Consider the following 268,405-nt stretch of genomic DNA (forward strand, 5'->3'; position numbering starts at 1 on the left):
CCGCCCTCTGGAACGAGCTACCTCCCGGAATACGGCTGATTCCGGATCTCCGCACTTTCCATAAGGCCCTGAAGACGTTTTTATTTCAGCAAGCCGGCCTGGCCTGAATAGGTTTTATGGGTTAGTTTTTTAATTGTATTGCTAGGGGTTTTAAATTGGGGTAGCCGTTTAATTTATTTTTAATTATTTTAACTTTTATATTGTATGTTAATTCTCGGCTGTTCACCGCCCTGAGTCCCTTCGGGGAGAAAGGCGGGATATAAATTTAATAAATAAATAAATAAATCGCTGGATGAAATGAATAGTGCAATTTTCGAAAGTAAACAGAAATGTACAGTAAAATAATTTATTCCCTTTGCCTGTACATGTAGGTTTTTACAAATCTTAAGGAGCAAGAAAGCTCTCTTTATGAACAATCTAGAGGCTTTAGCCCAATTTATGAAACAAAATACAGACACAAACAGATACCGTATCAAGTGCTGCACAGGTTCAAATGTGTTTCTGCTCTGTTTATGGCTGGGCCCAGCAGTCTTCATCCCGGTTAAGTCACACGGGAAAAGCCTGGGCCTCTTTGGGCTAACAAGGTGCCTTTGGATGTGACAATAACCCCACAGTTCTCGAGGCTTTTCAGAAACCCTATCTGTTCCTCCGCTTTTCTTTCTTGCTTCTGCTGCTGATGGCTGTGTTGGCAGTGGAAGTGGCAAACGCTTTGGCGTGCCCCGTGGTTTTCAGATGTTCAAACAATTTGTTCCGCGACTGAAATTCACAGCTGCAGGTAACACACTGCAGGGGGGCCTCAGGCTGTAAATGGAAAAGCAGAAGAAACAAAAGACGTTATTACCATTAATGTATAATATATGAGAATCTCCATAGAGATTTATCATTAATATAGTATTTCTTTGATGACGGCAAAAATGTAATAAAAGAATTATTTGATTGACATAGACAAAGGATTGTTTAGACCAACTGTTGAGGAATTCGCAGAGCAACCCTTGAGTAGCGAGGGTGTGCACATGAAAGCGATTGAGAGTAGTTACGAATAAAACACAGCCAAAACACAGATACACTGAGTTGTGTTTACTTTTAGGAAATAGTAAGGCACAGTCCAATAAACAGTCCAGGTCATACACAGATAAAGCAGTAGATAGTTAAACAATAGTCCAGAGATAATCCAATAACAAAGTCTTCTTACCAGTCGTTGTAGTCATACACATTAACAGTTGCAAACAGTAGCAAACACAGCAAAAAGCAAAGAGCATCAAAGAGAATCGAAGAGAAACGATGTTTCTAGCTCCCTCTTAAGGACATTGGCTACAGAGCTAACCAATCAGGACACAGTATGATGCAATACAGCAATACAGCAGTCTTAAAGCAATATTGATGGTTTATATATTGCCAACCCAACAAGTTAGGTAATAATCATTTCCTAACACCAACATTAGCTTCAAAACATTATTTCTACAAGCTTGCAAGCAGGCAGAAAAAGGAAGCAGCCACCCCACTGAATATCACCGTCCGGTTCTCAACTATATAATGATAATGATCTATCATTATTGTTGTATGTACATGGTGGCGCAGTGGTTAGAGTGCGGTACTGCAGGCTACTTCTGCTGACTGCCGGCTGCCTGCAATTTGGCAGTTCAAATCTCATCAGGCTCAGCCTTCCATCTTTCCAATGTGAGTAAAATGAGGACCCAGACTGTTGGGGGCAATAGGCTGACTATGAAAACTGCTTAGAGAGGGCTGGAAAGCACAGTGAAGCGGTATGTAAGTAAGTACTATTGCTATTGCTACAGTGAGAGCTTATGCACCAAGAGACAAATTCCTTGTGTGTCTAATCCTGCGTGACACCTCTCCTGCGTGAGCTGCACTGGCTCCCAGTGGTCTTCCAGGTGCGCTTCAAGGTGTTGGTTATCACCTTTAAAGCGCTCCATGGCATAGGGCCTAGTTATCTTCGAGACCGCCTGCTGCTACCGACGGCCTTCCATCGACCTGTGCGCTCCCACAGAGAGGGCCTCCTCGGGGTGCCATCAGCCAAACAATGGTGGTGACCTCCAGGGGGAGGGCCTTCTCTGTGGGGGCACCTACCCTCTGGAATCAGCTGCCCCCAGAGATAAGGAGAATCCAAGACCTCGGTGCCTTCCGCCGTGCCCTTAAAACCTTCTTTTTCCAGCAAGCCGGGCTGGCCTAACACTTTTTAAAATGTTTTTAAATTGTTTGTTATTGTTTTTAATCATGGGGCCAAATTTATATATATCTTTTTAATTGTATTTTAATGTTTGTAGTTTATGTTTTTATTTGGCTGTTCACCGCCCTGAGTCCTCAGGGAGAAGGGCGGTATACAAATTTAAAAATAAATAAATAAATAAATAAATAAATAATCACACTTGGCCAATAAAGAATTCTAATTCTAATATTGTCTCTAAACCTAGAGGGTCAATGCTCTACCGGCTAACAGTTGTTGCTAAACTTAAGATTTAAAGGTGGCCATCCTTTCTAGAAAGCTACAGACCTTAAATGAATGATCAACAATTTCGTTCCCAGGTTGAAAGTTGGCTAAGGCAGCCCTGCAGAACAATGGGACATATAGCAATAACAATAACACTTATATATTGCTTCATAGTGCTTTTACAGCCCTCTCTAAGTGGTTTACAGAGTCAGCCTATTGCCCCCAACAATCTGGGTCCTCATTTTACCCACCTCGGAAGGATGGAAGGCTGAGTCAACCTTGAGCCGGTGAGATTTGAACTGCCGAACTGCAGCTAGCAGTCAGCTGAAGTAGCCTGCAGTGCTGCATTCTAATCACTGCGCCACCTCAGCTCTCTATATAAAAGGAGCTGAAGTCTTGGTGATTTAGACATGTCCGTGTAATTTTCTGGATATACAAGTGGTTTGCTCTTGTCTTTTTCCAAGATCCTTCTGGACTTCCCCCTTCCACAATTTTTGGCTGTCTTTCATCCAAGTTATAAGCATATCTGACATTGCTTAGTTTTTCTTTTTTTAAAGAACACAACTAGACAGAGCTACAAGTCAGGCAATCTTTTGAAGCGGTCACATTTAGAGTTTGGGGAACATGTTAAGAAAAAAAGCCTCAGAAAACGGCAGAACTTGGCCAAGCTTGGTTGTCTTCAGAAGCTACATACGGAGAGTTCTGGATGGTATCTGACTAGAGCAGGGGTGTCAAACTCAATTTCATTGAGGGCCGCATCAGTGTTTGACCTCCGGGAGGCCAGGTGGCTGTGGCCAGGGTGGGTGTGGCCAGTTTGACGTCACTTGTGTTGGGGGCGCCTGTGGTGGCCTGAGCGCTCTTTCAGCGAAAATAGGCTTCCTAGCTCCGTTTTCAGCTGCGACAGTCTCCTGCCTGTCAGCAAAAATGGCTGCACATGGCCCTCCCGAGCTCCATCTTTGCTGGCAGAGGCACCGCGGGCCGGTCCTTCGCTGCTTCCAGGGTGGCCCCACAGGCCAGATCTAAGCACCCCATGGGCCAGATCCGGCCTGCAGGCTTTGAGTTTGACACCCCTGAACTAGAGGAATACAGGTAGTTCTCAACATATGACCACAATTGAGCCTAACATTTCTGTTATTAAGGGAGACATTTGTTAAGTGAATTTTGCCCCATTTTATGACCTCCCTTGACAAGGTTGTTAAGTGAATCACTGCCATTGTTAAGTTAGTAACACGGTTATTAAGTGAACCTGCCCCCATTGACTTTGCTTGTCAGACGGTCCCAAAAGATAATCACATGGCCCCAGGACACGGCAATGGCCGTACGAGTCAGTTGACTAGTGTCTGCATTTAGATTTTGTAACCATGGGAATGCACCAATGGTTGTTAAGTGTGAAAAACACTCATGTCACTTTTTTTCAATGCCGTTGTAGCTTCGACTGGTCACTAAACAGACTGTTATAAGTCGAGGACTACCTGTACTGGAAAAATCCAGGGCTGTAAACTAGATGGGAAATTAAAACAGGTTTCAATAATAGAATAGAATAGAATAGAATAGAATAGAATAGAATAGAATAGAATAGAATAGAATAGAATAGAATAGAATAGAATAGAATAGAGCAGAGCAGAATAGAATAGAATAACAGAGTTGGAAGGGACCTTGGAGGTCTTCTAGTCCAACCCCCTGCTTAGAAAGGAAACCCTACACCACTTCAGACATAGGGTTATCCAATCTCTTCTTAAAAGCTTCCAGTGTTGGAGCATTTACAACTTCTGGTGGCAAATTGTTCCACTGATTAATTGTGCTAACTGTCTAAATCAGGGCTGGCTGTCAAACTCCCGGCCTGCAGGTCAGATGCGTCACACACTGACCACGCCCAGTTTAGCGAAGGGGGAAAAAGTCCCGATACGTCACGCTGCCGTGACGACGTGGATTTTACACCTAGGTGTCTTGCTAAGTGACGCCCATGTTAATAGTCCAAAGAATGGCATGGCCAGATCTAGGAAATCACGGGGTGGGGTGGAAGTCATGAAGTCAACCTGAAGGACATTTTCATTAACCACATACACAAAAGAAGGGAAAGATTTTTGCCTTTAGATCCAGTTAGTACTTGATGCCAAAAAGAGTACCCTATTTTGTCACAGTTTATCTCTTGTACATACCTTTAGCTGGTCCTCTGAAGAAACTTTTGCAGATGTTTTCTTGGCTTCTTTTGCTTTCTTTCCTTTACCTTTAGGATTGCTAAAATAATAAAGACATTCTCAGTCTCCGAGCAGATGCTTCAGACTGTATAAAACATTTTCACAAGTCAAAACCTTTTACATTTCGTTAACGACAGCTCCCTTCGGTATCATGTTTACCTTTTCACCTCAGTTTTGGATTCTACTGTAGGTGTTGAAATTTCTCCAGCATCGTCTGAATTGTAGCTTTTGCTGGCATTTTCTGATTCTGGAGATATCCTCTCTGGGTTGTTGCAGCTCACTGGCCTTGGCTCTTCGACTTGCTGCTCAGGACTGTTGTCCTTGGAAGGATCCTCCTGGGTCTGTGGGAAGAATAAGAGAGCCTTCAGAGGAACAATGAAAGATAATGGCCAAGATACAGGGAGTCCTCGACTTAAGACTACAGTTGAGCCCAACATTTCTGTCGTTAAGCGAGACATTTTTGTTCGGTGAGTTTTGCCCCGTTTTTTCGATTTTTTCTTTCCGCAGATGTTAAGTGAATCATTGCAGTGGATAAGTTAGCAATCCTGTTGTTAAGTGAATCTGGCTTCCCCCATTGACTTTGCTTGTCGGAAGGTCCCAAAAGGCGACAGCATGATCACAGGACACAACAGTCATAAATATAAAAACCCATTTCCGAGCATCTGAATTTTGATCACGTGATTATGGGGATGCTGCAAATGTTGTAACTGTGAAAACCGGTCGTAAGTCACATTTTTCAATGGCGTGGTAACTTTGAACGGTCACTATATGACATGTTGTAAGCCGAGGACTATTCCTGTACATTCATCATGATCACAACGAGATCTGCAAAGTCTGTTTGCAAGATGAGGACAATCCAGGGGTGAAATTCAGAAGGTTCTGGAGAACCGGTAGCGGAAATTTTGAGTAGTTTCGGAGAACCGGCAAATAACACCTCTAGCTGGCCCCAGAGTGGGGTGGGAATGGAGATTTTGCAATATCCTTCCCCCAGGAGTGGGGAGGGAATAGGGATTTTTCAGTATCCTTCCCCTGCCACGCCCACCAAGCCACTCCCACCAAGCCACACCACTCCCAAGCCATGCCCACAGAACCGGTAGTAAAAAATTTGAATTCCACCACTGGAAATCATGCTAGAACATCACATCTGAACGCCAACATGCAAACCAATTTTCCCCAACCTGGTGCCCTCCAGGTGCTACAAAATAGCCATCAAGTGGAAAAAACACCCCAACCACTTGGGGAATACCTTTATGTATTTTCAACGTGGGCACCGTTAAATCTATTCCCATTCAAGGAAGCCTTCAACTCCAGCACAGAAATCATGAAGAGGCTACATCAGTGGTGAGCTGCTGCCGGTTCGGATGAACCGGTAGTTCCTATCACCAGCTGGGCCTGCCCACCCTCCCTAGCGCTATCACGTCCTGTATCAGGGGTCCTCAAACTTTTTAAACAGGGGGTCAATTCACGGTCCCTCACTGTTCGGGGGCCAGACCAGCTGGGTGGGTGTGGCTAGGTGCTCATGTGACTGGGCGTGGCCAATTTAGCAGTCCAAACAATACACACAAATTAAACTTTAATTTGTTATGCTCCTGAGGGTGGAAAGCAGGATAGTGAAGGGATGTGGCTGCCTTGGGGTGTGTATGAGGGACTTGTGTGTATGTGTGTGTCTCCCTCTCTCTCTCTCTCTGGAGGCCAGGGAGGCCAAAAACAGGCTCGTTTTCGGCCTCTCCGGCCTCCAGTACCTCTCTGCCGCCCCAAAACTGGCCCATTTCTGGCCTCCAGAGCCTCTGCACATCCTGGTTCCCGGCCTCCCTGCACATCCTCCCCGGCCTCCAGAAGGCAAGTGGAGGCCAGTGGGTAGGCAGGATGATGTGGGTGGGGCAACCTCATGTCCTGTGTGGGCCGGATTAATGGCTTCGGTGGGCCGTATCTGGCCCCCGGGCCGTAGTTTGAGGACCCATGCCCTATATAATCGCTGGTTTTTGATTCCAGGCAAACCGGTTGTTACAGTCTGTGATGCCCATCTCTGGGCTATGTGGTAGGCCGGAGACAAAGTTTTACGCGCTCAGACTTTCTGAGGAAGCATCTGCCCCACCTGAAAACATTTTCAGCTTCTGAAGTTGTGGATCCAGCAACCTCCTCCTGTAAGCCATATTACACTTCACAGACATTGGTCTAGTTGTGGGGTCCTTGATGCTGAGCTTGGCTGTTTTCTTGCAAACATTTATTACCAAACTACCTAATACTGGAGTACTGATGATGTTACCTGGTTTGGTAATGAAATGTCTGTACAAACAAACAAACAAACAAAAAAACACCAAGCTCAGAGAGCACCAAGAACTCCATAATTCAACCCTGAGCTACAAATATTCAAATCTTCTGCCTTTTGAAAACATGTGAACCAGAGTTAAGATGCTCTTACAAAAGAGAAGGCTGCCATCTCCATTTCCCCCCCAAAAAATAAAATAAATCAGGCTATGTGGGAGGAGGCAAAGCTGCAACTTAGCCTTGAAAAATTAGCTAGTTCTCATCATAAAATGCCACAATATTTCAGCAAATTTATTCAGGGACAGGGCATCGCCAGCAATCAACGCCACATTCAAACGGAGGCAGAAATAATTCCAAAATAGTGCCACCATTGATTTTGCAGATCAGAACATGAAAACATGCAAAGGGAAATTGGCTTTCAAAAGAACAAAAACTTACACCTGCTGTTCTTTGCTTCCTTCGCTGTTTCTTTGACAGCCTGTTAAGGATAGAAACAAAACCGCAGTGTCAAAACAACTTAGTTCAACTTCCTTGTTTGTTGAATCCCTTCTGAAGCCCTGAAGCAGTGCTTCCTAACCTTGGCAGCTTTAAGATGGGTGGACTTCCCACTCCCAGAATTCCACAGCCAGCAAAGCAAAGATGGCTAGGGAATTCTGGAAGTTGAAGTCCACTCAACGTAAAGCTGCCAAGGTTCAGAAATACGGTCCTAGAGAAATCTTGGCTGCAATTTGAAACCCCTTCTATATATATATACCTAGGGAAAATATGGAGTTTCTCCTGACCAACTGGTTGCTTTAGCCATGCCCATCAAGTAGCAGTTAAACAGATTATTTCTAAGCATTTCTGCTGTAGGTAGCCCGATTCTCTCGTGATGGATTATTATAGAGCAGTGATGGCGAACCACCGAGTGTGTCGAGCGTCAAGAAGCACTCGACATCATGTCCATGCACCGGCAGAACATGGATACCCGGCTGGAAGGGGGGGGGTTGAGCCACATGGGTGATGGTGGTGGAATAGGCTTCCGAGTAGGCGTTTATGTGCACGGGTGCCTTATGGGGTCGCGTGGGGTTAGCTTACTACTCTGAGAACACTCTAGAAAAGTGACGGCATCCCAGTACGTCCGAAGGAAATGAGGAAGTACGAGACCTTCCAGCTGAATGTAATCTGGAAGGAACTATATAAGGACTCGCTTGCAAGGGCGTGACAGCTGCGTCTTTGTTTTGCTAGCTTTGCATTCCGGTTTCTGTAAGCGCTGATTGCCACGATTAAATGAAGATACACCAGCTTGGCTTTAAGCGTGTTCTTTGAGCGTGGACACGGTCCTAGGGGAGCCGAGAGGAAGACGCAGCTCTCCCTTTTCACAAGCCGTTTTGGAGCCGCCCCCCCCCCCCGTGAAGGAAGGAACGGGATGGCAGAGGGCGTAGCGGCCGACGTGCTGCCGGAGGATACAGCGGAGACCGTGGGTGAAGCGGAGGAGGAGGTTGACGCCGGGATGGATGGGGCGGCCAGCCCGCCGGTGGTGCGGCCGAAACAGCATGAGCCCGGGGTCGACGGCGCCCCTAGTGAACGAAAGGAACGCGAACGCAACGCCCGGGGGACGCCCGGCCCAGAGACAGGTGGGATGCGTCTTCAAACCCCGCCCTATGCCGGTTCCCAGTTCCAGGATTGGAGGGAACGGCGATGGCTGGAAGACGAGGAAGGGGACTGGAGCCACTCCACTGGCCTGGGGCCTTCCACCCTAGAGATCCTACGCGACCGTTTTGGCGAGGCGAGCTTTCGCGACGCGCCCTCCTGGCAGCCATGGGCGCCCAGTATGGAGGGAGCCACCTCCTGGTCGGGAGGCGGTACGGCGGGTGGGAGTTCTGACAGCAAATTCCGCCTTGCCAGCCCGAAGCTGAAGTTGGAGGGGCGTGAACAACGCTGGGTGAGTGGAGAGCGGAGACAGGCTGTACATTCATACGGTGGGGGCGAGGGCAGCCACGCAACTTCCGGTGCCGCTACACAGCCCGGGAGAGAGAGGAGAGTAGATCCCGTGAGAGACGCCCCTCGACAGCTACCCGGCACAGGAGATAGGCCACCACAACAGCGTTACAGAGACCCGCTACCGGCATGGGGCCACGGTCCCTGGGCACCCCCCCTCCAGCAACATCCCTGGGGATTACCGCCTGTGCAGGCTGCATTTGATGGAACTGCAGGAAAGGTGGCACTGTTCCTGAGTCAGGTAATAAGCCATATGGACCTTTATGGCAGATTATATCCTTCGCAGTGGTCCATGGTCGTGGCGGTCACAGCAGTGCTCACGGGGGAGGCAGCTGAATGGGTTGCCGATTTACATAGTGAACACGCCCGCGAGTTAACAGATCTGGGCCTGTTCCTTGAAGCATTACGCAATAGGTTCGAGGATGAAACTCGGACCCAGGTCATCGAAGGTGAATTGGTCAACCTACGACAGCGTGGTCGCCCTGCCAAGGATTATGTCAAGGAGTTCCGTAATCTGGCAGGAAAACTCCATTCGTGGCCAGAGCGATTACTTATCCACCAATTCCAGGCAGGGCTAGATAGAGAAATAAAACAGGCCTGTGTATACCGGGGTCTAGGCCCACGATTGTCCGAATGGTACAAGGCAGCGGTGAGCCTAGACGTTGGTCTACGAGAATTCAGGCCTCGGAACACACCACCATTCCAGTCCCGTCGTGGTCCAAGTGGCAGATCCAGTGACCGCGGGGCATTTAGAGGAACCCCGGCATTCGGGCCGACCGCTACCGAGGCGAACAGACGCCCGTTCCGGTGCTTTCGATGCAACCAAGAGGGTCATAGAGCTGCGGACTGCCCCGTCGCAGCCCCGCGACTGTCAACTTCCCGGCCATCCGTTCCGACTACCACGCCACGTGACCGACCCCTACGAACACCAGAACGCTCTAGGGCGGCCACGCAGACGCCCTCGTTAGAACCGACAACCCGGTCCAGTAATACCATGCCAGGGATGGCTCGTGTCCCCGACGCATCCGAAGAAAGCGACAACGGAGATGAGTTGCAGGATCCTATGGTAAGTGACCCTGTACACCCCTTCCTGATACCAGTGACCCTTAGACATCCTGTCACTAAGAAGGAGTGTGAACAAAAAGCCTTAATTGATACAGGCTGTACTCGATGCCTTATGCGGCAGTCGGTAGCTGAGGGCTTGGGCCTTCGGATCCTGACTCTTCGTACCCCCATTAAATTCGAGCAGATGGATGGGTCCATCCTGGGAGGCACACCTACTGCCAGTGTTACAGAACCCGTATTCCTGCAAATAGGAGCCCATCAGGAAATGATCCGGTTCATTGTAGTAACCCAGATGATCGAACCCATCATTCTTGGGCTCGCGTGGTTGGACAGGTGGGAACCACACATATGGTGGGAGGGGGGTTATCGTAGGCTCAGACTGCCATGTACAAAAGAGAGGGTGGCTCTCCAGCAAGAAACAACAAGACAAGGTACATACCCCCAAGCATATAATGACCTCGCCCGAGTATTTAGCGAGGAAGAATGTGACATCCTGCCCCCCCATCGGGATACGGATTGTGGTATCGAAATACTTCCCGGAGCCCGGTTGCCAAAACCCCGTATGTACTCGATGACACCACAGGAACTGAAGGAATTGCGAACGTATATAGATAAAAACCTGGCCCGGGGATTTATTCGTCCCAGTCGTTCGCATTTAGCGGCACCCGTCCTCTTTCGAGGTAAGAAGGATGGCGGCTTACGTTTATGTGTTGACTACCGGGGATTGAATGCTGTCTGCGTAGAACCGTTGTACCCCCTGCCGCTGATAACTGATTTGTTGGCTACCCTGGCGTCAGGGAAAATCTTCACGAAATTGGACCTCCGCGAAGCCTATTATCGGGTACGGATACGTCAGGGAGACGAGTGGAAAACCACATTTAACACTCCCCTCGGCAGCTACCAGTTCCTGGTGATGCCTTTCGGTCTACAAGGGGCACCAGCGGTGTTTATGCAGCTTATAAACGGTATTTTACATGAACACCTATATCGGGGCGTCTTAGTCTATCTGGACGACATTTTGATCTACTCTGACACAATGGAAGAACACGTCCAGCTGGTTAGACAGGTCCTGACCAAGTTGCTGGACGCACATCTTTTTGTAAAACTCTCAAAATGTGAGTTCCACCGGGAGGAGATCGATTATCTAGGTTTTCGAATTAGTCGTACTGGTATCCAGATGGACCCGAAGAAAGTAGCTGCGGTCTTAGAGTGGAAAGCTCCGCAAACCCGTAAACAACTGCAAAGTTTTTTAGGTTTTGCAAACTTTTATCGACATTTCATTCCGTCCTTTGCAACAACAGCATTACCATTAACGGAGCTATTGCGAACAAAAGGTGTGGTGGCCCCTGGGAAAAAGCCTAGGCCGGGATACAAACTACAATGGTCATCTGAATGCCAACAAGCCTTTGAAAATCTTAAACGGGCTTTTGCCACTGAACCCGTATTAATACACCCTAACACGTCACAACCGTTCGTAATACAAGCGGATGCTAGTGACGTGGCAGTAGGAGCTATTCTAATGCAGAAAGATGCGAACGGTATGTTAAGGCCTTGTGCATACACCTCCCGAAAATTTACAACCGCAGAAAGGAACTGGGCAGTGTGGGAGAAAGAGGCCTATGCCGTAAAATGGGCGTTACAGACATGGCGGCACCTACTGGAGGGTAATCCCATACCGTTCGAGGTCTGGACAGATCACAAGAATCTACAGGCCCTCCAAACACCTCGGAAACTGTCCCCAAAACAGGTGAGATGGGCACAATATTTTCAGCGGTTCCGTTTTGCCCTCGTGTATAAGCCAGCTAGAGGAATGTTTTTAGCGGATGCGTTGTCACGGATGCCGCAATATCACAGTAAACGAGATGAGGGTTTACAAGCAGTAATCTCACCCCTAAAAGCGTATGTATTGACAGCCCCGCAGACCGAGGATTGGCTCACGCTTTTACGGAAAGCCATTCGGACGGACGCATGGGCACAAAACAATGCAGCATCCCTAACCCACCATGATGGCCTAGCGTGGTGGGGAGATAAACTCTATATTCCAGCAACATTGAGACAACGAGTGTTACTCCAGTGCCATGATAGGAAAACCGCCGGACACTTCGGGTTCCTTAAAACCCTACATCTGACGCGCAGACAATTCTGGTGGCCTAAAATGAGGAAAGACATTGACCAATACGTCCGGGGATGCCACACATGCGCGGTATCCAAGCCACAACCAGGGAAGCCACTGGGCTTATTACAAACCGTAGCCGAACCAAACAGACCATGGGAGGAAATAGCCATGGATTTCATTGTAGACCTTCCCAGTAGCAGAGGTTATACCGTTATTTGGACAGTAGTCGATCTTTTCTCAAAGCAAGCCCACTTTATTCCATGTAAAGGCTTACCCTCTGCCCGACGCCTGGTACGTTTATTCCTACAACATATTTACCGTTTGCATGGAGTGCCTAAGAGGATAATATCAGACAGAGGGGTACAATTCACCGCCCGATTCTGGAGAGGGTTTCTCCGTGATATAGGGTCAACCCAGGGCCTTAGTTCAGCCTATCACCCTAGTACGAACGGTGTTGCTGAACGCACGAATGCCATGATAGAACGATACTTACGCTCCTACGTTACCTACCAACAAAACGATTGGGTTGATTACCTTCTATTTGCTGAAACGGCATACAATAACGCAGTACATCGGAGTACCGGATTTACTCCGTTCCGGGTAGTCATGGGGAGGGACTTCCCTGCTATCCCGGAGTTAGACCTTTCCCTCCAAAACCCTATGACTCCCAACGACTGGGCTACTAACGTGAATGCTGTGTGGCCTCACGTAAAAACCGCTTTGACACGGGCAGCCGATGAATACAAGCTCCAGGCAGACAAAAGGAGGGCTACATGTCCATCTTTTCAGATCGGAGACCTGGTTTATTTGTCAACAAAATACTTAAAGCTACGATTACCAAGTAAAAAACTAGGACCCAAATATATAGGCCCATTTCCTATCATTAGAGTAATTAACCCCGTAACATTCATGCTAAAACTACCCCCCTTATTGGGAAAGACCCATCCGGTTTTCCACTCTAGCTTGTTAAAACCGGCCACTACACCCACTACAACACCAAAACCACCTCCTGGCCCGGTAACCGGTGCCCACTATGAAATACAAGACATCATCGATTCCAAACTACGTAGAGGCCAGTTATACTATTTAGTCCGCTGGACAGGGTATCCTGATAGTGAAGCATCCTGGGTACCTGTAAAAGACATAAACGCCCCCAGATTACTGAGAAAGTTCCACAAAGCAAACCCCCAGAAACCACATCCCTTACCTGACCCTTAATATCATCTCTTTTTGTCTCCTCCTCTTAGACGGACGCCTGGTAGGGGGAGCCGCCTGTCGAGCGTCAAGAAGCACTCGACATCATGTCCATGCACCGGCAGAACATGGATACCCGGCTGGAAGGGGGGGGGTTGAGCCACATGGGTGATGGTGGTGGAATAGGCTTCCGAGTAGGCGTTTATGTGCACGGGTGCCTTATGGGGTCGCGTGGGGTTAGCTTACTACTCTGAGAACACTCTAGAAAAGTGACGGCATCCCAGTACGTCCGAAGGAAATGAGGAAGTACGAGACCTTCCAGCTGAATGTAATCTGGAAGGAACTATATAAGGACTCGCTTGCAAGGGCGTGACAGCTGCGTCTTTGTTTTGCTAGCTTTGCATTCCGGTTTCTGTAAGCGCTGATTGCCACGATTAAATGAAGATACACCAGCTTGGCTTTAAGCGTGTTCTTTGAGCGTGGACACGGTCCTAGGGGAGCCGAGAGAGTGCTGAAAAGGGAGCACTTCACGCTCGTCAAGGCCGCAACAAGGAAGAGGAGCTGCCCAGGGGGCATGCGTGCACCGGATAAGGTACTTCCGGATAAGGTATTCCCAGCAAGCAAGTCTTCCAGTTACTGCCGTGCATTCGCATGTACCAATCAGCTGGCCGGCGCGCATGCTCATGCCGGAAAACGGAAGACCAGCTCTTCCGGTTTCCAGCACTGCCGCACACACAAAGGCCAGCTGATCGTCACATGTGCATGCGCGCCAGAAACCCGGAACAGGAACGGGCAATGTCCTACGTGCCAGGCGACATGGCTCCGTGTGCCACTTTGGGCACGCGTGCTATAGGTTCGCCATCATAGTTATAGAGGAAGGGGAAACCATGTATGCGGCAGAGAAAGGAAAGATCAACGAACTCAGAGAAAAACCACGAAGATTAAAGAAAAGAAGCTGAGAGAGGAATAAATCAGGGGTGAAACGCTCCCGGTTCGGACCGTATTGCTCGATCCAGTAGCGATGGCAGCGGGTGGTTCGGAGAACGGGTAGTAAAAATCCCTGCGCCTCTCCCCCACCATGCCCAGATGAGCCGCACGATCATCAGAGGCTTTTTTTTTTTTTTACTTTTAAAAGCATTTTTTCTACAACCTCTTCCGACGAAAAAATGCTTTTAAAAGTAAAAAAAAAAAAAAGCCTCTGATGATCGTGCGGCTCAGCTGGGAACGTCAGAGGCTTTTCAAAGCATTTTTTTTTTTTGCAATCTCTTGGCCGAAGAGGTGGTAAAAAAATGCTTTGAAAAGTCTCTGACGATCCCAGCTGAGTTGCCTGATCGTCAGAGAGGCTTTTCAAAGCATTAGAAAAAAAAGTTGGCCACGCCCATCCAGTCACATTATCCCCCACCAAGCCACGCCCACAGAACCGGTAGTAACAAATTTTACATTTCACCCCTGGAATAAATACAAAACAGCTCAATTGAAATAGATTGTTAGTTGTCTCTCAAGGGCTGGGGAAAAGGAGCATGGAATGGCACATCCTGAAATTGGGCACCTGGCCAGCTCCCTCATGAAGCTTTGGAGACCAGAAATAATGTATGCCTTTTGGCAGCCTGAACTTCTACATATTTTCCATAAGTACTTTTGTTTGGGGATTGGTTCTTCTGCCTCCTCTTCGCTGTTCCACCCGTTCTCATCAACCGTGGAGACAGAAAATGCTTCTTCCTCTTCTTCTAATTGCTGCCGGAGCAAAGCCACGATCTCCCGGTGCTTCTTGGACTTCTCATGGTTCTTCATCCTGAAGAGAGAGATCAGAGGGATGTTACTGTGAAGAACAAGATTTGAGTCCAGAAAAAATGGTTGCCTTTTATTAAAGAAAACTGAGCAGAGGTTTGCTTGAGAAGGGAAGCCTAATGGGAACCAAGGAGGCACTTGAATAAATCAGGGAAAGATGTCCAGTGAAATGTGTGCTGATCCCTTTTAGTTTGCATATTAAAGAAAAACTTACGCTTTCTCTGTCTTAAAGGATTTATCACAAGCGGGACAGTAGAGCTCATCAAAAAGGTTGGCAGCATCGTGTTCTTCACTTAATTTGTCTGAAAATACACACATATATTTCTGTGTGAGATGCTTGATGATCTGACCATCTTTTCTTCTATTGCAGGAGTGTCAAACTCAAGGATCCAACCCATGGGTTGCTTAAATCTGGCCTGTGGGGCTGGCCTGGAAATATCAAAGGACCCGGCCCGTGGTGCCTCTGCTGGCCAAAATGGGCTACAGGAGGGCTGTGTGCGCCCTCCCCCTGTGGTCTGTTTTCGGCCTCCTGCAGCACCCTGCCAGCCAAAAATGGGCCACATGGAGGCCCCACAAGACCCCCGCACAGCCCATTTTTGGCCTGTAGAGTGCTGCAGGAGACCAAAACTGGGTCATGCGGGGCCTCCGTGTGCTGCATTTTGGCTGGCAGGGTGCTGCAGGAGGCGTCCATCCCACCCACCCCAGTCCGTGGAGAACTACAATGCTGATCCGGCCCTCAAAGAAATCCAGTTTGACACCCTTATTCTATTGTCAATATCCAGCTATGAATTTAAGTGCTTAAATAACCAAAATAGTACATCTATGTAGGAGAGGAAGGAATCAGCAAAGTTGAAGGGACTCTCAACTGCAACAGGAGGAATCACATGGAAAGAACTCAGTACCACTTGGGACTGATCGGGTCCAGGGATCACAGAATACGGATTGGGAAAATCAAACCCTTGGTAAAAGGGAGGAATAGCTACCGAATTGCAACAGTGAGAATTAACACTCCGCAAGTTGTGTTAATGTTTACTTAATAAATATTAAGTCCTTATTCTGGAAATCAATAGAGGAGATTAGGTGACCTAGCAAGCTATTCCCAGAAAAACAATTCGCACTTGCTCTTAAAGAGCAACTAGCTGCCAGTTGATCCTCACCCTCTTCTTGGTTCTCTTTCCTCTCTTCTTTTTCTTCCTCTTCTTCCTCGCCAGACCCATCTCCAAACTCCTTTTCATACTGAGCTTCCATCTGCTGCAGTTCTCGCTCTAGGTCAGACATGGTAATCCAGCTCTGCTCCTTGTACTGCTCCGCCAGCCTTTGAAAGGAAGAGGGAGGCAAAAGGTGAGGGTTCTCATAGCTTGGCTTTGTGTAATACCCTAAACCAGGCGTGTCAAACTCAAGGCCTGTGGGCTGGATCTGGCCCGTGGGGTGCTTAGATCTGGCCTGTGGGGCCGCCCTGGAAGCAGCAAAGGACCGGCCCGCGGTGCCTCTGCCAACAAAAAAGGAGCTCGTGGCCCTCACGAGCTCTGTTTTCTCTGGCAGAAGGTTGCAGGAGGTAGTCCCAGCCGAAAACGGAGATTGGGAGCCCGTTTTTGCTGGCAGAGCGCTCAGGCCTCCACAGGTGCGCCTGACATGAGTGACATCAAGCTGGCCACCCCCCCCCCCCACAAAACTGAAGATTGTGCCTTCAGAAGATGGGGGAGGGAAGAAGAGCTTCAGGGTAGCCACACCCTAGAATCTCTCAGGATATATCTATTAGGTTAGAAGGTTGTAGCTTTAATCTGGCAAGATTCTGTCTATTAGGTGTAAGCAATATGGAATTGGACTAGATTGGATTTCATCACGTGGTCTTTGAGCTTAGGCCAGATAGAAGCATGAGTTAGACAACAATTCCCAAGCTAGCATAGTCACTAGCTGCAAATTCTGGAAAGCGCCCTGCTTGGAATAAGATTGTGTTCGTTCCTGTTTTTAATGACTGTGTTGCTTTTTGGGGTCTGCACCATTTAAAGACGGTGTCCATGCAGCAAGCATGCTGCCTGGAGAATTTTGGAAATTCTGGAAAACCACCAAGGCTAAGAATCACTGGTCTAGATCATCATACTTGGCCTGTTTCAGTTTCTGCTGCCTCCGGAGCGCTTCTGACTTCTTAGCTTTCTCTGCGTTCTGCTCTTCCAAGAGCTTCCGGTGGGCCTGAACTCGCTTGTCTCTTTTCCGCACAAAGGCCACCAGTTCACGGACCAGTTCGTTCCTCTCCTTCCTTGCTTTGTCTCGGGTTTTCTTGTTCTCCTTTTCCATGGCTCGCTTTTCCCAGCGGTTGGACGCCTGCCGAGTGTCGTATTCTTCCTTCCATGCAAAATTCTTCTGCGTACAGAAACTCTGCCAATACGCATAAAAACAATGGACCACCTAATTTGGAAGACAGGGAGAAAACAGAAACATTTACATTGGCAAACAATTAAAGGTAAAGGTTCCCCTCGCACATATGTGCTAGTCGTTCCTGACTCTAGGGGGCGGTGCTCATCTCCGTTTCAAAGCCGAAGAGCCAGCGCTGTCTGAAGATGTCTCCATGGTCATGTGGCCGGTATGACTAAATGCCAAAAGGCACATGGAACGCTGTTACCTTCCCACCAAAGGTGGTCCCTATTTTTTCTACTTGCATTTTTGACGTGCTTTCAAACTGCTAGGTTGGCAGAAGCTGGGACAAGTAACGGGAGCTCACTCCGTTACGCGGCGCTAGGGATTCGAACCGCTGAACTGCCAACCTTTCGATTGACAAGCTCAGCGTCTTAGCCACTGAGCCACCGTGTCCCTGGCAAACAATTACAGGAGGCCAATCACGAGGCAGTGATTTTGTTAAGGTCATTTATTAAAACTGAGTCTACACATTTAACTTACAGCACATGGTAGCAGATAAACTATTTATGGGGAGTGGCCAACATTATGGATATTGTTTTTTTCCTGTATTGACTTACATTTTTGAAAAGTAGACCCAAACTGGAGTGCCATGTTGCATAAGAAGGATGATGGTTTATTTTTTTTCCATTTTCACTAAGGATGCCTGCACTTTGAAAAGGATTCAGAAAAATGGTTCTGGGTGTCACACAAATGCAGCATTTCTCTGCTCTTTAATTAGATAATTAGAACTGCAGAAAAAACGATTGCTACCAACTTGTCTTCCATTGAGGACCTGTATAGTGCACGAGTCAAAAAGAGGGCTATTTAAAATAACCCTCTTTACAGAGGGCTAAAATAGCCCTCTGAAAATATTTACAGACCCCTCGCATCCTGGACATAAACTGTTTCAACTCCTACCCTCAAAACGACACTATAGAGCACTGCACACCAGAACAACTAGACACAAGAACACTTTTTTCCCGAACGCCATCACTCGCTTAACAATTAATTCTCATAACACTGTCAAACTATTTACTAAGTCTGCACTACTATTAATCTTCTCATCGTTCCCAACACCCATCTCTTCCACTTATGACTGTATGACTGTAACTTTGTTGCTTGGATCCTTACGCTTTATATTGATATTGTTTCCTGATTGCTTATTTGTACCCTATGACTATCATTAAGTGTTGTACCTTATGATTCTTGATGAAGGTATCTTTTATGTATACTGAGAGCATATACACCAAGACAAGTTCCTTGTGTGTCCAATCACACTTGGCCAAGAGAGAATTCTATTCTATTCTATTCTATTCTATTCTATTCTATTCTATTCTATTCTATTCTATTCTATTCTATTCTATTCTATTCTATTCTATTCTATTCTATTCTATTCTATTCCATTCCATTCCATTCCATTCCATTCCATTCCATTCCATTCCATTCCATTCTCTTTAAAAAAAAACTACATCTTTTTAGGGCTTCCTCATAAGCATGAAAAAGATGCAGCTGCTTTAATGTGTAGCTAGCTGTCAAGCACCCAAATTGCAATTGTGTGACCGCAAAGGGTCGTAACTTTGAGGGAAGTCATTTTTTCCCCTCAAAGCCTATAACTTGAAACTGTTGTTAAACAAATGGTTGTAATTTGAGGACAACCTGTATTCCTTTACCGATACGTTCACACAGGTGCTAATGGAGAAGCTTTGCATTCTTTTGGATTTGGATTTATGCACTGAACAGGAAGTGGGACTCAGTGGGTTTTTTTTTCCTGCTGAACGATGTTAGAAAGTGGTCCCCACTCCTGAACTGTGCAGACCTTCTATCTATGTAAAGAATTAATCTAGACCCCCTCAATAACTTGTACTGATTTTTTTTTTCTCATTTATACGAGTTTGCTACAGATCATTGTTTACAAAGGAAAAATGTATGTGACTTTGTAAGTAAAGAGGATACATGTAATCCTCTTTACAAACCCTGGTAAGTCAAGGATTCTTTCATGGGAAAGTTCATTGATCCCAAATTCTGCAGAACTGTATCCTTTACCTAGCTGCCACAAGACACAAAATATTTGAAATAATAGAAAATATATGTAGTTTGGGATTTAGATTTTGGCAGCAGTTTGCTCTCCAAGCTTGTTTCAATTTAGTTTCTGAACGTTTCGTTACCGGACGAGGTAACATCTTCAGAAGGATTTTCTTGTCCTAATCCTCATTAGGACCCTTGGGAGTTGGGCGACATAGAAATGTGATAAATTAAATTAAATTAAATTAAATTTAAGGATCACGAGGACAAGAAAATCCTGATGATGATGTTACCTAGTTTTGTAACAAAATGTTCAGGAACTAAATTGAAACAAGCTTGGAGAGCAAAACCACTGCTAAAAACACATGATATCTCTGTTACATAGGAACTTTTATGTTCCATTCCAAATAAGAGCTACATGAGAGCAGCATCAATGCTCCCTCGGTTCAGAAACAGGGGACTAGTGGAGTAACAGGTAAGAATCTGGAAGTGCAGCACTCAACAAGAAAAGATACAAGTGGGAGGAATTTTGCAACTTTGGTCTCAGTTTGAAATGCTGGTTTCTCTCCATTATAACGACATTGTTCCTTTTTCCTTAATTAAGGAAAAGATCTGGTGACCTCAAAAACTTATAAACTATTTGGTGAAGAGGTGGGTTTCACATATTTTTACCACCAGTTCGCTACGCACGCATGGTCGCTTCGCGCAAGAACTTTCTGTGTATGCGCCCGGCCTTCCGCGCATGCCCTTGCGCGCACGCTTTCCGCGCATGTGCCTGGTCTCAAAAACATGCCTTAATAGGATGGCATAGCACCGGGTGGGTAGGCAGGCCCACTCATGATCTCCGCTACCAATTTGCCCGAACCGGCCCAAACCGGCTGAATACTACCTCTGATTTGGTGGGTTCTACTTACCTTTACTACCGGTTTGCAACGGGATCATGCTTCTGCGCATCCACAGATCGCCGATGACGACATCTGGAGCCGTGGGCGGGGCCTCCCGCCAGTTTTACTACCAGTTCTTGCGAACCAGTCCGAACCGGGGGCAACCCACCACTGATCTGAGCTGACCCTAACAAGGCAAGTGCCCAATGATGAATTTCAGAGTTGTTACCGTATCATAGTCGCTCTGAGAATCTCCAAAGTTTGGGAATCCTTCAAAATCTTCATCGACTATGGATTCCTCTTCTTCCTTTGCAATCATTTCAAAGACGTGCTGATACACTGCGTAGAACCCCTGAAACAAACAATACGGTTGGTTGTTCAGAGAGAAAACGAGGCTTGTTAAATTTCAGAAGGCAATTGAAGACCTCGGCATAATGATGTCTGGAATAATGGCTTCGTTTTCTGAGCTGTCAACAGTGAGATCTCCAGCCAGGTTCCAGTCTTGAGAGCCAATGTTGCTATGAGGTGAATCAGACAGGCATTTATGTTTGAAAAGAGAGCTGGTCGACCTAAAGGTTTCACCTCCTCATATTTGTAATTACATAAAATTGTTGTATCTCTTTCCACAAATAAATGACTTCTCTCTAGCTGAATCAGCAGAATAACAGAAGGGACCTTGGAGGTCTTCTAGTCTAACCCTCTGCTAGGCAGGAAACCTTATACCCATGATGGCGAGCCTATGGCACGCGTGCCACAGGTGGGAAGCGGAGCCATATCTGTGGGCATGTGTGCGTTGCCCTATCTCAGCTCCAGCACACATGTGCTGATTTTCGAGCGTTGCCCTATCTCAGCTCCAGCACGCCAGCTGATTTTCGGGCCTTCCCGACCCACTGGAAGTCGGGAAATAGGCTGTTTCTGGCCTCCGGAGGGCCTCCGGGTCCTCATTTTACCCACCTCGGAAGGAAGGAAGGAAGGCTGAGTTAACCTTGAGCCTGGTGAGATTTGAACTGCCAAATTGCAGTCAGCCGGCAGTCAGCAGAAGTAGCCTGCAGTACCGCACTCTAACCACTGCGCCACTGTGGCTCATAATTTAAGGAGAAGCCTTAATCTTTGCCAGAAACAATTGATTGCTTTGGCTTACACTCCCCCAGGTTCGACTCGTGTCTGTTTGCCATTTGCCTTGCCTTGCTTGGAAAATTGCTCTTCGTGTTTTGGTTTGGGACTAGCCCTTTTCTTGTGGCCTGCGTTTGGCCTCTGCTCCACTGGGGCTATGGAATTGCTTCTTTTCTGTCCTGAGGACTGCCTTTGTATTGTGCCTAGATTCTGCCTGGTGGATTGGACTGGGAAACCTGGACCTTGCCCTGTGAGCATGCTCCTATTCTGCGGGCTTTCTTTGTACTACCGGGGCTGTTTTTGGGGTCTGAGAGTGGCTGTCTGCAGGGTAGCATTGGGGTGGGGGACCGTACCCGTTGTTGGAGGGCCTTTGGCTGGAACATTTGGTAAGAGTAATAAAGAACTCTCTAGATGCCTGCCTTGCCTTGCCCACCTGGGTCATAACAGTTCTAACAGTCAGAAAATTTCTCCTTAGTTCTAGGTTGCTTCTCTCCTTGATTAGTTTCCATCCATTGCTTCCTGTCCTGCCTTCGGGTGCTTTGGAGAATAATTTGACTCCCTCTTCTTTGTGGCAGCCCCTGAGATATTGGAACACTGCTATCATGTCTCCCCTGATCCTTCTTTTCATTAAACTAGATATACCCAATTCCAGCAACCATTCTTTATGTTTTAGCCTCCAGTCCCCTAATCAGCTGTTTTATAGATGGCATCTACCTCCAGCTAGACTTGTGAAGAAGTTTCCAAATAAATCTCCAGTATGTTGGAAATGTAATAAGAGCTACGGAACATATTACCGTCTTTGGTGGACATGTCCGGCTGCAAAAAAATTCTGGGCTAAGATTAAAAAGTGGTTAAAGAAAATAATAGAGCAACCTATGAACCAAAAACCAGAAACATTTTTATTAGGGATATTTACTGAAAAATTCACCAAAGAAATAAAATATTTGATTTTACATATTATAACAGCTGCACGTATATCATACGCACAAAATTGGAAAAGGGAAAATATACCAAAAGAAAAAGAATTGATAAAAAAAAATCCTAGAATGTGCCGAGATGGACAAATTAACAAAAGAGCTCAAAGAAAAGAAAGATACAGAATATTATATAATCTGGCACAAATGGCATAAGTGGTTAGAGACTAGAAATAGTGGATAATAAAAATAGAGGTGAAATCTGAAAATGGAAAGAATGAATATGACAACATATAGAATGTATAAAATCAATATGATTGTTAAAAAGTACAAGGTAATTAAAAGAGAAAGGGACAAGAAGAAAATGGAATAGTATAAAGGTAAACAGGGGAAAATATAAATATTAGAAGATGACCACCAAGAAATAGCTGTTAAAAGTGTGTGTGTGTGTGTGTGTGTGTGTGTGTGTGTAGTGTGTTTTGTATTTGTCATATTGTGTTATAATAAAAATAAATGTAAAAAAAAGACATAAAAGAGAAGCGAACAGGACGTGAGCTTTTGCAGGAAGCAATTAGTTCATCTGGTCGACAGAAGCTTTGGGAAAGTTCTGTTTGACTCTATGCTAAGTTTGGCCTTGCCTTACATGTGGCAATTAGTTCTCTGGCAGCATTCCAAGGGAGATAAGGTGGGTGTTTGTAAACACTCCCCTGAAAGACTGTTTGAGAAGCTTTTCGGACTGGGAATGGCAATAATTCACAGCTGTATGAATAAAAGAGGTTTGCTGGGACTAAGATTGTGCTGTATACTTTCTAAGGAAGCCCAGGTCAAAACAGCGGCATTGTTAGGTGTGACCGGATCTCAGTCTGGAACCTGTTGGCTCACCACCAATAGCAAGATGCTGTGCCGGTTTCAGGGGTCACCCAAAGGTAAATGTTACTCGTTCAGATGAGCGCTTAAGCCTGACCTTTTTATCATCGTCATAGCCAGAATAACACGTAACGGTGAAGTACTGGACCAAATCCAGACTGTCATCTTGATAGCCTCCATCAATGCCTCCTTTCAAAAGAGCTTCCCTGTGGTTGTCGTACCTACAAAACAAAAAGAACAAGCTAACTGAAAAGAAACAAAATCAAAAGACGTTAGTAGAAGAACATAAGAACAAGAGCTCACATTTGCGAACCGGTAGCGAAGGTAAATGAATACACGCCTGAATCTATGGATGTTAAAATGTATGGTTTATATACAGAATCAACAGAATTAGATCAGATATTAACAGGGATAGATGAAAAATTAATAAAGAAAATATATACCGTAGCTATTTGTTAAGTATTAAGATGGAAGATGAACAAGTAAAAGAATCAATGATAGTATGGGCTAAAAATTTTGGCTATCCAATTGAGCTAGATAAATGGCAGAAATTATGGGATAGAAATTATAAACTAACAATGTCTACTGCATACAAAGAAAATCTTTATAAAATGTTTTATAGATGGCATTTTCGGCCTTCAAGGTTAGCAAAAATGTTTAAGGATAAATCTGCAAAATATTGGAAATGCCATCAGACACCTGGTTCATACTATCATATGTGGTGGACATGTCAAAAAGCAAAAAATATTGGACACAAATACATATGTGGCTGGAAAAAATGATTAAAAAAGCATATTGATTTGAAACCAGAGACATTTTTGTTGGGCATTTTACCAGACAAGTACAATAAAGGGAATGTATGTTTGATTTTACATATATTGACTGCAGCTAGAATAGTATTTACACAACAATGGAAAAGTGAAGAGATCCCAACAGATGAAAATGTGATTAAAAAAAATATTAGAACGTGCAGAAATGGATAGGCTAACACTTATAATTAAGGAAAAGAAAGAAACAATATTTTTCGACTTGGGACTTATTTTATCAATGGCTAGCTGACAAAAACAGGAGCTAGAAACAGGGAAATATATGGAAGGATCAATGATATAAAGAAGGTATGCTAAATTGGTTAAACAAATATTATTGTTGTTGTTGTTATTATTATTATTATTATTATTATTATTATTATTATTATTGATACTAATGCAATGAATACTGTTGTAAACACTTCAATTATTATTTCCTAAAATGATTTGTACCCAGGCAACACACTGTTCAATTGAAATTGGAATTTTTGCATGTTATAAAATAAAACAATATATATATATATATATATATATATATATATATATATAGATAGATAGATAGATAGATAGATAGATATAGATATAGATATACATATAGATATACATATATATCAGAGGCCTTGAAGCTTTCTACCGCAGAATAAACAAGGCATGGTATCTATTAGCAGGAAAACCAAATTGGTTTCCTGAATTGCAGCTAAAAGGTGGGCTGTTTTCAGGTCTTGCTGTAACAGGGTTTCCCAACCTTAGCCATGTTAAGATGTGAGAATTTCAACTCCCAGAATACCCCAGGCAGCTCGGGGTCTGATGGACTCAGGTGCAACTCTGCCTAAACTCTTTAAATTAAAGAGAAGAACATCTGTAGTTTTGTTTCAGCTTGAAAACTGCTTCTAGATGTTTTGCTTGAAAAAAAAAATGAAACTTTGATTTTAGTTTTTGGTGATGAGAATGATTTTATTACTGTAGAAATAGCTTGAAATATTGTGAAATTATGTATTTTATGTATTTCAATGCACTGAAAAAAGCCAAAGTCACCACTTTTTTTTCCTCATCGCACTTTTCTCTTTCTTTCAGCTTTTTTTAAACTTTTCCTGTATTTTATTTTATAATGAAACTGAACTAAAAATTATGGCAAAAAAAAAAAAAAAGATCTGATTATCTCTGTGCTGCCACCTAGTGGCAGCACCTCCAACCAATATAAGAATTGTCAAGCTTTTATCCAAGGGCAAAAAAAACTTGAGTGGAAGGCAAAACTCACCACGCTCTCTCCTGTGCATCGCTCAGCACATCATACGCAGCCTGGATCAGCTTGAACTGTTCTGCTGCTTCCTCTGCATTGTCTAGATTTTTATCTGCAATGTCAATGAAGCTGAATTGAATCAATTCATCCCAAAACAAGAAACAACCCCACCACCAGGAGCCTTGGGAAAAAAATCCATTGGTGATTATCAGAGGTTAAGAAGCCAATAGAAAACAATTTCTGGCTTCACATTTCCAACCTATGTGGTTTTATTCTAGCACATCCCATTAGACTTCAGTTGAGTAACACCTTTGAGGGCTCCTCTCAAATTTATTTGGAAATAAACTGTTAATTCCAATAGAATCCAGTTCCCAAAAAGAATGCTTAAGATCAGAATGGAACAATAACTATAATATCTGCAATAATATAGAATAGAACAACAGAAATGGAAGGGACTTTGGAGGTCTTCTAGTCCAACCCCCTGCTTAGGCAGGAAACCCTACACCCCTTCAGACAAATGGTTATCCAACATCTTGTTAAAAACTTCCAGTGTTGGAGCATTTACAACTTCTGGAGGCAAGTTGTTCCACTGATTAATTGTTCTATCGTGTTTCCCCCAAAATAAGATCCTGTCTTATATTTTTTTGAACCCTGAAATAAGCCTTGGCCTTATTGCCATGCGCTCAAAAGCCTGATTGGGCTTATTATCAGGGAATGTCTTATTTTGGGGAAAACAGGGTAACTGTCAGGAAATTTCTCCTTAGTTCTAATTTGCTTCTCTCCTTGACTAATTTCCACCCTTTGCTTCTTGTCCTACCCTCAGGTGCTTTGGAGAATAGCTTGACTCCCTCTTCTTTGTGGCAGCCCCTGAAATATTGGAACACTGCTATCATGTCTCCCCTAGTCCTTCTCTTCATCAAACTAGACATACCCAGTTCCTGCAACTGTTCTTCATATGTTTTAGCCTCTAGTCCCCTAATCAGGGGTGAAATGCACCCGGTTCGGACCGGATCGCCCGATCCGGTAGCGATGGCAGTGGGTGGTTCAGAGAACCGGTAGCAAAAATCCCTGCGCCCCCCCCCCCCATGCCCAGCTGAGCCGCACGATCATCAGAGGCTTTTTTTTAAACTTTTAAAAGCATTTTTCTACCTCTTCCAACGAAAAAATGCTTTTAAAAGTTTTTTAAAAAAAGCCTCTGATGATCGCGCGGCTCAGCTGGGATCGTCAGAGGCTTTTCAAAACATTTTTTTCTGCAACCTCTGGGCTGAAGAGGTGGTAAAGAAATGCTTTGAAAAATCTCTGATGATCCCAGCTGAGTTGCATGATCGGCAGAGGCTTTTCAAAGCATTAGAAAAAATGCTTTGAAAAGTTTTTTTTTTAAAAAAAGTTGGCCATGCTCACCCAGTCACATTACCCCTCCAAGCCATGCCTACAGAACCAGTAGTAACATATTTTACATTTCACCCCTGCCCCTAATCATCTTTGTTGCTCTTCTCTGCACTCTTTCTAGAGTCTCAACATCTTTTTTACATCGTGGCGACCAAAACTGAATGCAGAATATGTTCCAGTATCATCTGTTGATCAGGAGTTTAGACAGCCATGCTCTTTTCAGGATATTTGTCTCCTGCTAAGGTTTGTGTTTCTAAACAAATCAGTCAATATTTCCTGCTTTACTAGGCAAGCTCTTTTTTCACTGGACTGGGTTTTTTTCTCCCTTCAAGAGAGTTTTGGATCTTGTTCATCTTTTGGCAAACATAAGGCTACAAATGCAGTGAATGAGTTTGCCATTGATATGTAGAAGTTACCATGATCTTTATAGAGATAAGCCACCAGAGGCATACTCAGCTAAATAAGTAAATGAATGAATGACTGAATAAAAATGTTCAAATCTTTTTGAAATTTAGATGGAGCCTAATGCATTTACAAATTGGTTTGCCATTCATTTGCTGTAATGTATTCAATTGCACCCAAAAAGGGGCAATTCAAAGCAGTAAGACAATTGTCTAGGCCTGATTGCTAATTGAAGATTTAAAAATCAATGCATTCAGGATTAATGCATGCTAAATAACATTATGAGGCACACACTGTACACAGAAAACAGTAGAAGATAATGTGGCATTCAGGCATGACACAATCACTTTATTTCTCAATAAAGAGTTGCAAGGAAGGCCTGCAGTCGAACTGCTGTTACAAACCTTATTATTTTCATTACCTTTAGGTTGCAATTCTAAGATTGCTTATCTGGGTCAGCGGGATTTATTTTTGAGTAATCATATAAAGGATTTTCTATGGTCAGGTGGGTTATTAAATTGAAATTATATTTAAGAAGCATCTTAACAAAGCCTTGCTGTCAGACAGACCTGTTATGACCTCATGAAAACCATTCATTACCAAACTATGTTAATTAAATCCTGCTGGGATTTAATTAATAAGAGCACCAGTACAAACAATCAGGCTTAACCAGTTTACACCCAATAGAATTTGTATTTACTTAGAGATGAATAAACACCATCTTCTATAGACTAATATAGGAATAAATCCCAGATTTATAATTTATTTATTTATTTATTTGTGGGCTACATTGGGAAGCCAAAAAAAAATCATTCTATAAAATATTAATAGAAAGCTACTTCCATTCCACGGTATATGGATGGCTCCATATGAACACCAGGAATCAATCTTGATTGAGCTGCCTTGTTGCCTTGAGAAGTAACGAAAGGCAGAATACACCTAGAATCGTAATGGGCATGTATGTGTATACTCTCTCTCTGTGTGTTTGTAGCTATAGCAATAGCACTTAGATTTATATACCGCTTCACAGTGCTTTACAGCCCTCTCTAAGCTGTTTACAGAGTCAGCCTGTTGCCCCCAACAATCTGGGTCCTCATTTTACCCACCTCAGAAGGAAGGAAGGCTGAGTCAACCTTGAGCCTGGTGGGATTTGAACTGCCAAACTGCAGTCAGCCGGCAGTCAGCAGAAGTAGCCTGAGGTACTGCACTCTAACCACTCCGCCACCACGGCTCATATACATATATATATGTATATACATACACATATACGATATACTATTCTATTGGTCAATATAATAGAAAAATCCAAATAATATACTAAATTTCATTTCAAAAGCTTGGCACAGTGAGAGGTAGTGAGGGGTTAAAATGCGGGACAAGCACCAGGCAGGATATATGGCTAGCAACCAATATATATTATAAACTATTGTCTTTGAACCCTGAGCACCAAGACATTAGTTTGTTGAATAAGAAGCTAAACGTTTTCAAAGGAAAAACACCAAGAAAGTCCAGTCACCTTTTGAAAGAAAGAAAGAAAGAAAGAAAGAAAGAAAGAAAGAAAGAAAGAGGGAGGGAGGGAGGGAGGGAGGGAGGGAGGGAGGGAGGAAGGAAGGAAGGAAAGAAAGAAAGAAAGAAAGAAAGAAAGAAAGAAAGAAAGAAAGAAAGAAAGAAAGAAAGAAAGAAAGAAAGAAAGAAAGAAAGAAAGAAAGAACAAACACCTTTGGAGCAGCTCTGATCTAGATCAGGGATCTCCAACCTTGGCAACTTTAAGATTTGTGGACTTCAACTCCCAGAATTCCTTAGTCAGCAAAACAAAGCTGGCTGAGGAATTCTGGGACTTGAAGTCCACAAGTCTTAAAGTTGCCAAGGTTGGAGACCCCTGATCTAAATAATTGAGAATGTCCGCAGACAAACTGCTCTTAACCAAATCAGGGAAACGAACTGTTAATTGTTTTCAGTGGCACTAATACACAGGTAAGGAGGGAAAGGAAGAGAATCTCAATCACTTTGAGATTCTTTCTCAAATGACCAAGTAACTTTTTCCAGTTAAAGTTGCACAATGGGGCAAAACTCCCTTAGCAACATAAATGTTGGGCTCAATTGCGGCCGTAAATCAAGGACTAACTGTACTATTGTAACTTTTTGTTGTTGTTGTTGTTCAGGAGCTCAAGGTAGCATGCAAACATCTCCTATTTGTTTAAACCCCTGAACGTGCCACCCTGTAAGGTAGTTAAGGAAGAGAGTGACCGGCCAAGGGGTTTCCATGGCTGATGGTGGTTTGAACTGCCCCCACTCCAATACCTAGAGCAGAGGTCTCCAACCTTGGCAACTTGAAGACTTGTGGACTTCAAGTCCCAGAATTCCTCAGCCAGCATTGTTTTGCTGGCTGAGGAATTCTGGGACCTGAAGTCCACAAGTCTTCAAGTTGCCAAGGTTGGAGACCCCTGGGCATCACCCTGCTGGGCTACAGTTCCCATCCTCAGCAAAGCTGGCTGAGGAATTCTGGGACTTGAAGTCCACAAGTCCCAGAGTTGCCAAGGTTGGAGACCCCCGAACATCACCCTGCTGGACTACAGTTCCCATCCTCAGCAAAGCTGGCTGAGGAATTCTGGGACTTGACCTCCACAAGTCTTCAAGTTGCCAAGGTTGGAGACCCCTGGACACCACCCTGCTGGGCTACAGTTCCCATCCTCAGCAAAGCTGGCTGAGGAATTCTGGGACTTGACCTCCACAAATCTTCAAGTTGCCAAGGTTGGAGACCCCCGGACATCACCCTGCTGGACTACAGTTCCCATCCTCAGCAAAACTGGCTGAGGAATTCTGGGACTTGACGTCCACAAGTCTTCAAGTTGCCAAGGTTGGAGACCCCCTGGGCATCACCTTGCTGGGCTACAGTTCCCATCCTCAGCAAAGCTGGCTGAGGAATTCTGGGACTTGACCTCCACAAGTCTTCAAGTTGCCAAGGTTGGAGACCCCCTGGGCATCACCCTGCTGGACTACAGTTCCCATCCTCAGTAAGCTGGCTGAGGAATTCTGGGACTTGCCGTCCACAAATCTTCAAGTTGCCAAGGTTGGAGACCCCTGGGCATCACCCTGCTGGACTACAGTTCCCATCCTCAGCAAAGCTGGCTGAGGAATTCTGGGACTTGACCTCCACAAGTCTTCAAGTTGCCAAGGTTGGAGACCCCCGGACATCACCCTGCTGGACTACAGTTCCCATCCTCAGCAAAGCTGGCTGAGGAATTCTGGGACTTGACCTCCACAAGTCTTCAAGTTGCCAAGGTTGGAGACCCCTGGGCATCACCTTGCTGGACTACAGTTCCCATCCTGCCCAACCTCCAGCTGGTGCCCATGGTTTTTATGCCACCTTTTTTTGAGAAAGGGCAGCTCGGAGGAGGCCTCGGGTGGCGTTTTGGGCTCCGGCCGGTTGAATGAATACCTGGATGCCAGCGGAGGGCCAGCTTCCGATAGGCTCGCTTGAGGTCTTCATCGGAAGCGTCGCGTTTCACCCCCAGCACTTCGTAGTGACACTTCATGCTCGGGCGTCCCAGGGCTGGCCGACCGACCGACCCACCTTCTTCTCCCCGGCCGGCACCTACACGTGAGCACCGCAGTGACGACAGCCGGCGGAGGAAAAGGGGGAAGGACCGGAAGAAGCAGAGCGGAGGCCCAGCTCCTCCTCGCTCCTCCGGGCTGGGAGGCGGAACTGACGGAAGGCGCGGGAAGGGCTTCTCGGAGGGGAGGCTGGAACGCTGGAGGAGGAGGAGGAGGTTTCAATGGCGTGGAACGTCGGGGACGCGAACGTTCCGAGGCCGCCGAGCTGGGTTTGATGTGGTGGAACGTTGCGGGACCGAACGTTCCAAGGGTCGCTTGGCGGCGTTTGATTGATTCGGAGCCTCTGATCAGAACGAGGGCGGTGGTCCTGCCTGCTTTGCCCTCGGGTCAGGGCAATTGCCAATGTAGATGATCGGTGGCCGGCAGGTAGTCCTCGATTTACAACCATTTATTTAGTGACCGTTCGAAGTTGCAAAGGGCAGGGAAAAACAAAAATAAAGCCACTCGGGACCGATTTTCACACTTAACGACCGTTGCAGCGTTCCCCGTGGTCACCCGATCAACATTTGGATGTTTGGTAACTGATTCGTATTCATAAGAGTAACAGAGTTGGAAGGGGCTTTGGAGGTCATCTAGTCCAACCCCCTGCTTACGCAGACGACCTGTACTACATGAGGGTTGTGGTGTCCCCGGGTCATTTATTTATTTTATTTATTTATTTAATTTGATTTGATTTATATGCCGCCCTTCTCCGGAGACTCAGGGCGGCCTACAGTGCGTTAAGCAATAGCCTTCATACTTTTGTATATTTTATACAAAGCTTATTGCCCCCACAAACTGGGTCCTCATTTCACCTACCTTAGAAAGGATGGAAGGCTGAGTCAACCTTGAGCCTGGCAAGATTCGATCTTATTTTAATTGCAGACAGCTGGTGTTAAATTACAGTGCTTCTGTCTGTTGAGCTAAACCAGGCTCAGTCATGTGACACCCCCCCTTCTGACAAGCAAAATCAATGGGGAAGGCAAATTCACTTAACCGTGTTACTAAGTTAACAAGTACAATGATTCGCTTAACTTTGGCAAGAAAGTTTGTAAATGGGGCAAAATTCACTTAACAAATGTCTCACTTAGTAACGCAAATTTTGGGCTCAGTTGTAGTCATAAGTCGAGGACTACCTGCATTTCTATAGTGTGGACAGAGGACACTGGATACCAAGGGCTCATTTTGCACATAAATTAATTTTACTGAAAGCACGGCTTGCGGTAAATATGATAGGTATCTGGCAGCAAGCAACAAAAACATTTTTAAAAAAGCTAACATCCGTGATCCCTCCCCCCAAAAATCTGTTTAGATTCTGGAGATGAATACCTTGTGCAGAAATTGAATCACTAATTGTCTTTCCAACTAGTCTTACCTATTCGACTGTTAGAAATTGAAACAGAGCAGTTTCGTCACCTGTTTACAATGCTTTTTGGCAGAAGGGCAAGAAATATTGAACATTATATGTGCCTATTTCTGCTTATAGGATACATGGATTATTAGTGTTATTTTGTAATTAATTGATTGACAAATAATAAAACTTTTAACAGGAATTAAAAGGGTTTTCACTATTCGCAGCCTGGAAATTATTGAACTATTCTTTGTGCTTTGACACTTAAAAAAATCTAATTCTTCCAATTTAATATTTCAAAAATTCAGCAATGCCAATGCTGAGAAAACTGTTGTAACATAAGAAATTACATTCTTGAATTTAAATTGCTTGGCAGTGGCTATTGAACCAACAAATAATGTAAACCAATATTAAAAACTATACATTCATCTCACCTCACATCCATTCTTTTTAAAATTAATCAGTGGAACAGCTTTCCTCCAGAAGTTGTGGGTGCTCCATTACTTGAACTTAAGAGATTGGACAGCTATTTATCCAGAATAATATAGGATCTCCTGCCTGAGTAGGTAGTTGGACTAGAAGATTAGCACAGTCCTTTCCAGTAGTGTTATATAGTATTACTGTTACTGGTTTTAATCTTACAGGATAAATTTGCACAAATGTGCATAGATTAAGGATAGATTTTTTTTCAAAGCAGTATATTACAGGATTGTGCTCAAAATTATTTGAAAGGGGTATTTGAAATGCAAAGGAGCACACTACTTCTTAAAGCAGGTTTGTATTTCTTCAATTCTCATTCAGTTTACATTTTTTCAGACTCATGCAGGAAAAAAAGAACTGCTTTAAAATGCTGTTCTCCTGTCCATTTCAAAGCATAATGACTTCTAAAGCAAACCAACTCCTACTGTATAAACTTTTTTTTAATGAAAAAGCAATTGGGGTGCAGTCCAAAACTGGTAAATCTATGGAATACAAGAAAAAATTCGAGAGACTGAAGAAATCTTAGTTGAGCATATGTATACATATGAAATTTTACCTCCGGCTATTAATAATAATAAAGTTCTCCCTCACTGATAAGAAGTAAACAGCCTCTATAATACAGGATTAACAGTTATCATGAATCTTCAGGTAGGAATTACTGTAGAACATCTGCAGGAAAAATGCAGGAAAACATACCAGTTCCATAAACTATTAGTCTTCAAACTGAGAAGGCGTTTCAGTCATTAAACTATTGGAAACTGAGTGGGTGATTTCTCAGTGTCCAGTTGATTTATGGTTGAGTTTATTTTTCCAAACAAGTGGGTTAAGAGATGTTTTGTGTGTTCCAGTGGGCTACTTTTCTTTTCAAAGTAGGCCTGAGAGAGATTGCTAGAGCCACTGGCTTTCTGTAACTCTGTGTTATACCTATCACCAACTTCCTTTTTTAAGTAAAAAAAGCAAGAAAAGCCAAAAAAAAGTTTTGTAAAAATATTTAAGATCAGCCAATAAGTGATTACATGATGTTACAGTAGATAATTTGATTAGAAAATTAGCGTAGTATCTAATTAGACTCCCGTACTATAAAGTCCACTTAGTCTCCATCTTTTTTTTTTTTTCAAAGTTCTAATTCTGTACTCCAATTCTGCCAAGCTTTCTCTTCCACTTCCTCTGTCGTTGGTGTACTTTCTTCTTTTTCTTTTTCAAACTCATTTTTGGTTCTGGCCTCACCAGTTCTATCTCCATTGGCTTTTCTTCAGCTGGCGTTTCAAAAACTTCCTCGGTGGGATCTTTAGGAATGAGTGCTGGGTCTTCCTTACTCTTCAATTTCTGTAACTGTTTCATGTTTTGCTTTTCTCTAAATTTAGCAACTAGAGCCAGTCTTAATTCCCGACGATGCTGTAATAATGATAAAAGCAAATTAGTATGCATACTCTAAGGCAGAGGTGGGCAATTGTGGCTCTTTTACAACCTGTCTCCGGAATTCTGGGAGTTGAAGTCCACAGGCTGTAAAAGAGCCACAATTGCCCACCTCTGCTCTAAGGCATCGAAAAACATTAGAAAGCTGCATATATCAAGTTAGACCCCTCTATAGCCTAGCTAGTTCGAGGTTTTTCTATGGCAACTGAAAAAGCTCTGCAACCCTTCAGATAGTTTTGTGCAAGTGAACCAGAATGTTTCAGGGGTAGAACCAGATCCCCCAATGTGCAAAGAATATCTGCCATCAGTTTCTCCCTCTTGCCAGTTTCAGTTTCCAGAAATTTTAGGAACTTGCATTGATTGATATTTCATCTTTTGTCCAGGAACTTAGATAGTTTACATAAGTTCTTTTTCTCCACAGTAATGATCCTGTGAGATAAGGATGAGTTGAGAGATGTATTGGCTGCCCCAAAGCAACCCAATGGGTTCCATAGCTGAGGATAAATTTGAACTTGGATCTCCAGTTCTAATATCCAAAGGGATTGTATTACACTATTTTCAGGCATATTACCTAAAATCATAATATTATGTAACTTAGTAATATTATGTTGTGTCTGCAATATCAAACAATGAACATAAATGTCCACCAAAGGTCTAGATCCATGATGGCGAACCTGTGGCACGCTTGCCACAGGTGGCACGCAGAGCCCTCTCTGCGGGCACGCGAGCTGTTATCCCAGCTCAGCTCTGCCATGCATGCGCATGGAACTCCCACCGGCCAGCTGGTTTTCGGGTCTCTGCCGCACATGTGTGGGGGGAGGGGCCCATGTAGAAGGCACGCTCACATGCACGAGGGGAGGGCCGCGCCCCCATTGCATTATGGGTGTGTGCACACGCTTTCTGCACTCGGAGCCAACAAGGTTACCCATCACTGATCTAGACACTGAAATTACATCACACAGTGCAACAAGATACTGAAGACTGCTCTGTTCCTAGTTAGTAGTGGGGTCAATCTAAACTTATTTTGTAATTTTAGCATAAGAGCCATCATTTATAATTTTGCAAATAAATTTGTACAAATGCATACGTTTCTAGTACATGCAAAGCACATTTGCAAACATTTCTGTGCAGATTAAGTGTGCAGAATATCAAGTGTTTAAAGAAACATGTAACAAGCTAATCTGACAAGATCAATAATCAACAAACATAGAATACTTGTTTCAAGTATCTTGAGACTGACTCAAATTAACTGTGAGCCAACAGCCAGCAATTTACAAGACTCTGCTGAAGTTGATACAGCAGCTTCCAGATATAATGTATTTTGGATGTATAGCATGTAAAGGAAGCATCACCTTTTAAATAAAGACCGAAGAAACCAACTAAGATGAACTATCAGGCAAGTGCAGTAGAGATTGTGAAGTGCAGTGATTAAGAGACAACTCAGCAAAGTAGGATATTAGGGAGAATAACAAAATACTGATATTTTTATTAATGGTTTGAGATGGTGCAGCCACAGCTACCAGAGTAACCAGTCAAGTTGCAGTAAGTGTAAGAATTGATACTAGGTGTGAAGACCCAGTTCAAGTCCCGCATCAGCCAGGGAAGCTTGCTGGAAGACACTGGACTAATTACTCTCTCTCTCTCTCTCAACCCAATCTATATTGTACGGCATTTTAAGCTGGAGAAGGGAGTTGTGCTCCCTTCTCCTTCAGCATAAATCACTTTGAGTACCTAGAGTTACCAAGAAGAATATAGTATTACCATATTTGGAGACTGGTAATGAGGGTTTTGATACAGGGTTTGTCCTCCAAAGCTGCCCTGGAAGATTTTGATTAGGTTCAGGACAAAACGAGGCCCAATTTCAACAAGAGCTCCATCTTCTTCTATGATCTGTAACAGAACAAAACACAGGGATGTTTTGGCATTTGGAAGCAAAGTACTTGGCACCATTTGATCCAATGTGTTAAAATTTTATTCTGATTAGATCTTTGAAGCACCATATAGATGCTTAATGTAGATGCTTAAATGCCCTTTTCTATCCCCTACTTTTTCCACATTTTCAACATTCAACACTTTCAACATTTGGGCACCCAAGACTTCCTGGTTTTATATTACAGGAGTTTAAAGGCTTTTATAATCTGAACACCTGAGATTTAATCCATCTTTTCTTGACTCAGAAAAAAACCTGGAAACTAGGAGGTCAGTGGAAATTTATCACTGGAAGAGAAAACCATTGCCTGCAGCACGAAATTGAAATATGATTCAGTGGCTATGTAACCATTATATATGGCCCATCATTATACAAATCAACTTGAGCGAGGTTTAAATTCAAACTTTGTGTTCTCCCTTTGAACACTGTCATGTCAACAATTAAGTTGGTGTAAATGCACTTTCCCATTATATCTTAAGAGATTTGACAGCATACAAATTTGATAAACAAAATAAATTCCAAGCTCTGGTTAATTACTGCGTCTTTAAACAAGAAATCACAGAATTCTTATTTAATTCTTTCATTAAACTTCAATTAAGTTTCACAATTTGTCTCTGTACAGAATGACAAACTTAAAAAAAAAATCAGTTAATCTGAAGGAAAACAATTCTTCCAGTCCTGTACCAAAAAAAAAAAAAAAAAAAAAAAAAAAACCCAAGAAGCAGGCAAACTTAATTTGCCTAAAATGGTTTTTAACAATTATTACTGTAACTATATGCACTGTAACTATATTACTGTAACTATATTGTTACATACATCATTTCCAAATTCAGGTTGCTGGCTTTGCTGTTGACATCATCTGATCAATTTTATCAAAGGTTTTTTTAAAAAATATAAATCATCCAAAGCTAATCTAGGAGGGGGGGGAAATAACTTGAAAAAAATAACTATTTAACCTCTTCTAAGTTGGAACTTTACGGTCCTGCTCTTTTTCAGAGGCCAAATTTCAGAGAGTTCCTGTCATTTATTGTTGACTAGCGCCCATAAACAAAACGGGAACTAACCTGATAATTTCGAAACCAGATCCTCTCGTCTGTGATGGAGAAGGTGAAAACGTGGTCTACAAAAGGCTGACTCCTGGGATGATACTGTGGAGTACTAAAGATCTAGTCAAGAGAAATGAGAGCGCTGAATGATCAGTGGAATCATAGTCCCAGATGGGTATCACAAAGATCATGCATCCCATTCCAGTCTGGTCGATTTGTTGCTATTAAAATAATTTGAACCAGTGGTGGGTTGCTACCGGTTCTCCCCGGTTCGGGAGAGCCGGTAGTAGAAATCTTGATAGGAGAGCGAACCGGTTTGCTCTGAACGTTAGTTGGGCCCTCCTGCCCACCGCCATACCTACCTTTATTTCTTTTGTTTTTAGCTCAGCTGTAAAGTACGGCAGAGTGGATTGCCATGCCTCAGCTGTTTTTTTACTCAATGCGCTTGCGCAAAGCGCAAGTTAGGTGCGCCTGCGAGCATAGCAAGCATATGCACTGCAAAGTGTGCGCGCGATGCGAACTGGTGGTAAAACTGGTTAGAATCCACCACTGGTTTGAACACACAAATTGTTTATCACAAAGTCAGGCTATAATTTTTTTCCCCCCCCGTTTTCATAATACAAAGAGTGTCTACTTTCTGAATATTTGTTGAAGGCAACTTTGACATAACTTCTGTCTAGGCCATTCTTGGTTTCTACAGAGCATGATGTCAACTTGTTTACATTACGGAGACATTGAAAAAATGAATTACAGCACACTTAGTTCAATTATGTTCACAGAACCAGAGGAAAATCAAATCCTAGCTGAATTCTTCAGGTCTTACTATTGTATTTCCTTGTGGACAAAGACTTACAAAGACTAATATTAATAATGTATAATATGCAGTTCCTACTGAAGTAGGAGTACGAGATCTTGGCAACCTATGCTTACTAAAAGTCTAACAAAACCTTTGTTCCTCAAATACGTATATAAAATCCCGATCAAAGAATTCCAAATCAAAACACATCATTACAGAGGGAAGACTGCCCCTTAGGAATAAATAAATATATACAAACCTGAATAAATAGCTCTTTCAGCAAAGCATAATGCGGTTTCTGATCAAAAACCTATGAAAGAAACAATAAAGAATAAGGAGGAAAGCATGAGAATTATAGACCATAAAGGAGAGTAGTCCCACAACTGCAAGTTTATTCTTACTGGATCGAAAGAAAGAACCGGTCGAGAGCCTCTCAAACAGTTTCCAGTCATCTTCAACTCAGCCAATGTGTGAACTGTAATGACATCAAGTACGATTAAGAATGTACTGTCTGCTATGTATGGAAGAAGTTTGTTTAAAAGAACAGAATATAGCAGCTGATTACAAGTCTACGATACTAATTTTTTGCAAATGCCCAGTGTAATTACCACAAGCAATTTTTTTGTGTGGATTGTTTGGAAGCTGTTAAAATATGTATTAGAAAATATTTCACTCAGTAGGTGGCTGTACTTACTGTTCTGGACTAAAAACTTGGCTGATGGTCCATGGGGGACATTTGAAAGCCTAAAACAGTTATGGAAGATAGTTAAAAAAAAATATTAGCATTTCCTTAGTAATTGGTCTATGGTATAACGTTTTTAATGTATGAAACAGACAATATTTTTTGACAAGAGATGCCTGAAAGTGCCCCAAATATATGTACTAAAAGGCTTCTGTAGTTTTGCCATTGTTTTGCTAAGTTTCAAATTACACTGATGTTTTGGTTTGTTTTTGGAGTAGGAACATTCAAACCTCTAGGCAGGGGTAGGCAACTATGGTAACTTTACAAACTGTGGACTTCAACTCCCAGAATTCCAGAATTAGCATAGGAGTTAAAGTGCACAGGTCACAGTTTCTAGATATCAATAACTGGAATATATAGGCAGACGTTTTCCTCACCAAACGTAAAGATCTTGCTTCTTTTTGGCTTCAAAAAACATGCACTTATTGCAATTCTTCATTTCACAAACCTATATAAAGTAAGAAAAACAATATTCAGACCAAAGAAGAGTACTTCATTGTTTTTATCTAATAATCTAGAATAAAAAAGGATTTTTTGAGTGCAGATGAAGCTCACTTATGTTGTTTTATAATCTTCAAGTTTGTAATTTATAATATGGCACAGTGGAAAGTTTAGGCACAGGAAAAGCTAGAATTAAATTCCCACTCCACTAGGACAATCAATTAGTAACTTGAAAAAAGAAGAACATTTATATAATTTACCTCATTAATGATAAATAGCTTGTCTTTTCTGTCCATTTTGGTATCTAAAACACAAATAGAAAGCATATTTTAAGCTTATAAACTTCCAACAATATAGAATTTATTTCACAGATACTGAAGATTCCACCCCAAAATTAATATTCAGAATAACTGCTTTGACATATTTAGTTTACAGGTGATGCTTATTTCAAGTTTTTCCATGTGTTTATTTCCTAATACCTATATCTGCAAAAGTGGAACATGTTTTGTATTCATATGTTGTTTAGCATACTATCTGCTACTTATTTTTATAACAGCAGGAAAAAAAATCATAAACTAGCTGGCTTTAAGAGGAGGCAACAATATGTATAATTACCATTTTGTCAGACTATAAAATGCACTCCCCCCCTCAAAAGTGGGTAGAAATGTCTGTGCGTCTTATAGGGTGAATATTGCGGTGGGGGAGAGGGGGGGTTGGTGCGGCACCAATCAGCTGCTCTAGGTGGCGGGGATTGCCAGCACTTATTGCCGCTGCAACCCGTTTGCGGGCAGCGGCGAAGAATGGGTGGTAGTGGCAGAGGCGAATGGGACGTTTTTTTTTCTTGTTTTCCTCCTCTAAAGCTAATGTGTGTCTTATAGTCTGAAAAATACAGTATGTAACTACTGATTCACTCAGTTTTGTTCCAACTTCAATATCTTTTCAGAAACTAATTCCTACTGTACAGATTTGTGCAGGGTTTCATAAATTGAAATAATCACCTAACTAAAAAGACAGGAGGCATTACAAGTAAAATCAGAAACTACCTGTTTTAGAATGAGGCATTAATGTATGCAAATCCTTCATTAGATGCCTTGTCCTAAAATTTATTCCTCTGGAAGAAAAAATGAGGACCCTCTCTTTGTTCTTCCATTTACCCTGGAAAACAGAAGCATTAGCATGACCCAGTTAATACAAAACCAAATTAAATCATTTAACCAAAGCAGTAGTTAAATATACTAACAGTAAATTATTTCATGTAAAAGAAAACAGTGCAATATGACAATGTATCTGGCAGAGGCTTCAAAATCTCAAACTGATGTCCCCAATTTTACAGATTTAAAAAAAAACAAACCAACAATAATTAAGTATGGTCATGCCCTAAACCTTGGCAATTTTTAAGAAAGGTGGAGTTCATGCTGACTGGGGAATTCTGGAAAATTTACTCTTTCTACTAAAGGAGAATATTCACCAATCCCTCCACAGACAGTCTCCCAAGGCAGAACTACAGACAGTGTATTTGATCTTGGCCAAATACACTATCCGAAAAGATAGGATATAAGAGCATTAAAAGTCTTTCATTATACAGGTAGTCCTCGAGTTATGACCACAATTGAGCCCAAAATTTATGTTGCTAAGTGAAACATTAGTTAACATTTGCCCCATTTTATGACTTTTCTTGGCACAGTTGTTAAGTGAAACACTGCAAGTTGTTGAGTCAGTAACCTGGTTGTTAAGTGAATCCGGATTCCCTACTGACTTTTGTCAGGAGGTCGCAAAAGGGGATCACATGACCCCAGGACACTGCAGCTGTCCTAAATATGAGTCAATTGACAAGCACCTGAATTTTGATCACGTGACCACCGGGATGACGCAATGGTCGGTGTGAAAAACAGTTGTAAGTCACTTTTTTCAGTGCCACTATAACTTTGAACGGTCACTAAATGAACTGTTGTAAGTCGAGGACTACCTGTACAGCCAATTAAATTATCAACTCAAAGGAACTTCCAATTTCTCACGGGGGGAGAGGGGAGTTATATCTCACCCACAAGGCGCCCTCAGCTCACTTCCAATGTTACAGCCTTGATAAAATTCATTCAAAGCTCAACTCATTCAAATATTATTCAACAACAAATATTAGACATCACCACCAGATGGATTTGTAGCTTCTCTGACAAGCTGTACTCAACGAGTAGTCCTTAATGGTACTACATCCACATGGAGAGAAGTAAGTAGTGGGGTACCACAAGGCTCAGTCTTAGGCCCACTATTCTTCAATATCTTCATAAATAACTTAGATGAGGGAATAGAAGAGGAACTCATCATATTTTCAGAAGAAGGGGTCAAATATTTCTCCAAAGCACCGGAGAGCAGGAAAAGAAACAATGGATGGAAACTAACTAAGGAGAGAAGTAACCTGGAATTAAGGTGAAACTTCCTAACAGTGAGGACAATTAACCAGTGGAACAGCTTGCCACCAGAAGTTGTGGGTGCTCCATCCCTGGAGGTTTTCAGAAAGACACTGGAAAAGTCACTTGTCTGAAATGGTATATAGGGTCTCCTGCTTGAGCAGGGGATTTGAACTAGAAGGTTCCTTCCCAGGTGTATTCTGATTGATTGATTGAATTAAAATTGAAGAGCCTTGGTGGTGCAGCAGACTAAAGCACTGTAAATAACACCAGCTGCCTGCAATTACTGTAAGTTCAAATCTCATCAGGCTCAAGGTTGACTCAGCCTTCCATCCTTTCAAGGTAGGTAAAATGAGGACCCGGATTGTGGGGGCAATAAACTGACTTTGTATAAAATAAAACACCGCTTAGGGGGGCTGAAAGCCCTACTAAGCAGGTATATACAAAAGTATGAAGGCTATTGCTTAATGCATTGTAAGCTGCCCTGAGTTTCCGGAGAAGGGCGGCATATAAATCGAACCAATAAATAAATAAATATAGGGTCTCCTGCTCAAGCAGGGTGTTTGGACTAGAAGGTTCCTTCCCAGCTCTATTCTGATTGATTGAATTGAAAATATAAAAATGCAAACTTGACTGAAAGCAGACATGCCAAAAAAAAAAAAAAAGTAGAATTTTAGTCAAAAGGGAGAGAGAATTATTTGATGAACAAGAAATCGTGGGAGCTCCATCACCTGGAGGTTTTTAAGAAGAGCCTAGACCACGGATGGGCAACTGTGGCCCTTTTACAACCTGTGGACTTCAACTCCCAGAATTCCTGAGACAGCCAAGCTGGCTCAGGAATTCTGGGAGTTACTCGAACAGAAGATAGATATTTAAACATTTCATCGAAATTTCATTTCATATATACTATCTCATCTCATATGTCAAACCATTAATAGAATATCTCCCATATCAAATAATATTGTTTATCTTCCTGTTCTCTTATTTCAAACGTCAATCTACTCATTTCAGCACAGGCCAACATTTTCTTAATAATCTCTTCATCGGTGATTATAATAATAATAGAATCATTGCTGTATGATGAGAATTGGAAAATTGTAAGCACGAAATGATTTTTACCGATTGAGATGCTGTCTGTAATTGTTTGTAAGGATGATATTTTTATGTTGTTTTTTATTTTTAATTAAAATAAAACTTTTTTTTAAAAAAAAAAAGGAATTCTGGGAGTTGAAGTCCACAGGTCATAAAGGGGCTATATTTGCCTACCCCTGGCCTGGACAGTCTATCTAGAGTCTAGACAGTCCCTTATCTAAAATGGTAGAGTAGGTTCTCCTGCTTGAGCAAGGGGCTGGACTAGAAGACCTCCAAGGTCCCTTCCAGCTAATTCCAATTCCTATTCCTATTCCATTCTATTCTATTCAAATCTTTTGGAAGCGGGAAAAGCAGGCGCCCCGTTATACCAGCCCACGTTCCCAGAGACACTTTGCACATGCTCAGAGGTACAGCTGCATTACCCGGCTGAGACAGACTCGGCTGATTCAACCTGAGGGAGAAAAAGGCTCAGAGGCATCGACACCCTCCCCTCCACAGAAAACCCCCTTCGTGGCGTCCACACCTGCGAGACCGGGGGAGGGATGTGGAATTCATCCTGGCCCGCCACGGAGGACGGGCCTTTCTCGGCCTCCTCGACCTCCTTCCCTTCCAAAGCTCCCTTCGCACGTTTTGTCTTCGGCCCGGCTGCGGTTGCCTTGCCGGCTCCACGCCGCCTCTTGGTCGCCGCCATTTGCCTTTCTCCCAGACGGCCTCCTTTTTTTTTCGACCGCTCTAGGATCTTCAGGAGCGGCTGAAAGAACGATAGAGTTTTCTCGCGGGCGCGCTGGGAATGCTGGGAAGTTCGGCTGGTTTCCTGTGCCGTAAAGCAGGGCTCTCCAACCTTGGCAACTTTAAGACTTGTGGACTTCAACTCCCTGAATTCCTCAGCCAGTTTTGCTTGGCTGAGGAATTCTGGGAGTTGAAGTCCAACAAGTCTTAAAGTTGCCAAGGTTGGAGACCCCTGCCGTAAAGAAGTTGGTAGAAGGTACCGTGTTTTATTGATTACCTAATAAACTTAATGTTACAACAGGCTTAACTCGTGTTACCTTTTTTTTTTAAGAATCTTTTTTTAAATTAAATTTAGCATCACCAATAATATTTCTTTTAAAAAAACCGAATGGCTTCTGGTGCTGTATGTAAATAGCAACATCACTATGCGTGAGATACGGAGGATCCCGGACCTGCCCGCTTTCCGCCGTGCCATCAAAACATTTCTTTTCCAGCAGGCCGGCCTGGCCTAACCTCTCTTTTAAACTGTTGTTTAAAATTTTTTAAATTTTTAAATTTTAAATTTGTCTTATGAATTTGGGGTGTTTTAAATTTCGTTTTCCGGGCCAATTATTTAATTGAATTTTAATGGTTTTTTTAAACATTTGTATTATATGTATTTTATTTGGCTGTTCACCGCCCTGAGTCCTTCGGGAGTAGGGCGGTATACAAATTCAAATAAATAAATAATAAAAAAAATAAAATAAAATAAAAACAATGGTTTTTAAAAACCTAATTGGTTGTATAAAAAGAGTTATAGAGTGATGGGAGGAAAAAAAAATACTGTACTGAACAATCTAGGAATCAAATTAAAACAGAGGAAAAAGAAGGAAGCATGCATTCCACAGGATTAAGGAGCAAAAAAAAAAAAAACAAAGTAACTGCACCAGATTTTTGGACTGGCTTTTAGCCTCCCCTAAGTGTTGTCCATAAAAACTAAGGCACCTGGGTTCGTCTGGAGCTGGAAAAATCCTTGCCCCTGAATTTCAGGGAGAATTTTAGAATTTAGAATAACAGAGTTGGAAGGGACCTTGGAGGTCTTCTAGTCCAACCCCCTGCCCAGGCAGGAAACCCTACACCACTTCAGACAAATGGTTATCCAACATCTTCTTAAACACTTCCAGTGTTGGAGCATTCACAACTTCTGGAGGCAAGTTGTTCCACTGATTAATTGTTCTAACTGTCAGGAAATTTTTCCTTAGTTCTAAGTTGCTTCTCTCCTTGATTAGTTTCCACCCATTGCTTCTTGTCCTGCCCTCCGGTGCTTTGAAGAATGGCTTGACTCCCACTTCTTTGTGGCAACCCCTGAGATATTGGAACACTGCTATCATGTCTCCCCTAGTCCTTCTTTTCATTAAACTAGATATACCCAGTTCCTGCAACTGTTTTTCATATGTTCTTCGTAATAATCTTTGTTGCTCTTTGCATTCTTTCTAGAGTCTCCACATCTTTTTTACATCGTGGTGACCAAAACTGAATGCAGTATTCCAAGTGTGCTTTAATACACTCAATACCTTTGCAAAGTGGCTCATCCCCATTTCAGGGAAAGTGAATGGCACATTTATTAAGGGGGAGCCAAGTCTGTACAGAGTCTTAGAATACAGTATAATTGCTGCTTAAAAAGAATCTTAGAATAATATAATTGCTGCTTAAAAACAATGAGTGCAGCTAACTGTGTTTGGATTTTTACAGGGTTTTTTTCTTTCAGAATTTCCAGATTCTTTCTTTGGCTCTCCAAGAAGGGCTTTGAGGGAGCCTTGAAGCCATGCCCTTCTCAACCCAGCCGGAAACAGGCAAAGAGCAGAATGTTCTGGTAGCAACTCTTGATAATGTCAAAAACCTCTCCAATATTTTGAAAGCCATTCATTTCAAAGACCATGCTACTTGCTTCGCTACATCAAATGGACTCAAAGTCACGGTGGAAAATGCAAAGTCTTTGCAAGCCAATGCTTTTATTCAGGTGAGACCATTGGATTTCTTTTCTGTGAACTTACGAGGGATTTTAGTTTGACTAAAAAAATTAGATGAAAGTGTGTGACAACCAATATAAGACTTCCAAAAGAAATGACACATCTAATAAATGAAAACAATCCTGCTGTAATATCTCAGCTTATCTTATTTCCAGCAGAGGGAACTCTTTAAGGTACTTTGAGATGGTTGAATCATGGAGTCTGTTGTAATGTTATCCCAGTAGTATTTCTTGATACACATTTAATAACAAGTAGTTTTTGTATATATGCAAGAGAAGGTATTTTGAAAATAAATAGTTGCCTAGATCTGCTGTGTGTGACTTTGTAACAGGATTTGTACTAGACTTTTAATCGTCACAGCCTTGCTCTTGTGTCTATTATTGCAAATTATCAGTTCCGCATGCTGTTTTGTAAAACACTTTTCTGCTTGATCTATTGTTTGTTAAACACCACCGGATTGCACTTTGAAAGTAAGAGTGCCATTTTTATATTACTTGGTCTTATAGTTTCTGGATTTGTAAATTTACAGGCTGGAATTTTCCAAGAATTTGTAGTGCGGGAAGAATCTGTGATGTTCAGAATCAATCTGTCTGTGCTTTTGGACTGTTTGACCATCTTTGGAACAAATTCTTTGCCAGGTATTGTGCGAGTTTATGTTGTACTGAATGATGCCAATTTGGTTCTTACGATTATATGAAAATTATTCTGAATTGTGAATTGAATTAAAGAAGCCTTATATTTGCCCATATCAATATGCCTAATATCTACTTCCAAAGTTCTACTGATGGATTGATCAGGAAGGAATGTGGCCATTTTGCAATGTAGTTTGCCTTATCGCCTTAGGCATGAAACCAACAGGGTTACATTGGGCCAGTCACACACTCTCTCTCAGCTCTAAGAAGCAGGCAGTGGCAAGCCACTTCTGAAAAACCTTGCCAAGACAATTATAGAGACCTGTCCAGGCAGCCAGTAATAGTCAACAGTGACTTGAAGGCACAAAAGTTTGTAAAAGAATGACCATTATGTCAGTAGTGGGTTGCTACCGGTTCACCCTGGATCGGGCTACCAGTTTGCCCCAGATTGGGCGAACTGGTAGCAGCAGTGGCGGGCAGCTCCGCCCACCCGCCCAGATGCTTCTGCGCATGCGCAGAAGTGACACGTGCACGCTCGCATGCACTCACAAGCAAACCAGTAGCAATGGGTTTTGAAACTCACCCCTGCATTATGTGTTTCAGAGTGAAAGGCAGAAACGTGTTTTGGAAGACTTACGGCCCACTTATATAGCTGTTGCCAAACCCTGAATTGCATATTTTTCCAGGCTCATGCTGCAGTTGCAAAGAGCAGCCACACAATCCTGGCAACAGATACAACTGTTTTGTTAGAAGCTACATGAGTACCCCTTTCCATTCAAAACTTCTTTTTTGCTTTAAATCCAAACGCTGCCCAGCTCTACTGAATAGGAATAGTTGCAATATTATAATAGGGTGGTTTTTTTTCCATTTCAGGAACTCAAACAGCCCTTCGGATGTGTTATCGGGGATATGGCTACCCTCTAACCCTCTACCTGGAGGAAGGAGGGGTGGTGACTGTATGTAAAATCAACACTCAGGAACCTGAAGAGATTCTTGATTTTGACTTCTGCAGTACTAATGTTATAAATAAAATTATCCTGCAGTCAGAGGGACTCAGAGAGGCGTTTTCCGAACTAGATATGACCAGTGAAGTGCTGCAGATTACAATGTCTCCAGACAAACCTTATTTCAGGTAGTAGAAATAATTGTCCTGTTCTGATAATCATATATCAAAATTGGGTAACTGTGATCCTAAGCACAGTGCAAACATATGGCATAAAATGAGTATATGGAAAGGAAAGCTGAATATATTTTTGCATATTTAAAATTCAATCTTGATTATGCTCTAGCACAGCAGTCCTTCACTTATCTAAAAGTAAGTCCTATTGAATTGCAGGGCTTTTTTCCAATTATGTACAGTATGTGGAAAATTGTATCTGAAAAGGACCTCTAATTAGCCAGTAGTAAAGCTACAGCTTGAGATTTTGGAGAGCTGCCAAGTCAGAGTAGATTAACCATGAGCATCCTTTTTCTAGCTGGTCTTCCAGATGTTTATGCTTTCGAGGCCTTCAGAGAATGTAGTGCTGAGATTGGTGATGTGAGCAGAGACGCCCAGGAGGAACCTGTTTTCCATCTTGGAATGTGATTGAGAGGAACCAGAAATTTAACATACTTCCTTTAGTGATAAAGCAGTACAAACATGTTTTTTTTTAGTAGTGGTAGAAGAACTATCTTGCTACCCTGTTTCCCCCAAAATAAGACATCCCTTGATAATAAGCCCAATTGGGCTTTTGAGCGCATGGCAATAAAGCCAAGTGCTTATTTCAGGGTTCAAAAAAATATAAGATAGGGTCTTATTTTTGGGGAAACACAGTACTTAAAAAGAGAAAAAATAGGGTTTTTTTTTTACTCTTTGCTAATTTTTTAATGGGCATAATGCATGTCACATGACTCCGCAAGACTTAAGTTTATTTTGCTCCTTAAATCCTACTAATCCCAAAATGAAAATGAAGTCCAGCAATAGCCATTGTCTTCCTTTCTCTTAATATGTCTTTCAGCAGTTAGACAGAAATATTTAGTATTTTCAGACTTCAATGCTAGGCATAATTTTTCAGTAATTTGGAGTGTTAATGACACATTCTGAAGTAGGTTTGCTCAATTTTGTCAAATGCTGTGTTTACATATGGGATATTGCTATTTTTGTTATTTAGTCTGGTACATCTTTTCTTCTTAAGATTATCTACTTTTGGGGATGCCGGAAGCACTCACCTGGATTACCCCAAAGATTCTGACCTTATTGAAGCCTTTCATTGTAATGAAACACAAACAAACAGGTGAGCTACACCAATGCGTTTACCTTCAAAGCATTACAGTGACCGTTTGTATCAAAGAATTTAATATTTATTTATCCTAGACTGCATATCCCCGGCCAGAAAGGTGATCAATATTGCTTAATTGGAATTTTTGTAGCAGGATCGGCAGTGTTTTTTGATATTGAATGCCATACATGCCATCCTGCACAGTCAAAACATTTTTTTAAAGGCCCTAAATCTGAAATGATATTGAGAAATCTAGCAAGGATGTTCAGTGCTGTGTGATTTTGGATACTTTTGGGGGAAAAGGAATATATGCACCTCAGGGTTGATCTGTGGAGTCCTTGGTGCTCTCTGAACTTGCAGACATTTAATTAGCCAACTATGTGACATTAGTAGTGATGTGGGGTTTGCTCCCTGTTTATATATAGTAGCTTGTCCAGTCAGTTTTGGTTGGGAGCATGGTTTTCTGTGGGAGTTTGAATACATTTCCCATGCTGGCTGGGGAATTCTGGGAGTTGAAGTCCACACAATGTCAGGGTTCCAAGTAACTTCCCTCAACGAAAAAAGACTCCGAGGCTTGAAGTTCCTCAAAGTTCCATTTTATTAGAGATGTCAAATTGGCACATCTGGGAAAACCCGAATCTGAAAGTTTCCAGGTTTTCCCCACCCAAAGAAAAGTTCAAGTCCCTGCCCAATACCCACATGTCCATCACATGGTCCAATCAAACATCGTCCCAACTGGAGAATGCCTCCCAGGTCCAGCCTTCCAGGTGCAGGGCAAGTTGTCCTTGACTTCTTGAGAAAGGAATGTTATTATGGACTATATATCACCCATGCTCCATTCAATCCCCTCTCCCAGTTTCCCACAGCAGTAAATGTGGCAGGGCTGAAGGCCTAGTGCAAAAGATGGCTTCCAGGCCTGACACACATCTTCAAGTTGCTAAGATTGAGAAACAGTTTTACAGAGAAACCACAAAGCAAGATAGGTGTGTCCTTCCAGGGTGAAGTTGTGTGAGTGTGCTAATCACACTGGGCTCATTTTAAATGCTGGGTAAATTGCGCTTGGATTGAAAACAAAGCATGAGGAGAAAGGATGACAATCCACTTTTTGCCCTTAGTAATACTGTTTGTGTAGGCTTGTGGGTTTTTGAACTCAGACAATGGCAGCTACTTCTACTGATGATATACTTGACATTATGCCTTTCCTTTTTACAGGTACAAGATATCATTACTCAAGCCGTCCATTAAAGCATTAGCTCTGTCTTGCAAGGTATCCATTCGGACAGATAACCGAGGTTTTCTTTCATTGCAGTATATGATAAGGAACGAAGATGGAGAGATATGCTTTGTGGAATATTACTGCTGTCCCGATGAGGACGTGGCAGAAGCAGAACTGTAGCTATAATGAATTAATACCTGAGTAAACTGTTTTAGTTCAAAGCTATCAGGAAAAAAACAGAACAAGAGGAACCCAATTGAAAGACCAGAGATCAGAACCTTCCTGAGCCACACCTGGCTTCTTTAACATTAGGGTGATGAAAAATGCAGATGGAGACAGTATGCTTTGAAAAAGCTGCTGGAAATACCCTTGGAGGAATGTGTGTAATACGGAGGGTCAGGTTCTAGAATGAGAATGCACTTTTTTTTTCCCCGGCAAGGGTTTTTTGCTTTGCCTCCAAAAGGAAGGCAGGATAAAGCCAAAAAGTATTTTTATTTCAGTTATCTGAAAATAAAAATTACAAGGGACACCTGTAACAGCGGAGCTTACATACCCAACGTACAAGCTAGAAATGAGCCTCTGAAACAGAGCTGAAAGAGAGACTGGTTGTATGTCAAAATGAGCCACTAACTCATTTCTGGTGGAAGATTTGGCAAAACTGTGTTGTATCATATACTTTATATTTGAATCTAGAAAGTATCACAAATTCTGAATGGATTATATTTCCCATTTTATATACCACAAAATACATTTTCAGAAATAACTTTAAATGTCATTTTTAATTTTTTTTTTTTGTCAAGGTAACAGGCAATCTCCTTTCCATTTTTCCTATTTTGAACTAGGGGGACCCCTCCCCTCTTTCAGGCTGCCTCTCTATCCAATCAAACAGAAGAAAGAAATTAGCACCACCATTTAGAAGCTAGGACAGAAGAAACTCTCAACATTTTATTAAAAAATAGGTCATCAATATGCTTGGAAAATGATTCAGTGGAGTATTGGGGGGGGGGGTTGGATGTAAAATGAAGGGGGCCGCACAATTTATATGATCTGGCCCTCCTGTTTTTTCTCATGGCAAAAAAAAGTAACATGGAAACCTATTAACTAAGTTAAAGAGATGATTCTAAAATTCAGTTAGGTGCTAAGTGTCATTATAAGAATAAACATTATAGACAAAACAAACAACCCCTTTAACTATTAGTCATCCTTTCCTCTGCTCACCAACCAACCCTGGAAATCAGTACTACCATTGAAAACCCAAGCTTAGTTGACAGGACTTTCAATGGACAGAGAAGCTGATGTGCCTACTTTGGCCAAAGAATTGGCCAAAGAAATGACCAAATGGGGAATCTACCTTACCTTGGCATGTGTATCTAGTAAAAAAATTCGGTGAGCTGAAGTCCACATATCTTCAAGTTAACAAGGTTGAGAAACACTTTTATAGGGAAGCCACAAATCAAGATATGTGCATCCTTTCATAGTAAAGTTGTGTGAGTGTGCTGATCATGCTTGGCTCATTTTAAATGCTGGGTCATATCCTAAGGCTGAGCTTCTGCAATAAACTAAATCCAAACTAAATGACCTGCATTATGGTGTAGCACAGGGGTGTCAAACTCAAGGACCGCGGGCTTAGATCGGACTCACGGGGCTGCCCTGGAAACAGCGAAGGACCGGCCCTTGGTGCCTTTGCCAGCAAAAACGGAAGTCGGGAGGTCCATGGGTGGCCCTCACGAGCTTCGTTTTCAATATCAGAGGTTTGCAGGAGGCCAGCTTCCACCTTAGGAACCCATTTTTGCTGGCAGAGCGCTCGGGAGCTGCCACAGGCACTCCCGAGTGATGCTGAGCTAGCCACGCCCCCCCCCGAAGTCAAACAACCCTGATGCGGCCCACAATGAAATCGAGTTTGACACCCCTGGTGTAGCACAATGCATAAACCAAGTCATGAAGGAAGAGTTAAAATCAGGAGTCTATCACTCCCTCCACCTTCTTTGTAAAGGTAAATTCTAGCCACTGCTAGTTTATGGGTATCTTTCTAAAAAGGAATTGAAATTAATATTAAAAGTGTGTTGCAGAAATTTAATCAAGAATTTAAATGCCAAATTCTCTTGTATATTCCCGGTCTCCTATTCCAGTCCTGTGTTGCCTAAAGATCTGGGATGGAGAAAATTAATGTTGCCTTTTTATCCTGTTTTAGACACTTAGTCAATTTCTGTTCAGTTGGAAGCCTGCAGGAAAAATAGCAAAGAAAATGTTACAGTTAACGGGCACATATCAATAAATGAATCAGTTAATCAGATTATACTGCTCTGTTTCATTTGTTCTTTAAAAAGCGGAATTAAGCTAACAATATGTATGGAGATTCTCAGTCATCCAGGTCATATTTGTCCCAAAGGTGCTTTTTCAAGAGGCAACTGGACACTCTGGTTTTTCTTTGAAGACTGATGCTCTCTAAATTGGATTACAATTTGTTTTCAACAAAGTTTTTGGAAAAGTGACATAAGATAGCATGAACTCAGTCACTATCTTTTCTTGGATTATTGTTTAGGAGCTTTAGCGCCCATGTTCCAAAGCAGGAAATGCTACAGGTTTGGTACAATGGTACTTAATAATTTTGGTAATACCGGACTAACACTTTAGAAGATCAATCCACATTATAAATAGAAGTTAAAAATGGTACCCTGCTTTTTCTAACAAAAACACATCTGGACACAAAGAGGTAACATTTGATAATGGTAGTTAACATAGTAGTGCGAGTGCAATGCACGTGTGTGTGTATCTCTTAATGCACACAAACAAATGCAAATTGACTGAAAGTTCTGTGCACCATCTTAGAAGAAGAATGTTAAATTTTTTGCTTGGCAGAATGGTGCATGAATTGTCTCCCAGTCAAAAAGCCAGGGATGGGCTTCAAAAATTTTAGCAAGGGGTTCTCTGCCCAGTTGCTGGGTGGGCGTGACCATGGTGGGCATGGCCTAGTCGGCCTGCACCATGGCGGAGGGGGCGTTTTTGCCCTCCCTGAGCTCCGGAGGCTTTCCTTGAGCCTCTGGGAGGGCGAAAACTACTTCCCCAGGCTCTGGAGGCCGGAAACGGGCTCGTTTCCAGCCTTCCTGAACTTCCAGTAGGCCTGTTTATCACCCTCCCCGAACCTCCATGCGTGCACTGCACTTACCTGCATCCAAAACAGGCCACATGTGGACTCCTGGGAGGGGAGGGGTAAAGTGGGCGGGGCCAGCCAGGAATGGGATTTGGGGGTTCTCCAAACTGCACAGAATCTTAGCTAGAGGTTCTGCCGAACCCCCAGCAGCCCACTCCTCAAAACAGCCTTCCCAACCTTGTTGCTACAAAGCCTGGATATCTATTGTGCATATCCTCCTCCAATCCTAGTTCTTTAAAAATATTAAAACTTACCTATCCATCATATCTAGCAGCTCTTGTGTCTTTTTAGTTTTCTTGTGGTGGGACCCATAAATAGCAATCTGAATCTGTACACACTGCATGGGTTCAAAATGCAAGAGACGATTAATTATAAATTGGGTGTTTTAATCTGTGTTTTGGCCAAAATATTTAATAATTTTAAGGGACTTTTAATATTTGTATTATCTGTATTTTATCTTGGCTGTTCACCTCCCTGAGTCCTCCGGGAGTAGGGCGGTATAGACATTTGATTAATAAATAAATAAATAAATAATAATTCCTTGTGGCTATTTTATGGATACCAATTTCTTTTAAAGCCACCTTTGAAATATAAAAATAATCTTAAAAACCAAGGCTGTGCTTTAGAGCTACTATAACATTAGCCTTGCTCTCTTGTTGATGAAGCAACCAGGATGAAGTTTTTGTTGACAGACTGAACTTGGAGGCCCTTGCAATAATAAATTTAAATGCAAACATTAGGAACAACTTTGTGACACAAGACCAGCTCTTAATAAAAATTAAATTCCTAAATATCATGCATTCAAAACGATATGCCTACAACTATGAGATATTTTAAATTCAAAACATTCTACCAACCACCAAGATGGTCTTTTCATTCATTCATTCATTCATTCATTCATTCATTCATTCATTCATTCATGATAGTATTTATTTATTATTTATTTATTATTTAAATTTCTATACTGCCCTTCTCCTTTCGGACTCAGGGCGGTGAACAGCCAAAAATAACTTATAGTTATAACTTAACTTAGTAATTACCTTACTGAGCAGCTGATAGGCCTCCCTTATTTTCTCCTCCGCTAGACAAATGCAGCCCATAATATATAACCGTTCAGCCGCCTGCTTATTAAAATCATTGCAGGGATTTTGTTGAGTTTTAAAGGACTCTTTGAGTAATTCATAGGCTTGCTGAAAGAAATCATAAAAAAATTAAAATATTTTTATAAATTCTGTCCTCTCCAACACAAATACTTCGCTTATTTATGCTCATTCCTTTTGGGTTTACTGTAGAACTTTTCTCTTCATCCACCCATTCATCCATACATGTCTTTTTGAAATATAGCCAGTCTTTTCTCTCTAGTGAACAACGAATTATGCAGCAATTCAAAGCTGTAGCCCTCTTGCTTTGATCCTGCTAAATATTAGACTTTCATAGGTTATGGCTTCTTACGTTAAATACCTTTAATGTTATGGCTCATTCATTATGTTTCTTGAAATCATGACCTCAGTTCTTTATACTCTACAGAGCTGAATTCTTCCAATCCAAAAGAGGTTTTTTTTTATCCATATAATGCTTGAGAAAAAGATAAGTTCCCCGCAGGGGAATAGCCCTTCCCAATCCAGCTGTGATTTTCCCCCATCCCAGTTATAACTACAGTTGGGGGGGGGGAAACGATCTTATCCCTCCAAGCTGATTATTATTGTTGGCTGTGAGGGCCTCTGTCCTTCCCTGCAGCCTTTGCAGGGCCAAAAGTTACACAGCTGTATCCCAGCAGATGTCCGATTACCTTTCTTTTTCCAGCAAGTCCAAGCCACTTGCTGAAAACTTTAAGGGCATTGATTGTCTGAGGATGATCCATTCCTAATGCTTCCTTGTAGGCTACCAAGCTCTCGTTGAAATACTTTTCAGCAGGCTCTAGAAACATAAGTGCGGTGTATTTTGTATGAAATGTATCTTGGAAAAACAAATCAGTATAAGGAAGTTGTATGGATTAGTTAATTTCACTTTCCTTCTTTTATTGGATGTCATTTTGTTATGCCAAAAGAAGTACAAATTTATCCATTCGTTCATTTGATTTATGTAGCTGCCTGTCTCACTTTTACATGACTCTAGATCAGGGGTCTCCAACCTTGGCCACTTTAAGACTTGTGGACTTCAAAGCAAAGCTGGCTGAGGAACTCTGGGAGTTGAAGTCCACAAGTCTTAAAGTGGCCAAGATTGGAGACCCCTGCTCTAGATAGTTTACAATAAAATACACAAGATTTAAAAAAAAAATAAACACATAGTAGCCAGTCATTGTCCAACCAATCTTCCACACAGCCAGGAGACAGGAGGAGAAAGTAATATTAAGTATGTGTTAGCTGTAAGCCATGGCAGGTCTGTTAGCCCAATGTGCCTTGCCCAAAAAGACTCCAAGCCGGAAAGGTAGATTAAAATTGTCTTTTTAAATTTATGTATGTAAGTAGAGAGGGTGTCTCACTGACTAAGCCAAAAGAAGAGCATCTTTTTTTTCAAAGAAGAAGAAGAAGAAGTAGAAGAAGAGGAGGAAGAGGAGGAGGAGCATCTTAAGAAGGTGGAGAATTATTTTATATACAGTTCAAACATTTTGAGTTTGGAGCAGTGATGAAATCCAATTTTTTTTACTACCAGTTTTGTGGGCGTGGCTTGGTGGGCGTGGTGTGACTTTGTGGGTGTGGCTTGGTGGGCATGGCAGGAGAAGGATACTGCAAAATCTCCATCCCCATCCCACTCTAGGGGAAGAATATTGCAAAATCTCCATTCCCATGCGACTCTGGGGCCAGCCAGTTCTCCGAACTACTCAAAATTTCCGCTACTGGTTCTCCAGAACCTGTCAGAAGCTGCTGGATTTCACCCCTGGTTTGGAGTGTGTCAGCTTCATTGGTAATAGTCATTCTGACACGTCTCTGGCGTTATGTATATGCATAGGAGCTTTAGAATGTAACACCATAACATCCCATAATTTCTTAGTCTTGTAGGAAGTTAAAACCCACTCCTCTCCTAGAAGAATTAAATATTTTAGGAAATATTAAAAAGGTAGAATATTATATTTCCCTGGATGAGAAATGGAGAAACATGTTTTAAAGACAAAGCAGCTCCCTGTTCCCCCCCCACCCCCACCCTCACCACCTTTGTCAATGGGCCATCAAGGACAGAGCCAATTCACTCATTCCCCCCACCTTTGTCAATGGGTCATTAAGGTCTGAGCCAGGCTCAAGCAAGCCTGGGAGACAACCTACAAATCTACAAAGTTAGCTAAGACCCCCGCCCCCTGGGAGTCTGACAACCAATCAGGATACATTTCTTATACAGGAACAGGAAACACTAAGGTGGGGCCCAAGAGAGGGTATAAAACCAAGGGACTATCAGCATCTCGGCCCTTTTTTTTCTTCACCCAACATCTTGAAGCATGTGATCGCCTTTTCTGTTCAGGAACTCAAGCCATGTGATTCCTGTCCATCATTAAACCATCTTTCCAAGCAGTCTCCATGTTTCCAGTGTCTTTTTCCCCAATTGGGAACTGAACCCAGATGGACATTTCTTCCAACAGTATGATCTTGTTAATGCTCATCGAAATATTCAAGAAGTATGGTTTTCCTATTATAACAAGATTGGAAATCACCGAAATTTAAGTCAGTGTCTTTGGCAGCTTCGAACCAGTTCTTACTGGGCTGTATATTTCTCATTCATGGCTTGTTTTCTTCTTAATCTACTAGCACCATTAATCAAAGAACCTCCTAGTTCATGGCTGGGCAACTATGGCCCCTTTATGACCTATGGACTTCAACTCCCAGAATTCCTGAGCCAGCATGCTGGCTCAGGAATTCTGGGAATTGAAGTCCACAGTTCATAAAAGGGCAATAATTGCCCAGCCCTGTCCTAGTTACTGAAAACATTAACCAGAAGGGTCCTCCTTTGCTGATGCCATCATATGTTTGCCACCTTGTTGAGTTATTTTTAAAAAGACAGGGACTATTCATCAATATTTATCTGATGGGTTTATTCCATAATTACCAGCGTGCTTCTCTTCTCCTGTGGCAGCATAAGCCTTTCCCAGGAATAATGCTGCAGATCCAACTTCAGGGCTAAATTTCTGGTAGAGAGCTAATGACACAGAATGAGCCTAAAGGAAAGAGATGGATGTTTCCAGTTCACAAACCAAGAACTATCACATGCTATCTGGCAGTCCATTCCCTCAAATAGCAACAGCACTTAGACTTATACACTGCTTCATAGTGTTTTACAGCCCTCTAAGGCAGAGGTCTTCAAACTTGGCAGGTTTAAGACTTGTGGACTTCAACTTCCAGAATTCTCCAGCCAGCTATGCTAGGCTAGGCTGGCTGGAGAATTCTGGGAGTTGAAGTCCACAAGTCTTAAAGCTGCCAAGTTTGAAGACCTCTGCTCTAAGCACTTTACAGAGGGACGCAGTGGTTCAGTGGCTAAGACGCTGAGCTTTTCGATTAGAAGCTCGGCAGTTCAGCAGTTCGAATCCCTAGCTCCGCGTAACAGGGTGAGCTCCCATTACTTGTCCCAGCTTCTGCCAACCTAGCAGTTCGAAAGCACGTAAAGAATGCAAATAGAAAAATAGGGACCACTTTGGTGGGAAGTTAACAGCGCTCCATGCGCCTTTGGTGTTTAGTCATGCCTGCCACATGACCACGGAGATGTCTTCGGACAGCACTGGCTCTTTGGCTTTGAAATGGAAATGAGCACCGCCCCAAGAGCCGGAAATGACTAGCACACATGTACGGGAACCTTTACCTTTACCTAAGCAGTTTAGAGTCAGAAAATTGCCCTCAACAATCTGGGGCTTCATTTTACCAACTTCTGAAGGATGGAAAGCTGAGTCAACCTTGAGCTGGTCAGAATTGAACTCCCAGCAGTGGACTGCAGAGTTAGCCTGCAATACTGCCTTCTAACCACTGTGCCACCATGGCTCTCAAAACTTTTTTCACCATCCTAAAGTTAGAGTCCTGTTCTAATCCCCAATGTGGAGCCTTCCCACAGAATCACAGCTTTGGGAAAGGATTTTACCTCAGCACATATTCTGTGGGGGATGGGGGGGTGGGGAGGTGGAGTTTAACATCAGTATTGTTAAAAAAAATCAAATGCAAGAATGTTCTTTGTTATTGGCCAACCTTATTTCAAACATATAATCCCATTTCATATAGGACTTCTAAAGGTCAAAACCAACACGTTGAATTGACCCGGAGGAAAAACTGGCAACTAATATAGCTGGCAGAGGTGTAATGTGTGATCTAGAGCAGGATGTCAAACTCAAGGCCTGCGGGCGGAATCTGGCCCGCAGGGTGCTTAGATCTGGCCTGTAGGATCGCACTGGAAATAGCAAAGGATAGGCCCCCATGGTGGGTTGCCCCCAGTTCGCACCGGTTCTATAGAACCGGTAGTAAAACCGGCTGGAGGCTCCACCCACTGAACCCAACATCATCAAAACACTTCTGCACATGTGCAGAAGCTTAGAGCATGCGCGCAGCCCTGCTACAAACCAGTAGTAAAGATAAGTAGAACCCACCCCTGATTGGCCCACAGTGAAAATGGGCTTCCGAGCTCCATTTTTGGCTGCAATTACCTCCTGCAACCCTCTGCCAGCGAAAATGGAGCTCGGGTGCCCGAAAATATACGCGGCCCTGCCAAGCTCTGTTTTCGCTGACAGAGGGTTGCAGGAAGCCAGGAGTCTGGGATTCAGGAGTCCTTTTTCGCTGGCAGAACATTCAGGCCACCACAGGTGCCCCCGACATGAGTGACATTGAGCTGGCCACGCCCACCCTGGCCACGCCCACACACACCCCGAGGTCATACCCTGATGCAGCCCTCAGTGAAATCAAGTTAGACATTCCTGATCTAGAGGAACACACATAACTGCCTTTTTGCACCAGATGAAGTTTCCCAATATTCTTCAATTAAGTAAAAAAAAAAAAAAGGCCTTTACCTGTAATGCATATGAAATGCTTTTTTCATATATTTTTTTCATTTGTTTGATTTTGGCTATTTCTTGATAAAGAGGTATCAGTTCTGGAGCCGCATCTCCTTCAGCTGAAATGAGATAATCAACGGCCTTCTCAAAATACTTGGATGCCAAATCTAATTCGTTTTTCTGCAGACTTGCCCTAGGGACAAAAATAAAAAATAAAAACAGCAGCTGGATTGTGGTGCAATTGCCAAATTGCTGCATTCACTGGAGGGAATCTAGTTCAAGTCTAATTTCACTCAGAGAAGTTCCCTGACTTTGGTCCAGTTTATCGAACAGAGCAATTGTTTGAGAAGAATGCAAGGTAAAAAATGCTAGTTATGTGGCCTTCAGTCTCTGGAGGAAATATGGGACATAAATCTAGGAAAACATGTTTTTAAAAGATTCAGAGATGCTTCTAACAATACTTTGTTTGGATTGGCATATCACAATCAATGGAGTCTTTTTAAAGATATAGAATTTCAAAACTCAGAAAGGAGTCATTTCCTGGTCAGTTTAAGTCATTGTAACTTCGAATCAGTGGTGGGTTGTTCCTGGTTCGCACCGGTTTTTTACCGGTAGTAAAAATTTGTAGTAGTTTGGAGAACCGGTAAATAACATTGGCTGGCCACATCCCCGAACCGGTCCCCAGCCTGGTCGCCACTCGCTTACCCCACCCACTTTTAAAAGCATTTTTTTTTTACATTTAAAAGCAATTTTTCTACAACCTCTTCGGCCGAAAAAATGCTTTTAAAAGTAAAAAAACAAAAGCCTCTGTTGATCGTGAGGCTCAGCTGGAATCGTCAGAGGCTTTTAAAAGCATTTTTTTCTGCAACCTCTTAAGGTTGTAGAAAAAATGCTTTTAAAAGTAAAAAAAAAAAGTTGGCCACGCCCACTGAGTCACATTCCCCCCCCACCAAGCCATGTCCACAAAATAAGCCACGCCCACAGAACCGGTAGTAAAAAATTTTAGAACCCACCCCTGCTTCGAATGGTCACTAAACAAACTGTTGTAAGCCAAGGATATACGTACCTGTATATGTGGGCCCATCGGTCACCTCTGTCCTTAATCTGTTCATATAATGCATCTGTGCCCTTATTTATCAGTCCACATTTTTTTGCTTACCTGCCAAGTGCCACAATAATGTCTTTGTTGCATACTTTAAGGTTAGCAGCTCCTTTCCAAACTAACTCCTGCAGTTCTTCCAGACATTTGTCAGCCTTCTGCAGGTTGCAGTAACATTCTTTGGCAGTAGAAAAGTCAAGGAAAAATCAATAATGGAAGTTCATTTAAAACAAGCAAGCAAACAAACAAACAAACAAAAATAACAGAAGAGGAACTTACGCTGTTGATTTGGACTCCAATTATTTTGGCAGATCTGAAACTATTTTTCTTCCTTTGCATGGTTTGGCAATTTATGCTCTCTAGTTAATGGCAACATAAATCAGTATATCCTGAAGCAGTGCAAAGAATAAAACTTTTGAATGATGCAGTTTTGTGACTCTGACAATTCATTTATTCTTGACACTGGTGACAGATGTTTGGTGCCTGAATTTCCATAAGGAAATGTGGTATAAATCATATTGAAATAAAAGGAAGATGCAGGCTACCACTGCACATTCCTACGTAGACTCTGATATTGTGCATAAGAATTATCCTATTTATTTTATATTTTAGATTCAGGGCGCTTCTGGATTATTAGCTTTTTGGTTACCCAAGTCTTAAACTCTACACAATTTAAATACAGCAGAGCAGAGAATGAGTTTGCAGGTAAGTCAGATACATACACCAAGAAGCAATGCTGAAAGACAATCCTGGCAAATGATTGTCAGGTGGGTAGGGGGCACACAGAATCCAATGCGACTAAATGAAAAAGCAACACAAACACTTTGTGTTACATTCAGAGTCCCTGGCAAGGGGACAACAATATAAATTGAACAAACAAGGAAAGAAATAAAATAAGGAGCTGGCCTGTTCCGATGTCCAAGGCTACCACACACAACCGTCCCTTAGAGAGGATTGGCAGCAGAAAGACTTGAGACCTTCTCTCATGTGGAATAGGACAGGTCTGCATAATGCTAAACCTCTCAGATCTGAGTTGCAAAAATCTAGGAAACCAGTAGATGGCAGTTAAACACTTTCTGCATCTCTTTGGCGCCCTCTAGTGATTGCTAAATCTGTATAACAGCTTCTATCTTTTGCTGTGAATTACTGTGGCTTCCTATGCAAAGGCCTAAATTCTTGGGCGGATGAGTGATCATCTGGAGCAGACTCCGACCAAGGCTTTTTCTACAGACAGAAAGGCTTCTTCCCTAGCCTGAATCAATTTATGTGTCAGGCTCCAAAAAGCAAACAAGACATGCTGAGTATCTTCTAAGCAGTTTCCTTGATTGTTTCTCACTTATAGACATACATCTTGCCAAACTAAAGCAAACTACTTGCATTATTAAAGATATACTGTGAGAACACCTATGGAGAAACAGCTTAACTCTTCTCAACCAAGCTGCCTCTTGATTGTCTAGATCACAGGTGTCAAACTCACATTGTCACGGCGGCGTCACATGATGTATCGGGACTTTTTCCCCCTTCACTAAACCAGGCGTGGGCATGGCCAGCGTGTAACCCATTGGGCCCGCGGGCCAGGAATTTTACAGCCCTGCTCAGGGGTGGGCTGCTGGGGGTTCACAGGGGTTCGGGAGAACCTGTAGCTAAGATTCTGTGCAGTTCGGAGAACCCCCAAATCCCACTCCTGACTGGCCCCACCCACCCCATCCCGCCCCTCCCAGGAGTCCAGAGGCCCTCTGGAGGCCAGAAACGGGCCCTGAACGTCCAGTAGGCGCGCCCTGCTCTTACCTACATCCCCTTACGGCCCGTTTTGAATGCAGGTAAGAGCAGGGCGCACCTACTGGACGTTGATCTGTCCCTGTCCACACACACACACAAACACAGCCAGCCGAGGGTTAAGGAAACACTTTGGCACACACCCAGGTCTTATCTCCAACTTGGCAGCGATTTACACACCGTCTGCCAAGTGCGTTTATTTCCACAAAACAGAAAGATAAGATACTTAGCGTACAAAAAGTCCAAGCAGAATAATATTTCTCTCAGCAGTTCCGGACGAGGCTTTAGTGACTATCCAAGGTTTACTTTTTGTTCGTCACAAGGATCACTGGCCACCACCCTCTATTATATAGTCTCTGGGGTGTGGTCCAGTGACTCAGTTCTAATCCCTAGCACGCCTCCTGATCTGCTGCAATCGTTTATCACGCCTTCGGAGGCGTGCGTCCAGGAATGATGTTTCTCCTTCGCTCTCATCCGAGCCACCTGTCTCTCTGTTAATCTCCTCTCCCTCGGCCGGCACCTGAGACAGTGCCAGAGGGGAGGGGCCTGGAGAGGGAGGCCTGGCTGACTCCTCTTCCTCATGCTCGGAGCTTTCTTCCTCCGATGGGACAGGCTCAGAGGGCGGGGCCACAACAGACGTTCAGGGCCCGTTTCTAGCCTCCAGAGGGCCTCTGGAGCCTGGGGAGGCCGTTTTTGCCCTCCTAGAGCCTCAAGGAAAGCCTCCAGAGCCTGGGGAGGGCAAAAATCCCCCCCCACCATGATGCAGGAGGCTGACTAGGCCACGCCCACCATGGCCACGCCTACCCAGCAACTAGGCAGAGAACCCCTTGCTAAAATTTTTGAAGCCGACCCCTGACCCTGCTCTAGAATGTAGCCCCTCCCTCCTGGGAATCCAGACTACATTCCACCCAGTATGTATTTATTTGGTTAATTGTTTATATTTCTATATTGCTAAACCATCAACCTTATATCCCAGCACTGCTTTACCCCCACTGATGGAAAGACCCTGAGCTATCTGGTGAAGGACACAGCTGTGCAAAAGAATTTTGTTTGTGCTTCCCATACCCAACTCATTTGTTCTGGCCACTGGCAAGGATATTCTTTCTGCATCAGATTTGCCATGCCCAAGGTGTAGTAGATTGTCACAAAGATGCTCAAAACAGTTCCCTTTTCCTCTGAGGATGCCGGAGGAGTATCACCCCTTAGGGAGAGGAGGATATATTTTGCTGAATTTGCATGGTGCGTAGCTTGACACGGAAGACCTAGAATAATTAATAAAATGAGTGAACAAAAATAGAAAGAAGCACAGAGTCGTTTGTCCTATCAAAACGTTCAATGAATTGGCTTGGGTTTTAGTACTGTAAGCCCGTGTATACTGCACGAATCAAAAAGAGGGCTGTGAAAATATCTACAGACCCCTCACATCCTGGACATAATTTGTTTCAACTTCTACCCTCAAAACGACGCTATAGGGCACTGCCCACCAGAACAACTAGACACAAGAACAGTTTTTTTCCTGAATGCCATCACTCTGCTAAACAACTAATTCCCACAACACTGTCAAACTATTCACTAAGGCTGCATTACTATTATTCTTCTCATCCTTCTTATTTCCTATCTCCTCCCACTTATGGCTATAACTTTGTTGCTTGTATTGCTACGATTTATATTGTTTTATTTGTTTCCTAGTATGATTTGATTGCTTATTTAGTAACCTATGACTATCACTAAGTATTGTATCTTATGATTCTTGATGAATGTATTTCTTTTTCTTTTTATGTACACTGAGAGCATATGCACCAAAGACAAATTTCTTGTGTGTCCAATCACACTTGGCCAATAAATAATTGCATTGCATTGCATTGCATTATTGCATTGCATTGCATTATTGCATTGCATTATTGCATTGCATTGCATTGCATTGCATTGCATTGCATTGCATTGCATTCTATTCTATTCTATTCTATTCTATTCTATTCTATTCTATTCTATTCTATTCTATTCTATTCTATTCTATTCTATTCTATTCTAGCCCAGCTCAGCCCAGCCCAGCCCAGCCCAGCCCAGCGTTTTCTTTGATGAAATTATAAAATAGACACTAGATGGCAGGATTTCAACAGCCAGGTATTTCTTTCCAACTCCAGCCGTAAACCCCTGGAATAATCCCTGCTGAATGATCACTGCTACGCATTTGGAAACATGCACCCCAATCAACAATCTAGTAATTTTCTATCTTGGTTAAGGTACAGTTATTTAGATTTCAGGATCCGGGTTGCTGACTCGTATTTTCCCTTCCCTGTTATTTTTCCTTCTCAATGTCTATTCTTGGAGTTGCCTGCACCTTTCTTCTTCTTCTCCTCCGTTGCACTTGAGAGTGACTCATCTTAGTTGATGCTTGCTAATGTAAAAGTCTTCTTCTCTTAACATCTGGGGATTGTTGTTTTCTTCCACTGCTATCCTTGCAAAAGGTCGCAGTTCCTTATAAGGTGGTGAGAGGAGAGTCATGATGTTATTCAACTCTGATTCTGGGGTGAGATTTGAGAATACTCACATCAAAGTTGTCCATTGCCTACAGTCTGCAGGTCTTCTGCCATTGGCTATTGGTAAGAGGGGAACCTGATATTTCTCTGAGTGGTAATGTGCATTAGTTTTTGTGTGCCATTTGGTTTATTGATACTCAGCAAATATATTTAGTTCTCATACCTACTAGAGTCTCAGGCTAAAGACCATAGCTGATGGGCATTAGATAGTAATTAATTTCCCTGATTGATTGATGATGTACCATTTAGTCATTTTAAATGTCTATGGAGATTCTCAGTCATCCAGGTCATGGTTGTCCCAAAGGTGCTTTTTTCAAGAGGCAACTAGACTGAAGAAGAAGAAAAAGAAAAAAAAAACTCCAGAAAGTCTAGTTGCCTCTTGAAAAAAGTACATTTGAAGTCATTTTCAACTCCTAGTGGCCACATAGAGCCAGTTTGGTCCAATGGTTAAAGCACCAGTCCAGAAATCAGGAAACTCTGAATTCTAGTCCCATTTTAGGCAGGAAAGCTTGTTGGGTGACTTTGGGCCAGCCACTCTCTTTCACCCCAACCCATCTCATCTCACCGGGTTGTTATTGTGGAGAAAAGAGTATGAAGGCGTATTAGGAATGTTCATTACCTTGAGTTATTTTTAAAAATAATAAAGTAGGGATAAAATAAAAGTAGATCAACCATTTTTGGGTCAATTGTTATGTGTTAAAACAGGGGTGTCAAACTCGATTTCATTGAGGGCCGCATCAGGGTTGTGTTTGACCTTGGGGGGCTGGGGTGGGCGTGGCCAGGATGGGCATGGCCAGCTCAATGTCACTCGTGTGGGGGGTGCCTGTGGTGACCCAAGCACTCTGCCAGTGTATGAGCTCCTTTTCCAGCTGCGACAGCCACGAGGCCCTCCCGAACTCCGTTTTCACTGATAGAGGCACCACAGGCCAGTTCGCTGTTTCCAGGGTGGCCCCGCGGGCCAGAGCTAAGCATCTGGTGGGCCGGATGCGGCCCATGGGCCTTGAGTTTGACACCCCTGTGTTAAAGGCAAGTTAATGTTGCCAGGATAGGAGGAAAATGGCAATTCTTCTTGAAATACATCAGAAGGGATGCCGTTGGGGATTCAGTGGGTTATTGCTACAGAAAATAGTTACTATTTGGTATAAGTAAAAAAATATATATACTGTAACTTTATTAGGTAGGTTACAAAAAATATGGGAAATCACTGTTTTCTGTTTTCATTTTTCTCTTTCCTCATTTTATCTCCCCTATTCTTTTCCTTCCTTTTTTTCATTGTCTTTAGTTATATTTACATTTTATATTAAGATTTTTTAAAATAAAAATATATTTTGTAAAAAAAAAAAGAGCTGGCATTAAAAGGAATGAAATCAGGAGTCTGGTAGCCTTTTTCTGACAGACAGAAAAGGTTATGCTTATTAAAAAGCATAAGTTTTTGTGACAGTCATGAATGATTTGTACCTTTTAATAAAATACGTTGCTTGGGAAAGGGGCGACCAGGTTCCTGATATTTTGCCAGTAACAACTATCATTTCTTTCTTCCTATGAGTAAGAGGAATTGCCGTAGCTTCATGGGTTTGGGGGGCAGTCTTTTTCATCTTGGAACTCTTCTAAAAAGTTAGACTACAACTCCACTCATTCCCAACAAAATGAAAGAAAATGAAAGGATGTAAATCACATGGCTAGGGCCTGGCCTTAGAAATAGAGCATCCATAGCATTTTAGATCTCTTTTTCCTGGAGGGATCATGGCAAAAAATGCCTTACCTTGTAGAGTAAGGTAGCCATAAGCAAGATTGGCAAGAGCTTCTGCTAATCTCCAATGCTGGTTTCCATAGATAATTCTAGTGAGGACTGTGCATTGCATCAGCTCCTTGCAGGCTTTATGTACCTGGAGAAGAATATTTATGTGGATAATTTGTTATTTCAACTGTAACTACCTAGCATACCCACCCACAAATATTACTCAGTTCTGAGCTGAAACACAAACAATCCAATTCTGGTTATTTTCAAGGCATAAATGATACGACAATTGCATTCCTTTCTCACTTTTACTGAAACCAAGGTTGCAGCTTGCTTGTTTAAGTCTGCTCCTGTAAAAGGAACAGGGTTTAGAACAAGCTGTGATGGCTATGATTTTGTCTTCTTTGACCGCTTCCTCACATACCATGGTTAACCCTGTAAGGGCTGGATGGCATATAAATCTTTGTTGTGCCTTCATTCCACTCTCATTTAAATATAGAAACACCGATTTAGAAGGGATTCTTCATTGTAATATATAGTCCAGACTAGAGGTGGGTTTCAGCAGGTTCTGACCAGTTCTGGAGAACCGGTAGTGGAAATTTTGAGTAGTTTGGAGAACCCGTAGTAAAAATTCTGACTGGCCCCGCCCCCACCCCCATCTATTCTCTGCCTCCCAAGTCCCAGCTGATTGGGAGGAAATGGGGATTTTGCAGTAACCTTCCCATGGAGTAGGGTGGGAATGGAGATTTTACAGTATCCTTCCCCTCCCACGCCCACCAAGCCATGCCCACCAAGCCACGCCCACCAAGCCATGCCATGCCCAATAAGCCACACCCACAGAACTGGTAGTAAAAAATTTTGAAACCCACCACTGATCCAGACCAGCGTTTTTCAACCCTGTGGACTTCAACTCCCACAATTCCCTAGCTAGTATGGCAAATTCTGAGCTGACTAGGGAATTCTGAGAGTTGAAGTCCACTTCTCTTAGAGCTGCCAGGGTTGAAAAACTCTGGTCTAGACTCTAAATTCCTATCCACAAATGCCCTGAGAATGCAGATGTTCCTTCTTGATGATAAGAAGCTGGTTTTCTCTTGGTCCAGTCTCCTTTCACTACACTGAAGTGCATGTTAAAAGTGGATTTTCTTGAGGAATCTGACAGTATCCCACTACAGCAATAAAATTGTGAATGTATGCTGCCTTGCAGACTTTTTAGAGCATATTATTATTATTATTATTATTATTATTATTATTATTATTATTATTATTATTATTATTATTATTATTCCTATTTCTATGCCGCCCACTCTCCGAGGATTCTGGGTGGCTGTTCTGTCCCCGTCTCACACACGCACACCAGCAGTCAGACAGGAGTTAATAAAACCAGCAGTCAGGAATTCCTTTGAGATAACAGAATTGGCAGCAACCCAGTAGCTGCCTGCCAAAGACTTTACTCACAAAGGGAGGTTTTTCTCCTCCACCCGATACACCAAAATAAGTCCACAAAGCCAAAGAATTGTCAAGTTCAGTCCATATAACGAAGTTCCAGAAACGCAGTATGACTTGCTAGCTTTTCAGTTTTGTCCATCACAAGGCCTGAATGACCACCACACCCCCTTTTATCCCCTGTGGGGTGTGGTCCAGTGACTCAGCTTAATCTCTGACACACCTCCTTCTCTGCTGTGCGCGCTTGTCTTTCCGATGCTGTCGGGGATCCAGCCAAGACTCATCTCCGTCACTGTCTAACTGCAGCTGCTCGGAAGTGCCTGGCTCCTGGCCTATCTCTTGGCTTTCGGAGGACACCTGAGGCATTGCCAGAGAGGAGGGTCTTGGAGAGGGAGGCCTTGCCAACTCCTTTCCTTCACTTTCGGTGTCTTCTCCCTCTGATAAGACGGGCTCGGGGGTCAGAATCACAACAGCGGCTTACACCAAAGACAGTATACTAAATAGCATATTGCCCCCAACAATCTGGGTCCTCATTTTACCCACCTCGCAAGGGTGGAAGGCTGAGTCAACCTTAAGCCAGTGAGATTTGATCCGCTGATCTGCTGAACTAGCAGTCAGCTGAAGTAGCTGCAGTACTGCACTCTAACCACTGCGCCACCTCGGCTCATACTGTAGATTAGATAGCTGCCATCTGGGTGTTGCCAGAGATGTGATTATACCCAAGGTGTAACTTGGTGACAGTAACAAAAGGGTAGACAGCCAACTTCAGAGGGGCTGGGAACTAGGGAGTACTTTAGCACAGCCGTCAGTACCTTGGCACTGAATCACCATAAATACTACAGAATCAGGTTGGAGTTTATGACTTGGATGAAGAAATGGAGGAAGGCCATCCCTTTTGCTGATACAAGGGAAGTGGTTTGCTTATCCTTTAAACTATCCTGTTTCCCCAAAAATAAGACCCAACCGGAAAATAAATCCTAGCATGATTTTTCAGGGTGCTCGTAATATATGCCCTACCCTCAAAATAAGCCCCAGTGAAGATTGTCAGCCAGATGGATACATTTAGTATTATATTTTCCCCCAAAATAAGACCTAACCAGAAAATAAGCCCTAATGCATTTTTTGGAGCAAAAATCAATATAAGACCCTGTCTTATTTTCGGGGAAACACGGTAGTAGTGGGGAAATGGCCAAGTAGGATCTACAAAACTGGAAGCTTTAAAAATATAGACTGGAGGCTAAAACGTACAAAGTACGGTTGCAGATATTGGGTATGTCAAGTTTAATGAGAAGAAGGACTAGGGTTGACATGATAGCAGTGCTCCAATATTTAAGGGGCTGCCACAAAGAAGAGGGAGTCAAGTTATTCTCCAAAGCACCTGAGGACAGGACAATGAATACAAACTAATCAAGGAGAGAGAAGCAACCTAGAAGTAAGAATAAGAATAAGAATAATTTTATTTCTATACCGCCCTTCTCCCGAAGGACTCAGGGTGGTGTACAGCCTATTAAAAGCACAAGACAAACATCAATTAAAATAATTTAAAATTATTAAATAATTCGGCTTAATTTAAAACCCCAGAAATTTAAAACACCCAATTTAAATTATTATGTTAATAGTCCAGCCTGGCGGAACAACAGGGTCTTGAGTGCACAGGAGGTACACACTTCCGGGGGCAGTTCATTCCACAGGGCTGGGGCTCCCACAGAGAAGGCCCTCCCCCTGGGTGTCGCCAGCCGGCATAACTTGGCCGATGGCACCCTGAGGAGACCCTCTTTGTGGGAGCGAACTGGCCGGTGGGAGGCTATTGGTGGCAGAAGTCGATCTCGAAGGTACCCGGGTCCTATGCCATGGAGCGCTTTAAAGGTGGTGACCAACACCTTGAATCGCACCCGGAAGACCACGGGGAGCCAGTGCAGCTCACGCAGGGGGGGTGTCACGTGGGCACAAGTTGTGCCCATAACCACCCGCGCGGCCGCATTTTGGAAGTAAGGAGAAATTTCCTGATAGTTGGAACAGTTAATCAGTGGAACAAGTTGCCTCCAGAAGTTGTGGGTGCTCCAACACTGGAGGTTTTTAGATAGAGATTGGACAACCTTCACCTGAAATGGTATAGAGTTTCCTGCTTGAGCAGAGGGTTGGACTAGAAGACCTCTAACATCCCTTCCAACTGTCATTCTGTTACAGGAGCAAGTAGAGTGTCTATACAGAGATACAATTAAGAAGGGCTTCGTCCATCTTGACATTCATCCTGAGTTTTTGGATTACCTTGGGGGCACTTCTGACCCAGAAGAAATTTGAACTCAGGTGAACTCAGTAGGGAGAAGTCCTAGAGAGGTCTAAGACAGTGGTGGGTTTCAAAATTTTTTACTACCGGTTCTGTGGGTGTGGCTTGGTGGGCGTGGCAGGGGAAGGATGCTGTAAAATCTCCATTCCCACCCCACTCGAGGGGAAGGTTACTGCAAAATCCCCATTTCCTCCCGATCAGCTGGGACTCGGGAGGCAGAGAATCGATGGGGGCGGGGCCAGTCAGAGGTGGTATTTGCCGGTTCTCCGAACTACTCAAAAGTTCCGCTACCAGTTCTCCAGAACTGGTCAGAACCTGCTGAAACCCACCTCTGGTCTAAGACCAGGTGCTATATTTTAAAGAATTTATAGATAACACCTGCATTCCTTGGCAGAGTCTGAGCATACGTTAAAAGTAATACCTTAAGGTGTTTCTGTTCTACCACTATTGCATTTACAGCAACTCATTACTTTTCCTCTGCACACAGCTATGGAAGCAAATGCATCAACATACCTCTTTTCCTTCAGCAAATCTTTCTACTCTTTTCTGTGCTTCTATCAGCTTCGCTGCTGGAGGGGCCATCAGCTGGGCCCACATTTCTTGATTTTCCCCATCGGTATCCCTTGTATCCATTTGCTCAGATCCAGTGTTTCCTTTGAGCCTTCAATAAGTATGAAGCCTTTGGAACTGACCTTGGGGAAGGTCTGAGAAGGCTGTTCATGGGGAAAGGAAGAGCAGGCATCAAAGAGAAACTTAGAAAAACAACGGCAGAGTCTTGAGATAGAAAGAAGCATGAGAAACAGGGGTGGGTTTCACATATTATTGCCACTGGTTCGCTGTGCGCACACATGTGCCCAGCCTTCCGCATGCTCACTGCGCTTGCTGCATTTTCCACACATGCACTCATCCTTCCATGCATGTGCTTTGCTCGTGCGCGCACCTTCCGTGCATACGTCCGACCTCGAAAACGTGGCTAAATAGGACGGCATTACATCAGGACGCCGCTACCAGTTTGCCCAAACTGGTCTGAACCAGCTCTGACGAGAAACATAAAATAGCCCCACCTTGATTTCCTTTGGTATAAAGCAGGACAGAAATTTGGACAGGGTTTCAAGATTCTGATAATGCACTCTACAACTATAAAATAGCATTTTTGAACCCTTGCAATATCCCTTTACCTGGCCTATCTCCAAGGCCTGATGATAGGAAAAGAGTGGTAGACAATTATTGATGGACTCTGCCTGGAGCCCATTTGGGATGAAAGGGAAACAGTTGGGGGAATAAGGCAGAGTAGCATTAGCATTTCAGTTATATCCTTGCTTCCCCAAAAAGCTTTTGATGAAACCAGTTGCTTAAGCAGATCAGCATTATTTGAAAAAAAATCCTTGGCCGATGGGGATGAATTGTTGCTGGCTAAGTGTTCTCTTTTCTTTTCTGTATGTGTTTATTAAAAGTGCCTCATGTTAGTATTATGTTTATAAACAGAGTTGTCAGATAGCAGGGACAGCTTATGACAGCTTAAAGTCAATTTATGAAGCTGAAAACGCTAGAGTTCTTCCCAACCTATTTTGAGATTGTAGGTACACTGAGATAGACCAGTTATTGCACTTGCTGAAAGACAAACTAGAGACATAGGTTCCTACTGCATCCTCAAATTTTCCAGGATCCTCTTTGATACCAGATTATCCTCCCCTTCTCCCACCAAATGGGCATACTTCCAAAGAAAGCAATTATGTGTCATCAAACTCTTGGCAACCACAAAGATATTCCATTTATTTGTACTCATTTCCTATGTTCATGTCCATGTTATAATTATACCTGTTATCTTGTACATGTTTGACTAAATAATGAATGAATGAATGATCTGTCCCTGACCTAATCTTAATGCTCTCCCAACTCATCATTACTGTAACTGACTATCTACCTTGCTGTTGGTCGCCTCTTTCTTTCTATCCCTCCCAGCATTAGAGTTTTCAGAGAACTGGGCCTTTGCATAAATATCCAAAGTGTGATAAGTTATCTAAAGTATTTGAACCTGATCATTTGTGCAAGTGGCTGTCATTTGGCTGTCACACAGCTTGGGTTTAAGGAAGGAAGGAAGGAAGGAAGGAAGGAAGGAAGGAAGGAAGGGAGAAAGGCTTGTACCTGAGAACTATTAAAGCTATTACAAAAGAAGCAATGATCCAATACTGTAGTTCAATTCAATTGCTCAAATCCAAAATATATAGCTCCAACTTCCCGATGTAATGAGATGCAATTGGTATTTGACAGAGAGCACAATGATTTGATTCTGCTTTATATATTCAACAGATGATCAGTTTAGTACTTGCAAGCTTTAAACAAGTGTTAGTACATAGCAAAGAAAAACTGGAGGAGGGCTGCAATATAGAAGCAATTAAAAATATATCCAGAACAACATTGGGTTGATTTAAGTTCTCTTGCATGCAGGTATATACAGTATAAACTCACACTTGGCGCAAATGATCTGGAACAGTTTCAAAAGTAGCTGGATGGAGGCCATCCATCTGAATCAGAATACAAATAGGTTCCTCACATAAATCATGCAAATAATGATTACTGCATAGCAAAGAGTACCTTCTCCAATAATGGGAATTTAATGTGCATTTTCACCTACAGGGCCCAGAAGTTCTATAAGGGATTTCAACAGGCAGTACTTGTTGCATGCATGGACGTGATCTTTCAAAGAGAGTCACATGCAAACTTCCCACAATAGACAAGAAATTTCTAGCCTCAAAAACAAACACACCAGCAAACAAAAAGCACCATATCTTTCTTAGTTTACAGCCAGATATTGTTAACATATCTCCTGAATACACCCACGGCTTCCTCCTGCAGAAATTTTACATAACGCAGTTTGATTCAGGACCAGAAATTCTAAGGATTCTTAAGGACAACAGATGATTATTAGAGCAAATCGGTTTAGACATGAAATACATCCTTAAAAAGGATGTTGACTGCTGAATATACTTCCACTGATAAAAGCCTGAGGTAGCTCAGCAGCCAGGCATTCATACCAGCCCCAGATTTTTGTCCCAAAGACTCTGAAAAATGCCCCATTCCTGTCCCCACAAGGATTACCAAGACTTAAAAAAAAATATTTGGCAGTGTATGCAATAGATCTTCCTATTGCTCTATCCAATTGTAGTAGGATGAAGCTTCATTTGAAAAACCGTTAGTTTACAAGTAGTCCTCGGTTTACAATCATTCATTTAGTGACCATTCAGTTACAGCGGCACTGAAAAAAGCGACTTATGACCATTTTTCATACTTGCCACTGTTGCAGCATCCCCACAATCACGTGATCAAAATTCAGAGGCTTAACAACTGGTTCATATTGATGATGATTGCAGTATCATGGGGTCATGTGTTCACCTTTTGCAACTTTCTGACAAGCAAAGTCACAATACAGAATTGGAAGGGACCTCGGAGGTCTTCTAGTCCAACCCTCTGATTAGGCAGGAAACCTTACACCACTTCAGACAAATGGTTGCCCAATCTCTTCTTAGAAACTTCCAGTGTTGGAACATTCATAACTTCTGGAGGCAAGTTGTTCCACTGATTAATTATTCTTTTTTTCCCCCCCCACTGGATTAAAGCTGCTTTAATTATTATCCAGCCTAAGGAAAAGGGAGAGCCTCTTTCAGGCTGCCCATCAGCTGCTCAGAAGTGCCTGATCCAAGGTGGGAAACAAATTGAAGAAGCCCTTGAAGAGAGTGATGGTCTGAAGAACCCCTGAGGTGCAACACATCTCACGAATGGAGTGCATAGCTAATTGTGAGCAGCCCATATCAAGAACACGCAAACCAAGGCGGGAAGCCAGGATGGGTCCAATGGTTGTGCCACAAGGAGAATCATTTCGAACCATAAATTCTTGTAGAGGAACGTTGACACGAGTGGCAACCTCACGAATCAATGCCTCTGTTACAGCAATGGAGGCATAGCATTGGTTGCTGTTTATTTTTAGAGCAGGTCCCTTGTGAAACTGTGGCCAATGGTTCTTATCATGCTTGTCTGCATAATTAATGATTAATTATTTGATTAATTTCTCCTTAGTTCTAAGTTGCTTCTCTCCTTGATTAGTCACCCATTGCTTCTTGTCCTGCCCTCAGGTGCTTTGGAGAATAGCTTGACTCCCTCTTCTTTGTGGCAGCCCCTGAGATATTGGAACACTGCTGTCATGTCACCCCAGTCCTTCTTTTCATTAAACTAGACATACCCAGTTCCAGCAACCCTTCTTCATGTTTTAGCCTCCAGTCCCCTAATCATCTTTGTTGCTCTTCTCTGCAGTCTATCTAGAGTCTCCACATCTTTTTTACATCGTGGCGACCAAAACTGGATGCAGTATTCCAAGTGTGGCCTTACCCTGGCATTATAAAGTGGTATTAACACTTCACGAGATCTTGATTCTATCCTTCTGTTTATGCAGCCCAGAACTGTGTTGGCTTTTTTGGCAGCTGCTGCACGCTGCTGGCTCATATTTAAATGATTGTCCACTAGGACTCCAAGATCCCTCTCATAGTTACTACTGTTGAGCAAGGAACCACATATACTGTACCTGTGCATTTTGATTTTTGTTGCCTAAATGTAGAACCTTTCTTTTTTTCACCATTGAATTTCCTTCTAAAAACCCCAGGGATTGAGCACCACAACCTCTGGAGGCAAACTGTTCCACTGATCATTTTCAATGGTAAGAAATTTCTCTTTAAGTTGGATGCCTCTTTGATTAGTTTCATCCATTACTTCTTGTCCTGCCCTCAGGTGCTTTGGAACTATAACATTTATTAACTTTATGTATTTATTATTTATTTAACTTTCAATTCATTTAACTATAACATTTGTCATAGCTACACTTACAGTAGCCCTCTAAGTCTAAAGGAAATCAGGGTTATTTACATGTTACCTGCTGAAGAAAAAAAATATGGCTGACATGGGATCATCATACATTATCAAGCCATTGATGTGGTGAAATCAATGGGGAAGCCAGATTTACTTGACAATTGTGTGTTACTAACTTAACTATATAGTGATTCACTTAACAACTGTGGCAAGAAAAGTTGTAAAATGGGCCAAAACTCACTTAACAATGGTCTCACTTAGCAACAGAAATTTGGGGCTCAATTGTTGTAAATTGAGGACTACCTGTATGTAGGGTCTCCTGCTTGGGCAGGGGGTTGGACTAGATGACCTGCAAGGTCCCTTCCAACTCTGTTAAAAAAACAAACAAACAAAAACCCTTATCAACTTTGAAGGATTGAAGCAATACTAGATTTGGGTTTTATAATATAATATGTGGCTTACACAGGACCACATCTTACCTTAACTTTTTGTCCTCCTTTCAGGAATCAACCCTGTTGCCGGGCACATTCACCTCAGGTTTAAATCTTAGGAAAAGGCATCCAGCCTTCCATGCTTCAGAAACCCAGGTGGATCACTTTTGATCAAGCAAAGGCCACACCCCAAGCAGTCCAGTAGCCATGGTCACAAGCGTTGTTCTTACTGCCCTGGTGACAACAACACTCTTCCTGCAGTTCCTCCTTTTCAACCACAAGCAGAGCTCCAACCAAATAACTCCTATATCCAAGACAAAAATGCTGCATCTTTATTCCCCTCCTCGTACTAATTAAGTATACACAGCCCATCTCCAAGTCCCAGGTCTATGTAATCCTCTAACATGGATTAGGCAGAAATTTGGAGGGTGGCCATCTGAGTGCCTTAAAAGCTGAGAACAACTCAGGGTAGATTATTGCTGGGATTACAGCTATCCCATTTCAACGTTTTTCATGTATACAGTAGATTCTGGGAAGGGCAAAACCAAAACATCTGGCGCAGTGTTACTCAACCTTGGCAACTTGAAGATGCGTGGACTTCAATTTCAAGAATATCCCAGTCAGCCAGGTTGAGAAACACTGATCTGGAGGGCACTGGCTTTAAGAAAAACCATTCTGTCATCTGCACATTGGTTCTTTGCATTCAATAGTTGGCTTTTGTACCAAAGTAGTATATGACCCCAATTCCGCCCCCATCCGTGATATGTTTTTGAAGAATGAAAAACCAAGTGTAAAAGTTCCCCAAACTTGCGCTCCATGGCATAGGACCCGGGTACCTCCGAGACCGTCTTCTGCCACCAATAGCCTCCCACCGACCAGTTCGCTCCCACAGAGAGGGTCTCCTCCGGGTGCCATCGGCCAAGTTATGTCGGCTGGCGACACCCAGAAGGAGGGCCTTCTCTGTGGGAGCCCCAGCCCTGTGGAACGAACTGCCCCCGGAAATACGTAAGATCTCCAACCTCCGGGTGTTTCGCTGCGCACTGAAGACCCTGTTGTTCCACCAGGCTGGGCTATCAACATAATAGTTTTAAATTGGGGTATTTAAATTTTCTGGGGTTTTAAATTTGAGCCAAATTTATTTAATTATTTTAAATTTTAATTGCTGTTTTGTCTTGTGTTTTTAAATAGGCTGTACACCGCCCTGAGTCCTTCGGGAGAAGGGCGGTATAGAAATAAAATTATTATTATTATTAGTAGTAGTAGTATGGCTACTGTGAAAAATTAGATCCTTCAAAATTGGAATGATCTGCTGAATGAATTATTAGCTTCCACGTTACTAAAGGCAACTTGTCAAAGTTGACAGAATGAGTTTTGCTTCTACCTTTGCCTTCAGGAAGAAAAGGTCATGTCTCCTTCTTTTGCAATTGATCAATATTACCATTTGGGTCGACAGCGTATTGAATCTTCGTTGCAGAATAAATGCTATGCCTCTTTATCGACAACCCGATGCAATTTCTTCTGTTACTATCTTGGCAGGCCTTTAGGCTTCAGGCAGAGCAAACTGCCCCACCTGCTTCTTTATTTTTAGCGCATTTTGCAGCTTTAAGAGTCAAGCTGTACTATGTAATTACATATACAATACAGTGACAACAGATTAATCAGAGTGCATCTAAGCCATGCTTTTAAAAAAAACCCAGTTAAATGGAGCTTCACCAAGTCTTCAAAAAGACCAAGCCAAAGTTAAGTCAAATTTCACAGGTAGTAAAATTTTAAATAGACACTATGCCCGTGATGGAGAACCTATGGCATGTGTGCCGGAAGTGGCACACAGAGCCATTTTTACAGGCATGTGAGCTGTCACCTAACTCACCTGCAGCTGTGCATGTACGTGTGCCCCAGCTGGTGTTTGGGCCTCTGGTGTGTGCATGCGTGCAATTCAAGGGACCCAGCTGGTCTTTGGAGCACTCCTGTGCATAGGTTTGCGCATGCACGTGAGTACTGGTGCACAGCACGCGCATGTGCAGACAGCATTCACACATGTGCATTGTGCATGTGAAAACCATGCACATGCACAGATAATGCGATTGCAGGGGCAGTGCACGGGGTGCATGTGTGAAAGCTGTGTACATGCACAGATGGTGCAGTTGCGCATGCAGTGCAGTGGGGGCGCGTGTGAAAGCTGCACGCATGCGCAGATGATGCGGTTGTACATGCAGCGCATGGGGAGGAGCCACACATCAGTGTGGATGGCATGCGTGCGCCCAAAGCACATACCTGTTTGGCACTTGGTAAAAGGTTTGTCACCACTGCCCTATGCTGATGTACCTGCAATGCCAATGCTGAAAAGTACAGAAACAGTACAGAGGTCTTCAGAAATATCACCAGAGGTTATGGCTTGGTTGTGATGGCACTAAGGCATCCTTGTGTGCTTAAATTCAGTTGTGTTATCTAGTTACATGCAGCACCTTGGCTGATCATAAAAAGCTAAGCCAAATTAGACCCGTTTACTACTGGGAAGGAACATTCCCACCAATAGGTTCCTGGTCTCCGTAGGATAGACTGTCAGGTTGAAAAAACACCTCCACCCCCAGAGATGTGTGTGTCAAACCACTTCAATGTTGTTACCCCAAAAAACTATAGTATATTCTCCTTGAAGTCACCAGGCGTTTGGTTTGTCTCCGAGACTTGAATTTTACCATAGAAATTTCATTGATCCCCATTATTTATTTATTTATTTATTTATTTATTTATTTATTTATTTATTTATTTATTTATTTATTTATTTATTTATTTATTTATTTATTTATGTAATTTATATGCCGCCCTTCTCCCGTAGGACTCAGGACGGCTTACAAAACAGTGTCACAACTGTGAATTCCTTGGTTCAGTCCTTTTTAGGAGGGAGTTAATATTCAAGAAAAACTGCAGATGAAAAAAATCCGTATGTGTACTTTGTCTGGGAAACTGTATGAATAAATAAAAATCTAAGTCCATTGCAAGAAATAGGAAATCACAATGCTTGATAAATTGTTTTATATTTTTATTAGCTGAAACTGTAATTCATTCCAATTTAACCCTCTGAGATCTGTTTTAAGTAATTATAAGCAAAGATGGATTGTAGAATGAGGATGGCAATGCCAAGAAATTGGAGCCATACCAGGTCAGGACCTCAGAAAGCCAAGCAGGATAGAATCTAGTCTGCAGTTGGATAGAATGGGAATCCCAGGTCCATGATATAGACTGGAAAATTAATTTTTAAAATAATAAATTCCGAGAACATCAATAACGCAGCCCTTCTACATCACAGACAAGAAAACCACATGGAAGTATCTATGAAATAACCAAACTGACTGAAAGAATATTTGATCTTTATCTAATCAAACTAAACTCCATTTACATTCGCTTGACTTGCCAGTATTAGTGGAGGTGTGGTTTAACTACTTTTGGTAGTTCCTTAATTAGGGTATTGTTTTCTGCTTGACTATTTGACTCCTTAAGAGTTTCTTGCGTATACACAGGTAACAACCCCACGCTCACATGCTGACATTACTTAATTGGGTAATAGCAATAGCATTTAAACTTACATACCATTTCATAGTGCTTTACAGCCCTCTCTAAGCAGTTTACAGAGTCCTCAACCATCTTGGTCCTCATTTTACCAACCTCCACGTAGGATGGAAGGCTGAATCAACCTTGAGCTGGTCAGGATCGAACTGCTCGCTCTGTGGATGGAGTTAGCCTGCAATACTGCATTCTAACCACTGCGCCACCAGGGCTCCTAATGAAATGTCTACAAGAAAACAACCAAGGATTCCACAGTTCAACCCTGAGCTACTCTATATTCTCTTCTTTTGAGGCCTATCAGTTGTGTTGGCGTAGTTGTGGATTAAGGAGATCAGGGCCTTTGCAAATCCTAATATCTCCATGTGTTCCTTGAAGAAACTTCCCCTTGGTTCTTCTGAAGTATATTAATATAAAGCATTACACAAAAGATGCAGAAATGAAAACCATGGACAAAAAAAAACCTTTTTATTTGCTGGATAAGGAAACTTCTGTAAATGTACAAAGGACTATTACTATGCTATAGAATACAATTCCCAATGTGTCCACAAGGATAATCGTAATAAATACATGTAACAAAATAAAAATGTTAGGCAAACCTACAAAACGCTTCCTCAAGTGTTACACCTGGCAGTGTTTATTGGCCTCTGTTAAGAGTTCCCCTATTTGTTTGTTTCTTTGTTTTGCTGGTAAATGCTGCAAAATTTCCCCACCCCCTTGAAGTATTAAAACAGGTGCTGTGTGAAGAAATATTGTCTCAGATTAATTATTCAAATTCTGAGTAAGACAGAAGAAAGAACGAGAAATAAAAAAGATTCAGGAGTTCAAAATTCTGCTCATTGTTCAAAAAAAAACAAAAAAAAACCCCAACCACCACCAGAAAAATAAAAAGTAAACGAGAGAACTATGTAAGTGCATGGTGAACGTGGTAGCCCTGAGACACCGAACAATTACTTGCCACTTATTACAGGCCACTGAGGATCTTTGTAGGGGTGAGGTTGTTTATAATTAAGTCATTCCATACACCAAAGACACAAAATGGTTCTTTGCTTTAGGGGAAATATACATTGTTTAGATTTGGGGATTTATGCTTAACCCATGGAGAGCTGGAGTGATGCATTTATTCATTTTACAAATTCTGTTTAAAAACTTTCATCAGTGCAGTCTAGTTTTCATAAATGTGGTATCCACTATCAGTTTCTGAAATACGAGTGCTCATGAAAACACATGTTTACACTAGATGTGTACATTTGTTCAATCATGTCATTCATCAATTGAATACTGGGAATACTATATTTATGTGATATTCTTCCATATAAATGACATCCTTGGCAAGCTCACACTAGTTTGAAATTTGATCACACTAGTTTGAAACTGATTCCAGAAACCAATTAACAGTATAAGCATGTCCTTAAAATAGAAGATAAAAACATATCACATATTCCTTCTTGCTATCCCAAAATGATATTCTGATAGTGTTTCTCAACCATGGCCACTTGAAGATGTGTGGACTTCAACTCCCAGAATTCCCCAGCCAGCTTTGCAAATCCTGGGAGTTGAAGTCCACACATCTTTAAAAGATGCCAATGCTGAGAAACACTGCTCTAATACTACTGGTTATCTTCACTTACACTGCTATTATCAATCTGGATATCTATTACAACTATTACTCATTTTTACTAAAATTTAGCAGCCAAATGATTTTTAGGCACCATTGCAATTTGTAGAATCATCCCTATATCATATTCATTTAATGTGACAAACATTTCTGGGAAACAGGTTTTTCTCTGCTTTAATTGTTACAGCATTTTGGAAAAGAAAACAACAACATATCTATAATACATGGACAGTTCTACTTCAGCACAAGTTTTCTAGAGAGAGTGGACTACTTCCATCAATTTTATTACAGGGTGGGGTGGGGGTGGGGGGTTAAGGGAGAAAACCAAGAAAGCAATCGCGTAAATTCTTATTAAAGTCTATTGCAAAAAAGTATTACATAGCAAACACATTTCATTATAAAGGCTTTTCTAAATTTGAGGGCCAGTAAAAATATATCATAGAGAAGATTTTTATTTTCTTTACAAAAGTGAGGTTTGGAACTGTGAGATAAGATAACTCACTGTAAACATCATGAATTCAATCAGATCCCTTTGCTTGCAATTTGAAATACCCTTTCCACTCTTCTAAGTTCTATTTCCAATAGAACTGCAATTTTTTGCATAGATAGTTTGATTTCCTGCCTGATAATGAAACTGAGGTTTTAGCAATTAGCTGTTTCAGAAGTATTTACTTGTTTTAGTACAGGGGTGGGAAACCATGGCCCTTTTATGATTTGTGGATTTGAACTTCCAGAATTCTGGGTGTTGCAGTCCACAAGTCATAAAAGGACTATGGTTCCCCACCCCCGTTTAGTACATGGCTATATTTTATGTTACCTATTTAATACATATGACAAATCTGGTGCTCTCGCAGTCCATAAATTACTTGATAAATAAAAAGAAAACACTGCAGCTGGCTTTACTCAACAAGGTGAAGATGTCTTCCTTACGATTAGCTTCTAGGTTATATTGGACATCTGAAGGCCTAAAAATATAAAGAAGGTAATTTTATCCATTTAAAAATAACCAGGAATTGAACAATTGATTTCTGCCTCCAACTTCAAATGGTGCAGCTGCTTATAACCAAAATGGTGAGAGTTTGCCTCAACTCATCATAATCCAAAGAAAATACACAACCACGTTCTAATACTGAAGGTCAGAGGTTGATCATCCCTGATTTATAGTAAACTGTAATCTCTGGAGAATTCTGCATTTATGTCCAAGATGCAAAATTAGCACTTTGGAAATCTTTCTAAGGTGAGTTTCAAATTCTGCAGCAGCAGCACCATCAGGGATCCACAAAAACAGTTTCACCTTTTTTTTGTGATGGGTTTTTACACATTGTTAAAATCTGTTTCAGCACTTTCTGGACATCTTCATCCATCTGGCCCTAGAAAGGAGGAAAAAACAGTAAAGGCAAACAATATTAATAATATTTGAGCAAAGGCACTAAGCCAAATTCTTAATTATTGTTTTATAATATTACAATCATTACTGCCCTGTTTTAATAAAACAAGTACTTGTACTATGATCATCATGCTCTAAGCTATAAACATTTGTTACTCTGTTACGTATGTCAAAATGTTCTCCTTTGTAAACACATGAGTTGAGATGGCAATCTTTACTCAATCATTCCAGTTAAAATGATTGCGTATATTTCTTTAGTCAAATTACAGTTACCCCCCATTAACAATGATTTTGCCAGACCAACTTAGAAGAGGCATTCATTCTCATATAACTGCTATGTGCAATATGTCTTTCTGAAGTATTTATTAGTATTAATAAACCTTAGTAAGACCAACTTGGAAAATACTGCATCCAGTTTTGGTTACCACATTACAAAAAAGTTGTTGAGACTTTGGAAAAAGTGCAGAGAAGAGCAACTAGGATGATTAAAGGCCTGGAGACTAAAATATATGAAGAACAGTTGCAGGAACTGGGCATGGCTAGTCTAGAGACTAGGAGTGACATAACACTAGCATTCCAGTATTTGAGGGGCTGCCACAAAGAAGAGGGGATCAACATATTTTCCAAAGCACCAGAAGACAAGATGCAATGGATAAAAAATAATCAAGGAGAGAAGCAACCTGGAATTAAGAAGAAACCTCCTAACAGTGAGAACAATTAATCAGTGGAATAGCTTTGCCTTCAGATGTTGTGGGTGCTTCATCACTGGAGGTTTTTAACAAAAGAATACCTACCTGAAATAGTACAGGGTCTCCTGCTTGAGCAGGAGGTTGGACTAGAAGACCTCCAAGGTCTACTCCAAGACTTTCCATCTCTATTCTGACTGATTTCCATTTCTTGTACCATCCATTGTTAACAATAGTACGCAAATATAATCGACACAAGAGAATATTTGTAACTCAGAGTTGAACTGTGGAGTCCTGGGTGCTCTGTGAGCTTGGTTGTTTTCTTGGCAGATGCTTCACTACCCAACTAGGTAACACCTTCAGTGCAACAGGGCTGCAGGGCTTGCTGTTGTAGGCATTCATGTAGAAAGAATAACTGTACCCTGATGGAAGTTTACCTACATAAACTGAATATGTTACCTAGTTATCACCTTTAAAGCGCTCCATGGCATAGGACCTAGATATCTTCAAGACCGCCTACTGTTACCGACAGCCTCCCATCGACCTGTGCGCTCCCACAGAGAGGGCCTCCTCGGGGTGCCAACAGCCAAACAATGTAGGCTGGTGACCCCCAGGGGGAGGGCCTTCTCTGTGGGGGCACCCATCCTCTGGAACCAGCTGCCTCCAGAGATAAGGAGAATCCAAGACCTCGGTGCTTTCTGCCGTGCCCTTAAAACCTTCTTTTTTCAGCAAGCCAGGCTGGCTTAACTCTTTAAAATGTTTTTAATTGGTTTGTTATTGTTTTTAATTACGGGGCCAAATTTATATATATCTTTTTAATAGTATTTTAATGTTTGTAGTTTATGTTTTTATTTGGCTGTACACCGCCCTGAGTCCTCAGGGAGAAGGGCGGTATATAAATCGGATATAAAATAAAAAATAAAAATAAAAAAATAGTTGGGTAACGAAATGTCTGCAAAAAGAAAACCAACCAAACTGACAGAGTACCAACAACTCTACAAATACAAAGCCTCTTGTTTTCTTTAAACAACTGATGGCCTTGAAAGAAATGACAGGCGAACTGAAGGAAAGAGTGTCTCACCTGCACAGCATAAAGCAGGTGTGTTCTGTAAACAGAAACTATCTCCTGATGTTGCTTCTTTGTTTCCTGAAAAGAAAGATGATCAATCAACAAATGAACAAGCATGCACTAGGATTCTAATGGAACGTTGATGCAGTTTTCTAATAAGATAATGTAAAACAGAAAAGTGATCCTAATTCACACAAGCCATAATCTGCCACATGTACACTGAGGATAGCAATGCAAGGGCATAGTTGTGTCTGCCCATCCCAGATATTCCCAGCTTTTATCCCAGATATTCCCTATTCTATCCTAAGGAAAGAATCCCAGACTTCTGTGAGCAAAATAGAAAATAGTGGTTTTCTAGATTAGAGCAGGGGTGTCAAACTGGATTTCTTCGAGGGCCAGATCAGCATTGTACTTTTCCTCCTCAGGCTGGCCGGGAGGGGAGAGAGATGGGACGGAGGCCTTCTGCCGAACCCTGCTGGCCAAAACATTGCGCAGGGGAGCTGCGCGCGGACCCCACACCCCATTTTTTGCTGGATGGCCTCCTGCAGCACTTTGCCAGCCAAAATGGGGTGCAGAGAAGGCTGCATGTAGCCCCTTGGTGCCCCATTTTGGCCGGCAGGGTGCTGGAGGCCGTCCAGGCTGAAAATGGGGTGCAGGGGATGTGCACAGCCCCTCCGCACCCCATTTTGGCTGGCAGAAAATGGGGCACCGGGGGTGCCACGCCAGTCTTTTGCTATTTCCAGGCCAACCCCGTGGGCCAGATTTAAGCATCCCATGGGCTGGATCAGGCCCGGAGGGCCTTGAGTTTGACACCCGTGGATTAGAGGATAAATGCTTGGGAGAGGGAACTCAACCTTCCCAGTTGACTTCTATCAAACAAAGTCAATTAGGAAAGCCGAATTTGCTGAACAACTGCAGTGATTCACTTAACAACTTTGACAAAAAAGGTAATAAAATTAGGCACGATTCACTTAACAACCACTTTGCTTACAAATGGAGATTCTGGTCCCGATTATGGTCGCATGTTGAGGACTACCTGTATAGGTATCTTTCAACTTTCAATACTAAGAGCTGTGGTGGCGCAGTGGTTAGAGTGCAGTACTGCAGGCTACTTCTGCTGACTGCCTGCAATTTGGCAGTTCGAATTGCACCAGGCTCAAGGTTGACTCAGCCTTCCATCCTTCCGAGGTCGGTAAAATGAGGATCCAGATTGTTGGGGGTAATAGGCTGACTCTGTAAACCACTTAGAGAGAGCTGTAAAGCAGTATATAAGTCTAAGTGCTATTGCTTATAGTGGCTCTGAAATGGCACATATTTTTCTCCTGAAGCACACATTCCTTTAGAAAGCAGGCACAAATGTATTGTTGGACAAAAAAATAGTATACTTCAAGAAAATATAATCAATGACAACAAGGGATACCCAGAACTCTTTCTGGGCATCATAAAGGAAGGAAAAGATATTGAAATCTCATGAGGTTCTGAGGTTCTTTGCCAAATATCTTAACTGATCTCAGCAACTGACTTCTCTGGGGTTTTGATGGGAGTTCTGATTCTCTTTAGTGCCATGCTGCCAATTTCCTAATTGAAAGCATTCATACTGATAGCTCATTTCGCTGAATCAAGGCAAATGCCTTCATCCTAAAGTAGCTGATGACCACTCAACCTCAGAATGTTCCGGAAACAGCTAGGCACTCCTATGCCTGCCTTACAGAACCTGGCATTGGTACAAAGCACAATCAGCAGATACAAAAACTTGGTCCACCGTGCACTTAGACTTAATGTTATGTTGCTCCAACTGGTTTGCCATCTCAGAAATCCTATAATTCTATAGGCAAAGCTCCCACACCGATTTGAAAGAACTAAAAAAAGAACTTTTTCTGACAAGAAAATGAGAACTGGCATGGTGGAAGCTAAAGGATCTGCCACTTTTAATTTAAAAAAAAAAAATCAATGGACAAACCAAGATTATGTAGCTCACTGAGATTGTCCCCGATATCAGAGGATGTTTTGATACAAGTAGTCATTGACTTATGACCGGTTGCTTAGCAAATATTCGAAGTTACGACAAACGTCCCCAGGGCTACTTACAACTCAGATTCAAAGTTATGATGCCCCTGCCCCCTGCCATGAGATGATTGTATTTAGGGCACTCGGCAACCAGCCCAGTCTTACATCAAACTGCAATGTTCCATGGTTGTGTGACTGTGACTTACGACATTTTTTTGCCAGAAACTGATTTCCTGCAAAAACAATCCATTGCGGACAATGGATTCACTTAATGATGATATTGTTCATTTAACAACCACTGAACAATCACAGCGATTCATTTAATGACTGCCGCAAGAAAAGTCGGACCTTTTACAGCAGTTCACTGGCACAGCTTACAATTGTAATTCCAGACTCAATTTTACAGGTAGTCCTCGACTTACAGCAGTTCATTTAATGACCGTTCAAAGTTACAATGGCAATGAAAAAAGTGACATGGCTTGTTTTTCACAGTTATGACCTTTGCCAACATCCCCAGGATGAGATCGGATTTCAGATACTTGGCAACTAGTTCATACTTCTGACCGTTGCAGTGTGGGGGGGGTTATGCAATCCCCTTTTATGACCTTTTGAGAATCAAAGTCGAGAGGGAAACCAGATTACTTGCTTAACGCACTGTAAGCCGCCCTGAGTCTCCGGAGAAGGGCGGCATATAAATCAAATTAAAAAAAAAAAAAAAATTACTTAACAACCACGTTACTAACTTAATAATGGAAGGGCTTTGTTTAACAACTGTGGCAAGAAAGGTCGTAAAATAGGGCAAAGTTCATTTAACAAATGTCTTACTTAATGATATAAATGTTGGGCTCAATTGTGGTCATAAGCGGGGTGAAATGTAAAATGTGTTACTACTGGTTCTGTGGGCGTGGCTTGGTAGGGGGGATTAATGTGACTGGGTGGGCGTGGCCAACTTTTTTTTAAAAAAAATTTTTCAAAGCATTTTTTCTAATGGTTTGAAAAGCCTCTGACAATCTGGCAACTCAGCTGGGATCGTCAGAGATTTTTCAAAGCATTTTTTTTACCACCTCTTCGGCCAAGAGGTTGCAGAAAAAAATGCTTTGAAAAGCCTCTGATGATCTCAGCTGAGCTGGGATCATCAGAGGCTTTTTTTTTTTTTTACTTTTAAAAGCATTTTCTGGTCGGAAGAGGTTGTAGAAAAAATGCTTTTAAAAGTAAAAAAAAAAAAAGCCTCTGATGATCGTGCGGCTGAGCTGGGCATGGGGGGGCATAGGGATTTTTGCTACCGGTTCTCCAAACCACCCGCCGCCATCGCTACCAGATCGGACGATCCGGTCCAAACCAGGAGCATTTCACCCCTTGTCATAAATCAAGGACTCTACCTGTACAATCAAAAATCAAGGGGTACTTGTATCCAGTTTCATCCCAAGGAGAATCCTGGTCTCCAACTACAAAAATAAGCAATTGTACATAAGGAAGTTATCAACTTACAGCCAGTTGGTTCTGTAACTGCTTCACTTGCTGTTGTAACAGCTCCAGCTGCTGACTTTGTCGTTTAGGTGTCCCAGTTGAGTAAGACAGCTGGGAAAGACTGTTCAATGCTTCCTTTAACTTGGTAACTTCCTTAGACATGTCTGTTATCTATAAAAGGATAAAAGGGAAAAAAAACCTTCATTATTCCTGAGTACATCAAAGTTCTGGCACTGGTGAGTTCCGCTTTAAAGGTGGGGAAACAGCCTTCGTCATCACCATCACCTTGATTCAGATGGTATTGTTAATCATACTGCAAAGGTAGCCCTCCACTCACAACCATTTGTTTAATGGCTGTCTGAAATTACAGCAGCATTGAAAAAATTGACAACTGGTCTTCATCCTTATAAACATTACAGCATCCTCCTACCTCACATGATAAAAAAATTGGGTGCTTGGCAACAGGCATGTACTTATGGTGGTTGCACCGATTAACCTTTTACAGCCTGATCTTTCTGCACAAATACATACGGGGATGAGGGTTTATTTCTTCAAACTCCCTGAAATAAGTTCATGCAAGCGATAGTGTGCAAAAACCATCTTGGAACATAGGAAACCATTTCTGCATTTACATCATGATTCTGTTATTGGAAACAGATAAAAAAGCCAAAGGAAATGAGCCTAGGCCAGGATTCTGCAATGACCACAAAGAACCTAGCACAGTAACATCTTTCAAGTAATCAGTGGGTGAACATGCTTGGGGGGGAAGGGGGCATTTGGACCATGGGAAACCCAGCCAATGCTGATATGGATATCAGAACAACTAACAACTTAGAACTACGCCGCTTTCGGTCTGACCTAAGCACAGTACACAAAATTATCTGCTACAATGTCCTACCTGTCAATGACTACTTCAGCTTCAACTGCAATTATACACGAGCACACAATAGATACAAACTTAAGGTAAACCGCTTCAAACTCGGTTGCAGAAAATATGACTTCAGCAACAGAATGGTCAATGCCTGGAATGCATTACCTGACTCTGTGGTTTCATCCCCAAACCCCCAAAACTTTAACCTTAGACTGTCTACTCCCCATTCCTAAAAGGTCTGTAAGGGGCATACATAAGCACACCAACGTGCCTATCGTCCCTGTCCTACTGTCCCCATTTATTTGTATTCTTATCCTGTATTCATAATCATGTTTATACTTATATCTGTTATCTTACATGTGTTCGACAAATAAATAAAATAAAAATAAAATAAATAACCTTTTTATCTTTGTCTTCATCCATTTTTAAGGCACTCTCAGAAGCTTTTTTCATTTTGAGGAGTTCTTCTTGAGACTTATGATACTGATGAAGTAGCCCTTTGATTTCTTCTTCCTTGGCTTGGAGAAGAGCTTGGAGGTTCTCCTTCTCCCCTTTCACTTGGGAGATCTCCTTCCTCAACCGTGCAAGATCGGCAGACAAATTATCCTTTTCTTTCAACAGATCCTTCAGTTTGGATGACAAGGAGTTGACTTCATTTTCTGAAGAAGTCCGAAGCTCTTCATACAATACTCTAGGCACCATGGCTTCACACACTGCAGCTTCTTCTTCTAACAACTCCTTCTGCAGACGCTGCACTTCACTCTCTTTATGAAGAATCTGCTCTTTGAGCGCATTTATTTCTTCTTCCATTTCCTTCATTGAGGCCTGGAGAGCAGTAACTACTTGAAGATGCTCTGTGAGGGAGACAGAATTCTTCTTTTGAGTGCCAACCAAGTTTTGGAGTTGTGTCATTTCACTTAACACGTTTGTGTACTGTGTCTTCATTTCCAACAAAGCATGTTCAGCTTGCTCTCTCTGTGAGACGGTGGCCTCCATTAGCTTCTCGTATTCCTCCAGAGGTATGTATCCTGAACTCAGATCTTCTGGAGTGCTTTTCTTCCTGCAATCTTCAAGTTCTGCCTGGGCTTCTTTGTACATTTGAGAAAGTTCACTAACCTGCCTGTTGAGTTCGTTTATCATTTGGTTCTTTGCATCCTTCACCTCTTCAGCTTCATCACTCTGCCCTAATTCCATCTGAGCCTTCAGTCTGTCTTGAAGCTTTTTGATTTTTTCCTGTCCTTCCTTATATTTCTCAATTAGCAACACCTTCTCCTGGTTGATATTTTCAATAACTGAACAATAAGACTTTTTCATCTCCTCACATTCCTCCACAGACATTATACCAGCTGCATTTCTCTCCCTCTCTTCCAGCTTTATTTCTAGTTCCTTCACCTTCACTTTCAGCATTTCATCATCTTCTTGAGCTTTCTTCAGCTTCTCCTTCAGCAGCTCAACTTCTTCACAGGTTGTTTTGACCTCCTGCGGGTCAGGCTCTTTGCTTTCTGAAGTTACCAGGTCCAGTTTCATTTGTCTCTGGACATGCAGCATCTCCTTCACTGCTTCTTCATATTTGAGTTGAGTTTCTTTGAGTTTCTGACTGAGGTTAGTGCCATTCTCTGAAATTTCTGAGCTGTTTAACAAAGGACCCTCTTCCAGCACACTAGACTGAAGCTGTGACTCCAAGTGCAACCTCTTTGCTTCTGAACTATCCAGTCTCTTCTGTACTTCTTCTAAGCTTTCTTGTAACTGTTTAATTTTTAATTCATTAAGGCTTGCCTCTTCCCGAGCCTGTGCCAAAATCAGAGAAGACGTGCTTATCTCCTCGGCTGCTGCTGTTGAGCCTTCACTCAGCCTATTCGTCAAAGCACCAAATTCTGCGTGGGTGGAACAAGAAGACTCCATTGTAGTGTCTGTATCTTCTGTTTTGAAGGTTCTTGCCTGCAGAGACAGCAGAGGGCAGTATTTTAACAATTATGTCTATTTCTAATGTAATCCAAGAATTCCTTCCCCATCAAGAAGACAAGGAGCTACATTTTTCTCCCCTCTTTGATCATTACTGGGTCAACATTTGATTTCCATTCAACCAGCAAACCTCTCCCTCCACTTCTGCCAGAAGGATGATTGTTGTGGTGTGGGCTGGTCCCAAGAATTCCCATTTCCAATGCAGTCTGGATTGTATTTCTGATTTCAGAATACTGAAGATAATGATACTGACTGCATAAACCACAAACATGAGGACACAGAAGAGGGGATGGGAATCTGAATGTTTTCCAGGTGATGTCATGGTGGGCTTTTTAGTAACACACCCCAAGACCCAAAAACACATATATCCGCCCTGTGTTTCTCCATGAAGGAGTAGAGAGAAGCAATATATCTGCTAGTGCAGGGGTTGGCAACCTTAAATACTCAAAGAGCCACAAAGAGCCAGAAGCCCCCTGTTCAATTCTGGAGCTGACTGGAAGTCCGGTTCCTCCACCATAGAGTCTCCTCCTAGCGTGGCGTCCTTTTTCCTCTACTAGTCCTAACCTTATCAATTGTGGGCTGACCTGAGAACTCGCCCCTTGCCATAGAGTCTCCTCCTGGCATGCCCCGCTTCCCTCCTCCCCCACAACTGGAAGCTCCTTTCAAAATTGTGGTGCCGACTGGTGACAGGGAGCTGAAGCAGAGGAATGAAAGAGCCACATGCGACTCCAGAGCTGCAGGTTGCTGACCCCTGTGCTAGTGCATAGAAAGAAAAAAATGTGTAGATGCCAAAGCAGAGGAATAAGTTTCTCCCACTGGATCTTGCATGGAGCACTTATCTCCATGTTGCTAAAGGGGAAGAGATGTTGCTTCTGCTTGGTCTAATAGAGTAAAATGCTTTTCTCTTTGCAGGGCAGGACAGAAAATGATGATTTTCAAGCTACTTGCTTCATGGAGAAAAATGCTTCCTCTCTGTAGGAGCAAGTAAGCACCCATTTGCTCTCCACTTGCAGTTGCACAGAGAACGGCAGAGTTGTGCCAGCATGGGTAGTAGTAACGGTATCAATATGGACTGGAGAGATTCAAGTTCAAGCCCAAGCCCAACCTCAGCCAAGGAAGCTCACTGGATGATTTTTGAGCCAAACAGTCTCTCTCTCAGCTCTTTGTTGTTGGAAGGGCAATATGAAGGCAGATTGTCATCCAAGCTACCTTCTGCTTTTCAGAAAGAAAAGGCTGACATGAATCATATACACAAACAAGCCATAATTGTGGGTTATTTTTCAGGGAGAAAGTGGGGGCTTTACTAGAAGAACTCTGATTTGGCTTCCATTCAGAGGTGGTATTCAGCCGGTTCGTATCAGTTTGTGCGAACTGGTAGTGGAGATCGTGGGTAGGCCTGCCCACCTGCTCCGGCGCTATGCTGTCCTATTTAGCCATGTTTTTGAAGCTGGGTGCATGCACAGAAGGGTGTGCACAAGCAAAGTACATGCACGGAAGGCTGGGCGCATGCACGGAAGGTGTGTGTGTGAAGTGAGCATGCGCGGGCGGGGCAAACCGGTGGTAGAAATAAGTGAAACCCACCACTGCTTCCATTTGGTGTATGGACCAATTGATGGAGCAGAAATTTCCAATCCCATATAATTTCTTGAATCAGCTGCACAAACTCATTTTGTATCCTTCAGATTTCAGTTTAATATTTTTTCATTGCAGCACTGATATCCTTTGTTAAAAGATACCAGTGCTGTTTTGTGCTAGAAGCTATTCCTGAACACATACCTGAAGTTTTTCTTGCAATTTCTTATTTTGTAATGTTAAAGAAGCAACTTTTCCTTGCAACATCAGGAGCATATCTTGCTGTTCTGTTTCTGAACTCACATCCAATAGACTATTAGCACCTTTAAAAAAGAAAAGGGAAAAAACAAGACAAAAAAATCACATTTATGATTTGAATATTCAATGCAAATTCATTGCATTGAATCATACAATTCTAAAACTTCTACTTAGCAAATTATCTTTTACTAGCTAGCCAGATATGGCAAAGTTTCATGAAAATCTGACTTATAAAAGTTTGGCAGCTAGAGCTTCTGGAAGGTATTTTAATGAACTATGTGAATCTGGAAATCTATGAACACTTATCACTACCAAAAAATTCTAGAAAAGTAAACTCAGGTAAAACAACAGGTTGTTGGTGGATTTGCAGCTAAGCTAAGAGAGGGCATGCTAGATTGGCATTTAGATTTAGTGCCAAATTATAACATAAAATTATGACAGGAGCAAATTATGAATGCACGGGGAGTGATCATATTAATGGCATTTAGTCTGCTTAATTTTAACTTAAACTAAATGATATAAATTAAAAATCAAAACAATTTTAGTTTTAGTATTTTGATTCCAGGACCTCTACTATTTCTTCTACAAACTCAATTGTTTAATGGTCCTTGGTTGGGAGGGCGCAATCAGTGACATTTAGGAATCCAAACAGGGGGGAGTCCAAGAACCAAACCAATTTAAAGCAATAAAGCCTAGGGGGAAATAATGGAATCCCTTCCATAGAGTTGTCATGACAAAAGGAGTCAACACAAACAGTATCTACTTGCAGAGAAGCAGCAAACTTTAATTCTACCATGGCCATAGCACATGATGTACAGTATTAAGAGTTCGGTTTTTAGAAGGAAACTTTAACAATAGAAACAAACGGAAAAAAATCATCCTCACACCTTTCCTTCCACCTTACCTGCAGTGCTCTCACTTAACCCATCTTTGCCATCAGAGTGAATAGCACTGGTGTCTTCCTGTAGATAGACAAATATAAACCATGACTGGATTAAAAACAAGAATCAAGTCCCACTGAACTACTCATTAATAAGCTCAAATATCTTTCAAGTGGAATGCTCCACTTGAAATAAACAACCATAACTTTAAAACCATCTTTCAGCAATAATTGGTTAAGTGGCAGATGTTTTTGACTGACTACATGTACACATGTCTGCATATCATAAACTGTTCACTATAATTTAGTTGCTGGTTTTATTTATTTAAAGTTTATTTACCACTTCAGTCTTAGACGTCTCTAAGCAGCTTACATTCTGATACCGTAAGGAAAGATTAAATAACTATAAATTGACTCAAAGCAAACAATTATTACAACAACAATCACTTTCACATTTTTCATCATGCTGAGTAACAACTCTCAGTTAATAACCATTCACCTCTACAGGATGGGGATTCAGCGTTCCACCACTCCTAAACTTTCCAAAATAACCATGTTTTAGAGATTTAGCAGGTGCTCAGCAGGATTGATGCTAATCTGACGTTGGGAGAAGCACAGTTCCAAAGGAGGGAGGCAGCAGTGCAAAAAATATACAGTATCTTGATGGCCTCTGATGCTCAGACTCTGCAGAGATGAGGCTCAAAGAATAACCTCCCTACTAGATTTTATTGGACCTTATTCTGGTCCTAAGACATTTAGAGGTTTAAAAATGACAACCAGCACCCCAATTTACATCTAGAAGCAAAGCAGTGGCCAATGGAGTTCTTGGAACCAGTGTTGCATTGGTGAATGGGGTAGGCGGGCCATTTTTATGTACTTGAGCTGCTGCGTTCCGATTTTGACAAGCTATCTTGGATATTTGGTACAGAAAGTTGGGGTAGAAGCGCTTTCAATAAATAACGACAAAAATTGGCAAGGAAAAGTGTCAAAGAAAATGAAGAAAGTGTAAAATTCATTGCTTAATAAGCAACATTATTTAGACAAAATGTCACTTTAAAATTTTCTATTTTAAATATGCTAGCCAAAGTAATCTTAAAAACCAGCTGATTAAAACACTTGAGATGCTCCTTGCTCTTAGCTAAGTCACGTGTTGTGAAGTCACTTGGATTTGTGCAGTGGATGTTATCATTAGTGCCCCTTGGAAGGGAATTCCATTAGCCCATTTGATGTGTGGCCATCCTCCCACAAGTAATCTCCCATTGTAGCCTTAAGTGACTCATTTAACTTCATGGACAGGTAACATTTCAGAGTTTACTAGAAGCTGGAATTCTCTAGTTTTATCTATTTCTGTCCACGCTCCTTGCACAACAGTAAACTTCTCGCCAACTTGAGCTAATTAAACATTGTGTCACATAGCTCAATCCTCTACAACAGCATTCCACAATCAGGTGTTCCTCAAATATGCTGAGCACACAACTCATTCCTAGGGGGCAACCAATATATCTGGAAAGCCCAATAGGAGAGGCTGTCCTACAAACAGGGCAATGCTCATATTTCATTTCAAGCAAGATTGGAAAAAAAACAACAACCCAGTATACCTTAGATCCTCGTTGGGTGAAGAGCTGGCTTTTCCCAGATGCTGGGGTTGAAGTTGTTGCCTGTGATGATGAACGGTCAGCAAGCTGAAAGAGATGGATGCATTTTAGGGACACAAATTTCCTCTTGCTCACCGAAGTCATCATTCTCTGTTAGTTGGAGATAAGCAGGACTACATAGCCCTCATTGTTTGTCAGCAGCAGGCATGCAGTCAAACAATCGTCTGAGCAACCGCTCGGTTTAATATTAAACTTTTTGTTAAAATGCCATGGGCTCCCATGTGCAAAGCTGCTTATGCATGTCTAAGAACAAACTTCAGCTGATGGTTAAAAGGCAAGCCAACAGCCTCGGAGGTCACTCTTATAAGCTCCCGTAGTCTAAACTTAGGTTCCTGTCCCATCTCAACTCCTCTCTCTGCAAAGTGGCAATTAATATGTGATTTTTCCCCCCCAACAACAGGCCGTCCTGTTTCTATTCTGATGAGAATTCACTCATGATACATGAGACTCACATATTTAAAAGAGACAGAGAGGGATTTGCACCAAGCAAATTTAACCAGATCAATTCCCAACAGGACATTCCTCCACTACCCCTCCCTCTCTATACATAGCAACCCCGTTCAAGCTGGACTTGGTTGTTTACCTGGATAGGGCTGATGGGAGGAGGTGGAGGGGCTTTGCGTTTTTTTGGAGTTCCACTTCTTTCTGAACTTAATTTAGAGGCTTGATCATGCTGGAAGTTTCACAGGCCAGAAAAGGGAGGTCTGTTAGTTTGTTAGTAAGGATTGTGTTAACAAGTTATTCAACAACATTAAAAACGCACACACATTCACGCCTTGCCTTACTGCTGTGAGGATGTGACACATGCTTAAGCATGAGCTCATCCTGCTTCCTTTTTTAATTCAGGCCTCTGTACATTTTGATGAAGTCAATAAAGGCACACCCCTCCCTACTGAGCCATGTTTTCAGAGGCTATTCACAGCCTCGAGCCATTTGTCAAACCTCCTGATCCCTGCCTTGTCTGTCACAGGACAGACAGAAAGAGACCAACTATATCCTCTCAATCCTGTTCCTGGACCTTTTTTTTTTTTTTTTTGGAGTCTCTTGGATCATTCCGCTTTTATATATATCTATATCTATGCAAAATATATAACTGAACATTCTGCACGCCAATCATCAGTATCAGTACCCACAATCTTCTTCCATGTCTGCCTACTTGCCTTCCAAATCTTTTGTAAATTTAGAATCCACAAAATAGGAATGGAGGAACTCAACATAATAAACCAATAATTTATAACTGCAACAATTGGATGTGCCTGATACCAGCCCTACTTTAGAAGCTATACATGACTTTCAAAGGAAACAGGACCATTTTATGCACCTTCTTAGAATTGGCCAAAGACGTTCCTGAAAGCCAATAAAGCTTGAGCAGCTACTTCAGAATTATAGGCATGTTACATTGAAATGGTTCCTAAGCCAAGTAGATTATAGTTTATTTGTTATGTGAACAAGTATGAAACTCCCATTCTGCTTTCTCCTCCAGCTTGACTGCAAGGAGATTAGAACAAAGTTTTTTCCAACTTTATTACAAGGAGGTCCAAAAATGTTCAAATGGGTTAAAACGGCCTTCTTCAAAAAGATGCCTTCTACATATCCTGAGTCTTCCACAAAACTGTCACAGTGTGGAAAATCTACAATAATTTCCAGCTGCAAAAGATGGTTAAATGCCTAGTCTTCTTCTTTTGGCAGTTCCAATGAAACTGTCCCAGTGTGACTCAGAAATGGGAGACTCACACAATTGTTTCACACGCACATTGGATAAATTTCCAAAAGTTCTAAAAAAACTACAAATAATTTTTCATCGTAATTTTAATTCTTAGGCATTTGTTTATGCTAAATATAAAGTTTATCTTTATTAAGCCACTCTCTATTTTTCTTTTTTACCTGCTTTGACTTGACTGGTGACTTGGTATCTGCAGAAAAGAAAGACTGCATTGAAGTTGATTGAGATAGCTAAGACACATAAACCAACATCCTAAGCTTAGCATTATTTTAGTCAATTCTCTGATTTCAGTATAACTTGGGGTACAAACGGACACATTTGGAGTTGGGGGTCCACAGGGTATGTTCAAAAAAGTCAAGATGGAAGCTAAAGGTAAAGGTTCCCCTCACACATACGTGCTAGTCATTCCTGACTCTAGGGGGCAGTGCTCATCTTCGTTTCAAAGCCGAGAGCCAGCACTGTCTGAAGATGTCTCCATGGTCATGTGGCCGGCATGACTAAACGTCAAAGGTGCACGGAACACTGTTACCTTCTCACCAAAAGTGGTCCTATTTTTCTACTTGCATTTTTTACATGCTTTCGAACTGCTAGGTTGGCAGAAGCTGGGACAAGTCACGGGAGCTCACCCCGTTACGCGGCACTAGGGATTCGAACCACTGAACTGCCGACCTTTCGATCGACAAGCTCAGCATCTTAGCCACTAAGCCACTGCGTCCCATCAAGATGGAAGCTACAGAGGTGCAATGCATATATAAGACAGGCAGAATTTCAACTTTACTGTTTCTCCTTGACTATTTTTTAACCATATTATATACACACCTGTTTGGAATCACATCATTAATTTACACCAGATGTGTAAATAATCCTACTTACATTTATATTTTCAAGCCTTGACTATTTTATTATGTACACTGAGAGGAAGAAGCAATCCAAGTATAACACTAGACACACACTGTACTTCATGGCATTTAATTACTCCGCTGTACACAAAGAAGATTTATGTAGATACATAAGATGGCTGAGTCAGCATCTTTTCTTCTGCCAGACAGACTAACAAGGGTTTTTTTTGGGGGGGAGGGCAGGCAACAGCTTAAGTTTATCTGCAGATGCAGAGCTACCCTAGCTTAAAGAGACTTTAAAATCACAGTACAAAAAAGAAAATTTAACAAGAGACATTCTCAATTGGCCTATTAAATATTTAAAACATTGGATTTGGGGTTTTTTTGGGGGGGAAGAACCCCTCTCCAACAGGAAGGAAGAAGAAGAATTAGAGATGGATGGAGGGAACAAAGAGGCAGACAGATTAAAAGCTGAAAGAGCCATCTTTCAGAGATAGGGGAGCGGGGAAGGTACACAACAAAGCATGTTCACTAGACATAAAATCTTCATAGTTGTAACCATTGTTTTCACAGTCATTAGATTACAATTTGGGTGCTTGGCAACTGCCTTGCAATTACAACATTGCAAGCGGCATCCTGTAGTCAAAGGTTTGCCATTTGTGACCTTCAATGCTGGTCTCTGACTAGTAGTCAGTGGGGAAGCCAGCAGAAGTTCATAAGTGGTGATCCCATGACAGTGGGACAATGTGACTACATACACTACTTATATGGCCTCCTTTGTATATTTTAAGAAGTGTTTAAGAAGCGTGCACATACCAGCATCTTGAACCATTTTGGATTGAAGGAGACTCTGAATTCCTGTATTTTCAGAAAGCATGGAGTAATGTAGGGCATTGTGTCCAAGTGCATCTGCCAAATTTATTTCTGCCCCTTTTCGGATTAGGATTTCAGCAATGCTCAGGTTTCCAGCTTCACAGGCCAGCATCAAAGCAGTTCTACAGAAATTAAGAAGACTAACCATGAAGGGGAGCATGAGCCTGTGGCAAGATGATACAGCCCCAGAGTAACTGAAGATATGTGATAACGCCCCAGATCAGCCTAAGATATGTTTAGGCTGATATTATATTATATTCCTGTATTTTTTGATGAAAGATCATTAGGAAATCTCATGGCTGCTATAGGATAAACTGGGAAACCAAAATAAGCAAGAGAATATGACAAAACATTTCCATTTTGTTGTAAAAAAAAATGACTTGGATGAAATCACAAGTTCAAGTGAAGGAGACTTTTGCTTGGAATCTATTTAGTTTAAAAATGTACTGTGCCAATATTGCCTTTCTCATATAATCCTTTTCCAACTTGGAGCTTTCCTGACGTGTGGGACTACAACTCCTATAGCATGCTGGGTACAGTTAATGAAAATTGTAGTTTAATACATCTGCACAGGGAAAGGTTGTCCATTTCATGCCCACATCAGTGCCTAGTTGGACAAGATATCTCTAAAGGACAGGATCCCATACCAATCATATGTAGTATCACACAATATATTTTGACATTGGCCTACTAAGTCAGGCAAAGTCCTGTCAATCCACCATTCTCTTCCCATAATGGCTAACGAGATGTCTTTCAGAAGCCCATGGAAAGCAAGTGAGAACCAACACTTCCCATTAACATGTCTCAACAACTACTGTCTAGAAGCATGCCAGAACAGGGGATTATACTGTATTTGCCATGATTATCAGCAATTAACAACTTTTATCCTCTGTCTATAGATTTTTGGCACCATGTACCTTTGTATACTTTGTGTCTGATGATAGAAACTACACAGAAAGAACACGGATAGCTACAACAAGCTGAAACATTTTCCACACACAGCCTATGAGAAAATGTTTCCTGAAAACTTCCCTAATTTCACTAGGGAAGTTGTGCCTTATATAAAACACGATGTATAACTTTGTGGATCTTTAATAAATATAAATATACGTTAATTACATTGAAGCCTCAGGAGAAGCTTCAATGGGCAAACTGAGGGAATATCAATATTTTTCTCACAGCAAAAGAGTACGATCTCCTTCCTTCTTGATTAAGGATATTGGCAAACATTTGGAAAAATATGAATTTATATCTTAAGGTTGATTCTCATGTAAATCTGATAAATACTATTTGTCTTTTAATTTCAATCCTACTCTAGAAAAAAATATTCTGATGGAGTGACTAGGAGTGATAGACTGCTGGTTACTGCTAAAGAAGATGGGGAACCTGCCATTTCAGCCTACCTTCCATTTTTGTCCCGGGAGTTGACATCTGCCCCATGGTCTAGAAGGTATTTGCATACTTCAGAGTGGCCATTTTGTACTGTGAGGAAGAAAGGCGTATTTCCATCCTGGAGAAAACATTGAAACAAATTATAACCTATTAATTATTCAATTGAACTCAAAGAATTCAATACAGTTATAACAAGATGTGCACCACAGAAGTTGGAAACATCCAGAAACTGGAAACAATGGAATACAATCCTCATTTAGAAGCTAGCTGTGCAGAAACTCTACACACTTCATCAGTTATCAAAAGTCTAGTGTAGAAGTGCTCCTGCTGCCACATGCCATGTGCAACCTTCAGCTCTAGGGTCACATGTGGTCCTCAACCTTTCACTTGCTATCTTCAGAAAGCCTCTTGAGTGCAGAGAAAAATGGCATAGTTTTTTTTTTTTGTGGTCATTTTGAGTATATATTACAACTGTCGCCTAACCCAAAAAATAGATGTATTACTTTAAAAAACATACCAACAAGAAGTATTCCAATAAAAAACCCAGAACAAAATGAAAAACCTTATCCATCATATACAGCTTTATAATCTTATCTCAGTGATCTTTTGTACCCAAATGTTACATACCTTCCTTGCAATGAAATTTATCCTACCCATTGTCATAGAATTGTTACCCATCCTACAGTAGTATGCATGGAATCATCCCGTCAATTCAGGTATTGTGTATATTTATTGTTATTTTTGGAGATCATGGGGGGAAGGAAGAGTGTAACTCCATAGTCTAATTTTTAGCTTGGTCTTATCTGATAAGTTTCTCATCCAGATACTAATCAGGTTTGCTCCTGCTTATCTTCAAACCAGACAAGTTGACCAAGTGTTGCCATCTACTGAACCTAAGCAGAACCTCTAAGCAGCTCCTGCTGCTCTCATGCACATGGGACTGGTGTATATAACTTGAAACTCAACAAAAGAACCACCCAGTTACTGGACTGAAAGGTAATACTAAAGCACGGGTATCAAACTCGCCGCATCACGTTGCCGTCACGTGATGTTTTGCGACGTTTTCCCCATTCGCGGAACTGGGGTGGGCATGGCCCGTGTGTAATGTATCTGTGTGTAATGTACAGGGCCACCATTTTGACACCCCTGTACTAAAGGAAAAGTTGTGTGAGATTGTCATTATTGTTGTTCTTTATGCATAGAGATATCGTGGAAAGAACTGGCAGTCCAGCTTTGCTCGAAAGCTAATTTCAATCTTCTTTCTCTGAATGGAGTTGAATGGCTTGCTTTACATAAAACAAGTAAGAAAAATGAACCAAGAAGTTTAATGAAGTTAGATAGCTCGGACATGGAATCAGAACAGCATAAATAAAGAAGTTACAATGGCAATAATCATCAGATGGAAATAAATATGACCCATGACTGCCAGTTGTTAAACAGCATTAAACTTGCCTCTCATTATGAAATTATTGCAATGTTATCCTTTTAATACTTAGATGAACGTTTCTCATTAATGCCTTCTGAATTTCTGATCCTGGTGCAGAACCAGATACCAAAATAAAAGCTAGCTGATACTTTATATAGCAGATGGCTTTTTTGACTGTATGCTTTCTAGTTAATAACAGCACTTCTGAAAGTGAAATGAGTGATTATAAATATCTATGTTGGGATATCTGGACATGCCTCTTTAGCTCCTTTTCTGCAAAATTATTAAAAAATGGTAGGATAAGGAATGCCAAACAAAATTGCTAACTAGGTTTTAATAATATTTCAGGAACTGAAAGACACTTAAAAACTTAAACGGATAAAAGAAATGCCAATGAAATCATAATTACATACCACATCTTTGATGTTAATTGGACACTTGTGTTCACACAGGTGCTGAGTTATTTGAAGGCAGCCAGAGGCAGCTTAAGGGAAAAAAAAGAATTGCAAAATTAGAAGATCTGCAGTATATACTCTTAAATTCTTCTGTTTGTCAGTTTGTAAACTTAAACTGAGCAAAACGGTGTGTCATAGGGCAACAATTTTTGAAACAATGCACCTCAAACGGGCTAACCTAAAGAATGTGTCCAAAATCTGGAACTTGTAATTCCTATAAAATTAAAATTTGGCGAAGTTGTAGCTTTTCAACGCCGTTGCATTCCTGCTATCAGTCACAGCCCCCTGATCATCATTTCCAGCGCTCCCAATCAGCTTCTCAGAAGGCAATTCAATGGGGAAGCCAGCAAAAATTTGGAAGTCGCTGTAAGGTCCTGCCTCACCAGTCTTCTCAAGAAAGCAGAACTCTTGAAACAGAAACCATCTCAAAAGGAACTTTTATTGGAAGATTGTGATAGCAAGAGATGTAGGCAGGAACTAAATTTTCCCGCTCAAAACGTTAGATTAAGCCATTGCAGACAGGGCATCTCCCGAAGTCCAATTCATCATTGAGCCAATCCTGAGGTGTGAAGATGTTATAGGAAACTCAAGCCAAGAAGGTGATAAACGCCGGTCTCCAAGGCAACTCTGCTGCTTTTCTCCAGAGACGAGATAAGGCAGCTGGCTCCAGGCACATTCCTTTCCCCCTTCCCAAGGTCCCGAAAATTACAGCCAGGCAAAGCAAGGAATAGAAACAGAAACTCCATATAGAAATCCTCCAAGCCTCCCCCCCTCCCACCAGAATGACAGCTTCCCTATAGGAATCTATGGGACCCCCACAGTCACCCCCATTTTCAGTGCTATTTTGTCCATCTGTTGTCATTTTGATTGTCTGTTTAGGTAAAGAAGTAACTCTGAAACAATGTGCCATGGGTTGACTAGTTCTTTTTAAAGCCCTTTTAGAAAGTCACTTCAGTGTGGAGCTGCACCAGGTGATTATATTTATCACATTTTCATGGTCTAGCCCAGGGGGTCTCCAACCTTGGCAACTTTAGGACTTCTGGACTTCAAATCCCAGAATTCCTCAGCCAGCAAAGCTCTAGCAACAACATAATTTGTTGCTAGAACTATGCAGTGCTTCAGATTTGAAGTCAAAAGGGTGCTTCAGAGCATGTAGCACATCAATATAGCAGCTCATGTTTTCCCAAGATAGTGCAGCTATAATGGCAATCACGTGATTGAAGGACACTGCAAAGGTTATAAGTGGACCACAAAGGCCAATAATTTTAATAAATAAATAACATTATCTTTTCAACATCGTTGTTATTTTAGTCCTTCACAAATGGTCAGTAAGTGAGGACTACCTCTATCAGGTTCCATTGTATATTTACTCAGCAAAGCTCATTCAACCCCATCTTGACTATGGGAATATAATGAAAGCAGTTAAAATAATCAGTGACCTGATGTAGTCAATTCAGTCTTACCCTTCTTGTTTGTCAAAGTTCTTACTGAACTTTAAGCAGAAGGCACAAATTATATTAGATTTATGTCAATGGAGAGAAGCAAGATGATTATGTAATAAATACCTGCATAGTGTAAAGCGGTTTTTCCCGAGCTATCTGTGTTCTCTGCTGGACATTTGGACTGTAGAATGACAAAAAAAGGAGCCTTAGTTAAATACACGAAGGATTTTGAAAGGTAAATTGCAATACTGTACTGGAATAAAGTTTTTGGGGTGAGTATCAAACTAGTTTTGAGACTTATCCAGAATTAACTAGATGTTCAGGGCAAAATTAATCTGAATGTTTTTAGAAAGGGATTAAATCCATTTTGCAGACTTGATCATCCAACACTGCTTAGTTGCAAGGCTGCAAGAGGTGAAGCAATTATATTTATATTGATATTGTTTCCTGATTGCTTATTTGTAACCTATGACTATCATTAAGTGTTGTACCTTATGATTCTTGATGAACGTATCCTTTCTTTTATGTACATTGAGAGCATATGCACCAAGACAAATTCCTTGTATGTCCAATCACAACTTGGCCAATAAAAAATTCTATTCTATTCTGTTCTGTTCTGTTCTATTCTCTTTAAAAAAAAACTACATCTTTTTAGGGCTTCCTCGTAAGCATGAAAAAGATGCAGCTGCTTTAATGTATAGCCAGCTGCCAAGCACCCAAATTGCAATCATGCGACCGCAGAGGGTGGTATAACGGTAGTAACTTTGAGGGAAGTCATTTTTTTTCGGTTCTCTTAGGAAGTCTTCAGTCTTTCTAATTTAACTGGTTTGTTCCAGCACGCTTTCAGATTGGACTGGCTACAGCGCTGGGATCTCCTGAAGATTTCTTATCTGAGTGCTAACCAAGTTCATGCCTGCTCAACATCTGAACACAATGTCAGTTCTGAACTTAGTAGGTGGTTTTGTACCCCCTGTATATCAGTCCTACCCAAAAAATGCTGACTAAAGACTATGGTGAGTCTACTACATTAGAAAGGAGTGCAGATATGACAACATTGGACAGAGGACTGAACTCCATTCACAGGAGACAATATATTGGATTTTTAGAGACTGCCCTTCTCTCCATCTCATTCTGTAGTGTACAACTTTGGGAAAAGTGGAAAACTGTATAGAAATCTGATACCAACATCTAATGGCATGGGTCTATACCAGAATCCAGGCAAGAAGATTTTCCCACCCTATTGTAAAAATAAAGAGCTTGATTCATGGCTTAAGCTTTGCTATTAGATGTTAAGAAACCGGACGATCACTACTTTCAACTAATCTAGCACTTTTCACAACAAACAATTTCTTTAGGCAATTGCAGGTCTTCTTATTCTCTAGCCCAGAGGTCTTCAAACTTGGCAGCTTTAAGACTTGTGGACTTCAGCTATGCTGGCTGGAGAATTCTGGGAGTTGAAGTCCACAAGTCTTAAAACTGCCAAGTTTGAGGACTCCTGCTTCTAGCCTGACATCAAATAATTCTTGTCAGATGTTAAAAGTTAACATTTACCACTCCCAGTACATGCAATTATATGGCATTTCATGTGAATTGTACCTACTAGATCATACAAGCAAGAAGAAAATATAGAGCAGGCAGCACCATTAAACTGTGGTGCAAAGGAAAGCAGCAAACAACCATATAATCTAAGGATCTTCTACTCACAAGCCCTGGGCTTAAAATAATTCAGTAATTTAGATGGACCCTGTTGGAAACTCTTAAATCCATTTAATTGGCTACTTCCAGAGAAAAGCTTAATGTAGGCTGGCATTTAATCAGAAAACCAGAAGTGTTGGGGGGGGGGGGACGGGGAATAAAACACCTCACCTGAAGAAGTCTCTTGACGCAGTCAACATGGTTATTCTTGGCCGCAAGATGCAAAGCATTGTGCCCTATGTAAATATTTCATAATTATTTCACTGAAAATAGCACTAGAAATGAAATGAATGTTCAAAACCTTAGCTTGAAATACTAAGTGGGTATGTTTTTAGACTAAAAAGAAGCATACTGTTGAAATATAATCTACCTATCTACTTATCTACCCATCCATCCATCCATCCATCCATCCATCCCACCTTTAAACCGCCTGTCTCCCTCATAGAGTTATACGAGTGATATAAGCAGACCCAGACATAATCAACAAATGTATGAATATTCTCTTCCCTATCTCCAAGATTAAGTACCATTAAATGAGAAGGATCGTTGGTCTTACCTGATACGTTCCTTCTCGTTGAGTGGAGACAGCAGCCAGCGTGGGTAGTGCCCATCCAATCAGCTTCAAGGACTGAGCCTGTCAATTTTTCTTAGTCCCGCCCTGTTGCCGGGCATGCCCAGTTTTGGCGAAGACTGGAAGACAGACTCGGTGTGTGGGACAAGGAAAGCAAGACAGAAAAACAGAAAGGTTCTTTTGAGTCCAGCGTGCAGAAAAAGAGGGAGGGTCTGGCTGCTGTCTCCACTCAACGAGAAGGAACGTATCAGGTAAGACCAACGATCCTTCTCCATTGAGAGTGGAGACAGCAGCCAGCGTGGGACATACCCAAGTTCACTGTCCCGATGATAGGGGGGGATCACGCTGGACCGCATTGTTTTCTCCGGCAACAACTCTCTGCAGAACCCGGCGACCAAACGAGGCTTCGGCTGACGCAAACTGATCGAGTTTGTAGTGTCTGATGAAGGGGCTAGGAGAAGACCACGTGGCAGCCCTACAAATTTCCAGCAACGAAGCCTGCGTCGCCCAAGCTGCCGTCGTAGCTGCGCTGCGGGTGGAATGAGCTGTCAATCCTGAAGGTCGCGGAAGGGATCTAACATCATAGGCTGTGGCGATAGTTTGGCGAATCCAACGACCGATGGTTGAAGACGAGACCTTACTGCCTTGAGAAGTAGGTAAGAAGGATACAAAGAGAGACTCCGAACGACGGAAGGGAGCCGTCCTCTTCAGGTAAACCCGCAGTGCCCGTCGGACATCAAGGGAGTGCCAACGATGCTCCCGAGGGTGAGTAGGTCGGGGGCAGAAATTAGGCAGGATAAGCTCCTGGGCACGGTGGAACACGGAGTTGATCTTTGGCACGAAGGTCGGGTCCAAACGGAGCACCACCCGGTCAGTGTGGAAAACGCAAAGATCCGGACGAGTAGACAAGGCGGCGAGCTCAGAAATGCGGCGAGCTGAAGTAATGGCCACCAGGAAGGCAACCTTGCATGTGAGAAGCCTGAGGCTAGTAGTCTGAAGAGGCTCGTATGGAGGACTCGTAAGCGATTGTAAGACCAGAGGAAGGTCCCAAGTAGGGTAGCGATGCAGAACAGGAGGGCACAAGTTCTTTGCTCCCCGAAGGAACCGACGGATCAAAGGGTGTTGAGCGAGAGACGACAAGGAGCCGCAGGTGAGTACTGAAGATAAGGCTGCAATGTGTCGGCGGAGAGTATTAGGGGAGAGCCCTTGGGAAAGGCCCTTCTGCAAAAACATCAGAATATGTACAATAGACGGTTGTAGAGGCATGACACCGACTTGATTACACCAGTTATAGAAGCTCCTCCAGGTGGCAGAGTAAATGCGTTCTGTAGAAGGTCGTCGGGAGGATAATAAGGTATGTACAACATCTGCCGGGACTTGAACCTCCCTCAAAGTGCACCGCTCAATCTCCAAGCGGTTAGATTGAGCCAGGCCGGGTCTGGGTGCTTCAGAGCGCCCTGTGAAAGCATATTGTCCGAGAGAGGAATGCGCCACGATGGGGTCACCGATAGGGACACGAGGTCCGCAAACCAGGGTCTCCGAGGCCAATGAGGTGCAACAAGGATCACTTCCGCTCGCTCGGATAGAATCTTGCGGATGACCCTGGGGAGGGTCGTCGGAGGAAATGCGTACAGAAGGCCCGACGGCCATGGAGTTCGAAGAGCATCGACACCGGCCGCTCGAGGATGAGGGTACCGAGAAAAGAACAGCGGAAGTTGAGCGTTCTCGTGAGTTGCGAACAGGTCGATTACTGGACGGCCGAAGCGAAGAGACAGCTCCTGGAAGAGGAATGGGAGGAGATGCCATTCCGCATTGTCTATCCGCTGGCGACTCAACCAGTCCGCTTGAACATTCTGTACCCCGGATATGTGTTCCGCCCGAAGGGAACACAGGTGGCGCTCTGACCATACACCCAGCGTGACTGCCAGAGTCAGAAGAGACTTCGACCTGGTGCCCCCCAGTTTGTTCAAATGAGCCTTTGCTGCGACGTTGTCCGTGAGGACGAGGACGTGGGCTCCGGAGACCAGGTGACGGAATGACCTTAGAGCGAGAAAAACCGCCTTCAATTCCAGCCAATTGATGGGATGACGAGCTTCCGAGGTTGTCCAAGTCCCTTGAGCCAGTTGACCTTGACAATGGGCCCCCCAACCCAGGAGACTGGCATCTGTCGTCACCACTACCCTCGAAGGTTCGAGGAAGGAACACCCCGCCGATAGAGCGGGGGAGCGCCACCACCGGAGGGATCTTCGTACCGCCGGAGGGAGTGGAATCGGCTTCAATGAAGTGCCTCTGCCAGCCTTCTGCAAAGGTAAAAGAAACCATTGGAGTTCCCTGGCATGGAGTTGAGCCCAGGGAACAATAGCTATCGCCGATATCATCTTACCTAAGAGTTGAGATAAGACATAGGGGGAGACCACCCGACTTCCTTCAACCTGGTAAGATAACTGCCTCAGACTAGCTTGCCTATCGGGAGAAAGAAAAACTTTGCCCTGAAGGGAGTCAATCAGGGCACCCAAGTGTACTAATCTAGTGGAGGGAGAAAGGTGGCTCTTCTCCAAGTTAACAGAGAAGCCGTGAGCCGCTAGTGTCTCAACCGTCAGGCGAATATCCCGGGCAGCCTGTTGCACAGAAGGGGACAACAGGAGGATATCATCTAAATAACACATGAGGCGGACTGAACAGAGACGGAGTCGAGCCGCCAAAGCAGCCAGCACCTTCGTAAAGGTGCGGGGGGCAGAAGATAGGCCAAATGGTAGGGCCCTATATTGGTAGTGAGTTCCGTTATAACAAAATCTCAAAAACTGTCTATGGGATGGGAGGATAGGAATATGAAGGTAAGCCTCTGTTAGGTCTATGGAAGAGAGGAGATCGCCCCTCCGCACACCGTCTAGAATAGACTTCAATGACTGCATTTTGAATCTTCGATACACAACGTATCTGTTTAAACGTTTGAGGTCCAGGATAGGACGCCACCCCCCCGAGGATTTGGGGACCAGAAACACCCTTGAATAGAATCCCGATCCTTCCTGACCAGGAGGTACAGGTTGAATTGCCCTGATAGATAGAAGATGCTGAACAGAAGAATCCATAAGGGATCTCCTGGCGGGATTATTACGGGAAATCGGGCAACAAACAAAGGTGCGCGGAGGGGGGGCAAGAAACTCAATGGCCAACCCAGATCTTAAGGTGGCGTGTACCCACTTGTCCGAAGTGGATTCTTCCCAGACAGTGGCAAAGAGACCCAATCTACCACCAATGGGGGGATTCAAAGGGCAATCAGCGACGGCGACGGGCGAAACGACCTCCTCCTCCTCGAAAGGGCCGCCTGAAATTAAAGGAGCGCCCTCTAAATGATCTATCGGAAGAACCCCGCTGTCTGCTGAAGGACCCATCTCTCCTAAATGAGGGAAAGGGAGAAGAAGAGGAGGACCCCCCATCTGCACCTCGAGAGAAGGAGCGAGAAGGATAAGGTGAGAAGCGGGGCGCTCCTCTCCGGAAAGCAGCAGCTAAAACTTTCTTTTTGTCCCTGGTTTCTGTGAGGAAAGGCTCTAAAGCATCCCCGAAGAGTTTCGTGCCCTTGAAGGGCACCGAAGCCAAACGCCACTTGTGTCTGGCATCCGCCTGCCAGTGACGGAGATACAGCAGACGACGAGCCGTGACCGCTGAAGCCAAAGATTTAGCGGAGAACCTGGCAGCATTCAGAGTAGAATCGGCTGAAAATTGCACAGCAGCCACAATTTTATTCAGGTCTTGTCTGATACGAGCATCTCCTGGAGCTAGCTTGTCTTGTAATTGACGCAACCACAGCAAGGTTGTCCGATTGAAGAAGGATGCTGTGGTGGTTGCTTTAATCGCCCAGGAAGAACTTTGAAAGGCCTTTTGAAGAACCTGATCCGATCTGCGTTCATCAGGGCGGAGCCCTTCGTCCGGCTCGCCCGGAACATTGGAGTTAGGAAGAAGAGCTGCCACTGGAGCATCTACCGAAGGAATTTGAAGAAGAGCTTCAAGGTCCGAAGATACTTGAAAATTCCTTTTGTCGTTAGACGAAGGGAGGGGGGCAGAAGCTGGGGACTCCCACTGTCGTTTCACTACATCCAGAAAGAGAGGAGGAGTAGGAACGGATGTTATAGGTCTAGCTGGTTCCGCGAACATCGGGTCCAACGATGCAGAGGAAGAAGAAGGGGGTACTGGATCAGCGTTTGGAGAAGATAAACGAGCCGTATTGACAGCCTTGAACAGCAACGATTTGAATAAGGCCTGAGGAAAGAGACCTGTGAAGGCAGGCTGATCTGGAGGAAGGTTCTCATCTTCTGAAAGGTCAGAATCAGGATCTCCTTCATCGATCAAGGCTGAATGATGACTGTAGTGAGATGATGTAGAGGAGGCGGATCGAACTGAATGTGAACATCCTTCGTCACCGTGGTCCGCTGAAAAGGGAGAGGCCTCTCTGACCGATCCATGTTGACTGAAGAAGCCCGAACGGGTGGCCAAGGACCGTTGAACCGCCGCCTCAATCATTTGTTGTAGCTGATCTGGAGGAACGACTGAATTCAAGGAAGAGACAGGTACAGGCCCAGAAGAAGGAGCCTCCGGTACCGTTGCTGGATCAGGGACTGGCTGTTGAGAAACTGAGTCAGGGCCCCACAAATCTTCCTCGGAAATAGTCACTGGACAATCTTGGAGAGATAGCTGGTCAGGAGTAGGAGAATGAGGCAAAGGAGCTGTGGATGGATTAGAAGGGGCAGGTGGTTGAAGAGTGGGAGGAGGCGACTGGGCGCAGGCCTTGTCACATAATCTGGTCAAAACTTTGTCTCTACGTTGTTCCACTTTAGAAGATCTGTGATGGGAACGTGACAGTTGAGAAGTCTTGGAATGTGACCTGGAATTTTCCCTGGCAGATTGCTGGGTAACAGACGTGGAGTCTGATTGGCCAACTTCACCTGCACTGGCCTTACGGCCGTGCTTAGACTTTGAAAGGGCCTTAGGCATGGTAACAATTGGAAGTAAGACCCCCACACACCAGATTGTGACTCAAATCAGACTTTAAATCAGTAAAGGGAGCGAAAGGAACTCCACGGAATACAGTCTCGAATAATTTGCCACTCAATAGTTACCCTCAAGGCCAAACAAATCAAGGTGGGAGCGAAAAAACTCCACGAACTGGGAGGAGTGGTGGCAATGGTGGGGGGGGGAAAGGCCTCTGACACGTTACTGTGGGCGAGGAAACAATCAATCAAAAATTCAGACAATTAAGGTCACAGACTTGTGACCGTTATAACTCAAGCACACAGGTGGGGGCGCGAAGCTCCACTAAATTTAATGGTGGCCAGTGGCTAAACAAACAGATGTTGCATCAGATCAAGGGGGCGTGAAGCTCCACTGGGATCAATGAGAGGGGGCTCCAGAATAAGGCCACTGCAGAATAGGAAGAGGGGAGGGGGGCGCGAAGCTCCTCAGCTGCAGTCACGCAGCCAGCAACAGCAATTAGCATAGATTAGCCACCAAGTAATTAGCCAGGCCGCATTTACCGGTAAGAAAAACCAGTGGGGGGGGGGGCGCGAAGCTCCTCAATAGAATCACTCAGCCCACCACCTTTTGCCTTAAATCTAATAGCGGGATACAAGCGGCCGCAAAGGAGAGCGTTTCGGCAAGCTGTTTAAGTATTGCTCTCCCCCAAAGGCGGCAAAGTTTACAATCCAAAATGGCGGGCGCCAGACTGGGAAGCCTCCCGAAACGCCGCTATTGCCAGAGGCGAAAGCGAAAGTAACGAGGGGCGAGGGGAGCGCAATGGAAGGGCTTGTCCCCCGAAGATCAAAGTTCCAAAGCCCTCCCTTGAGGAGATCGAGGGCAAAAAGTCCCCACGCCCCTGGAAGAACCAGGAGAGATCGCTCTAACGGAGATCACTCCCTAATTCAAACTCACAAACACGATGTCGGAACAGTCCAAGTCAGCCATGAGCAGCAGTCAGTGTCCAAATCGAATAGCTAGAGCACAGTCAAAGCAGTCCAAGGTCAATTTTTCCAAAAAAGCCCAATAAGAAGGAAATAAATGGAGAATTTTAGCCAGAGAGAAGTCCCACACACCAGTCAGCGCTGAAGGACTGAGCCAAAAACTGGGCATGCCCGGCAACAGGGCGGGACTAAGAAAAATTGACAGGCTCAGTCCTTGAAGCTGATTGGATGGGCACTACCCACGCTGGCTGCTGTCTCCACTCTCAATGGAGAACAAAAAATATCTGCCTTCATCCATTTGTACTTGGTTTAAACCTTGCTTAAATGCTACGTGTACATCTTACAGAAAGGGACGGGCTTCAGAGAATCTGAAGTAGTGAAACCAAAGAGCAAGCTATAATTTGCAGAAAATTTGCCCTCAGATTTCAGTATTTGTAGAATGTGGGTTGGCTAAAAGATACGTTGATTCCAGTCAGAGTAATCATAAACTGCATTTAGTTTGTTCATTAGAGGTATATGGCCGTCCATCTCAACCACATGATTTTTGGTGGCTCGCAATATTAAAAATAATAAAGCCACATAAAAAAATCACATAAAGTACATAGCCTGCCAAGAAAAAACTACAAAAACAACATACAATCAACATAACCAGAAACATCATACAGTCAACACAATTAGATGATGGGTTCCACCAGAAATCTAGGGCCTCGGGTTCAAGCACAGAACCAAGTCATCAAGGCTTTAAGGTTGGGACCATTCTAATCTCCAGAAAGGTAATGTTCCTTAAGATGGACATGTGTCATGGCACAAAATAGTTCTCCCCCTGGGCCCTGCTAAATGATACTTCCTAGCAGGTGGGACCTGGAGCAAGCGTCTCCTGTCATACCAAATAGTACTGAAAGAATCAACCAAGGAGAGATAAATTGGCCAAAGTCCTAAAAATTATGGTACATCCCAAACAAAACAAAACAAAACAAAACAAAACAAGGTTGTGGGGCAGAACAGAATACAGTTGTAGAACTCATGAGCAGGATGCATTAATAATAATAACAACTAAGTATAGTTCATGCCATTTCTTGTTAAGTCAACTGGGGAGCTTAATTTGAGATACTGGAAAGCTATTAATCAGAATACAAATATTTACCAGAAACAGACTACAGAGCCGAGGTGGCGCAGTGGTTAGGGTGCAGTACTGCAGCTACTTCAGCTGACTGCTAGTTCAGCAGATCAGCGGATCAAATCTCACCGGCTCGAGGTTGACTCAGCCTTCCATCCTTCTGAGGTGGGTAAAATGAGGACCCAGATTGTTGGGGGCAATATGCAATTTAGTATACTGTCTTTGGTGTAAGCCGCCCAGAGTCCTCGGAGTGTGGGCGGCACAGAAATATTATTAATAATAATAATAATAATAATAATAATAATAATAATTATTATTATTATTATTATTATTATTTAGTACAATGCAGCCTTTCTCATTCCTGCATTCTCCAGAAGTGTTGGCTGCAACTCAAATGTTCAATTAACTGCAATGTGAACTCTAGTCTAACATACCTGTGCAGCACTAGATATGAGAACGCTGAACTTATCTCCATACATCCATATATAGGTCCAAAACATCCATGTGTGTCAATTCAACCACATCCATACACTTGCTTAACTTTGGAGAATTCCGATGTATTTAAGTAACATGGGAGGCTGGCTGGAAATGAATGTATTTGGAGGGTACTAGACTAAAGAAGGTAGAAGTTAACCCTTCAAGGTAGACCAGACTAAGGAACCTGAGGAACCAAATAAAGTCTAATACTACTTTTATTGTAAATTTATAGTAAATTTTATTGTATATTTATGGTAGTAAAATCTTGCAAGTCAGAATGTGCCTCTCTCTCCTTCTTTGTGTGAACTCAGAGAAGCTTGTCTGAGATGTTTGCATACATAACAGTTCGGCCTGGGCTCAGGTTTCCTTTATCCAACTGTTGCCTTGGCAGTGATTCTTCCTTCTATCCCTCTGCTTTTACAATTGCTATGTGCCACGAAAGCAAAGAATGCCAGAGGAATATGCCCATCCGCACCCATGCATGCATACAAACGTCATATCTTTTCACATTAAACAGATAATTTGAGTACCTGTTCCATCCAGAATTGTAACCTCTGCACCATGTGTAATCATAAGCCTGAGACATTCACTATATCCTTTAGAGGCAGCAAGATGGAAGCTGAAAGAAAGAATTATAACAATTATAACAAAAACAATTGCTACCAACCTGCCTTCTTCCATTGAGGACCTGTATGAGGGCAATGAGTCAAAAAGAGGGCTGTGAAAATATTTACAGACCCCTCACATTCTGGACATAAACTGTTTCAACTCCTAGCCTCAAAACGACGCTATAGAGCACTGCACACCAGAACAATTAGACACAAGGACAGTTTTTTCCCCTAAACGCCATCACTCTGCTAAACAAATAATTCCCTCAACACTGTCAAACTAATTACTAAGTCTGCATTACTATTAATCTTCTCATCGTTCCTATCACCCATCTCCTTCCACTTATGACTGCATGACTGTAACCTTGTTGCTGGTATCCTTAAGATTTATATTGACTGTTTCCCTATGACTATCATTAAGTGTTGTACCTTATGATTCTTGACGAATGTATCTTTTCTTTTATGTACACCGAGAGCATATGCACCAAGACAAATTCCTTGTGTGTCCAATCACACTTGGCCAATAAAGAATTCTGTTCTGTTCTGTTCTGTTCTGTTCTGTTCTGTTCTGTTCTGTCTTTAGCCAGTTCCATAATAAGTGATAAGAAAATGTTGTTGTTGGATCACATTAATCTTTGTCTTAGAAAGTGTTTGCTTGAATAATATATGTATCTCCTATTTTAATTCTAAGAATTCAAGGAATTGGGCTCACAGTAAGATGGAAATTATTTAATCCATTTTATTCGATTTTAAATTTTGTATATTTATGTGTTTTATTTCATGGCTGTGCACCGCCCTGAGTCCTTCGGGAGTAGGGCGGTATAGAAATTCAATAAATAAAATAAAATAAATAAATAAAATAAATTGCAAGACAGTATTGAATGCCTCGGAGTCACCCAACACAATTCAGAGCCAAGGAGGGAGGTAAATTTAGGTTTCCCCAGGTCCAGTTTGACCCACTTAACAGAATGATGCTCATAAAAAAAGCATAATTAAAAAGCTTAGAGCAGATGCCTCTCAAAAACATTCTTAGTACCCTATAATAAGCACTTTTGGAAGCTTTTAGGAATAATGGCAAGCAGCTAAAGGTTTCATTAATAAAATCAGCAAAAGTAAACCAGTTAGTAATTTTCAGTATAACAAAGATCTGAAACTTAACTCCGATGATTTGTTAAGACCACCAACTTTGTTTATAGCCAAGGAGAGAAATTAACTCTAGGGCGAATTAAAAGTCTTCCACATTAAAACATTTCAAACAGAGAGAAAAAAAGATTATATTCCTACAAAAGTCTAAGTGGGGGGGAGGCCTTCAGAATAACTTAATTAAAACCTTTTTAAAAACAGGATGTTTAGGATTGTGAAACGCCTGTTCTGACCCTAGTTATAACTGCACATTAAATAATACTTGACATTTCAACATTACAAAAACTCATAATTGAAAAGATCCATTGATTACAGACCTCTGGAATCTTATGGAAAAGGGATACTTTCCTTCCTAAAGAAATACACAATTCTCTGCAGAATTTTGATAAATCAGAAATAAAATGTTCATATAACTAGAACACCTCCTCAACTGGCAATCAACACCCAGATAAGCAAGGGTTAACTCGAAGATTAACACCACACAAACAAGCAGTAAACATTACATTAATCAAAGCACTACCAACTCAGATAAACAAAAGCCTCATCAAGGAACCATCAAGGAGAAAACTTCACTCCCACAAATACTGACAGGTGAAGCTACTGTATATAAAACAGAAAGCAAACCCCACTCCCCACTGCAAACAGAGCACTGAAGACATCTGCAGGGAAATAAACAAGCTCAGAAAGCATCAAGGACTCCATTGATATAAGTCCATATACAAAGATAATGAGAATGTGAAACTGTATGGCACTACATATTTAATTCCAATGAAAAGTATCATTCCAAACGATATTCCGTTGTCAAACCAATCCTCTTCTCCAAACAGATACCACTATGATTTCCAAGTTATCTTATATGCCAAAACTCTCCCAAAATGGTTTATGTACACAAGTATATAAACATTAAAACATTTAACTCCAAAAAATGTCAATCTAAAATCTGGTTCATATAGAAATAGATGCTTATACAGGTAGTCCTGATTTTGTGACCATTTGCAGTTATGACACTGATGAAAACATAATTTTGAGACCAATCCTTGCATATACAGGCATGTAAAGCAAAGGGAAGCTGAATGTTCAATAGAAGAAATTATTTGTAGCTCAATAGCTACAAATAGCTATTGCTATTTATAGCTATTGAATAGCTAAATACAGAGAAGAGCCTGTAGTATAGTGGACTAAAGCACTGGTATTGCTGCTTGCAATTACTGCAAGTTCAAATCTCACCAGGCTCAAGGTTGACTCAGCCTTCCATCCTTTCAAAGGTAGGTGAAATGAGGACCCAGATTGTGGGGGCAATAAGATGATTTTGTATAAATATACAAAAGTATGAAGGCTATTGCTTAACGCATTGTAAGCCGCCCTGAGTCTCCGGAGAAGGGCGGGATATAAATTAAAGCAAAAAAAAAGAAAAAAAAAGCTTGTAGCTGTGGGATCCTTGGTGCCCTCTGAGCTAAAGAGACATTTCATCAAGTTGATTGTGTCAATTGTGTCACTAAAGGTGGTCATGCTGTATCAGGTTTCCAAATGGCTGGGTTAATTTATGGTAGAAAGAATAGAACCTCTCAGAGTTGTAAAGGTTAACTTGTATGTCTCACAAACACTTTGATTACAGTCCACCTCTTCAAATTCATAAAATGTTGTCTTCATCATAGGCATTTCATCAGCTCCCTCAGAAAGAGTGAGTATTATGTAATGGCAGCAGTTTTGGTACCTGTTATTCCATGGGAAATGGAAGGGGTTTTATGCAGTGATGAAATTCTATTTTTTTTTTTACTACCAGTTCTGTGGGCGTGGCTTGGTGGGTGTGGTGTAGCTTGGTGGGCATGGCAGGGGAAAGATACTGCAAAATCCCCATTCCCTCCCCACTCCTGGGGGAAGGATATTGCAAAATCTCCATTCCCACTCTACCCTGGGACCAGTCAGAGGTGGTATTTGCTGGTTCTCCGAACTACTCAAAATTTCCGCTACCGGTTCTCCAGAACCTGCTGGATTTCACCCCTAGTTTTATGTCTATGGAGATTATTTTCAGTCATCTAGGTCATGGTTGTCTCAAAGGTGCTTTTTCAAAAGGCAATTGGACTGCTTCCCCTTAAGGAAGAGTGAAACATCTTTTTCCTCCTCAAGGGAAAAAAATATAGTTCATTTGCCTTTTGAAAAAGCACCTTGGAGGAAGAGGGTTTTGTTATACAGAAATAATTTATGGTAATGCTCCTTCATGTCTAACTAATGCTCTGGTTCCCAGCGCACACAACATGGGAAACCTGGGCTTGTGAGAACTTTGGTTTTTTAGTAGTGTGTTTTCAAACATTAAGAAAACTCACACAAGCAACTTTGTGCTATAAACAGCTCTATACACAAAGGAATTTATGAAATAAATTAGAACTCACTGAAAGAAAAAGCTTTTTACTCTATATGAGAAATAATGACCAAGAATATAAACTTGTTTACCAAGACTCCAACAGGATGAATTTTTAAAACAGTTTGTTCCCATGAAATGTTCCCTGAACCATTTAAACATGGATGGTTAGAGGAAAGACCACGTCCTCACCAACAGCCCAGCTTCTAACTCTGCTAAGACAGAACACAATATAAATTTTCAAACAAAATAAAATATATTAGACTCAAAAGACATATGCAAGATAGAGATATCTTGTCACAGAAACGTGCAAAACACACTTCAGGAGAGTTTATATTTCAGCAGTATCTGCCTTAATTAAAATACTTGCATAGCAACAGTTTGGCTAAAGCAGTGACAGATTTAATCTTCATGCCAACTTCTCTGTTTGTGAAAGAAACCGTGCCAAGTGTAACACATTTCACTGTAATGAATTTTAGAGACAAACAAAAAGGCTGCTGGTAAAATGTGCATAATATACATGAACTTCCCTTTCTGGAATTTAAAGACTAGGTAAAAGGTACTTTACTTGTTCATAATGCAAAAATTATTTGAAGGGCCACATAATGGATAATGTAATCTATTTTCGCATCATAGAGTAGGTGGTCTAAAGACCTCGTAACCAGATTTATCAGTGGAGTCAAATTACTGATGACAGCTGCCAGAGATTGGGTCATAGAATGATTTGCTGCAGATGCTGGGGAATGCAACCTCCTAATAAAATATTAAAATAAAATCTTACATCATCACAAAATCTTATTCCTCAAATAAGAATTTTAATTTTAATTTTTTTTTTTACATAAGATCTCAGTCTCAGGATGAGACTCTCAAACTCTATGAGATTTTAGGATCCGAGGGGTCCTTGGTGCTATCTGAGCTTGAGTTTTCTTGCACACGTTTCATTACCCAAAGTAGGTAACATCATCAGTGCTGATTGCTTAGTTGGGTAATGAAATGTCTGCAAGAAAACAACCAAGCTCAGAGATCACCAAGGAGCCCTCATTTCAACCCTGAGCTACAAATATTTTCCTTTATTTGCATTTTAGGATCTTTTTGAGTTCATGGATGACACCAGTCTCTTCCAGCAGCAAAGAAGGTGATCAAAAGTCATCGAATCAGCTGCTCTTCATATCCTTGGCAAATGAACTTTTGTGGCCAGAACTCTGTAAAACAGATAGTAGTTGCTACAAGGAACCCCAAAAGGCTATTTCAAGCTACCAAGCACACCACTTGCTTCACATTAACTACTGATTAAGATACATTTATTTGCAACAGCATCATATGAAACTTACAGTAAACTACCCTGTTTTCCCCAAAATAAGACATCCCCTGATAATAAGCCCAATCGGGCTTTTGAGCACATGACAATAAGGCCAAGCGCTTATTTCAGGGTTCAAAAAAGTGTAAGACAGGGTCTTATTTTGGGGGAACACGGTAACATATTAACTATAGCAGTGTTATCTCAATGTTGGCTGTTTGAAGATTTGTGGACTTCGACTCCCAGAATGCCCCACTGGCTGGGGAATTCTGGGAGTTGAAATCCACACGCTGGACTAGAGGCTTGTTCTGAGGGAAAACAGGGTTATTTCTTCCCTCTTTGACTTTTCCTGATGCAATGCTGCAGACTCTTTCAAGATATCAGGATTAATTTGCCAACAAGTTAATGATCTACAGCTTCCTGATGGACCCTTCTCTGCACAGACAAATGAAATTGCAGAAATAAAGATGCAATGATGTCAGCGCCTGTCCAGCAGCAGTGATAAAACTAGAGAGACCAAGACCCCCGCAAGCATTTCTTTACATGGCTTATCGCTCCTAAAACCATAACAAACTATTTATCAAAGCAGAGGCCCTTTGACGGCTGCCATGGAGACGGATCTGTTTTATGTGCTTGTGTCATTTCAAGAGAGGTGAATGCCTTTCACTTCCTCTCTCACTGAAAGTCTTCATTTGTCCCATAACTTCAGAAAAGTCAACAGAATCTGCTTGGCTTCTAATGCAATTATGACTCAACCAGGGGATGCAATAACATAGAACTGATCTCTCTTAGGTTCAGTTTCATAAGTATCTTCCCCCATTCCTTGATCAAGGTGTGCAGAGTTGTCTCACTCATATAAGAGAGTAAATTAACTACAGCTAATCCTTGATTTACAACGGTTTGTTTAGTGACCGTTCACAGCATTGAGAAAAACGACTTATGACTCTTTTTCATAGTTACGGCCTTTGCAGCATCTCCATGGACACCTGATCAAAATTCAGACGCTTGGCAACTGGTTCATATTTATGACGATTATTGTGTCCCAGTGCCTTTTGTGATCTTCTGTCAAGCAAAGTCAATGGGGAAGCCAGATTCATTTAACAACTGGGCTACTAACTTAACAGTTGCAGGGATTCACTTAACAACTGTGGCAAGAAATGTTGTAAAATGGGGCAAAACTCATTTAACAAATGTCTCACTTAACAACAGAAATTTTGATCTCAATTGTGGTCGTAAGTCAAAGACTACCTGTACAGCTAACACTCCAGTTCAATTCAACATTTTTCATTGGCAGACATTTGGATAGGAAAGAAGGATTAGGGGTGACATGATAGGCAGTATTCCAGTATTTGAGGGGCTGCCACAAAGAAGGGGTCAACTTATTTTCCAAAGCACAAGAAGGCAAGACAAGAAACAATGGATGGAAACTCATCAAGGACAGAAGCAACCTAAAACTAAGGAGAAACTTCCTAACAGTGAGGACAGTTAACCAGTGGAACAGCTTTGCCTTCAAAAGTTGTGGGTGCTTCAACACTGCAGGTTTTTAAGAAAAGACTGAGCAACAACAACAATCCCAATTAAGACCAAGACCAAGCAAAAATGCAACACGATCCAGTACCAGTTTGTTCCTATAGTTCCACCATAACTATAGCATGAATAATTCTTAAATTCAAGAAATTCTACTTCTTTATAGACACAAGTAAGACATTATAATGTCTCCTTTTCCACTAATCATCATTGTCTACATTTCAGTAAATCATGACTGCCTATTAACAGAAATACTGTATTTCATGAAGACCTCAGGCTCCCCCTTTCCTTCAATGCACCTGAGAAGTTCAAAATGTTTTTACTACCAATCGCCTGTGCTTTATGTTGCCCAAACAGAATAAACTGTGGTTAATATGAACTAAACTTCAACTGAAACACAACTTGCTTTATAGGGCTATGAAGGTGGCTTGTTTAAAACCAGTTGTTTATCCCTAAATGTATAAAAGGAAAATTTTTTCCACATCTGGAAAAAGACACTCTGCAACTGTGACAATGAATTATTCTTCAGAGTTAGACCAAGACATGATGTGGGCACTAAGATTGAAAATATGTATCTGTGTAAGTGGAAAACTTCCAGAGTTAAAATGGGTTCTATAATCATGGCCTTAACAAAAACTGCAAAAAAAGGAGAAGGGGAAGGGGAAGGGGAAGGGGAAGGGGAAGGGGAAGGGGAAGGGGAAAGGAAAAGGAAAAGAAAGGAAAGGAAAGGAAAGGAAAGGAAAGGAAAGGAAAGGAAAGGAAAGGAAAGGAAAGGAAAGGAAAGGAAAGGAAAGGAAAGGAAAGGAAAGGAAAGGAAAGGAAACTTCGAAATTAAGATATTCCTTCTCCCAGAAGTAGGAGCAGGGAGGAAAAACATACATTTGTCTACTTCCAAATAATAAATTCTCTGTTAATGTATTAACAAATTAATTCACTCTGCTAAAAATAAATTATTGGGGGTGGGAGGAAGGAGAGTATTTAGATAAAAGCAAAGCTCTCTGTGCAGCCATATGAACTTAAGTATAACTTAAGTTATAGCTATAGTTATAGCTTTTAGTTATAAGGCACACAACTAACCTGTGAACATGTTCCACTTTGATTTACGAAAAGATTTTTTTAAAAATCAGCCTAATGAGCATGTGGAACATCTCCAGAAACTTGATCCCTAACTACAGGCTTAAAACAAAAAAGAGAGGCAACAATTAGCACTAATCCTGACAGATCCAGTTAAACAGGTAGGGATGCTGCCCAGCTAATCCTATGTAGTTTTCTCTAGTAGGATATTCTTAGCTACCTCAATTTACTTTTCCTTTTAACCTGTACATGTGGAACTATTTTTTTACTAATGACCTGGGAGGCAGCCAACTATTTTCTAAAAGAACCTATGGAGCTCAGAGACATTCCTGGAAATAAAGGATGTTGCAGAGATTGGTGTTTTGCCAACTTCCAATACATTTTTGATTACGTTTCTTACATTCTTAAATATATAGGAGTCTCTTGGAAACCAAGTGAGATGCAAATGGAGACACTGCTTCCCTATGAGTTAAAAAGAATTTCAGTATTATCAGTACACGGGAATAAGCTATTTCTTGTTCCTGGAATAACTGGAAATTCTAAGAAAGAGATGCTTTGCATTGTAATGTCTAAGCCTGACAAAAGATGCAAGTATTATGATTTGGTGCTTTACAGGTAACAAATATTTCCTTTCAGAGGAATTGCAGGGCTCTAATTCTGTCAGCCCTAACAAGATAGACCATATCAAGAAACAGACACCACTTAGGCCTAAAACTTTTATGAGAGTGGCTACTGTAAGAGAATTTCGCAAGTCTGAATGTGTATGCTTCCCCTCTTTTTGAGAATGAGATGTTTGTCTGAGATATTTTCAAATACAGATAGATGGATGGATGGATGGATGGATAGATAGATAGATAGATAGATAGATAGATAGATAGATAGATAGATAGTTAGATAGATAGATAGATTGTCTTGGCAATGGATCTTCCCTCTCTCCATCAAGGCCATCCTCCAGGTTCATCTTCCTTAACTTTCAAATATTTTTACCTGCATATTAGAAATCTGAAATGGATTCTCATTCCGAAATACACAAAACCAGAGTCTAACTTTATCAGACTGCAATGTGAGACTGCAAAGTGTTGGCCTTCAATATTTTCATCCTAATTTATCTCACAGGTTGTTGTTGCGAAAACTGAAGGAGAACTGCTATCTATGCCATCCTCACATTCTGGAGAAAAGGTGGGATATAACCAAGAAATAAATCATTAACACCAAGTCCATTCAATGCATTCCACACTGAATTCCCTTCCAGCTTCCAATGAAGCAATGTTTTCTTTTTTAATACTTCATAGATGATATGCAATTGGTCCCTTTACAGTAGTTTCTGGCAATAATTTTAAAAACTCTTGAAGATACTCAACTTCGTAGAAAGAGCCAAGTATGGCCTGCATCTACATGGGGGCTGATAGATAGATGGATGGAGAGAGAGAGAGAGAGAGAGAGAGAGAGAGAGAGAGAGAGAGAGAAGAAAGAAAGAAAGAAAGAAAGAAAGAAAGAAAGAAAGAAAGAAAGAAAGAAAGAAAGAAAGAAAGAAAGAAAGAAAGGTTTTTTTATTGGCCTAGTGTGATTGGACACACAAGGAATTTGTCTTGGTGCATATGCTCTCAGTGTACATAAAAGAAAAGATGATCTGTTGATTTGTATGTGCATGTTTATCACATTTAAATCCATCTTCCTATTTTAACTTACTTTAAAAAGTACATGGAAAGGGCTAGTTCACATGTTGTAAACCATAATTTAATTTTACATGGAGCAAGAACATCCCTCTGAATAATATGAACTACAATACTTTGTGCCCGCTTCTCATAGAAGCGAGCAAGTTTAGTTTAGTTTAGCATATTTCAAACTGTTATTACACATTAGCAACAGTTTACAATAAACTGAAATCAAACCAGAAAAAGCACAGGGTTTAAACCTTGTTTGTTTAGACATTGACTGAAGTTTTTTTTTAAAATGAGATATGTGGTTCATATATAACAAGCTAGGAATAACGAAATCTAAACTCTGATTTATGCTTTGTAAAGTAACCTTAATGCCATTTCTGATTTGTAGAGCAGCTGTGCTACTCTCTACACCAAAGGAGAGAAATGGATTAATCAATTTACAGCCTAAGAAAACTTTATAGATTTGATTATTGTTGCTTTAACAAAAATTACAAGCTCTAGTCTCAAATTGCCTTAGGAAAAAATTGACTTGTTTCCCTTCCAGTTTAACTATCAGGCGACTGATTTACAGGTTGGTTTTTTCCCTCAGCCATGTTTGGCAAATGGTTGCCCCAAAAAAGGACAAAGGCAATTGAAAGTCCCCTAACAAATGTTTTGTGCTTAAAAAATGATTCAAGAATAGAATGAAAAAAGAACACCCTATTTATTTATTTATTAATCAAATTTCTATACCGCCCTACTCCCGAAGGACTCAGGGCGGTGAACAGCCAAGATAAAATACAGATAATACAAATATTTAAAAAAATCCCTTAAAAGTATTAAATATTTCGGCCAAAACACAGATTAAAACACCCAATTTGTAAAATCACGAATTAAAAAAATTTAAAAATTTAAAAGATGGGAGTTAGGCCAGGCCAGCTTGCTGAAATAGAAAAGTTTTGAGAGCATTTATATTTAAGGTATTCTGAAGCTTAATACAATTCTTCCAAGGTGCAATTTAAACCACCATGTGCTGGGTTACACACCTCCACCCACCCATCTAGGATGTTTGATGCCAAGATTGGCTGGAGCTTAAAAACACCCTGTTGGAGAAGACTGGTTAATTTAGAGCAGGGATGTCAAACTCGCGGCGTTATGGCGGCGTCACGTGACGTATCATGACTTCCCCCCCTTCGCTAAACTGGGCATGGGCGTGGCCAGCATGTGACACATCCGGCCCACAGCCCGCGAGTTTGACAGCCCTGATTTAGAGCTACAATATATACCAAGAGATTCTTGGTGTAATTTTTAGAGGTTGATCTTGGATGAAGTAGGAACATCAGTATTACCTGATGTTTCGTCCTAGAAACACTTCTTTAAAAAAAAACCTTTCTTGGTGACATCTGTTTACCTATAACTAGTCTTCAGAGAGATTCAGAAATGACTCACAGATTTGCTGGAGTTCTGAATATCTCTGAAGTTCAGGAGAATGTGAGAAACTAAGTGCTTCATCCCTCCTCCCTTTGAATTCTCTGTATATACCAGAGAATTGGAGGAACAAATGGTCACAAAACACACACACATATACAAAAAGCTGCTGAGAACTGAGATTAACCATAACAGACAAGCTTCTTGTAAACTCGTCTCCATCAGTAGAAAGCAGTGGTGGGATTCAACCAGTGTAACAACCTGTTCGCTTCGCGCGTGATCCACACGCGCACAGTACATTTGAAAACAGGACCTTTTACTGCAGCTCCCGTGAATAAAACAGCTGAGGCGCAGCAATCCACACTGCTGCGCTGATCAGCTGGGCTTCAAACAAAGGAAATAAAGGTAGATATAGCACAGGGGCAGGTGGGCAGGCCCAGCTGATCGTCAGAGCAAACTAGTTCGCTCTCAGCTGATCGTCGGAGCTACCGGTATGCCCGAACTGGTCCAAACCGGCAGAATCATACCCCTGGTAGAAAGCCATGAAATAGGATAGGACACTGCACAAAGTTTACCAGCATCCATGTGAAGAGGAGTGACGTCAAACTCCATTTGGCTTCTACTGGACAACCCTGACTGAGATCAATTATTCTTCAAATTAAGAAATCTGCTTCTATGACAATTTTCTGAATAACTGGGGAAAAAATCTTGCTGAATCAGATAACTAGATGTAATGCTGTGCATCACTGAATGGACTATTATTATCAAGTAAATGTATTGCTCACTTTTCTGCCAAGAAACTTAAGACAATGTATTTCAGTTTCTCTGAATTTTCCCTCACCTGTGTAGCTCAGGTTCTGAATAAACCTATCTGCAATGAATACTGTTTATTAGAGGGAAAGTATTTCTTGCTATAAATGGGATGGTTTGTATTGTCTGATTCAGCAGCCTCTCTTCCATCCAAAGTTTCCCAACTTGGGGACCTTGCAAATGTACTGGAACTAGCTACAGAATTCATAGCCAGTGTGTCTTCTTTTTTGCCTGGCACTAGCATCTGCATAAAAAGACTCAGCCCCTGAGATTGTGACCATTTTATGGGGACCTTTTCTGCAGAATTCAGTCCAATAAAAAGGGCATTTTTGCAGTACCAATAATTTATGAGTTAACCTTATTTAACCTGGTGGCGAAGTCCAAGCGAGAGGGACTTTACCCTCATAATCCTAAAGCAGCATAGCTATGCTGTCTGGGAATAATGGAACTGAAATCCAATACAATTGAAAGCTTCTAGGCTGAAGAAAGCTGTATTAATACTTCTCTCCCTGTAACTCCAGGTAGGCTCAGAACCATTGAATAAGTTATGGAACACCCATCTCATCCTATAGATAATATACAGTATTATAGAAAGGAAAAAACAATAAAATAATAAAATATACACAAAGATATCTATGCAAGTGACCATTCATCCTGCTCAATCCCACTTCAGTGGAGACTGAATGTGATAAAAAGCTGATGACTTAAAATCACTATAGAGGTAGTCCTTCAAGATGACTGTAACGGAGTCTGTTCATTATGGTCATATGACATAATGGTTGTAAAATGAGCCTGTCATGTGACCAACCAGATTCTACAACTTTTGCCATGGTAGTTAAGCCAATCACCACAGTCGTTAAGTAAATCCATGGTTGTTAAGTGAACACTGCAGTTGTTAAGCAAATGAATGGTTCACTATGGGTGTGGTTTTCCAAGATCTGGAAGTGCTGGTTTTTGGGAAAAGTATCATAAAACACAGTCACATAAGTGTGGGATGCTGCAAATGGCCATAAATGCAGCCGTGCTGCTCAGCATCCAAAGTTTGATCATGTGACCACAAGGTGGCTGACTGTCAGAACTTTGAATCTGGGTCCTAAGTGCCCTTGCTGCTCAAGATAGAGGAGCAAATGGAGGCACTGTTCCACCTGAAACAAGATTTATAACAAACAGCATACCTACTTTGGAATATGAGTCACAAAATCACATAAATGCTCTTTCCAATTTTGGACTCTAAAGTATCTGTACGTTATATAACTCAAGAACCTGCTGTGTTTTCATGACAACCAAGATCTATTGTCTAAGACGTCTGCTTCACTCTGCCGATGGTTAACAATAACACTGTCTTCAAAAAGTTTTCACCCTAACACTGCAGATATTTGGGACTATCACTCTCATCATTCCCAACCTGCAGTCCGAATATATGACATGGATACATTTAAAAGAAGCTGTTACAGGGTCTAGGACAGGGCTGTCAAACTCATGGCCCGCGGGCAGGATGCATCACGCGCTGGCCACGCCCACACCCATTTTAGCGAAGTGGGGAAAAGTCCCGATACGTCACGTGACACCACCATGATGATGCAGTTTTGACATCCCTGGTCTAGGACAACTTGCCATAGCCAACTCACCGTGGTCAACTCATTGTGGGACAACTCATCATGGCCAAATTGCCATGGGTCAACTTGGCATGAGACAGGAGTTACACTAATATCAAAGAAATGGTGGAATAGAATCTTTAAAGAAAGGATGCAAAAGGGTAGATAAAATGAAATGCGAATGACAAAAATTAAAATAATTTTTAAATTAGTTTACATAATTAAACTGATTTGTTGGAATTGTCCTACAGCAAATTTAACGTGGTGAGTTGTCCCATTCTGGCTGTTATAGACACTCAATCCATTTCCCATTTTCTCTCCTCTTAAACATAACAAAAGGATAAGTAGGTCCTGTAATGCCCTATTATGATGTGGAGGAAGCCTTATTTGGGAAATTTGAAGCTACATTAGAGCTTTCAAGTTCAGGTCACTCAAAGATGTAATTTCATTTCTTCATCCAAACAGAAACTGGACAATGCAGCAAAAGCAAATCCAGAGCAAGTGAGAATTAGCCAAGAACATGGTTCTGTAAACAAAGCGAGCACGCTCGGTTTTTCAGCCTCAGACTTTGCCATAAATTGCCCAGAGTCATCTCGTCTTGGCTGCTTCCTCCTTTCCAACCCAGTCATATAATTCAGAGGGCTTTTCTTTTATCAAGGGACTTGAAACTGTAAGCTATTTTTGAAGTATCCAGTGTAATCAATTATTTCTGTAGCTTTCAGCATTAGAACTATTTATATTATTTTTGTCTTTAAAAAAGGAAGAAAGAAAAACACAACACACTCTGCACGAGCTATCAGAATTCAAACTGGAACACAAACAGCTACGGTATCAAGATGATGAAGATGAAGCTCCAGATTGACTCAAGTACTTTTTTTTTTCTTTTAAAAAGCAAAATTAATTTTAATGTTATTCAATAGAGACACAGAATGACACATTCCGCATCCTACACACATCTAAAAGTGAATTAGCCTCAAGGCAAAAAGAGTGGGCTCTATTTATTAAGGCAGTGCAGAGATCCAGATCTGAAGGGAAAACATGATTTGGAAGATACATGCTGAAAATATCTTAAACCAAATACATACTTTCCTAGGTCTGTGTGTCAGCTGCAGAGGGAGCTGTGGGAGCCCAGGAATAAATACATCTGTTGAAGATGTTCCTGGTAGGTGCTACATGTGTTCATATGCATGCTCCATATCACTTATGTTTCTGCACTTATACCTATTAAATTAGGATTTTTGCGTATGCCTAGTTTGAATGCATAAAGAAGAAATGCTAATGCAAGAACACTCCCCTTTCTAACCATCAAGCTTTCACCTCTATGTCTCTCTAGCTCAGTGTTTCTCAACCTTAGCAACTTTAAGATGAGTGGACTTCAACTTCCAGAATTCTCCAGCCAACCATGCTAGGTATGAGAATATGAGCTCCACATATCTTAAAGTTGTCAAAGGTTGAGAAACATTGCTCTAGTGACTTATCTCCGTAGCTCCACTGTGTTATTGGATAAATAAGGAGAAAGGTAATATTGGAAAATACCCTGGAGTTAGGGAAGGAACAAAAAAATGGCAGAAGATCAGCTCATCTCATTTGAAAACATGTATCTCATTTGTTCTTTCAGTGATACTCCTTTTCACTTTGCAAGCTATTTGTAAATATTGTTTAGTTTAAATATTAGTTAGTTGGAACAAACAAATTGTTCCAACTAACTTTTTACAGAAGTTAGTTTACAGGAGGATCTATCTAGTTTCAGCAACCAAAAACTCAAGCTAAATATATATAAACAGGATCCAATTTGGGTCGGTCACTGGGACCAGAGGTTTAGGTCTTCTGAGCTTACGGACTCATCCTGGAGCTCATCCTCAGGGAACTTGTCTCTCACCAGAGAAATTCCCTGATGATGGGTTCCAGCACAAGTCTGAAAGATCGGAAGACTAAATCTCTGGTCCTGGTGACTGATCCAGATTGGATCCTGCAACGTTATCCTGGGACACGTATGTTTGCTTTCATTCATAAATATAAACGATCTGTTCAACTATAAGTGTGTCATCTTTTGATGGCCAAGTACTGTAATGCAATTAGGGGAAGAGTTAAGGACTGTAGCAGATGTATCATGGCCCAAAGGATTGGCGCTAATTCCAACTTCTAATTCCAAGATTTTCATCCCCGCTCCTACATAAACTTTCACCCACCAGCAGGGATCTCTTTTTTTGTTGCAGTTACTGTTTTTAATTGTTCTAAGGCTATTTCTCCTTATAGTTCAAGTTGCAAAGTGATGGGAGATGAAGCTAGCCAATTTTCATCAATTTTGTCATAAAAGTTTAGTAGCAGTAAAGTAAAGGAGCTGGAGGTCTGGTTCAACCAAATATCCTTCCCTGGACTCAAGCATGGTTAGTCAACTGAGAAGGTGAAGTCAACTTACGCAGTCTTGCCCTCACTGTCATGCTTGGTTGCGTTGGCTCCCTTTTTGCCTAAAAGGGAAGCCACTTTCTCCAGATCTGCATTCTCCACAGCTTGGAGGAGTCGGTCATCATTCTTATTCCACTCATGGGTCTGTAAAAGAAAAAAAAGTTTCAGGGGATTAAGAAGGTGAATAAAGTATTCCTTAAATGGAACTTAGGTTATCTATTGGCTTCACCCTAACCCTAAATAATACTTCTGGCTGGTACATGTCCTTGCATGGGACAGGATCGTCATGAGAATGAACACAATTGTCCCTCTTTCATATTTATCTCTGGTTATGCTAATCACAATGGTTGGAAGTTTACTATAATGAATCTTGGATTAATTAATAAAGCTTGGGTTTAGGGGCCCTTTGCTTAATCTTCCCCTTACGTCCTTAACAGGATATCTTATTATAAAGGTATTTATTTTAATCTGTAGTTTTTATGGGGGGGGGGGGAGAGAGAAATCTCCAAAAATTATAGGAGTTGATGGTTCTGGATAACTAAGTATGTAACTTAAGCACTGATTTTTCTCCTTCTTTAAATCCATTTCTTGCTTAAGTTTTCTAGACTGACAATAGCAATGGGATATCAACTTAATTTTATGTCATCTTCTTGGGTAATTGTAGAAAATTGCACCACCGTTATTGTTAGCTGAGCACTGAATTTCAGTGTAGCAATTTGGGGAATCATCAAGGACCATAAAAAAAGGTTTTCAAGCTAATTAGCTGTACATCCCTATCTTAAGGTTACATAAAACTAAATCATAATAAAGAAAATTACTTCCCCACAATTTGTTTACAGGCAGTATTTGGGAAGTTGTGGTACTGCATTTTTGAAAGCTGAATCTTGCAGCAAATTTGATATTTTTTTTTATCTTGTTGACCCAGAAGAATCCATGGGAAGTAGAGTGCCAAAACAAGTTAGAGAAGAAACTTCCCATGTATTCTGGCCTTTCGCAAGTTGGTCCACATGGAAAAGTTAAGGGTGGAGATGCCTTTGTTTGAAAGCATCTTCAATTCACAAAAACAAACACGAAGCCTACATTAAACTCAGCCTTCAGAAAGAAATGTGCCCTTTAGTGCCTTGATCCAAGCTGGGTTTTCTATAAACAGAAGGCAATGCCAATCTTTCATATGCAGAGACGTTGTAAATATTTATACTAATATTTCCACCATCGCAACATTCAGTGAGACAATGCTGTTTGACAGTTTGGCTTGACTTTAATCCATAAGGGAGTTTCCATCCCTACTAATGAACTACAGATTCTGTTGCAGTTGTAAACCAATCCTGTGGCTTAAACACGAAAGCCAAAACCTGAAAATGAGAAAGTTTTTTGGAACAAGCTACTATGACCCAGATGCTAAGGTTCAACTTGGCCATTACCGTTAATTTATTTGGTCTTCAAGGAGCTGGTGGAATGTCACAGCTAGTTTTTCAGCGGCAGAATCTTCAAGGAATGACCCTCTAAATATCCTTGAGATTCTGGATAGGTTAGGTAACCTATTTGAGTATATTTTACTTAGCAACATGTAGTTTGATTTATTTTAAAGCACAACTTTAAAATAATTTCTGACCAGATACTTTAATAAATGTACTAAACTGGAAATTGGAGTTGATTTTCCCAGCCTAGGGTGTAACCTTATTCATATACAAGTCTGCCAAGTATATGGGCTTATCATTTTTTTCAAGGAAAAAAAAAATGAAAAGGTCTCAAGCAGAGCTGTGTCCTCAAGAGAGAAGCACAGAGTCAGGGCAGAATGTATTCACGCCAAAGTTTAGTCATTGTAAATGACTCACCTTGGAAATGCATAACAATGGGTTGACTGCCTGTCTTACTTCTGTGTCAGTCAGTACCTTCTGTCTTGTCACCCTCCCCAGCTATCCTTTTGTTTAGCACAGGGGTCAGCAACCTGCAGCTCTGGAGCCGCATGTGGCTCTTTCATCCCTCTGCTGCGGCTCCCTGTTGCTGATCGGCTCCACAATTGATAGGGCTTTTGGTTAGGACAGGTAGAGGAAAAAGGACGCCACGCTAGGAGGAGACTATGATGGGGGAACCAGACTTCCGGTCGGCTCCAGAATTGAATGGGAGCTTCTGGTTAGGACCTTTGTGGCTCTTTGAATGTTTAAGGTTGCCGACCCCTGGTCTAGCAGTTCCATATTGAATCTTCTATAGAATATCTTGAAATTAAAATTATGGAGCAACTTATATCAAGATGGCCACTTGTGGCCTGAGGATTTTATGGAGCACCTTCTTTTTTTTAATTTTTTTGAAAAATGGTGGAAGTTTTAAAACTTTTTGAAATACAAAATATATGAAAAGGCATTGTAAACCTTAAAAGAATGCATTGTACATAATCCTTGGCTTATGACCGCAATTGGAATCAAAATTTCCATTATTAAGCAAGGCTGTGATTCATTTTAAAACCTGTTTTTGCCATGGTTGTTAAGTGAAAGTCACTTGTCAAAAGCTGGATGAGAAGGTCGCAAATGGTGATCATATGACTCCGGAAAGCAGCAACTATTGTAAGTACAAAATGGTTGCCAAGCATCTGAATTTTGATAATGTGACCATGGGGATGCTGTGATGGTCATAAATGCGAGGACCGGTCATAAGTCATTTTTTTCAGTGCTGTTGTAACTTTGAATGGTTGCTAAACAAATAATTGTAAGTTGAGGACTACCTGTATTTCATGTATGTATATCAGAGACTCTTCCCATCCTGCTTACTATCTTTTTGGACTGTTGCCTTCTGGCAGAAGATACAGAACAATTAAAACTCGGACCACACATCTTCTGAATAGTTTTTATCCCAGAGCTATAATTGCACTCAACAATGAACTAAAGGGCCACCATCAGTGAGCTGTTGGACAGTATTACTTGGTCTGTTGTGTGGATGTTTGGGTGGTTTAGAGATGGGGAATTGTGGTGGATGGGAGTGTGTTTGGAGATTGTTGTGTGTGTTGGACCTGGTCTTTGGATGTTAAGTGAATTTCGTTGCATGGGTATACTGTGTATACACGTACAGTGACAATAAAGTTATTTATTATTTATTTATTATTTATTTGTTTTTAGAAAAGCACAAAAAAGCTACTCATTTCACACTAACTGTACTTCCCTTCCCATTGCAGCAACAAAATATAACTATCAGACATTAAAAAGTTCTTGATTTAAAGGACAGCCTTTTTTCATGGCCTTTTGAACCCTGATAAAATATTATTAGCTAGATAATCATTTGATGTCTAGCTGAAGACTAGTAAGTTCCACTTTCCATGTTTCAGCAAGAAGAAAAATCAAGAATTTCAAAACTGGAGGTTATAAAGATTTTAGACAAGATATCACAATCCAGGGCTATTTACTGAACCGGGCAGGTTGTATTATTTTAGTTCATAGTCAAGTTATCATTTGATAAGCGCTTATCAATGGACTCTGCTCCCTTTGTTGTTAATTGTCTTCAAGAATTTCAAGAACGTAACCGTTGTAAGTGCCAGCTTTCCAAACTTGATTAGCAATGCCTCCCGGAAGTCAGCAAGGGTCAACCAACTTTCCAGTACTGCAAACTACTCACCCATGAATTTATAAAACCTCATATAAATTCACTGAGACCTTATGGAATTTGTCTGCACCTTGGTATTATGCATATTATTTCATTCTTGTTTAATGGAAATCAATAGCCACTTTTTAAGCAGGTCCCGGTTTACAGGATATCACGTTGAAGAATCTTGCTATAAAGAAGCAGGTATTATATCTAATCAATCACTCATACTTGAAACAGCAGTGACAAGGCCATTATCTTTTTTACATTATTACTTTACACGACAGGTTGACTTCATGATGGGAAAAGTTCATAAACATTCAATTATCTGCTGGCAGTGTTAATTCATTACTGAACAACTTGGTAAATTGACAGCCCATATTTAAAAAAAACACCTCACAGAGCTATTAGATATTAACTTAGCAAAACAAGACAGGCCACAACCCCACAATTTTGCCCCAGTAACCAATTTCCAGTGACTGAACATCACTTGAATCAATTATTCTTACATCCAAACGAGGTGACCAGGATTTTATATGAGTCTATTTAGTGTGGAATATGCTTATTATTTGTGCCTAGAATTGCTTGATATGAGCGCTGCCATTAAAACGGCAGAAGTCAAACCAGTAAAATGTAGACAGGAATAATGATCATGATACTGATGGGCAACCAGTACAAGTAGTTCTCAACGTATGACTGTAATGGAGTTTGCCATTATGGCCACATGTCATAACAGTCATGAAATAGGTCGGTCATATGATCGACCTAACGTTATGAGATTTTTTTTTTGTGGTAGTTGTAAAGCAAACCAACCATTCACTATAGGTGTAGTTTTGTCAAAAGCTAGAAGTAAGTTCTGGTTTTCAGCAAAACCATAATAAGAACATAGTCATATGACTGTGGGACACTGGCCATAAATGTGGCAAAGTTATCAAGTGCCCGAAGTTTGGTAACTTGATTGTGGAGAACTTTTACTTTGAATTCAGGTGCCTTTTTCAGGTTGGTTGTAACTTTGACCCGTTGTAAGTTGAGGACTACCTTAAAGATACCATTTATATCAGAGACTACCCAAAAACATACTATATTTCTGCTTTAAAGAGATAGCCCCTGCCTGCGTCTGACCTCTCCCATCAGCAACATGAACGTCTGTGCTGTTCTGGAATGGGAGATCCGTGGAGTCCTTGGGTCTCATCTTTTCATCTTTCAAGATTTTCAGTCACTTGGAAATTTGCATATTTTATTAGAGATGTCATATTGGCACATCTGGGAAAATCCAAATCTGAAAGCTTCCAGGTTTTCCCCACCCAAAAGAAAGTCCATGTCCTTGCCTAGCACCCACATGTTCATCACATGGTCCAATCAAAACACCGTCCCAACTGGAGATGCCTCCCAGTCACAGCCCTCCAGGTGCAGGGCAACATATCCTTGAATCTCTGAGAAAGGAATGTTATTATGACTATATATCACCCATGCTCCATACAATCCCCCCTCCCAGTTTCCCACAGCAGTAAAAGTGGCAGGCCTGAAGGCCCAACGCAAAAGATGGCTTCCAAGCCTGACAACATGGTTCTATCACATGACTTCTGGTGGATCTGAAGGCCCTGAAAGAGCATATCCCATTCTCTCATAGCCTCCACAGTCTCCAAAAATTGAGCGAGAATGGGACATACATTCTAGAATAGTTATTGAATGTTGAATACTGGCATGTCACCCAAAACATAGCGTGGCATCTTTGACATGCATGTCATAGGATCACTATCACTGGCTTAAGGACACCCTTCAAGTCTCACATTGAGTATTGCAAAAAGAGACAGCAATTACCCCAGCTAAAAAACCCTAGCAAAACTTGCCTTGGTACATGTCAATTATTAGTTTGATCTTCCCTGTTTTAGATTTGTTTATTGAATGAGGGTTTTAATCCTAAAGCTGTGATGGCGAACCTATGGTAGGCGTGCCAGAGGTGGAACACAGCACCCTCTCTGTGAGCACATGAACCGTCACCCCAATTCAGTCTGCCATGCATGCGCGCGTGCCTCCCTCTGGCCAGTTGGTCTTCGGGTCTCTGCCATGCATGTGCGGGGATGGGGTGCATGCGTGAGGGTCACGCATGCATTGCATTTTGGGGGTTTGGGCGCACGCACACGCATTCACACACGCATGCATGTACTTTGAGCACTCGGTCCAGAAAAGGTTAGCCATCACTGTCCTAAAGGATTTACACTGGGATTTCTGATTCAGTATGTTTTTATAGTTCTCTGCTGACCATTATTCTCGTTCACTCATTGAGATTTCTATTTTTTGCTATGTTTGTAACACTATGTAATAATTATACACGGCTCAGAGATTTATTTTATAAGGCATTAATTTTATTTATCAAATCTCTTAAAGAATTAAACATAAACCATGCAAGATTCCCCACTTGCTGTACAATTCATCTTAAGCGGGATACTGCAAATGCTTTATTCTGCTACATCCTACAAGACTGAAATGAGAAGGAATGTGTTTATAAAATAAGACTTCCTGAATTATGGAAGCTGAATTACACTGAAACAAACAATTTGGCATGTACTCCCAAGTTCTCCTCAAGCTGCTGTTGAGAGCTTATGTTTGTGAAGGCTCATTATAAAAGCTTAAGTTGTATCTTTAGAAGGTGCTACAGACATTAACTTAGCAGCATGGAAAAGGTCAGAACATTCTATGAATAATGAACTGTTGTCAACAAAGTGGGAGTGTGCAGAGACTGGGAAATATTTATCTCTTCCAGTTGCCCCAAAGCCAAATATTATTTGTATATAAATAAACACACTCTTCTTAGTATCTAGTTGATGGTCTAGAAATCTAATCCTCCATTTTAAAACTCAATCTGTCAACATAGAAATAAAAATGACAGGATTAATAATTATTAGACAATTTGTGAGCCATGGGGTTGTTTCAGAGACATTTCATTACCTAAACAGGGAAACAGAAGGACCAAGGGCAAAAATGCAGTAGTAATAACCTCCAACTCTTCCTGCCAACTTGTTGTAGCTGACGGTGTGATCACTGTAAACTGGCCTGTAAAAGGATTACGATGGGACCAGTCAATCTTATCTCTGGGGAGCTGAAGGATGAGCAGTCAACCTTTCTTCTTAGTTCTAGGTTACTTCTCTCCTTCATTAGTTTCCATCCATTGGTTCTTGTCTTGGTAATAGTATATTCTTTTTATCGTAGAAAATGACAGCAGAGTTATGGAAGCTGGTGGGACCTAGGAATCTAGTAAGAGATTTTCCGCCTGTACCGAAATGAGTGAACTGAAATAACCGAAATGAGTGAACCACAATTATGCCATTTTTAAAAATGCATAAAGAAAAAAAAAATCCATGAAAAAGATAAGGCGAGCTCTTCCTTGGCTTTCCCACACCCTAAAGTTAAGATTGCTTAGTTGATTTATGAAGGGACCCATGATTTTAGGATTATTGTAAATGTGAACAATTAAGACAATGCTTTTTGTAAGACAGTTTTCAGTTTCCAAACTATTCTTGCTGGTTAGAACTTGTTCCCTCCAAGGGAAAAATCAGATGCCCCAAAGATTTATGTGACAACTTCTCCATGTTCCCACATGTACACAGCAGAAAAGATCCTGCAAAGGCAAAAAACAACAACAATCCACCAGAAACTGCAGTCAAAATCACAGGCTTTATGCAACTTGAAGATTGCAGAAGCAGCTAGACAGGTTGCAGAAACTGCAAGTCAGCAACAAAATGATTGGTGATTTATCTCCAATGCTTCTTAAGAAAGGACAGGCACAATTACTATCATCACATGCAATTTATCTTTCTCAGCATGTTGGGAGGTAATTAACCTCCCCCTGTTTTATTACTTAGTGTATGGCATATCATACAAGGACTAGCAATATATATTAACATTTCACTTAGATTAGTAAAACGCAGTAAAATCTAAATGTTAAAAAAGATCTATGTTCAAATACCAGTGTCTACTCTAGGCCATCTAATCATTGAAGCGCAGCATCATTTAAATTAAAACAGAAAATCAGATACAGCTTATAGCCAGTCACGATGTGATCTACAATTACTGTATGTGGACCCTGCAATCACACTAAGTGGAGGATATTATGCTGCATTTATACAGAGAATCCCAGCACATGCCGGGTGAGGTGCGAATCCTATTCAGGGCTGTCCACTGTTGACGTGGTACATGTAGTCCTCGACCTACGACCACAACTGAGCCCAAAATTTCTATTGTCCAGTGAGACTTTTTAAAGTGAGTTCTGTCCCATTTTACGTCCTTTCTTGCTACACCTGTTAAGTGAATCACTGCAGGTGATAAATTAGTAATCCAGTTGTTAAGTGAATCTGGCTTCCCCATTGCCTTTGCTTGTCAGATGGCCGCAAAAGGGGATCACATGACCTTGGGACCCAGCAACGGTCATAAATATGAACCAGTTGCCAAGCATCCAAATTTTGATCACATAATGATCGGGACGCTGCAAAGGTCATAACTTTGAAAAACGGTCATAAGTCGCATTTTTCAGCACCATTGTAACTTTGAACGGTCACTATTGTAAGTCTGTTGTAAGTCGAGGACTACCTGTAGTTCAAAGCCTGGCATCTTTTTTGTGGGGTTATTTATATGTCTGCCTATGTCTGGGTGTGCAGCGACCCATTTGGCTTTCCATTGGGAATCAATGTTACAATTTGTTGGGCAGCTGTTGTGCAAGTGCCAATGGGGGAGTCCTGGATTCGAGTCTTCCGGCTGATAAATAAATAAAGTTCAGCATGCGCAAACTCCCCCAAAACATGTACAGGTAGTCCACTGAAAAAAAGTGACTTATGACCATTTTTCACTCTTATGACTATTTCACCATCCCCATAGTTCCCATGATTTACATTTGGATGCTTGACAACTGCTTCATATTTATGACAGTTCCGGTGTCCCGGGGTCATGGGATCACCTTTTGCAACCTTCTGACAAGCAAAGTCAATGGGAAACCAGATTCACTTAACAACCATGTTAGTAATTTAACAACTGCAGTGATTCATTTAACAACTGTGGTAATAAAGGTCGTATAATGGGGCAAAAGTAAGAAATTTCTTACTTAACATCATAAATTTTGGGCTCGATTGTGGTCGTAAATTGAGGACTACCTGTACTTTCATGAAACACTATTCAAACAGAGCGGTTTGTATTCTATTCTATAGGGGCTCATCAATAATCAATTCTCAAACTTCTTAATCTATTCTATGTCCTCCCAATGTATGTCTTTATTCTCTCTACAAACCTTTGGAGGAGATGCTGAAAATTTAACGCTCTATTTGGTAAATGCTGTTTAAAGTTAGCACAATTTTTTGCAGCTGAACAGGAAACACAGAAGAAACTGGAATTGTGCCATAGGCATGGCAAGACATCCTCTAGTATTAATAAAATAAAATAAAACTTGTCAGTTCTTCAGTCCTCCTACAATACTGCTTAAATCTTCCTCTGGATTGTGTAGCTATGTGGTTTCCTGCTGCAAAAATCAACAACCACATATTTGCAAATCCTACCCAATTAGCCTCTCACTAGGAGTGGAAAATGGCTGGAAGAAAGAAAGAAAGAAAGAAAGGCGGGAGGGGAAGGGAAAGAAAGAAAGAATGGAAGGAAGGAAGGAAGGAAGAAAGAAAGGAAGAAAGGAAGAAAGAAAGAAAGAAAGAAAGAGGGAGGAAAAGAAAGAATGGAAGGAAGGAGGAAAGAAAGGAAGAAAGAAAGAAAGAGGAAGGAAAAGAAAGAACGGAAGGAAGGAGGAAAGAAAGGAAGAAAGAAAGAAAAAGAAAGGGAGGGAGGGAGGAAAAGAAAGAATGGAAGGAAGGAGGAAAGAAAGGAAGGAAGAAGAAGGAAGGAAAGAAAGAAAGAAAGAAAGAGGGAGGGGAGGGAGGGAGGAAAGAAAGAATGGAAGGAAGGAAGGAAGGAAGAAAGGAAGGAAGGAAGGAAGAAGAGGGAGGGAAGAGAAAGAAAGAAAGAAAGAAAGAGAGAGAAAAAGGGAGGGATGGAGGAAAAGAAAGAACGGAAGGAAGGAGGAAAGGAAGGAAGGGAAGGGAAAGAGAAAGAGAAAGGAAGGAAGGAAGGAAGGAAGGAAGGAAGGAAGGAAGGAAAGAATGGATGGAAGGAAGGAAGGAAGGAAGGAAGGAAGTTTTTTCAAAGAAACAGAGAAGACAACAGGCATCACACTGGACCACCACATGACTTTCTAAAGGCTGAGTTTTTCATCATCCAATTCCACTGGGCAAGACTTCAAAACCACAAATATTTACATGTTTGTTTCTTTATCCCTTTCTGGACTTCAGAATGGGATATTTGGCTTAAGTGATTTTGCAGAGCATACAGCTAGCCTTGGCAGAAGATGCCAAAAATCACATTTAAATTATATCATCAGTCTGACTGCTTTGATATACTCTTGGTTATAAAAAGACCACCAAAGTATTACAAGGTCAACAAACTAAAAATATATAGATCAGAGTTATTAAAGCTTAACTGTATTGTTCAAAATTATAACCTGGAAGTAAACTTGCAGAATTTTTGAAGCAAGAATCATAAAGTATTGCTTACTGTGAATAGCTTTGAAATGAGATGGGTAGCAAATAAATTTAATAAATAAATAAAAATAAATAAATCTGCTTCCAAAAATAACTGAAGTCTAGAGATCTCCTTCATAACATGACCGTATAGGCCCGTGATGGCGAACCTATGGCACACGTGCCAGAGGTGGCATGCAGCGCCCTCTCTAATGGCACATGAGCCATTGCCCCGGGTCCAGGCCCGCTGTGCATGTGCGTGTGCCTCCCACCGGCCAACTGGTCTTCGGGTCTCTGCTGCACATGCAGGGAGGCCGTGTGTGGGGAGGCTGCGCATGCACGCATGCATGGGAGGGGTGGGCCACATGCACATGCATGGGGGCGGTGTGTGTGAGCAGGCATGGAGGCGGGGCACATACAGGGGCCCACGTGCGCATGCATGGGGGCAGCGAGCATGCACAAGGGCCACACACACATTGTATTTCGGGGGTTCGGGTGTGCGTGTGTGCATTGGGCACTCGATCCAGAAAAGGCTAGCCATCACTGGCTATAGGTCGTTTTAGTGGTCCCTGGTTTACAACCTCAGTGTGGGAATAAATTGATTTCTTCTGCTAAGGGTAGGTAATCAGTAACAGCCCAGGATTTCCAATTAGATTCACAGGGTTTCCCACTTTAATATTAATACAGGTAGTCCTCCACTTATGACCACAATGGAGCCCAAAATGTCTGTTGTTAAGTGAAACATTTGTTAAATGAGTTTTGCCCCATTTTACCTTTCTTACCACAGTTATTAAGAGAATCACTACAATTGATAAGTTAATAACCCAATTGTTATGTGAATCTGGTTTCCCCGTTGACTTTGCTTGTCAGAAGGTCGCATAAGATGATCACATGACCCTGGGACACAGCAATGGTCATAAATATGAACCAGTTGCCAAGCATCTGAATTTTGATCACATAATCATGGGGATGCTGAAAAGGTCATAACTGTGAAAAATGGTCATAAGTTACACTTTTCAGTGCCGTTGTAACTGTGAATGGTTACTAAATGAACTGTTGTAAATCGAGGACTACCTGTAGTTCAAAGCGTGGCACATTTTTCTTGGGTTATTTATATGTCTGCCTGACCCACAATTCAATGGTATAATGTATGTTGTATATTGAAGATCTCAGATTCAATTGCTGAAAATTGGAAAGACTGAGCAGCAATTCAGAGAAAAGCCCCCTGCTTTAGAATCCATTGGTTAAAATTGATACTACTGGCTAGTAAGTGGATAAATATCCAGCAATTATATTCCCTCTACTGTTTAATTCATTATGGATATAAGGTATGCTTATGATGGTATTAGAGGTTTGTTAGCAATAGCAATAGCACTTAGACTTATATACCACTTTATAGTGCTTTACAGCCCTAAGCAATTTTACAGAGTCAGCATACTGCCCCCCCCCCCCCCCCCACACACAATTTCTGTCCTCATTTTACCCACCTCGGAAGGATGGAAGGCTGAGTCAACCTTGAGCCTGGTGAGATTTGAACTGCCAAATTGCAGGGAGCTGGCAGTCAGCAAAAATAGCCTGCAGTACTGCATTCTAACCAGTTAGTTGGAAATGTGATGGTGTCTTATTGATGATTTGCAAAAAACCATAGGCAGATGGCATAAGAAGTGGCCAAACAAAAAAGATATGCTCAGGATTATGCTGATATGGCTTTGTCGTTGAAAACGGGATGAATGAAACCTAAACTACAGAACAGATTGAGTTTAGAGGAAGAAGACTGAAAAAGTTGTAGTTGAAATTGATGAGATCTTCAAAAGAGAAGGGTAAGAATTTAAAGAACAAAAGCAGTGCATGAAGCAGTGCAGAGATATGGTAGAAGAAAGGATGATTTGCAAGGAGAGAAAGCTACATAGTGAACTGTGTTGTTAACTTGATTTTGTTAGACTTCCTTTTTTGTGTGTTCTTTTTTGTGCCTTTATTTCTTTAGTTTGCTATTTCTTATTGCCTTTCTGTGCTTTGAAAAACATTCAAAGAGGTGTTCTTGTTTCAAAGAAATTCTAAAATTTATAATCCCATGATTGAAATCAAAGCATACTGGGCTCTATGCACAACAAGCTTATTATGAACAATTCTTCAAAGTCTCTGTGCATACTTATTCTGCTCCTCAAAGCTACTGGAACACCTCATTGGGATATCTATTAGTAGTTCCCCCTCAAAGCAACTAAATATATTTAATCAGGGATGCAAAAACACTGATTTAAAAAACTGAAGCTATGATAATAATATATTATAATGCAGACATGATACAACTAGTTTAAAAGTTATAAAAGCATGTGTATCTCCTTGAGTTTAAAAACTGGTGTCATAGTTAGTAACTTTGCATTGTACACTCATCCAAACACAATAAACTAAGGGCCTCTTTTGAGGTGGAAGAAGCAGAAATGCCAAAAGGTGGAGTGTGATAGGGTGTGGAGGAGCACACAAGCAGAGCAACAAAAATCAAGACAAAAGAAAAAGAAAAAGAAAAAGAAAAAGAAAAAGAAAAAGAAAAAGAAAAAGAAAAAGAAAAAGAAAAAGAAAAAGAAAAAGAAAAGCTTTCTAAACTCTACACTTTGTCCAAGCAGGACAAATAACAATAATAATAAGGAAAGCAAAAGTTGTACCAGTAGTAATAGGTATCTTGGGTCCCAAAACATCTGGAGCACTACTTGAATACCATCGGCATTGACAAAATCACCATCAATCAATTGCAAAAGGCAGCTTTACTCAGAACAGCTTATATCCTGCGAACGATAATTTTAAGACCAGCAAACAGCCACATCTGCCTGTCCTAGGACCTTAGGAAAGACTAGACAGGTGGATAAAAATGCCAAATTCAATTTGAACATCTGTCTGACTGTGTGACAAGCCATAATAATAACAACAAAGAAACATGAAAAATGCTACATAGAAAGAATGGGCTCCCAATCTTATGTCCCTTCTACACATTTAATAAAATGAAACAGCTGGAAAATGGGAACAATTTCCTTTCCCTCATGAGATAGAGAGAGAAATGGTCTCCTAAAATAGTAACAAGGATGAATAGTCACAGAACTGCTTATTGCACATGATTGCCCATTAAATGCTAAGAGAGATGAGCTTAATACTTCCTAATCCAATATTCTCCATTGGTAGAACCAGCTAACTTGTTTCCTCACATCTACTGAGATTTAGTGATAAAAGCAGCCTGAAGCCACAACAAAACTTAAATCACCTATTTTTACCCTTAAGCTCTCTCACTGGGAAAGAAATATACAGCTGGATGCAGAGCTAGACCTAAAAGAGACAGAACAATTTATTTGGGAAAACCTTCCTACAACTATCTTCTCCAATCCAGTGTCCTTTATAAGGTATTACTGCACCAAGTGTTGATACAGGATTTTGTGAGCGTATCTTGAATACAACTTTCCATGGTGCACCTCACAACTCAAGTGTATCTTCCATAAACAAGATCTTTCTCTACTTTCAGATCCAGTTTAATGCAGAAAGAATAAGGGATCATTTGTAAACTAGGAACAAAACAATTGCTTTGGGTAAAGAAATAAGAGTCACAATATATAATTTGAAATATGGAAAAGCAACACTACCACTGGGCATAAAAAAAAAAGTAATTTTGAAATTTCCTGTCCTAGTTTTGAAATCTGTGGTATTCTCCAGAGCTACCACTCAGCAATATAACCACTCCAATTTAGCAATTACTTTTCAGTTAATTAAGTTAATCTCCATTGGTCCGAATTAAAAAAAAAAAAAAAAAAAAGCCCAAAAAGTGTGTATCATTTGAGGGTCTTTCCAAACCAAAAGTTGAAATACAGTTAATTTTACCATGTCTGTATTAGCTTAAGACAATAATACAGTCTGATTAATGCAAAAGTTTGGACTCCTTTGTGCTCTAAGGATTTCCTTTCCTACTCCCACCCCAACTGTTTCATAACCATTGGAAGGTTCCACATATAATCCTCCCAAAACCAGGGCCGGAGCAGATGACTCAACCATATGGCACAGATCCATTCAAAACCTCCACTCTAATCATAAAATATGCAATGTAGTGTGGCCTCAAGAGACAAGAAAGGCGTCAGATATATGTGACACGGACAAGTATTCCTGGAAGCCAGCTGCTTAGCTATTTTTATAAAAAAATTTGCAAAAGACACATACTACATTATAACGACATGCTAAACCCAAAACAAACATTTTTGAAGACTGTTGTTGGAGTATTTATAAATGGCTTTTCTTTAAAGCAAAATTAAAAGCAATTCTGCCTATAATGCAAATATTACAAATGAATTGGTTAGCATTTTATACAACGTCTGTCATTTTACTGTTCTTTGGCAGTAGAAAGCAGAGAAAAGCCCTCTGCTTTAGAATCTATTGGTTAAAATTGATACTACTGGCTAGTAAGTGGATAAATATTCCCTCTACTGTTACCACCTAAATAACCACCTAAATAACCACTAACAATTCAAAAGCTGTGAAGTTTGTCTAATATTTTATTTACAACTCATTGATCCACTATTGCTAATGAATTTATGAAAGAGAAGACTTTCTTTCCATAGGGAAAAATCAATTTTTCTCCCCTTAAAATTTTTGATATGGGCAACTTTTTACCATTTACAGATCTTTTTCTGTATATATGTTCCATGTAGCTACATTAATAATCTCAGATAGAAACAATATTTTCTATTTATCCTTCCTTACAACATTATCTAAAATTCTAAATCATTATTTGGATTGTGCTTTAAATTAGGCCCAATAGTGATGTGAAATCATGGCATTAGTTAAATCTTATAAGCAACACGGTTACTGTAATTAAATTCTGATTGTCCCATAATCTAATACAGAGCAAAGTACAAGACTGAGCAGCAGAAGATATAACATGCTCCTCTTGCAATACTTTTTATCTAGTTCTAGTCCCAATCAGATTGGAGAAATCAATAACACTTTTTGCTGGTTTCCTTGAAAAGTGCAACCATTGCAGGTGCAAAGGGACACCTTAGTTCAGTGTTTATTGACCTTTGCATCTTTAAAATATATGGACTTTGCTGGCTGGGGAATTTTGAGAGTTGAAGTCCACACATCTTAAAATTGCTAAGGTTGAAAAATACTGCCTTCATTCAGTTTGATTACCACTTCTAATCACCTTCAGTCAGTGCAGCCATTGGCCTGCAGGCATGACAAGAAGTCCAACCCATTCAAAATATGCCAGCTCAAGCTATTGGCAGATGAATGCTGACAGCTACACATGTCCTGAGATTAACATAACTGACATGGAAAACTGCATGATGCGATAGTAAAGCTAACGATAATCAGTTTTAACATCTTTAACAAGAAGATGTACAAGATGGAGGCATTCTTGTCCGGGAAGACATAATTTTGAGCCAGGAATAAATGTCACATTCTCAACATTTCTTGCTTTAAGGTACACCTACCAGGTGAACGCCACTGCAAAAAGGGGGCATGTGTCAAGACATTAAGCATGACTACAATTCTGGATTAGATCCAGAATTAACTGTACATTGAGCATGACTACAATTCTGGGTTGGATCCAGATGTCATCATGCTTTAAAACTGATCTACTGATGATTGTCATGTTTAAGCAGACTCATTCAAACCACAGGAGCAAGGTACTACTGTCTAATATAAATCACATTAATTTCATTGGTCTACTCTGCACATGAGCAAGTTTGATACCAAGCCAGAATTTAAATAGTGAAAGTTATTTGAAGTGAGAATGCAATGCCATGAGATCCAATGCATATTTTTTTAATTTAGCATGTGACACTGACTTTTAAAAAGAATAGCAAGATTGTACTAACCCAAAACACAACCCCATCCTGTCTTCTCTGTCTTAATAATGAGCCATCTCTCCTTAACTCACTCCAGCTTTTTACACCATCCAAAAATAAAACCGAAGGGCAAACCAAAATTCAGGAAAGGAGAAAGAAGCAGAAGACTATACAAGAGCTACAGTTTAGAGCTAAAATTTGTTAATAAATTCCAGTTACATGGTTTCCTGCCCTTACTGAACTTTGAATCCTTCCTTTTAAACACATAATAACCACAAGGTTGGATTAGAACATTCAAGAATATTGAAATATTTTGCAGCTGATTCCTCCATGTTCTCCTAATTGAGATTCAGTTTGTACCCATCTCTTCTACAGGCAGAGGCTGTTCCACCTGCTTCATATGAAGGTAAATTACACCTATGTAGTGAGAGAACCAGTAACCCCAAAGTACATCTGGCAACCAGCATTTTCCACATGTATTGAATGAGAACTCCCATAATGCCAAGACACACCACCTTCTTTTGCTCAATGCTCAAGCAAAAATTGTCTAGTACATAAATCACACAAGCATAAACCTTGCTTTAGCTAATAAACCACAAGCGGCTGGGTTTGTTCTCTAGGAGGTTAACCGCAAACTGGTTTTTAGCCACAATGATTTAGTTCACACATCACACTAAGCGGAACCAAACAAACCACATTATGACTTGAATTGATGTGTGAAGCCAGCCACTTAATGAAAAGTTCCATCAATGTTTATTTACCCTTGAGTAAATGTCGGTGACAACTGTACCACATCATTAATAACCACCTCTACACATAGCCACTATTACCTGTAAGCACAGCCAAGAAATTCTTTTAAAAAGTTTACCTACTGAAAGGGATAAAGCATCTCACTAGCAGAAGAGACCTGGTTATCTGTTTACAAGATGTCCTGAGGATATTCCAGAAGATATCACACTGTGGATATACTAATAACTGAAATATAGTGACATATATCTTGCAGCATGTCTATGCATTTAATGAAATGAGCTGCAGTTTATGAAAACTGCATTTAAATAACTTTTTTAAATTGGAAAAAAGAGCTACCAGACTCCTTAATTTTTGCTACCATGCCACTAATTTAGTTCTAGTAGTGCACTCTGTATTAGCCATTTTAGCTTGGTCTAGTGGTTGAGGCATCAGGCTAAAAACTGGGAGTCTATGAGTTCTAGTTCCACCATAGCATGAAAGTTATTTGAGTGACTTTGGGTCACTCAGCCCAACTTACCTCACCTCACCAGGTTGTTATTGTGGGGAAAACAAGTGGAGGAAGGATATTAAATATGTTCACTAGCTTGAGCTGAAGTTCAAGTTGAGCTTCAAGTACACTAGCCTAGAGGCTTGCATTCCCATGTTGAACTGGAAATTCATTACTATAAAACTTTGCAGGGAAAATGTTCAGACATTCTCCACAGTGGTACTTCCAATTGTGTTTCCCTGGCATGTGACAAAATGCCAGATTACTGCAAAACATAGCTTCCCATATACCACTTTTCTTAAAAGAAGGAATAGGATACAGGTAGTCCTCAACTTACAGCCACAATTGACCCCAAAATTTATGTTGCTAACTGAGAAATTTATTAAGTTAGTTTTGCCCCATTTTACGACTTTTCTTGCCACATTTGTTAAGTGAACCACTGCAATTGTTAAGTTAGTGACACAGATGTTAAGTGAATCTGGCTTCCCCATTGACTTTGCTTGTCAGAAGGACACAAAGGAGGATCCCATGTCTTTGGGACACTGAAACTGTCATAAATGTGAATTAGTTGTCAAGCATCTGAATGTAAATCACATGACCAAGGGTTGCTGCAATCGTCGTAAGTGTGAAAAATGGTCATAACTTTGTAACTTTGAACGGTCACTAAACAAACTGTTGTAAATCAATGACTACCTGTATATGATTATTTTCTAACATGGCTTTCCCCCACTTTTTTTTTTTTGTGACCCTCTGCATATCTCAAGTGCGCCATGCAACGGAAAGATGCCACAATCTGTCAAATGTTTTTAAATAAACTTAAAATTGCCAAAAAAAAAAAAAAAAGACTAAGCAAAGTTATAAATAAGGAACAATTTCTGGGAACCAGATAGCTCATTAACAACTTCTTTTAGTTTTCTTTATATTCTAAACACACACATGGATACTCCTTTGAAGAAGAATTTTTCCCCCTAAACAGTTAATGTCAAAACAGGAAGATTCAATTGGAAGATGGATGCGAGCCAGTCTAAGAGAGCTTTATCAACACTCAGCATACATCCTGACATTATGCAAGATGATATTCCTGAAAATACAACAAGCAAAGTCAATGGCAGCTAGATGTATAAGTGAGCAGAATGTAAGGGGGAATGGTGGTCCAGATCAAATAAACCACAGAGTTTAAATAAAGCGCTTGAAAACAACATCTGGGGTAAGAAGACGTTCAAGGAAAGCATTAAATAACCTTACCTCATAAATTCAAACAGGCTTACAGGATGCTTTTCCTTCACTAGGCCGTAACAATTTTGTTTGTGTTTCCAAATAGACCCCAGGTAGTCCTTGACTTACGACCACAACTGAGCCCAAAATTTCTGTTGCTAAATGAGACAGTTGCTAAGTGATTTTTGCCCCATTTTACGACCTTTCTTGCCACGACTTTTAAGTGAATCACTTAAGTTAGTAACATGGTTGTTAAGTGAATCTGGCTTCCCCCCATTGACTTTTGCTTGTCAGGAAACGGTAAACACCTGACTCTGGGACACTGCAACTGTCATAAATGTGAGTCAGTTACCAATGTTTTGATCATGTGACCAAGGGGATGCTACAACAGTTGTGTGAAAATTGGTCAGGAGTCACTTATTTCATTGCAGTTGTAACTTCGAACAGTCATTAAACTGTTGTAAACCGAGGACTACTGTATATTTTTCCCTAAACTAGTTGAAAAGTGCCATACTGAGTTTTTGTTGTTTATTTAAATAAACAAGTTCAGACATAAGACATTATTAGTTCATGGGGACTTGTTTAAAAAGTTAACACATCACTATGAAGGTATAAAAGTTTAATAAGAAGAGCTTATTCTCCTACCAGACAAAAAGAAAAGAAATGAGATTTAAAATGTTATTTTATTGTAATGAACAATAGGTCCATAATTCTTCTGGCTTGATTAACTGTTTATAACGAGCAGATTGGATAATCTTAAAAGAGGAGCCGGCAAACAAGGCATCAATCAGATATAAAAGATAGGATCTGAGTCTGGGTCAGAATTGTAACCTGAGAAAGAGAAAGCTTTTCAGATAAGATTCTTCCTAGTTCTCAGGAAGAGAAAGAGAGAGAGGAGGGAGGGAAGCACATTCATATTTGCAAGATTCTGTTACTATAACCTACTATAACCTAATAATAAAAGTAGTATTAGCATGCATGACTTTGATTTCCTAATCTAGTCTACATTGAAAAGCTGGCACTGTTTAATACTATTTCTTCCTTGTTGGACTCTCCTTTGGGTAGTTTTGGAGCAGAAGTCAACACTTAAGATATATACATAAATTACTATTCAAAGAGAGCTGCAGGAACTTAAATACAACTTGCTTCTTAGTAAGATCTTCTCACTCCCATTAGAGACATAATAGCTACAGGCCAAAACTAGTTATGGGTTTTTTTACAGGAGTAAATTATTCCTACCTGCTAAAATTAAAGCTCATGTGTGTCCTCCGGCTTTCATACATTCAAAGAACCTCAAATTAGAGAAAATTTAATAAAACACTCATATGTTAGGGAAAATTGTATGGAATTGCTGCAATACCAGGGAAAATTGCAGATGATATGGATACAGGTTTCTATTAAAATTTTAATTTTTTTAAAAAAAACCCAATAGAACTTTAGCTTCTTTAATTCACATATTAATCCAGAATGAATTTATAGCGAGCTTCCACAGCCCTAATCACAATAAGATAAAGAAGTCAATTAATGTGAACCTGCTACCATTGGAAGAATTTCTTAGTTCTAGGTTGATTTTCTCCTTAAGTAGTTTCCAACCCGTTTCTTGTCCTACCTTCAAATGCTTTGAAGAATGGGTTGATTTCCTCTTCTTTCTGGCAGCCCCTCAAATATTAGAACACTGCTATCATGTCACCTCTAATCCTTCTTTTCACTTTACTAGACATACCCAATCCTGCAACCATTCTTCACGTTTTAGTCTCCAGTCCCCTAAGCATCTTTGTTGCTCTTCTCCGCACACTTTCTAGACAATAGTATTTTTTAAAAAATCCATAGCATTTTTCAACTTGGGAGTGTTCTCTGAGTAGCTTACATGACAATAACGGCAAACCAGTCAAAAAAACTAAAAAAATATATATGCTATCATCAAGGACTATGTACTTTGAGAGAACATTGCCAAAAGCCAAATTTCTGGGTGGACATCATTACCTTAATCTGACATGTATAAGCTATTCCAAGAAAATTTCTACTTTATGTCAAGGAGGGAGGAAAGGTTATGAAAATAAATTCCAATTGAATTTGGGATGGAAGGAAAAAAAACACAGGGGTGCTTTTTTGACACATAACCCATTTTATTCACAATACTATTGTAAGAACAGAAGTGGTCATGTTCTTCATATAAGAAGAAAAGGGTGAATTGTGGCAAAGACTAAAAATGAAAGTTTATTCTTCCACTCCTCATAGAAGTGAGGACTGGAACATTTAGATCCACCAGGGAGTATATAGGCAAACTCAGAAATATGTGCTGTTGAAAATTCTCTTGGGGGCAAGTAACATAAGTCTCGACCAGTGTTCATAAATCCTTCCATTCCCCAGTTGAGGATCAATAAGCCAGAGGTCATGAGGTCATGAAGAGCTAAATGGTGCTCTACATAAAAGGTCACATATGTACTTCATTCCGCATGTATAAACAAGATAAGAGCCAAGGGCATAGACCAGTGTTGGCTGGTTTATAAAACAAGTATTAATTTCAGGGTCCCTGCTTTCCACAAGCTATAATGGGGCCTTCTTAGACATGTCACTGGATTATGGCCAAAGTACTTAATGCTTTTCAATTAAAAGACAAACATTGTTATTGAAAATTGCATAAGGATAATAGTAAAACAGGGATTGTTTGCCATTATATGGAAAATTGCAGATTCTTATTAGAACCATACCAAATGCTTCTAAGATTTTTGTAACGGAATCTATGCCATCAGTTCATACTTCCTGCCAGAAGCACATTCCTGCATAGAAGGAATTCAAGAACAGACCTGACCACAATATATACTCAGCAGTATAATGCATTACTTAGGGCTCTACTCTCTCCACCACAAATCCCCCAAGATTTCCTTTAGTGAAACAAAAGTCCATTCAAAGTGCTCCAGACAACTGGAAACATCACTCCCATTCAGACATTTGTGTTTGGCCAAATCCTTGGAAGTTTGAATGGAAGCAATGAATGGAAACTAATCAAGGAGAGAAGCAACCTAGAACTAAGGAGAAATTTCCCGGTATTTGGAACAATGAATCAGTGGAACGGTTTGCCTTCAGAAGCTGTGGTTGCGCCATCACTGGAGGTTTTAAGAAGAGATTGGACAACCATTTGTCTGAAATGGTACAGGGTTTCCCACTTGAGCAGGGAGTTGAACTAGAAAATCTCCAAGATCCTTTCCAACTCTGATATTCTGTGTGGGGGCAGGAGTCTTGTCCTGCCCAAGCTTCTTATCCATTTGCTGTTAGTTAAAGACTAGCTAAGGATGGTGGTAAGATCCCAAACAGATGTCATCACCAGTTGCTAGTTTGTTTAACAAATTTCTAAATTTTACAAAAATGTTAATTTCATAAAATCATGGAGTTGAAAGAGGGCTATTTAGGCTGTCAAGTCCAGCTCCTTGCTCAGTTGAAGAATCCAAATGAAAGCATTACATTTATGGCTTCAATTACTCAGTGGAGAACTAAACGTACAAAGTTTCTTCTAATATTCATTTGAAATCAGCTTCTCTGTATCTTAACTCCATTATTTTCTGGAACAAAAGAGAAAAGGCCCTGAACCTCTGTATTATATCATTTTAGTATTTAAAGAGTGTGATATCATATATCAATCTTATCTTCTTAGGGTTAAATATTTAAGCATCTTTAATCTGTCTTGCTTGGTCTTAGTTTCTAATCTCCTGCTCATCCTCAGCCCCTTCCCTGAACCCATTTTAGTTTTTCTGAATCCTTCTTAAAATCTAAAGCTCCAGATTGACTTAATACTCAAGGTGGAACTGACTACAGGTAGTCCTTGACTTACGACTACAATTAGCCCAAAATTTCTGCTGCTAAGCAAGGCAATTGTTAAGTAAATTTTGCCCCTTTTATGACCTTTTTGCTACAGTTGTTAAGTGAAGCAGTGGAACCGTTATAACTGGTCATTAAGCGAATCTGGCTTCTCCCATTGACTTTGCTTGTCAGAAGCTGGTTGGGCAGGTTACAAATGGTGTAACAGGACAGTGCAACTGTCATAAATACATGCCAGTTGTCAAGTGCTAGAATTTTGATCACATGGCTATCGGGATGCTTCAACAATCTTAAGTGTGAAAAACTGTCATAGGCCACTTTTTTCAATGCCATTGTAACTTTGAATGATTGTAAATCGAGGACTACCTGTGTTACAGAATAAAGTGAAAGCATGACATATTACGATTAGGAAATTGTACTTCTGATGAGCCCAAAATGCAGCCACATTAAAAATTGAATTTAACAGTGTAAACAACTACTAATTCAAGACTTTATTTTACCAATGTAATTACCAGGGTCATTCCATACTTGTTTACTTTAAATGTGTACAATTGCTTATACAGATTAGATCCAACTGTTTAAGCAATAGATCACTAAGCCTTCACCAACAATGTTTTCTTTTGTTCTCTTAGAACAAAGCCATGTTGTGGCTTTTGGAACAATGAAGAACCCCTCAACTGGTCATAAAACATCCATCTGTATTTTCACTCACCATAGCAAAAAGAGGTAGTTACAACCATTTGCTTACTGATTGTTTGAAGTTACAATGGCACTGAAAAAAATGACTATTTTTCACACCTATGATTGTTGCAGCATTCCCCATGATCAAAATTCAGACACTTGGCAACTGACTCACATTTACGACAATTGCAGTATATCCTCATATGATCACTTTATTGTGACTTTCTGTCAAGCAAAGTCAATGGGGAAGCCAGTTCACTTAACAGTCATGTTACTAACTTAACAATTGCAATTATTCACTTAACAACTGAGGCTAGAAAGATCATAAGATGGGGCAAAATTCACTTAACACTCAGCAAAAGAAATTCTGGGGTCAATTGTGGTCATAAGTCAAATACTAACTGTATGTTACTACATTTCAGTGACTATGAGAAGCCAAAGTCATCCATCCTGTATTAGAATTGCAAAGAAAAATAATTTACAGTGATAGAGTTGGAAATGATGGAAATCTATAGTATTTCTGACAAATGGCTGCCCAGTCTCTTCTTAAAAGCCTTCAGTGATGGGACTTGGCACAAGATTAGGGTGCTGATCTCTTAACGTCTCCATTCCAAGACTAGGAAAAGTTTCTAGAATTTGTTCAACTGCTGATCTGCCTCCCCAGCCAACAAGTAACACAAAAATAGGGACATGTTTCAATGAAAAACTTTGTATTCTGGTAGTCTATGAAGCTGAATGCACCAAATGTGTGTGACAATTCCCATTCCATTGATGGGATGTTCTAGTTCTAATATTCTGGTTTTCTCTTGGATCATGCCAATCAAAATTTAATGTTAATCATTTGGAACAGAAAGCGTTTTGTAACATTGTGGACATGAAATTTCTTGCATTTGTATGCCTTAAAGAATCAGCAGAACTATTCTACAAAATTCCAAAAGATCATACTCATTAATTGCTTCTTATGACAAAAGAGTTGCTGACTGAATTGAAAGTGATTTCTGACACGCACAAAAGCTCAGCTTTGTAAATAAAGCAGTTTCCACCTGCACAGAAGGCCATTTACGAAAATCTAAAGCCTTACAGGCTCACTGCAAACGGTCCCAATCTTTGGCTCCTGGCCAGAGTCCCACTGCCAAAGACTTTTGCAAATTTGAAAGTAAATGGAGCAATTATTGGATTGTCCTCAAATTGCCTATCTCCTGCCATGACCCTTCAAGTTCTTCCTTCCCAGTCAATCCCTGTAAAACAGTCCTGAATTCTTCCAGCCGCCTTCTTCTCATCTCAGCTTTTCTCAATTAGTAATATTAAAACAATTTAAGGTTCCATGATGTCATGAAGAAAGCATCTCAATTGCAGTCTCCCCCAAGTATAACATAATATTAAACGCCAAGCAATCTTGAATGCTTTAAGTATTGGATTTCAGGTTTCCCCCTACCCATAATTTCTGTATCCAAGCTCTTTTTTCTGTAAACATATTTGTTTGACTTGCTCAATGATCTCTGCCATCCTATTTCCTCCTCAAATTCTAGAAACAAATAGTGGCAAAGCTGTTCCCAGAACTAAACATTAAGTATTTTAGTTCTCACAATGTAACCTACATCAATGTCAATGCTTCACAGTATTTCTTTAGATACTGGCCAGATTCCTACCTCATGCTGAGCTATAATGCAGTTAGCCTGCTTTGGGCCTAAGAGTGCTGTACTCAAAGTATTGATAAATAAAACCTTATTTTACAGCAGTAAATCACAGTTGGAAACCATGACTGATTGTTGGCTTATTAACTGCCATTGGGGCATAGAATGATATAGAAATCTATGCATATTGATAGCCATGTTACTTACTGTGTTTGTAATTTGCTTTTTGTGCCCCAAACTAATTTATAAAGATGAAAAATAAGGATAACAAACACCCAGAGAAATCAGAATTTGTCCAAACTAACCTTGCCTACTTTGCCTGTCTGTAAGTTTAACTCTGGTTTGCTCAATAATTAAAACAAAAGAAATTATCATTATTTAGGAAGTTTCTCATTTTTCTGCTGCACTTTTTTTTTCAGATGAGGTTAAGATCAGACCATGTTTCATGTTCAGATTGTGAAACCAGATACAGAGTGAGCTATAATCAGTTTGCAAATCTTTGAAATGTTGAATTCTTTAGTTTCATAACCTTTGCCACATGTGAGATTTACGGTATTTTTCAGAGTATAAGACGCACCAGAGTATAAGGCACACCTTAATTTTGGGGGAGGAAAACAAGAAAAAAAGAATTCTACCTCTGCCTACCAGCATTTAAGATGGTGCTGCTTTACACCGCCCTCCTCCTCCTCCTCCTGCAAGCGAGAGGTGCCTCAGAGACTCAACTAGGAAAGAGGGCTCCCCAGCAATGTGAGGAGCCACCACCGCCACCGGCTCCTCACATTGCTGGGGAATGAAGTCATCGTGGCCATTGTCAACCCTGAGCTGCCTGATTGGCAGCCAGAGGACCAGCTGCGAACCATGGGGCCCGCCTTGTTCGCTGAAGCCACCGGGCAGATTCCCCTGCCCCAGACTGTCCCGAAGAGGCTCGTTCCTCAGGCTGTGTCCCAACCCAGATACCCGCCACCTGGAACTGCCTGAAAATGTGACGCGCGGAGGTAAAAAATGTCCAAAAGGTGGGTGCTGGTGGGTAGGCGGGGTTACATCCGGACTATAAGACACACCCAGATTTTCACCCTCTTTTGGGGGGTAAAAAGGTGCGTCTTATACTCCGAAAAATATGGTAGTTCCTGAATTGGCTGAAATAACTAGAGAAGCCTAGTCTTTTCTCTCACCTGATCAATGTAATGTATCTTCTTTTTCTTATGTTTTGAGCCCACCTTCTTAAATCAAATGACTCTCCAAGTAATCTAGATGACCTAAGTTAAGATTCATCCAAGGAACACAAGGACCCAATACAATTGATTATTCATTGCTAAGGATCAAATATTCATCAATTGGTCTTATTCAAGAATTCCTAGCCTTTGTTAGGGAAAACTTACAGGTACTCCTTGCTTAACAACAGGTTGCTTAGCCACTGTTAAAGTTACAAAAGACCTCCCAGAGGTCTAACATAGTCTCCGTTTTCAGAGTTTCAGCAGCCATACGCAGGCAACGCAAATCATCTTTTGGGCACCTAGCAAATAGCTCACATTTACAACTGTTTGCAGAATTCTGTGGTTATGAGATCGTAATTTTCCACAGTTTCCAGTGTTTATTTCCAGTCTATGGCAAAAAAGGCCTATGGGGAAAATGGACCGATTTAACATCATGATGTTTACTTAAATGCTAAAGAGCTTGTAAAATCAGGTGTGCTCATGTGGTGAATCTAACTTTAGGCCATAATTCTGGGCTCAATTAATTGTTGAGGACTGCTTGTATCCTAAAAGGTTGGCAAAAGTGAAAAATCAGAGATGCCCAATTCAACACCCTCCAACAGAATAGATTTGCTGTAAGAAGCTAGAAGACATGAACAATAGAATATCTTGGTGCTGACACTTTTAAGGCAAAATGTTTGAAGAAACTTAAGTGCCTTCTTACCAGAAACCCAACCCCTAACAATTTACAGATTAGAGAGCCTATCTACCTACAAGCTCCAGGTGTAGCCTTAGACAAACTATGCATTTACCATGGAAAAGTTTTATTACTTCTTCATGCCAGATCTATTCATAGTTCATATTTGAGCTCTGACAGCGACAGTCAGGATTTCAAAATTCTTGAATTTGGATAACATTTTTCCACAAGAATGTTTCCTTTCATGACATTTGGAAATCCTGAAGAAAAACCATAATACATGGGCTGTATATTAATAGAATCCTGACACTGCACCAAAATATTTTAATTTAAAGCACACCCTGTAAACCAAAACCTGTTGCACAATTCCTGTAATTTTAAGCCTCTCAGTTTTGGCATGCAAATGTACAAGCAGCTTTTCAAATTCCCAGAATTTAAAGTTTAGTTTCCCTTTTGTGTTAGAAGGATCTCCTTTTGTACAAATTCTCTGATTATTTTTTGAAGAGGCCCATTGCATTTACTTTTAAAAAGGCAGAGAAAAAATGAAACTGAAATATAAACTACTGGATCTGCTACATAACTGTGACTCCAGGAAATGTGTTAAAGTAAATACGGATTAATTCTAAATTCTGATTAATAATTTATTTGGTTAATACCGTGTTCTACTAATAAATTAGGAACAAAAAAAAAACCCTTAAAATTCTTTCTTGCTCACAGCAGTGGCCTGTTCACACAATTTCTTTGAAAAGCCACTCAAAATTATCCCTGAAAGTGGAATTCACAAAATTGCTGCTGCAATGTTTTTGCTTTGTCAAGTGACACCTTTTAGTCCCCACAATATTAAAGATGGCAGATTCCTGCTTTGCATACTAGAGCAGGGGTCTCCAACCTTGGCAACTTTAAGACTTGTGGACTTCAACTCCCAGAATTCCTCAGCCAGCTTTGCTAGAGTATTCTCAGGACTAAGTGGGCCAGAGTACTTGATATACAGATAGTCCTCAAAAGAGCCGAAGTGGCGCAGTGGTTAGAGTGTAGTACTGCAGCTACTTCAGCTAACTGCTAGTTCAGCAGATCAGCGGATCAAATCTCACTGGCTCAAGGTTGACTCAGCCTTCCATCCTTCCGAGGTGGGTAAAATGAGGACCCAGATTGTTGTGGGCAATATGCTATTTAGTATACTGTCTTTGGTGTAAGCCGCCCAGAGTCCTCGGAGAGTGGGCGGCATAGAAATATGAAAAATAAATAAATAAACTTAGAACCACAGCTGGAACCAGAATTTCTGTTGCTAAGCAAGGCAGATGTTAAAGTGAGTCATGCCCAATTTTATCACCTTTTTGCCCTGGTTGTTAAGCAAATCACTGCCGTTAAGCGAATCAGGCTTCCCCACTAATTTTGTCAGAGGCTAGCTGGGATGGCTGCAAATGGTGGTTGTTGCCAAGCATCTGAATTTTGATCACATGATCACGGGGATGCTGCAATAATTGTAAGTACGAGGACCAGTGGTCACTTTTTTCAGTGCTGCTGTAACTCTGAACAGTCACTAAATGAATGGTTCTAAATCAACAACTACCTATGTATAAACACAGTTAGGTATATATTTCGATGTTTGCCTTTATTTAAGAAGAGGAAGAAAAAGTGATAAATATCGTGGATAATTCCACTACTTTATTATTATTGAGATGTACATTTTTTTAAAAAAACACCCAAAACCACACTCCTAACCCACTGACTTTACTGCCCTGAGTGTCTGTATGAAAGGCAGGATACAAAATCAAATAAATAAGGACTGCTTTAAAAATCTTGCTCCTCCTTGCTGAATAATTTCTAAACTTCCCATCAGGAATTTCAGGTCCATTTTTTTGCATATAAGATGCAGTTCACTTCTCCTGCTGCAGGCATTTTAACTGCAGACAGTATCTTACATCTGACTTTTTTTTCCATCCAAGGGCACTGATCTCCTTGAGGTGAAGAGGGGGAGTTAATAGAAGTTTTAATTCCCTCCCCGATTCCAGGTCACAGGCTAGGTCATTTCCTGTCTGTGGTAAGGCTATACACATCTGTAGACATGTGTCTTCTGAAAAAGAATTGATTCCTCTCAAAGATAGGGTCACCGCAATTGCTAGACCACAGCCAGACAACATACTTCCCTTCTACTTTCGGTCTGATTGTTACAGTATTGATTATTTAGAAAATTTATCTTCTGAAGCAGAATTTTCAGCTGTTGAGGACTTACTCTATCAGATGCTGAAAACACTACCATATTTTCCAGACTATAAAACGCTCCGGACTATAAGACGCACCTAGCTTTTGGGGAGGGGAAAAAAATTGCCTCTGGCACCCAACAATTTGCCTCCTTGCAGCAAACAGCCTGGTCAGCTTCAGCACAGCCTGATTTAGCATGAGCAGCTGATTGGCGGTTGGATCGGCCTCCTGGAATACTGCCTAACAGCTGTTCCAGGCTGCGAGGATCACCACCGCTTGTCACTGCCATCACAGCTGCCACCTATCGCCACCGCCACGCACCCCATTTTCGGCCTCCGCGTATCCTGTTTTCGGCCTCCATGAACCCCATTTACAGCCTCTGCGCACCCTATTTTCGGCCTCCGTAGGTCCTGCTTTTGGCCCGTTCCAGGTGGCAGGGATCACCGCCACTGCCTATCCCCACTTCTTGGAACCGGCCAAAAACAGGGAGCGCAGAGGCTGAAAAGGCGACAAGCGGAGGTGGCAGCGATGGGCATTGGCAATCCCCACAACCTGGAACAGCTGATAGGTGATATTCTGGGAGGCAGATCCAACGGGCAATCAGCTGCTTGTGCTAAATCAGGATGTGCTGAGGCTGACCAGGCTGTTTGCTGCAAGGAGGCAAATTGCTGGGAGGCAGAGGCCGAAGAGTGGGTAGTGGGCAGGTTTTCAGCAACACTCGCTCTATAAGACGCACAGACATTTCCATCCACTTTTGGGGAGGGGTACATCTTATACCAGTGATGGCTAACCTTTTTGCCATCGCGTGCCAAAAGTGGGGGTAGTGGGGGGAATTGCACACGCACGTGCCCACACCCAAAATTCAATGTGCCCCGTCCCCCCATGCATGCACACATGACCCTCCCGCTCTCCCCCCGCTTTTGGCACGTGATGGCACAGTGGGCCCAGTAGGCCCATTTTTTGCCCTCCCCAGGCTCCACAGCCTTTCTAGGAGCCTGGGGAAGGCGAAAACAGCCTTCCCCACCTCCGCCAGAGGCCCTTTGGAGGCCCAGAAACAGCCCGTTTCCCAACTTCCAATGGGCCCGGAAGGCCCGAAAATCCGTGCGTGCTGGACTGAGGTAGGGCAATGCTCGCGTGCCCATAGTTATGGCTCCGTGTGCCACCTGTGGCACCCATGCCATAGGTTCACCATCATGGTCTTATACACTGAATAATATGGTAATTTTACAAGTTTGGGCCAGCTCTGACTAGGCAGCAACAGAAAGCAAGTTTCAGCATTCCGAATTGCTTTGAACACATTATATGCTTTTCTACACAAATAACCAAGACGTGTTCATCTTGAATAGTAACTTTGGGCTTGAATAATGTAAGCAAGTTATTGCAAGGACAAAACACATTCCTTGGATATGAAAGATGGTAGGCCACAGGAATTTCTACTCTAGTGTGCCAGTTTCATTCTGAAGACAACCTCTGAGTAGCAAGATATACAGAAAGCACCAAAAGTGGCTATTTATAGAAGGCTCATATTGAGAAGTTAATATTTTATGTACATGAATTCCTTGTTGGAGAAGACAAAGATCTCTCCCAGGGTAATTGCTGTAAGACAATTCCTACTTCTGAACAGAGGAAGCCTGTTGTGGTCCGCCAGCAGCTTGCGGAGCTGGCAGCGGAGTCAGACAGCGATGAGGCTGAGGAAGAACATGGGCCAGTCCTGGAGGCTGGGGAAGGCCCGGATGAGGGCTCTGCGTCTGAGGCAGAGATGGGGCCAGGGCCATTGGAGAGTGATGCGTGGACTTCGGAGCCTACAGAGGCTGACAGTAGAGAGGCAGAGGAACAGGAGGAGTCTGTTCCTAGTGCACATATGAGAAGAGCTGCCAGAAGGCAGGAGCAGCTAAAGCAGAGAGGATGACTTGGGAGTAGGGCCAAGAGATGATTGGCCCCTCCCATAAGGCTTAAAAGACCAGCAATGGCTTTTGGCCTCTTTGCCGGAAAACAACCGTTGAGAGAATTGCTTCTTGTTTGGCTGTAGTTATTTCTTCTGTTCCTGAACTGTTGCCAAGAAAAGCCTTTGGCAGTTTGCCTAATTAACCCAAGGTCAGAGATAAACTAAAGACTGGTGTTTTAAGGACTTTGTTTTCATTTCATTTAGAATACGCTGAGAATGAGTTAATTCTCCGCTGTTTTAATAAAATCTGTTTGTTTTTTGGAACTGTTTTGCATTTAATATACGGGAGAAGAGCGGCATATAAATTTTCATAAATAAATAAATAAATAAATAAATAAATAAATAAATAAATAAATAATATCAACTACGTGGGCCTGGGTCACAACAAAGCCTTGCTGGAATGTAGGACAACAAAATCTGAACAATATCTTGGTGTTGATCTCTTGAAGAAGGAAGTACGTGTCAAACTTGATTTCACTGAGGGCCGCATCAGGATTGTGTTTGACCTGGAGGGGCCTGGGGGGGGCTGGCCAGCTTGATGTCATTAGAGTCGGCGCCTGTGGCCCGAGCGCCCTGCCAGCGAAAATGGGCTCCCAGCACACAGCCCCCCCCCAAGCTCCGTTCTCACTGGCAGAGGCACCACGGGCCAGTCCTTCGCTGTTTCCAGAGTGGATCTGTGGTCCAGATCTAAGCACCCTGCAGGCCGTATCCAGCCCGCGGTCCTTGAGTTTGACATCCCTGGTGTAGAACTACTTGGGCTTCCTCTATTCCAAGATCTCTCTCAACCCCACAGATATAAGCTAGAAATTTCAGGAAATCCTGGAAGCACTTACAGACCTATTCAGAAGTGCTATACAGGTAGTCCTCAACCATAATTGAGACAAGAATTTCTGTTGTTAAGCAAGGCGATTGTTAAGTGAGTCGTGATTTTAAAACTTTTTGCCATGGTTGTTAAGTAAATCATGTGGTCATTAAATGAATCCAGATCCCCCCCCACTGATTTTGTTTGTCAGAAGTCAGATTGCAAATGGCAATCAGATGACCTTAGGATGCTACAACCATCATAAATAGATGCTGGTTGCCAAGTGTCCAAATTTTGATTATGTCACCACGCTGTGCTGCTATAGTCCTAAATGCAAGGACTGGTTATAAGTCACTTTTTTTCAGTGTTGTTGCAATTTTGAACAGTTGCTAAATAAATGATTATAAGTTGAAGACTTGCAGTACTTGAATACCAAATTTCTAATCTAGTTGGAGGGCAGGACTATAAAAATGAATGGGAGGAGCCTGATGCATGTATAAAATGGAAATAGATTGAAAAAGTGAAAGCTGCAGTTGAGAATTAGGAAAAATAACAAGTTCTATGCAGAGAAGGGCTGCATTTGTATATTTTATTAGCTGTTATTAATTAGCATATGGTTTATTAAATAAATACAACTGGCTAAATTCCCCATTATGCTAAACATTAAACCAAGTGGCTGCGTCCAAACAATAGGTATTTTTGCAATTATGCAGAAAACTAATAATTGTACATTATGGTGTATGAAGCCTATCTATTTCACCTCCTTTCATACACTGACTGGGCAAGTATCATCCTATCAACAACTGATAAAACATACATTTATGCAACACTTTATAATCTGCTCCGAAATCAGAATTTTATTAAGAATATTCCAAGTTTTGGTCTAGGTGTATTAAATAACTGGGAGCTCACATTAAAAAAGATACAGGATAGCAGTGGTGAAATCCAATTTTTTTTACTACTGGTTCTGTGGGCATGGCTTGGTGGGCATGGTATGGCTTGGTAGGCGTGGCAGGGGAAGGATACTGCAAAATCTCCATTCCCACCCCACCCCAGGGGAAGGATCCCCATTCCCTCCCCACTCCTGGGGGAAGGATATTGCAAAATCTCCATTCCCACCCCACTCTGGGGCCAGCCAGAGGTGGTATTTGCCGGTTCTCCGAACTACTCAAAATTTCCGCTACCGGTTCTCCAGAAACTGTCAGAACCTGCTGGATTTCACCCCTACAGGATAGGATAAAGTGTAGTAAACCCCTACAGGATAGGATAGGATAAGTGTAGTATACTCATTCTGGCTTTTAGAAAATTGAGCAAATATTGCACTGCATGGCAAACTGAGAAAAGTGCCATGGGAGAGCTTTCATAAAACACAGTTAACTGTTAGAACCCGTTTTCAACCTTTGAATGGAAACTCAACAGTTTATCTAGAGTTCACTGTAGAAGTTTCCTATAGAAGTAAATCAGCCTCTAAGTAAGAAACAGAACACTCAGCTGCCGCTTCCAAAATCTTTCTGAAGACAATTTGGAGAGGGGGTGGGGGAGACAACTAATGTTTCAAGGATAACTATAAGGCAAGGTCAAGTAGTATGATTCGTTGTTAAGGCTGAGACACACACAGAGATGCAACATGAAACTATTCTTAAGCTTCCTTCCATGGAAATTGCCTGGTATGCAGAGGAAAAATACATAATGGCTGGACAATTGCATTCCTATGTTTAAAAAAAAAGGGGGGGGGCAGGAGACAAATGCCAACATTTCCAGGGCAAGTTTTAAAAAGTTTTTTTTTAACTTTTAAAAAAAAACTGAAAAATTTCTGTGTATATTAAATGATGCTTTGTTCAGAAGTGTCTCCAGCCCGAGTAAAAAAGTGCAGATAAGTGAAAGTGATAGGGGGCTGGAAGGTATGTTCAAGAAGCGTTCTCATCACAAGGCTAAACTGGTATTTTGTGATTATTTGTGTTTAGGATTACAATTTTCATCACCCCAACCCAATAGAAGATGTTAAAAGTGTCTGTTAAAATACATCTGGAAGGAAAAGTTTGGAGAGATGGAATTGTACCCATGAAAAGAATGGAAGATCAATCAGGAGTGATGACTGTCAGATCTGAAATGACTTAAAGCTATTTCTCCTGGCATTGTCCTTCAAACCCAAGGTCCACTTAGAATGGAGCTGTATGACAAAGATTATGAGGACGTTTAGTGTAAATCTCTCTCCTTTGGAATAAAACTTATTCAACCAGAGCAAACCCCCACCCATCTAGTCCAGCCTTTCCCCAACCAGTTGCTTCCAGTTATATTGGGTAGTATGTCTAATGACTATGTTGATTGAAGCTGTGGTCCAAATAAACTGGAGAATTATTATAAAGGGAAGGCTCAGCCATTGCAGCATTTAAAGTTAGAGCTCTGAACCAGGAACCAAGAATATGCTAAAGGCTCTGTTTCCCTTAAATCACCTTTCAAGTCTTATGGCAAGCTACTTTTGAAATGAAAGGGGCTGCCAAAGCTATTTCAGATACAACATACAAACCAACAGCTCAGTCCCAGCATTCTACTAAATTACTCCAAGTCCCAAGAGTGAGACCCAGGTGAGTCAGGAATCTTACCCATTAAACACTGACTCAGGAACCTGAAATAGAAGTCTCCTACTTAGATACTTTGGCATCAAACTGCAACACCTGAAGCACTGCTGCTCTCCCTTGGCATGAACAGATCAGTAAAGACATATGTGGAAATGGAACATAAAGTTAAACCTGAAGTTATCGCATAATTCTGCAAATCTTTTTAATTCTGCTGGTAAATAGCATCTTATCCCTTTTTGAAAAGCAGGTTTATGAATGGTTTCATAAACCATTGTTGAAACAAGGTACAATGAACAAAAATGGTAATATAGAACAGAAAAATTGTCTTAGAATTTCTTTGAATGCATATTACATCCTTGCCTGTTCACCAATTGAAGTTATGAAGGTGCCAAAAATGAGATTTATGTCTAGTCTTTGAACTTATGACAGCATCCCATGGTCAGAAGATTGTAATCTGTATGATTGGCTACCAATGTGTACTTACAATGGCTGCAGTGTTCCATGGTCAAGTGATTGCCATTTGCAAACTTCACAGTCAAGAAGTCAATGGGGAAGCTGGCAGGAAATCACAAGTGGCGATCACATGACATTCCACTAAACAATCCATAACAATTCACTCAACAGCTGGAACTGATGTTGTAAGTCAGGCACAGTCATGTGATGTTTCACTTCACAACTGTGTTGTTTAGTGGTGGAGCTGCTAGTCCCGATTGTGGTGGTTAAGTGAGAAATGCCTGTACTAGTTGTTTAATACAAAGTATATAGAGGAAAATATTTTGTGTAGAGAAGTAGTGCCGTGATGCTAAACCATCTTTATTATTTTTGCATGCTAAGAAACTATTGACTTGATAATCCTGTCTTCTCCAACTTTTCTTTCAATGGTTGTTATTTTGGAATCTCCTACCACTTTACTTCTCAGCTTCTGTGCTTCCGCCATCTGCATGAACTTTAGGAAGAGAAAATTTAAAAAGCAAACATTTGGCCTATCCTAATCCTGAACCTTGGAGTTAAACCCAAACAAAGAGGCTGTTCAGGAACAATCACAAGCTTGTTCAATGCTACCTGTCATACGCGAGAATTCTAGTGGTGAAGAAACTATATAGTTTCTATTTGAAGGCACAACTATAAATAACTTAGCAATCTAGATATCTATACATAAGATGTGTTTTAAAACTGTGGTGACTAAAGGAGAAACTAAAGAAATATGCTTTCTGACTATGCTGTTTTGAGAAAGAAAAAATCACATTGCAACTAGGTGCTTCACAGCTATGAACTGCCAGAAAGTTGTCACTGTGCAATTTGTCACAAGTAAATAGTACCAAAAACTCAGCTGTAATGACTTCTTGACAAGCCCAGCATGCAAAGTACATACTCAACAATGAAGGCTAAAGGGCCACTTCAGAGGACATTAAAACTGAAGGGAATATATGTATTTTTTTTTAAGTGCCACAGCAGATGCGTTCCAATCTGGCATTTGTATGTAATTTTCTCCCAATCAGTCAAAGTATAATTATGGCAAATGAATGTACATTTTCGAAGGCCAAAGCATCGTTGGTTCAGTGTTTACTCCCACAGGAATCTGAACACTACATCCCAACTCTACATCCCTTTAGTCTATCAGCAAGATGCATGGATTCCTTTTATGTTGGCTGATACACTTGGTTAAGAAAAAGGAAGGTAAAACATAGGCTTAGCACAGAGAGAAAGTAGGTTAAATGAAAAAAACCTAACCATCTAAAAGTGATTCAGTTCCTTACAGGGAAAATGTTAGCGACAGGGCATATTTATTTCTAATAAGTACTAGCATGAACTATTCAAAATGGTAGCAAAGTACATTGCTGCTATTCATAAAGCAAACAGGTTGCATGGATATGAAATAAGTGAAACCCAGCAATTCCTTTCCCATCACATCAGGTTGCAGAAATGACTGTGCAGCATGGGAAGAAGAACAAGCCAAACATTATCTTCTCAATTAGTTTTTCTCAACTTTGGCAACTTTAAAATGAGTGGACTTCAATTCCCAGAATTCTCTGGCAAGTTCTCATGGAGAATTCTGGGAGTTGAAGTCCATGCATCTTAAAGTTGCCAAGGTTGAGAAATCGGGGTGGATAAAAATCGATGGTTTTTAAAAAAAAATTGGATTTTTAAAAATTTAAATAGGATTTTTTAAATTTTTATTAAATTTATTTTAATAAAACGCTTTTGGAGTAAAAACCCATCTAAAGATAGTTTTCTATTTAAGATACATTAATTTAGTTTATTCAGCATGAAATGGAGCTTAGTTATGTAGTATGAGGCTGTATATTGGGACTATCTGTGAGTCAACAGTGGGTCAGAGGAGGAGCTGCTGTGGGACAGAGATGACAGTTGCTCTTTAAAAATTTATTTATTTATTTATTTATTGGTTCGATTTATATGCCGCCCTTTTCCAGAGACTCAGGGCAGCTTACAATGTGTTAAGCAATAGCCTTCATACTTTTGTATATACCTGCTTAGTAGGGCTTTCGTCCCCCCCCCCCAGCGGTGTTCTTTTTTATACAAAGTCAGCTTATTGCCCCCACAAACCGGGTCCTCATAATTTAAATTATGATTTAAATTGAGTTGATTTAAATCAAGCCTTTTTACTAGTGATTTAAATCATTATTTAAATTGTTGCTCTTTAAAAATTATGATTTAAATCGACTTGATTTAAATCAAATCCACCCTGTGAGAAATACTGCTTAAGAGTTCAGAACTAAAACACGGATACTCTAGCTAGATTCTTTCAAGAGATCTAATTTCTATTGTCTCATTTCTTGAAAAAACGGATCGATGAATTTCTACTCTAATCCAAGACCCATTTCAAACCTTGGCTGCTTCCCCCTAGTAACTGCTTATTAATTGCTTACAGCAGTTATTAATTGATACTTACCACCACCTCCTAGAGTTTGAATCACTAGGGAAAAGCATATTGGAAAATGTGTTGCTGATATACAGCATATTTTTAGACAAAGACGGACAATATTTCACATTTGTGAGCTGTGTTCAGACTGCTTTATCTCTAAGCAATGGACTTGTGAATGAGTCAGCACATAGCTGTAGACAAAGATAATAATGCTTCAATAGATATTCTCCTTGGACTTTACGCTGCTGACTATCATTTTATTGAGTAGTGAAAACTCTACAGCATTTCATCAATCTCAACTACTAATGATGCCAACTGTTGGCCTAATACAGGTAGTCCTTGTCTTACAACAGTTCATTTAGTGACTGCTCAAAGTTACAATGGCATTGAAAAAAGTGACTGACTACCGTTTTTCACACTTATGACCATTGCAGCATCCCATGATCAAAATTCGGATGCTTGGCAACTGACTCATATTTATGATGGGTATAGTGTCCCGGGGTCATATGATCACCATTTACGACTTTCTGACTAAGTCAAAGGGGAAGCCCGATTCACTTAACAACTGTGTTACTAACTTAACAATTGCAGTGATTCACTTAACAATTGCGCAAGAAAGATTGTAAAATGGGGCAAAGTTCACTTTTTTGCTTAATAACAGAAATTTTGGGCTCAATTGTGGTTAAGTCTGTAGAGATTCTCAGTCATCCAGGTCATGGTTGTCCTAAAGGTGCTTTTTCAGGAGGCAACTGGACTTTCTTGTTTTTTCTTTGAAGATATTTCGCTTCTCATCCAAGAAGCTTCTTCAGCTCTGACAAGATAGTGGGGAATGGAAGGATTTATATTGCTTCCATTTGGTGGAAGGAAATTGAATGGAGTTCCATTTAAACGGAAGGATTTATATTCCTTCCAACCTCAAAGTGCTTCAAGGACTCTCTAAAAGGATGCAAATGGCCAGCTGTCTGCAAGGAATATAAATCCTTCCATTCCCCACTATCCTATCAGCTTATTGGATGAGAAGTGAAATGTCTTCAAAGAAAAAACAAAGTCCAGTTGTCTCCTGAAAAAGCACCTTTGGGACTCAATTGTGGTTGTAAGTCAAGGACATAAAGAATCACATGCTGGAAGCAACCAGTTACAAACATCATTAAACCAACCATGGGTATTTGGGACCCACTAGAAGCATTTGCTCCCACCCACCATTTTAAAACAAATAAGCAAAAATGAATGGTTTGTTACATGCCCCCTTTTTTATAGGCATTTTGTCAAGGATTGGGCTTCTACACAAAGGCAAAAGAAGAAACATCAAAAGTTCAATTCAGGTATTTACTGTGCCTAATATCTCTTAGTGATGGAAATCAGCACATGGGTCTCAACGTCACCATATTGGTAACATAATATTGATACCCATACTTTATTTTCAGGGTTCTTTTGGCAAGCTAGACTAGAAAAGCCAAATGGTGTCCACAGATGCAAGAATTTCAGGCAAGAAGGCTTACCATTTAAAAGCTAATGAAGCCAAAATTTCAGTAGCTGCTGTGTATTTTTTTAAAAAAGGAATCCCTGCGGATTTTACTTAGTTGTTGCCGACTAAAGGGAGCAGTGCTCATGTCCGTTTCAAAGCCATTGAGCCAGCGCTGTCCAAAGTCAAGTAGCACAGCTAGCCTTTGACTTATGGACATTAATTTAATAATAGTTCAGAGTTATAACAGCCTTGGAAAAATTGACTTACGACCTTTACTTTCACATATGACCATTATACCATCCTTGTGGTCATCATAACCTAGTTCAGTTAATTAACTGCTGCCTTGTGTTTATGTGACTGTGGTTTACAGCTTCTTTTTTGCTGATTTCTGACAAAAAATGGTCACTAGGGAAACTGGATTTGCCTAACAGCCGCATTCTTCTCTTAACGACTGGTAATAATTATCATAAAATTGAGTCTGGCTCAAATTATGGCTGTAATAACTTACAATGGAAATTCTGGTCCCTATTGTGATTATAAGTCAAGGACTACATGAAGAGGTTGGAAGTTGTTCAATTTCCTATCTACTTTTTGGACTCAACTCGTCCCTTTGTGAAAAAAAATGGGAAAAACCAGTTAGATATAAATTTTAAGTGCTAATCAAGCTAACATTAGTATACAGAAGACAAAGTGATGGTATCTTGCTCTTCTAGATCAGGAAGCAAAATGCTTTGGGCTAACTCTGAGGTGCAGCTTTGAGCATTTAGCTTTCTAGTTTAAGGCCGGAATCCCAGCAGTACATTTTGGTTGATCCCATGTCGCAAGTCTTTGCCTCTAACAGCAACAGAAAGCTACATATTTACATGAATTCCACTGTATTTTTAGAAAGGAATTGTGTTCCTTTTGCAAATTCATACATCAAGTATATGGCTTTTACACTGGCTTTTAACTTGTTTCTGGTGGAGTTTTTATAACACTGCTTAGATGCTGCAGTAGCAGCCTCAAAGAGATAAATGATGAATGCAAGGTTGCTCCAATGCAAGCTTTTGTACCTGAGTCACGATGTGGAATACATGTATAAAACAGGAGGACCTGGCATCCTGATGCTGCTTTCATCAAGTTCATGGAAGTGATGTTTCCTACTTCTGCTCAGATAACTTTGAAGCGAGATTTCACAATCCAGGAGGCCTGAAATTTTAATAGCAGCCCCATTTCATATGCCTCTTCCACTAACCAGCCACTGTTCCTCTTGAGACACATCAGAAGACACTGATGTGACAGGAAACATACTGTCATTGCCCAGAGTCCTTGTCTGAGGTAGTTCAAAAATGTGAAATATAAATAAATAATAAAGATTAGCCACAAGGTTGACTCAGCCTTCCATCCTTTCTAAGGTAGGTTAAATGAGGACCCAGTTGTGGGGGCAATAAGCTGACTTTGTATAAATATACAAAAGTATGAAGGCTATTGCTTAACGCATTGTAAGCCGCTCTGAGTCTCCGGAGAAGGGCGGCATATAAATCAAATTTAAAAAAAAACCAACAACATCCCCACCAGTATTTCCCACTCTTGGTTTCATTTGCTTTTCTCTATCTCACCTAACTATCACATATATGAAGCTATGTGCAAAATGAGTTGCTTTCAAATGACAGTATATGTATATGTGTGTGTATATACATACATACATACATACATACATACATACATACATATATATATATTCTCAAGTTTTTGCGGGTGTGTGTATGTAAAAAAAAATATTTTTTTTAATTTGATTTATATTCCGCCCTTCTCCGGAGACTCAGGGCGGCTTACAATGCGTTAAGCAATAGCCTTCATACTTCTGTATATTTATACAAAGTCAGCTTATTGCCCCCACAACTGGGTCCTCATTTAACCTACCTTAGAAAGGATGGAAGGCTGAGTCAACCTTGAGCCTGGTAAGATTCGAACCTGCAGAAATTGCAGGCAGCTGTGTTAATAACAGGGTGCATTAAACCACTGTACTACCAAGGCAAAATCTCGGGTGTTTTCCCGCATCATTAAAAGTCTGTTAGTTGAAATACTTAAAATCCTGGCTAAAATCCCAGCTTAAAATCCTCCAAAATCCCAACAAAACACTTGGTAAGGTCTTTTGAAACTCTGGCTAAAATCCTAAACCAACACTTTAGAAGTTTTCTTTTTGGCAACGTTTCGACAAGTTCTCTAACTTGTCATCATCGGGCCCCTACTTTCAGTTTAGAAGCTGTGGATATGCTGCGAGATCGGAGTTGTTGCTTTTCTATGTTCGCTGCTGCTCACGTATGTTGGTTAGCCTGCAACTCTGTGTCCTGATTGGAGGGCAGCAGTTTTTCCTCCTGCTTCATTATCCTAGCTGCAGCCTGACTGTGTGTTAAAGGCCCAGCTTTTTCTGGTTCCCTATTACTGTCAATTGCAAAGAAGGAAGGATTCTGGTAGGCATCACAACACCGCTGATTGCCTGTTGAGATCTCAGCCTATCTCCTGGCTCGGTTCTCTCTCTCTCCCTATTACTAGCTATCATCTGCAAAGAGGGAGGGACTCTGGCAGGCATTACAACACCACTGGTTGCCTGTTGGAATCTTTGCCTATCCTCTGATGTTAAAACTCGAGTTTCCCTCAGTGCAGGTCTCCAAATACTTGATAACCTAGAAGCATCATCTTGTCTATTCATATTCTGCGGCCTTTAACGAGTTTTATATATATATAAAGTTTATTGTCATTGTACGTTTATACACAGTATACCCATACAATGAAATTCACATAACACCCAGAGACCAAGCCCAACACACATGACAATCCCCAGACACACCCCTGCTCACCAAAATTCCCTAACCCTGAACCACCCAAACATCCACACAACAGAGCAATTAACCATGATCATTCTAATCCAACATCACAAAGCACAGCAAAAAGGGCATTATGAATTGCTAGTTATTTTCTGAGGGAAAGGCTCCTTTGAATGCTTCAAAGATCCGAACAGAACTATGATGGCTATATCAATTCACCTACACCAGTATGATGGTATGAAATTTGCTTACTATTAATATATTTCCTTTACTATCATATATATTTACCTCTCTGCAGACTTCAGGATCAGATTAATTGCTAATTATATCTTCAGAGGCCACCAAGTCTCCTGTCCCCATCTTTAGGACTATTAGATCATTCAGATCAAGTTTATAGTGGAAGAATAAAGGGTAAGAGACTCAGCTTCGCGAGCAATGACTGCAAGATGAGCTGTCTGTCTCCAACTTTTGAGTAAAACAACCACAACAATCCCAATTTTGGGGGAATCTCTGTATTTTAAAATGTAACCTATGCTTAGGGCAACTGAGCCGAAAACGACATGTTTCAATGAAAGCTTTTTACAACCCAATTTGATTCACATGACTAATGACTTGTTTTTCTTATATTTTCTCATTTTCCTTCCACCACCAGAATGTTGTATTTCTGAAACATAATCAGCTTCCTTTCTATACCAGATTGGGGGACTACAGATTTATTTCGCCTCCATAACATTGGAATCTTTTAAGGCCATGAGCTGTTTTAATAAATCAAGTCCAATCTTCAGTAAATAAAAAGCAAGAAATTTATTCTGGCTGGATTAAAAGGAAGTCTTTTATAAGAGGTGTCGATAAGATCAGAGCCAGCTGTCCTTCAGACTCTTGCTCTCAAATCAAGCGGGGGTGGGAGTGGAGATTTGTTTCTCCTATTAAACAAAGAACATTTTTCTTTTCTTTTTTTCTCCTACTCTTCAGTTAAGACTACTCAGTGAAAATTACATACTATAAACAGATTTTCATGTTCTGGACCTGAGCATGGCTCTTTTTTCTCTGTTATTTTTCTGAAAGTTTCCTATAGAACAAAATAAGCTCTGTGATTACATTTGGCCCTCCAAATGTAGTACTTACTTCAAAGGGAAGAGAATAATGTGAAAATAAAAATAACCACTACTGCTGGATTCAACATGTAAGATCTACTGCTAGTCCTTGATTTATAACCACAACTGGAATGGGAATTTCCATTGTAAGTCACAGTTGTTAAATTGAACCCGATTTTGCAACAATTATGGTGGTTGTTAAGCAAATCTTTCCCAATGCATATGTTTTGTTGGAAATCAGCAAAAAATGTCGCAAATTGTAATTGTGACTGCAGTTGTGGCAATCAGTTGCAAATGCAAGCCAGTTATCGTCTAAATTAAGATCACATGATCAAGGTGGTGGTGCGACAGTTATAAATGTGAGTACAGGTTGCGAGTTATTTTTTTTTCAAGGTCGTCATAACTTTGAACTATAGTTAAATAAATTATTGTATGTCAAGGACTACCTTGCTCATTGCTCATACAGTAGAGCAAGATAGACTATTTTTCTCTGAACCACGTAGGTACCATATAAGTTCACCCCTTAAGTTTAACATACCATCAGCATATGTTAAAGTAGCATTGTATATTTCTAAATTGATCTTGAAGTGTACAACTGGAGTAGCACAGACTTTCTCCAACCATATTTATTAATATTCATAAAATGCAGAGCCATGCAATTAACTCAACAATCCTTGCTCTTGCCCAATTTCCATCTTTATGTTCATATTTTTCAGGAAAAGATTGGAATAATTTACTTCGCAATCATCTAATCCAATGCCATCCATTGCAGGAATAAATAGTTTGGATAGATAGCTATCCAGTCCCTCTTCATGAGTTCCAATGAAGAAGAATGCATTAAAGCAAGCTATTCCACTGGTTGGCAGCTTCTATTATCAGAAAATTCCTCCTAATACCTACTTGAATGTACTTCCCTATGGTTTGGGTCTATTAGTTCTGGTTCTGCAAGGTCACTTCCTCATTTAAATAACAATCCTTTCCATAATAATAAACAATTTGCTGGTCAAGAACATTCATCAATAGAAATCTCTTGAACACAAGAGACTAGAAGCAATTGGATCTCCTGTTCAACTGAATTCCATTTTTTAATATGAATAGAATAGAATAGAATAGAATAGAATAGAATAGAATAGAATAGAATAGAATAGAATAGGAATAGAATAGAATAGAATAGATTTTTTATTGGGCAAGTGTGATTGGACACACAAGGAATTTGTCTTGGTGTATATGCTCTCAGTGTACATAAAAGAAAAGATATGTTCATCAAGAATCATAAGGTTCTTACGACTTAATCATTATCATTATGACTTAATGATAGTCATGGAGTACAAATAAGCAATCGGGAGACAATATCAATATAAATTGTAAGGATACAAGCAACAAAATTACAGTCATACAGTCATAAGTGGAAGGAGATGGGTGGTGGCTCATAATTGTACTTCCTACTTACAGTTTTCCTTTGGTGTCAAATTATATATTTCTACTTGTACAATGGTATGTCGGAATGATTTTAGAAGATTAAATCCAGAGACGCTTTGTAGGAAACATGTCAGCCTTACCAGGTAGGCTAGACAGGTTCCATAAATTAGAGGGGGTTTTTTTGAGCTCCTTACCTCACACATTATCCAGCTGCAAACTATGCTGTCTCTTATATGACCATTCTTTAAGCAGCCTCTTTTGCCTAGTCTTCAGCCCAGCATCCCAAGGTCATTTCTGCATACCATTACAATATAGCAAAGTTTGTGGCCTCAAAGTTGCTAACAGCATCTGAGATTTATTCATAAATGTTTTCAGAATTTTACCATTTCCCCGAAAAGAAGACTCAACCGGAAAATAAGGCCTAGCATGATTTTTCAGGATGCTCATTATATAAGCCCTACCACCCAAAATAAGCCCTAGTTAAGATCGTCAGCAGATAGAGGCGTTTAGTACTGTATTTCCCCCAAAATAAGCCCTAACCAGAAAATAAGCCATAATGCGCCTTTTGGAGCAAAAATTAATACAAGACCCAGTCTTATTTTGGGGGAAATGCAGTAGTAACATATCCATGTATAATCAAATGTATTTGTCAATGTGCACGTTTTTCAGCCACTGATCTATTTTCCTGAACCATTACCAACAATTGCAGACTTCCTTCAGCCCAGCTGATAGATATGAGAAAGAGGGGAGTTGAGTTGTTGAATGATTTTGTCCAGCCAGATCATACATTTGGGTAGGAGGGAGAAATGAGCAGATCATTTAGCTGATGCAGGTAGAGAGACTGCAGCAGACTGCATGGTGGTCTCAAATCACTTTGTGACTATCACTGCTATAGAGCAACAAATTATGGCAACTCAATTCCAAATGCAAAACTCTGTTTTTATTCTCAAGTTAATGGATAAGAAAGACCACACACGTAGATGACTCAACCTCTTACTGAGCTAGAAAGCATATAAAACTCCAGAAAAGTCCTAATGGTTATAACTATTTTTATCACTTTCCAGACTTACATGTCTGACTACCTCCCTTCAGAAGAGTGATTTTGTCTAGCAGAGACAGATGACACCCTCCAACAGAAGAAAAACAATCTTTATATAGAAATATGACTAGAACACAAGAAAATTTCACAAGTGAGTATCTATTAAAACAATATTTGAACCCTTGGGATTCTCCCAAAGACAAAGCAACCAAGCTTCTATAAATTCATCACCCAGAATGAACTTAACAGAATTTGAATTAACACGTTTATGACAAAACAGTACATGGTAAATGAAATATATAATTGTTTTACTATTGCTTAAAGCAATAGTACTACCTCCATTCAAAGGTAGCTGAAAGAAGCTCAAATATTTGCTATGGGCATTATTCCAAGTCTACAATATATCACAGAATTTAAAAGCCAATGATAATAAGTTAGTCACTATTATCTAAGTTCAAAAGCGTCTCAAGTATTTAAAAATCAGAGTTTGGACTAGCTTCAGAGACTGCTTGGATAGCTCTGTGGTTAACCTCAAAGATATGCAGCTTTCTCTGGCTATTCCTTGGAACAATGTTGGGATGTTTATGCAAAAGCACAATCTTGCTCTTTAGATAATCCCACTAAAGGAGTGAACGAATGAGTGCAAGGAAAAATCAGCCTGAATGTTCATCAGTATAAATTTTGCCTTCTCTGTCCTATTTCCTATTACTACCTACATTATTAACTCTAGAGCAAGAGGCAGCATGACATATTGAGGATAGATATAGAGTAGTTGTTGGGTTACCTGAAGCATCTGGTTGGACATAGATGGAATAAAATGCTAGATAAGGCATTCTTCTCCAAGCTGTTGACCTTGAGACAATTCCAAGCTTCTTCTATGTTAGCTTGGAATTTGGGAAATTATAGTCCTAACACAGCTTGAGGGCACCACACTGAAGAGGGTTAAGATAGGACTATTTACCTGATCTGGTGTTCCTAATTTCTATCTGATTGGGTTCCTGTATAGCACTAAGTCATCATTTGCCTAAGGATGGCTACTGAATTAACTACAACAGGCTGTGGTTAATATATTCAACAATATACTAAACCCAATTTTATTATGATTTAAAAGCAATATTATGAACTCAGTCTTTCCCACTTCTCTCAATTTCAGTCCAAATGATTTTCAGTGAAATTAATCCTGCTGTTTCATGCCAATCCAAGTAAATAATCAGAATTCAACTAGATCCTAATAATGCCACTGCAATTATGTATGTAGAAATCTGTAACATTGACTTTATTTTATTTATAATTTTTAAGTCAAAAGGGTAAATGTAACAAAATACAGGTTTCTTCTCAAAAAGCTTGTTGATAAGCCACAACTGGGTTTGCCTTTACTGATGTGTATGGCATTTTCACTAAGCTTCATTTGCAAAGATTCCTTTTAAATGAAAATGTCAGGGAATGAGATATCACATTATTATTTTTTTCAAGATGTTTATACATAAGCGTAGGCAAACTTGTGAATTATAGTAGATTTGGAATTTTGTTAGGCTATTGAGAGCAGTCACAAATGGTTGTCATGGAGATGGGCCTACTCACAAAATGGGAGCCATTATAAGCTTGTGTTTGAGGAAGCATGTAAGTATGAAGAAATGATTTTGGGAGACAGAGAGAAGAGCCCAGAGACTGGACAACAACTATGTAAAAAACATCTCCACCCACAGAAAGAGGGAAACTTTTCAGAAGGGACTCTCCCTAGTTTTCTGGAAAACAAAAGGAAAGGAGGAGAGAAATATATTCAGTCTTGCAAGAATGCGTTAACGGAACTTATAATAAAGTTAGAGTTAGTGGGTGAGAAAAATTGAGGATTAAAACGCCTCTAGATGAGCAGAAATGGCATTGCTCTGTGGAATCCTGAGGCATTTGTGCAAATAAAGTTGCTACAGATAGCCAGCATGCAACATGCTTCTATTCAATACTTTTTTTTTTGCATTTTAGTTTAGTTTCAGTTAGTTGAAAGAAAGTAGAGGTGGAATAAGAATCCATTGAGATTTGGAGATTTTGGGGGGACCCTGGTGTCTGGGTGCCAAGTTACTACCCTGACATTTGTTAATGTTGTTCATTTCTATAATGCATGTTATCTACGGTACTTTCTTTAGGGCCGGAGATAAGGAGAAAGAACTCTTTTTCAAGGACTTTACAATCAGAAAACAACAACAAAAACCAGGGGAAACAGGAAAGTGGAGGAGAGTCAACTTGGAATCTATATGCAGATGTTTCAGTTTAGGCCAGATTACAAGCAGATATGAAAAGGAGCAGGTTATATGCCAAGGACTTCAGGAAAAGAACAACTAAGAAGAGGAATTAGAAAGAAGCTGGAAAAATAGCAACAGATAACTGTGGGAGTATCTTTTATAGGATATTAAAATGCTTTATTTTTTAAAAAAACAGACTACATTACCCAGACTGATATAATTCCCCATTTCTTTCCCTTTTAACTTAGAAACCGCAACATTTTACAACTATCAGGCATGGGAACAGACCAGAAAATACCGTTTTTGTTTGTTAAAAGCCTTCTTCTCCAGACATTTCAAAGAAAGCAAACAATCAATCAAGTTAATTTAACGGAATCAGTGAGTTTTGACTTTTCTTCCAACCAAGAAAATAGCATCCCAAAAATTATTTACAAAAAATTGGTGCCAGAACCTCATCCCAATCAGCCTGAGTTACTTCGAAGAAGCAAATGTGCTTGGCTCCATAGTTTTATCATGTACATTACTTAGGAGGAATAATAAACAATAGGGATATTTATTCATTGGTTGTTTAGCATTGCACACAAGCTGGACACATTGGATTACTGATTTATTTATTTATTTATTTATTTATTTATTTATTTATTTATTTATTTATTTATTATTTAAATTTCTATACCGCCCTTCTCCTTTCGGACTCAGGGCGGTGAACAGCCAAAAATAAAACATTTGTACACAAAAGTTAAAATAATTTTAAAATAATTAAATAAAGTTTGGCCCATAATTTAAAACATTTCAATTAAAATCAGTATCAATTTTAAAAACCAAGATAAAATCAGGCCAGCCCGGCTAACTGAAAGAAATTGTTTTAAGGGCCCGACGAAAAGTCCGGAGGTCTGGGATCACTCGTATCTCTGGGGGTAGATTGTTCCAGAGGGTAGGCACCATCACAGAGAAGGCTCTCCCCCTGGGGGTCGCCAGCCGACATTGTCTGGCTGACGGCACCCTGAGGAGGCCCTCTCTGTGGGAGGGTAATAAACCAACAAGGGGGGAAAAAGCCTTTTGAAGAACTTTGGCTGATTCTTAGAGCTAGACAATGTTTGGCAGGGATGAATGCCAAAGATCTGCAAGGAAGCATCAATCTGTGACACAAGGGAAAAAACAGCCTGTATTATCACTAAACAGTCTTCCTGCAGACCCAAGACATTCTCTTTTCTCTTAAACTATAAAAAACTGTCATCCAGAGAGAGTCCACATGAATGTATGCAAAAGTATTGCTCATACTCAAGAAAAAAAAAAGTTAAAATTTACAGAATGCCTGAGATCCATAACAACAATTTGGAAAGCAACTTTTGTCATAGCCCCAGCAGCACATATGGCTTATCACTTTCCTAAAGGACCACCCAATAAACTACAGTTATAGCCATCTAAAGGAATTTGATGAGTGAAATTTCAACACAACCCCCCTTTTAGTCAATGCTTGACCTAAGAGGATGGCTGTTTCCTGACAAGCTGAAGCAGATGGCTAGGACCAAGGCATTAACAGGATAATGTGTTGAGGTTCAATGCAGAAGAATCAATATGCCCAGGCCTTCCTCAATAGTCTTATGACATGTACAGGATGAAACACCAGCAATTGTCAAAACTGAGTGTTCCAGATATGAAAGACAGCCAATCGTGGACATTATCTGCTTCTGCAACAAGAATGGCTGATTCCTACCAGTTGTTCTTAAAAGGATAAACACAAGAAAAAACTGGACCAACAGAAATATGGTCTTCTACCAATGTAGTTTTTTCTGCATAACTTTTAAATATGTAACTCCTGCTCTTCATTTAAGATAATCCAGAGAAGCCTAATGGGAGTGACCCAGATGCAAATGAATTCAGAAACGAAGTTAAGCTATTGCGTCTTGCACTTGGCTTGGACCGAGAGTCATCCATTATGACTGGTACACCATGAGTTAAGAGTAAACAAGATGAGGAGACTCAACCTATTGTGGGCTGTTGAAATGCAGGAGTTTTTCAGGGATTCAAATAGAAGACTTTCTCCCTAGTTAAAGGTATCACACTGAATCTAGCGCACATGCATTATACAATCTATACACTATAGACTGTATATAGAGAACGACTATATAATCCTTCCTCAAACATGCAGTCCTCAATAGTTAAGACTTTATCCTGGTGTGATGGGTAGCAAAGTTCAGCTGAGCAATAGTAGCTTTTTTCAGTTTAATTAATGAAGTGGATTAGTTTAAAGGGAAATCCTAGTTTGCTGAGTTATTCAAGCCAACACAAATACATCTTTTTCACACCTCAAGACAAATGTAACTTATGCACTCTCCAATAAAAGTCTCATTCTTGGTGGATACAGATTTTTTTGGCAACAATATAGAAACGGCTTGCTCAGTCCTGTGTTTCTTTGATTGCTTCCATGTCAGCTAAGTCTCCTGCTCAAAAATTAACCAGGTCTGATGCAGTTAAGCTTTTTGAGATCAACCCCCCCAAAAAAAAAAAGTTGGCTAGGTGGCCCATGATTTCATCCTAACAATTAATTCATAATATTTGTCTAGAACAGAAGCAATTTGTCATCCTATTACTCCTTCCAGTATCCTTTTACAAGCTTTGCCACTCCTGCCCTTGTAGTTTATTAACCTTTGGTTTTATCATCTTGGAAGCAAAAGAATGCGGAATGGAAGTGAAAACAGATGAGAGTTAGCCAAACTGAGCCACTGAATACTTACATCACTCTTCCTGAACTTGGCTTTCAAACTCTTCATGTTTTTTCCATTCAAATCTTACAGACTTTCAGCACCTATGTAGGGAGAAAAAAGCAGAGGTATAAAGAATATGTATGTTTCCAGCTACATTTGGTTGAAATTTAATGAGCATCAGCTTCGTTTCCTTAAATGGAATATACAGTTAAGTTTAGGCAAAAATGATACCCAAATCTATTGTTCAATTTCACCTATTACATTAAATAGCAAAGAAAATTATACGCATTGACTTTTCTGTGCAACAATGGAGAAAAGGATCTACTTTTACATGTGCATTTTCAAAGTACTTATAGCAAAGCTGAATAAGTATGACATAATCTCCCACCTTTTGCTCTAGCCATTTTTTTTAATCCAGCAAGAAAAATGCACAATCTTCTTTTGTGATTACAACCCCTTGGCATTGTTCTCCAAAGCAGTAAAGAATATATTGTCTGTGTAAAATAATGAAACTTCTAACAGAATGTTTTTTATATCCCCATCAAGGTGTAATGCATTTAATAACATGCCTGGTAAAAGTATTCATTGGTTTTATAGGCCACGCTAGAGGGTTAGCTGCCTACAGTGATTCATCCCACAGCAAGGCCTGCCTTTTCTTATCTTGTTCAATTGAAGCAGAATGTACTTTACAACACCCAACTTGGCTGCTTCCTTGTCAGCTAAGGGTATGTCATTTGCATCCACAACTTATCATGGCCAAGGCTTTTCTCCCACAATAGCATCTCCTGGGCACATCACATGATCATAATGAACCTTTCTTATTTAAACAAAACTTCCAGCACACTTTTGCTCTAACTAATGCCTTCTACAAATACTAGGACTACCAGCTCCCAGAATTCCCCAGCAAGGCACATACTCTGCATTCTAACAGCTGCTGAGATTGCCAAGTTGGGAAAGCTGTTCTAGTAAAGAATGGAAAGTCATAAGTAACTGTTCCGTGTGTAAGCAAAGAACATACTATATGTCCACTTAGGCCGTTTCATCTATGAATATGTCACCTGTCCTGGATGGAATTGCATTCAACAGCTCTAGGCCGAAACAGATGAGATTTATGACTTGAGAAACATGAAAAGAGTATTTTATAGCAGATCAGAAGGTATCTGGTATTCTAAACATAAGATTCCCAAAATGGAAACCTAGGCCCTAGGTGCCCATTGAACAATAATTGTTGTTGAAAGGTTTGTTGCTCAGAAATGCATAGCTCTCAAGAAGGAGTCCCTTTTCCCAATCATTTTTCATTTTAGAGTATAGGAAATAAACACTATTTGCACCTTGAGAAATATTAACTTCTGCTTACGTTGGCAGTTTAATTCATCTAGACATTTTACATTTGGGCTTTCTTAGCTGTATTGGGTTAATGTATTGGGACTAGACTTTACATGGCCTTTTTGAATGTCTCATTTTTAAATATACTACCCTGATACCTCCCTTTGGGGGCCAAGGCAAGATCTTTAAATCTTTACAACTGCACAGTTACAGATAATAACACAAGAGAATTAAGTATTGTATAGTTCCCCCAACTTCTTTTATCAATAGGCTTTCTGTATTTAGTATAAGGTCTCATAGTGCACAAAGCTAACCTTGCCATCCCTCTGAATATGCATGTCAAATATGGTAATTTTGAGAATGCACAATACACAATTTTGAGTTTGCAGAGACACCTCTATCAAATAAAGTGATGCCGGAAGTAGGCAACTTGTGACTTGCCAAAAATCTCCTCCCCCCCCCCAAAAAAACCTATGCAGTTCTTGGAACTCTCCCCTGCGAACCAGTGCCACTACTTTCTATTTTTTTAAAAAAAATATGTAAGATATAAAATGTGTAAACCTCTTCCCCCAAAAAAGCTTTATTCTTGCCTATCCCCCTCAAAAGACAAAAAAAGTACTTTAAAAATCACTTTAAGATTGACCTTTTAAGAAACAATTTTCCCTGAACAATGGGCATAAAACACTGAAATGTTGTGAAATTTCAGCCAGGTTTTAGAAAATTGACAATTAACATGCAATCTGGCAGATGCCATCTAGTGTGGAAAGGGGTCCCTTAAAGCTTCAGAAAGAAGCAAAACAATGTCTACACTTGCAGAAGGGAGAAATGTATCCAGTGGTTGTGGAAATAATAGCGACTCTATTTGTATTAATCATACTGGTAGTCCTGGACTTACAACCATTCAGTTAGTGACCATTCGAAGTTGCGACGACACTGAAAAAGTAACTTATGACTATTTTTCACACCTACGACCGCTGCAGCATTCTCATGATCATGCAATCAGAATTCGGACACTTGGCAACTGGCATGTATTTATGAGGGTGGCAGCAGTGGTGAAATGTACAATTTGTTACTACTGGTTCTGTGGGCGTGGCTTGGTGGTGGGGGTAATGTGACTGGGTGGGCGTGGCCAACTTTTTTTTTTTTAACTTTTGAAAGCATTTTTTCTACTTACCTTAAGAGGTTGTAGAAAAAATGCTTTTAAAAGCCTCTGACGATCCCAGCTGAGCCGTGCGATCATCAGAGGCTTTTTTTTTTTACTTTTAAAAGCATTTTTTCGGCTGAAGAGGTTGTAGAAAAAATGCTTTTAAAAATAAAAAAAATGCCTCTGATGATCGCACAGCTCAGCTGGACATGGGGGGGGAGGGCAGGGATTTTTGCTACTGGTTCTCCGAACCACCTGCCATCATCGCTATTGGATCGGGCGATCTGGTCCGAACCGGGAGCATTTCACCTCTGGGTTGCAGTGTCCCTAAGTCATGTGATCATCTTTTGTGACCTTCTGACAAGCAAAGGCAACGGGGAAGCCAGATTCACTTAACAACCATGTTACTAACTTAACAACTGTGGTGATTCACTTAACAACTATGACAAGAATGGTCGTAAAATGGGGCAAAACTCACTTTACTGTCTTGCTTAGCAACAGAAATGTTGAACTCAATTGTGATCAAGTATTAACTGTATTTCACACATACATTTCACTTAAAAAAATATGGAAGTCAATACCATTTTGGCTCCAAAACCAAGGAGTATACTATAGAATGGTAGCCTTGTGCTGTCTATTCATCAACTGGAATAAAATCTGGAGATCATGGTGCACTTTTGCAGAGCTGAATGTATATAGGCAAGCTTCAAAAATTGCAAATAGGAATAACATGACACAAGCTGTGTGTCAAAAGAACTGATTTGTTCAGTGCACAATCATTGCAAATGCCTTTAGCCAGAGGTTAGTCCTGTTCCTCTCTGAAAAACAAAAAATAAAATCCTGCATTGTTAAACACACCAAATCAGTCAAGTGCTACTTGGCAAGGAAAACATTTATTCATGAGTTGCAAAACCAACAAGGATAATTCAGTGAAACTAAAAACCTTGTAAGCTTTTTGTGTGTGGGCGCCAAGTGACCTCTAAGAGAAGGAAAGAGCACTTGGAAAGTGGTCCTGGAACTTTCTGGATTTTTAATAGATCAAAAAATGAATGTTTGCAAGAAGATTCAGCTGTTTTGCAGAGCAAATACATACTATATTCTCAAGGTTGTTTTTATATTTAAAACAGTCTGTACTTTATGAGTGGTACCTGAATACAGGTAGTACTTGACTTACAACCATAATGGAGCCTGCCCATTGTGGTTGTAAGTCATGATAGTTGTAAGGCAGGTCACCTACATGACTAACCCATTGATCATCTTTTTTGTGGTCGTTAAATAAAGCAACAGTCGTTAAGCAAACCAAAGGTTTGCTATAAGCCAGTTTTGCTGAAAACCAGCAATAAGTCCTTCTTTTCATTAAACTAGACATACCCAAATTCCAGCAACCATTCTTTATATGTTTTAGCCTCCTGTCTCCTAATCATCTTTGTTGCTCTTCTCTGCAGTCTTTCTAGTCTCAACATCTTTTTTTTTACCTTGTAGCGACCAAAACTGGATGCAGTATTCCAAGTGTGGCCTTACCAAGGCATTATACAGTGGTATTAACACTTCAGGTGTTATGCAGTTTATGCAGCCTAGAACTGTGTTGGCTTTTTTGGCAGCTGCAGCACACTGCTGGCTCATATTTAAATGGTTGTCCACTAGGACTCCAAGATCCCTCTCACAGTTACTGCTATTGAGCCAGGTACCACCTAGACTATACCTGTGCATTTGGTTTTCTTGCCTAAATTTAGAACCTTACTTTTTTCACCATTGAATTTCATTTTGTTAGATAGCACCTAATGTTCAAGTCTGTCAAGATCCTTCTGTATCTTAAGCCTGTCTTCTGGAGTGTTGGCTATTCCTGCCAGCTTGGTGTTATCTACAAATTTGATGAGTTTCCAATCTATCATCTCATCCAAATCATTGATGAAGTTAATGTTAAGTAGAAATGCCATATTGATTAACATTATAAACATAATAAATATATCAATAATCGCAAAATAGTAATACAATTAATTTAGCTATCTTACAAAGTTTTCAATACAAAAGTTCTTTGGATCTTTTTAGATTATAATCTCTGATTCCATTAATTAACCATTGGTAAAACAAGTCCCATGTCAAAAAGTATTCTTCCTTTTCCTTTATTTTAAGTGGTAATCTGTCCATCTCAGCACATTCTAATATTTTTAATGACACTTTCATCTGTAAGGATCGCTTCATTTTTCATTTAGCTGATGAATTTTCATACATCTTTGCTAATGTCCCTGGTGGTAGATGCCACCTATAAAGCAGATGTTCAATTCTGCAGATCCTTATTAGCAGACATCAAGCAGTAATACAGCACAGGGTGTCTCAATCTTGGCCAGCAGAAGAATTCTGGGAGTTGAAGTCCATGCAAGTTGCCAAGACTGAGAAACACTGATTCAGTGACTTTCATGTAGGAAAATGAAAACGGTAGAGGAGATGGGCAGCTCTCTCTATACCTCCCATGAAGTTCCTCTTTGTTATCATGCTGGATGCCAAGAAGGAATCTGCCCTAAAGCACTTCTAATTATTTACCTATGTGGTCTGATATTGTACTTGGACAGACAGGACTCTCTAGAGATCTTTTTTTTGACCTGTTCGTAGAGAGCTTTTCTAACAGAGAACAGTAGTGGATCCAGGGAGGCAGGCAGAAAAACATGTTCTGCAACTAAAACAACATATTGTCAAACAACAGCAAAACATGCCTTGCCTCCTTAGCAGAGGGGGGAAAGCAAATGCTTTTTAATGGGTTTACTGCAAAGTTAGACATTTGCACAGATCAGCATGTTTGGCCAATAGTTGTGGTGGGGTGGGAATCAATCTGGAGATCTTTCCCCATTCTTTGCAGATTTTATTTATTATTATTTTATTTAGCCCTAGGCTAAAGCCTGCACTTAGCATTCACAGCTCCCATGAAGCAGGGTGCCAATCATGAGCTACCCTAAAAAGGGTAACCAAGGGGGAAAGAAAAAATTCTCAAGATTTTGAGGAAAGACATGGGGTTCTTCCAATGAGGAGCACGCAAAATGTTCAGTTCGGCACTTTTCAAGTTTGACAAAGTTTCTTTGCTTTGAAATTAAAATCCAACAGTGCTGTAAGTGTTTTAAACTTCAACAGGATATGCTGAAGTCAAAATATTTCCAAAATTCTGGAAGGAAGAAATGTAAATACAGTTGATGTTGCTATTTTAGGTGATGCAATTGTAGAGTATGTAAAAAAAGGGGGCTTGGGAGTCACATATGCAGTTGGGGCGAGCTGTTCCAGAAAAAAAATAAAAAAAAATAAAGGCAGGAGCTTCTTAGTAGCTTAATAGCCCTAAGACATAGGAACCAGATTTACGCAACACCTCCTTCATCTTCTCAATATAAATTAATTGTTACTGTTCTGAAAAGTAAAATTGAAATTCGAAAGATCTGCAGGAATGGTAAAACTAAAATCCAACAATATGTAATTGTCCTTTCGAGGGCTTGCAGCCCTTTTTCTGTATACAGGTCCTCAAGTTACAATTATAATGGAACCTGCCAAGTTGTAAGTCATAATTGTAAAATTATAACACACACTTTTTACATTTTTTGTGCTCATTAAACAAATATGGGGGCTGTAAGTGCAAACAGTGGGGTTAAGTGAACCCATTGTTGATCATGACATGGTTTTACTGAAAACCGGAGGTGCTAGTTTTCAACAAAACCATTGTAAAATGTAATTACGTGACTATAGGATGCTGTAAACAGCCTTAAGTGCAGCTGTGTTACTAAGCACCTGAAGTGTAGTCAGAGACCACACTGGTTGGGATGGTGCAACAACTGTCGGAACTTCAGATCCAGATGGTAAGTCTCTTTTTTCAGGTAGGCTGTAAGTCAAAAACTACCTGTACAGATGGAGGACACACCCTGAGTGCACACCCAAACCTGTGTTTTTGCAATGCATGTTGCATGCCCATAATAAGAGTGATTTCTTAATCAACTGGAAGAACATCAGATTTCCAAGCTGGTGGCATTATACAGGTAGTCCTTGACTTTCATTCAATGACCACTCAGAATTACAATAGCATGGAGAAAAGGGACTTCTGACTGGTTTTCACACTTCTGACTATTGTAGCATCCCTACAGTCATTTGGGCAAAACTCATTTAACAACTGTCTGGCTTAGCAACAGTAATTTTGGTTCAACTGTGGTCATAAGTCGAGGGCTACCTGTATAACCAAGATTAACCTGTACAATTTCCATACCTTCCCACTGCAGAGACAAGAAAATTAGTGCTTCACAATTCCCATGATCCTCTTGCTACAGAAAACAGCCTTTTTAAAACAATAAGAGGATAGATTTTTCTGTGTGCATTAGGGAGAGGCTTTTAAAGAATTCAATTCTGGCAGTATTTCTGGAGATAGGATCAGGCTATGAGTTGTGCTGAAGCAGGGCAAATGTGCACTTGCCAAAGAAAATGAAATATTGTAATCCTTAGCATTCGAGAACAATCAAGCGTGAAAAAACTGATTACATTAGAACAACTCATCAATGGGTATTTCTATAGACTTGAGCCCTTAAAAACCTAGCACCAGTATCATTACATTAGAGAAAATACAAGACTTTTTTCAGTTAAAGAGAAAAGCAAGCTATCCTTATCATCTACTCAAATTCAAATACATTTTCTTTTAAAATGAAGTAAAACAGCCAATCTGGAAATAGGTTCCATTAAAGTAGATAAAATCAATCTTTCCGAGCCTGGCACCTTCCCAAAACAATGGATATCAGCTCCTAAAATTGCAATTTAAGCTCATTTGCAAACTGCCTCTAGAAAATCTTGTTTCTGAAAGGTGGCATACACGAATTATCAATAATAACAATAATCCTGTAGCAGCACAACCAGGGATCATGTCAGTTGAGATCTTATCAGTGGTGAAAGCCCAAAATATTTGGAAAATGACAAGTTGGAAAAGGTCAGATTAAGATAATCACATCTCCAAACAATATTCCTAAATGATCATACAGTTATTGTGCTTTCAGAAAGAAAATTCCTCCCACAGAAAAATCTATCAGCATCGCATATCATAACGTCAACAGACAACTGACAGGTTACAACTCATGCAAATGACATAATTTACATCATTTGAGCAATTATGTGATGTCACTGTGACTTATCCTGGATACCTATGTGCACTGACTCAGAAGTCTATTAAACATACATCATAAAGTTGTTGCACATCATTCCTTCACAGAAATGCAAATGAGGCATAAGAAGCACATAAAGAAATTAAGGAAATGGGAACATAGTAACAAATTAACATTTTAAAATTCAGATCCAAAATATAAAACAGCCTTGTGAACACTGGAAACGGAGAACTGGGAAAGATGTATAAAACGTAAAACATAACCACACAACCAGGAACAAGAGCAAATATCCAGTGAGGCTCTGATGCAATTGTTCCTCTATCTATTTGAGAAAAGCACACAGTCATAAAATCACATTTTTTATTTCTCGGTGATTTACACAAAAATTCCACAGCATTATTGCTGAGGCAAAACAGAAGTTCAGTCTCCACATGATGCATCTGGTATACATGGGGACATGACATAAAATTGCATTTCCTTGATTTCAGTGTACCAGTAGTCCTTGACTTACGACCACTTGTTTAGCAAGTGTTTGAAGCAACAACAGCAGTGAAAAAAGTGACTTATGACTGTCCTGTGGTTAAAATTTAGATGCCTGGCATGCATTTACAACATTTGCACTGTGCCACATGATCATCATTTGCAAACTTTCTAGCCAGCTTACAACAAGCAAAGTCAATGGGGAAAGCTGGAATCACTTAATGACTGCATGGTTCATTTAACAATAGCAACGATTCGCTTAACAAACATAGTAAAATTGGATACAACTCACTTAGCAACCACCTTGCTTAGCAATGGAAATTCTAATTCCAACTGTGGTCGTAAGTCAAGGACTATCTGTATACTATTTCAAGGCTTTCTGTATATTCCCTCCTGTAAATACTGACCATCAGGGCCTAAATAGATTTGAAAGCTAATGTGCTGTATTTTGTCATCTAAAATGCAACCATCTGTGAGTTCAATTCCCAGGAGAGGGTTTGAATCCATAGAATAACATCTGGCTACTGACATCTGATGAATCCCAAAGAGGATGAACCTGGTCACATGATGCCTGCCTCTTGGCGATCAATATAACATCTTCCCCTAATGTGATCCAGATTTTTTTTTTTTGCTGCACATAGGGTAACCAGTGGCACTAAGTTGAGGAAGGTTATTATTAAACATTTTTATTCTCCTCATCAGTCACAAAAAGAGGAAGAATTCCCAGAGCTTTACAAGGTCAATAACAAGTCTATAAACCCAAGAGTAGGGATTATCTGGAAGACAAAACACAAAAGGTAAAGAACTCAGTAGGAGGAAAAAGCAGATTAATTGCAGAGGTCTTATGATCTGCTGGAATATTCCAGAAGAGGAGGAGCTGAAATCTGATGATCTTGCAGTAATAAATCGCCCCCGTTTACTATATTTTTCTCTGCTATATTATTTGAGCTATATTTTGAAACTAGCAGGAAATGCTTTCCTGGCCATATCTAAACAGGTTCATATCTCAAGGCCATTGTTTAGGAAACTTACAGAATATATTTTAAATTCCCATTACAGCTAGCCCATTCAATATCATGTACAAGTCATGTGCTTTCTATCCATTAATTTATCAAACTATTTACTAAGTCTGCACTACTATTAATCTTCTCATCGTTCCCACCACCCATCTCCTTCCACTTATGACTGTATGACTAACTTTGTTGCTTGTATCCTTACGATACAATTTATATTGATATTGTTTCCCGATTGCTTATTTGTACCCTATGACTATCATTAAGTGTTGTTCCTTATGATTCTTGATGAACGTATCTTTTCTTTTATGTACAGAGAGCATATGCACCTAGACAAATTCCTTGTGTGTCCAATCACACTTGGACAATAAAAAATTCTGTTCTGTTTTGCTCTGCTCTGCTCTGTTCCTATTCCTATTCCTATTCCTATTCCTATTCCTATTCCTATTCCTATTCCTTTCCATTCCTATCCATTCCATTCCTTTCCATTCCTTTCCATTCCATTCCATTCCATTCCATTCCATTCCATTCTAATAGAGGCAGCATCATGGCAGATCCATGTTCTCTCAGCCTAACTTTCCTCACAAGATTGTTGCAAGGAGAAAGTGAATTGGGCAAAGCCACTTAAACAGAACCACAACTCCTAGTAGGTTCAAGGTACAGTAGATATGATATCAGTCTAAGAAATACATTCTGAGCAAGCAACTTCACTCCATATATGCAAACAGACACACCATGATTGCCCATATAAAAAATCTGAGTATAGAATATGCCAAAATATTTTCAATACCTCCAACGCTGCTTTCATTTTGAGTTGATATTAAAGGATAATTCTTGTAATGAATCTTAAACCAGTTAAGATCTGCTGCCAGTGGGTGGTTCCATCAATTCGCCCTGGGCTTGTTCTTGCGCTAACACAGCTCCTTTGCCGAGCCTAAATTTCCAAGCTTGTCAAATATAACATGCAGCACCAAATTCTCTTCTACGCCTACTCTTCATGTGGGCCATATAAGTTGGACAGTGTTTATTTTCAGTTATATCAGATGGTTCCCTACTTAAGCGAGGGTAGGGAAGAGATCTTTAAGACAGAATTCTGCAACCTAAAAATGTACTGGATTTTAATTCCCAGCATGAGGGATGAACTTCCAACCCTCTGGAATGCAGAAACTCATAGAAGGCAACTATGACCATTTCTATATTTTTTTTAATTTGGATATTGTTATTGTAAGAGCCAATTCGGTGTAGCGGTTAAGGCATGAGACTAGAAACTAGGAGACCATGAATTCTAGTCTGTCTTAGGCACACTCAGCTGCATAACTTGAGCCAGCCACTTTTTCCTAGCCTTGGGAAGGAGGCAATGGCAACCTTGCCAATGAAAAACCTTGCCAGGAAAGCTGCTGGGATTTGTCCCTGAATCAGACATGATTGAAGTTGAACAGAACAAAAAAATATATTATTTTATATTTTATTAAAGTTGCTATGAAGTCATCCAATCTATATAATTTAGTATAGTGTATATAATTTGATTTTGTAAGTTTTTAAGACCCCACTAATGATTGCCCACACTAAGGGGAATAAAAAGTTAAATAAATCTGGTTCAACTCTGGCCATTATAAAGTATTATACACCAAATATGTTGACATTATACTGATACAGCTGAAATTACCTTTTCTTTATCACTTATACTATAGTTCTTCCGTCCCCAATCTGGTTCTCCTAAAATGCCAGATTTCAACTCCTAAGATTATTAACCATCACAAGGATACAGTATTTTCAGAGGGCACAAGGTTGGGTATCTATCTTACTGTAACTGTATAATACTGAACAACTTAAACTGCCCTAAACTGTTAGAGATTCTCCATTCTGGAAACATTATCACATGTTGCAAGCACATGCACAATTTTGATGTTGACTGAATGTGTGGACTGGCTACAAAAAAACAGCTGTTGTCAGAAGATGACAATACTGTAATATAAATTGTAGACAAGCAATATCTGTAAGACAGATATAATCCTTGTTATTATAATGCTTGTTATTAATCAAAGAATTTGGGCTTCTGATGCTCTTCTCAATACACAGTATAAACCCAGTCAAGGCTAATGAACAAACTTTAATTACTCTATATCTTGCCCATTAGATTAGCCTGCAAGCTAATTAGAAAAAGCCTGCAAGCCCAATAGGTAAAGTTTCTATTGAGTTTAAATCGTCTCCAAATATATGGATGTAGCCATACTGTATTCTCGATAATAAATACGCAATTTGCTGCTATTCTCTTCAAGAATGTATTTCTTCTAATATTTCTTCTTTGCATTGGGTAGACAAGGCCAAAGCTGCATTGGGTAGACTGGACTGAAGCAACGCGGGCCGACCCCTTACATTTTCCAGGACAGCCTTGTGGGCCAGATCCAACCACATTGTGGGCTGCATTTGAGTTTGACAGCCCTGTCTTAATCTAATCTACACTTCTAGCTTGTCATTCAAGTAGTAACAAGGGTTATTCCTGCTTAACAAAATACTAACAAGGTCTACTCCTGCTTAACATTTTGACATCAGCTAAGTCTGATAAGTAAATAACCATAAAAATATAGTAAAGATCAGTAAAAAGCCAATTTCTACAATTCTTTGAACAGGACAATTGGGACTTATCGCTTGGGAAAGGGAAATGATTCCAGCTGAGCAGGTTTCTTTTCTGTAGAACTTGTAAGCTACTTTCTTTCAATCAGATAAAAAGAAATATTCAAAGTCTAGAAATAAAAGAATTGTCCAAAGGATTTCTTCTACATCAGCACTGTCAAAATGAACAAAATTCTTTTGTAAAGTACACAAGCCCCACAGACAACTACTCAACAACATTATAAGGGTCTTTGCTTTGTGTAATTCAGAGAAATATGAACATCAGTTTTATGGAAGATCAGGTATTAAACTGGAACTAGGAAACCGAGCTTCAAGTCCACATGCAGTTCACATGTGACAGTGTAGCTAAGCCACAATTTTCAAAACTGTGGTCTTCTGATAAAATCATAATTGGTTACATTTACACACTGTACAAAGCCAAAAAAAACCACACATTGGTTTAGACACTATCTTTTGTACAACATATCTCAAAAACTGTTGTTGTGGGGAATAATATTAGAAGAGGCAACTATCCTGAACCTCCGGAAGAAAAAACAGGTTGTTTATCTAATGAATAAATCAAGTGTAACCAAATAAGATAAAGCCGCACCAACTTAAAATGGTTAGGTTTAACAGGTTCATGCACATACTATATTTCTGTAATTTCTTTAGAGTCAATTTGCATGTGATTACAATTTTTGAATGAAGTAATGGTTGACTCAAAGGACAGCAAAAGGAGAGTCATTCAAACTAACTCCTATAATTTCAGCCCCTCTCTTAAAAAGACAATATTCCTGAATCTATTCATTTACAAAGTTTGTATGCCATTTCAGAGACAGTATATAGGAAGTCCTCACTTAATGACTGGTTGCTTAGCGATGTTCAAAGTTACCCCTCTCCTAAAGGTACTTATGACATGGTTCCAGAGTGGCATCCCCATAGTCACATGACTGCATTGCATAATGCAAATTACACTGCTTTTGAACAGAAATGGCCATAGGAATCAACGGGCTCACTTAATAACAGCAGTATTCACTTCATGACTGCTGCAAAAATTGGATCAGTCATGTGGGTGCCTTGATTTATGACCATCGTGACTTATGTTGGAGAACCTGGGCTTCATTACAGTGTTAAGCCAAGAACTACCTGTAGTTTCCAAAGCAATTAAAAATGCTTGGCCAATTACAGAGTAGCAGCAATATCAGAAAAGCTGCTTTTTATACACAATGAATCATCTTTCCAACCACCTTTTTGCATTCATAGATGTAGATTTTTTTTAATCAGAAAAACTTAGTTTATTAGAAGGTTCAACACACATGAACATTTAGATACTCCAGCCACTTGAGGAATAATTCAATAAAATAACTGGAAAGGAAATGCAAACTAGGGAGAAAAGCACCCCTTCTCCTCAAAATGAATAAAGCCTACTTTAAAGAAAAAAAAACAAGTGAGAATAAATACAATCACCAATTGTCCTCTGGTCCACTATGGACGGGTGTGTTGCAACTTCAAGTTACCATCAGAAGCTCTGTATTTTGAACAACACTCTTCCAAACAAACTTCCTTTTAGCTTTGCTGTCACTTTGAGCTACTGTACTTGCCAACCATGAAATGCAAAATGAAAGGATGGTTGAAAGCGATGCAATTGTGTCCTCAATTAACACAGCAGCCTTCAAGAATTTGCTTTACAAAAAAACGTACCAGAAGCACCTCCGCTGGCATTTAATAGCCATGGGGGAAAACTGGAGAGAATTTTCTCCTGCCTCAATAGACTTGGAATCAAAGAAATTGGTTGAATTTACACTTCATTCCTAGCGTGGCTTCCAGGTTTTGTGAATCCAGATGTTGTGGTTTATTCCACAAACCAAACTCTACATGTACCCAGGCTATGGGTACATCTCAATTTATGACTAGTTGCTTAGCAACCATTCAACATTCTGATGCCACCCCCACCCCCACAAATGGAACTTAAGACTTGGTTTCAAAGTTGCAACATTGCCCTCCCAGTCATGTGACCAGATTTTGGGTGCTCAGCCTGCATTTATGCCCATTTGTAGTGCCCCATGGTCGCAATTTACAACACCGTTTAGCCAGAAACTGGTATATTTACTTCCAGTTTCTGGCAAAAACTGCACATAGTGAACATTTGGTTCAGTTAATGTCAAGGTCTTAAAAAGAGGTCTGGTCACATGGTAGCCCACTTTATGATCATAATTGTTAGGCTCAATTACAATTGTAAATCAAGGACTAGCTGTATAAGGAATTATATACTTCCTTGTAAACATTTGGCTCTAGGAAAGGAAAGTGAAAAGTATTCTGGAAAGATATATGCATATCATACAAAACATGATTAAATAGGTGAAGACTGTCCTGCTCACATTGCTTCTGTGTACGGTAAGAAAACAGGAACTCCCCAAGAGTAGTGTCTGTGGAGATTCTCCCGGTCATGGTCCCCAAGATTAGAGATTACAGCTGCTTCTAAAAGTCACCAAAGTCTTAATGAAATGAGAATCCCTTTGAAAGCCTGAATCAGCACAAATCTCTCATGCAATCATTGCTGGTTTATAACAGTGTATCAGAGAGAGAGAGAGAAAGCCATCTCCCCTCCACCCACAATTCACACAAAATCTGCATTTCTTATTTTAAGATTTCTAATGCTCAAGCCCTAGAGCAGTGGTTCTCAACCTGTGGGTCGGGACCCCTTTGGGGGTCGAACGACCCTTTCACAGGGGTCGCCTAAGACCATCGGAAAACACATATTTTCAATGGTCTTAGGGATAATTTTATGGTTGGGGGTCACCACAACTTGAGGAAGTGTATTAAAGGGTCGTGGCATTAGGAAGGTTGAGACCCACTGCCCTAGAGGAAAGATGGGGGAATTCTTCTGCTTTACCAGAACAGAAACTCTGTAGAGTTTATGGATATATTTTTCATCATGGCAAATATTTTCCTAGTTTCAATAAGCAGAATCAATTAAAAACCGGCAACAGCGGCAAAAGAAACACCCTGGGAAAAAAGTTCGCATAGAAGTCATTAAAAGGGCAGGAATTTAGAACCTGGGACTGATAAGCCATCCCTTTAGGCTGAGCTGACCCCTTCACTGGAATGGGCTGCCCCACATATTAAATCAAAGCTCTGAGGCTGGCTTGGCCCACCTGAGATGCTGAATCTTGGAGTGATCCAGTTTTGGGCACATTACAAAAAAGATGTTGAGACTTTGGAAAAAAGTGCAGAGAAGAACAACAAGGATGTTTAAAGGTCAGGAGACAAAAACAGATGAAAATGGTTATAAGAACTGGGTATGGCTACTCTAGAGAAAAGAAGGGCTAAGATGACAGTATTCCAGCATTTGAGGAGCTGCCACAAAGAACAGGAGGTCAAACTTATTTTCCAAAGCACCAGAAAGCAAGACAAGAAACAATGGATGGAAACTAATCAAGGAGAGAAGCAACCTGGAATTAAGGAGAAACTTTCCTAAACAGTGAGGACAATCAACCAGTGGAACAGCTTTGCCTTCAGAAGTTGTGGGTGCTTCATCACTGGAGTTTTTAAGAAGAAACTGGACTGCCACTTGTCTGAAATGGTAGAGGGGTCTCCTGTTCGAGCAGGGGGTTGGATTAGAAGACCCTACAGTGGGTCTCAACCTTCCTAATGCCACGACCCTTTAATACACTTCCTCAAGTTGTGGTGACCCCCAACCATAAAATTATCCCTAAGACCATTGAAAATATGTGTTTTCCGATGGTCTTAGGCGACCCCTGTGAAAGGGTCGTTCGACCCCCAAAGGGGTCCCGACCCACAGGTTGAGAACCACTGCCCTACAAGGTCCCTTCTCAATTTTTTTTCAAATTTGCTCTATTCTGATCCATCCGAATTTCCCTGGAGCCTCAAAGCTTCCCCAGGAATTATGATTGACGTGGGACTTGGCGGAGCTGTCAAACTTTTCCAAAAGCCCCTCCCCCGCCCCCATTCTCCAGGGAAGGCCGGGCGGGAGGTTGAAAAAAACAACCTCAAAGGCTGCCCGGAGTCACCCAGGAGGGCTTTCTGAGGCGAGGCTCCCCTTGGTGGGTCGAGGAGCAGGGAGGTGGGAAGAGGCAGCCAGCCCCTTCCTCGCGCGACCTCCCTTCCCGCCGAGCAACTTTCCCCGCTGCCGCCCGGACTCCAAAGGTTGTTGCCTCTACTGCCACAGAACAAAAGGGCGAGAGCGCGCGCCTTTCAAGCCCGAGGCGCTGGCGGGGGGGGGGGGGCTCGTTCGCCCACCAAGACGTCGCCCCCTCCTGTTCAAATTGAAGGAGCCTCCTCTCGCCACACACACACACCCGGCAAAGGGAAGAAGCTCCTTGTCTGCGCGCTCCCATTGCAGTACTCTTCCCATTGAGGACTTGTATACTGCACGAGTCAAAAAGAGGGTTGTGAAAATATCTACACACCCCTCACATCCTGGACATAAATTGTTTCAACTTCTACCCTCAAAACGACGCTATAGAGCACTGCACACCAGAACAACTAGACACAAGGACAGTTCCCCCCCCATGCCATCACTCTGCTTAACAACTAATTCCCACAACACTGTCAAATAATTTACTAAGACTGTGTTACTATTCTTTTTCTCTTCCTTACTAGTATCTATCTCTTCCCACTTATTACTATAACCATGTTGCTTGTATCTTTCAATTTATATTGTTTTTACTTGTTTCCTAGTACGATTTGATAGCTTATTAGTAACCTTGACTATTCACTAAGTGTTGTATCTTTTTATTCTTGTGAATGTATTTTATTCTCCTTATGTACAGTGAAAGCATATATACCGAAGACAAATTCCTTGTGTATCCAATCACACTTGGTCAATAAAGAATTCTATTTTATTCTATCCAACATGAAGAGTATCCCGTTCGCTCGGTTTTTCTTTTTCTTTTCCCCCGTGAACTCTGCGCCTACCGATACGCGCTGTACCCCAATCGCCACCGTTGCTTTCCAGGATCCAGGGGATAATGGAAGTTGTAGTCCAAGCTACAGCAAAGAGCATCTCCCCCCTTCTCATATTCCCGGTTCAAAGCCAATGCCTGAAACCGGCGGCTCCGCCTAGTTGCACGACTGCACCGGCTCGGGCATCTTCCTCTCCTTTTTCTGCCCCTCCGGTTCCAGCCACCTTCAGTTTTTCTCGAGGACTTGCGAGACAATGCAGCCATTCATAGCCTCGCTCGCTCCTTCTCGGGCCGTCAAGGTTTCCCTCCCCACCCCACCCGCTTCCTCTCCCAAATAGATTTCCAACTACAAAAGGGGGGCAAAAAAGCGAGGAAAGCGGGCGGGGAAGGAGGAAGACTTGTGAAAATCTTCAAGCCAGGGAGAGGAAACTCGTCCCAAAAGTTCTGGCAAACGCTACTCACCCCATAGAAAGATTTGCTGCACCCTGTTGCTAGTTGATGCCGGTTCCGGCTGCAGAGCCCCGAGCTGCCGAGCGGCGCTTTCGGACACAGGAGGCGGATTTGTCGCTTGCAAAATGTAGGAATCACGTTGCTTCTTCCTCCCCTCGGCGCTCGCTTCTGCTACGGGGCGGTTGCTACTCCTCGCTCGCTCGCTCGTTTGCTTGTAAGCTGCTAGCTTGTTCGCTCCGAGCCACGCGCGCGCGCCCATATGCTGAGCCTCGAAAATTACTTCTCCGGCGTTCTAAATGCCCCGGAGTGGGCGGGGGGATGACGTCACGGCGGAACCACGTGACGCGGCGAAAGGCGCCGCCACCGCTGCTGCTCCGCCTCGGGGGACCCGCGTGGCGCCCGGTCTGGGGTTCTCGCCTCGCGGACGGGAGATCGGGTCACGTGCTTCGCGCGGTCTCTCAACCCCGAGCCTTCGTGGCTTTGGGGGGGGGGGGGGAGGGTATCGAGATTGGACTTCAGCGACTCCGGCGGCGATGGCGGCACCCCCCTCCCCCCCACCAAAGGTCTTGGGAATCCGTTTCTGCTGGTGGGGAAAACCCCTCTAAAGCCACGTTTCTCTGCTTTGGACCTCAGCCGATAAAAAACGCCCAGGTCGTCATGCACCGAAATTGCCTTAAATCCTTGTGTGTCCAATCACGCTTGGCCAATAAAGACTTCTATTCTATTCCATCCCAATATTCCAATACATTGTATCCTATCCTATCCTATCCCATATTTCTATTCTATTCTATTCTATTCTATTCTATTCTATTCTATTCTATTCTATTCTGAATCCAATTCTATCCCATTTTATTCTATTCTGATTTCTATTCTTTTATTCTATTCAATTCCATTCTATTCTATTCTCCTCCCACTTATGACTGTAACTTTGTTGCTTGTATCCTTACAATTTATATTGATATTATTTCCTAGTATGATTTGATTGCTTATTTGTACCCTATGACTATCATTAAGTGTTGTACCTTATGATTCTTGACGAATGTATCTTTTATGTACACTGAAGAGTGTATGCACCAAAGAAATTGTGTGTGTCCTATCACACTTGGCCAATAAAGAACTGCATTGCATTGCATTGCATCCTATCCTATCCTATCCTATCCTATCCTATCCTATCCTATCCTATCCTATCCTATCCTATCCTATCCTACTCTACTCTACTTTACTCTATTCTTTTGCCTAATCTGATGCTGTTCAGATGATTTGATTGATCATGTGTCATTAAATCATTTTCAACTCCTAGTGATCATACAGATTTTTTTCCAAGATAATCTCTCACCCTATTCCTAATGTGTCCCACAACAGTACTGTAACTCAGGCCATCCACCATGACGCTGGTCACCTTCTCTTTCCTTCCAGCTTTCCCAACATTGGAGTCTTTTCCAGAGAGCTGGGTCCTTGGATGATGTGTCTGAACTAAGATCATCTGAACTTGAGCATTTATGCTTCGAGTGAGAACTTGGTCGATTTGTTCAATGATCCGTTGGTTTGTTTTCTTGGTTCTCCTGGGCATTCTCAGGAGTCTCTTCCAACATCAATACTTTTTCTATCTTGTTCCTTTAAACTCCAGCTTTTGCTTCTAGAAAGCATCATGGGGAATACCATAGCTTGCAGATTCTGATCTTTGTAGGGTTAGGGTTCATGGCATTTGAATATCTTCTCCAAAACCTTCATGGCCACTCTACCAAGTGTTATCTGTAAAGCATTTATTGACTGCTTTTTACTTTGTTGTTGATGGTTGGTCCTAAAAGATGCCCATCATTTTGATACGTTTATTATCATTTCTAAGACTACTTATTTTTCCTGTTCAGGTGTATTGGAATTAATTTTCAATTAGACTTCTCCCCTTGTTGATAGATTTCAATTTGGAAAGTGGCATGAGACAATTAGTTCAGGATGCCATAAGGTGCTGCACCAGAATCCTGGATTTCCAGATTCAAGCCCATGCTCAGTTGTCAAAGCTCCCGAGATAAGTTTAGGTCAAGCACATCTTAGTTCTACTTACCTCACGGGATTGTTGTGAGGATAACATTGAACAGGGGACCCCTATGCACTCCAATCTCCTGCTTTGAAGGAAAGCTGGGATTGAAACTAATGAATGATTAAATCAGAATAATAAATGGCTGCAAATAAATTACAAAGCTTTGGTACAGGGGTGAAATGTAAAATTTGTTACTACCGGTTCTGTGGGCATGGCTTGGTGGTGGGGGTAATGTGACTGGGTGGGTGTGGCCAACTTTTTAAAAAAACTTTTCAAAGCATTTTTTCTGCAAATGCAAAAAAATGCTTTGAAAAGGCTCTGCCGATCAGGCAACACAGCTGGGATTGTCAGAGAAACTTTTAAAGCATTTTTTTCTGCAACCTCTTCCGGGGAAGAGGTGGTTAAAAAATGCTTTGAAAAGGATCTCACAATCCCAGCTGTGTTGCCTGATCGGCAGAGCCTTTTCAAAGCATTTTTTTAACCACCTCTTCCTTGGAAGAGGTTGAAGAAAAAAATGTTTTGAAAAGCCTCTGACGATCCCAGCTGAGCCGCGCGATCATCAGAGGCTTTTTTTTTTTTACTTTTAAAAGCATTTTTTCAGCAGAAGAAGTTGTAGAAAAAATGCTTTTAAAAGTAAAAAAAAAAAAAAAGCCTCTGATGATTGTGTGGCTCAGCTGGGCATGGGTGGGGGGCGCGCAGGGATTTTTGCTACCGGTTCTCTGAACCACCCGCCGCCATCACTACTGGATCGGGTGATCCGGTCCGAACCGGGAGCATTTTACCCCTGCTTTGGTAGTAAGGTAAAGGTAAAGATTCCCCTCGCACATATCTGCTAGTCGTTTCCGACTCTAGGGGGCAGTGCTCATCTCCGTTTCAAAACTGAAGAGCCAGCGCTGTCCGAAGACGTCTCCGTGGTCATGTGGCTGGCATGACTAAACGCCAAAGGCGCACAGAACGCTGTTACCTTCCCACCAAAGATGGACCCTATTTTTCTACCTGCATTTTTACGTGCTTTCAAACTGCTAGGTTGACAGAAGCTGGGACAAGTAACGGGAGCTCACCCCGTTATGCAGCATTAGGGATTCGAATCGCTGAACTACTAACCTTTTGATCGACAAGCTCAACGTCTTAGCCACTGAGCCACCGCATCCCTCTGGTAGTACTTCCTATTTAAATCGGTAGGGATTAATTCTAAGTAAACATACATAAGACCAGACTGCAGAAATAACAAAAGCAGCTGAGACCGTGATAAACATTGAAATAAGAGTTCTTTGGTATTGTTTGGAATGACACCCACAAGTGCTGATTCATCTGTAAAATTTGTATTTTAAATCTGATTTATACGTTAGCTGGGGATTACAGAGAGTTGCAGAAGACTGATGGATTTAGATCAGTGTGCCAATAAAGGAGAATATTTGTAGCTCAGGGTTGAAATGAGGGGTAGGTGGGTCCTTGGTGTTCTCTGAGCTTGATTGTTTTCTTGCAGAGCACTGGTAGTGTTTCCTACTTTGGATAATGAAATGTCTGCAAGAAAACAGCCAAGCTCAGAGTGTACCATGGACCCCCTCAGATCAGTATTTTCAAACTTGGCAAATTTAGATTTCAACTCCCAGAGTCCCTCAGTCAGCATGTATTTAGATTAACATGCTTGTGGGGTAGTCCTATTTGGCTGGACTCACACATTGTGCAAAGCTTCTTGTGAATTACATTCACAGTTCAACCCCCCCCCCCCCCCAAAAAAAAGCTCAAGAACATTTCAGCTGAGCAGCTTTTGTGACGCCAGCCTATTTCTTTCTTAAAATTGTTGAGTAGTCATTGTTGGCTCTGTGTGAAATTTGTTTTCAGATTCGTGGGGTGGGTATCTTTGCATTCATGTTTGTTTTTATACTGCTGCTACAACTGGTCATTGGCCTGAAAAATGTAGTTTATAAGCATTTGAATAGATATTTTATAAGTATTGGGCTGCTTGGCCCAAATCTCTCTGAAATCAGTGCATGGAATTAGTCAGGATAAACCATATGGAATTGTTTTTAGAAATTTTAGGATTAATGTTTCATCACAGTGCCCTACATATAATAGCTTCTACATTATTATATCCGGCCATTAAATTTAAAATTTTCATACGTGCTAATGGTATTCATTTTGTTATAGATGGAAAAGACTGAACCCTGCCATTCCTGAAAATGTAATATTTTTCTATTTCATTTTAGAGACATTTTCTCAAGTAGTTCAATCCACTAAATCTTCTTAAACCATTGTTTGCAAGTGAAAAGATTTCCCAAATGCTTAGTAAAATGAAATCTATAATTTCTTTTTTAACCCAGTTCTTGTTCAAAGACTATCATAAAGAGGCTGGCTATTACAGGCTGACTACGTAAGATAGAAGAGATCAACATGATTCTCCTTTTACTTGATTGGAAAAAATGACTGGTTTGATTTTGTTTTGTTTTATTTTCTTCTCAAGAAAGATTCCTAAGGTTGATTCACACGCTGTGCTGAACCATCAATTAGCCAGCCACATCTTAGCTAATTTTTCTTCTTAGCAGGCAATTAAGAGACCAGATGGGTATTTGTAAGGCTTAATAGAGCTATCCCCCAACACCTGCTAAACATTTGGTCTCTCCCAATCTGATGACCTCATGGGCAAGCTTTCTGTAGTCTTCAGAGACCACAGTGAAGAAGAAAGGGTGGGGCCCACCGTAAGAAAGTTGCCCATTGCTTTATCTCAGCAGTAGCTGAGTCCACTCTGTTCCTTCAAGACAGAAATTCAAACCTATTGTGGAAAATCAGATGCAAATGGAAGAATGAAATTTAAGTGCAAACTTTTTCATGTAAGAAACAAAAATCAAATGCTCAGATAGTTGAATGGTCGACTTGGTAATAGCAATAGCACTTACACTTATATATTGTTTCACAGTGCTTTACAGCCCTCTCTAAGCAGTTTTACAGAGTTAGCATATCAGCCCCAATAATCTGGGTCCTCATTTTAGCGACCTGGGAAGGATGGAAGGCTAAACCAATCTTGAGCTGGTGAGAATTGAACTGCTGGCAGTTGGCAGAATTAGCCTGCAATACTGTATTCTAACCATTGTACTATGACAGCTCTTCAATACAAATAGTCCTCAAGTTACAACAATTCGACTGTTCGAAGTTACAACAGCACTGAAAAAGTGACCATTTTCCACACTTGCAACTTGCGGTATCCCTGTGGTCACATGATCAAAATTTACACATTTGGCAACTGATTCATATTTGTGACGATCGCGATGTTCATGGGTCATATGATCACCTTTTGTGCCCTTCTGACAAGCAAAGTCAATGGGGAAGCTAGATTCACTTAACAACCATGTTACTAATTTAACAACTGCAGTGATTTGCTTAACATCTGTGGTAAGAAAGGGTATAAAATGGGGCAAAATTCACTTATCAAATGTCTCAGGAACATAAATTTTGGGCTCAATTGTAGTAGTTCTTGTAAAAGAGGGTTTGAAATAGTGATTGCTGACTGTATATGTATCAACAGTGTGATGTAGTTGCAAAAGTGGCAAATACTACCTAAACAATAATAAAGGTCATGGAAAGTAATCAAGTATTTTGCTGTGGTCAGAACCTCTCTTGAATACCGTGTCTAGGTCTGGATACCACACTTTAATAAGGATTCAGTAAAATAGGAATTGGTTCAGAGAAGGGTAGCAAAGATAACCAGGGGATCAAAAACAAAGGCCTATAAAAGACTGAAGGAGGGGAATCTTTAGTCTTGAGAAAGGCAACTGAGCAGGCATGCAGTCATTGCTTTTCAGGTATCTGAACAAATGTCATACAGAATCTCTTTATTCTAGAGCAGGGGTGTCAAACTGGATTTCTTCGAGGGCTGAATCAGCATTGTAGTTCTCTGCGGGCTGGCAGGAGGGGACAGACAGACAGGGAGTGGTGGGGAATGGAACGGATATCTCCTGCAGCACCCTGCCGGCCAAAATGGGGGTTGTGGAGGCTCCACATGGCCCCTGTGTGGCCCATTTTTGGCCTCCATGGCCTCCAGCAGTCTGCCTATCGTTTTTGGCCAAAAATGGGCCATCAGAGGCACCACAGGCCAGTCCTTTGATATTTCTATGCCGGCCCTGTGGACCAGATTTAAGCACCCCACGGACTGGATGTGAGCCGGGGGCCTTCAATTTAACATCCCTATTCTAGGATATAAAACACTGGGATTTTGATCTTACCATTCCTCTGTTCCTAGATCCACCAAAAATGTTTCACGCTAGATGCATATGCCTAAAACAACCTTCTCTCAACCTGCTTCCTTCCAGACATGTTGGACCGGTCCCCATAATCCCAATCCATTATGGCCAACCCCTCTGGAGGTAATCAGGCCGGGAAAAGTCGGCCCATACATATTGCATCTTCCTCCTCATTTCAGAAATGACAGCATGCCTTCCTTTATTTGTTTACTTGGAAGCCCTAAGCTTGTCAACACTCTGCCCCACAAGCCTTGATGCCTCTCCATTTATGTCTCTAGTCTGCTTTCAACCTAATCAGAGGAAGTGAGAACTTCCTCCAGACACCCAAGTGTCAATTAGAAAAACCACACTACATTCCACAACTACAACCACACTGTGGTACAAGGGGAAATGCATCTACCTACACATACAGTTTCAGTATTGCACAGCAACTTTTTTTCAAGATCACAGGAATGTCATCAGCTAATTGTAGTCTGCCATTTTATGGCTGATGGGTGTGGGGTGTTCCTTTAAATAAAATCAACTCGTTTAATTTTTATTCTGATGCCTCAGCAGTATTAAGGCCCCCATTATATTATTTTCTATCCACTAACTCATACAAGATCAGTCCAGCCAAGAAACAAATTAACAGGGTGGGGCTGATGTAATATTAAACAGTCATTAAGCAGCAGATGCTAGAAAATATTGGCAGAAAGAACTAATGTGCATGGCATATATCTTGTCCCACAGTTCCTAACTTAACTGTTGCCTTTATATGGAGATAACATTAGAACAGGGGGGAAAGTCATCAGTGAAGTTATGTACATGAAATCTCAGACCAATCTGGGATTACCATTTTTTGCCCACGATTTAAGACCAACATCTCCACTTGTCTGCTGTGAGAACAAACATAATTAGCAAGAAGAAGACCAATTATGAATCTTTCAGATCTTGCCTGGCACTGTTTCTATTCTTATCATGATCAGTGGGATCAAGTTCAATGGCCTTGCTGTGGCTTTACATAATGTTAAGTGTCCAATGGTAGAATGGTTGCCTCCTTATCCTGTCCCAAAACTCTTCTGTTAGTTTGCATTTAACCCTCTAGCTTTTTAGTCTATTCCCCACATGCTTAGCATCAATTGTCCAGCCCATTGTAATGTCTGCAACCATCCACATTGCTATTGTTCAGACACCTCAGCGGATTTTCTCGACAGTAACTGCTATGTTGAGTCTGAGTATCATCAGTAATTGTATCTAATCTTCTTGTCTACTGTTGGCTTCTTTTTCAGTTGCCTTGATTTTTTCCAAGCAACAGTGACCCTTTTATGTGTTTAAAATATTCAAGCTTTAGTTTTGTGATTAACAGTTCAGGTGACTGGTTTTACTTCTCTGGGTTTGAGACCTGAGCACTGTGCAACAGGGTGAGCTCCCATTCCTTGTCCCAGCTCCTGCCCACCTAGCAATAGCAATAGTACTTAGACTTACAGTATATACTCCTTCACAGTACTTTACAGCCCTCTCTAAGCGGTTTACAGAGTCAGCCTCTTGCTCCCAACAATTTGGGTCCTCATTTTACCCACCTCGGAAGGATGGAAGGCTGAGTCAACTTTGAGCCTGGTGAGATTTGAACTGCCAAATTACAGTCAGTCAGCAGTCAGCAGAAGTAGCCTGCAGTACTGCACTCTAACCACTGCGCCACCATGGCTCATTTTGAACCTAGCAGTTCAAAAGCATGCAAATGCAAATAGATTAATAGGTACCACTTTGGTGGGAAGGTAACAACATTCTTTATGTTTTGGTGGATAGCCATGCTGGCCACATAACCACAGAAAATGTCTTTGGACAATGCTTGAGTCCCTTGATCAAGAAACAGAGATGAGCACCATGCCCTAGAGTTGGACATGACTGGACAGGGAAACCTTACGTTAGTATTAAACTACTGTATATTTGTTCTTCTGGTAATCCAAGATAGTCTCAGCAAATCTATCCAGCAACACAATTAAAAGGCATCAGTTTTGCTTAATTCAGACTTTCTGATGGTCTAATTTTCTCAGTCAGATAACTGGGAAAACCATGGCCTTAACAATATATATTTTTCTTGTCAGTCATCTAAGCTTTTTATTTTATTTTTTTTGCAGTCAATTAAATTCTACCATCCTACAATGATTAGCCTGAGTAGAGCCTGATCTGAAGAAATTTCAAGATTCTCAATAAGATCCAGCCTCAACTGAAAAGTATATATTCTAGGCATCATCTAGCCAATAAAAACAGCTGAAAATCATATTTTTTAATGATTCATTAGCATCTCCTCCCATCAGCACTTCCTTTGAGCTAAAAAGATCTCTGTTTGCATTTCTACAGGATGGTGAGTCAATTCCCTTTACCTTGATCTTGCTGTGAAACAATAAGCTGACTCTTGAATGGGAGTTCAGTTATGCTCTCCTAAAAGCAGGATTCTTCTTGATTCCATTTCCTAGATCAGTGATGGCTAACCTTTTTGCTGTTGCGTGCCAAAAGCTGGGGGAGCGCGGGGGGGGGGTCGCACATGTGTGTGCCCACACTCACAATTCAATGCGCCTCACCCCCCCGCACATGCAGGTGCAACCCCCCCCCGTGCTCCCCCTGTTTTTGGCACGTGATGGCCCGGTAGGCCCGATAGGCCCGTTTTTTCCCCCTTCCCAGGTTCCAGAGGCTTTTTAGGAGTGAAAACGGCCTTCCCCACCCCCCTGGAGGCCCTCTGGAGGCCGGAAACGGCCCATTTGCCAACTTCCAGTGTGCCCAGAAGGCCCGAAAATCAGTTGGCCTGCACGCTCAAGTGCGCTGCAGCTGAGCTAGGGCAATGCTCGCGTGCCCACCAATATGGCTCCGCGTGCCATCACGGTCCTAGATAATGCTAGACAGATAGATTACCTGAAAACCCAAAACTCCAGAAAGAGGATGGAAGCAAATCAGGCATTTCCCAATATTTGGGATTGTGTTAAATAATTGGGATTGTATTAAAAGCACAGGCTTGTTGTGCTTTTATATCTTCCTTTCCTCCAAAAACTCAAAAGTAGCACCCCTTCTTCCATTGTTCTCCATAACAAAAGCTTTATGAGGTAGGTTGAGCTGAAAGAGAACAGCCCAGAAGTCATCTAGTGAGTGTTTGAGGATGGACTTGAATTTGGGCTCTCCCCCATCCTTGTCTAATCCTTCAACTACTACAGCACAATAGCTCCCTTAAGCCAGTAGGGTGTTAGAGACAAGTCCCTGATTTAATAATGCCAACTCCATGTATACACAAAGACATCATTTATCATAACCATCCCAAATTAATGGAACTGAGGAACCACCTTTCAATATATTTTGGCAGTTCCCTGAACAATTACAATTAGTAGAAAAAAATATTGTCCAATTGTCTCTCATGATATCTGAATTAGTTCCCTCGAAGGATGGAAGTCCCCGGGAAGAAAATTTGGTGATTTTAGTCCATTCAAGCAACAATGGAAAGGCTGAAGATTGAGGCATCTTTTAAAACTTTTTTATCATTCCTTGTGTCTCGAAAACAAAACTCAAAAACAAGAGTACTTCACAATAAAAAGACAACAGCTTATTTCTGCCTAAAGAACCACGTCAGCCTATTTGTGTAAAAGTAACAATTAAAGAGGACATTTAAAGAAAATCGGTATTATTTTTAACCAACAGTATATTTGAACATTACAAATGTCAGCGTGGTTCAAAGAATTGCCAGTGGATCCCTTTGAAAAAACAATGCAATCCAAGAATTCTTTTGTGTTGCTTTCTGGACATTCTGTACAAATGCTGGATAATTATTATTTTTTTTCTTTGTTAATGAGTAGGGCCTGTTGCCAGCCTCAGATTTGCCTTCTTGCTCTTCTAGGGTATAAGCCTTAATTAAGTTTTTTGACTGAGATTTTTGGCATGGTAGCATCTTTACAACTGTGTCCTCAGAATAATGGCTCAGACAAATATCTTACTGAGGTCAGTATGAATAAACAATACGCTTGACACTGTCATGTCCTCTTGCTGATTTATCCACGGTCATTTGGCTTTGCCATTGTTTTAAAAATACCATTTTTGAGTGTTATTAACATAGTATTTATAATAAAAATTGTATACCTAAAGCAGGAAAGAACACAGGGAGAAGAAAAGAAAAACTATGAGGGGGACAAAACAATTGTGTAAATGTTAGTTTATTTTAAATTCACTCAATTTGCTCAAATTAAATTTAGATCATATGGAGTGTTATTTTCAGATCTTGCCTCACTTAAAACGAGTTAAAAGACTGAGAGATGACCATTTTAATTTAGCCAAACTTTGGTAATTACACATTTTTACAAGAATATCTTATCCACTTTTTTCACAACGGTTTAAACACAACACTCTACAGGTAGTCCCTGATTAACAACAGTAATTGGAACTGCAATTTCATCACTAAGTTATATAAATTGAAACATTGCATGTCCATGCCGCTTAGCAACAGAAATTCCATCACTTCCAGTTGCTAAGTGAATCCCGTCATCATTAAAGTGACCTCATATAGTTGTCATTTGCGACCTCCTGCCAACTTTCCAATTGACTTTGATTTTCAGGAGCAATCACATGACCATGGGGATACCGTGACAGCTAGAATTTCAAAAACCAGTCATAATTCTCATTCATTCAGAGTTGTCACAAGTTCAAACAGTCATTGAACAAATGAATGATAAGCAAGGACTATTTGTATATCCAACGTTTTTAGGTGGACAAATTCCTGTTTGGGGAATATGATTTAACAACAAGTTAATATGTTTAAATCTTATGTTCCTCTCACAAATTTGGTGGACAATTATAATAATATCCCATCAAAATGGAAGTACCAGTGGACATGACCCAAACACTATGGTGGCGCAGTGGTTAGAATGCAGTATTGCAGGCTAATTCTGTTGACTGCAGATTGTCAGCAGTTTGGCAGTTCGATTCTCACCAGCTCAAGGTTGACTCAGCCTTCCATCCTTCTGAGGTCAGTAAAATGAGGACCCAGATTGTTGGGGGCAATATGCTGACTCTGTAAATCACTTAGAGAGGGCTGTATGTCAACTCGCAAAGCATCCCTGGCCTGCTCTTGAGTTGCCATAGGCAAGGGGTATGGGAAAACAAACTCTGCATGTCAGTCAAAGCACATTCCAGCCATATCTCTGTCAAGGCCATCTCCGCGCTTACCCACAGTGGCCAGAGGGGAGTGATCTTTTACAACCCACGAAATTGCTTCATTGGTGATTGATGATACACCTTGGGGGGAGGGGGGAAACAGGGTCAGAGCTGGAACGTAAATAACATGGGGTCAGAGTTGGCTTCACTTGGAACGAGCTGACATGAAGCTCCTAATAAATAACTGGATTTCTTTTGAAGCTTGGCTCGAGGCTCATGATTTAATTGGGGCATCGGTTGGAACCCTGATACTGTAAAGCACTGTGAAGTGGTATATAGGGAATGGGACCCGCAACATTTGTTGCCTCCCTGCTCTGGTGGGTCGGGTAGATGTGACCGGCAAGAGACGGTCACCCAGATAACCTGGTCCCAAGCCATGAAGGGCTTTAAAGGTGACAACCAGCACCTTGAATTGCACCCGGAAGCAAATTGGCAACCAATGCAGCTCCTGCAGGAGAGGTGATACATGTGCACACCGAGGTGTGCACAAAACCATGCCGGCCGCTGCATTTTGCACCAACTGGAGCTTCTGGATGCTCTTCAAGGTAATGCTCATGTAACTTTGTATGGTCACGAAACAAATGGTTGTAAGTCAAGAACTACCTGTATTTGAACTTGCACTAATTGTGATGGACTTGCACTGCCTTCCAGCTTTCTGTACTGTACTTCTTTTCTGTCCAAGAGGAAGAGTGATTGAATTTTTAGAATATCTACTTAAAGATATTACAAATACTTGCAGGTAGAAAAGTTAGTCCATTTCCCTGATTCCATTATAAAACCAAGAATAGATATATTGTTTTGCTGTTATGATTGACATTGAGGGGTTTTGTTTTGTTTTTTGTTTTTTGCAATTGCTCAGAAGACAGAAAAGTGACCTTGGTTAATATCCCCAAAGCATCACTGCATAATTTGAATTTTTTTTTTCCTCTGGAGTGTCTATCTTGCTCTTGAGCCTTGGTAACCTAATATCCTTCCTTTGCAGCTGCTGACCTAATGATACATATTTCTAAGTATTTCATTCCTAAATTACTTTCAGAGCAGATCCATCTGTAGGGAAATATATGATAATAACAGGCATTCTCCTAGAAATACCTTAAATCTAAATCATCATTAGATCCATCTTGAGAAAACGGGGGGGGGGGGAAGGAAATGAAAAGTATATATATCCCCTTATGTATTAAAAAAATGTCCTACATATTGGGTCCCCGTGCTGTAGTTATCTTATCATTACTTAGAGTAGTTCACTCAACAAGAGGCTAGAAGATAAATTAAACATAGAAACACGTATAAACTCATTACACTCTGGTATATTAGGAATTTCTAGTCAAATATTTATAGCCCAAATATTATTATCCCAAACAGGATTTAAAGCAGTAAAATGCTAATTTGGATCCAGAAAAGGAGATGAACTCTTCAGCACTATTGTATAACTAACCATAAAGAATGATCTTCTCCCCTTGCAATATAAATCTTTCTGTGATTATAAAAGCATGCCATGTTCATTTCTACACGTAGTTCTCAACTTACAAGAGTTCATTTAAAGGACCGTTCAAAGTTACAATGGCAGCCAAAACAAAATATGCTGGAAATCAGCCAAAAAATAGGTGGAGATATGGAGGAGATTATGCTGGAAATCAGCTGAAATAAAATATGCTGGAAGTCAGCCAAACAAATAGTTGGGGATATAGAGGAGAATATGTTGGAAAATACTTAAAAATAATACAGAGTGAAAAAGAATATGTTGGAAGACAACTAAAATGAAGCGAAATGAGTATGAGATGAATCTGTGTAAATTGAAATGTATATTAGATGATAAATTTTAAAAAATTAAGTGTAATTGTTAAAGTTTAAGACTTAAAGATTTGATGACATGGGTCTAGAGATTAAGAAATATAGATAATTTTTTGATTTATAAGTTGAAATGAAAATAGAGTTGTACATATTTGGGAACTAAGATTTGTGGTGATAAAATAGTAAGGTAAACACTTAGATCAAGATGTTAGAATATTTTTTAAAATTTGTGTTTTTGATTTTAATGTTAAAAGATGTAAGGGAGGGAGTTAAGCTAGATAGAATTTTGATTGATAATTGGATATAAAAAATGAGTAGAGTTTATTTGGAAATTAAGGTTTTGGTGATACAATAGACTGGTTTAGAATAAGATGTTAGAATTTGTGTTAAAAACTTTGGTTTTGATTTTTAATTTTAAAAGATGTAATGGGGAAATTGGGAACAGAGCTTGTTAAAGGAATGAAAGTGATTGTACCTATCTATGACCGGATAAGACTTTGTTCTTAAAAGTTATATTTTATGTTTATGTTTGGAAAAAAAAATAAAAAAATATTTTTCAAAAAACAAAAGTTACAGTGACAGTGAAAAAAGTGACCTATGACTTTTTTCATACTTATGACTGTGGTGGTCCCGTGATCAAAATTCAGATGCCTGGCAACTGACTCATATTTACGACAATTAGAGTGTCCTGGGGCGAGGTGATCATCTTTTAGGACCTTCTGTTAAGATTCTCTTAACAAATGTGTTACTAACTTAGCAACTGCAATGGTTCATTTAACAACTATGGCAAGAAAAGTCATAAAATAGGACAAAATTCACTTAACAAATGTCTCACTCAGCAACAGAAATGTTGGGCTCAATTGTGGTAGTAAGTTGACTGCCAGTATTGTTGTCAGGCTCCAGACACCAAGAAAGACACATCATGATTCTTGTAAGCAGATTTCTTTACTGTTGATCGCTCATAGACAAAACCTTGCCATAGTACCACCCAGTGGTAAAATCTAAAATTTGTTACTACTGGTTCTGTGGGCGTGGCTTGGTGGGGGGGTTAATGTGAATGGGTGGGCGTGGCCAATTTTTGTTTTTAATACTTTTGAAACCATTTTTTTACAACCTCTTTGGCGAACGGGTTGTAAAAAAATGCTTTCAAAAGGCTCTGACAATCCCAGTTGAATTGCCTGATCGGCAGAGGCTTTTTTTCTTTTAAATGCCTCTGACAATCAGGCAACTCAGCTTGGATCGTCAGAGGTTTTTAAAAGAAAAAAAGCCTTTTCCAATCGGGCAACTCAGCTTGGATCGTCGGAGGCATTTAAAAGAAAAAAAGCCTCTGCCAATCAGGCAACTCAGCTGGGATCCTCAGAGGCTTTTAAAACCATTTTTTCTACAACCTCTGAAGAAGTTGTAGAAAAAATGCTTTTAAAAACCTTTGAGGATCCCAGCTGAGGCGCGTGATCATCAGAAGCTTTTTTTTTTAACTTTTGAAAGCATTTTTTCGGCCAAAGAGGTTGTAGAAAAAATGCTTTAAAAGTAAAAAAAAAGCCTCTGATGATTGTGTGGTTCAGCTGGGTATGGGGGGGGGGGGGGCGGGCAGGGATTTTTGCTACCGGTTCACCGAACCACCGGCCTCCATCACTACCGGATCGGGCGATCCAGTCCAAACCGGGAGCATTTCACCCCTGGTACCACCCCTATAAACTATATGCAAACTACCACCCGTATAAAACATATACTCTGGGAACTATTAGGGAAGAGCTGTCTTCACCTTCTTTCTCTCACACAAAGTATGTGAACTGAATTGTCTCTTTGCTCCTCTGGAATGCTCTCCCTCCTTTCTGGGAAACCAGACTACATTCCATCACAATTGTCTTCCTCCTCCTCCTTTTTACTCTCTTGGTACCATATAAATATATACTAGACCAACCTTAGATATGAAACATTAATGTGAACATCCTGGGGTCAAATTGCTTACAAGATTCAAAGCCATCATAACGTCCGGAAACAATTTTTTTTAAGGGTTATACTCAACCAGGAAATTATTCCAGATATGAAGATCCCACAAAAGCCAAGATGCCAACGACTTCACAAGTAGTTACACCTTCTCTAGCTCATATCCTCCACAACCATCTCATTTCCCACGCATAGTTCATTCAGACAGTGTCAACAGAATTTCATAATCAAGTGGAACACCAAGGGCTGTGATTGTGAGATTCTCCTGGCTCAAGCATTATGTAGAAATAGATTTATGATCATGTTACAAATGCTCAGAAATAGATTCAGTTTCTTTGGATTTCCCACATCATCCCCACAAGTCCATATCTAGGCTGGATATAATCTTGATGAAAACAAAATCTAACAAAAATGCAGACCAGTGGGAAAAAGGGAATCAAAAATAACAACGGTAATAATTAGAACATATACTCAGAAGGAAGACTTCTATCACAATGAAGAAAGTTTTTTGCTATTGCGGTGTAAAAAAACCCCACAACTATGTAACATACGGTAACATAAACCTGGAATATGAAAGGGAGCACAAGAAATTCGATGTATTAATCATACCTTCAGTCTTATTTCCTGTGAGTTATCCAGCTTGCTGGAAAAGGATAAATGAATAGAACTGAACATCTGACAGACCATGGAATTTTCTTTCAGCTGTCTACATAACCAGAATTTTATAGACGACTTGTGGTGCAAACATTCCCATATCTATTTCTTTTGAATTCTCAAGCAAAATGTTCCTCAGCCTTTTTAAAAAAAAAAAATTCTCCCCCAAAATAAAGTTCAAACCCCCCACCCCGAATATGCCTTTTAAATTATTTCAGTATTTGCAATACCAGGATTTTGCATTTAAACACCCCCTCCATACCTCAGCATTAAGAGCTTATCCAAATAATATGGGGGGGGGGAACCCCCAGGTCCCCCCCCCCATTGTAGTCCATAATACTGCTTCTTTTCATTATAAGACAAAGAGTTGTAAAGAAGCTGGTTTTTGTTTCAGCCAAACTGAGAACTACATTCTTTTTATTTTCTGGGAAGAGATAATGTATATCGCATGTCCCAAAGCATTAGAGGGAAATATCAAAGGGATGGAAAGCAGGATGCTGTCCAAGATTTAGTTTTTGTGATTTAAAGTAGGACCTGGGGGATATCTGCACTTTGGGTGAGGACAGATATAAACCTTGTGTAATCCTTCTCCATCCAAGAGGCATTAGGACGGATGTAATTACATACAGTTGCACTGAAAGAAAAACAAAAGTTTTGGGTATGCTTCTCTTATACAATCTGGAACTGAACACACTCAAAACCGTAGAAATGGTGGTAGACTTTAGGAGAAACCATTCCATACTTCCACCTCTCACAATACTAGACAACACAGTATCAACAGTAGAGACTTTCAAGTTTCTAGGTTCTACCATATTGCAAGATCTAAAATGGACAGCTAACATCAAAAACGTCATCAAAAAGCACAACAAAGAATGTTTTTTCTGTGCCAACTCAGAAAGCTCAAACTGCCCAAGGAGCTGCTGATCCAGTTCTACAGAGGAATTATTGAGTCTGTCATCTGCATCTCTATAACTGTCTGGTTTGGCTCTGCAACCCAACAGGACAGACACAGACTTCAGAGGATAATTAGAACTGCAGAAAAACAATTACTATCAACTTGCCTTCCATTGAGGACCTGTATACTGCACGTGTCAAAAAGAGAGCTGTAAAAATATTTACAGACCCCTCACATCCTGGACATAAACTGTTTCAACTCTACCCTCAAAACGAGCGCTGCATACCCGAACAACTAGACACAAGAACATTTTTTTCCCGAATGCCATCACTCTGATAAACAAATATTTCCCTCAACACTAACTATTTACTAAGTCTGCACTACTATTAATCTTCTCATCGCTCCCACCACTCATCTCCTTCCACTTATGACTGTATGACTGTAATTTTGTTGCTTGTATCCTTACGATTTATATTGATATTGTTTCCGGATTGCTTATTTGTACCCTATGACTATCATTAAGTGTTGTAACTTATGATTCTTGATGGCCAATAAAAATTAGAATAAAAATTCTAATTCTAATTCTATAGACGGAGAATCTTGAGCAGAAACGATGCTGGGATCCTTTTTTATGCATGATAGTTTTCTAAAATGCAATTGTTGCTGAGTAGGCATGTGACAATACAGGTAGTCATCAATTTATGACAACAATTGGGACCAGACTTTCTGTTGGTTAGGAAGGCGGTTGTTAAATATGTCACGCCTGATTTTACGATCTTTCTTCCTTTGGTTGTTAAGTGAATCACTGTGGTTGGTTGAGTGACTCATGCAGTTGTTAAGTAAATTTGTCTTTTCCCATTGACCTTGTCAGATATCAATTGGAAAGGTCACAAATAGTGATTAGGACACTGCCACTGTTGTAAATACATATTGGGTGCCAAGTCTTGAATTTTACTCATGCGACTCTGGGAAGCTGGTCGTAAGTGCAAGGACTGGTTGTAAGTCACTTTTTTCAGTGCTGTTGTAACTTTGAATGGTTGCTACGGAAATGATTGTAAGTCAGGGACCACCTGTAAGGGGTAATATCCTCTGAATTTATAATCTGAGTGCAAAATCTACATGCTAGAAAAACACATAAATGTTTCCAATAACCTTCTACAACTTTCGGCTGTTGAAACCAGCTGCTGGCATGTTTGTTTGGAATTCATTTTTCTGTCTATCAATATGTACAAGTTTGAACCATAACCCTTTCATTCCAGCACTTTGAAGAAGTGTCTTTAAAGAATCAAAAGTGCCATTCACAGAATCAACCTAGACAATTTCATAATTGTGTACCTGTTTCACAAGGTCTATAGGAAACTTCTCATCTTAATCTTCCTTGTTTTTAAAAGCAATATGTATCTCCCATAAAGCAATTAAACAGGTAAGACTTCAAGAGGGAAAAGTAATATTTGGAAGCATATGTGAGACCAGTTAAGAAGGCAATCAGGGGAAAAATGTTCCCCCTCCCTAATTTTTCAGAAAATGTAAGATAAAGAGGATAAAATGGGTTGTGTGTTCTGTGATGGAGAGCAGCCTTCCATCTTTAGGACCCGGACACTTAGATAGTCTAAATCAAGGGTGAAATGCTCCCGGTTCGGACCGGATCACCCGATCCAGTAGCAATGGCGGCGGGTGGTTTGGAGAACCGGTAGCAAAAATCCCTGCCCCCCCCCCCCACCATGCCCAGCTGAGCTGCACGATCATCAGAGGCTTTTTTTTTTTTTACTTTATAAACATTTTTTCTACAACCTCTTGGCCGAAGAGGTGGTATAAAAAATGCTTTGAAAAGTCTCTGATGATCCCAGCTGAGTTGCCTGATCGGCAGAGGCTTTTCAAAGCATTAGAAAAAATGCTTTGAAAAGTTAACAAAAAAAAAGTTGGCCACGCCCACCCAGTCACATTACACACATCCCCACCAAGCCAGGCCCACAGAACCGGTAGTAACAAATTTTATATTTCACCCCTGGTCTAAATGAGCTACCATTGGATGGTATACTTCTTCTTAGGAACAGAAAAAACCTAGCTATGACCTCTAAGGATGTTAGCTGGTATGACGACTTTGGAATGGATTTTCTTCTTTGCGTGTCAATTCTAACTTAATGAACATCTGCTGTATCTACAGAATTTGAGTATTTTGAACTGGAGACAATGAGGATCCTAAATTAGAAGATTTAGATCATCAGCACTGATGACATTACCTAGTTGGGTGATGAAGCTTGGGCAAGAAAATGACCAAGCTCAGAGGACCACCCCAGTTCAACCCCTAGCTACAAATATTCTCTTCTCTTAAGATCTAGAATTGGAGTATTGCTCCTCTATGGCCCCTGGGTTGACCCAAGACCGCAGATGAAGGCAAAATACAGGTAGTCCTCAATTTACGACAATAATTGAGCTCAACATGGTCATTGTTAAGTGAAACATTTGTTAAGTGAGTTTTGCCCCATTTTGCAACCTTTCTTGCCACAGTTGTTCAGTGAATCACTGCAGTTGTTGAGTTAGTAACATGGTTGTTAAGTGAATCTGGTTTCCCCATTAACTTTGCTTCTCAGAAGGTCGCAAAAGGTGATCATATGGCCCCAAGGCCCTGCAACCATTATAAATGTGAGTCAGTTGCCAAGCGTCTGAATTTTGATCATGGGGATGCTGCAATGGTTGTAAGTATGAAGAATGGTCATAAGACCCTTTTCCAGTGCGGCTGTAACTTTGAACGGTCACTAAATGAACTGTTTTAAGTTGAGGACTACCTGCATGGCAGTAGATTTTGAAAACAGGTTATGCCTGTGGTATCATGCTTTCAGATTAAACTCATGGAGATATTGAATCACATGTATAGCAGGCCAGCTACAAATCTGACAGAGGTCAGAACGGGTATCAGTGGTGGGATTCAAATGTTTTTACTACTGGTTCTGTGGGTGTGGCTTGGTGGGTGTGGCATGGCTTGGTGGGTGTGGCATGGCTTGGTGGGTGTGGCTTGGTGGGCGTGGCAGGGGAAGGATACTGTAAAATCTCCATTCCCTCCCAACTCCAGGGGAAGGATACTGCAAAATCCTCATTTCCTCCCGATCAGCTAGGGCTCGGGAGGCAGAGAATAGATGGGGGCGGGGCCAGCCAGAGGTGGTATTTACCAGCTCTCCAAACTACTCAAAATGTCTGCTACCGGTTCTCTAGAACTGGTCAGAACCTGCTGAATACCACCTCTGAGGTAGATCTTTCAAGACATTGTGATCCCAGCAAAACAGAGGCAACCAGGGATATAAAAAAAAAACAGTCAGTGGATTTAGATAAGCATTGCTATGCAGATATGCCTATGTCTCATGTAATCACTTCTCCTGTGGGATGTGGAAATCTCATTTTTTTTCTTCCTGGGTGTGGGCAATCTTCATTGGCTTTAAGCTAACCTATAACAAGCTCCAAAAAACACGGCACAGATATGAAAGATACGATAAGCCCAGTTATAATTATATTCCTCCAATGTTTCGAACTTGGGAACCTGAAGAAAACTTTAAATGTCATCTCAAATATTTAAAATATTTGGCAGTGGTTAGGAACTAACAGTTATAAATAGTTCTGCAAAACATTCATATGCTTTGGCTGCCCACTGAACTGGCAAGCGTTCACCTTCCTGAGAAGTTCCAAGACACCAAATAGCATTGTGTTGACAGTTCTTTTCACCCGTGTTGCAGTCATAGGTGGGGTAAGTTTGAGATGAAAAGGGGTGAGACCACTGGGGGGCTTTGGCCCTGTGGACGAGATACCAGCCATCTTTGTGGCAAATGGAAGTTGATCAAAAATGATTCTCAAGGGCATCTATAGGGATTCAGGGGTCTCCAACCTTGGCCACTTGAAGACTTGTGGACTTCAACTCCCAGAATTCCTCCCAGAATTTCTCAACTTTGCTGGGTGAGGAATTCTAGTAGTTGAAGTCCACAAGTCTTCAAGTGACCAAAATTGGGGACCTCTGGACTAGATGACCTCCAAGCAGAGGTGGTATTCAGCCGGTTCTGACCAGTTCTGGCGAACTTGTAGCGGAAATTTTGAGTAGTTCGGCAAATACCACCTCTGGCTGGCCCCGCCCCCCATCTATTCACTACCTCCCGAGTCCCAGCTGATTGGCTGGGTCTTCTTTTGTTGCCCTGCACAGGAGAATGGAGCTGGAAAGCAGGTTAGTGGGGTGGGAATGGAGATTTTACAGTATCCTTCCCCTGCCACACCCACCAAGCCACACCCACCAAGCCACGCCCACAGAACTAGTAGTAAAAAAATTTGAATCCCACCACTGCCTCCAAGGTATCTTCCAACTGCACAATACCCTATGATTCATATTCTGTAGGCAGCCTGGGATGTTTCCTTTGAGGTAATGGCTGCCAGTTGTTTTGTCTGCGCACAGCTGATAAATCAGATTATGCAAGCCACATTACGGGTATGTTTATTCAACGTATTTAGCATTGCAAAGTTACTTCTAAAGTTTTAGGCTTAATTATGTGCTCTACACTCAAATTAGCCACCATCTTGAATCTCTTTAATCCTGTGATGCTGTGTCCAAAATTTCCTAAAAGGAGGCAAGAAGGCAGCTGTTTTAAATTTGCAGGGCATGCTCCACCTAAAAGCTTCTGAAAAATACAAAATGCCCGTGGGGAAGGAGGAAATGGCACTTACTAAACTCATATATACTCTGAAGTTCATCCTTTAGTTGAGATTCATTATAACATTTTCATTATCTAAGCCAGGGGTGAGGAATTTATGATCTGTGGACTTCAGTTCCTAGAATTCCTGAGCCAACCTGGCTGGCTCAGGAATTCTGGGAGTTGAAGTCCACAGTCATAGAGGCCATAGTTCCCTACTCCTGATCTTAACCCATGAAAAAGCATTTCTTCTATGATTTCAACGATTTGCACCCAGTGATGGGCTTCAAAAATTTTAGCAAGGGGTTCTCTGCCCGGTTGCTAGGTGGGTGTGGCCATGGTGGGCGTAGCCTAGTCGGCCTCCTGCACCATGGTGAGGGGAGTGTTTTTGCCCTCCCTGGGCTCCGGAGGCTTTTCTCGAGCCTCCAGAAGGGCGAAAACAGCGTCCCCAGGGTCTGGAGGCCCTCTGGAGGCTGGAAAAAGGCCCGTTTCTAGGGTTGCCAGGTGTTCACTATTTGAGCGGACAGTCCACTTTTTTCACATTATGTTCACTATTTTTTTTCACAAAATAGTGGACTTTTTTTATTCAAAAGCTTTATGATGAAATGGTACGTAATCTAAAGCTGTACAGTCTAAGAGAATAAGGATAGGAGAATCGCGTTTTGTCTTTTTTTTTTTCATAAGTTAGAATGAGACAAAGATCGAATGCTGATTTTCGAATTCTGCGAAGAAACGAGAAGAGTTGAAATCATTTTTTGAGTTTTGCGAGTCAGAATTCCATGAAGTTTTGCGCCATGTTCCAACACGTTGGTTAAGTTTGTTTAAAGCGGTCGAAAGACTTCTTTTAAACTGGATACCTCTAAAATTGTATTTTATTTCTCTTGGATCTGATGAGTGCCATAAGGTTATCTGGAACCTTATTTCGGATCAGGAAAATGAACTCGCAAAGGACGATGAACCAACAATTTCAGAATTGTATTTATATTTCACGCACTTCTTCATGTCAATAATGCAAGACACCCTACTGAAGCTGGGAAGCAAGAAAATTCTTGCATGTGATCTTCACATTATCATGTGTAAGCTGCATGATTCTTTGCAAAAAAAATAAGATGAGCAGTTTTTTGGAATGAAAGTTTTATTTGCCTTATGTAAAAAACATTTGCCTGAGAATGCCGTGCAAAAGTTCAAGAAAGAAGCCATCAACGTGTATCAAAGAGCCATTGCGTACCTAGAAAAGTGGTATAATTTCACCAATTCAGTATATGAGACCATAAGTTGTTTCAATCTAATTGATCGCAATAATCCTCCAACTTTAGAAGAAATGATGAACATCTGGTTATTATCACCATGGCGAGAAGAACTTCCACCCAACACTCTCTTCGATGAAATTTCTGCCTTAGAAGAAGTTTATGTTCATCTGCAGGGCGATTCATCCCTTGATAAGTGGATGTACTTTTTCAAGAAAGAGCCAGCTCCAAGTTTACTGAAACTGTTCCAGTATTGTGCATCAATTCCGGTATCAAATGCAAACGTTGAATGAATTTTCAGCGTCATGGGAAATTTGTGGACTGACGAACGTAATCGACTGCTTGTATCAGTTCGAAGTGAACTTTGTATATTTTTTAATATTTCTCAACGTTGTACTGAAATTAAAGAATTATTCCTTAAACACAAAGAATTGATCAAAGCTGTGCAGTCGAATAAAAAATACACACGACAGCAAAGTAAAATGTAATTTAATATTTTACATATTATTATAATATATTTGATGTTTTGAATTTTAAGTAAAGTTTTGAAGTGATTATTTTAATATGTGTTAAAATGTTTGTAAGAAAATATATAATTTAATTGTAATTTTTTTTTTATTTTTTTACTACTTAACCCCGCCCCCCCCTGCTTGTCTGCTATTTTTTGGAAGCAGACCTGGCAACCCTAGTTCTGGCCTTCATGAACTTCCGGTAGGCCCGTTTTGTGATATGCAGGTGGTCCTTGATTTATGACCATAGAGGAGCCTGCCCATCAAGGTTGTATGTCATGATGGTCGTAAAGCGGATCACCCATATAACCAACCTGACTTTACATCCTTTTGATTAAACAAATACTATGGAATCAAATGATTTACTATGGAACGGTTTGGGCTGAAAACCAGAAGTAAATGCCAGTTTTTGGCCCTGACTGCAGGATGTTGCTGTCAAATGATCATAAATGCTAATGCATTTTACAAACAAACAAATAAAAAGTGGGCTGGTTGCCAAGCACTCAAAATGTCGTCATGAGGCCGTGCCCCCACCAGCTGTTGTAAGTTCAGAACCAGATTGTAAGCACTTCTCTGCTGTAACTTCAACTGGTCACAAAGTGAGTGATCATAAATCAAGGACTGCCTGTATACTGTCATCTTCCAGCAATGGTCCTTAGTATTCAGTCCAGGAGAAATGGAACAAATTTTGCAGACACAAAAATGATGGACTCTAGAACTCAAATTAAGAACAAAGTAGTATTAGACCATTCTAGCTTTCAGGACATTCTATGGCAGACTTCAAAGTGATTGTTTTGGAAAAACAGGACTTCAAAAGCAACATCCAGGAGAAATGGATGAATCCACCCACATCGTAAGGTTTCAGGCAATGTCAGAAGGAGTCAACAAACACAATGGGTATTTTACACACTCCAATTGCTGACTGATGAGATACTTCTAATCTGTCTCATTGCATCTGCATAGCCAATCAGTCTTCTCCTCCTCCCTCTCCACCCACCACTTGGCCATCCCATCTGAAATCCTACATCGGTCTAGCAATCCAGTGTTTCTCAACCTTGACAACTTTAATTCGTGTGGAGTGGACTTCAAATCCCAGAATTCCCAGGCCAGCATTTAAGGCAACCTTGAGGTAGGTGATTCTGAGAGTTGAAATCCGCACATCCTGGTCTAACCACTCTATGCATGGGATAAAGAGTTGCAATTCACAAAAGCTCGTATTTTTTAATAAAATTTGTTAGATAGAAAAAGTGCTCGCAGACTTCTGTGATATGTTTATTACCTCTCCCCACACACATCTGGAAAAAGGGAGAGCAAAATGCTGACTGAAGGGAAGTAGAAAACCTAAGCATATTTTTCACTGAATGCAATGGGACTCAACAGCAAATTTCCTTGGGGTTGCAAATCAGTGTCACTTGGAATAAGCAGCTCAATACCCTTAAAGTTTTTCCCCAGGTTTCACTATAAGAAGTTAGCACCCACCCCTTTACTAGAGGAATGAAATATTTTGGGAAATATTTAAAAGGCAGAATATTATGTTTCCCTGGATGAGAAATGGAGAAGCATGTTTTAAAGACGAAGCAGCTCCCATCTTCCTGCCCCCACCCTTTGTCAATGGGCCAGAGGCAGAAACTCAATCTTTGTCAATGGACCATCATCTGCAACACAATAGGACCCATCTAGCAACAGAAAATAACACAATAGAACCCATCTAGCAACAGAAACTCACCACATGGCACCTGGGAAGATTATATCAGCCAGTAAGGCTAGCTAAGACCCCCCACCCCCTGGGAGTCTGACAACCAATCAGGATACTCTTTCTGGGCCCCAGGAAGTTCAAAGCCAGAGAGGGGACTCACTACGTCTCGCCCCTTTTCTGTTCAGGAACTCAAACTATGTGATCCTGTCTACCATTAAACCATCTTTCCAAGCAGTCTCCATGTTTCCAGTGTCTTTTTTCCCACTTGGAGCTGAACCCAGAAGGATATTTCTTCTTACATCACCCTAGGTTACATGGAGTAAGACATGCTGAACAGAACAGCAACTTATGCATATAGATCGTCCTCAACTTACAACAGTTCATTTAGTGACGTTCAAAGTTACAATGGCACAGAAAAAAGTGACTTATGACCATTTTTCACACTTATGACCATTGCAGCATCCCCGTGGTAACGTGATCAAAATTCAGATATTTATGACAGTTGCAGTGCCTTAGGAGAGGGGGTCATATGATCACTTTCTGCAACCTTGTCAATGGGGAAATTCACTTAACAATCGTATTACTATAACTTATCAACTGCAGTGATTCACTGTAAGTGGCAAAATTCAGGGCAAAATTCATTGAACAAATGTTTCACTTAGCAACAGAAATGTTGGGCTCATAAATCGAGGATTACCTGTACTCACCTGGAAGTAACTGACATGAACTCAGTGAGCCTTACTACTTAATATAGGCACCTATAGCTTTATGTTTGTTGAGCCCAACTACAGTATTCAGTCTTTTTTTGTGGGTGCATGGCTGTGTGCACAAGGGAGCTTAATTTTTAAATTGGTAAAGAGGAGAATGTTTTGTTTACTTGACAGATGGGAGACCAATTAAGCTTGCAAATGAAATGACTTATTTTTACAGGTAATTAACTTTAATCAGTTTTCAATATTTCAGTTAATATTAATGTATTTTTTGTCCTAGTCTTCCCTCCTTCCCTCTGTATTCTCTTTCAGAATATGGCCTCAGGCCTGGTAAATATTCATATATATGTATATGAATATGTTCTAGGACTGTGCAACAACTTTGAAGCAGATGTTCCAGAATGTGCGGGAACATGAAGCATCTCTTTTTGGAAACAATAGAACAGCTACTTGTTTTTCTAGGGCAGCTTCCAAAGCAGCCAATAATTACAGAAGACACAGTTGCTTTAATTATTTGAGGAGAGGTGTTTTATTCATGCTGCAACACATCACAGAGAACCCTTTCTGGGAAGTTTTGCACAATCCCAAATATGTATGTTGTATGCACCCAATTGAGGTTGTTGGAGGAAATATCCATCTGGTTCAGTTCCAAGCGGGGAGAAAGACACTGGAAACATGGAGGGTGATTGGAAAGATGGTTGAATGGAGCAGAACCATCAAGCACATAGTCCTGATGCAGCTGGCCACATGGAGTTGAGAGAGAGAGGTATTTATACCCTCTCTTGGGCTTTGCACTTGAACTTCCTGTTCCTGTGCAAGAATATGTATTCTATTGGTTGTTGTAGGGGGCTAACTTGGTAGGCTGTCTGAGTCAAGCTTGGTTGAAGCTTAGGTTGATGCAAGGGGCTTGTTGTGCAATTCCTATTGTGGCTGAAGGCTAACCCTACCTTTCTCAGAGCCTGACCTTGCTGCAGGCAGTAATGGATTACCACATCTGCATTTCTAAAGCTGCTCTAAGTATCTGCTCAGTATCTGCTTGGGAGTGGGGGTGGGGAGCAGGGAGCTGAGGCTCTGAGTTTCTGTCTCCAAGAGCATGTTTCTCAATTTCTCATCCAGGGAAATGTAATATTCTGCCTTTTTAATATTTCCTAAAATATTTCACTCTTCTAGGAGAGGGGTGGGTGCTAACTTTCTGCAAGGCGAACGTAGACACTTTTTTGAGAGGGGGGCAATCTCCAGGACTGAATTCAATATGAGTTGACAACTCTACTCAACAAGCTCATCGTGATAGGTTGTTTGTTTGGTTATAATATTTAGCAGACAAATATTATAAATATATTTCAGAGGGCTGCCTTAAATCCAGGCCTACCATCCTTTCAATTAAATACAACGATTGCATCAATGGCATTACATGTAGTATTTTATTCTGTTAATACCACTTATAGCCGTGATGGTGATTTTTGGGCCTTCCGGTCCCACCGGAAATTGGGAAATGGACTGTTTCCGGCCTCTGGAGGGCCTTGGGTGTGTGTGTGGGGGGGGGGAAGGCTGTTTTCGCCTTCCCCAGGCTTCTAGAAAGCCTCTGGAGCCTGAGGAGGGTGAAAAACGGGCCTACCGGGCCCACTGTGCCATCACATGATAAAAGGGGGGGGGAGGCATGGGGCGGGGTGCATTGAACTATGGGTGTGGGCACGCATGTGGGCGACCTCTCCACGCTCCCCCCGCTTTTGGCACACGACGGCAAAAAGGTTAGCCATCACTGAGCTTTAGTAAAGAGTTTAACTCTTGAAGAGCCTGATAGTACAGTGGACTAAAGCACTGTTATTAACATCTGTTGCTTGCAATTACTGCAAGTTCAAATCTCACCAGGCTCAAGGTTGACTCAGCCTTCCATCCTTTCAAAGGTAGGTAAAATGAGGACCCAGATTGTGGGGGCAATAAGATGACTTTGTATAAATATACAAAAGTATGAAGGCTATTGCTTAAGGCATTGTAAGCCGCCCTGAGTCTCCGGAGAAGGGCGGCATATAAATTAAAGCAAAAAAAACCCTAAACAAACAAAAACTGTACACCTCCTGCCCCTGATTCTTCAACCACTTTACAGCAGTGGTGAAATTCAAATTTTTTTTACTACTGGTTCTGTGGGTGTGGCTTAGTGGGCATGGTGTGGCTTGGTGGGCGTGGCAGGGGAAGGATACTGCAAAAACTCCATTCCCACCCCACTCCAGGGGAAGGATACTGCAAAATCTCCATTCCTGTCCCACTCCAGGGGAAGGATACTGCAAAATCCTCATTCCCTCCTCACTCCTGGAGGAGGGATATTGCAAAATCTCCATTCCCACCCCACTCTGGGGCCAGCCAGAGGTGGTATTTGCCAGTTCTCCAAACTACTCAAAATTTTTGCTACCAGTTCTCCAGAACCTGTTAAAACCTGCTGGATTTTACCCGTGCTTTACAGTGAAGGAAAGCCTTTGGTCAAATTTAATGGAGCCAGTTCCATTGGAGAAGAAGAAGGTATGTGTTTTCAATGTGATTTCATTTACAATGGTCTGGTACAGGCATGGCAGATAATCCAAAACAGGCACGCAAGTGGGTCACGTCTCACCCCAGGGCTACATAAGCCCCTTTCCGATCGACTGCATGTCACTTTATGAAAGCAAATGCACCAATAGACACCAATGTAAGTTGTAACACATTAAGATGAAGACAACTGAATCAGCCCTTGGAAACAACCTTCTCGCCATTCCCTGCTGGCTCTTGTAAATACCAGGCTGTAAGCAAAATTAGGACATTTATTATCTTCCTAGCGAGCAATCACACATGGTAGATAACTCGCTTGCAATTTATTTGGTAGCTGTACATTGTGCATGCCTGTTTTAATAGGTTGGTTGTTTCTTTTTTTAAAAAAATAGTTATTTGTCTTAAAGAAATGACTTCCCTCTCTGTTACGGTGAAAAGAAACAATCTTATGCATGCAGAAGTATAGCTATTATCTCTCAAATTCTTCAAAATCGTTTTTAATCAAAAACACCCTTCCTTCGTACTCCATGAGACCTTCCATAAAATAGGGATTAGACAAGGAATTCACAACACGACAACTGATGGTATAAGAAATCCCTAATAAAGCAAGAAATAAGTCTCTAAAATCCATTTGCCGTAGACAGTCCTTTTGCCTTCATGCCCTCAAGGTTGTAAATCTAATGGGATAGAAATCCATTTTAATGACAAATTAAATGAAGCAGACTAAATTATGCCGATAGTTTGCTTCGCTGGTCCGACCGTAACTGGGGGTATACCGCAGAAAAGATCCTTGAACTAAAGCTTCCCTTTCCAATTCAGATTGAATAAATTCATTTGATTCATTTAATATATTCATTTGATGGGACGTGGGGAAAAGGAGACACAATGGGTTTTTGCAGCATTTGAAACAATTGTCTTGTCTTCCCTGTTATTCTGTAGTTTCTGTTTTCTCTTCCCTTTCCTCAATTTTACATATTTTTTGGTAAAGGGGTGAAGAAAGTTAACACCCACCCCTCTTAGAAGAATGAATATTCTAGGAAATATTAAAAAGGCAGAATATTATATTTCCCTGGATGAGAAAAGGAAAAACATGTTTTAAAGACAAAGCTGCTCCCTGCAGTTCCCTGCCCCCCATTTCAGCTCCAGGGTGATGGGATTAAGATATGGCCCTCAGGACATGATAGGATTAGCCCCCTACCCATCTAACAGCAGGGCTCACTGCATTACGAAATCACCTAGAGACATTACATCAGCCTACAGTTCAACCAGACTTATCTCAGACAAACTCCTAGGATTTGCACATGACCCCTACAGCAATCAATGGGATACCTGCTCTTACACAGGAACAGGAAGCTCCAATGCGGGACCCAAGTGAAGGTATAATTTTTTTTTTCTCTCTCTCTCTTCCATGTGCTCAATTGCCCAGGACCTCAAACCATGTGGTCCTGTCCACAATTAAACCATCTTTCCAAACAGCCTCCATGTTTCCAGTGTCTTTCTCCCCACTTGGAACTGAACCAGTGGTGGGATTCAAATAATTTAACAACCAGTTCTCTGCCCTAATGACTGGGTTGGTGGGTGTGGCCATGGTGGGCATGGCCAAGGGTGTGACAGGCAGCACTCGGCCTCCTGCACCCTCCTGGGAACAAAAATGGACCACGGGGGGACGGTCCCCCCTGCTCCCCGTTTTGGGCCTAGGAGGCCTCCCTGCACTTACCTGGGAGCCAAAATGGAGCATGTGGGGACTCCTGGAAGGGGTGGAGCCAGCCAGCAATTTAACTACCAGTTCACCTGAACTGGCCCGAACCGGCTGAATCCCACCACAGGGGCATTTCTTTCAACAGGGGGAATCAGACTGAGACAGCAAAAAACAGGACAGCTACTAAATAGCAGCAGACAGACACATAAAATTAAGATACTGGGCTGAAAATCAGGAGACAGTGAGTTCTAGTCCCATTTTAGGAATGAAAGCCAGCTGGGTGACTTTGAGGGTGTCACTCTCTTTTTCAGCCCAACCCACTTCAGAAGATAGTTGTTGTTGTAGGGAAAATAAGAGGAAGAAGGGGTTTTAGGTATGTTTTACCACCTTGAGTTATTTATAAAAATAATATAGGCTGAAAATAAAAAAAGTTTAAAACATAAAAAGTAACCCTATTGTGCACTTTCAGCTTCTGTCTGCCTTTCATTTTCTACCTTTCTTTTCCTTTGTCTCTTTGAGGAGAGGAACATGCTGCTTTTCTCTGGTTAACCCGGAAATATTACTCAATTAACTATGGTGATTAACTAGTTAATGATGAATTTAATCAATGTCCCTTTTGTCTTCCTCTGACAAGTCCATTAATATCAGCCTTGGTCTTCTTTTTTTCGCGGCTCTCCTTTTGGGCCTCAAAACGCTAATCTTCGGTATGATTATGTAATGATTTTTCCAAGAGCTAAATTAAGCAAGCTAAAAGGGATAATTGCATATTGGTCAATGGCGGTGGTGGTCAGGTCACTTCTGCTGTTGAAAAGGCCCTCATTTACTGATATTGAGCCACGTTTCACCTAATCTATATCTGAACATTTGGGGTTTTTTGCCTAAGTGTAAAACCTTACTTTTCGCTGCACTGAATTTCATTTTGTTAGATGGGGCCCAAAGTTCAAGTCTGTTGAGATTCGTCTGGATTTGTCTGGGGTGTTGGCTATCCCTGCCAGTTTAGCGTTGCCTGTAAATTTGATGAGTTCCCCTTCTATTCCCTCATCTAAATTGTTTATGAAGATGTTGAAGAATATTGGGCCTAAAATGGAACCTTGGGGTATCCCACTGCTTCCTTCCTTCCAGGTAGATGTCTGTAGAGATTCTCAGTCATCCAGGTCATGGTTGTCCCAAAGGTGCTTTTTCAGGAGGCAACTGGACTTTCTTGTTTTTTCATTGAAGACATTTTGTTTCTCATCCAAGAAGCTTCTTCAGCTCTGACAAGATAGTGGGGAAACCCTCCCATACTACCACCTCTTACAATACTAGACAACACAGTATCAACAGTAGAGACCTTCAAATTTCTAGGTGCTATCTTATCTCAAGACCTAAAATGGACACCTAATATCAAAAACGTCATCAAAAAAGAACAACAAAGAATGCTCTTTCTGCGCCAACTCAGGAAGCTCAAACTGCCCAAGGAGCTGCTGATCCAGTTCTACAGAGGAATCATTGAGTCTGTCATCTGCATCTCTATAACTGTCTGGTTTGGTTCTGCAACTCAACAAGACAGACACAGACTTCAGAGGATAATTAGAACTGCAGAAAAAACAATTACTATCAACCTGCCTTCCATTGAGGACCTGTATATTGCACGAGTCAAAAAGAGGGCTGTGAAAATATTGACAGACCCCTCACATCCTGGACATAAATTGTTTCAACTTCTACCCTCAAAATGACGCTATAAAGCACTGCACACCAGAACAACTAGACACAAGAACAGTTTTTTCCTGAATGCCATCACACTGCTAAACAGTGTGGAAAATAATTCCCTCAATACTATCAAACTATTCACTAAGTCTGCATTACTATTACTATTATACTATCTTGTCATCGTTCTTATCACCCATCTCCTCCCACTTATGACTGTATGACTGTAACTTGTTGCTGTATCCTTATGATTTATATTGATTGTTTCCTAGTATATTTGATTGCTTATTTGTACCCTATAAATATCATTAAGTGTTGTACCTTATGATTCTTGACAAATGTATCTTACATTTGATACAAATGTATCTTGTGTACAGTATATACACTGAGAGCATATGTACCAAAGACAAATTCCTTGTGTGTCCAATCACACTTGGCCAATAAAGAATTCTAATCTAATTCGAATAATTATGGTCTGGCTCAGATATGTATCTATTATATCTTGGTTTTGGTTAAGGGCACTAGAATAGCTCAGCTGTTTGTTGAAAATCCTTTTGAGTAAGCTTGCCTGGAATAGAGGTACAAGTGAGGAAGTTTTTAAGACTACTAAGAAGTAAGTCAAATCTGAATACATTTTTAATTAAGGCTGAGCATCTTACCAGGAAAAACTTTCTTGTGCAATATTTAAAAGGCTATGTTACATAAAATAAGATCAAAGGGAAATATAACTAGCTTGGCATTCAATTTTGTATCCTGAATTTCTTATATAACTAGCACACAAGGCTTTTACAGAGTTACAGTTTGAAGCATTCATTTATTTAGGCCAAATATATTCCTTTCCTCAAGCGCTGGGATTAATATTCAAAAGTTTACTTTTAATAATACTCTTAACCAAACAAGCAGGCAGAATTTTGAATTGTAATGTAAAAAGTACAGAATGGATTTTTAAAAAGTAGGTTTGTAAGGCATTGTTATGTCATTTCTAATTCTGTTGTAACCCTTGTACTAACTTTGTAAGATTTTTTTTAGAAAAAATAATATATACAAAACAGTACCATTAAATCTTCAGTCATCCTTCTTTTAGGATCCTGGAAAATCAATTGAGGGGGGAGAGAGTCATCCTCTTTCCTTGTGGAGTTAATAAACCACCAGTCAAGAAATTCCTGTCCCATCTGCATCCTTCATAAATAATAAATCTACCAGGATAATGTTACATTTATGTACTTACCCTTTGAGTACCGAGGCTGATAAATAGAACCGATGACAAATTCAGCTGTTATTGTCATTGTTGCTTTCTGACACGCATAGAGATTCATGATTTTAAATGCCCCTTTCTCCATCTCTGTGTATTAGATAAATCCAGATCCAGGGACTATATTCGTATATATGTATATATAAATAACAAAAACATACTTCTTTTATATCAGTCACTCACTTTTCTATTCAACCCACAACCTTTCTTAAATCTATCTCTTTGTGTGTTTTACCATACACAATTCTTTTTTTCCTCAAATAACTTTGAGTTTCGAAAGAATGATAAAATACAAAATAACACAAAGGGGAAAAAATTGGTGGAGGGGAAGGTAAAAGAGGGAAAAATTTAAAAGATGACAAAATGAGTAAATAGAAAGAGCAACTTCCTACTGTTTTCAGTACAGATACAAATATATAATACAGCAACCACTTGCTCTAGACTTACGTACCCAATTCTAAAATACCTCATTTCTACAACATGCAACTTACATTTCTGTCAAATTCAACTCTCATTTCCATATACCAAAGTGGGAAGAAACACAGTCACATAACACTTTTCATATACAATTTTGTCCACTATTGTTCCATCAGCATTTGTGCTTCTTAAAATCTCATCTACGTGGCTTAGGCCCGGGGTACTTGCAGGACCATCTTCTGCCTTCCTCCCACCATCCCGTGCGCTTCCACAGAGCAGGCCTCCTCAGGGTGCCGTTGGTCAAACAATGTCAACTGGCGGCCCCCAGGGGGAGAGCATTCTCTGTCGGAGCACCGACCCTCTGGAATGATTTGCCCACCGAGCTCAGGATAGCCCTGGACCTCCTCTCCTTTCGCCGCAAACTGAAGATGTGGCTCTTCCGTCAAATAACTTGATCTGCTAGGGGTTGCACAAACTGTAATAGTTTTAAATATGGTTTTTAAGGGTTTTTTAACTTGTTTTATTATTTTGTGATTTGTATTATTGATTGTTGTTGTAAGCCGCCCTGAGTCCTTTGGGAGAATGGCGGCATATAAATAGCAAAAATCTATCTATCTATCTATCTATCTATCTATCTATCTGTCTATCTGTCTATCTGTCTATCTGTCTATCTGTCTATCTGTCTATCTGTCTATCTGTCTATCTGTCTATCTGTCTATCTGTCTATCTATCTATCTATCCGTTTTAATGAAAAGAAAGACTGGGGTGACATGATAGCAGTGTTCCAATATTTGAGTGGTTGCCACAAAGAAAGGGGAGGGGCAAGTTATTCTCCAAGGCACCTGAAGGCAGGACAAGAATCAGTGGATCCAAACTAATCAAGGAGAGAACCTACCTAAGAATTAAGGGGAAATTTCCTGACAGAATAATCAGTATTACAACTTGCCTCCAGAAGTTGTGAATGTTCCAACACTGGAAGTTTTAAAGAAGATATTAGATAACCGCTTGTCTGAAATGTAATAGGATTTCTTGCCTGAGCAGGGGGTTGGACTGGAAGACCTCCAAGGTCCCTTCCAACTCTCGTATTCTGTTATTTGCCTTTCTTAAGTAAACATTCTACCAAGGTTCAACAAATGCATCTGCCTGCTTTAGTTTTTCACCATTTTTATATAAATTGATCACTCCATTTTCTCTGTTAGACAAAATTATCTGGGTTTTGATATATTAATTAAAAGTCCACGAGCACAGTGAAACAATTGGTATAAAATTAACTATAAGGATGATCAACTAATGACAACAGACCATATAACCAGTTTTAGGATTGTCAATCAAGATAACAAAGTGATGGATGGCTTCGGTCTTTAGGATCGATCACCAACAGTAAAGGAACATGCAGTCAAGAAATACTCCGCAGATAGCACTTCGTAGAGAGCCATAAAGGCAGTGGTGAAATTCAAATTTTTTTACTACCAGTTCTGTGGGCGTGGCTTGGTGGGCATGGTGTGGCTTGGTGGGTGTGGCAGGGGAAGGATACTGCAAAATCCCCATTCCCTCCCCACTCCTAGGGGAAGGATATTGCAAAATCTCGATTCCCACCCCACTCTGGGACCAGCCAGAGGTGGTATTTGCCAGTTCTCTGAACTACTCAAAATTTCCGCTACCAGTTCTCCAGAACTTGTCAGAACCTGCTGGATTTCAGCCCTGCATGAAGGTCTTGGAGAAGATATTCAAATGTGATCTGTCTATACCTACAAAAATCAGAATCCTGCAAGACATGGGCTGAGGTGTCCTTGGTGCTCTCTGAACTTAGTTGTTTTCTTACGGACATTTCATTACCCAAACTAGGTGACATCAATACTGTTCAGGTAATACAACATCTGCAAGAAAACAACCAAGCTCAGAGAGCATCAAGGACATCTCATTTCAAACCTGAGATACAAATATTCTCCTCTATTGATAAGGCCATGGTGACGTTCCATGGAAATGAAAGCTGGAATTTAAAGGAGGACAGGAAATGTATTGAAGCCTTTGGTCTTTGGTGTTGGAGAAGACTCCTATAAATGGAAAAGGCTCTGATGCTGGGAAAGGTGGAAGGAAGGAAAAGAAAAGGATGTCCAAGAGTAGGACATCCTACTCAGTTACAGTGGGGATGACTGAAAGTTCTTTCAATTCATTAGAAGAATTGAAAGAACAGGTTAGATAAAGATACACCATCTGTCAGAAATGGTGTAGGGTCTCCTGCTTGGGCGGGGGGTTAGACTAGATGTCCTACAAGGTCCCTTCCAACTCTGTTAAACTGTTAAAATTTCATGGAGAAAATCTATCTATGTAGTCACTAGGAGTTGTGAAAGATTTAATGGTATATAATCAATCAATATATTTTGAGATTCATGTTCATGGCATACCATTTCCCAGCTAACAACACAGTATCAACTAAGTACAAAAATACATACTGTATACATTCATATTCCCAAACAACTCATCTCTAATGTCACCACAAACATTCCTTATACATTTATCCATAAACACATCAAGCATCTATCTATTACTTCCTGCTTAATGCTGAACCATTCACTAAGAATTCAGTTTACCCTCATCCATTCCTTGCTTCCATCATAGATTACTTTAAACATTCAGTATCCATATTTAATACTCATGTAAAACATCCCATAATTTAAGGAATGACAAGTAAGAGACACAAAGCAGGGTTGGAATTGGGGCATTCCTTCCTTCCCAGTTTACCCTGTGAGTCTCCTCTGCATTTATGACTGCCAATAAAGCTACCATGCAGAAACACTGGCTCAGCTTTGTCCTACTTTTATTTACCTCTAGAACTGTTTTTCAACCTTGGCAATGTTAAGATATATACAGCGGTGGGCTTCAAAAATTTTAGCAAGGGGTTCTCTGCCCGGTTGCTGGGTGAGCATGGCTATGGTGGGCATGACCTAGTTGGCCTCCTGCACCACGGGAGGGTGGGGGTGGGCATTTTTGCCCTCCCTGGGCTCCGGAGGCTTACCTCAATCTCCGGGAGGGTGAAAATGGCCTCCCCAGGCTCCGGAGGCCCTCTTCCTGAACTTTGGGTAGGCCATTTTTCACCCTCCCCAAGCCTCTGCACGTGCCCTGCACTCCTGCATCCAAAACGGGCCGCATGGGGACTCCTGGGAGGGCGGGGTGGGGTGGGTGGGGCCAGCCAGGAGTAGGATTTGGGGGGTTCTCCGAATCTTAGCTAGATGTTCTCCCGAACCCCTGCGAACCCCCAGCAGCCCACCCCTGGATATATGGCAATGCTTTAAAGCTGCATAGTTTTGCTAAATAAAGGGTCCCCAACATCTGGGCCACAGCCCATTACCGTCTGTGATTGGTTTAGAACCGGGCCACGGGAATGGCGGGTGAGCACAAAAGCATGCACATCTTCATTTGTGCAAGCAGCACGGGTGTGTGTCCACTGGTTGTGGAAATGTAGTTGCATGCGCTCACACACACACCTGCTGCTCACACGTAACCATTCCCTCTCCCTCCCCTCTGGTCTGCAAAGATTGGGGATAGCTGTGCTAAATGGTTTGTAATAGAATGAAACAAATTCCAAATATCTACTTTCCCTCCAATCTTGTTTTTAAATTAAGTATTAATTAACTCTATATTCCCACAATGCATACTGAATAGCATTGTATGTAGTAATTGCTCCAAGGGTATTATACCCTTTCTATTGGAAACTATGTACAGTTCCTTCTGTAAAAGAATGGCTAGTTAAGTTGGGGTAGTACACCTTGCTATCCCAAACACATTTGTATTTCAAAAGTAAATATAACACGGAATTCAGCTCAATTTGGAAATCAGTTTTTAATTAAATGGAAGCTTCCTAAAGTTGATTAGAAGATGGACAGCTATATAAAATCAATCAATAAATAAAAAGGCTCATCCCATATTCAAAATTTGGATTTGTCTTAACATAAAGCCTTAATATTCCAGCTTTCAACGTTCTATTAAATGAGGATCGAAGATCAGTGGCTCTTAAACTGAGATAATTATTCCTAATTTTGGGAATATTCTGGGGATAATGGAACAATTTATAATTGCTTGTTTGTGAGATAAGGATCTGGTCTGGAACTGCTACAGCTGAGACAGTTCTGGAAAACAACAGTCTGATTTATTTGTTGGTAGTGGTTTTGACATTATCAAGCCCAAGAAAAGGGCTAATTGGATCAAACTGTTTAAGGATCACTGTCCCAAATAGAAATTAGCGCACTTCTTAAATGTCATTTTCTAACTTTCTAACTGTGCTGATTGTTGCCCTTGATGTCTTTTTTGGCCTTTTTTCTTTCGTTTGTGCTTTTCTTTCTTTCTAAAAATGCTTAATAAAATACCAGTTAAAAAAAGAAAAGAACAAAAGATCAAACAACATGTTAAGTGACATGTCCTAATGGTTAGATTTACATAGCACATCAAGCCAGAGTGTTTTTGGGAATGATTCTGGAAGAGAAAAGAATGACTGGATTTAAAACATTCTTAGACTGTGTCAGAAAAAGTTTGGAAGGTATCAGTGCTAAATCAAATTCAGAAAAAATGAATTCAAAAAGTATGATTTTCTTAAGTAATTTAAAACATATTTATCCCATCTACATGTTATATAGCCAACAACATAATATGCAATAAACATTTCTAATCCCAATTAAAAATCTCTCTCTCTCTCTCCCTCCCCCTCCCTCCTTCCCTCCCTCCCTCCTAACAATCAGAAGGATTAGAAGCAGTTGGAAAAGCTACGAAATAAAGCTAGTCGTGCTGAGGAAAAGTAAAAGGGTTTGAACTTCACAAACTTCAAACTAACCAACCAAAGCGACCATTAAAAAGGCTTGGTCTCTTGAATATAATGCCTACAGCATACTCATCTACTAAACTATGTTTTAAATTTGTTAGCCTCATTGCCATCTTTCTGGTGGTTTGGGGACTGGTGGTACCTACAATAACAGTCATTTTAAAGTGACATCCATCACCTTCTCTCAAAATTTTAAACTCAGATGGAAAAAAGCTGGGAGTAAGGGAGTTCATTAGCCAGTGTTTGCATCTCAGCATCTTTTGCTGGTGGCTGGTGGCTCAGCAGACTGATAGCATTGTGATTAACACCAGCTGTCTGCAATTACAGTAAGTTCGAATCTCACCAGGCTCAAGGTTGACTCAGCCTTCCATCCTTTCTAAGGTAGGTAAATTGAGGACCCAGTTTGTGGGGGCAATAAGCTGACTTTGTATAAATATACAAAAGTATGAAGGCTATTGCTTAACGCATTGTAAGCCGCCCTGAGTCTCCGGAGAAGGGCGGCATATAAATCAAATTAAAAATAAAATTAAAAATAAAAATAAAATAATTGTTGATATACCAAGCCATGATTGAGTGATTGGTTATGGGCCATCAAGTCCATGTCAACTCTTAGTAATTGCATAGATTTTCTCCATGACAATCTTGTTTTTTCCAGGTCTTCTAATAGTGCTTTCTTTTAATGGTACTTCTAAATATAAAACTTAGCCTGTCCACCCTGCTGCTGGTTATCTTCTTCTTCTCTTTTCTTTCAACTTTCCCAGCATTACAGCCTTTCCCTGAGATAATTTGAACCTGGATATTTGTGTCTCAAGTGAGAACTCTGGGCTGATTTGTTCAGTGATCCATTTGTTTGTTTTCTCAGCTGGCCTTCTCCAACACCAAGTTCAAACGTGCCAGTGCTCTTCCTATCTGGTTTTGCTTCTTCAAAATCCAACTTTGAAAGTTGGACTTTGCATGAAGAGTTTTCAACATGCATGAAGAGTTTTCAAACTAATAGGGTTTTGTGGAGAAAAGGTTCGCTTGGGGACATGCAAAGAACATGCAGACACAAATATATACATTTCCAGAGCCTAAAAATGTTTGAAACCTTCTGCTCTACATTGTTCCAAGCAATTCTGGATGAATCTGGAAAGTATTGGAAAAATTTGGCTGGAAAAGGGTAGTTCTGTAGACGTAAACAATCAAGTTCAAAGGCGAATCAGTTGGCAGCTTATCTTATAAATGGCAATGTAGCTCAAGTGGCAAGAAACCTGCAAAGAACCATTTCCGATTATAAGAGACTCCACCTTAATGAGTTCACAATAAATGAAGATTAGATATTCCTCGTGCAGTTTCCAAGAATTTGTATCTATCCTTTCCCATGACTAGCGTTAAAAATAACTGAAATCGGTGTAGTTTTTGCTTGCTTGATCTTGCTCTCTTGAGCGTGGCTTGACAATCTCTTACACAGCATGCTATGGCTTGTCAAGTAGAAGCCTCTCTTTCCCAACATCTTTTAAGGAAGAACACAGTCTCTTAATTCACTTAATTGTCATTCATTTCCTTTGGCTACCTTGAAGCAAAGGGAGATGATTGTCCTAAACAAGGTCACACCTTCAGCGATTGCTTAGCATGCGTGTTTGGTCAAGTTAGCCTTACGCCCTAGAAAATTCTCTGGAATGTCACCAACTTTCTTAAGGCAACAGTCACGTCCTGGACAGCCCTATCAGATTGAATCCGTCCCAAATGAAACAACAAGGAAAACTAGCTCCTGCCTAGAAGGAGGGGAAATGATTTCAACCGCTCATGGTTCAATCTAGTTGGGCTTAGACAAATCTCTGCCCATACTAGATATCATGAACTACTGGTGACTCTACACATTGGATGAACTTTAAAGGTTTGGGGGCTAATTCACCATCTCTTGCCTGACACTGCCTGCTTACCCATCCTTGCTTTAGCTGTAGTTTATTGAACAAGCCATAAATTATTGCTGCTGATCCAGTTCTACAGAGGAATTATTGAGTCTGTCATCTGCAACTCTATAACTGTCTGGTTTGGTTCTGCAACCCAACAAGACAGACACAGACTTCAGAGGATAATTAGAACTGCAGAAAAAAACAATTACTACCAACCTGCCTTCCATTGAACATCTGTATACTGCAAGAGTCAAAAAGAGGGCTGTGAAAATATTGACAGACCCCTCACATCCTGGACATAAACTGTTTCAACTCCTACCCTCAAAATGACGCTATAGAGCACTGCACATCAGAACAACTAGACACAAGAACAGTTTTTTTCCTGAACGCCATCACTCTACTAAACAAATAATTCCCTCAACACTGTCAAACTATTCACTAAGTCTGCATTACTATTACTTTTAGTCTTCTCACCGTTCCTATCACCCATCTGCTTCCACTTATGACTGCATGACTGTAACTTTGTTGCTTGCATCCTTACGATTTATATTGATAGTTTCCTGATTGCTTACTTGTACCCTATGACTATCATTAAGTGTTGTACCTTATGATTCTTGACAAATGTATCTTGTCTTTTTATGTACACTAAGAGCATATGCACCAAAGACATATTCCTTGTGTGTCCAATCACATTTGGCCAATAAAGAATTCTATTCTATTCTATTCTATTCTATTCTATTCTATTCTATTCTGTTGAGGCTGGGTTTGGCTTCATGCCTTGGGTCTGAGTTACCTGACAGATCATCTCCTTCCAGCTGTTTCTACTCATCCAATCTGGCTCAGCAAGATAAGTATGATTGGTGTTCTGTTTATCTCAATGTAAGCTTCCTATTTAATATTCTTATGAAAAGATTTTTAAAAAGTCATGAGGGACAATAAACTTGGTGAGCACCAATGGACTATCTAATGATACTGTGCCCTCTATCACCTGGCTGTCTAGATTTCTCTGATAGCCTCTGTACTGAAAGAGCTTCGACAACAATTGCAAGTATCTCTTTTTGTCTTCAGTCGCCAAGCACAGCTTCTCATGTAGGTGAAAGTAGCACTTAAAATGCAAGGTTTATGCCCAATCAAAGTCTTACTCAGAATTCACCCCAAGATGCAGCTTAGAGTCTATCCCAAGCACAATCACTCTGAAATAAGAGCAAACATGTCAAAATTCAAATCTTGTGCACTAGCCAATGCTGACAGCTCTCGTTAGTTACTTTATTTGGTCTCACCTTGGCGCCAACACTTTATGTGGAATGACATTTATCAAACCCCGAGAAAGCAACCATATACGGGTGATCATTGGCTGCCTTTGCTCTTGAGATCACAAGTTGGACGAGCCGGATCTGGAAGCAGCTGCAGTTAGTAGCTTTCAGAAGAAAGTTACCTCTTGCATCAGAGGTAGTCCTCAATTTATGACCACAGTTGGGTTCAGAATTTCCATTGCTAATCAAGGTGATCATTAAGTAAGTCAGGCCCAGTTTACATGCTTTTTTTTTTGCCATGGTTGTTAAGCAAATCACCACAGTTGTTACGTGAATTATATGGTTATTAAATCCAGCTTCCCTCATTGACTTTGCCTGTTGGAAGCTATCTGGGAAGTTTGCAAATTGCAATGAAATGACTGCAGGACGTGCAACCAATATAAATACATGTTGGTTGTCAATCACCCAAATATTGATCACATGACCATGGGGATGCTTGGACAGCAGTTAAGTACGAGGGCTAAGACATGTCACTTTTTTCAACACCATTGTAATGTTGAACCGTCACTAAACAAATGGTAGTAAGCTAAAGACTACCTTTATTTGAACTTGAGTTTGAGTTCCATTCAATTTGTGAATTCACCTGCTCTGGTTGTATATCATTGGTGCAATGCAGCCTCTATTTAAACACCCCCCAGAGAAGGTAGTTCCTGCATATCAGTTCATTCCATGATAACATTGGCTACCTCTCACTTTTAGAACTTGTTAGGACCAACCAACATCTCCTTCCTAATCATTTAAATCAATTTGTTTCTTGTCCTTTCTTCTGGAACAGCATTGAAAATTCTTTGAACAATTAATCGGTGGAACAACTTGCCTCCAGTAGTTGTGGGTGCTCCAACACTGCAAGTTTTTAAAAAGAGGTTGGACAACCATTTGTCTGAAATGGCATATTGGTTTCCTGTCTGAGCAAGAAACTAGAAGACCTCCAAGATTCCTTCCAATTCTGTTATTCTGCCCTGTCTTCTACAAGATTGCCTTTCAGAATCCAAAAAGCCATTACATCTCCCCATAGCCGCCTTCTCTTCCCCAGGTTAAACTTTCCCATCGCCTCTAGTCTATTCTCATATATTTTTCTTTAGCATCTTGCTCTTCTGGAAGCCTCCAGTGTGTCAACATCCTTCCTGCTGAGCTCAGACTTCTAAGTACAGTCTAACAAATGCACAATAAAGAGGAATGATAATGCCTGTGACACTGTAATTTTGTTGATGCAACCTAGAATTGTATCTGCTTTTGTTGCAGATTGTTGGCTTGTGTTCAGCTTGTGAGTACAATTCCTTTTTGCATGATTACTGCTTGGTTTAATTCTCCCCCTCCTATACTTGTGACTTTGATTTTTCCAAAGAAATATTGGGTAGAAATTCACGTTTCTAGTCTTCATGTTCAAGCTGCTTAGAGTTTTTCTAAATCTAGCCCCAGCTATCCCTTACCACTCTTGCATTTTGTTGTAATATACCAATAGAATTTGATGGTTCTATTCAATCATTTATACATATTTTTGAAGAGGATGGGACCTAGGCAAAGCACTTCTTTCAAAACTTTCCTTCACCTTCATGTGGAAACATTGATCTATATAGGCAGTCCTTGATTTACGACCAATCACTTAATGACCATTGAAAGTTATGACCGATCTCCCCAGAGCTTCTTGGGATCCGTTTTGGAATTACACTGGCCGCAAACGTACCTGCAATCATGTAATCGCATAGTGTGTGCTTGGCAGCCGGCTCAAATTTAGAGCCATTTGCAGCATCCTGCAAGTCACAATCGGCAACATTTTTTGCCAGATTCTCTTCTTTACTTCTGGTTTCTGGCAAAAAAAATATATATATTTTTCAAACTGTTTACTACCCAGGACATGAAAAACACAGACAGACCAGCATTGCTTTCATAGACAGAAAGAATACAGTGCAATCAATGACTAAATTATTTCAATTAGATTTTGTGGGATAATTGGTTTGTGTTTTTTGTTTTGCTTTTTTTAATTATCAATTAAATATAAGAAAAACAATACCCAAACATGATTACATATGTTTATATATCAATAAATTGAGGCCATGATTGATTACTGTCAACATTAGTTGATTTATGTTAATCAGTTCCACAAACAGTGGCTTGAAGTATTGGTTCTACTGATATTTGAGGGGTTGTCACAGAGAAGAAGGTTGTTGACTTATTCTCCAAAGCACCTGTTGTTGTTTGTTGCGAAGTCATGTTCGACCCATCACGACCCCATGGACAATGTTCCTTAGGCCTTCCTGTCCTCTACCATCCTCTGGAGTCCATTTAAGCTCATGCCTACTGCTTCAGTGACTCCATCCAGCCACCTCTTCTCTGCCGTCCCCTTCTTCTTTTGTCTTCAATCTTTCCCAGCATTAGGCTCTTCTCCAGTGAGTCCTTCCTTCTCATTAGGTGGCCAAAGTATTTGAGTTTCATCTTCAGGATCTGGCCTTCTAAAGAGCAGTCAGGGTTGATCTCCTCTAGGACTGACCGGTTTGATTGCCTTGCAGTCCAAGGGACTCGCAGGAGTCTTCTCCAGCACCATAGTTCAAAGGCCTCAATTCTTTGACGCTCAGCCTTCCTTATGGTCTAACTTTCACAGCCATACATTGCAACTGGGAAAAACCATAGCCTTGACTATATGCACTTTTGTTGGCAGGGTGATGTCTCTGCTTTTTAGTATGCTGTCTAAATTTGCCATAACTTTATCTCCCCAGGATCAAGCGTCTTTTAATTTCTTGGCTGCAGTCCCCATCTGCAGTGATCTTGGAGCCCAGGAAGATAAAATCTGTCACTACCTACATTTCTTCCCCATCTATTTGCCACGAATTGAGAGAGCCGGGAGCCATGATCTTAGTTTTCTTAATGTTGAATTTCAAGCCAACTTTTGCACTCTCCTCCTTCACCCGCATCAAGAGGCTTTTTAGTTCCTCTTCATTTTCTGCCATTAGAGTGGTATCATCTGCATATCTCGTTGTGCCCACGTGACACCCCTCCTGCGCGAGCTGCACTGGCTCCCAGTGGTCTTCTGGGTGCGATTCAAGGTGTTGGTTACCACCTTTAAAGCGCTCCATGGCATTGGACCTGGGTACCTTCAAGACCGTCTTCTGCCACCAGTCCGCTCCCACAGAGAGGGTTTCCTCAGGGTGCCATCGGCCAAATTATGTCAGCTGGCGACACCCAGGGGGAGGGCCTTCTCTGTGGGAGCCCCTGCCCTTTGGAATGAACTGCCCCCAGAAATGCGTAAGATCTCTGACCTCTGTGTATTTCACTGTGCCCTCAAAACCTTGTTGTTCCGCCAGGCCGGGCTATCAATGTAAAGATTTTAATTGGTTTTAAATATGGGATTTTAAATTTGGGGGTTTTATAATTGAGCCAATTATTTAATAATTTTAATTATTTTTAAATTTTGTCTGTCTTTGTGCTTTTAATCAGGCTGTACACTGCCCTGAGTCCTTCGGGAGAAGGGCGGTATAGAAATAAATAAATAAATAAATAAATAAATAAATAAATAAATAAATAAATAAATAAATAAATAAATAAATAAATATCTGAGATTGTTGATATTTCTCCTGGGAATCTTAACTCCAACTTTTGATTCATCTAGCCCCGCCTTTCTCATGATGTGCTCTGCAAAGCACCTGAGGGCAGGTCAATAAGCAATGGGTGGAAGCTCATTAAAGAAAGAACCAATCTGGAACTAAGGAAAAATTTCCCAGTATCAAGAACAATTAATCAGTGGAACAGTTTGACTCCTGGAATTGTGGGTGCTCCATTGGCTGGAGGCTTTCATGAAAAGATTTCTCCAGTATGCAATAAGGTCTCCTGCCTGGGGCAGGGGTCTGGACTAGAAGACCCCTGAGTCCCTTCCAGCCTTATGATTCGATGAACTTCTGTAAATGCTCACAAACTGACTTCTTAAACATTTGTCCCAGAATATTTCATGTGACAGAAGGAGGTATATGTTAAATAAAAAATGACATTAAGAATTTAATTTGAATTAATTAGGTAACAAAATAGAAATGGACTGAAATCAAATGTTTCTCTTGGTATTGCCCATTAGCTTTTGGGGTAAGCCCAGGGGTGAAATCCTCCCTTTGGACCGGATCAAATGATCCGGTAGCGATTGTGGCAGGTGATTCGGAGAACTGGTAGCGATGGCGGCACGAGGCTCCGCCCACCAGTCTGGATGTCGTTACTTCCTGGTTTTAACCAGGAAGTAATGTGTTTTTTACCCTCTGCTCATGTGAAGAAATTCTGCATGTGCATGTGACGGGCGCGCGCACTTCCGAACCGGTAAGGAAGGTAAGTATATTTCACCCCTGAGTAAGCCCCATGGTATACCCCTCAAAGCCCCCAAAGTGGCCTCCAACTTATAAACTTTATATACTCCTTAATTATAATTAAGGAGCATATACAGTTTTCATTTAAGTTATAGTTAAGGAGTATATGAAGAAGTGTGAATGAGATAGCACTAGTATACATTGAAAAAATTGGTCGTGACTTCAGTGGTGGAATTCAATTTTTTTTACTACCGGTTCTGTGGGCATGGCTTGGTGGGCGTGGCAGGGGAAGGATACTGCAAAATCTCCATTCCCACTCCACTCCAAGGGAAGGATACTGCAAAATCCCCATTTCCTCCCCACTCCAGGGGAAGGATATTGCAAAATCCCCATTCCCACCCCACTCTGGGGCCAGCCAGAGGTGGTATTTGCTGGTTCTCCAAACTACTCAAAATTTCCACTACCGGTTCTCCAGAACCTGTCAGAACCTGCTGAATAGCACCCCTGCTTGACTTGAAATAGACTGTTTTCCAAGAAGAAATAATTGCATGGTTTCCCATGAAAACTGCTCAGGTTTCAGAGAAATGTGTATCACCCATTCCTTAGGATAGATGTTACACATTCCTAAAAGGATGGGGGAGGGGAGAAAGATGGTCTCCTCCTTTTCTTCCTCTTTCCTATTGTCCTAGATCAACATCAGTCTCCAACTCTGTACCAATATAGAGACACTGAATCATTCCTTGGAAATCCCCCTAATGCACCGGAAAAACCATAATGCAAGCTGCACTGAATCCACAGAAGTGGGAGAATCTGAAGCAACCACCATCGGAGTCTAGACCAGTGTTTCTCAACTTTAACAAAATTTAAGCAACCTGACTGAGGAATTCTGACAGTTGAAGTACGAAGTTGCTATGGTTGAACACCTAGTGGTTCAGAATCTTAGCCCCGGACTGAGAAAGGGACACAGAGAAGACAGTTTCAGGAAGATTCCTCTTCTGTTGTTTTGGAAACAGAGCCTGTATTATTTATGCATATGATTTGTATTACTAATTTGGGGTTTTTCTTAGGATCTCACGAGACAGCAGTTCTCGGCTGATCTAGTGGAGATTCAAGGGCTAAACCAGTTTGGACCTAGTTAGTCTTGGACAGAGGTGGGCTGCTGGGAGTTCACAGGGGTTCGGGAGAACCTCTAGCTAAGATTCTGTGCAGTTTGGAGAACCCCCAAATCCCACTCCTGGATGGCCCCTCCCACCCTACCCTGCCCCTCCCAGGAGTCCCAACATGGCCCGTTTTGGATGCAGGTAAGTGCAGGGTGTGCGTGGAGGCTCGGGGAGGGCGAAACAAAGGCCTACCGGACGTTCAGGAAAGTCCAGAGGGCCTCTGGAGCCTGGGGAGGCTGTTTTCGCCCTCCCAGAAGCTTGAGGAAAACCTCTGGAGCCCGGGGAGGGCAAAAACGCCCCCCATAGTCCAGGACACTGACTAGGCCACGCCCACCATGGCCACGCCCACCCAGCGACCGGGCAGAGAACCCCTTGCTAAAATTTTTGAAGCCCACCCCTGGTCTTGGATGGCAGATCACAGCCATAAGCTAGACTCAGAAATGCAATCATCAGTAAGTATGAAAAATGGTCATAAGTGTCACTTTTTTTCAGTGCCGTTGTAACTTCGAACAATGACTAAACTGCTGTAAGTCGAGGACTACCTATAATTTGATATCAAAGAGGGTTCCTCACTTCCCAGCAAGGATCCAAGAATCTGTTTTCATTCTAGGCTAAAAACAAAAACCCACATTTTACCCATCACCATAGCTGGGTTCAGCCAACATCAAGCAAACCACTTTATGGCTTAATTTAATATGTGAAACTTATCGATCAAGATAGATTTAGATAAGGTGACCAATCGTCCTCCTTTAGGGAGGGCAGTCCTTCTTTTGTAAGTTCTGTCCTCTCTCGAAACATATCCTCCTACATGTCCTCCTTTTCGATATTTGAAGACTAATGTGTAAATCTCCATATTCGATTGATGCTGATCCGATCCGTTGCATGTGTGATGTGACATATTTGTATTTGACATGACGATTCGTCAAGGCTCGGTACAATGTGGCGAGACGCGATTATGAGACGCGTGCATTCCACACAGGAAAATTGTTTTGAGAGAATGCGCCGCGCGCAAGTGGCTTTGTTTACTTCTTACCGAAACACGGCACGGCACACACGCATTAGACTCATTGTTGCAATGAATAAAATGTTTCTTTTATTTACGATAATTTTTTCTTCAATTTATTTGTGTCCTTCTCATTGTAAAAAAGTTGGTCACCTTAGTTTAGATGCGTTTACTCCAGGCTTAAATGAGCAGAGAAGCTTATGTTTAAGTACTTGCGTGTGAACCAGCTTCTCTACAAGTTATGCTGTACCATTGTCTCCTGGGCTTCTTTTCTTCCCAAAGGATTTCAGTGAGTTCCTTTCTAAATGGAGGCCTACTTTCCACTTTGAGCGACCTTCTTTCCGTGACAACATGCTGGTTCCATTAACAGAAAACAAATGGAGTGGGGAAGAAGGACTTGACAAAAACTACCTTCAGTGAACTCGAGCATATTTGGGGCTGTGAATTCCATTCCATTCCCTTTTAGCTAAATACCTTATGATATACAATGTTCTCTCTACGGAGATATAGCTGCTTCAAAGTCCAGATTCCATCTGGAAGCGATCCAAGCTCTTGTTGGCCGGGAAAGAGTAATTTCTGGAGGTGAAATATGTCTGAGGCCTTCCCCCCGGCTCGCTTGGCAGAGGAAACTAATCTGAAAACAGATTTCAGCATGTAACTGTTCGTAGAAAAACTGGGCTGTTTTTTTGCTTTGTTTTTATTACGCTGAAACCCCCGATGAGCCAGACAAGCTATGCAAACTCCTTGTTTGTAGAAGACCTTTTTAATTAAGAGTTCCACTCATTAGGCCTTCATGGCTACAGATCTCTCCTTCCAAATATGGCTCTGTGATTCAGTACCTGGGAAAAGTCGTGGATTTTGAATCATTATGCACATCCCTCTCCTGCTTTCCTTTTTGGAAAGGATAACTCGATTAGCTTAATTTAGACGTTTATTGATTTCAGGCGCTGCAGATTTCTGATTTCTTACATAATGCCGGGATGTTGGCTTTTGTTTATGTGATGTTTAATGCAGCCATCTCCGCTATGCAACCTGAAGATCAAAGGCAACATACGTTGGCGTAAGTGGAATTTTGGGCTATGTTGTTAGCAAATCAAGATGTAGAGGGATTTGTTTTCTTCCCTGGAAATAGTCCAAATAACTGAGGAATAGTGTACACTTTCCAAAGGACACATATGGCTCCCTTTGTCTCTATTTGTGCATTATGTGCTAGACACTGTGAAAAAAAAGGCCTCTCATTGCTGATAAAAGGGAATATTTTATAGTTCAGGGATGAACTGCTAAAAACTGATAATGTTACATAGTTTGGTAATGAAATGTCTACAAGAAAACAACCAAGCTCAGAGAATCAGACTCCACAAATTTCTCATGAAGGTTATTTTATAAATATGTTAGCAGAATAGAGGTAGTCCTCGACTTACAACAGTACGTTTAGTGACCATTCAAAGCTACAACGGCGCTGAAAAATGTGACTTACGACCATTTTTCACAGTTATGACCTTTGCAGCATCCCCATGATCATGTGATCAAAATTCAGATGCTTGGCAACTGGTTCATATTTATGACCATTGCTGTGTCCCAGGGTCATGTGATCATCTTAGGCGACCTTCTGACAAGCGAAGTCAACGGGGAAGCCAGATTCATTTAACAACCAGGTTACTAACTTATCAACTGCAGTGATTCACTTAACAACTGTGACAAGAAAAGTTGCAAAATCAGGCAAAACTCACTTAAGAAATGTCTCACTTCATAACATAAATCTTGGCCTCAGTTGTGGTCATAAGGTGGGGACTACCTGTATCAATAAATTAGCTGTTGTGGTTTATTTAATAAACTCTGGTTAAGCAAACCACAACTTGGTGTAATTTGTAAGCCCTGGCTCTTATTGCAGCATGCATAACACCAGACCTGCCATTTATGAATCATAGTTTGCTGAACAAGTTACAGTTGTTAAGATTTGTCCAGAAGCCATGTCATACTGAAGTATACCATCTGATCAACCACCCTGTAGCCTATTGCTGTATGCAACCCAAATTATTGTCTTATCATCAAAGTCATTAAGTCATGTGACAGTGAGATGGCAGAATATAAATCTAATAAATAATAATAATAATAGTATTCACCCACTTTGACAAATGGTTCCTGACCTGTTCCTTTTATCTCTCTGCCTTGATGGATGACATAGTTGTGGGCAGGTCAAATTTTTCCCTGGCGACTTTGGATGCATTTTTGCCATTTCAAAGTTTTTCTTAATCTTGTTTGCACTGTTCCTGCACACTATTTAAACTGGATTATCTCCATGGTGATAGCCCAAACCATCTGGAGCCCCCCTCCCTCCCTTTTATTTTCATGGATTAATTTAGAATTTGAAGAGGCATTCTACGTAAGACTGAGCAAAGGTACCTTAAATAGACTTCAGTACTGGATTATTCTTCCTGCTTTTTTTTTTCCTCTCTCTTTCTCTTACTGAAGGAAAAGCTGTAAAAGAAAATGAGAGAAAGAGAGAAAAATAAACAAAGCCTAGAATAAAAAGATAACTGGAATTTGCATGTCTCTGGTTAGGAAAAAGTTCGATATCACTTCAACTCCCCTTTTTTCCCACATAACTCTTTTCATGGTGTTTTCAAAATTAAGTAGGATTAACCTTCCCCTGGATTGGGGAGGGAATGGAGATTTACAGTATCTTTCCCCTGGAGTGGGGTGGGAACAGGGTGGATAAAAATCAATGATTTTTTTTTTAAAATAAAAAAAAAATCAGATTTTTTTTATTTAAATCGGATTTTTTTTATTTAAATCGGACTTTTTTGATTTTTATTGAATTTATTTTAATAAAAAACTTTTGGGATAAAAATCTATCGTAAGATAGTTTTCTATTTAAGATACATAAATAATTTAGTTTATTCAGCATGAAATAGTTATGTAGCATGAGGCTGTATATTTTGCAACACTGGGACTATCGGTGAGAACAATGGGTCAAAGGAGTAGCAGAGATGACAGTTGCTCTTTAAAAATTATGATTTAAATCGAGTTGATTTAAATCAAGCCTTTTTACTAGTGATTTAAATCATGATTTAAATTGTGATTTAAATCAACTTGATTTAAATCAAATCCACCCTGGGTGGGAATGGAGATTTTACAGTATCCTTCCCCTGCCACGCCCACCAAGCTACACTCACAGAACCGGTATTTGAAATGCACCACTGCTGCTGGGTAACGTTGAGCCAGTCACATTCTCTCAGCTCTAAGAATCAGGCAATGGCAAACCACTTCTGAAATCTTGCCAAGAAAATTGCAGGGACTAAGTCTAGCAGTCACCAGACTCTACACTGTCAAATGCACAAACAAACAAACAAAGCTTATTAGGCGCCTCAGTGGGGATTAGAGTAAAAAAAGTAAAAATGACAGAGACAACCATGCAATAGGAGCCCCAGCCTTTTAACATGCATTGCCTATATGACACATTTAAAAATGAGGTGGGGCTTCCATTGTATGATCGTGGCTGCCATTTTGATTTTTTTTTTTTTGACAACACACCCCTTGCAAACGCTACTGTGATGATAGAAATTTAAAACCATAGTGTGATTAAAAAAAAATATTTTTGAGGAAGTGGTAGGGTTGTATGTGCAAGATATGGGGACATATGATTAGTGTGGTAACTGATTGGCCAATAGCCCTGTGGCAGGGGTGAAATCAAGCAGGTTCTGACAGGTTCTGGAGAACTGGTAGCAGAAATTTTGAGTAGTTCGGAGAATTGGCAAATACCACCTCTGGCTGGATTGGGGTGGGAATGGAGATTTTGCAATACCCTTCCCCCAGGAGTGGGGAGGGAATGGGGATTTTGCAGTATCCTTTCCCTGGAGTGGGGTGGGAATGGAGATTTTGCAGTATCCTTCCCCGCCATGCCCACCAAGCCATGCTCAGAAAGCCACACCATGCCCACAAAGCCATGCCTACAGAACCGGTAGTAAAAAAATTTGAATTTCACCACTGCCCTGTGGGCTCAATTATTAGCCTGAAAGGACAAGCTGTGATTGGCTGGTGGTTCTATGTCACCTCCTATACCAGGGGTGTCAAACTCACTGTCAGATGTAAATGCCTTATTCTCTAATGTGTAAATAATGTATATATGGAACATCAGGGGTTAACTTATTCTTTGGACTTTAATGTATTCATAATTTACCACTCCCATTCCTGGCTCCACCCCTTGTATATATAAGGAGCCATCCTCCCCATTTTCATTGCTTCTATCTTGAATATTCAGCGAATATAGAATGCCTATTATGATTAAAGAGAAATATATTTAAATCTCTAACTTCTATTATCTTTATTGAGTCTGATCCTGAAAATATTGCAACAAGCTGGTAGCAGAGGATGGTTAATTGACTCAATAAGTAATAAAAAATGTCCAAGAAAGATAGGCCCAACACCAGGGCCTACAGCAAAGAAATAGAAACTGACCAAGAGACAATCAACGAATCCACTAATGCGATTTCGAGAGAATCCGAAGAATACACCACTGAAGAAGAAGAACTGATGAGTGAAAATAACGACCAGGAAGAAATCGAGATAGAAAATAACGAACTCAGGTCAGAGATATTAAAGATACTAAAAAGCCAAAAGAATGATGAAAGCCTCATCGCGGACCTCCAGGAGATGCTGAGAAACAGCGGAGCAGCGAGAGAGAAAAACGTCATTAAAGAAAAACCCAAAGATCAAAAAACTGTGAGTGAAATGACTACTGAGAAAATAGTTGTAAAAAAGAAAAGATGTGACATCGCGCGAAATTTTGAATGGCAGCCATCTTGTTTTCAACGAACTTCAAAAGAGAGTGAAGCGGAGCCAATCAAAACGCTCAGTTCAAAATTTCTGGCGCGAAAAACGCTATCAGACGAAGAAAGTGAAAAAGAAGTCTCAAACTCTTCAGATGAACCAAAATCAGAAAGTGAAGACGATTTAACAAAGTCTCAAGTAAAGTCAGCAATGAAAACGCTTTTTGCTGCTTTTGGGCCAAGATTGAAAATTTCCAAGACATCAACAAAGAAGCAAGGAATCAAACCGACAACTCAAGACCTGCACGCTCCCATCCTGACTTCGAAAACGACGACACCCGAGCCCAGAGAGCCATGCCGATTCCGTCCTACACCGCAGACAGAATCGAGTGCCAGCGCACACAAGAGAAAGAAAAGAACCGTCGCCATCACCAAAGCCCCAAAAACCGAGCCAGAGACCGACTCATCTGAAGAGGAGCGGATCGAGAGAGCTGAAATGGAGAGAACCTTCCACAACGGCGCCAAAGAAGAAATGAGCAACGCGCATGTGCAAAACTACGTAGACGGCCCCGAAAGACTTGAACTGGCCAGAGAACCGCGCAGACTCGTTACAAGCATCCCAATGCCGTTCTGTAATTTCCTGCACTTGAGAGACCACGGACTGCCTCAGGTTGTAAGTAATGGACAGAATAATGTAGGGAATTTACCCAGTGACTTCCCAAAACTTAGAGTTGATGGCATTAATTTACAAGAGTGGTACCAACAGCTTCAGGTTATTTTTATGAAAGAAAATTTACTATTCTTTATAACTAGTCCTCCAAGAAGACCTTGGACTTTAAAAATAGATTGTTTACATCATAGAGCATTTTTCATAATAATTTCTAGCGTGTCTCCTGCAATGTATCATAGCATCAAACCAAACCTAACTGTATCAGAAATAATTCAATGCATGTTTAATCTATTTCACAGCGATAGCGTAGCCACAACCACAAGAATGTCTAAGGATTTCTTTTCTTCTAGAGTGAAACCAGGGGTTTCTATAAGTGAGCATTTGATAAAACTAAACAAAATAAGAGCAGAGCTGCAATTGAGGGGGGAAGTGATTTCAGATCAAACAATGAAAAGTGTTATTATCAATTCACTTGATCCATCATGGGATAGCTTTATGTCACACTTAGATACCATTAATTTGGGATATTTATCAATAGAAAGTTTATCTAACAAATTGATAGCAGAAGACAATTCAAGAAAAAATCGTTTCAGTAACCAAACAGAACACAAATCTTTTAGGAAAGTAGTCTTTCAAGATAAATATAATGAGGCCTTTAGATGCCACAATTGTGGATCCAGGGAACACAGTAGAAGAGACTGTCCCAAAGTCCCAAGGGAAAGACATAGGCCAGAATACAGGAGCAAATACAATTACAGACAATCTTCCACAGATAGACACAAATATAGAAGTCCACCAAATTACAGAGAAAGTAGAGGGGGTAGAGAAAATTCAAAAGAGAGAAAATCTGGGTCACTAAATGGGCTAAATAAACAAGACAGCACCAGAACACAACAAGATGAGAACAATAATTGGCTTATTGATTCTGGTGCAACAAATCACACCACTAACAACAAAAGTATGTTATCTTCATTTACAGAAGATAAGTTTGTGATAAAGGTAGCTAATCAAGAAAAGGTTCAAGTATTAGGCAGAGGAAATGTGACCTTGCCTGGTTTAGGGAAAATAGAGGGGGTATTATTAATCCCAGAAATACCTCACAACATACTGAGTGCCATAAAACTAAGCAGAGAATCTGACATCAATATAGTTTTCTCAAAGGGGAAAGCAACTATAGAAAAGAACAAAACAAATGTAGGCACTGTGATGATAAAAGGGGGTCTACCCTATCTGATAACCAAAGAAAGATGGTTACATAACATTGATTCAAATATGGAAGATTGTATTGAAGCAGATGATGAAAATGTCAGTAACAGTGACAATGATGAATGTAAAATAACTCATGATAACAAAAATACACACAATGAGAAGAAACCAAAAATAGGTAAACCAATTCATGATGAGTGTGCTCACATCTTACATAGGAAGTTAGGACATGCAAGCTTTCCTGTAGTACAAAAAATGACTGAACACGCAGAAGGTGTCAAAATAAAAAATTGTGAAAATTATTTGGAATGCTCAGTATGTAAATCCACCAAACTAAAAACCAGTCCCAGACCAAAAAAATCTAACAGATCAACCAACAATATTTTTGATTTGGTACATATGGACTTAGTTGGTCCATTAACTCCATCAATTACCTATAGAAAACGTTACTTCCTAACAATAGTGGATGATTACAGTCGCTATGGTTTTGTTTACACATTAAAGCACAAGGATGAGACCTTTCAGAAATTTAAGGAATTCTACAAACGCATAGAAACACAACATAATATTAGAATAAAACAAATTATGACAGATAGGGGATGTGAATTCATGTCTAAAGAATTCTCCCAATGGTTAAAGGATAGAGGGATGCTACATTTCACGTCCAATCCATTTTCTGCATTTCAAAATGGGATTGTAGAGAGAAAGAATTCCACACTACAAACCATGATTAGATGCACATTAGAGGATGCTGGTTTAGGCAAACAATTTTGGTCAGAAGCCTTACATTATTCAAATTACACTCAAAATAGGACATGGTCCAGTATTGTGAATAAGACACCATATGAGGTGATGTACAATAGAAAACCCAAATTAGCACACATGCACATATTTGGAGTTACTGCAGACGTACACATACCTAAACAATTGAGGAGAAAGGGAGAAAACGTATCCAGGAGATTAAGATTCATGGGATACGAAACTGGAACCAAAGGGTACAGATTCATTGATAATAATAACAAATTTATAGTATCCAGAACAGCTGTGTTCCATGAGCAGGCCAATTGGTCTAAATTGCACCTTAATGAAATATTTCCTAATAAAAGCAAAGATAATATATCTTGCGAGGAAGGAACAACAGAAATTCAAAGTATTAACAAAAGTAAGAACAAAACCAAAACTTGGACAAACAGTCAGCATAAAATAAAGACAGACACATTAACAAAAAAGGAAGCTAGATTTTTGCATGACAACCATAGCAAACCTGAAAGAAATATTAGAAACAATAGAAACCAAATACCAAATAAATACAAAGATTACATAATGCATATGGATAGAGAACAAATAACACCTAATACATATGAGGAAGTATTGAAACTTCCCCGTGAAGAAAGAGAAAAATGGGAACTAGCTATGGAAAAAGAGATGGAAAGTTTACAAGGATTAAATGTATTCACACCTGCGATCGCACCTAAGGATAAAACAATTATAGGTACCAGGTGGATTTATAAAATTAAGAATTTAGAAGGAGGTAATACCTTATACAAGGCCAGACTAGTTGCACAAGGTTATGCACAAAAATATCCAGAAGACTATACTGACACATATTCACCAACAGTGAGAACAGAGAGTGTCAAAACAGCTCTTGTAGTAGCATCTGCACTCAATCTGGACGTGTTTCAATATGACATACAGACTGCATACTTACATGCAAAATTAGATAAGGAAATATATGTAAGAGCACCACACAGTCAATACACTAATAAGAACGAAATTTGGTTATTAAATAAGAGTCTGTATGGATTGAAGCAATCTGGAAAAAGATGGTACGATTGTTTGGTAAAAGTACTTAAAACCATGGATTTCAACGCCACCACTGCTGATAACTGTTTCTTTGTAAAAAAGAGTAATGATCATATTGAATTTGTATTAATTTATGTGGATGATATTTTATATATTGGAAAGCATAAAGAGAGCAGGGAAATCTTTGTAAATAAGTTAAACGAACACTTCTCATTGAAATCACTAGGTAGAGTGAACAAATACCTTGGTGTACAAATTAACAAAACAAAAAGGGGATTCAAACTTACTCAGAAAGATAAAATCATTGAACTCCTAAACAAATGTAACTTAAATAATGCCAAGACATGTGACACACCTATGCAAACTGATTTTCTCAGAAACATTGATGAATCTTCCCCTGAGTTTAAAGACAACACATTTTACAGATCAGTTATAGGTTCACTCCTTTATATATCCAATTGGACTAGGCCAGATATTGCATTACCTCTCAATTTATTGTCAAGATATGTTAGCAGACCAACCTTGTATCATTGGGAAGCTGTCAAAAGAATTTTAAGATATCTAAAAAGTACATTAGATTTTTGTTTAATATTGGAACCCAATAATGACAAAGAACCAAAAATTACTTGTTATGCTGATGCAGATTGGGCTGGTGATACATCATGCAGAAAGAGTACCTCTGGTTATGTTTTTCTATTGAACGATTGTCCAGTTTACTGGTATACTGGTAAACAAGAACTGGTAGCCACTTCTACCACAGAAGCGGAATATGTTTGCTTGTCTAAAGCTGCAAATAACCTTGTATGGTTCAATGATTTGATCACAGATATTTGGAAGAAACCTACTTTACCATTTATTATGCATGAAGACAATAAAGCGGCCATTGAAATATCTAGATCCGATGCAATTGGACAAAGGTCCAGGCATATTGATATAAAATTTAAGCACGTGAGACAACTATCTCAAGACGGATTCATCAAAGCAATACATTGTGATACTTCTGAACAATTAGCTGACATATTAACAAAACCCTTACCTTCTAAACAACACAAATATTTAACTTCTAAATTATATGTATTATATTGTCCTGAATCTGAATGTAACTGGTGTTGTATAACGAACCGGCATTTAGAGGGGGATTTGTCAGATGTAAATGCCTTATTCTCTAATGTGTAAATAATGTATATATGGAACATCAGGGGTTAACTTATTCTTTGGACTTTAATGTATTCATAATTTACCACTCCCATTCCTGGCTCCACCCCTTGTATATATAAGGAGCCATCCTCCCCATTTTCATTGCTTCTATCTTGAATATTCAGCGAATATAGAATGCCTATTATGATTAAAGAGAAATATATTTAAATCTCTAACTTCTATTATCTTTATTGAGTCTGATCCTGAAAATATTGCAACACTCACGTTGTCATGGCATCATCACGTGACATGATCTGCTGTGACTTGAGAGAAATCCAAAAAGAACTGTTGAAACATGACTCAAAAAGGACCAAGAGAAAAATCTGATGGCCTGGAAGTTCTCTAAAACTTCCACCTTTACCCTTCATCCTTGGCATTTAAGATTCATTGCAAGATACTTATTAATTGCTTAATTACAAGCTGGCTCCAGTCAGATGTGACTCTGACTGGCACACAATCCAATAATCGGATTAAAGCAGTTAAATCTAACAAAAGCAAAGGAAACTGAAACAAAACCCAAACCACCCAAAATAATCATTAATCAAATGTCCTAATTACCAACATTCCCTGGCACCTTCAGGAGGCATTTGAGAACTGGTGCCAAACAGAAGAGTCAGAAGTGCCAAGGAATCTCCCTTGGTGACATCTTGGGATTTAGCCGTGTGGATTGGCTGGTGGTTGGAAGGGAGCTAGGATAGCAAACCTTCATGTGGCAATGATACAGCTGGATTGATGAGAGTTGTTGCTGCAGAAGCCTAATGTCCAGAGGGCAGGGGCTCAAGGGTGGACAGAGTGATGAAAACAGCATCTGTTAGTTTGGTGTAATGGTCAAGGTGCTGGCCTGGAAACCAGGAGGCTGAGAGTTCTAATCCTGCCTTATGCAAGAAAGCCATGTTGGAAGAAACATCCTTCTGGGTTCTGCTCCAAGTGGGGAAAAAGACACTGGAAACATGGAGACTGCTTGGAAAGATGGTTTAATGGTGGACAGGATCACATGGCTTGAGTTCCTGAACAGAAAAAAGGGCAGATACAGCGAATCCTCGGGTTTTTATGCTCTCTCTGGCTTTGAATTTCCTGGGGCCCAGAAAGAGTATCCTGATTGGTTGTCAGACTCCCAGTGGGTGGGGGTCTTAGCTAGCCTTGCTGGCTGATGTAATCTTCCCAGGTGCCATGTGGTGAGTTTCGTCCTAGATGGGTCCCATTGTCTTGTAGATGAGATCCATTGACAAAGATTGAGTTTCTGCCTCTGGCCCATTAACAAAAGGGTGGGAGCAGGAAGGTGGGAGCTGCTCAGTCTTTAAAAACATGCTTCTCCATTTCTTATACAGGGAAACATAATATTCTGCCTTTTTAATATTTCCCAAAATATTTCATTCCTCTAGGAAAGGGGTGGGTGCTAACTTCCTACAGCCAACTAGGTGACTTGAGGGCTTGTCACTCTTTCTTAGTCCAACCCACTTCACAGGGTTGTGGGGAAAAGAAGATGAGGAAGGACTATTACGTGTCGTTGCCACTTTGAGTTATTTATAAACATAATAAAGGCGGAATATAAATCAAATAAATAAATAAATTGCAGTGCCGTGACATAAGCCCCATCACTTTTCTACATGCAACTTGATGGGATGTTCCCAATCTAAAGCTTCTGGCTTGTAGATGCCAGGAAGAAGATGGTATTGCCTTTCTGTAGGCAAAGTAATAGTACAGATGATTTTCCTGATATACGAACACAACAGTCGGGCCAAAATACCAAGAATGTGAGGTTACTTAAAACTAGTTTCCTTTATTGTTCTTCAGACAGAATCTTGCCAGACTAAAGCAATTATTTGTACAGCCTGAGTGGCGTAGGAGGCTAATGCCTCCTACTAAGGCAGCATTTAACATCCAGCTGCCTGCAATTACTGCAAGTTCAATTCTCACCAGGCTCAAGGTCGACTCAGCCTTCCATCCTTTCTAAGGTGGGTAAAATGAGGACCCGGTTTGTGGGGGCAATAAGCTGACTTTGTATAAAATATACAAAAGTATGAAGGCTATTGCTTAACGCATTGTAAGCTGCCCTGAGTCTCCGGAGAAGGGCGGCATATAAAAATAAATAAATAAATAAATAAACCCTACAGATGTACTCAAGGAATACCTAGAAAGGAGCTGTCTTAACCTTCTTTCTGCTGACCAAACTTTCCAAGTTCTGCTGCCTCTTTGGCCTCTGGAAAACAGCTCCCTCCCTCAGATCCCTGCCGCCTGGAACCAGCCGAAAATGTGACACGCGGAGGCCAAAAATGGAGTATGCGGAGGCCAAAAATGCGACACACAGGCTGAAAACGCAATGTGCAGAGGTTGTGATTGGCGGCAATGTGCTGTGGCGATCCTGGAAGCCTGGAAGGGATCTGAAATGTAGGGTGCGGAGGCCAAAAACGCGATGCGCGGAGGCTGAATCACCACGTGGAGGCAGCGATGGGCTGTGGCGATCCCCGCAGTCTGGAACAGCTGATTGGAGGTATTCCAGGAAGCCGATCCAACCGCCAATCAGCTGCTCGTGCTGAATCAGGCTGTGTTAACGTGCTAAAGCTGACCAGGCTGTTTGCTGTTTGCTGCAAGAATGCTAGCCAGATGAATACTGATGGATGCTGGTAGGCAGAGGCAGAATGTTTTTTATTGTTTTCCTCCCCAAAAACTAATGTGAATCTTATACTCTGGAGCATCTTATACTCCAAAAAATACGGTATTTAATTTGCTTAAGCCTTTGAGCCACTGTCATTAAAGATACAATCCCTTTCCTAACAAACATAATCTATCCATAATGGGAGCTATAAAAATGTATTTCTCAGTACTCCTGTCTGGTTAATCCTCTGCTAATGGCCAGCATTAGCAGGAGCCCTGGTGGCTAAGTGGTTAGAATGCAGTATTGTAGACTAACACTGCCCACAGCAGGAGTTCGATCCTGACCAGCTCAAGGTTGAATCAGCCTTCCATCCTTCTGAGGGCCATAAAATGAGGACCCAGATTGTTGGGGGTAATATACTGACTCTGTAAACTCACTTAACAAATGTTCCACTTAACAAGATAAATTTGGGGCTCAATTGTGGTCGTAAATCGAGGACTACCTTTACAGCATTGGTACATAAATTCACAGGGGTAAATTGTCAACCATTGAACAACATCATTAATCCTACCCCATTTGTCAGGGGAAAAATTACAAGACAGCTGAAATAAGCACAGGTAACCAGTTGATTCACTGGTGGTGGGCCAAAAAGGAATAAAAGCTATTTATTTTAACACCTTATTTATCTTTAAAGGTGTTAGTTTACTGAAGCACCGGGAAGATGGTTAACATTTTTAAATAAATGAGGTACTCCTCGACTTAGTTCATTTAGTGACCGTTCAAAGTTACAACGGCACTGAAAAAAGGGACTTATGACCGTTTTTCCACACTTACGACCGTTGCAGCATCCCTATGGTCACGTGATCAGAATTCAGACGCTTACCGTGTGGTTCATATATATGATGGCTGCAATGTCCTAGCCAGGGCTGAGCAAATATGGCCCCTTTATGACCCTGGACTTCAACTCCCAGAATTCCTGAGCCAGCAGGAATTCTGGGAGTTGAAGTCCACAGGTTGTAAAAGGGCCACATTTGCCCACCTCTGTCCTAGGCTCATGTGAATCCCCTTTTGCGACTTTCCGACAAGCAAAATGAATGTGAAATCCAGATTCACTTAACAACCATTTATTATTTTTTATTTATTAATCCAATTTATATGCCGCCCTTCTCCATAGACTCAGGGTGGCTTACAATGCATTATAGCAATAGCCTGCATACTTTTTTGTATATACCTGCTTATTAGGGCTTTCGGCTCCCCCCCAAGAGGTGTTGTTCTATACAAAGTTGGTTTATTGCCCCCACAATCCGGGTCCTCAATGCAACCGTGTTCCTAACTTAACCAATGCAATGATTCACTCAACCACCATGACAAGAACGGTGTCGTAAAGTGGGCCAAAAACTCCCTTAACACATGTTTCGCTTAGCAACATAAATTTTGGGCTCAATTGTGACCATAACTCAATCACAAGCAGAGATTTTCTGCAGTTGTAATATTTTGTAAACCCAACCTTCTCCTTCTCAGCCTCTGAGAAGCCCCATCTCATTGCCTGTGGCTCACAGATTCGCTCTTCCTTCTTAGGGAGGAGGCGGGGGTTTGTGCAGCCACTCCTGCCAATATCAAAGCCAAAGATTTGAGGCTGAGCATCATTCTCAACCCTCTGGCATTTCCCTTTCGTGTAAGCAAGCTGCTTCAGCTCTCCAAAGCTGTCTTGTTGATTCTGGACGTGGTTGCGGCTGGGCAGGAGACTAGAAACGATATTTCCTCTCCACTCCCTTCCTGCTGGATGCCAGATGCCAGGAATTAGACGTGCAGGCAATTCAGTGCAATTTACTTGGATGCAAAGATCAGAATATTCAAATAATTTCGTGGAGACAATTAAAAAACAAAACCTACTAAGAGGGAGGCATGTGTATGAGGAATACAGGAAACCCGCGTACATTACACTAAACAAATAGAGAGTTAAGCCAGAGGTGGGTTTCAGCAGGTTCTGACCAGTTCTGGAGAACCGGTAGCGGAAATTTTGAGTAGTTCGGAGAACTGGTAGTAAAAATTCTGACTGGCCCCGCCCCCATCTATTCTCTGCCTCCCAAGTCCCAGCTGATGGGGAAGAAATGGGGATTTTGCAGTATCCTTCCCCTGGATTGGGCAGGGATTGGAGATTTTGCAGTATCCTTCTCCTTCCACGCCCACCAAGCCACACCCACAGAACCGGTAGTAAAAATTTTTGAAACCCACCACTGAGCTGAGCATATTATTTGAGATACTGAAAAAGAAAGCCAACAGTAGAAGTGTACCCATCGTGCTATTCTGTTTTATTTTATTTTATTTATTAACAAGTCTCAGCAAGATGTTTGGCTATAAAAAAAAAAATTGTAAAGAAAAAAATAAGACGACTTGCCCATCTTATGGAGAATATTGCTAATGATAAATTAGATGTGACTGCCCTCTAGTGGTCTGTTGGATTTCTCAAACCAGAGGAAAAATATTCTTTCTCATCTGTAAGAGGAATATAAAAAAATGTATATAATTAGGGCTGTACCTAGTTGGAAAATGATTCAGAAGAATTGCTTTGAGCTTTCTAGCAGATACCACCTTTTTTGGTCTTCATTAAAGCAGCACAGTCTTCCTTTAAGATTCCCTTTTGAAAGTCACTGGGAGTGAGGTAGTATCATAATAAAATACCGATATTACTATTAATCTTTTCATCGTTCTTATCACCCATCTCCTCCCACTTATGACTGTATGACTGTAACCTTGTTGCTGGTATCCTTAAGATTTATATTGACTGTTTCCCTATGACTATCATTAAGTGTTGTACCTTATGATTCTTGACGAATGTATCTTTTCTTTTATGTACACCGAGAGAGTATTGCACCGGGGTGAAATGCTCCCAGTTCGGACTGGATCGCCTGATCCGGTAGCGATGGCGGGTGGTGGTTCGGTGAACCGGTAGCAAAAATCCCTGCCCCACCCCCATGCCCAGCTGAGTCGCGCGATCACCAGAGGCTTTTTTTTTTTAACTTTTAAAAGCATTTTTTCTTCGGCTGAAAAAATGCTTTTAAAAGTAAAAAAAAAAAAAAGCCTCTGATGATCGTGCGGCTCAGCTGAGATCGTCAGAGCCTTTTAAAAGCATTTTTTTACAATCTCTTCAGTTTGTAGAAAAAATGCTTTTAAAAGGCTCTGACGATCCCAGCTGAGTTGCCTGATCGGCAGAGTCTTTTTTGATTTTAAAAGCAAAAAAAAAAAAATGCTTTTAAAAGAAAACAAAAGCCTCTGACAATCAGGCAAGCCAGCTGGGATCATCAGAGTCTTTTAAAAGCATTTTTTTTTTACAACCTCTTGAGGTTGTAGAAAAAATGCTTTTAAAAGTAAAAAGAAAAAAGAAAAGTTGGCCACGCCCACCCAGTCACATTATTCCCACCACCAAGCCATGCCCACAGAACCGGTAGTAACAAATTCTATTCTATTCTATTCTATTCTATTCTATTCTATTCTATTCTATTCTATTCTATTCTATTCTATTCTATTCTATTCTATTCTATTTTGCTGTTGTTAAAGGGTCCAAAGCATTTCTTTTGAATAATTTTCAAACTGGGCTTAGTCCTGCTGTATATTGTATACAGTAGTCCTCACTTAGTGGCCATTTGGTTAGCTATTTGGTTAGCAACCATTTGAAGATGTGATGGTGGGCTATTAAGGAAAGTGGGGGTTTCTTTCAGCCTCTAAAAAAATATGTTTCTCCATTTCTGCCTTTAAAAAAAATATTTTCCAAAATATTTCATTCTTCTAGGAGAGGACTAGGTACTGACTTTCTACAACTCAATCATCCTATGGCAGTGATGGCTTACCTTTTTGCCATTGCGTGCCAAAAGTGGGGGGAGCATGTGGGAGTCTCTCTCGTGCATGCCCACACCCATAATTCAATGCATCCCGCCCCCCTGTGCATGTGCGTGTGACACCCCCCCCGCTCTTGGCACACAATGGTATGGTGGGCCAGGTAGGCCCATTTTTCACCCTCCCCAGGCTCCCCACGCTTTCTAGTAGCCTGAGGAGGGCGAAAATGGCCTTCCCCACCACCCAGGAGGCCGGAAACGGCCCATTTCCCAACTTCTGGTGGGCTGAAAGGCCCAAAAATCAGATGGCCGGCACAGGCATGCACGCTGGAGCTGAGCTATTTTTTATTTATTTTATTTTAATTTAATTTGATTTATATGCCGCCCTTCTCCGGAGACTCAGGGTGGCTTACAATGCGCTAAGCAATAGCCTTCATTCTTTTGTATATTTATACAAAGTCAGCTTATTGCCCCCACAACTGGGTCCTCAATTTACCTACCTTAGAAAGGATGGAAGGCTAAGTCAACCTTGAGCCTGGCAAGATTCGAACCTGCAGTAATTGCAGGGCAACGCTCACATGCCCACAGATATGGCTCCACATGCCACCTGTGGCATGTGTGCCATAGGTTTGCCATCATGGTCCTATGATGTTCTATTTTAATTTTGGAGGTTACTTTGTGGACGTACTTCAGAAAAGGGGCTGCCGTAGGGACCAAATAAATTATGAACCACTGTCATTTCTTCACACACTAACATTAATTGCATCCAACTATATTGGCCAAAGAGGGGACCCACTCACTTTTGTTTTCTAGTGGTTTCCTCCCTCCCCCACCAGTGTTTGTGTCTCCTGAAGATTCAGTACAGAGTTGATAATGTTTTTGGATTTGTTGAATGGAAAGGTTTTACAGAGGCATTGAAACATAGATTTTGACTTCATCCTGGGCTGGTAGATTAGAGGTATATTTTAAATTAACAAAGGGACTGGAGTGAGAGGGAGGTAATGGTTGGCAGCCGTGAAGAACCTAGATAGCTCTGGCAATGTCAGCCCTTTGAGGTATTCTAAGCAGAAAACCATGAGAAGCAAAACGTCTTCAAAGAGATACACCTGGTGGGACCCAGAAGAAGGATCATCTCCATGGTGGCTCTCTGGAACATCCTCCTCTTGGATATTAGACTGGCCCCCACTCTAACACTCTTTCCGAAGGCCCTGGAGCTGTGGTTCTGCCAGTGGGCCTGGAGAACACAGAGAGGGATGGAGACCATTAAATGGATAGTATGAATGTGTATTGTCGTCAGAGTCGGGTGGGGTGGGGTGGAGGGTTATTATTTTATTTTTTTTTATTTCTTTTACATGGCGTTTTTTATATCCTTGTAAGCGGCCAAGAAATTAAAAGACGCTTGATCCTGGGGAGGAAAGCTATGGCAAATCTAGACAGCTTACTAAAAAGCAGAGACATCACCCTGTGTGTATAGTCAAGGCTATGGTTTTCCCAGTTGCAATGTATGGCTGTGAAAGTTGGACCATAGGAAAGGCTGAGCGGCAAAGAATTGAGGCCTTTGAACTATGGTGCTGGAGAAGATTCCTGCGAGTCCCTTGGACTGCAAGGTGATCAAACCAGTCAGTCCTAGAGGAGATCAACCCTGACTGCTCTTTAGAAGGCCAGATCCTGAAGATGAAACTCAAATTCTTTGGCCACCTAATGAGAAGGAAGGACTAATGCTGGGAACGATTGAGGGCAAAAGAAGAAGGGGACGACAGAGAATGAGGTGGCTGGATGGAGTCACTGTAGCAATAGGCGTGAACTTAAATGGACTCCAGAGGATGGTAGAGGATAGGAAGGCCTGGAGGAACATTGTCCATGGGGTCGCGATGGGTCGGACACGACTTCACAACTAACAACAACAAAAGCGGCCTTGAGTTGCCATGTGTCAGTAGGCAGCAATGTAAATTTTCTAAATAAATAAATCAAAAAAAAGAAAGAAAGCAAGTCCAGGTACCTTTTGAAAAAGCACCTTTGAGACACACATATGGATAACTCTTAGGCTAACAAAAGTTGGGCATCCCTGCCTCAGAGCCAAGATAGGCAATGGGGGTTCTTCCAGGGACTATTAGTTTTAGCCATCATCCCTCAGCACTGGGAATGCTTGATGGGGCTGAATTAGGGGTGAAATTCTCCTGGTTCGGACCGGATCGCCCGATCCGGTAGCGATGGAGGCGGGTGGTTCAGAGAACCGGTAGCAAAAATCCCTGCCCCCCACATGCCCAGCTTTTTTTCTTTTAAATGCCTCTGACGATCCAAGCTGAGTTGCCTGTGTCAGGGCGCTGATTAATCCCATTCTGCTTTGGGATAATCGCACCTTGATTAAGAGGAGTGGATCGAGGCTTTTCCTTGCAAGCATACTTTAAGAAAACAAAACCCAAAGATATTTCTTCTAAGAAAACTCATTTATTTGTTATAAAGAAAATAAAACATCTAACTATCTAAAGAAAATTAATTGTTACATTTTTGCAAAAGTTCGTGCCGGCTATTTCTCAGCCGGACCTTTCTTGGCAAGAGAAGAAAGGAAAGTGTGTGAAGGAATGTGGGTGGAGGGACATGCATAGTTTAGCTTACTGATGACAATTCTTGGCAAGCTATGGAAAGTCTGATAGTCCAGAAATAATGAGCTCAGCTGGTAAATAAAAAAAGCGCAGTGACAGCCTGATCGTCAAACTGAGTTGCCTGATCCAAGCTGAGTTGCCTGATCGTCAAACTGAGTTTGACGATCCAAGCTGACGATCCAAGACGATGCCTGACGATCCAAGCTGAGTTGCATGATCGTCAGAGGCTTTTTTTCTTTTAAAAGCCTCTGACGATCCAAGCTGAGTTGCCTGATTGGCAGAGGCATTTAAAAGAAAAAAAAGCCTCTGACGATCAGGCAACTCAGCTGGGATCGTCAGAGCCTTTTGAAAGCATTTTCTTACAACCTCTTCGCCGAAGAGGTTGTAGAAAAAATGGTTTTAAAAGTTAAAAAAAAAACAAATTGGCCACGCCCACCCAATCACATTACCCCTCCCTACCAAGCCACGCCCACAGAACAGGTAGTAACAAATTTTAGATTTCACCACTGGGCTGAATCCTTCCAGTTGGATGCATCATCTAAGGAGGGCTCCAGCCAGTCCATCACTGAACCGTTGTGGAGATACATAAGAGGAAAGGAATACACACAACCGAACATTTTTTTTTCCAGCCTTCTGCTCTTTTGAAAGGAATTCTGTTTTAAATCAATTATTTTCCTCAGCAAAATGCAACTAAATCAGTCTGGAAGCAGATGGCAACCAAGAAAGCTGACACTACCGGGACATTTCCCAGATGCTGCCTTTTTCAATTGTGTGTCAAGTGGTGTTCATTTAAAAAAAAAGAAGATGTCTGATTCCATGAATTGTTGCATGGTTGCGACGCTGCCGGCCAAACAGTTTTTCAGCTCCTGCACTTGAGAAAACACCTTTATCCCCTTTGACAAATTCTAACGTTTTCTGGCTGCATTCTTGTTTCCCCATACTCAACTGCAGTAAGATACAAAAAGGCCATTGTGTTAAAGATACAATGAATCCGTGGGAAAAAAGTTGGCAGCCCTAAGAAAAATCATGAGATCCTTTCTGCCAACATTTTATTCAGCTTTTCTTTCTCTCTTTCTTTCTTTCTTTTTTCTTTTTGCAAGAGGGCTAATTTGTTAGGGCTGCTAAACTGTGATATTCTCAAGCTGGATCTTGATAGCTAAATATCTCACGTACTTCAGCTTGAAGGAAAAACGAGGCAGTTTTTCCCAAACCAGAGTCTACCCACCTCCTCTGTAGAAAGTTAGCACCCACCTCTCTCCTAGAAGAGTGAAACTTTTTAGGAAATATTTAAAAAGGCAGAATATTATATTTCCCTGGATGATAAAAGAAGAAACATGTTTTAAAGACAGAAAACAGCTCCCTGCCTCGAGCAGGTATTTGGTGCCCATTAAGAAAGACTGGGCCAGCCTATCTCCAACACAAAAGACCTTCAGCTCAGAGGTGAAATTCAATTTTTTTTAACTAATGGTTCTGTGAGTGTGGCTTGGTGGGCGTGGCAGGGGAAGGATACTGCAAAATCTCCATTCCCACCCCACTCCAGGGGAAGGATACTGCGAATCCGCATTCCCTCCCCACTCCTGGGGGAAGGATATTGCAAAATCTCCGTTCCCACCCCACTCTGGAACCAGCCAGAGGTGGTATTTGCTGGTTCTGCGAACGACTCAAAATTTTCGCTACCGGTTCTCCGAACTACTCAAAATTTCCGCTACCAGAACCTGTCAGAACCTGCTGGATTTCACCTCTGCTTCAGCTCCAGGGCGATGGGATTAAGACATGACCCTCCAGGACATAATAGGATTATCTAGAAGCAGGGCTCACTGCAGTGCAAAATCACCTGGGGACATTGCATCACCATTCAGGCTTCAACCAAACTTGATTCAGACAAACATGACCCCCACATTATTATTATTTATTATTATTATTATTATTTATTAAATTTTTATACCGCCCCCTCTCCCGAAGGACTCGGGGCGGTGAACAGCCAGAATTAAAAACACACAATACAAATATTAAAACACATTAAAACAAAATTAAATTATCTTAGGCTTCTCCAATTTAAAACCCCGTTACCCATAAAATTCACCCAATTAAAAATTTTTAACCCAGCCCGGCTTGCTGAAATAAAAAAGTCTTCAGGGCCCGGCGGAAGGTCCGGAGGTCCGGGATTAGTCGTATCCCTGGGGGTAGCTCATTCCAGAGGGCGGGTGCCCCCACAGAGAAGGCTCTTCCCCGGGGGGTCGCCAGCCGACATTGCCTGACAGACGGCACCCTGAGGAGACCCTCTCTGTGGGAGCGTGTTGGCCGGTGGGAGATTATCGGAGGCAGAAGGTGGTCTCGTAAATAACTGGGTCCTAAGCCATGGAGCGCTTTGAAGATGAGAACCAACACCTTGAAGCGCACTCGGAAGACCACTGGAAGCCAATGCAGCTCGCGCAGGAGAGGTGTCACGTGGGAGCGCCATGTCGCCCCCATAAGTACCCGCGCGGCCGCATTCTGCACCAGTTGGAGCCTCCGAGTGCTCCTCAAGGGGAGCCCCATGTAGAGAGCGTTGCAGTAGTCGAGGCGGGAAGTAACGAGGGCATGAGTGACCGTGCATAGGGAGTCCCGATCCAGAAAGGGGTGCAACTGGCGTATCAGGCGAACCTGATAGAAAGCCCCCCTGGCCACGGCCGTCAAATGCTCTTCTAAAGACAGCCGTGCGTCCAGGAGGACACCCATGGCCCTATGGGAGTCTGTCAGCAACCAAACAGACTACATGCTCTTGCCACAGGAACAGGAAGCTCAAGTTCAAAGCCCAGAGAGGGTATAAATAACCCTTATTCTCCACTCCATGTGGTCAGCTGCCCAGGACCTCAAACCCATGTGGTCCTGCCCATCAATAAACCATCTTTCCAATCAGTCTCCGTGTTTCCAGTGTCTTTCTCCCCGCTTGGAACTGAACCAGATGGATATTTCTTCCAACACCTCCAAATAACTGAAAATGCAACTTTTGGCTTCCCACTCAGGCCAAGCTAATTTAGAATACTAAGAACAAACTGCAGAACGAACATATCTGAGGGAGTGGGGTGCACAGTTGGGGAACGCTGGCATACAGCAAAGTGGAGAAGTAAATTTATTTTCTGGTGTGTGTTTATATGATGATCAGATAGGACACCTACATATTCTCTTAATGGTCAATTTATAAACGTTTCACAAATGGTCTGAAATGAAGTATTGGTCTACAGCTCACGTATTGGCAGGCAGATGTTTAATAGCAACTATTATTGGCTGAGCTCAGTGGTGAAATCTGAACTGGTTTACTACCAGTTCGCTGGCTGCGCATGTGCAGTGCGCACCACGCACCAAATGCGAGGTGCGCCTGCGCAGTGCACACCAAAAGGAGCAGGGGTGAAATGCTCCCGGTTCGGACAAGATCGCCCAATCCGATAGCAATAGAGGCGGGTGGTTCAGAGAACCGGTAGCAAAAATCCCCGCGCCCCCCCCATGCCCAGCTGAGCCGCACAATCATCAGAGGCTTTTTAAAAACCTTTAAAAGCATTTTTTCTACAACTTTGGCCGAAAAAAATGCTTTTAAAAGTAAAAAAAAAAAAAAGCCTCTGATGATCGCGCGACTCATCAAAGGCATTTAAAAGAAAAAAATACTTGTTTTCTTTTAAATGCTCTGACGATCCCAGCTGAGTTCCCCGATCGGCAGGGGCTTTTTAAAAAAGCCTCTGCCGATCAGGGAACTCAGCTTGGATCCTCAGAGCCTTTTGAAAACATTTTTTTACAACCTCTTAGCCAAAGAGGTTGTAGAAAAAATGGTTTTAAAAGTAAAAAAAAAAAAAAAAAAGGCCACGCCCACCCAGTCACATTACCCCCCCCCCCCCCACCAAGCCACGCCCACAGAACCGGTAGTAACATATTTTAGATTTCACCCCTGAAAAGGAGGCATGCGGTAAGTAGAACAGCGCACGAGGGGAGGGGGTCAGCTGTGGCGCACAATTGTTTTTTTTTACTTTTAAAAGCATTTTCTTTTAAAAGGAAATAAAAAGCCTCTGAGGATCAGACAACTCGGCTGGGATTGACAGAGCCTTTTAAAAGCATCTTTTAAACAACCTCTTCGGCCAAAAAGGTTGTAGAAAAAAATGCTTTTAAAAGTAAAAAAAAAAAAAAATGATGATGATTGCGTGGCTCAGCTGGGCATTGGTGGGGGGTGGGGGGGATGGGCAGGGATTTTTGCTACTGGATCTCCGAACCACCCTCCACCATTGCTACCAGATTGGGAGATCCGGTCTGAACCAGGAGCATTTCACCCCTGGATGAACTGTATTGGCTCAGTTATTCTAAGGGTGTAGCTGGTAAACCTCATTTCAGGGGGGAAAAAAAGATGGAACTATCCTTATACTAGGAGCTAGCTTTTTATAAACTAGTTTTTTTGTTTGTTCCTGGGAAAAAAATGACACAAATCAATAACACTAAGCTAGTTAAAAAAAATTGAAGTTTCTTATCTGCCCACAATATTACAAATTAACTTTAATAACATGTATAATTAGACATGGAGGATGAGGAGGGAAAGTAAGGGCATAGCTTTATTTTGGGAATGACTGAATATTAATACCATTCAATATTTCAGAATTACAGTGGCTGAATAGATTTGTCTGCTTCCTTCTTTTCTTTTTTCATGGTTTATTTATTTATTTATTTATTTATTTAGTGGTTTGATTATATGCCGCCCTTTTCCGGAGACTCAGGGCGGCTTACAATGCGTTAAGCAATAGCCTTCATACTTTTGTATATACCTGCTTAGTAGGGCTTTTGGTGCCCCCCCAAGCGGTGGTTTTTTTTATACAAAGTCAGCTTATTGACCCCACAAACTGGGTCCTCATTTTATCTACCTTGAAAGAATGGAAGGCTGAGTCAACCTTGAGCCTGGTGAGATTTGAACTTGCAGTAATTGCAGGCAGCTGGTGTTACTTAACAGTGCTTTAGTCTGCTGCGCCACCAAGGCTCTTTATAGGTCCATGATGGCGAACCTATGGCACGTGTGCTAGAGGTGGCACAGAATGCCCTCTCTGATGGCACACGAGCCATTGCATTCTAACCACTGCACTACCATGGCTCAGTAATATTGAGCCACGACAGTTTTATTAGGGGAAAACTAAGTATAAGTATTACTTTAGGCCTGATTAGGCAATGAGTCCTTGGCAGTTTTTGATACCAGCTGGAAACTGATTTTGCAGACTCGGAATAGCTGCTAAAGATCATATAATTTTCCTCCGTAAATCAAAACACCTGTTCATTCAACGAATGACCAGTAAATCAATCTGAAGCCAAATAATGAAATAAATATGCAAATAAAATACTTCTTTTAGTCACCTTATGTTCCATTTCCCATGCCATGGGAAAGAAGACTTGGCTCTAGTAGTTTTAAAAATGTGGTTGTTAGTTCTTATTCAAATATTATAGAACCAAAATGGTTAAATAATTGGAATGATGGTAGTCAAAGAAAGAACCCAGGGGGGATTTTCAATTGCCAAATATAATTAAAAGGCAGAAAAGATCAAAGTTTTGGAATAAAACTGTGTTTATTTCAACTTTTGCTCAAGCAATAAAACCATGAAACCACACCTTCTTTGATTTTCCCCCTTGTCCTTTCCAATGTATGTCTGCTGTGAATGGGCATTACTCATCTGGAAACATTTTGCACTTAATGTCACAGGAAACTGCAGAAAATCTCTACCACCAGCTGAAAACAGCAGGGCTGTCCTAGGATTTGCTGAATCAAACTGTAATGTGCCAAGCAGATTTTTTTTTCTGAATTGTATCTTCCAATCCCAGTGTTAACCCATTTGTCTACTAGGAAAATGTTGTCCCTATTTAGAAAACAAAAATATAGAAATGGGATAGCAGTAGATAGTTCCATACAGGTAGCTTTAGCACATTCACAGCTGGTCTGCAAGGATCGATATGGCCATTAGATGGCAATAGAATAGAATAGAATAGAATAGAATAGAATAGAATAGAATAGAATAGAATAGAATAGAATAACAGAGTTGGAAGGGACCTTTGAGGTCTTCTAGTCCAACCCCTATTCAGGCAGGAAACTTTATACCATTTCAGAAAAATGGTTGTCTAATCTCTCCTTTAAAACTTCCAGTGTTGGAGCATTCACAACTTCTGGAGGCAAATTGTTACACACACACACACACACACACACATATAAATTGGTATGTGTCTTCCTCAATCTCAGATCCTTGACCACAAACCTGGGAGTTTGAAGAATTCAAGTAGTGCAGGGAGTCCTTGACTTATGTTGCTAATTGAGACAGTTGTTAAGTGATTAATTACAGTTTTTAAGTTAGTAGCATGGTTGTTAAGTGAATCTGGCTTGAGAGTTCATAGAGGTCCTGGGCAAAAAAGCACATGGGTGAGAGAGAGAGATTTATAACCTCTGTTGGGCTTTGAATTTGAGCTTGTATTCTGATTGGTTGTCAGACTCCAATGGGGCCATGCAGGGGTAACTTTGTAGGTTGTCTTTTGAGTCCCAGGCTTGGTTGAGCCTTGCTGGGTGATGCAATCTCCCCAGGTCCCATGTGTTGAGTTCTGTTGCTAGATAGGTAGAGGGCTAATTCTATCTTTGTTAGATCTTGGGTGAGGGCATTTGCTTCTGAATAGACCTAGCTATCTCTTTATCTCTTAAGCGCTGACATCTGCTGTGGGCTATTGAGAGCATGGGGGGCTATTAAGATTAAGTCTGCTTTCTGCCTAAAAAACATGTTTCTCTATTTCTCATCCAGGGAGGTATAATATTCTGCCTTTTTAATATTTCCTAGAATATTTCATTCTTCTAGGAGAGGGGTGAGTGGTGACTTCCTACAAAACGTATCCTGTAAGATTTGCAGGAGTTTATTTTTCACAGAGGTGTTTCTACAGTTGATTAACATTTATATCCTTTTTATTCACGGATAGAAGATTTATTCTGAAAATGACTTATCAACAGGGTGCCATGTTCAGAACGGAATTCCAAAATGCTCCCTGTCAAGCAATCTGTTGAATTCCTTAAAAAGAAGAGCAAGATCAAGGAAGCAAGATCATATGGACTTTCTTGAATGAATTATGATCAGAGGGTTCTCAACAACCTTGAAAATTGAGATAAAAGTCTTCCAGCTCTCCTTTATCACAGATGTCATTAAGGCAGGATCTCTCTGAAGCTTTTAAATCTTTTTCCCAAGCTGTTTATATGACAGGCTAAGAATCAATTTCTTCCATATGTCTGGAGTAAATTCTCCCATCTGCTAATCCTTTGTCTCTGGAGATCTTCTCCTCCCTTCTGACCCTCAGGGCAATCTCTCACACAATCCATTAAGTGTGCTGATTGTGAGGTTCATCTGGGAACAGAATTGGAGGGCACCAGCTTGGAGAAGTCGGTTCTTAAAGATCTTTTGCTCTATTTTATGCATGCATGAGTGCATATAAATATAAATGTGGGCATTTAATAGATTTGGAACAGAAGGTAGTGATTTTCTTGGTTGTTGAGCTTCAAGACAGACGATGTCTTAAAATAGAAGGGTGTAGTAGATGATTGGTAAAATAGAGGACTGTAGATGTTCAGTGAAATTGCTCTGTTAGGATAAATTTCTTAAGATGGAAATATTTAGAATGTTGTCTCTTGTATTTTGAGGGTCATAGGTGTTCATTTGTGGATAAAAGTTACAAATTCGAAGACCAGGATAATTTTTTAGGGCAGTGTTATTTAAGAGATTCAACCACATTTCTTAAATTCATGGTCATTTATCATTCTTTGGCAGGAAAAGCAAATTTGGTTTGGAAATTGCCTTTAGGAAAACGTTAGAAATTAGAAGAGTTTACATGGAACCAAAATGGTTGGCTGGAAAAATTACGTTTTATACTGAGAACTAGGAATCAGTAAATGCCTAAACCTAACTGTTTTTAGGTTGTTTTCCCAATATTTTCTAAAGTCATTTAAACACAGTAAGAAATCTAGTTGATAAGCAAAAATCTCTTGCCCACCCATTCCTTTGTTTCTTAATTGGCAAATCAAATGTACTCTTAGTTTGAGATTTGCCTGTGGCTAGTAAATAAATGCAGCATTGTTTCCAAACTCCAGATTTTTTTTTTTTTAATA

At 40.9% G+C, this 268,405-nt stretch overlaps 5 protein-coding genes across 7 annotated transcripts; 1 reads left to right on the top strand and 4 right to left on the bottom strand.

Moving 5' to 3' along the window:
* Positions 1-332: 332 nt before the first annotated feature.
* DNAJC21 (DnaJ heat shock protein family (Hsp40) member C21) lies at positions 333-30,678 on the bottom strand. Its single transcript, XM_070938906.1, has 12 exons — positions 30,529-30,678; positions 25,317-25,410; positions 23,350-23,473; positions 20,588-20,710; positions 17,160-17,464; positions 16,216-16,373; positions 15,273-15,360; positions 14,907-15,062; positions 7,354-7,393; positions 4,807-4,988; positions 4,609-4,687; positions 333-801 (listed from the first exon to the last, which is right to left on the bottom strand). The coding sequence occupies exons 1-12, from the start codon at positions 30,623-30,625 to the stop codon at positions 637-639; spliced, it is 1,611 nt and encodes a 536-aa protein (XP_070795007.1). The 5' UTR covers positions 30,626-30,678; the 3' UTR covers positions 333-636.
* Positions 30,679-33,487: 2,809 nt separating this feature from the next.
* BRIX1 (biogenesis of ribosomes BRX1) lies at positions 33,488-43,099 on the bottom strand. The gene is made up of 10 exons (XM_070935953.1): positions 42,906-43,099; positions 39,929-40,040; positions 39,146-39,189; positions 38,822-38,892; positions 38,397-38,446; positions 38,104-38,177; positions 37,962-38,012; positions 36,925-37,026; positions 35,692-35,820; positions 33,488-33,909 (listed from the first exon to the last, which is right to left on the bottom strand). Exons 1-10 carry the CDS (start codon positions 43,071-43,073, stop codon positions 33,637-33,639), a joined length of 1,074 nt encoding a protein of 357 aa, XP_070792054.1. The 5' UTR covers positions 43,074-43,099; the 3' UTR covers positions 33,488-33,636.
* A 189-nt stretch (positions 43,100-43,288) lies between these two features.
* Positions 43,289-51,517, top strand: RAD1 (RAD1 checkpoint DNA exonuclease). Its single transcript, XM_070935955.1, has 6 exons — positions 43,289-43,367; positions 44,843-45,110; positions 45,650-45,758; positions 46,626-46,884; positions 47,927-48,025; positions 49,223-51,517. The coding sequence occupies exons 2-6, from the start codon at positions 44,916-44,918 to the stop codon at positions 49,404-49,406; spliced, it is 846 nt and encodes a 281-aa protein (XP_070792056.1). The 5' UTR covers positions 43,289-43,367; positions 44,843-44,915; the 3' UTR covers positions 49,407-51,517.
* On the bottom strand, positions 51,347-69,849 carry TTC23L (tetratricopeptide repeat domain 23 like). Its single transcript, XM_070935954.1, has 10 exons — positions 69,730-69,849; positions 65,511-65,634; positions 62,308-62,470; positions 59,493-59,618; positions 58,349-58,526; positions 56,413-56,521; positions 54,167-54,294; positions 53,418-53,567; positions 52,632-52,714; positions 51,347-51,448 (listed from the first exon to the last, which is right to left on the bottom strand). Exons 1-10 carry the CDS (start codon positions 69,847-69,849, stop codon positions 51,367-51,369), a joined length of 1,263 nt encoding a protein of 420 aa, XP_070792055.1. The 3' UTR covers positions 51,347-51,366.
* A 10,639-nt stretch (positions 69,850-80,488) lies between these two features.
* On the bottom strand, positions 80,489-194,284 carry RAI14 (retinoic acid induced 14). 3 transcript variants are annotated; one of them, XM_070938909.1, is made up of 19 exons: positions 194,017-194,284; positions 176,970-177,040; positions 127,362-127,492; positions 111,989-112,077; positions 103,514-103,578; positions 101,771-101,828; positions 100,164-100,234; positions 98,336-98,442; positions 96,876-97,054; positions 95,382-95,410; positions 94,081-94,170; positions 93,441-93,524; positions 91,867-91,924; positions 90,909-91,027; positions 87,570-89,108; positions 86,321-86,470; positions 82,838-82,903; positions 80,978-81,053; positions 80,489-80,648 (listed from the first exon to the last, which is right to left on the bottom strand). In XM_070938909.1, exons 2-19 carry the CDS (start codon positions 177,003-177,005, stop codon positions 80,623-80,625), a joined length of 2,973 nt encoding a protein of 990 aa, XP_070795010.1. In that variant the 5' UTR covers positions 177,006-177,040; positions 194,017-194,284; the 3' UTR covers positions 80,489-80,622. The 3 variants fall into 3 exon arrangements, with proteins under 3 accessions (XP_070795010.1, XP_070795008.1, XP_070795009.1); XM_070938907.1 differs by lacking the exon at positions 94,081-94,170; XM_070938908.1 differs by lacking the exons at positions 94,081-94,170; positions 194,017-194,284 and adding an exon at positions 193,568-193,676.
* Between the last annotated feature and the right edge of the window lie 74,121 nt (positions 194,285-268,405).

This window comes from Pituophis catenifer, unplaced genomic scaffold (genome assembly GCF_029215685.1).
Source record: "Pituophis catenifer annectens isolate HBS135680 unplaced genomic scaffold, rPitCat1.0.hap2 SCAF_2, whole genome shotgun sequence".
In the NCBI taxonomy this organism is placed as follows: domain Eukaryota; kingdom Metazoa; phylum Chordata; class Lepidosauria; order Squamata; family Colubridae; genus Pituophis; species Pituophis catenifer.

Coding starts and splice junctions, on each gene's coding strand:
- DNAJC21 (XM_070938906.1), bottom strand. CDS start 30,625: ATGAAGTGTCACTACGAAGTGCTGGGGGTGAAACGCGACGCTTCCGAT. Junction 23,474..25,316: donor GATGCACAGGAGAGAGCGTG/GTGAGTTTTGCC, acceptor TTTGTTTTGTAG/GTACGACAACCACAGGGAAG. Junction 15,361..16,215: donor GAAAGAGAACCAAGAAGAGG/GTGAGGATCAAC, acceptor GTGTATTTTCAG/ACAAATTAAGTGAAGAACAC.
- BRIX1 (XM_070935953.1), bottom strand. CDS start 43,073: ATGGCGGCGACCAAGAGGCGGCGTGGAGCCGGCAAGGCAACCGCAGCC. Junction 38,013..38,103: donor CGGTTCTTTCTTTCGATCCA/GTAAGAATAAAC, acceptor TTTCTTTCATAG/GTTTTTGATCAGAAACCGCA. Junction 37,027..37,961: donor TGAAAGAGCTATTTATTCAG/GTTTGTATATAT, acceptor TCTCTTGACTAG/ATCTTTAGTACTCCACAGTA.
- RAD1 (XM_070935955.1), top strand. CDS start 44,916: ATGCCCTTCTCAACCCAGCCGGAAACAGGCAAAGAGCAGAATGTTCTG. Junction 46,885..47,926: donor CCAGACAAACCTTATTTCAG/GTAGTAGAAATA, acceptor TTTCTTCTTAAG/ATTATCTACTTTTGGGGATG. Junction 48,026..49,222: donor AATGAAACACAAACAAACAG/GTGAGCTACACC, acceptor TCCTTTTTACAG/GTACAAGATATCATTACTCA.
- TTC23L (XM_070935954.1), bottom strand. CDS start 69,849: ATGGATACAAGGGATACCGATGGGGAAAATCAAGAAATGTGGGCCCAG. Junction 62,471..65,510: donor TGGCTACCTTACTCTACAAG/GTAAGGCATTTT, acceptor TAATTATTCTAG/GTCTTCCGTGTCAAGCTACG. Junction 52,715..53,417: donor CCTATCAGCTGCTCAGTAAG/GTAATTACTAAG, acceptor GAACCCATGCAG/TGTGTACAGATTCAGATTGC.
- RAI14 (XM_070938909.1), bottom strand. CDS start 177,005: ATGAAGAGTTTGAAAGCCAAGTTCAGGAAGAGTGAT. Junction 103,579..111,988: donor TACAATTCTGGATGGAACAG/GTACTCAAATTA, acceptor ATATTTACATAG/GGCACAATGCTTTGCATCTT. Junction 91,925..93,440: donor TCACCCAACGAGGATCTAAG/GTATACTGGGTT, acceptor GTCTATCTACAG/GAAGACACCAGTGCTATTCA.